Raw genomic sequence first — 288,358 nt, 5'->3', positions numbered from 1 at the left:
CCAAAGAACTGGAAACTTTAAAGAAATTCGTAGCGACGGCTGGGAGTAAGAGTGATGATTTTAAATTCTTACCGATGCCTGCTCGTCCATCTCTGAAGCTATCCACATATGATGGGAAGACATCCTGGCAAGTGTATAAGACCCAGTTTTCTATCGTGGCGGATGCGAATGGATGGGATTCCCAAGCTAAGGCCTGTCATCTCGCCGCTTCTCTGAGAGCAGACGCAGCGGATATCCTGCAGACGTTTCCCGAAAACAAAAGGTTAGATTTCGAAGCTCTGTCCGGCGCCTTGGAGTTGCGCTTTGGGGAGAAGTGTTTAAAAGACTACAGCAGGCTCCAATTAAAATCTCGTCAACAGAAGCCTACCGAAATACTTCAGGAGCTCGCCGCGGATGTTGAAAGGCTGTCCCATCTCGCCTTTTCGGAATGCCCGACAGAAACAAGGGAAATCCTGTCCTTGCAATACTTTATCGACGGCATCCGAGATACTGAAATACAGAAAGATCTACGAATGGCGGATGTAAAAGATTTAAAAAGTGCTCTAGTGTACGCCATGAAATTTGAGGCAGCCCAGCAAGCCACTCGTCGAGACCGCCACCCAGTCAGAGCTGCTCAAGTCCAGGAGCCAGGGGATCAAGTCACCGCTCGACTTGACGATTTAACTAGACAACTGAACGCCTTGAGACGGAATATTGGTGAGAAGAAACCGACCGTTAAGTGCTGGAACTGCGGTGCTGAAGGTCACATACGACGAAACTGCAAAACACCCCAGTGTACTGATGTTAAGACCGCTTCTAACAAGCAGCAGGGAAACTAATTAGTGGCCATCTCGCGGGGCGGAGGTTGCCAGATAATGAAAAGCCCCCGTTTAAAGCGCTTCAGATTTCTGCAGTGAGAGGCGGCAGCAATGGACTTTTCATAATAGGACATATTAATGGAGTTCCGTGCAATATGACTATAGATACAGGAGCCAACGTCACCATCATCCGAAAAGATTTGGCTCAACAACTAGGAAACAAACTTATCTGGACGCCGCCCTGCGTTACCCTCCAAACTGTGCCCGGTGAGAAGATCGACATCGAAGGAAAAGCAAATGTTAACATCACGTTTGGAAGTGCCGCTTACCACCACATGGCATATGTAGCAGAGATCACTGATTCTTGCATACTCGGATTGGACTTTCTAAGGAAATACAATTTTTCCTTGGATTTTAAAAATAACGAATTGCATTCTACATCTGAGGACATAGCGTTATTTCTCGTTAATGATGAAGAAGTTAAATCTGTCCATAAAATCATAGCACAAGACTATATTACAATACCGGCAAGAACAGAAATTTTACTTCCTGGATCCATAGCCGAAAATAGAAATTTCCGCTACGGCATCATAGAATATCCCAATAACTGTAATATCCCAAAAGGAGTATTAGTAGCCTCAACACTCGTCGACCTATCCAGAACGGTTATCCCGGTGAGAGTCGCCAATGTAACTGAAAAGTCGAGAGTTATTAAGAAAGGTGAAGTGGTTGCGACATGTACTCCAGTAACCAGCGTTGAAAGAAAGAGTAACATCCCAGAATCCGTGTCCTCAGAGAGCATTACATCGGAGTTATTGCAGAATGCACAATTAAACGATAAGGAGAAAAATGCTGCCGATCGCGTCATTAAAGATCTTCAAGTTGTTTTCTCCCGCTCGTCTTCTGATGTGGGTCGAACTAGTTTGATACAACATAGAATAGATACTGGCGATCATCCCCCGATCAAGCAACATCCAAGACGTCTACCGTTTGCTAAACAGGAAGAGGTGCGAACACTGTTAAAAGATATGGAAGAAGGCGATGTCATCGAGCCTTCAGCGAGTCCATGGGCATCTCCCATCGTTCTCGTCAGAAAGAAAGACGGCTCAACAAGATTTTGCGTTGACTATCGCCGGTTCAATGAGGTTACGAAGAAAGACAGTTACCCTCTTCCTAGAATTGATGACATTCTAGACACTCTTTCTGGAAGCAAGTGGTTCTCAACACTTGATTTAAAGAGTGGGTATTGGCAGGTAGAAATCCATCCTGATGACCGAGAAAAGACGGCATTTACTACGGGACAAGGACTTTGGCAGTTCAAAGTGATGCCGTTTGGACTGTGTAATGCGCCGGCAACATTCGAACGTCTTATGGAGACTGTATTGAAAGGCCTTTCCTAGGAAGCCTATCTGATATACCTGGACGATATCATCATCGTCGGAAAGAGTTTTGAAGAGCATCTAGAAAATCTTAGAAAGGTGCTTCAGAAACTGAAAGAGGCCAATCTGAAGCTGACTTCCGCTAAATGCAAATTGTTTCGAAAGGAAGTGACTTACCTGGGACATGTCATCTCTGCAGAAGGTGTGCGCACGGATCCTGAAAAGGTATCAGCGGTTAAATCCTGGACGCGTCCCGAAAATGTCCATCAGCTGAGAAGCTTCCTAGGGCTTTGCACCTACTATAGGAGATTCGTGAAGAACTTTTCTTCCATCGCAAGACCACTTCACAAGCTGACAGAGAGCAAGCAAAGATTCTTGTGGACAAAGGAATGCGAGGATGCATTTAACAACTTAAAGGAAGCTTTAACATCTGCTCCAATCCTGACGTATCCTCAGCTCGACAGACCATTTATTCTCGACACCGACGCGAGCAATGAAAGTGTCGGTGCTGTTTTGTCCCAAGAAATAGACGGCCAAGAACGGGTAGTAGCTTACTGGAGCAAGTGCCTGTCTAAATCGGAGAGGAATTACTGTGTCACAAGGAAAGAGTTACTCGCCATAGTCAAAGCTGTAGAACATTTCCATCATTATCTATACGGGAGAAAATTCCTCCTCCGCACGGACCATGCCTCATTGGCCTGGCTTTTAAATTTCAAAAATCCTGAGGGTCAAATAGCCAGGTGGATACAGAGACTCCAAGAATATGACATCACTATCCGTCATCGTAAGGGATCATCACACGGAAACGCCGACGCCCTGTCTAGAAGACCTTGCCAAGAAAGCTGCCGATATTGTTCCAGGGTGGAAGCGAATTACGAGCTGCTGACTCCGGTCGCAAGACAAATTACAACATCAACATCGGCTGATCGAGACCCGTGGAGTGATGATGAAGTCAGGAGAGACCAGCTGGAAGACCGCGACATTAAACCCATACTTGATTTAATAGAGTCATCAAACAGAAAACCTACATGGCAGGACATTTCTATCTGTAGTCCTACAACAAAACAATACTGGGCACTCTGGGATTCACTTCACATTCGAAACGGCGTCTTATACCGGAAATTCGAGTCGGATGATGGGAAGACGTTCCGATGGCAACTGATACTTCCAAGATCCCGGATTCCTGATGTCCTCAAAGAACTACATAACAGCCCTACAGGAGGTCACTTTGGAATTATGAAGACCTTACAGAGAGTTCGTGAGCGCTTTTACTGGAATAATCCAAAGAATGACGTGCAAAAGTGGTGCCGATCTTGCGATGCCTGTGCAGGTCGAAAAGGACCGAGGAAACGCAGCCGAGGCAGACTGCAACGTTACAACGTAGGTGCGCCTTTTGAACGTATCGCCTTTGACATCCTGGGACCTCTGCCACGAACTGCTGATGGCAACAAATACATACTCGTTGTCATTGATTACTTCACCAAGTGGCCTGAAGCTTATCCTATTCCTGATCAAGAGGCTGTCACAGTAACTGAGGTAATGATACAGCACTGGATTTCCAGGTTCGGAGTGCCTCTTCAGTTACATTCCGATCAGGGAAGGAATTTTGCCTCGGCAGTAATCAAAGAACTATGCAAACTACTTGGCATTGACAAAACTCAAACGACGCCATTGCATCCCCAGTCGGACGGCATGGTAGAGAGGTTCAATCGAACCATCCTTAATAACCTCTCATTAGTGGTTTCCAGAAACCAACAGGACTGGGACAAGAAATTACCACTCTTTTTACTGGCTTACCGCAGTGCTGTCCACGAGATTACCGGCTACTCTCCATCACAGATGCTCTTCGGTCGTGACCTTCGTCTGCCTTGTGATCTATTGTTTGGCCGCTCTCCGGATGCTCCTTCATCGTCTGAGGAATATATTCAAGATCTCCAGGCCCGGTTTGAAGTGATGCACAATTTTTCACGAGAGCGAGTCAACTTGGCGACGGAGAAGATGAAGACCCGATACGACACAAGAGCTACTGAACATCAATTCCACGAAGGAGACAAGGTGTGGTTGTGGAATCCGACTGGACGGAAAGGACTTTGTCCGAAATTAAAGTCACCTTGGGATGGGCCGTACACAGTCCTAAACAGGCTGAATGACGTCGTGGTTCGGATTCGTAAGTCTTCGAATTCTAAACCTAAAGTCGTTCATTACGACAGGTTAGCTCATTACTATGGCCATAGTACATAATGTAAATAATTGTAAATAGTATAAGACCATGGTCCATTTTGTTTTTAAATATGTATTTGATTTGTATTTGATAGCATTTGATTTGTTTTTTTTTGTAATGCATTTATTGTTCATGTTGTTTATTATTGTAATGAAATGCTTATTAATGCATTTATGCCACAGTTGTAAGTTTAGCTTCCTGTCCAGGGATTGTACTGCCCGGGACGTGCAGTCCTTGGGAAGGGGGCAGTGTTACGAATTTGGTATTTAAAAAGCTAATGTTAGTTCAATTATAAATTGAATGGTTTTATTTCTCGCGCAGTGCAGCGCGTGACGAATATTAAAAGAGAGCTAAGCCGGAAAATTGAAAATACAAGAGCGCGTGCATTAAATAAATAAATATCTCTTTTTTGATTTCGAGAAAGTACTGGAAAATTCTAGCGCGTGATTTTAAAATCTTATAAAAGGAGGAAAACATCTCAGTTTGTAGGAGTTGCTTAGTTTGTTGTTGTTTAGAAAACTACTGTTGTTGATTGTAGCGAATTCGCGGATTAGCGTTCTTTAGCTGTTTTGAATTACGTTCTATTGGATATTTGAGTAGTTAAAAGATAACTACTGTGAGATATTGTAATACTGCATGATAATTTGAGAAAATTTAAGCATTTTTGTTGTGATAATAATAAATTTTTGTTCATTTTTCATCGGACTTGTGCATTCATTTCGTAACGAACCCGTACGCACGCAACAATATTTATTTGATTATATGATCATTAAATTACGAGTATTAACATTCAAGTGGATTAGTTATTTTAATAATTCATAAAATTCTGAGAATAAAATTTTCTGAGCGTAATGAAGGGGGGGGGGAGGGAAGATAAAATAAAATCTAGAAGCACTCAGATTTTATATTACGCCCAAAAGGAAACTTTTTTAAAGTTTTGTGTATTACCTATATTTATCGAATATCATGTTCTTCGCCCGTAAACCACATACATTTGAAAACAGCATATCTTTAGAATTTCTGCATAAAACTGTTATTTTCCGTACAGTGCTCGCCCTGAACTCGTTGAGTTTGTTAATCAAAAATTCGTTAAAGTTTTACAACATATGAAATAGATTAAAACAAATTCGAAATTCGGCCGTTCAGATGTCCATGATCGGGTGAAGGATTACATTATTCAAAATTTAATGACTCTAGATATTGTCGTTTTTGTCATAGTGCGAGAAACATACATGTATTCATGCAGATTCTTCATTATTTAATTTCTTTTCATATAATACAGTCGATAATATTTGATAACAACAATTTGAAAGGAGACACGGACATTTATAGTAAAACAGCGCAAAATGCCGCTTCGAAACTAACAGCCTTTCTAGGCTACCCTCCTTTGCGCTAATAAATTAAATTAATAGCAAATAAAAAAATATTATGCAGAACTAACAATAAATTAAAAAAATAATCACTATAAAATACAAGCAAAATTAATTATTACGGTTAAATACAATTTCAATATTAGAATTAAATGTATAAAAATTTTAAGGAGTCAAAAGCAGAGCTTAAATTGCGGCGGAGCCCACCGGAGCCCGGCTCCGGTACTTCTTAGTCTTTGAGATATATTCTAATTCTAGCCGGAGCGCACCAGAGCCCTAAATAAGAAGGCTCCCGCACTTTTTTATGTAACGGAACACTTATTTTAGTAGAAATTTGATCTAAAAAAATTTTTTTTAAATAAAATTATATAATAAATCGCTTATTAAATTTTAATTTATCTCTTTACATTTTATTTAATTACTTTAATCCTAATTATTTTAATAAATAATAATAAATCGTGAATTAATTAAGCAATAATTTAAAGGTAAATAATAATTAATGAACATTAATTATTAATATCAATCAAATAATTATTTATTAATTTGATACTCATTAACTATTTAATTTTTAATTTATTAACGATTTTAATAGTCATTTTGTTTATTTATTTACTCTTGTTCCTCTTTCGTGATGGTCTTTCGTAGGGCTCCGGCACTTCTACTTTTAGAAATTAAGCCCTGGTCAAAAGTGTTTATCACTATGATGTATTATGAAATATAATTCCTTTTTAGAAATGTTGCTATAATACTTATCTCTAATTTTAAAAAAGCAGCACAATTTAGAATTTTAAACAAAACTTTCAAAAATTTGTTTTTAAACATTTTAGTATTTTTACTTATTTACACCAATAAAAAGCATAAAAATTGCAATAGAAAATTGCTTGTTTGAAGTTTTCTATTAGTTCTGATTAAAAATATTATTTTCTAAAAGAAGTAGTTACAAATTTCCTTACAGAATAGGAAAAGCTAAAAATCTATCCAGCCCTGAAAGCATGCAATAGCTTTATAATTATTTGGAACGTTAATTATGCTTGATAAATATGCTAAATTTTTAAAAATCAATCTCAATTTCAAAAATAAAAATATGTAGAAATTCTAATTTGTGAAATGAGACGCTACAACCAATTTTTTCTTGTCAATTATACACGCTGCAAAAGGCAACCACTGTTAAATTTCTGCAAAGCGTCCCTACTCCTCCGGATGTGATTAAGGTGACAGCCGGCAACGCCTCAGACGAGGGAGAAAACCCGTTTGGTTTAGTCTGTTTCTTATAAGGTCCATGGAAGTCTCGCATTTACACTACGTGTACTTTCTATTTTCTCTTAAAAATAACAATAATAAATTGTTTATTATTGTAAATTAATATCAAATTCTTTACTTCTAATTTACATTTATAACATTTAGGCTTAGGCGTTACTGATAATAAGTACAATAAATTGTTTATATTTAAAATTACCATGATACAGTGAGCGAATTCTACCAATTATTAAAACGATAAACAACGTCGCAGTCTCTAATACTTGTATAGCTTCAATATTTTCAAAGATTTTTATTAAATTATTATTATTATTTTCATTAATTTTTTTATTTATACAAATAAAATAATTTTTTTTTTAATTTAAAATCATATTGTGGAACATTTCAATTTTATCATTTTTACAAATTACCTTCTTGCTACGTAACGACATAATTCCTTACATACCAATAATTAGACAATTTTCATTATTTCTAGAAATTTTAAACTTTACATTAATAAAAAAGAAGAATATTTTTTATTGCATATGAACATCATTACACAGCTTTCATATCAGTTTCTAAAATTCCTAAATCACGCCATACTTTCTGTAGGCATGCTAGAATTCTACGCTTTAATAAATAAAAAAATCTAATTTCTCAGAATGAAAGAAAATAATATAATAAAATAAATACTACAAACTTGGAACACTAAGCAATGCTTCACATACGCACACACACTATTATCAATGAACTCATATTATCAAGTGCAATTACGATACTAAACACTACGTATTAAAATATGAGGTAAACGTTACTTCAAGAGGTAAAGTTAACAATTTTGCTACTGTTGAGTAGGTCGTCGGGCTATCGATATATGTCGTAAGTCGGAAAGCGTTATAAACATATCAAAGCCAAACAATTAAAAATACAATTTAAATGAAAAATGACGTCTTAAATATAATTCACAATTAAAACAACAATACAAATTTAAAATACACTTACGATATGTTCAACATTGCACATAAATAAAGTCACATTACTTCTCGGCATCACACACAACCTCGTTTTCTATTCTACACAACGATCAGTATTCGCTCGAAAAACATCAAAGGATTCCACAAACTCGGTGTCCATGTGCTCATCCATCTATTTTCACTTGAAGAAAAATCAGAGAATTGCTCAAACTCGGCATTGCGCACCACATTGACTTTGACCATGTGCACATCGATCTATTTTCATTTAAAAAAACATCCCAGAGTTGCATAAACTCGGCATCACGCACAACCTCGGCAACGCACCACATTGGTTTTGCCCATGTGCACATCGATCTATTTTCACTTCAAAAAACATCCCAATTGCATAAACTCGGCATTGCGCACCACATTGGCTTTGCCCATGTACACATCGATCTATTTTCACTTAAAAAAAATGGCAGAATTGCACAAACTCGGCATCGCGCACAGCATTGGCTTTGCCCATGTGCACATCGATCAATTTTCACTTAAAAAAACATCCCAGAATTGCATAAACTCGGCATCACGCACAACCTCGGCATTGCGCACGACAATTGCTTGCCCATGTGCACATCGATCTATTTTCACTTCACAAAACATCCCAGAATAGCACAAACTCGGCATCGCGCACAACCTAGGCATTGCCACCACACTGGCTTTGCCCATCAGCACATCGATTTTCACTTCAAAAACCATCCCAGAATTGCACAAACTCGGTATTGCGCACCACATGGGCAAGCCCATGTGCATTTTGATCTATTTTCACTTAAAAAAATCACAGAATTGCACAAACTCGGCATCGCGCAGAACCTCGGCATTGCGCACTACATTGACTTTGCCCATGTACACATCGATCTATTTTGCCTTAAAAAATCCCAGAATTGCACAAACTCGGCATTGCGCACCACACTGGCTTTGCCCATGTGCACATTGATCTATTTTCACTTAAATAAAACATCACAGAATTGCACAAACTCGGTATCGCGCACAGCATTGGCTTTGCCCATGTGCACATCGATCAATTTTGACTTAAAAAAACATTTCAGAGTTGCACAAACTCGGCATTGCACTCCACTCAAAATCGTCTATTCGTCTCAAAACCGTCTCTGTACTAGTTTCATATTTGTTCCACAAATTGGGCACTTATACGATATTGCAATCAAACTTTTCTCCATACACCACTCAATAACGCTCTTGCCTCTTCGCTCCAACTGATTAAAAAAATCCAGATTCAGATACTCATCCATTCTGCAGTAAGCACCGATTTTGACACACTCATCAATAATCAAAACATTCTTTAAGCAAAAGAATTCTTTTCTGTATTTTCAGAAGTTACGGTTATAATTTTTAACTCATGCATTCAATATTTTTAATCGTTTGGTAATGAATGTTTTCAATCGTTTGGTATCTTTATAATACATTTGTCAGAGATAATTCGTTGCGTTAAATGTTAACACTACCACACACCACACAAAAGTAGATTTATAATTAAAAAATCTCGCGCAGAACATTATAAACTTACCATTTCAACTCAGTTAAAACTTCATTTAACTTTGTTTAAATTCGAAGCTATAGCATGCTTATAACTTGTTTTTAAGGAGAGGCGTAACCTATATTACGTCATAAAAAGTCGTGTCCAAGCATAAAAGAAGTAAACACAGCATCGACTGATGCAGCCTATTCTGCGATTTAGCCAAGTTGTCTTTAGTATATAGTAGAACCAGCGACCTCAAAACATTGGTCATCGTCGAACCGCAGCTAATTAGAATAAAAAATGGCTAATGAAGACATAACTACGTTGAACGGAAAATGTGGCGGCATTAAAGCTCAAATAAGGAAATTAAATTCGTCTGTCAGTGGAAAAAGTGATGATTTTGGTTTCGAACAAATAGAAGTATTGCAAGAAAAAGTGCACAAGTTAAATAAACAAATTGATGAACTTCGCTTGGATTATTACAAAGTGTGCAAAGCTGAAGAAATATCAGACATCAAAGCTACTTTTGAAGAAATCGAGTTGGATATTACCAATGTTTAGGTAAGCCTGAAATGTCTTTATACTTCATTATGTAGTAAGAATGCAAATAATAGTATCCCAGAAACAAGAAGTAATTCATTGAATTATAAATTGCCTGAAATAACACTACCTAAATTTTCTGGCAATTTCGAAGACTGGAATTTATTTAAAAACTAATTTGTAGCATTAATTTCATCTAATAGATAATTAACAGATTCTCAGAAATTGTTTTATTTACAATCTTGTTTAATTGGTGATGCAAAGCAGATACAAACAATAGATGATACATTTTCTTCCTTATTTAAGGCAGACGAAAGATATGATAATACGAGATTGGTTGTAAATTCTCATATCAATGAATTACTTTCTATTGAAAAAATAGTTCATGAAAATCCTAAAGATTTACGCTCATTAATTGATAAAGTTAAGAAACATTTAAGAGCATTAAAAGTTATTGAATTAAATATGGATAAATTAAGCGAAGCTTTGCTGATTAATATTATTCTTAATAAAATAGATAAAGAATCACGTAAGCAATTTGAAATGTCATTAAATAGCTATGATTTATGTGAATGGGATTCTTTCATGACATCTCTTCAAAAGCGATGCCAGATGTTAGAAAATATGCAAAACAAAACTGTATTTGCAAAAACAAAACTGTTCCAAAGAATTCATGAAGATGAAAATATAGAAAATGAGGATAAATTTCAGTATTTAATACTATGCATACTGTCAATAACCGAAAATTATACACTGTTAGACTTGTCAGGACTTGTTTCTCTTGATTTGCTTTGGAAACATGGAATGCCCTGAATAAGAACAGAGAACTTACTCAAGCTATGTTCAAGATTTGTGTATAACAGACGACACAAGCAGGAAGGGTATACGAAACCCTTTATTTTCAATACTTTACAGGCACTTCCGAACTTCGAATACAGAGACCAACCACTTGTGGTCTGAACCTAAGAATATAAAACTACTAACTAAAACTCTAACTAAAAGCTAATTACTTTTATTGGCACTTGTATACTAATTTATTGAATTAGTATACAAATGCCTAGCACTAAGACTGGCATTTATTTAAAAGGGGGTACGTATGTAGTACGCCGAGCTGCTTAAACTACAACACGTTTGCAAATATCAAGAGGGCTAAATCTCTGGCCTTAAAGGCAACCAGCAACCGAGTGAAAACTCGTAAATCTACAGTGGCAAGCGACTTGCTTCCTAAAACTCCTTTTCTCCCTTTCTTGGCAAAAAGCCACTACTTAAGTACTTGGGCGTTAGCAAGACAATTTGCATAAACAAGTTAAAGCATTTAATTCTGGCCGGAAGTAGAAAATAAGAAGTGATAGTACAGTTTTAAAATAAAATAAACGTTAGTAAAACTTAGGATCCTTACATACTTCCCGCCAGAGTTAATTAGTTTGAAACTGAGGTCTAAAACGACCTTGTTGAAACATTTTAGCTCTAGATTCTAAATCTAACGCGAGGCTAATCTTTTACAAACATTCCTCACTAGAAACTATCTAATGTAGAAATTAAAAGGTCGTTTTTACATGATCAATTCCATGGATAATTCCTTTTCATCTGTGTTGCATCTATAGACAGGAGTTTTTCTTAGTTGAATCTGGTTCCTTCCAGAGATCTGGAAGGAAAACTAGTTTAATGAAATGTTAAAAAATCAAATGGCATGTAACATGAACACGTACATCTTTCTTTTAAAACTATCCTTATTTCATTCATGCCATTATTTAATTATCTCCCTGTGCTCTCTGACATGTGTTGTAAAGAGAAACACCAAACACGTGCGTCTCTATGTACAAGTGTTCAACACTACTACCTGCAATCAAAACACTAATGTGTTAAAATTAACATAACATGACCTCAGAATACACCTTATATTCATCTCTGAACCCTGAGGTACTATTCTCAAAAAGTGGCTAACTCTGAAGTGTAGCGTCAGAGAGCCTGACTACATTCATTCAACCTTTAGCACATATTCACAATACTTTGCTGTTTTTACAGTCATACCAATAGTTAAAATTTTGGCATTACTATAACATTTTCACTTTTAACATATCACAGTACTTCTTAACTTTTAAGATAACAGTTCACATTGTACATAAGGACATATTAACATGCCGTTAATTTTACGCATTTTAAAACATACATTAGTTGTACAATGTTTGTTAACTTCTATTTCTTCCAATCAAGTGCTAATTCTTTTACATTTAAATACTACATTTCAAAAGTCCTTCAGAATAAAATTTCTTTTCTTGACAGAATCTTTTAAATAAAATTTTATACAATAATTTTACAATTTTCATAAGGTACCTTTCTCAAAGATTACCAAAGCTTTTACAATATTCAAGTATTTACACATTCCTATTATACAATAATTTTAGTTTTACTCGCGAGTAATTGAAAAACATAGTAACAAAATAGGTAAAACTCATTTCTCTCCTTTTTGGCGATAAAGGTAGGCCTCACATGAGGTAACACTTCATAAATTCTGCCACTTGTAATAAGAATGAAAAGTTAACTTAAAGTTTCAGAGTAAAGTAAAGTTTTACTGATCTTTGTGATATTCCGACATCCGTTTTGCCGCTCAGTCCTGGAAAGTGGCGAAGACTACAGTCTGGTTTATCCTGCCTCTTGTGCGGGTTCGCCCTTCAGTTCCTTCCTCAATGAGCTTTCTGTTATGTATTAATCGTTTTATATTTTTCTAAGCTTAAGTTGGTTTGTTTATTTCAGCTTTGATTTGTAATTGAAGCTCTAATTTTTTTTTGTTGTTTAAAGTTGGTTGTAAGTTTAAATTGTAACTTTTGTAAAATTTAAGTTTTGGTTAGGTTGTTTTAAAAGTTTTTGAGTTGAAGTTGGTTAATTTTAATTTGAGTTTAGGGACTTAAGATTTTTGGTTTTTGTAATTAGTTGTTTTGACCCTTAAGGTTGTTTAACTTTAATTTTATTTTAAAGCCTTGCTGTTGCACTTTTGGTGTGTTAATTTTTTTCTTAACCTTAAGTAATTTATTTTGTATCCCTCTTTCTTTTAACGTTAAACGAATAAATACTTTCTGACTGGCGGTAGAAGAAAAATAATTTGATTTTATTTGTATTTCATTTTGGATAAATTGTGTTTAGTCTTAATTTGTGGCTGAGGAAACAATTATTATAGTGCTAACATTTTTATTATTAATTATAATGTCGTGTAATTAGTAGCTTCATTTTTTTAAATTTCCCATTTTGTATTAACTTGGTTCAGAGATTTTCACCCCTTGCCTTCGGCTTGGGTTTCTTCCGGCAGAAATTCTTATCAACAGTTGTACTGCACCCAAAAATTCCTTCTACCAGGCGTTCCACCATGTGTGGGGGGCGAAGTGCTAGATAGTTATACCATTTGTTTTCCCGAAAAGAGGACCCTGTTTTGCTGGACCAGGCAAGCAGGGAGATGTTCTACAGCATACTTATGGTGGGGAAAAATATACGTTGAGATAGAAGATCTGCATTATCGACTGGGACCCTGGAGCGAGGCTAGTTTCTTCCCCCCTGTTTCCGCCTGCAGTTTTGATGACACATTGGTGTGGCCTTGGAAGTTGAACGATGGAATGGCGAGAAACGGCTCCTTTTGGTAGTCGGAAAACCCCTTCCCGTGAAGATCCAGAGTGTGCGTTGCCTTTTTTGGCTTCCTGCTAGTCAACATCTACGCCAAGTTTTCAAAAAACGCGCCAGCTACTAAAGCGGCTGCGCAGTGTTTTTCAGGAGACGGAGACGAGAGACGGGATGACGAAGAAAAGAAATTTCACGAGAACATAAAAGATGTCAACATGGCCGAGCAGCTTGGAGGTGAGCCGCATCGTAGACGTAGCAACGAAAAATCACCAGCACCGAAGAGAGGCTGCAACATCACAATACTTGCTAAAATTTACGCTGTCCTGATGGCCTGTGGAAGGAAGACCTGTGCCCTGCTGGTTGGAAGCAGTAATAGGAGGGATGCCTGGCCTCCGAAACAATAGCCTTAAGTAAATGTTATCAGCTTAATAACTTTATTTTTTTTACTTCCAGATCTTTTCCATGGATCAATCTGTTCGCCATTACCAGTAATCTACAAAAAATGTATGATGGATCTCAAATCCGAAATTTTGAAAATATATATTTATGTATGTTAAAGAAGGGTATGTCATCCTTTTCTGTTGTTTTCCTCAGTTATTTAATTGATCCAGCCACCACGTTTTAATTGTAAAGTAAATAGTGAGTGTCATGACTCTCTTCTGATTTTAATCATAATAATTTTCTACCATAAATAAACGTTAGTTTGATTCTATTATCCTGTTTGTATTTATTGTAATTAACTTTTACACTGGACCTTAACTTAGAATGGGTTATTTGAAAACCACACAACGCTCTTAGAATTGTTTTGCATATTTTGATTTTATGTTTCACTATGACTGCTCACATACTTAGTATGTTATTGTTACAATATTGATTGATATGTTCAGTTAAGTGACTTATACACACAGTTACCTACCTCATAACCCAGAATGAAGTTTTACTCTAGTTATTTCACAGATATGGTGTTCATTTGTAATTATTAAGTATGAATTTCTATATTGTTTTTACATAACATTTCTTTGTTTTCCTGTTTGATGACCCTTGAAGAACATCTTTTTAGCATCTGATTGTACTCCCGGACGCTTGATGGCAGTTGTTCTTGGCGGAATCGGGACAACTCTCTCCCGATGTTGCTTGGATCTAGTTGCTGGCTGTTCAAACGTTTGTTGCTTCCTTGCATCTGCAGCTGGTTTTTCTTCGTCGATTCGTTGACATTTGCTGCGTAGACTCCTATCCGATGAGTACATCTTTCGTTTCGGAGCCGTGTTATAATTGCTGCCATTTCTCCTGGCTCTCTTTGCATTAGTAGAACTTTTCCCTACTTCATGCTGAGGGTGGTCGTGCCCTCTCTTTTCTGGTCGGGGGAACGGCTTCTTTTTCTTGTCACCCTGAGTTTTCTAACGGGGATACTTTCTTTTCATATGGACTTCTCTACTCATGGCTTGCCCTTGTGATTGTCGTTGTGCCGCCTCTGGAGATTGTGCCTGCCGTGCCGGATACTGCAAAAGATCTTGAAATATTTGCATTTTATTACGATTATGGAAGGGTTTGATCTGGTCAATGTTTGCGGTGAAGGTTTCACCATTCTTGGCTTTTAACACCACTACAGCCTGAGTTACTTTCTCTATTACATACGGTCCTTCAAATCGTGGATAAAACTTTGCAATTTTATCTTCTGGTGCAGGAAAATAAACTGCTTCGCGTTCGTATTGGATGGTTTTTCGATTACCACCATGAGATGCCAAAGGCGAATCTTACAACTCCTGCAGTATATTTAATCTAAGACTAGCTGGGATAACAGGTCGAAATTCGTTGTTGGAATTCGTAGTTTTTGTATAAAATAATAGACCATCTATTAGTTCGTAATGGGCCGCCCTATTTCTTATCGCCACAATATCTTGGTGGCTAAAATTTTCAGGATCTTTTAAATAATCATAGATATTTTTAAATTCCGGATCCTTACGCAGTTCGTTTATTACAGTTTCTCCGGAATGTATCGTATATGCTCTGAGCATTGCCACCTTTACAGTATTACCTTCTTCATCTATTTTTATTCTGGATAGGGCATCTGCTACGATATTTTCCTTTCCGTGGTTGTGTTTGATTACCAAATTATACTCCTGTAACTTGAGTGCCCATCTTATTAACCTTGAGGATAAGTATTTCCCTGAGTATAATCTGGTTACCTCCGCATGATCAGAATACACTGTAACTGGCGCACTTTCAAAGTAGACTCGTAACTTCTGCACTGCTAACAGAATTGCAAGTGCCTCTCTGTCAGTCGCGGAATAATTTCTTTGAGTTTCATTTAAAGTTCTACTAAAAAACGCCACGGGCTGCTGATTTTGGGAAAGTACTGCTCCTACCGCATAATCCGAAGCATCCGCTGAAATTTTTAAATTCTCATCTTTCTCAGGAAATTTCAAAACAGGGGCTTGCGTTAATGCTTGTTTAAGTTTTTCAAACGCACTATTGGCTTCGGCCGTCCACGAGAATCTTGACTTTTTCCTTTTTAATTTTAACAATGGTTCAGCAATAGTTGCGAAGTCTTTTATAAAGGACCTATAATATGAAAAAAGTCCTAGAAAAGAAGACAACTTCTTTGACATATTTGGAGGCGGATACTTTTGAATGGCGATTATTTTTGATTCGTCCGTCTCGATTAATTTCTGAGATATTTTATATGCCAAATATTTTAATTCAGTGACTGCAAATTTACACTTTTCAACATTAACTTTTAGACTGGCATCATTTAATAATGAAAACACCTCTCTCAAATCTTTTATATGTTGATCCAAATTATTACTAGTAATAATGATATCGTCTAAATATATAAATGTGTTCTTTTCTAGAACAGGCCTTAGCGCAATGTCCATACATCGCTGAAATGTTGCCGGTGCCCCTGAAAAGCCAAACGGCATACGCAAGAATGCATAAGTGCCAGACTTGGTTATAAAAGCAGGTTTAGGCACATCTTCTGGTTTTACACATATTTGAAAATACCCCGTCATTAGATCTAACGTAGTCATGTATTTCGTAGAAGTTATGTTCCTTAAAATTTTTTCAATAATAGGTAACGGATATACCGGATATTTAGTAATGGTGTTTAATTTACGATAGTCAATTGCAAAACGCCACCGTTTTGGATGTGTTACTGGATAATCATTATTTTTCTTACATAACACAACCGGGTTGGCATAACTACTTAAGATGGGCGTTATGATCTTTTTTCTTAACATATCTCGAATGTGCCACTCTATAATTTTTTCTTTAATCTTATCGTATCGATACGGCTTGTGGCGAACTGGCAGTGAATCTCCTGTGTCGATTTCATGGTTCGTCGATTTCGTACTAATGCTTAAGTAAATCGGGGAATATCACTAAATAAAGAAGCAAATTCACTTACCACTTGGCGAATTTTTTGTTGCTCTCCCGTAGGCAGGTGGTTGAGATTTAACGTGGGTGGTTCTTTTTTTTCTTCGAGCACCGCTTTCATGGTCAGTTTAAGGGACGCTTGGTTAAAATCAAGCGTTGCTTCGGCCTCTGAAAGAAAATCTATCCCTAAAATTACATGTGCTTGTAGATTTTTTACGATAAAAAACATAATTTTTACCTGCTTGTCCTTAATACGGATATAGAGTGGTATTGTACCTATGCACTTGCATAGGTACAATACCACTTTATATCCGTACTTTTACTAAGGCATCGTTCCCCCTGAGCAGCTAATACTGTCGTATTATCCGAATTATACATTCTATATCTATGGAAGTATTTCCTAAAAAAATCTTCTGCCACATAGGAACACTGCGCACCTGTATCCAGGATTGCGGTGGCTGGAATATTGTTCACCAAAACTTCAATCTTTGGAAGAATCAAATTTTTCACAATAACTATGGGTTTCGGCTTCCCTGTTCCGAGTAACTAAATCTCACTACAGGTCGACTCTGCCTTCGGGCACGTCGTGGAGGTTCAACCTCCACTATTACCCTCCAGCAGAGCCGCGCACCACCTGGATATGTCACCAGGCAGCACCGGTCGTCAATTGCTCCTGCCAGTCGCTCGGGCGAGCCCGTCGCAGCGGGACATTACCCAGCGTCCCCGGGGAAAACCCCACGGGTTACTAGCACCACGCCGCGCTAGGACGTGCCAGACTCCGAGGCCGGCCAATAAGTGACCTTTCCCAGAGCCTTCCGAACCACCAAGTTCATAAATTTTATACCCCCGTGGCCGAGACTGCCTAGGTACAGATCCTAGCCAGTAGCTTCGCAGAGTTCTCTACGTCGACCCCCGGGGGGGATTTTCACAATAACTGTATTTAGCTTGAAGGAAGAGGGATTTTCTTGGCCTTCGGATTTCCGAAGCCTCCCGTCAGCAGAAATCCGTTTTAGTTTAAATCTTCTTTCTTCTTTTCCATACCTTCCTTCATTTTCCGCTGGCCTTCAGACTTTTTTTCTGGTTTATTATTGAACTGTCGACGTTCGCCGGTTTTTTTGGATACTTGGGTTTCCTTGACCACTGATTCGACTTGCTTCCGTAGCCGTGCTCTTGCCTTTGCTGTGGTCTTGGCTCACCAAATTGGCTTCGTTGCTCGCACTGGCGTCTTCTTTCAATGTCCGCCGTTCTTTTACTTTCAAACTGGATTGCGAGCTCAAATAACTTTTCCAATGTCGTCGGGTTCCTTAATTCAATAAAGTCTTGTACTTGGGGAAGTGACCTAGGCAAAATTACTTGGATTATTTCAGGATCCGGCCATACAAGAGTTTAAAGACATGAATTTTTCTTAAAATAAAGCTTGAAAGATTTTCGATTCGTTGCTGGTATGTGCTGAAGAGTTCCGCTTCCAATTTTGCACGATTTCTTACGACAGGGAAGGCTTTTACTAAGGCAGTATTTAAATTTTCGAAAGTATAGGTGGGACTTCCCGCTTGACCCAAGACGTTTCTTCCTATACATTTGAACCAATTAAGCGCTTGCCCCCTCAAAGCGCTGGTAGATAAGGTGACTTTCTGGAATTCATGGACTGGATCTAAAAGGAAGTGGTCATCCAGTTTTTTCAAAAAACTGGTCACCGGTGAATTTCCATCAAAGCTTGCTGCTGGTTTCATCGATGCGCGCATGGTCTGGACGATGTAACCAAATCCTTCTAGGGCAGCAGCTCGCATTTCTGGATTCTGAGCCGCTGCTGCAAGCACTTCAGGTTCTTCTTGAAACTCGGCCATGGTTATTATTCTTCTTCGGGCCCACTGTCAGGACTTGTGTTTCTCTTGATTTGCTTTGGAAACATGAATGATCCTGAATAGGAACAGGGAGCTTACTCAAGCTATGTTCAAGAAGGTGTGAAGTAGACAACACAAACAGGAAGGGTATACGAAACTGTTTATTTTCAATACTTTACAGGCACTTCCGAACTTCGGAATACAGAGGGCAACCACTTGTGGTCTGAACGTAAGAATATAAAACTACTAACTAAAACTCTAACTAAAAGCTAACTTTGAATTAGTATACAAATACCTAGCACTAAGACTGGCCTTTGTTTAAAAGGGGGTACGTATGTAGTACGCCGAGCTGCTTAAACTACAATACGTTTGCAGATATCAAGAGTCCTAAACCTCTTGCCTTAAAGGCAACCAGCAACCGAATGAAAACTCGTAAAACTACAGTGGTAAGCGACTTGCTTCCTGAAACTCTTTTTCTCCCTCTCTTGGCAAAAAGCCACTACTTAAGTACTTGGGCGTTAGCAAGACAATTTGCATAAACAAGTTAAAGCATTTAATTCTGGAGGGAAGTAAAAAATAAGAAGTGATAGTACAGTTTTAAAATAAAATAAACGTTAGTAAAACTTAGGATTCTTACAGACTGACTATACGATAAAATGGAATCCTATTTGAGAGATCCGGAATCCATTGGTTTAACTTCGAATAAATATTCTGCCATGCTTTCTGCTCTCATCAAATCTTGCATACCGGAGGGAATTTTTATGGTGTGTTTGCGAAATCTGATAGTTAGTACACTGGAAGAGTCAGCGGAGAATCCATACAGTGAGAAGCTAAAAAAACTTGTACCTGTTTAGGAAAACGGAAGTAGAAGGAGAGGGGCGATTTCTCTTAGCGAAATCTGGATTTTCAAATAAATATGAAAAAAGGGAAGGGAACAAAAGACTAAAGCTTGTAATCAATCGATAGCTGCAGATTTATTTTCAGGAGTTTTCGAAAAGAGAAAACAAAACGTAACTTGTGTATTTTATGAAAAGGCACACGAGAGCAGAGATTGTTTTAAGGCTCAAACTCTGAATTTCCAGCAGAAACAAGATATTTTTAATGATAAGAAAGTCTGCTATATATGTTTAAGAACCGGACATAGATTAAACATATTATTTGTAGAAAAATATATTTAGTTTTAATATGTCCAGAGCTAAAAACTAACAAATTAATTAATAATTCTGTTAAATCTGAAGAATCAAAACCAAGCGATAACAGCCTGTCAAATCATTGTTACTTTGCTGAAGTTCTACTTCAGACGTTAAAGGTTAGATTGAAATCAGGAAATAAAAAACAAGTACAGGTACTCGTCGAGTGATTCCCAACATTCATACATATTGAAGGCAACTGCAGAAGAGATGTCTGTGAAACCAACTGGTAACAGGTTTTTGATTCACACACGTTTTGGAAGATTAACGGCAGAGATGAAGAAAAATCGTCAGTATGAAATTGGCATTGAATCCTTAAATTATATATTTTTCTTAAGATAGAAGTTCTAGATCATTCTATAATTCATGAAAAAATTCCGCAACTAAAGAAAGGAGGATCATGGGAAAAGAGTTAATGGAAGAGAAGATATAGCTTAATGATTATGAAGAGAACTTTCCCGATATCGAGATAATAATTGGAGCTGATTTTGGGGCTCATTTGTTTGCCGGGTTAACTTATTATCTTAAGTGTGGCTTAGTCGCATATGAAACGCTTTTGGGTTAGTTGATTATGGGGAAAATATTTGATGAGAATCCTGTTAGCACATTAGCAAACTTAATCACCCATCTACAGATAAAAAAATGCATAAATTGCTGATCTGTGGAACTTGGATATTCTAGGCATAGGAGATCCTGTTGAAATAAAATCTAAAGAAGAGACACACCAATTAGTTATGCAACAGTTCCAGCGAACGGTGAGAAGGGACAAAAATGGTCGGTACATTGTCAAGCTGCCTTGGTTAGAATAACAGGTGATTTTTGAAGGAAAATAAATTGGTTGTAGAGCGCAGGTGTGCATCAACTGCGGAGAAACTTAAGGAAGGCAGATATGCAGATTATGGTGCTGTTTTCCAGGCATGATTAGAGGAGAATATTAATGAAGAAGTACCACCCGAGGAAGAAAATAAAATTCCATACCATTATTTACCCCCTTGAGGTGTTTTCAAGAAAAATTCCACCACAAGCGTTCGACCTGTTTTCGATGCCTCTTGTAGATCCGGTCATCCTCCATCATTCATTGATGTTCTAGAGAAAATACCAAACCTCTTAGAGAAAATTCTTCCACTACTACTGAGGGTTCGGGAAAGAATCGATTGGCATCATTTCGGACATAAGAAAGGCCTTCTTATAGATTTCTATTCCCGAAGATCAAGACTGCTTGAGATTTTTATGGTGGGAGAATTTTAAGAAAAGAAAATTTAAAATTTACCGTCATAAAGGGAAATTTCGTTAAAAATAGAGTTAAGGAAATTTAAAGTATCACTTCAGTGGATTCATGGAAACATATTCCTGGCAGTCATAATCCGGCAGACCTCCCATCCAGATGTTGTTCTGCAAAACTTTTCCTTACATCCAGATGGTGGGAGGGACCAGAGTGGCTAAAGCAGTCAGAAGACAACTGGCCCAAATCTCAGATTCAAACCAATAGTGAAGAAGCTTACGAAGAGCGAAAGAAGGAAGAAACTGCTTTAGTTAACATTTTTCTGTCAGACTAGCGATGGTACACTGCGCAAAAAAGAAAATGGGACAGTTATATATCTCTACTGGGCCGATTGACAAAATTCAAATTGCGTTTTTCGTGTCTCGAAAGCGCGACTTAGGGTATATATTAGATTTATATATAGCGTTATTCTAACATAGGTATTTTGACACAAAATCCGACTTTTTCTGAAATAACAAACGGATTTTTTTCCACATTTCGATACTACGACTTATATTATGCCAGTCTGCCAAGTTTTGTAAAAATCGCACGAGTAGTTTTTAAAAAATTAGATCTCAAAATTTTACCTCCTCATTGTTAATTGAATTTGGTATATACTTATTAATCTCTTTTTGTTCTTCCTTTCACATTTCGAAATTTAGGTTCACTCCAAATAAAATTCACCCATTTTTTATTATTTATTTTTAAAATTTCTATTTTTAAATAACTTTTAAAAGTTTTTCGAAAAAATTTTGAATTATAACCTATAAAATTATTACCATCATCTTAAAGTAGGTGTAGTTATACAAAATTTTCTAAGATATACACGAATTTACATATTTTAGCGTTTTCAAATTTGGCATCTTTTCTTTGAGTGATAATAATGCCAAATGTAGTTTATGGATTGGATTGGATTGGATTATTTAATTATGGCAAAGCACAGTGGTTTATGGATTTTTGTTACAGTGAATTGCCGCAGATATTTTAAATCTTAAATTTCAAATAAAATTTTAGGGAGAATTAATAATATGAAATCTTTTCCCTCAATGATGCGTAATAAATATTTAATAATACTATATGAAAAGCTATTTTTTTAAAATTATAGATGATATTACTCAAATTTAAAGTTGTTAAAAATTTTTTCTCTTTCTTTTTTTAAAAAAAATATTTGTAAGAGTAAATTTTTACCTTCGCCGTGTTATCGTCTGCTACTTTACTTTGACTACATTTAAATTGAATTGTCTAAAACTGAGAAAGTTCATTTGATGTTTATTTTCACAATGCTTTTAAGCAAACAGGACGTTGATAGTTTGGGTCATAACCCAGTTTTAAAAATTAGATATATAAGCATAAATTTTTACATTAATCCTTTTCAAAACAATGTTTTAAGTGGCTAATTTTCTCTCGTGTTATAGATTGTATAAAAAAGATAATCTTTAATATAATTTAGATTGTTTGTAGCCGATATAAAAATCGGGTCACTCAGTGGCACAGAATAAACATTGGACTGTTTTATTTGTTTGTCATTTAACAAAAAAAAAAAAAAAAAAAAAAAAAAAAATCTTTTGATTAAAATATTTATCCTTTGAACTTAACAATCGAAGTAAGTGTAACAACTGAAAAATCTTAATTTTCTTGTGGTCAGCACTGAAAATAAATGCAGAGGGAAAGAAGAAAATTAGAAATAAAAGTAAGCAAAAATTTGAATGTCAGAAATACCAAGGTGTTTCGAAAAGTTGAATGCTTTTGAGTATCCTTTCAGAATGCTTCAAGGAATTTGGGTGTTCAAAGAGAAAACACTTGGACGTGTACACCAGCAAATACCATCAATTGCGGAAAAGACAAAAATGATATCATTGCAGATTAAAGTGAAGAGCGACTGGTTTTCGACTATGTTTGTATACATTTAAATTACGTTATAGAACATCCTATTATCATAAACGGAGACTCCCATGATTTCTTAGTCAAATTATTTGAATACTGTAAAGGCCCTTATTTTCGCGGGCCGTAATTTTTGCGAAAATGAATATATCGGTGATTTCGCGAGCTGAAAATTTCGCGAATTTTATATGAACAGAACCGAAAGTTGAAAAATTTCAAAAGTACCTAAGTAAAGTTGAGAAAGTTGAAAAATTTCAAAAGTACATCTTTTGCATAAAGCATTTTAAGAAACGTCCTTTTGTCCGAAAAGTTCGTCCCCCCCCCGTTCCCGTCTAAATAGCGAGTTCAAGCCGTTTGCTCAAGATGAGTTTATTGAGTGGTATTCTAATCAGCTTCAATTTCTAGGGGGAATAGAATCTGTGGACTTGCGAATATCACGACTAAAACCGATTCACGCTTCTTGGTTTTTGCGCGTATTTAACGGTATTGAAGCCAAACATGAGATAATTTTGAATGGCTTCAAAGAAGCTGGTATAAATAATATTCTAAGTGAATGAGCTGCCTTCTATTAATTTTATTGTTTTATATTCGAGAAATATAATTGTATATTATTCAAAAAATAGTTATAAGAAAGAAAGTTGTCAAGAAAAAGCTTGTAACTGTGCAATAAATCATAAAATTTTGCGTAAGTGAAAAATTTCTGATTTTTTTATTATTATTTGAGGCGGAAAAAAAAAAGTATTTCGCGAGGCTTAAATTTTCGCAATTACGACGGGCTCGCGAAAATTAAAGCTTCGCGAAAATAAGGGCCTTTACAGTATTCAGGAATTTATTCAGTGATGTATGTGGATGTCACCTAAAGATGTTTTCCTCTTGATGAAACCAGTCTTTCCTTTCACCTCATGCCTTAAAATGCTTAGCCTCTAAAAACTGATAGAGGCTCAGACCAAGTACTGATGAAATGGATTGAATTGGATTATTAAAATACAACAAAGCAGGGCTATCTGCCCTAAAAGTAGAGATGCCTTCGTGAAGAATTTTTTAAGAGAAACCAGCTGGCATGCACGTTACAATAAAAAAAACCACAAAACAGCCATGCAACCAGCCCATTCGGCGGGATTCGAACCCCGAAGCGAACTACCAGTGTTCAGCGACTTTAACGCTCGGCCGTTTGTGAGCCTTTATGAAATGGAAGGCGGTAACTTTATTTAAAATGAATATAAGAAACTTTACTTTTTAATATACTTGCAGAATGCCTGAAGAAAAATAGCAAACCATTAAGAAGAAAAAAAATAAATTTTTGCGTAAAATTTACTAATTTTGGCTCTACTCTTATATGCGCCCTAATTTCACTAAATGTGGCGATATGTGTTTTGCACTGGTTTTTGGCGCGATCGCGTGTTGTATGGCAACCCTGTTGACTTTAAAAAATCTTTTGCTGGATTGGTTTAATTGCTCGTTGGTTCGTGTCGTGCTTGTTTTGAAATGGCCTATGTTGCAATTATAGACGTGGTGGCAAGATTTCAGTCGCGTATTTTAGATTGTGTGGAAAGTAAATTTAGTATTAAAAGGTACGATGTTGGAGTTGCTAACGAGTCTTTTGTTCATGGGTGTGTTTATGAGGATTGAAGTGTATTTTTGGAATTTCTGTGGGATTTTTAAAACGGAGTCCGAAATGCGGAGCTGCTATGAGAACTCGGACGAACAAGAGCGTTTCTGATAGTTCTTGTGTGGATTTGCAGTTAAATAGTTTCTGGTAAGGTATGTGGCTGTCAGCGGAGTTTAAGATTTGGATTGCGGTTTTGGTGTAGTAAGTTAACTTTCGAGGAAGTTTTTATCGTTACTTTCGAAATTTTGAATCTCAGAAAGACATGTGATATAGCAAAATCATGGCACTTTTGTTCAGAGACGTTGTGTGACTGGCAAAATTTTATTCAGGAATGTATTATGGTAAGTGCATTTTATTTTACTGTTTTTATTTTGTAGGATGCTATATTCATTGTTTTTTACTATGAATTTTTGTTGTTATTGTTGTTTCTTGAATTGTTTGTAATTTAGTTTAGTTTATTTGGTTGATTTGTGCGCAATGCCTAGATTGTGCAATTTGTAGATTTTTTTTTTAAGTTTAGACAGAATGCTGTGTACATGGTATTCTTTGAAATTTATTGTTGTTATGTTAATTTATTGAAGCGAAGTGTGCGTCGTTCATAGATTCCTTCGCTGCCTAAAATGTGCAATTCGTAGATGTTTCTTGAAATTAAAACATATCGCTCTGTACATGGATTCTTGTCAAATATTTTTGGTTAGAAACTTTACGTTTTTGCTATCTAAATTTTTTGATTTTGTTCCGGATTTTTAGCTTAAATTGTGCCTTCCAAACGTGGGTTTTGCATGTGCGAAAACCGTGTTTTTGGAGACATTTTAGGCTTAAAGTTCGAAATGTAGACAAAAAATTTAGATAGTAATATGGCAGCGTGGAGTTTCTCGCCAAAAATGTTTGGCGACCTGAGGGCGCATATAAGAGTAGTTCCATATTTTTTTTTAATTTAAAACTTTTTAATTGTATGATATTTGATTCTTGCTATTTCAAAAATAAAATATTTGAGTAAAATATGAATATCATTTTAAGAAACTAAATGCAGGATGATGAAATTGTGTAAAGCAACGAGTACAATGTTAAAGCTATTTAATGCAATATATGCAAGTCATCCTAAGTTAAAATGTCGGTTATACATCTTTCTCATCATTTATATATCTTTTCTGAACGGAACATTAAAAGGCGTGTTAACTATGCTTTACTGTATTTTCTCTTTCAATATATTCAGTTTTCAGATGCATCGCAGTATGGGATACAAAGTATTCTTCCGAAAGAAACTCAATTAAAGTAAATAAAATAACACCCTGGAAAATTTATATTAATAAATATATTTAAAATGCTCAGTTCGAATGAATAAATAGAAAATTTGAAGAGACAATGCAACACAAACAATTAAAATAAAAGTCTAAAAATTTAAAAATTAACTAAAATAATAACAAAAAATTATAAAAATGTTGCATCAGGTTCTTCTATTTACAATAAAATTAATGTAAAATTCGTTACCTGCTGCATCTTCAGTGTTCGCGACGCCAGGCTTCTAAAAATCACGTTTTCCAGTAAGAGTTTCTATTAGAATTAACCGGCCATCTTGTCTTTTCCTTATTTATTCAAATAAAACACTCATATACCCTATTTATAAGGTAGATGATAATTATTTTAAGACAGTACATTTTAATTGTATTTCTGAGTCTGAAGTTTCGTCTTTACGCTCCTCAGAGCGGTTCCAATCTAGCCTCGTTCTCAGAACTGAATTAGAGAAAAAGAAAAGGAAGAGATGCCCGCCATCTAGTGGCAAGAATGGGACAAAAGAAAACTATTTGAAAAAAAAAATAAATAAATAAACGATGCACTTTATATTTAAACTGCGGAGTTCGAATGGGTAAATAGAAATTTTTAAAACGGTTATTCGAAAGAAACCATGCAACTTAAAGAATTTAAATGAAGTTCGAGAAAGAAAAAAATATTTAAAATAATGATATAAAAATAAAATATAAAGCACCTTATTTGAAAGAGAGGACGCTGTGATTATTTTCCTCTCACGGGAAAGAAAAATAGGTTGCCATATATTAAGAAGTTCGCCAAATGAACTATTCTTGGCGCAAACTGAAAAAAAGAGACAACATAAATTTGTGAATTTCTTCGTAAATTTCGCACCACATTTTACAAAATTTCATATTTGGGCATAATTTGAGTCGTAGAATCGAAATATGGAAAAAACACTGGTCTGTTATTTCAAAAAAAGTCCGATTTCGTGTCAAAATAACTATGTTAGAATAGAGTTATATATAAATCTAATATATATCCTAAGTCGCGCTTTCGAGACATGAAGAACACAATCTGAATTTCGTCAATCGGTCCATTAGAACGGGAGATAGAGAACTGTCCCATTCTTTTTTTTTTTCTCAGTGTACTTACGACGATTTTCCAAGTATTCAAGGCCCACCAGCGGCCGAGCGGTAAAGTCGCTGAACACTGGTAGTTCGGTTCGTGGTTCGAAAACCGCAAACGGGCTGGCTGCATGGGCGTTTTCGTGGTTTTCCACATGTGTAACGTGTATACGAGCCAGTTTCCCTTAGAAAGTCCTCCACGAAGGCATCCCTCCCCTTAGGCAGATAGCCCTCGAGACTTTGCCATAATTACACAAACCAACCCAAGTACTCAAAGATTTTGTGACTAATAGCCTGGATATTACGTTTCTACAATAACTGTTAAAATTCTGTGAACATAATGAAAGGAGAGTTGCTTGTATAAGAAATTCTATGCCAACTGTTTCTGATAAAGGGAACATTCCTCATAAATATGAAAATATTAAAAGGAACAGTGGCTTTAAAGAAACTGATTTTAAACTAAAAATTAGATATGGCAGAAAAATTATCAAACCTTCTCGTTAAAAGAGATTTTTTTAAGTATATGTTCTGTATTACTATTTAATTTATATTGTGAGTGTATTGAGTACTATGCAGGTCTATTGAGTAGAAAATTTTTATTTTATTTAATGTTTTTATTTTCATAGACCATTTAAAAAAATCAAAAGGTGGGAGGATATTCAACAGCCGTTGTTTTTCTTTACTTTCAGATGGAGTTTTGTTTTTGTCTTTTGGCAACAGTAAGAAAGATTAGAATAAAGTTTTGATTTCCTTAAGTTTATTAAAAATATTTCATTACAGAATGGAGTCAGATTTAATTTAAAAGGGATGTAGGATTCTCCCCTGTGTAATTCTAAAATACAGTTAAAAGTGAAGAATCTTAAGAACTAGTAAGCAAGTAATCGCTTGAGTTCGTGAGATAATAAGTAAACTTGGAAAGGGTTAAATGATCCTTTATTATTCAAATAAGATTTAACAGAACTCCGTTTTGGAGTTGTACAATAAAGCCGACACTTGGGCTTGAACTTAAATGACTAAGAATCAAACTAAACTAATATTAACTAAAGAGATATAGCCGAAGCTATCAAGATTCTAACAGAGTTAGCCGCTCAATGCTAATTGACTGCGAAGCTAGCAAGGGCCTAAAAGTACAGCCGAAGGTAATAATAGCTTACGAGAGAGTAGCCTAAAAAGATGGACGCGTGGCCAGAATATCTGGTATCTCTCTTACTAAGACAGAAGAACTTCGCGGTTAAATACCTCTTCATCATTAGCATTCAGATGTGATTCTAAAACTACGTTCTGGCCGGAAGTGGTAAGTTGAAATAAAGAATCGATAGGAAAGGAAGTTTAACTCAAAATTTAACTGTTAATAAAATTAACATAATCCTTACAGGGAGAACGACTGAATGAAATAATATTCGGGTAGATTCAACGCAATAGCTAATTTAAGACTGCATTTTAATTGAATTTGAGTTCTAGAGAACTTGTAGCTCATTTGAGTAATTCGAAAGCCGTTCGTAACTTTTTGTTTGCAGTTGTTCTTTACACAGTTGACGTTATCTTATTGTCCCCGGGAAATTAATGATTCCTTATGTTGCAGGAATTCAAATGTTCTTACGTATTCTGTTAGATATAATGTTTTCAGTTTTCAAGCATCTAGAGATTTTTGAATATATTAAAATCTTAAAAGCTTTACATTCCTGTGAACAGTTTTTAGAGAAAATATTATTTGGTGAAGCTGTCTTTCTTCATTATTTTGGTTTATTTTTGGAAATCAGTTGATTTTCAGTACATTGAACGTAAAAATCGGAATTAAACTGTATATTTGTATAAAGATAAACAAACACTCTTTTATATGTATATATGTACACGTATATAAATAGAGAGAGATTTGATGGTTTGTCCCTGTGATGATTGTTTTTGAAAGGTTCTTTAGTTTGCTGTCATCCGTGGTGTTAATCCAATAATGGGACTTCTTTCTTCTCACACATTATATATATATATACATAAGAGGTATTAATTAGATTACAAAAATATTAACATAAGATTAACATTAATTAAAGTCAATTGGAGAGTACACGCCGGCATATTATCGTGTAGTCCTATTAAGATATACGGTGAGTGCACGCCTGCGATAATCGTGCAGTCACCTCCGACGCTGTCTAAACCCTAACTGGCTCTCCCCTGCAGCAATCAATAGCCAGAGGGAGTTGTACAACTTTTTCCCTTGAATACCAGGGGGAGGGAGGTATCAGACATTACAGTCCCTCTAAAAGTTTCGTTCATCACGCAGCCTATTTGATGACATTGAGTGGTTTAAATATAAAGTACACATGACTAATTAGAATATGTCAGCTGTTAACCGAACATAAAATTAAGTGAGTAAATATTTGCATTATATGAAATAAATTTAGTGTAGTTAATAAAATGTTTACTACATCAGTAGCAAACAAATTGATATTATGAATAAAACAAAAGAAATATTAAATTAGGTGCTACTTTGGTAGACGGTTGCACGGATTTTTGGCGATTTACCTTGGCGCAATTGTTGGCGCGGTGTTCACAATCGTAAGTCATCTTGAAAAACGCTGTTTTTACGTAGTTTACGCACAGCAAAGTATTCGAAACTTAAAAAAAAAATAAATATCGTTAAAAATAATGGATTAAATTTTTGTTGAAAATGTCGTTTTTTAAGATGGCAGGCAAATGTATATAAATACATTTACTATGAGTATAAAATACTAAAGTAAGATTAAATTATTGCTTTCATATAGCTAAGAAATAGAATAAAAACACTGCTATAAAAACATTGAGCCAACGTTTAATAGGATTAAAATATTACTTAAATTGACTATCGAATTAAAAACATCATACCAACTTTTAAAATAATTAAAATATTACTTAAATTGAATAACGAATTAAAAACATCATACCAACGTTTAAAAGAATTAAAATATTACTTAAATTCAAATCCTTTGAAATAAGTTTTATAGGGTATAATTTTTTAACATTAAAACATATGTGGCAATAAATATCTCGGCAATTTTTGAAAACAGTGTACTAATTTTTTTAATAAAAATTGAAGTATACAATTATAAAGTAAAAGAAAAATATGTACTTACATTTTTTGTGTATTTAACCTGTCGTATACACAAAAGGCTAAAGGAATATTATTAATGCTTTCCATTTATTTAGCTTTTTACTAGTTTATGCATACTGACAACAAAATTGCTATATATAAAATACATATTATATACTTTTAACACTGCTCTCACTCTCTCTCTCTGCGTTTTTTACTGCCTTGTACGAAGTAAAAAGGAAGTATTGTAATCGCGAAAAGTTTCAGGCAGCATATTTCAACGAAAATATCCATTTCTGACCGCTATCGAATGCAATTTAATGATGTTTTTGCGTGATATCTGTACGTAAGAACAGAATAAAAGACTCGTTTCCACCAAAAAAATTATAAAACTGCTTTAAAATTAATTCTGAAGATAATTTTTCGTGGCGTCTGTACGAACGTATATACGTACGTACGTACGTACGTATCTCGCATAACTCAAAAACGAGTAGCCTCAGAACGTTGAAATTTTGTATATAGGACTGCTATACCTCGTATTTTGGTTGCAATCGGCCGCACCAAACGTATATAAATATATTTATATATATATATATCCACTCTGTTACCCGGCTCAGTGATCCCAGTTTCTTTACTCTTATATGTTTGTAAATTGTAAATTTTTTGCTTTAAAAATGATTGAATTATGTTGTTTTTATCTTCCGGTTAAGGTTTTTATGCCTTTAGTAAATCTGTATGCAATATTTTTAGAATTATCAACAATTTTAGAGTTGTTTAAGTGCCGCTAAGCCTTTATTTTCATGGCGGCCATTCATTGTTTACATTTGAAACAGCAAACTAGTGGATTTGTTGCCAATCTAGAGAAACTTAGCTTTGCAACAACAAAGATAGCGCTTTAATTTATTATTGCCAATTAAATCATGCTTAATCCTTTCTGGAATTTTTTGGAGGAAATAAGTGTTTAAGATTTACTTCGTAATTTTTCATATAGATATTTTGAGTTTTTATGTATTTTTGCCTTCTCGCGAAGCGACAACTGAATTAATTGAATGAGAAATACTCAATCGTCTGTGAAAAACTGTTTCTTTTTTGTTTTGTTTCCTTAATTTCTTTTCTACATCGTTTATTTATTATAATATTTGAATACAACATGCGGCAACGATTAGGTAATTCTTCAAATGATACAAATATTGTGCATTCTGAGTTATAATATGAACGAAATATAACGCTTAAGACATAATAACACGTGGAATAAATACTAATTCAGAAGTCAAACAACAAAAATCAGCTTTATATCAGCGTATTTCTCATTCAGCGTTATATATCACAATCAGCGTTATATCAGCGTATTTCTCAGCTGCAAAATCGCAAATGCGGTTTTGCAGCTGAGGATGGTGGTTCGGTAAAACCATCGAAACTAGTCCTGTGAAAATTTTGTAAATATAACGCTGATTTTTGTTGTTTGACTTCTGAATTAGGAAATATAACGCTGTTAACTAAACCTAGCGCCAGAGTGTCGCTATGGTAAACAATATATAGTGAATTTTAAAGAGTGCATTTATTCTATTGTGGTTTATGCGGTGTCAGCGAAGTAGATTTAATTCAATCCAATAAGTTTAAATGAAATGCAAGAAAAAATGCGTATAATTTAATATTCCGTACAAGGAAGCCATTTGGTGTACACATCAGACTTTTTTTTTAATGGCGGCCATTGATTGTTTACATTTGAAACAGCAGACTAGTGGATTTGTTGCCAATCTAGAGAAACTTAGCTTCGCAACAACAAAGATAACGCCTTCATTTATTATTGCCAATTAAATCATGCTTAATCCTTTCTGGAATATTTTCGAGGAAATAAGTGTTTAAGATTTACTTCGTAATTTTTAATATAGATATTTTGAGTTTTTATGTATTTTTGCCTTTTTGCGAAGTAAGAACTGAATTAATTGAATGAGAAATACTCAATCGTCTGTGAAAAACTGCTTCTTTTTTGCTTTGTTTGCTTAATTTCTGTTATACATCATTCTAGCTTTATTATAGTATTTCAATAGAACATGTGGCAACGATTAGATAATTCTATTCTTTAAATGATATAAATTTTGTGCATTATATGAGTTATAATATGAACGAAATATAATACTGTTAAGTGAATCTAGGGCCAGAGTGTTGCTGTGGTAAACAAATACTAGAGTGAATTTTAAAGAATGCATTTATTCTATTGTGGTTTATGCGCTGTTGGCGAAGTAGATTTAATTCAATCAAATAAGTTTAAATGAAATTCAAGAAAAAATGCGTATAATTTAATATTCCGTACAAGGAAGTCATGTCGTGTACACATCAGATTTTTTTAAAAAATATTTCAAGTACCGATGGAGTTACCTTATACAGGGGGCTTAAAGCATTGGACACCATTTAGTGCCCAATTTTTGGAGGACATCAGCTGTATTTTTCTTATAATAGACAGTTAAATAATGTATTATAGTTAAATAATGTTAAATAATGTAAATGACAGTATGTTTTACTTTGCATTATTAATAACTTATAAAGTATGCTATCAATACGGACTGCATAGAAAGTTAGAAATTGACCTAGCTTTACCAGTATTAGCAAATGTAAACGCAGTTTTGTCTATGTAACATATCAACATTTTTATACGATTTTTATCATGATTTATTTTGAAATTAGTAATTTTCATATCTATTTCCTTAAATTCTGTTCTCCCTCACGGGATACAATGATTCGGCACCTACTACTATGTTCATGAAATTTTTTCCATAATTTGAAAGTTAGAAATTTTATCTGTGGAATTAGGTATAGTGGTTAGGGAAGTCTGCTGCGTACCGAGTGGCCCGAGCTCGAATCCCGGAGAAGGTAAAAGCGCAGAATAGGCTGCATCAACAAACTCCAGAAGGCGGAGCTATGTGACGTCCATAAATGGGGGGAGGGAACTAAGCTTGTGACATCACAATGGACCTTATAAGAAATACTATTGCAGCGTGTATAATTGTCAAGAACAAGCTGTTGTAGCGCCTCATTCCACAAATTAGAATTTCTACATACTTTCATTTTTGAAATTCAGATTGCTTTTTAAAATCTTAGCATATTTATCAAGCGTAATTAACTTTCCAAATAATTATAAAGCTATTGCATGCTTTTAGAACTGGATATTTTTTTAGCTTTTCCTATGTTAAAAGGAAATTTGTAACTACTTCTTTTAGAAAATAATATTTTTAATCTGAACTAATAGAAAATTTCAAACAAGCAATTTTCTATTGCAATTTTTATGCTTTTTATTGGTGTAAATAAGTAAAAAGTACTAAAATATTTAAAAACGAATTTTGGAAAGTTTTGTTTAAAATTCTAAATTGTGCTGCTTTTTAAAAATTATATATGAGTATTACAGCACAATGTCTATAAAGGAATTTTATTTCAATTATATTTCATAATACATCATAGTGATAAACACTTTTGACTCCTTAAAATTTTTTATACATTTAAATCTAATATTAAAATTGTATTTAACTGTAATAATTAATTTTGCTTGTATTTTATAGTGATTAATTTTTTTAAATTTATTTTTAGTTCTGCATAAGATTTTTTTTTTTTTTTTTAATTTACTGTTAATTTAATTTATTAGCCCCAAGGGGCGGTAGCCTAGAAAGGCTGTTAGTTTCCAAGCGGCATTTTGCACTGTTTTACTATAAATGTCCGTGTGTCCTTGCAAATTGTTGTTACCAATAATATCGCCTTGTATTATATTTAAAGAAATTAAATAATGAAGAATCTGTATGAATACATGTATGTTTCTCGCACTGTGACGAAAACGACAGTATACAGAGCCATCAAATTTTGAGTAATGTAATCCTCAACCCGAACATGGGCGGCCGAATTTCGGATTTGTTTTAATCTACTTCATATTTTTGTAGAACTTTAACGAATTTTTGATTAAAAAACTCAACGAGTTCAGAGTGAGCACTAGAAATAACAGTTTTATCTCCAGTGCTGAAATTCTAAAGATATGCTGTTTTAAAATGCATGTGGTTTACGGGCGAAGAAAATGATATTCAATAAATATAGGTAACACACAAAACTTTAAAAAAAGAATGCTTCTAGATTTTCTTTTATCTTTTTTTTTTTCCTTCATTACGCTCAGAAAATTTTATGATCCGAGTTTTATGAATTATTATAATAACTAATCCACTTTAATGTTAATAATTTAATGATCATATAAGCAAATAAATATGATCGTTTTGTAATGTTATTATAGTTTATAAAATCACTGCCTGAAAATGTTCGTTAAATTTAAAAAGAATTATCAGATCTTGTTTAATTTATCTTATTTATTTCAAAGCATCGCGTACTATCAATCTTATTTAATTTTACTTTATTTTTACGCAAAATTAAGTTCATAAATTTTGTGCTTAGAGTTTTTACCCTTTTACCAAAGTAAAGATGTTTGTACAAGAATTACGCGTGAAAAAGTGCGCGAAATGCAGTAAAAAGTGCTTTAATGAGATATATTAAACCCTACTTCGAAAAAAACTGTGGCTTTCATAATTTCATCACTCTACCACGTATCACATTTAATAATTAAAAAGAGTTATGTGATACAAACGCTGTAGGTTTCAGTGTTACAGTAAACCAGATCGTCCCTACTCTTTCTTGCCGATACGTCGGTGACGGGCTCCCTGCCCACTGGGTTAGCCTATCTCTTATAAGGTCCATGGTATTCTCGCATTTACACTACGCGTACTTTCTATTTTCTCTTAAAAATAACAAAAATAAATTGTTTATTATTGTAAATTAATATCAAATTCTTTACTTTAAATTTACATTTATAACATTTAAGCTTAAGCGTTACTGACAATAAGTATAATAAATTGTTTATATTTAAAATCACCATGATACAGTGAGCGAATTCTACCAATTATTAAAACGATGAACAACGTCGTAGTATCTAGTACCTGTACAGCTTCAATGTTTTCAAAGATTTTTATTAAAGCATTTATACAAATAAAAAAGATTTTTTAAAATTTAAATTCATATTGTGGAACATTTCAATTTTATCATTTTTACAAATTACCTTCTTGCTACGTAACGACATAATTCCTTACAAACCAATAATTAGACAATTTTTATTATTTTCTAAAAATTTTAAACTTTGCATTAATAAAAAAAGAAGAATATTTTTTATTGCATATGAATATCATTACACAGCTTTCATATCAATTTCTAAAATTCTTAAATCACGCCATATTCTGTGTAGGCATACTAGAATTATACGCATTAATAAATAAAAAAATCTAATTTCTCAGAATGAAAGAAAACAATATAAGAAAATAAATACTTCAAACTTGGAACACTAAGCAATGCTTCACATCCGCACACACACACATATTGTCAATGAACTCATATTATCAAGTGCAATTACGATACCAAACACTATGTATTAAAATAATGAGGTAAACGTTACTTAAAGGGTCAAAGTTTACAGTTTTGCTGCTGTTAAGTAGATCATCGGACTATCGATATTTATCCTAAGTCGGAAAGCATTATCAGCATATAAAGAGAAACAATTAAAAATACAATTTAAATAACAAAAAAATGTCTCAAATATGACTTACAATAAACACAATAACACAAATTTAAAATGCACAAATGATATGTTAAACATTGCACATAAATAAAGTTCCAATACTGCTCGGCATCACACACAACCTCGTTTTCCCTTGTACACAACGATCAGTATTCGCTCGAAAAACATCAAAGAATTCCACAAAATCGGTGCCCATGTACACATCCATCTATTTTCACTTAAAAAAAAAAAAAAAAAAAAAATCAGAGAATTACTCAAACGCGGCATTGCGCACCACATTCGCTTTGCCCATGTACACATCGATCCGTTTTCACTTAAAAAAACATCAGATAATTGCACAAACTCGGCATTGCGCACTACATTGGCTTTGGCCATGTATACGTCGATTTAGTTTCACTTAAAAAAATTCAGACATTGAATAAACCCTGCATTGCTCATATACTCAAAAATCTGCTTTCACTTAAAAAAATCAGAGAATTGCAGAAACTCGCAAGTACAAACTCCATTGATTCGAGTTGTAAAAAAATGTGTCCAGAAAAAGAATACAAAACAAAAATAAAGCTACCAGAATAAAGCAACTATCGAACATCCAAACTGCCATGTTTTGAGAAGCGCCCAATATTTTACTTAAGTCAAAAATAATAAATGAAACTTGAGTCCTCTCCTATTGCAGAATATATGGCTGTGATTTCATTGAGAAATATGTGCATAAATTGGCTGGCGTCGGATTTCTTGTGTTTCATTCTCCAAATGTATTCTGCAAGATAGAAATCAAACTGTCCTTTTGCCTTACGAGAACCACGAAAACTTCTTTTGATTGCTGCCCAAGTTCCCTCAGTATGTGCACCTGTCTCTGGATCTTTAAACTGCAAGCTATGATTTACTTTCAGGTGCGCATATCCCATCGAACTCGAGAGAATCGTACGCTTTCCAGCAATCCGATATAACAGTTGATCCTGGTAGAATATTCTCTTTAACAGTTTGCAACAATGTTTCGGCACCTCTGTTTTCAACAATTATAAACATGCATTTATCCGTCCCTCTGGCAAACCAAACCAAAAACCCATCTTCCTTCGATTCTTTTCCTTCTATAATACTTTTACTTGCCAAACTTACTTTCATAAATTTCCACAGTCACGCCTTCCTCACCAAACATCACATTCTCCTTCAAGCATAACTCTATGCATACTTCCCTACAAAATCTTTTCCAATCTGTCACCGTATTTTTAGCAATACGTAATTCCGTTCGTATAAAATCATTCCCGCACTTACTCAAGCATATAATGGTAACTCGCAAAACATCACACGTGCTCAATTTATGCTTCTCAAACCACGATTTCTTTCGAAGAGACCTTGAAATTCGATGCTTACATTCGCTTCCAGTATCTCTACACATCCCTTCAAAACCGTCTATACTGTTCTTTCGCTCTACTAGTTTCATATCAATTTCCCAAATTGGGCACTTATACGATATTGCAATCAAACGTTTCTCCATACACCACTAAATAACGCTAATTTTACCTCTTCGCTCCAACTGATAAAAAAAAATCCAGATTCAGATACTCATCCATTCTGCAGTAAGCACCGAATTAGACACACTCATCAATAATCAAAACATTCTTCAAGGAAAAGAATTCTTTTATGTATTTTCAGAAGTTACGGTTATAATTTTTAAATCATGCATTCAATATGTTCCGTCTTTTTGGTAGATAGGTGGCGCTCTTGATGCGCGCCGATGAAAAATATGCCACTTGACGCTTGAACATAAAGAATGACGCATGTCATATTTATTTGATGCTTGATTATGTTTCATGGCCGCTATAAGCGGAAGTAATATAAGTTTATCGTTAATAAATGTTATTTATATGTTCTGTGAAATTTGAAGTTTTGATTTGAAATTCTAATGCTCTCCCAACCTTGACTCCTGAAACGAAACGATCTTTGAATTTATAACTCATGAAGAGAGACACCACACACATACATTTTTCTGGTGTCTGAAACCCGCGACAAGGGGAATTACCTTTTAAAAGGTAAGAAATTTGATTTATTTGTTCTTGGTATCGATCTTTGAAAACGAAGCATGATGGATGATTTAGCAAAAGAGAAAAAGAAACGTGCTATTGTACGTAGTAAAGTTACTACACTTCTAAATAAACTTGAGAAATTATTATCGGAAGAATTAAGTAAAGAACATCTAGAAGATTTAAATTCATCATATGAATTTTTAATTGAATACCATGAGAAACTTAAAACTCTTGACTGAAAGATCGATGCTCTCATAATTGATGAAAAAGAATATGATAACGAACTACTTGTATGTGAAGAATATGATGAAAAAATTATAACGTTTAAAGCTAAGATTGTTAGTAAAGTAAAGAAAATTAACAGTAATGAAGTTGTTGAAAGAAGTATAATTGCAACTAGTAATGGTATTAGTAGTACTCTGAATGGTAATAATGTTGTTACAAGTAGTGCTTCAGTAAAGTTACCTAAATTAAGTATTGAAAAATTTGCTGGTGATCCCAGTAAATGGCTCGAATTCTTTAATTCGTATGATAATGCTATTCATTCTAATCCAAGTTTATCTAAAATAGATAAGTTTACATATTTGAAAAGTTTATTATCTGGTTCAGCATATAATTGTGTTTCTGGTTATGCTTTATCTGAAGAAAATTATGATCTATGCATTAAAAGTTTAGAAGAGAGGTTTGGTCGTAAAGATGTTATTATATCAAAATTCATGCAGATGTTGTTACAGTTAGAACCAGTTAAAAGTTCTTCAAATGTTTTTGAGTTAAGAAAGCTCTATGATCAGTTACAAATCTGTGTTAGAAATTTAAGTAGTTTAGATGTTACTAGCGGTTCATACGGACAGTTATTGAACCCAATAATTCTTAAATTGTTACCTGATGATTTAGCTCTTGAATTCCATAGAAAAAGAACATCTAACAAAAATATAGAAGTAAGTGAATTAATAGAGTTCATTAAAATAGAAACTGAATGCCGAGAAGCAAGTATTTTGATTAATAGCTCAAAAGGTAATAAATACACAGGGGTTAATCCTAAACAAGGGTTCAAAAATTATAAAGTCAAATCACAAGCTTCTGCTTTTAACACATCGGTAAAAATGTTTTGCATATTCTGCAAATCAAACGAACATACATCTGCCGGATGTTTGAAATTTTCCGACGAACAAAAACGAAAGAAATTAAAACATGAAGGTCGCTGTTACAGATGCTTTCTGAGATCACATTTGCGGTCGTTTTGTCATTCAAAAATACAACCATGCGAAAATTGTAACGACAAAAATCATAATAAACTTTTCTGCCGTTTGAAATCGAAAGAAATGGAAGATGTTAACTCCGCAGATACGCAAAATAAAACTTTAGTATCTACTTCCCACTGTAACACTCTAAAACCTGAAAATAGTGTGCTTTTACAGACATGTTCTGTTATTGCTCAAAGCAAAAATAAATCGAGAATCGTAAGATTATTAATTGATTCAGGTAGTGAACGAAACTTCATCACCCACAAGTTAGCGCGCGATTTGGAATTGCAAGTCATTAGAAAAGAATTTCTAACAATTTATTCGTTTGGAAATCAGCGCGGTAACTCGCAAGAATTTGATGTATATAGTCTAAAAATAAAAAATAAAAACGATGATCGCTGCCTTGTTGTAGAAGCTATAGGGATAGAATTAATATCATCAATAGAATTCCAGGCGCCATCAACATGTCAAAACATTAAAGAATTTATGACTAAAAAGGGCTTGGAACTTTCGGATACAAGTCCCGTTAATGAGAACATAAATATTCTGCTTGGCGCGGAGCATTTCTGGTATATACAAACAGGAAGTAATTCAATGATAAATGATAGTTTGTTTATAGTACCGACCATATTTGGATACACAGTGATGGGTAAAGTAAAAAATAATAATACTCGAATTAATGCGTTGTTTTTATCTGCCGTTGAAGGAAACACATTTGATTTGCAGTCATTTTGGAAATTGGATTCGATAGGAATTGAAAATGAAAACAAAACATTTTCGGAAACTGATTTGGATACTATTAAGCATTTTAACGACAGTTTAAAATTTAATAACGGCAGGTACGAAACAAAACTCTTTTGGAAGGACAATAAATCACAACTCGCTGATAATTTTTTCGTTGCTAAACAACGATTTCTAGGACTAAAGCATAAATTAAAGGGAAATGATTTCCTATATAATGAATATGATAATATAATTAGAGAACAAGTTGAAAGGGGGATTGTTGAACAATGTAAGTTTGTTGAAAATGAACCTAACTGTTATTATATGCCTCATAGGCCCGTTATACGTGAAGAAAAAGTAACAACAAGAATAAGAATAGTTTATGATGCCTCTTCTAAGTCTGAAGGAGCTAAATCGTTAAATGAATGTTTGATATCAGGCCCTAATTTAAATCCTAACTTGTTGGATATAATTTTAAAATTTCGCGTACATAAAGTTGCATTTTGTGCAGACATAGAGAAGGCTTTTCACCAAATTCAAATTGATAGTGAAGATAGAAATTTTTTAAGGTTCTTGTGGTTTGATCATTCTTACGCCAATAGTGACAATAGTTTAGGCTTTAAGGTTTTCCGAATGTGCCGAGTGCCGTTTGGAATGACAACAAGTCCGTTTATTTTGTCCGCCACTATCAAACATCATATTAAGGGTTATGAAAAGAAATATAGCAAAGCTGTTGACATGCTAAATAAGTCCTTATATGTTGATGACCTTATCCATGGAGCAGACTCCGTTGAAGAAGTTTTCTCATTATCAACTGATGCAGTTAAAATTCTTCAAGACGCTGGTATGAACTTAAGAAAATTTGAATCAAATTCCGTATCTTTAAAAAATCATTGGCAAGATATTGGTTTAATTAATAAGGAAGATAATTTGGATAAGAAAACGTTAAAGGTGCTGGGAATAATTTGGGATTTGGATGAGGACACATTGAAATTAGATGTACAAGAACTTTTACAACCAGTTGACTGGAAACACGTTACAAAGCGAAAGGTATTACAGATTGTGGCAAAAATTTATGACCCAGTTGGATTCATTGCACCCTTTGTTATCAGAATAAAATTCTTATTACAAGAGTTATGGGAATTGGGTATTGATTGGGACACAATTTTGCCCAGTTATTTGAGTGAAAAATTTAAAACTTGGTACTTTGAAATTGAAGTTATTCTCAACTTGTGTATTCCTAGAAAATACATATTAAATGATGAATGTGTAAATTTCGATAAAATAGAGCTTTTTGTCTTTTGTGACGCCAGCCTCAAGGGATATGGAGCTGTTGCATATTTTCGTGATCCTGATTCTTGCTGTACGTCTTTTGTTCTTTCAAAGAGCCGTGTATCCCCACTTAAAAAATTAACCTTGCCTCGTTTAGAACTTATGGGAGCCATTATTGCCGCAAGAATAGTTATATATTTAAGGAAATTGTTTAATATCCAAGAAGATAATGTATTTTGTTTTAGTGACTCTAAAATTGTTCTTCACTGGATCAGGGGTACCGCTGATAAATGGAAACCCTTTGTTGCTAATCGTGTACGTGAAATACAAGATGCTGTATCACCTTCGCAATGGAAATACTTTAAGGGAAATGACAATCCGGCTGACATAGTTTCACGTGGATTAAGAGCTTCTGATCTAGTGGAAAATAAACTTTGGCTCAATGGACCAGTGTGGTTAAAAGAGAAAAATGTACCTTCATCATCTTTTGATCCTTTGATTGAGCCTATGGTAGAAGAGGTACAGGTAGAACAGCGTCAAACTACTGTATATTCTGTTATTAGCCAAGAGGTTGAATTTGAATTGACATCCAGATTTTCATCCTGGAAAAAATTGAAACGCGTAACTGCATGGTGTTTAAGATTCTGCTACAATATTAAACCTACATCTTTAAAACTCAAGGGTTTTTTAACAGTTCAAGAATTGGATAAGGCAAGCAATTTGATTTTTAAAATCATGCAAAATTCAGAATTTAGAGAAGAAATTAGACTTTTGAAAGCAGGGAAGAAATTGAATCTCAGCAGTAAAATCCTGAAATTAAATCCTTTTCTTGACAGAGAAGAAATCCTTAGAGTCGGTGGTAGACTCTGTAACTCGAATCTTTCAGAAAACACAAAGTATCCAATCATTCTTCCCAAAAGTCACCAAGTTACTCAATTGATAGTCAAACACTTTCACGAAGTGAACCTTCACGGAGGAGCCACATTAACATTATCTGCTCTGCGACAGAAATATTGGATCGTTAATGGCCGAGAAATTGTAAGAAAAATAATTTGGAAATGTATAAAATGTTTTAAAAATCGAACAAGCACATCCAGTCAGATAATGAGCGACGTACCTGCTTCTCACGTATTGCCGGATAGAACATTCTCGAATACAGGACTAGATTTTGCAGGCCCCTTTTTAATTAAAGCTAGGAAAGGAAGAGGAGGAACGAGATATAAATGTTACGTTTGCCTTTACATATGCTTCACCACAAAGGCCATTCAGCTAGAAGTAGTCAGTGATCTAACAACTGAAGTATTCCTAGCATCTCTGAAAAGATTTGTGTCACGCAGAGGAAAACCCAAGAAAATCTTTTCCGATAGAGGCACCAACCTTGTTGGGGCTGATCGAGAATTAAGAAGATACATAGCTACACTTTCCTCTGACGAAGCATTTCAAAACTACCTGAGCGGTGAAAATATTCAATGGATCTTCAATCCTCCTGCTGCCCCTCACTTTGGAGGCCTTTGGGAGGCTGGAGTGAAACAAATGAAGATTCACTTAAAGCGGACTATTGGGACCCAGGTTCTGACATACGAAGAATTTCACACCTTAATTACACAGATCGAGGCGTGTTTGAATTCAAGGCCAATAGTTTCCATCTCATCTGACCCTGAAGATTTTAATCCTTTAACACCTGGACATTTCCTAATTGGGACTACATTAACAGCAATTCCTGAACCTGATCTTACAAATAATAAGCTAACCCCTGCTGAAAGATGGAAATTGACACAGCAAATTTTCCAGAGCTTTTGGAAACGTTGGTCTAGAGATTATCTTTCACAATTACAAGGGCGTACCAAATGGTTGAGGGATAAACCAAATCTAGCCCTCAATGACTTAGTCTTGATAAAGGACGAAAATTTGCCTCCATTAAAGTGGCGACTTGGACGAGTAATTGAACTATATCCTGGTGCTGATGGAAAAGTTCGTGTTGTGAAACTAAAAACTTTATTGGGCGAAATAAAGCGTCCTATACATAAACTTTCCCGCTTACCATTGAGTGAATAAGACTCTAAAAAAAAAAAAAAAAAAAAAAAAAAAAAACATTAATTGTATATTCATAATTTGTGTCTTTATTATTATTATTAATTCAATTATGTTTCAGATTCAGAGAATGGACCACAATTGTGAATTATGGTAATTTAGCAGTTTCATTATTTTGTTTTCCTTCTAGAGATTGTAAGTATGTTTTATTTGCAAAATTTTGTGCTAAATTTAATGTTGTTATTGAATTTAAATTTGTCATTATGCATTTTTATTTTATATGATATACTGTTGAACTTTGGAAAACTTGTTTAAATCTAAAATTGAAGATCTTTATAATAATGTTGTAATGAACCAATGTTCATCGGGGCGGAGTATGTTCCGTCTTTTTGGCAGATAGGTGGCGCTCTTGATGCGCGCCGATGAAAAATATGCCACTTGACGCTTGAACATAAAGAATGACGCATGTCATATTTATTTGATGCTTGATTATGTTTCATGGCCGCTATAAGCGGAAGTAATATAAGTTTATCGTTAATAAATGTTATTTATATGTTCTGTGAAATTTGAAGTTTTGATTTGAAATTCTAATGCTCTCCCAACCTTGACTCCTGAAATGAAACGATCTTTGAATTTATAACTCATGAAGAGAGACACCACACACATACACAATATTTTCAATCGTTTTATATTTTAATAATACATTTCTGAGAGATAACTCGTTCCGTTAAATGCTAACACTACCACACAACACACAAAAGTAGATTTATAATTAAAAAAATCTCGCACAGAACATTATAAACCTAACATTTTAACTCAGTTAAAATATAATTTAAGTTTTCTTTAAATACGAAGCTACAGCATATTTATAACTTGTTTTTAAGAAGAGGCGTAACCAATATTGCGTCATAAAAAGGCGTGTCCTAGCATAAGAAAAGTAAACACAGCATCGATTGATGCAGCCTATTCTGCGATTTAGCTGGCATGGATGTTTTATAAAGGCACAGTGACTTTGTGGCATGCTTTCACTCCAAATGTATGGCGAGCCGAAAGATCTCACGTGTGGTTTGATGGAAGGGGAGAGGAGTGGGAGACAGTCGGGCCATTTCTCGTGGAGCTTCCTCAAAACTGAGGTGGAACTAGGAGTCCAACCTCCTTGAGGGTCTGGCAACCATTTTCCATTAAATTCATGTACAAGACAACAAAAACAGCGGGAATTTTTTTATTAGAAGAGAATGTAAATCAATCCACTTCAAAATATAAGTGACAGTTACTTCATTACTAAACAGAAAACTTATCCAGCCATTCACTTGCAGTGACCACTAGTTACAACTTCGTATACTGTAGAAACATTTCTTAGGTTATGGGATTTATTCAGAGTCTAACTAGCTTGCACATCACGCCTCAAAGTGCATACTTTTAGTTTAGCACATTCCAGTGAAATGATATTTTGTACCTTGGTGCCATGGACCTTATAAGAAATAGACTAACCCAAACGGGTTTTCTCCCTAGTCTGAGGCGTTGCCGGCTGTCACCTTGATCACATCCGGAGGAGTAGAGAAAACTTGCAGTAATTTAATATTGCTTGCCTATTGCAGCGTGTATAATTGTCAAGAAAAAGCTGTTGTGGCGCCTCATTCCACAAATTAGAATTTCTACATATTTTTATTTTTGAAATTGAGATTGATTTTTAAATATTTAGCATATTTATCAAGCATAATTAACGTTCCAAATAATTATAAAGCTATTGCATGCTTTCAGGGCTGGATAGTTTTTTAGCTTTTCCTATGCTGTAAGGAAATTTGTAACTACTTCTTTTAGAAAATAATATTTTAAACTAATAGAACTAATAGAAACTAATAGAAAATTTCAAACAAGCAATTTTCTATTGCAATTTTTATGCTTTTTACTGGTGTAAATAAGTAAAAAGTACTAAAATGTTTAAAAACGAATTTTTGAAAGTTTTGTTTAAAATTCTAAATTGTGCTGCTTTTTTAAAATTATAGATGAGTATTATAGCACAATTTCTGTAAAGGAATTTTATTTCAATTATATTTCATAGTACATTATAGTGATAAACACTTTTGACTCCTTAAACATTTTTATACATTTAGTTCTAATATTAAAATTGTATTTAACCGTAATAATTAATTTTGCTTGTATTTTATAATGATTATTTTTTAAATTTATTTTTAGTTCTGCATAAGATTTTTTTTCTTTGCTGTTAATTTAATTTATTAGCCCAAAGGGGCGGTAGCCTAGAAAGGCTGTTAGCCGCATTTTGCGCTGTTTTACTATAAATGTTCGTGTCTCCTTGCAAATTGTTATTTCCAAATATTATCGCCCTGTATTATATTTAAAGAAATTAAATAATGAAGAATCTGTATGAATACATGTATGTTTCTCGCACTGTTACAAAAACGACAGTATATAGAGCCATCAAATTTTGAGTAATGTAATCCTCAACCCGAACATGGGCGGCCGAATTTCGGATTTGTTTTAATCTACTTCATATTTTTGTAGAACTTTAACGAATTTTTGATTAGAAAACTCAACGAGTTCAGAGTGAGCACTAGAAATAACAGTTTTATCTCCAGTGCTGAAATTCTAAAGATATGCTGTTTTCAAATGTATGTGGTTTACGGGCGAAGAACATGATATTCAATAAATATAGGTAATACACAAAACTTTAAAAAAAGGTTCCTTTTGGGCGTAATATAAAATCTGAGTGCTTCTAGATTTTATTTTATCTTCGCCCCCTCCTTCATTACGCTCAGAAAATTTTATGCTCCGAATTTTTGAATTATTAAAATAACTAATCCACTTTAATGTTAATAATTTAATGAACATATAATCAAATAAATATGATCGTTTTGTAATGTTATTATAGTTTGTAAAATCACTGCCTGAAAATGCTCATTAAATTAAAAAAGAAAAAATTATCAGATCCTGTTTAATTTTACCTTATTTATTTGAAAGCATCACGTAAAATCAATCTTATTTAATTTTATTTTATTTTTACGCAAAATTAAGTTCATAAATTTTGTTTTTAGAGTTTTTATCGTTTTACCAAAGTAAAGATGTTTGTACAAGAATTACGCGTGAAAAAAATGCGCGAAATGCAGTAAAAAGTGCTTTAATGAGATATATTAAATCCTATTTGGAAAAAACTGTAGTTTTCATAATCTTATCACTATACAACGTATCACATTTAATAATTAAAAAGAGTTATGTGATACTAACGCCATAGGTTTCAGTGTTAAAGTAAACCAGATTGTCCCTACTCTTTCTTGCCGACATGTCGTTCACAGGCGCCCCGCCCACTGGGTTAGTCTATCTCTTATAAGGTCCATGCTTGCTGCCTATTTGTACCTAAGAGAAACTGGCTCATTTTACATGACTCATGATGTGTGTAATAGGAAAATTACGAACAAGGTTATTGTGCTGCCAACAATTAGACCTGTTTTTCATTTACAAATGTTTAATGGTTTTATTCTCAGTATTAATTGTTGGCTGAATAAAATCTCAACATTCAATTCTGAAAACGGAATGCTGTTGGCTAAAAGAAAAATAAATAAACAAATAGAAAAAGAAATTAAAAACTGTTCAAGTATTACTTAAAATTTAAAAGAATGGCTTCCAGACAACAGCACACATTTTCAAAACAACTTATTTTTAATAAAAATAAATCTAATTCTTGGAATAAATACATTCCTAGAATTCCTACATTCCTATTCGTACACTGGCTAGAATAAATAAATTCAAATAAACAGCATGGAATAAAAATAAGGTATTTTGGTATTTTATATATCATTAATGATATATCACAATGAATTATTTGAATAGCAAAAACTTTTGCGAACAATTATATTACGATAAATACTATGGATATAAGGAAATCAAAGTTGTCAAAGCGGTGATAAGAAAAGAAATTTGAAAATCATTTGCATTAAAACTGTTCTTTTAATTTTTAATATAACATACTTCAGAGGCTGTTCACACACTTTTTAGTCGATGTATACTGAATTCACAAAACTAAATTACATAAAATTCTTGTGTTTAAAATGTTCCATTTGACATCCCTTATTCTGAACTATCTTTCGACACCGCAATTTCCAGCATAATAATGCCTTTTGAAGTGGCAGAAGAGATATTCTATCCCATTACTCTCGAACCGCTTTCCAAAGTCCTATTAGGGTTTGGGGGACAACGTTTGGATAATGCAGTTTTTAAAAGGCCGAAAGCACAAAAATCCATAGGTGACACATCGGGAGATTTAGTAGGGATATCAGAGAAGGGTATGGCCTTGATACCAGTTTTTTGTTCCATTTCTTTTAGGAAATTTACAATGGATTTTGATGTGTGACTGCTAGCTTTGTCTTGATGGAGTCTCACAGATTAATACCACTGTGGGTGAAGCGATGGTATTTCATTCAAAACAATTGGCGATAAAATATGTTCCTGATAGTATTTGGAGTTAATCTTGACATTTTCTTGCACTCTATTTATTTTTAACTTGCCATTATAAGAAAAACCAGCAACAATCATGAATCCCTTTCTTTCGGTTCTTTGAACCATGTACTTAAATTTTTGTCTGCCCTTTTATGATAATAAATGGCTCTTTTTTTGTTACAATCATTTAAATGCCCCCATGCTTCATCTATTGTGACAATTGTTTTCCATTTTTTCTTTGGATAAGTGTTTTTCATGTAGAATTCTGCAGCGTGTTTTGCGTTGAGCGATATGCTTTGGAAGAAGACGATGCACATTGCGTTTTTTCGCTTTCTTAAGATTTAAATCAACGTTTATCATTTTTTTTACAGTAGACACCGAGCATTTTAATGATTTTGCAACTGTCCTTTGACTAGGGGGATTTTCTTTTAACATTAAACAACGTACCTTTGCAATAGTCGAAGATGTCCGTTTTGTCCTTAAATACTTGTTTGGAATTTTTGTCCCACTTGAGGCTTCAATTTGACGTTTTTTCCTTTCTTGTTGATGATATTACCTATCGACGCTTTAGATATCACAAAACCATGACTCTCACATCGTTTTTGGATAACGGAGTATGCATATGTCTCTTCGGAAAGAGCGTAAATGTAGCCTTCGAGCCACTGCTTTGTTAAATCCTCCATTTTGAATAAAAACAAAACTTTCAAGCCACAGACGATAATTTTGACTTTTAAAAACATAGCACAATTGCAATTACTTCTTTTGCAACAAACGAGTTTTTATTACCGCTTACCAAAATTGTCTAAAAAATGTGCGAACAGCCTCTGTTCATCACTCATTAAAACAGAGATTTAATCATAAATAAAATGCTAAGCAAAATACATGGGCTGGAATTTAAAATAAAAAGGTGTGTGTGTTTGGTGTATTTAATTATGGCAAAGCACACGAGGGCTATCTGCCTAAGGGGAGGGATGCCTTTCGTGGAGGACTTTCTAAGGGAAACTGGCTCGTATACACGTTACACATGGGGAAAACCACGAAAACGCCCATGCAGCCAGCCCGTTCGCGGGATTCGAACCTCGGACCGAACTACCAGTGTTCAGCGACTTTACCGCTCGGCCGCTGGTGGGCCTTAAAATAAAAAGAGAAAATACAGTTCAAAAAATGCAAAACTGAATTTTAAAAGTTCCTGAAGAAGCGTAGTTTGTTGTTGTTTACGTCGAAAACAGGGTCAATAGTGCAGCTTTCTGGTTACATTTGTTTCAAAGTGTCCTTTTTCAGGACACCGGATGGATTTTTCAGGATTTGATGGCAACTACGGCGATTACGCAGAATCGGAGAGATGCTGTAAATCCTAACCATGTGAGACCGCTAGAAGTGATGAATTTTTGCAAACAACTTCCGCATCTAAGATAAATCAACAGCAAAAGACTAAAACCCTGAAATCAAGTTCCAAAATCGAAATGTCTTGGTCAGGAACTGATACGAACAAGCATTCCACGAAGCGCAAACCAAAAATAACGAAGGAGGAAGTTATTCACATAAAAGAATCCGCGATTGTAAAGAACAAACGAAGCAAGAAAAGGCTGACTATGTTGTGCGAGTAATTAAAGAGTATGGAATAAATAATACTTTGCGACATTAAGAGACAAAATGTCAATGATAAATGTAAAAGAAAACGAACACAAAATCCTCGCACTGAAGAAATTCAGACTAACAGTAATTCAGACAAACAAAATGGCATGTAGAGGGTTCTCTATAATCATGGAACTATATGGAAAGTAACTGAAATATGGTGAAACTGATATTGTGAGAATCGCAAAGGCATCTCGTTTCAGATGGCTGGTCCATGAGTTTAGATATGATGATGCATTTCCAATCAAAAAGATAACCTTTTCGAGAATTGAGGGAGTAAGACGAAAAAAAAAAAAAAAAAAAAAAAAAAGGCCACCCACTAGATGGATAGATGATGTCGAACATAATTTTAAGGTTAATTGGAGTTAAACCGATGGAAGGCTATTGCACCGAATGGAGTCAGGTGGAGGAAGCTTGGACAGACATCCTTGGCCTGTAACAGGCTGTGGAGATTATGAAGAAGCAGAAGTAATTCAGACAACTGGAAAAACTTCCAAGAATCTTGCCAAAGTAACCGTAACTGCAAAGCCAATGGAGATAGCATAGAGCAATCGATTCAGCAGTCTGGGAAATCTTTAAAAAGTAATACCGGAAGATAACGGAAAATCTTAAGTGAAAATTCCCTATTGTATTTTCACAAAGAAAAGTTGACTAGATGAAAGTAAACGAATTACTCAGGCAAATCTGTCATGAAAGACATGATGCCCAGATGAGAGCAAATTCAATCTTTGTCTATGTAAGGACTTCAACAGATTTCAGGGAAATAACCAGCACTTGCCATGAAAGAAGCATTCCATTTCACACTTACCAGTTAGAAAACGCAAAGCACACCCGTGTAGTACTCAAATGTCTCCCCAATCTCAGTCACTGAAGATGCAGACCTCAAGAGAAGAAGGTTTCCCATATTTAAAGTAAAACACCAAATATAGACGCAACAATTTCGAGCAGCTACTATCTGTTTCTTAGAACCCAAAAATATCAGTGAGGGCATCCAAACATTTCATCTGAATTATATGTTCAGTGTGAATATTATGATTGAAAAATATTCGCCGAAGAAACAACCAACGCAGTGCTATCGCTATTAAGAATATGGACATATGCAGCCATGCTTTTAACAAAATTGAGCGATGTTGCAGACGTGATGAAGGACAATGAAGCAAACTATGGCCAAAACTACCAGAAGAGAAGCCAAAGTGCTTTTTTTTTTGTCGAAAGGATCCCGTTAGTAGCTATCGTGGACGCCATTTTTATAAAATGAAGTTCGAAAGAAGCAAGACTTGAAAAAAATCCATCGCTTCAGAATTTAAAAAAGAAGATTTCTTTGCCTTAATGAAGCTCTAAATTAGATAAAAGATGAGAAAATTCAGTAATTGATAGGAGTAATCGTTATCCATAACCAGAAAAATTAGAAATGCCAAGAACATAGTAGATAAACTATTATAGGATTTCTGATCAGCGCAAGCTTTAATTCAATTTACAGAAAGCGAAAACTAGTTAAAAAAAATCTGATGTGTACACCAAATGACTTCCTTGTATGGAATATTAAATTATACGCATTTTTTTCTTGCATTTCATTTAAACTTATTGGATCGAATTAAATCTACTTCGTCGATAGCGCATAAACCACAATAGAATAAATGCATTCTTTAAAATTCAGTATATTTGTTTACCATAGCGACACTTTGTCGCTAGGTTCATTTAACAGCATTATATTTCCTTCATATTATAACCTTTACCTTTACCTTCACTCGCATTTGGTGCTAACTTACAGTGAGTTATCACCAATAGATCGAGTATGCCTTACGCCTTTCACATTTGTATCAAAAAGAAGATGTACTATTGGTACATCTAATCTCCCAGAGCCGTAGAATGCATTCGAAAACTCTAAGGTTTGGAGTAATCTGGTTGTGGGGAAGCAAACGTTTTCATAGATCTTAAGTTGTAAAGCAATCTTTTACAAATGGTCACATTCAGTCTTTGCTAGGTATTAATTCGTTAGTTATTTAAGGTGAAGCATTCTGAATTGAGAACACTTTATCACAAGACAGGAAAACAGTTTAAGTCTTTTAAGTCTGCGTTCAATTAATCAGTAATGTCCTTAACATGCACCGAAACGTCAAAGTTCAATCAGACTTTGGTCAAAAACACAAAGTTCATAAAAATTAGTTGAATTTGCATTCACACACAATTGTCTTTGGTCAAAAACTCAAAGTCCATAAAAGTTTGTAGAATTTGTAATCACTCAAAAGTCACATCACATGAAGACATATTAAAAATTTATTCGCCCATGTGGGCGTGTCAATGAAAAACGTAGCGCAATTTCCACTTCAAAACTTGGAATTAAACATGAAGTTTACAGTCATAAATACAAAATGTTTGATTAAATAGGAAGAAAGACGAACTATTTACATATTTACAGTTACCAAGATGCGTTATGGTGTATTTACAGTTACCAAGATGCGTTATGGGGTCTTTTTACCACGCTTTCAATTGTAGAATCGCAGTCACACAAACTTCGGAGGGAGGCGTATCCTGAGTTACTTAAACTTTCGAAGAAATTATGAGACGAAATTAATAACTGTTCGTGCATGTCTTTTATTGTGGTGCTGAATATCCACATTTCTCACATATCCGGGAGCTTTCTATGGAACGTAGAATTTTATTTTGGAGAATATCAAATTTAGCACGCTCTGTTTTATCGGCGGTTGCCCAAGCCGGCACGGCATAAAGCATGATAGGCCTTATTAAGGTGATATAGAGAGTTCTTTTGATTTTGAGTAATAATTTAGAGTTCTTGCCTGTTAGGCAGTAAAGTGCATGGCATAAAGCATGATAGGCCTTATCAAGGTGATATAGAGAGTTCTTTTGATTTTGAGTGATAATTCAGAGTTCTTCCCTATTAGTCTGTAAAGTGCACAAAAAGCCGCATTTGCTTTATCTGCCACTGCTTTCACATGATAGGCGAAGGTGAGCAAGTTATCAATAATTACTACTAAATATTTGTAAGAGCTTTCCCGCGGAACAACTTCATTCTTAATTTTGATCTCATTGTTGATAATTACACTTTTTCGGTGTCGTCTAAAAAGAACAACACAACATTTGCTTGAGTTTGAATTTATCTTCCAATTCTCACACCATTTATTAACGATGTTAACTTTGAACTGCAATTTGTCCATGGCGAGTAATGGGCTAAGTGAATCCGTGAGGACGAGCGTGTCGTCTGCATATTTTAAAATTTTACAGTCAAGAGGGCTTGGCAAGTCGTTAATATAGATGTTGAAAAGACAGGGGGCGAAAACCGCTCCTTGTGGGGACTCTACTTAATTTTCTTGAGAGAAATAGCATCTCCACACTTGAATTGAAAAGTCCTGCGTTTAAGATATGAAATAAGAAGCTGGATGAAACTGACTGGAAGCAGAAAGTCGCTAAGTTTGTGGATTAATCCTGCGTGCCACAATCGAAAGCGTGACCGAAAGCTTTTTCGAAACCGAGGAAGCACGCAGTGACTGCTTTCTTCTTCTGAAAATTATTTGCAACATATTTAACAAGGTTCTCATATTATAACTCTGAATGCACATAATTTTTATCATCATTTAAAGAATTATCTAATCGTTGCCACATGTTCTATTCAAATACTATAACAAATCTGAAACGATATATAAAAAAGTTAAGCAAACAAAACAAAAAAGAAAGTTTTCCACAGACGATTCAGTATTTTTCATTCAATTAACTCAGTTCTCACTTCGCGACAAGGCAAAAATACATTAAAACTCAAAATATCTATATCAAAAATTACGAAATATATCTTAAGCACTTATTTCCTCAAAAAAATTCTAGAAAAGATTAAGTATGATTTAATTCACAATAATAAATGAAGGCATTATATTTGTTGTTGCGAAGCTTAGTCTCTATAGATTAGCAACAAATTTGCTATTCTGCTGTTTTAAGTGTAAACAAACATGTTCGCCATGTTATTTAAGTATTAGGCTTAACCACACTTAAACAGTTTTTAAATTATTGATAATTCTACAAATATTGCTTGCAGATTTCCTAAAGCATAAATACCTTAACTGGAAGATAAGAACAACATAATTCAATTATTTTTAAAGCAAAAAATTCACAATTTACAAATATATAAGGAAACCGAGATCACTGAGTCGGGTAACAGAGTAACTGGAAGATAAGAACAACATAATTTAATTGTTTTTAAAGCAAAAAATGCACAATTTACAAATATATAAGAGTAAAAAAACTGATATTACTGAGCCGGGTAACAGAGTGTATACACACTGCTCGACATTGAAAATGCAACACCAAGAAGGAGTGGTCAGAAAGTGATGAAATTTGGAAAAAAGACAAAGACAGCAAGCAGCAATAACTGATCTTAATTTCAAAATGACAGTCAGAATACAGAGCGAGAACGGCATCGGCTTAGTATAATGTATGACCACCGCGGATAGCGATGCACGAAGAAACGCGTCTAGGCATAGAGTCAATAAGAGTGCGGATGGTGTCCTGAGGGATGGCTTTCCATTCCCTTTCAACCATTTGCCACAGTTCGTCTTCTGAAGAGGCAGGGGCAGAGTCTGCAAACGGCGTCCAATTAAATCCCACACATGTTCGATTGGTGACAGGTCAGGAAAGTACAGTATCCAGTGAAACATCTGTATACCTTGCAAAGCCTGTTGGCAGATGCGAGTACTGTGTGGTCGGTCGTTATCCTGCTGAAAAATTGCATTAGGCAGCCCCTGAAGGTAGGGGATTGCCACCGGCCGAGTACATAATCCAAGTATCGTTGTGCCGTCATAATGTCCTGAATACGAACTAGTGGTGACCTGGAATCGTAGGCAATAGCGCCCCAAACCATTATGTCACGTACTCGCGCGGTGGGGCGTTCCACAGTTACTGCCTGATTAGATCTGTCTCCACGTCGACGCCACACACGTATGCGGCGACTGTCACTGCATAAACAGAAGCGTGACTCATCTGAGAACACGACGTTTCGCCATTCTGTCATCCACATTGCTCTAGTCCGGCACCATTCTAAAACATTGGCGTCTATGCTGTGGTGTCAATGGCAGTCTTCTTAACGGACGCCGTGAGTGCAGGCCACGTTCAACCAATCGACGGGAAATGGTTCTGGTCGACAAGGGATCATCCAGGCTATCTTGCACATGCTGCAGAATCGCGGTGCAAGTGATTTGCGGGACCGTCACAGCTTGTCGGCGGACTCGTCGATTCACGCGTGCTGACGTCACTCTGGCTGCATCTGCACCCCTCCTTCTTCCCACATTTCTTGTTCCAACCATGTTCGCCATAACCGATGCACCATGCTCGCATCCATGTGGGTATTAGCTGCGATTTGACGCAAGGACCAACTCGCCCTTCTCAGTCCGATCACCATACCCCTCGTAAAATCGTCTATCTTCTGGAAGTGCCTTCGTTGACGGCGGCCTGGTATTCTCTCCTATTACACGTATCCTCCAGGACAAAAACCAACTTTCTTTGATAATTCTTCTGGCAGAAATAACGACACGAATATTGTTCATTCTGCACGTTCCTTCCCTTATATCTTACTTCACGTGCGTCCGAGAGCTGCGCATTTCCCATCATTCGCATAGTTCAGTGACGTGCGTCTACTCTAAAATTTGCATAAATTTCTCACCACTCCTTCTTGGTGTTGTATTTTCAATGTCGAGCAGTGTATTAAGAAATATTTTTCTATATGTTTGTGCGATTGCAACCAAAATACGAGGTGCACATCTACTTCTTACGGCGGTCCTATATACAAAATTTCAACGTTCTGATGCTACTCTTTTTTGAGTTATGCGAGATACGTACGTACGTACAGACGCGACGAAAAATTCTCTTTAGAATTCATTTTAAAGCGGTTTTATAAGTTTTTTTTTTTGGACGAAACGAGTCTTTTATTCTGTCCTTACGTACAGATGTCACGCAAAAACATCTTTAAAGTGAATTCGATAGCGGTCAAAATGGATATTTTCTTTGAAATATGCTGCCTGAAACTTTTCGCGATTACAATACTTCCTTTTAACTTCGTACAGGGAAGTAAAAAGGAATGATTTCTTTTCAACTTCAACTCGAAAAGAGAAAACACAGCTCAGCGTTTTAGAGCAGTGCATGTACACAAAGTGGACGTGTGGTAGTAGGTTCGATGATGCATTATGCACTGTATCTTTTTACTACCGTGAATGATCTTATGGCAAACTGTGATTCTCTGGCTGTTACATTTTTATTTGTAGTTTGTGCAGAGTGACGATCCCTATCTCAATCTCTTAAAAAATATAACACATTGTGTGCTTACACATTAGCTGGCAATATGATAAACGTTGATAAATTTCTACATATAATAAAAGAAAGATTCTGTGTGTCTTTGGTTCGAGCTGCGCTTAAGCTAACAGACCCAGGGCTACTAAATTTGGTATATAGGTTCATCTAGACAAGAGCAAGTGTACCTCGAAGCAATTTTTTCAAAATTCGAATAACATTTTTTTTTTTAAATTTTATCTTTTCGATTTTGTTTTATCATTTTGAATTCTTTCATTCGTTTAGAAATGGGATTTTGGCAGCAGGTTTTCATTCAATTGTATACTGGGCTGCTGACTGTAGAAAATCAACACTGTTGCCACTCGCAAAAAATGAGGGGAATAATTCTGTTCAGTTTTTAAATTTAATGTTTCTCTTGGATAGTGGACTTTGTTGAGAGAAGGTGTAGCGTAGCGGTATCTTAAATTTAAATTAATAAACATAAGACTACATCAATGCGAGTGGACTGTAGTTTAACTTTTATTATTACGATTTCAACTTTAGAACAACAACACTGCAAAAAATAAAGCATGAAAGTTACAATTAGCGTTTGCAAGAATGCAAAAACAAAATTCGAGCTGCGCATACGATCTGCGCATTGCGAAATAATATCTCACAGACAGGCAGACGACTCTGGTGGCCGAAACATTCCGCCCGGCGTTGAAACATCGTTTCAAATTTAAGTACCCTTTACAAAATGAAATTGTCATAACAATATGAAATTATGCAAAAACGTGTCATTAAAATATTCATAAGAAAACATAATATGAAATTATGAAATGAAACTAAATTATTCTCAAAACAGATGCACAGAAGTCTTGATACAATTCAGGAACTCAATTATATTTAAAGCAAAGTACAGAGTTATAATGCTCTAGAAAAAAAAGCTTAATCACTGATAGGCAAAACACTAAGTTTGTGAATTGGCCTTCTGAAAACTCCATTAGCAGTTTTGAGCTTCACGATAAGCACAATATTATCTGAGCTAGGAAAAACGTCCAACACTCTTCCTAATTTCCATCGTAGCGGAGGTAAATTGTCTTCCTTTATAACTAAATCATTAATCTTTAATTTAGGTTGCACTTTAAACCATTTTGAACGTCGTTGCAAATTAGAAATGCATTCACTGGACCACCTTTTCGAAAAGCTTTGAAACATTTTCTCAACAAGCTTCCAACGTTGCAATATGGGAATTTTCTGATCGTGTAAACTTTCTTCAGGTAAGGCAGTTAGCGGGGTACCAATTAAAAAATGGCCTGGCGTAAGTGCAGAAAATTCTGATGGGACATTGGACACAAAGGTCGCGAATTCAAACAAGCTTCAATTTGAGCTAGCAATGTCGTAAATGTTTCTTGCGTTAGAAGTTGTTCACCTATGGTTCGCTAGAGATGTAACTTTGTAGATTTCACTGCAGCTTCCCATAATCCTCCAAAATGTGGCGCTGCGAGAGCATTAAATATATACTTAATACCTTAAGTAGAGTAATATTTATTAAACAATTCATTTTCCTTCAAAGAATTTACTACTCTTTTCAATTCCTTATCTGCAGCAATAAAACTTGTGCCACAATCGCTATGCACTTCTATTGGTTTTCCTGTTCGAGATACAAAGAGCTTCAAAGCGGCAATAAATAATTCTGATGTTAGATTACCTACTAATTCAATATGTATAGCTCTTGTAGTAAAACACACGAATACACATATGTAGTATTTCATTAGTTTTACTCCTCGACCTTGCCTGGGCTTCACTTGAAATGGCTCGGCGTAGTCATTTCCAACCTTGGAGAAAACTTTTGACAGAACGACTCTAAACGATGGTAAGTCAGACATTATCTGAGTAGATGTTTTAGCTCGTACACGATGGCATTTCACACATTTGAAAATCTGTTGTCTTACAACTGACCTAGCGTGGATTATCAAATATTCTTTTCTAATGGCATAGCAATAGCAGGGGGCCAGCACGAAGATGAAATTCATGAAAATGATTCACTATAATCTGGGTTATGTTTGTTTCTTGGGCAACAAAATAGGATATTTTTTGTCCTGCGCGATGTTGGCTTGTTTTAATCTTCCTCCGACGCGTATAAAAGGGGTTCAAAGAAAGGATCTTACTATTTGAGTTTAAGGGTTGGTTCTTCTTCAGAAAATTATATTCATTCAAAACTCATTCCTTTGAACTACTTTAACAATTGCATTTCTAGAGTATTGCAATTCTTCAGTTTTAAAGTAACCCTTAATCCTTTTTGCGGCAGATTTAGCTAAATTATTCGCAAACCGAAAACACCATGCGATGAATCTTTTAAGTTTCAAGAATGATGAAACTTCATTAAGGACTGGGATTTGGGAAGCGACTGTTCCAATTCAACAAGAAACATTTTCCCGTTGTTCTTTTAAAGACTCTTATGAAAATGGTAAGGGGACAGAGAACGGAATATTATTTGAATTAAGCCACTGAAGACCTGTCCACCACAAGTCATGAGTAGAAAGTTCTGAAGGCAAAAGACCTCTTGATGCGCAATCAGCTGGATTCTCTTTCCCTTTTGTGATTCCAATGTGATGACGGTAAGACTGATTGAATTCCTGAAATGCGGTTGACTACTAAGGTTTGCCAGGGTGTGGGTTCTGGTTGCATCCATGACAAAACTATCATTGAATCATTCCATGCGTAAATATCGTCAAAATGAATTTGTAATGAATTCTGCACAGCTTGAATCAAATGCACTAATAGAACGACAGAGCACAGTTCTAAACGAGGAATAGAGATTACTTTCAGGGAAGCTACACGAGTCTTTGATGTTAGTAACTGCATCGAAACTGAAGAATTATTTGAAGATTTTAAATAAATCACTGCGGCGTAAACTTTCTCTGATTCTTTTTTCTGTCAGCGTAAGCTTTCTCTGAAAAGCGTAAGCTTTTCTTTTTATACTGCGGCGTAATTTATCTCTTTTTTCTCTTCTTTCTTTCTGTCACTGAAACAATGAAATTCTACATTTGTAGCTTTGGCAATAATACTCTCCTAGGAATACGAATGTATTCAAGATTTGCGATAACTTCATAATAGATTTTCCATCGTTGACTGATTTCATCTGGTAAGGGATCATCCCACGAGATTTGTAATTCCATTATATCTTGAAGCAAAATTTTTGCTGCAATTATGAAAGGTGCTAACCAACCAAGTGAATCAAAGATTTTCGAAATAGAAGATAAAATCATTCTTTTAGTAGAATGCTCTCTGTTTTCAAGGTTTTCAAAGTGACAAGTAAACTCGTCTTGCGTTGGATACCACTCGAAAACCAATAATTTTATTGATTTAGTATCAACTACTGTACATGAATAATTAGAGTTCTGAGCATTCAATGTAGTGTTTAAAATAGAGCGATCATTTGTACACCATTTATGCAATTGAAATCCACCTTTTTGTAAAAGTTCAGTCAGTTGTGAAATTCAGTCTGCTGCGTTATCTACTGTGTCTGAACCAAATAGGACATCATCAATATAACAATTGTGTAATATTATCTCAGCTGCCTTTGGGAATTTAGCTCCTTCGTCAATTGGTAGTTGTTTGAGTACGCGAGTAGCCAGGTATGAGGCGCAAGTAGTTCCGTACGTAACCCTGTGCACAACTTGTAAGTTTTAATCGGCTTCGATGGATCATCTCTCCACAATGTTTTGGTAATCACGATCTTCATCATGAATTTGAACTTGTCGATACATTTTCAATAAACCGCTAGTAATGGCTATGGGATAGCATCTAAACCTCAAAAGAATAGTAAATAAGCCTTGGGACCATTCATTAGTGTGTCATTAAGCGATATCCCTGATGTAGTTTTGGTACTAGCATTGAAAACGACGCGTAGTTTTGTGGTAAGACTCAATTCCTTTAGCACGTGATGATGAGGTATGTGTAGTAATGAAAATTTACTTTATCTTGATTATCATCGGATAATTCTTCGATGTGTCCAAGTGATAAATATTCGGACATAAAGTCTTTATATTGTTGATATACTTCAGGAGTTTTTATTAGTCTTTGTTCTACACTAAGAAAGTTGCGCAAAGCTGATGGTCTGGAATTACCTAACTCATTTCTTTTAGGCTTGAATGGCAATTTTACTGAGTAATGACCATTTTCACTACGGACGTGATTTTCCACGAAATGGTTTTCACACAATCTTTCCTTTTTAGTTAAAGGTTTCGATGTGGGAATTTGTTCCAAATCCCAAAATGATTTAACTAATTCCTCCGTGTTTACGTTTAGCGTATTGACTGAAACCTGCTTACGGTTTGGCAACTCAAAATGTATAGTTCCAGCAATTATCCATCCTAACTTAGAACAAAATGCAAATGGAAGATTTTTGCCCCTTTTAATTACCTCTCCATTGATTAAAGTAAGGAATAAGTTAACTCCTAGCAAAATATCAATTTCTCCCGATTAATGAAATGTAGGATTTGCTAAAGTTTAATCTTGGAAGCTTTCATATAAATTCAAAGGTAATGTTACACTTAGAATGTTTCCTGTAATTTTGTTTATTATGTAAGCGGGCGATGAAATCCTGTAACTACTATTAAAATGAGGTGTAAACAACAAGTCAACTCCTCCAGTAGTAGTTGTATTGAAAGTACCTAAGCATGACACTAATGTGGGATGGCATCGTTCATTATAAGCAGATGACGCGACAAGCTGTGAAAATAAATCTTTTACTTTTCCGATGATAGAAGGCAGACGATTCCGCCATTAAGACGATGACGCGATTAAAAGATGTTTGAATGTAAAGACGATTCCTTCTCTTCATCTGTAAATAATCTCATCAATTTCCTGCTACGTATGTAATTACTTTGTAGTTTGTTGCAACTATTCATGTTTCATTAAATATTCAAGTTATTTGTAAATCGGACTAGTTTATTAACCCCTAGACAGCCACATCGGAAGTAAGTCTACAGACATCATATTCCTAGACAGTAAGTACCGATTCTACAGATTTGGGCGCTCAGGCCGCGATGAGCCTAGGAAGAAGCATGATGAATATTACAAAAGAAGAGAAGTAAGTTTTGTTTCGATTATTTCCACATTGTTACTTCTAAGAATAGTGTTCTATGATACTGTGAATTAAGATGACTACCTTAAATTCTATTCCTAGAATTTCAAATTCTTTAAAGACTGGGCCTACTAAGTTAATTAAACTTTTACATCAAATTGTGTTTGGAACTTTGGGTGATCGAAAAAATAGAGCTAGATTGCGTAACTTTTGTGGTTTTCCATCTGATTTTAATATTGAAGAAACAAAACAAATACTATTACTTAAAACTCTTACTGCAAATGATTTTATTTCTGTGTGTAATTTGTTACATCTTAATTATGATTCAAATCCTGATAAAAACTGTGATTTAATATTGAATAGTCTTTGTGATTTTAAGCTTTTAAAATCCGAAAGTGATGACGATGATGAGTTATCTGAAAAGGAAAGTGTTTATGATTCTGATAAAAATGATGATATTAATTCTGTTCGGTCAGAATCACCTCCCATAAATAACTCAGTGGATGAAAACATTATAATGCCTAGCAATATTTCCTTACATTTTCGTGATATCTTAGAAACTGTTTCTGAATTTAATGGCACTGATACATATCCAGTTGAATCCTTTATTGGTGATTTAGAAGAATCTTTTAAATTATTTAAGTTATCGGAATTACAGAAAATTGTGTTTGCTAAAAAATTGCTTGCTGGTTCTGCTAAAGTATTTATTCGGTCTTTGAAGGGTATATATCATGGGACAAATTAAAAGAAAATCTTTTATCTGAATTTGGTTCTAAAATAAACAGTGAACAACTTCATAATTTGTTACAGAATCGACACTTAAAACCTGGTGAATCACTTTCCGAATATTTAATTGCCATGCGTGAAATAGCCAGTCGCGGTTCTGTTGATGATTCATCAATTCTTGATTATGTAATCAATGGGATACCAGATCAGAGTAGTAACAAAATTATTTTGTATGGGTGTAAAACTATTTCTGAATTCAAAGAGAAATTAAAAATTTATGAGAAAATTCGTGTTCCAGATACGAAGAATAAGGGATATTCAAGTAATAACACACAAAATAAAGCACGCGCTATACATAGTAAGATTAAAGAGCCAAGGTGTTATAATTGTGAAAGTTTTGGCCATAAGTCGAATTTTTGTAACAATAAGAGTAAAGGATTTAAGTGTTTTAAATGCGATTTGTTAGGACACAAAGCCGTAGATTGTTCGAAAACATCATCTAAAAATATCCAAGATGCCAAAGCTGTTACTCCAATAACTCAGACTTGTCAGAAAGAAATGCATAAAATTGCTAATTTGGGGAATTTGCAAATTGATGCTTTAATAGATACTGGTAGTCAAGTAACGCTAATCCGAGAAGATATACATAAGAAGATAGGTTCTCCTGAACTTAAGTCGGCAGATCTACAGTTAACGGAATTTGGCAACAAACCTATAGAAAGATTTGAAGGTGAATTCCAAATTAATGGTTCTTCATTTAGATCAAATATTTGCGTTATCGCAGAAAACAAGAAATCTGAGAATGATTCTGAAGAGCAAATAAATGCTTATTGCAATGGAAATGGTTCTGAAGAAGGATATGGAAAAGTTGTTAATTATGGTGTTTTACTTCCAAACCCAGAAACTGATCCTGTTAGTATAGTTCTTGTTACAATACAGAATTTGATCAAACTGGATACTTCATCTGCAATCAAAGCCAGTGGCAATGATTCCATGATTTTGAATTCTGATGATGTCCCGAGTGATACAGATTCCGCTGTAAATGCAAATGATGCTATTAAAGATGAATTAGTGCAAAAAGGAAACTCAAGCACAATACAATTAGCTCTGAAGCCAACGTGGAGAAACGTGACTACAAAAGGAGATTCTGAAGTGAAGCATTTTCCCGAAAAAGAGTCATTTGCTAAAGATGATGAATCAAATGCAAATTCCACTAGAACAATTTCAGTGAAATACCTTGCAATAGAGAAGCAAAATAAACCACTGGAGACGAAGAAACTACAGAGACCACTGAAGAAAAGGAAAAGGTTGAAAAACAGAAGTCAGTCAGAAAACCTGATGACGACGATGCTGATACAGAAAGCAAAAACGGAACAAACGAAATTAAAGAAGGTGAGAAAAAAGAAGCGGAAATGCAGATTCAAAAGACCCAGGAAGAAAATCGAAAATCTTTGATAATGAAATAACGATTTTGATGATTCCCGATATAGACTTTTCCCGACTTGACAAATTTCTCCCGATTTGATTAATGGACTATTGTTTTAAAGACGTGAACTAATTTAAGAAGACTGAAGATGATGTCTGTGGATGAAATGTATGAAGGAAGACGACTTAAAGAAGATGATTTTGAGAAGACGCATTCGAATGACGGATCTTAAAGATATATAAGACGCATTCAGAAGACGTATCCAGACGGTATCTAAGAAGAGGCATTCAGAAGACGTATTCACACGATGTTTAAGAAGACGTAAATACAAAGATGAATTGTTCCAGACAGTATCAAAGGAAGACGTGTTTGTAAAACACATATTTTCAGATAGACTGTTCAAGATGAACGAACACTGAAAGAGCATTTAAGAAGAGCTAACGCCGTTATTTCTGAGGATGTTAAGATGATAAGGGAAGATGGCTGAAATAAACCATTTAAGACGACTTTTCCCTCAATAGTAACTAAAAATCTCTTTTTTTGTTTTTTTAAATTTTACTTTTCAGATCCCTAGATGAGATGGTGGTGCTACGAGAATGCGAGGCCGCATTCCATCAGGATGGACGAGTATTTGTGGGATGGCATCGTTCATTATAATCAGATGACGCGACAAGCTGTGAAAATAAATCTTTTACTTTTCCGATGATAGAAGGCAGACGATTCCGCCATTAAGACGATGACGCGATTAAAAGATGCTTGAATGTAAAGACGATTCCTTCTCTTCATCTGTAAATAATCTCATCAATTTCCTTCTACGTATGTAATTACTTTGTAGTTTGTTGCAACTATTCATGTTTCATTAAATATTCAAGTTATTTGTAAATCGGACTAGTTTATTAGCCCCTAGACAGCCACATCGGAAGTAAGTCTACAGACATCATATTCCTAGACAGTAAGTACCGATTCTACACTAATATCTTCGAATTCTTTATGCTCACTCCTAAATTGACAGCTGTTTCCCGACGATTGAATGATTTTTCACTACCTGAATCTAGTAAACATCTACAATTTATGAATTCATTTTTTGAGTTTTGAACCTTAATTAAAGCAGTACGCAAAAGTACATGACTAAGTTTAGCGTCAGCATGATCTACAAAATGGTGATTTTCATATTTGTTTGCGCAAACAGTTGGAGAAACCTCACTCAAGTTGTTTACTATTTTAATTTGCGATTTCGGAACAAACACTTGTGCTTCCAGTGAAGGGAAATTAGATGTATTTTTTGGTTTGAAATTATTTTCTAAATGCAAAATGCTATGATGATGCTTAAAACAATGTTTACAAGTATTTGCACTCTTACACGTTTTAACTTTACGGACATTAGACAAGTAATTAAAACAAAGTTTATTAGTCTTAATAAACCCTATTCGTTTTTGCACTGATAAGTTTAAAAAATTAGAACACTTGTGTAAAAATGATCTTCTTTACAAAATAAGCAAGTAGAATTAGTAATCAGACCCTATTATATACTGGTTTATCTGATTTATGCGTTTTACTAATTAAAAGGTTTACTGTTCTGTAATGTTCTAGCGTAATTCTTCAAAAATTCTATCAAGTCATTCAATTTTGGTATTTCGTCTTTTTTTAATCGAAGCTCCCACCACAACTTTGTCGAAACATCAAGTTTTTGTAAAATAATATACATCAACAAAGTATCACTAAAATGATCTATCTTTTGATCTAATATTTGCAATGAGCTTGTTATTTGATTTACATTATCTACTAAATTCAATATCGAGGATGCAGATTCCGTTTGTATTTGTGAAACGTTAAGAATTCTTTTAATAAAAGCAAATATCTGTTTGTTCTTATTTGTTAGAAAATTTCTCTTCTAGTAAATTCCAAGCAGTACTGAAATTTTGATCAGCTATAGGGATTGACTGAATATCATTTTTCAAAGAACTCTTTAAATATTTTAATTTTTGAGCTCCAGAAAGATTTGGACTGTTGCGAACACTAGCGTTAAATAAATCTTTAAATGTTATCCATTCTTTTAAATTTCCGCTAAATGTGGGTAAAGATAATTTTGGTAACTTTAAACTTTCAGAGACTGATTCAGGTACGACAGGTTTGTCGCCATTTGCATTTACGACCTTGTCGATCTTTTAACTTAACGAATAATTTTTAAGTGAACCTCCTCAGTTTTCTCTAAAATCAACCGTTTTTCCTCAACGAAAGTGTCTATTTTATCATCATCACAATTTGTATAAATTCCGCTAAACAGATATTTGAAATCTTCCTTAAAGATTTTACATTTTTCTAAGATTAATTCAGCTTCAGCCTCATCTAAGTTATCATAATCTATTTTCTCGATGAATTTCGTTAACTGTGTTTTCAAAGCTCTCTTTCGTTTTCTTTTTTTTTTTTCTGCATCTGACATTTTGAAAATATTCTAAATTCTCGATTTTACCAATGCTTTAATTACAATAAATTACCAATAAAGAAATGCCAAATGCAATTAAAATGCGTTAACGTTTTCACTCACCTCGAACACGGTATCCATTGCGTAACTTTTGAGAATTCTAAACCGAAAGTTCATTCTCAACAACATCATGAAAACGCCGAATTTTTTTTTTTTTTTTTTTTTGACAATCGCGCCTTTTCCTCGAATCTCCGGTGTATGATGACCAAATTAATGTAGCGTAGCGGTATCTTAAATTTAAATTAATAAACATAAGAATACATCAATGCGAGTGGACTGTAGTTTAACTTTTATTATTCCGATTTCAACGTTAGAACAACAACACAGCAAAAACTAAAACGTGAAAGTTACAATTAGCGTTTGCAAGAATGCAAAAGCAAAATGCGAGCTGCTCATACGATCTGCGCATTGCGAAATAATACGATCTCACAGACAGGCAGACGACTCTGGTGGCCGAAATAGAAGGCAACGGGAAGTGATTAACACTTATTATTATCAAGGGTATTAAGGGATATTGCTTATTCCATTGTAATTTTGTTACATGTAATACATTTTTTTTTTTTTAAATTTGTGGGTTTTTTTTTATGAATTTGTTTTGCAGAGTAAAATTCGGCGCAGTTTTTAAATTTAACGCTTGGTGTTCCATTCAGGCATTTTTCCGGTACATTTAAAAGCCAGACGAAGGCTGTCCGCGTAGCTGCTAGTTAAGAATATTTGCAAATTCAAACGAGTTATGGTATCCTGGAATTTAAAAATTTACTTGGTAATTAAATATTGTATTTAAGCTCTAAATAGGTGCTCATATAATTGCATACTTTGTCCTGTTTCTGTACTAAAAACATCACTCAGATGAAATGTATTTTAATATTACTGCAGTAGAAAGTCTCTAATCCGGACGTCCATTATCCGCAATGATCTATAATCCGGACCTCAAAGCCACAAACTTACGCATGCACGTAATGTGTTTACGTATGCGCGTAAAGCCAGTAAAGCGTTTACCTATGCGCGCTTCCGATAGTGAAGAAAGTAACAGAGAACGTTATTGAAAACGAAAAAAATTCGATTGACAAGTTAGTCGGTATTCTCGACACAGCAAATACAGGACTTGAACAGTGGAACTTTGTAACTGAACAAGAAATTATGTCTGTTTATAGAATTAAAGAGAAAGTATTAACACAAAAAACGAAGCAACTTAAACAACTTACATTGATAGAAATGTTTACTAAAGTAAGCAAATAAATATTAAGCATTTTTTTTTGTAAATTTTGATAGCCTTTAGATCAGAATTGCTGTTTCATAAATTACGGTTTCATATTTTTAATTGTATAATTTCTGCATTCCATCTTATCAGATTTAAATTGATGACCTATAATCCGGAAAAACCCCTAATCCGGAATCGCCGAAGTCCCGACGAGTCGGGATTACGGACTTTGTACTGTATCTACACACAGGACTATACTAAATTATGAACATTGTAGGCACTATAATAATGTATAATCTTCAGATGCCTTTACTGGAGTTTGCTTTATTATTATAAAATATATGGTATTATAAATATTCAATTAAGGCAACTTCCTTAGAATAATTAGACATGGAAATGTTCTAACTGAATTTCTTTTCGTTACTTAATATTTATTTCATAATTTTGAAAACACATTCATGCTTGCCAAAAATTATCTCCGCTGAAAATTTTTTGCTTGTTTTTATTTTTCAGTAACGTAATAAAATTTGACTAAGCTTATGCTTCACAGATTAAGATGAATATTGAATTCAAAATGTTAGAAATGGTTTGTTAGTATTTAGTTTCTAATTGATGCAGCTTATGGCATGGAGAAAATATATTCAAATAAAAAATTCTGCATGTTAATTCAGTAACTGAATTATTTCTATTTCAGAGAGAAATCCAATTTAAATGCTGAAGTAATAGGTAAATGTAACATTTTGTTTTGAGCTTCAGAATATAAGCTAAAGGTTTACTGTAAAATTTTGTACACGAGAAGAAATAATCTGCTTTTATTCCCAGAAATCAAAGGAAAAATTATCGCTGACGAAACTTTTGCAAAATATTTCTTAATTTAAATAAGCAGACATTGGTATAACAATGATGGAAATATTATACTGTTTACTCAGCTCATAGAGTTTCTGCATTCATTGTACATTAAATTTATTCCATATTTTCTCAGTAATCAAATTTTGAAATTTCATGTAATGTCACTGAATTTGGTAATTGTATTGTTTAAAAATAATTTTGGGTATAGATAAGGTTACAATGTCTAAATTAATCAAATAGAAGATATTCTTTTAAATAATACCTGAATTTTCATAAAATAGCAGAATTCTTTTTATCGGAAACTTTTTAAAATAGTTTATGTTATAAATGGGTTAACAATGAAGGCATATTGGTTACTAATTTGGAACAGAGTAATACTTAAGACACAATAACACGCCGAATAAATACTAATTCAGAAGTCAAACAACAAAAATCAGCGTTATATTCACAAAATTTTCACAGGACTAGTTTCGATGGTTTCACCGAACCACCATCCTCAGCTGCAAAACCGCAAATGAACAAAGTAGGAAATAATGATTAGATAAGAAAGTCTGGACAAGAATAAGCAAGTAGCGCCATCTGTTGGTGAAACCAGAACTAAAACATAATTTCTTTAAAGGCCGAAGGCAAAGTTGGATTGGAATTAGGATCGTTAACTAGAACAGAAAGATTTTTATGAATGTGAAATGCCTCTAGAAAATCCAGTTCTCCAATGGAAGATGTTTTTTGAATAATTTTGGCAGCAGAAAAATTGAAAGTGTGATTTTCGGACCAACAATGTTGAGCAACAGAAGACTTCTGTGTTTCCTTTTTTCTAACATATGCTTCATGTTCCTTGACGCGAAATTTTAAAGCTCTCTTAGTTTGGCCAATGTAAGTTAAACCACACTGGCAATTACAGGTTTAAAATTGTAAATTCCTAGTAATTTACTCATGGTTTCTTTTGATGTAAAATCATTATTCACCAATGTCCCAGTGGAGGGTGCATTAAGATGTCTAGAAACCAGACTTCGCGAATTTCATTTCTCTTTCATCGGAATTGATGAGCTAATTTCTCTCACTCAACTCTGTTTGAAACAAACACATTTTGATTTCCAAAATAAATATTACAAGCAAACTGAGCGATTAGCCATGGGAAGCCCCCTCAGTCCCATCCTGGCTGATATCTACATGCATTATTATGAATCAAAATTGTTTGAAACTTTAAACTTCCCGGCATGGTTCCGCTACGTAGACGATACTTTTACCCTGTTTAAAGGTAATAAAGATGATTTAAATAAAGTTCTTTCAACAATGAATTCTATTGATCCTGCTATTCAGTTTACTTTTGAACTTGAGACTTGCAATTCTCTTCCGTTTCTCGACGTTCTGGTCACACGTAATACATCCAACTTCAGTACTACGGTTTACCTTAAACCTTCATCGGTTTGCCTTCCACCCCACTTTAAATCATGCCATCCGACTAAACAAAAGTTAGCTTCATTTTATTCCTATGTTTTCCGTGCTCTTCAAGTTTGCTCCTCCAAACTAGCCTTTGATGAAGAGCTAAATTATTTAAAAGCAATAGCTATTGACAGGGGCTTTTCACCCAACATTATTAATCAAGCAGTTAAAAAATTCTCATCTCAACACACTAAAAGGCACACTCTTGTTTTAGGAGATTATAAAAATTCTGTTGTCATTCCCTTCTTTCCATCAATTAGCTATGAAGTTGCACATATTTTGCAGAAATTTAACTTTCGGGTTGTTTATTCTCCCATCAATAAAATTCCGAGTTCCATACTCCAAGGACCCCATTCCGGATATGAATTCCTGGGGTATTTATAGGATTCCTTGCCTGTGTGGTTTAATTTACATTTATTGAAAAGTTTTGCATGGTTTCTTTTCTTCTACGGAAAGTTGGTTAATTTTTTAATTAGAATAATTAATATTTGTATTAAGAGATATAGCTTATTTCATTGTAATTTTTTCCCTTGAAAACATAAGATGAAATATCATTAATTATACTTTGCTTTTCAGAATTTTTTGTTTTTTGCATTCCTTTATTTTATTTATTGCTCATTTCACTGTTTTTAAGATATTGAAAAGTTTTGACTAATTTTTTTTAGGAAACAAAGTTCTTAACCTCCTTTATACCATTTGAGTTCTTAAGATTTTGCAAAGGGAATTTGGTTAATTTATTTATTAGGATAATTAATATTTGTATTAAGGGATATTGCTTATTTCATTGTAATTTTGTTATACGTAATAACTTTTTTTATGAAGTTGTTCTGCAGAGTAAAATCCTACGCAGTTTTTAAATTTAACGTTTGGAGTTCCCTTCAGCCATTTTTCCGGTACATTTAAAAGCCAGACGAAGGCTCGCATAATAAATTGGTTTTAAAATTTACCCGGTTATATTTTAAATTATTACGCATTTTTAACATAAGTAACCTAAATCTGTATGTCACTGATTATCACCGGAATTTTAATGCAGACTGATTAAACTGCTATCACTAAAATTATATTCTGACAAATATCTGGTGCAACTTTCATTCCTTCTGAGATATTGCTGAAACATTTCGTATTATTTCCGATTTTCTGTATTTTTGTCATTAATTAAAAATCTTTAAAACCTTCAGTATTTTCCTATATTCTTCAACTGCATGCAACTAATAATTATTTTAAATAATTTCTTTTTTCCTTAATTATTACGTAGTTTTAAGAGAGTAATAAGCGAAACATTTGGGTGTTTTTTAAGGGTGATAATATTAATATTAAATTTGCATTTTACTTTTTCATATACATTCAAGATATTCAGAAAAGGAATTATAACTTGAAACCGTTTCAGTGTATCATAAATTTATTGATTCAAATTAAAAATTCTTGCTTTCCTGTCCAAGAAACATTAGTAAATTTTATCTGAAATAGGAAAGATGAGACATATTAATAACAAACAAAGCAATTAATTTGGAAGTGAAAGAACAAAAATCATCGTTATATTTTCAAATTTTCACAGGACTAGTTTCGATGGTTTTACCGAACCATCATCTTCAGCTGCAAAAGCGCAAATGAACGAGATAAGATATAATGAAAATTAGATTGTGAAAATTTGACAATATAACGCTGATTTTTGTTGTTTGACTTCCAATTTAATGTTTGTTCGGCTTGTTATTGTATAAACAAAGCAATGTTGTTACTTATTAGCTTACAATATAATTTATTCAATATGGTATTTTTGTAAAGAAAGAGTGTTGCTGTACATTTGGTAAAGTAAAAATAAGCATTTCATTTAATAATTATAAAAGTTATTAATTATTTAATAATTAATCATAAGAATATGAATAATTAAATATTTTTTCGGAGATATATTTTCCGGCGATATTTTTTTTCTAGGGATCCCAGCATACATTTTTGAAGCATTATGCTCTAAATAAAAGTCTTGTTTGAACATAGCATTTATTGCTGACAAATCTCCAACCAAAGGAAATACCTTACTAGGGAGGATATTCAAACAAAAATTTTTATTAGAATAAATATTTTCGTTATTTTAATACTACTAATAATATACAAACATTAGTTTAAGTTCACTATAGTTGAGTGAATAAGATTGCTGGATGTTGGTAGTTTGTTTTTGGCAACCGAACAGTTTAGCTGCTTGTGGTCTTTATGATTTTCCCGATGCGTAACGTGTATTCAAGCTAATTTTATTTAGAATTATGCCCACGAAGGTGTTCTCTTAAAGCAGATAACCCATGACTTCTTAAAAACTGTAAAATATAATCTGTGGATATTTTCCGTTATACGATAACACGAAGAAAATGATTTCCTATACGAAACATATGATCAGCGCTGTTATTGCGCGCCGTTTGATTAAATGCATCCATCTTATTCCTTACAATTAATTTTCCTTTTTCAAAGAAAGTTTGATTTCAGTAAAATGTACTATTTACAATGTGTCATTTTATTTTACTCGTTTTTTATGCAAATATTCAAATTCAGATAGATATTGCTTAAGTTCAGAAAGCCAACTAGTCTCCAAGCGGTAAGATAGCTGAGCACCGGTAAATTCTAGCGGCTGCATGGGAGGCTTAGGGGTTTTTCATAAGTACAATTGATTGTGAATTAACAGTTTGTTTCCCACAAAAAAAAAAAAAAAAAAAAAAAAAAAAAAAGAAGAAGATCTACCCTGAAGACTTCCTTTCCCTTAGACAAATAGGTCCTGTGTGCTTTATCATAATCCAAAATCTTAAGCGTATAAATCTTTTATCATAGCCGATGATGACGATAAAATATTTTCTATCTGATGTGTGATCACGAATTTTATCAATAGTATTTAGTATTAATTGCAGGCATGTATTCAAGAATATAATATACACAAAGCTGTGTCTAATGATTACGGCTAATTTTTATATAAAATTTTATAGTATAAAAATTTAGGTTCATAGGTCAGCCATATTTGAAAGAGTACTTGTGTATTATAAGAAAAGAGAGAGAGAAATTTCAGAATAAAAAAATTTACCACGAAGTAATATAAAAATGCACTAGAATACAAAAGAGTACAATACTATTTCATGTTTTGTGGATATACTTGAAGACAGAAACATGTTTCAGCTGTATTCGTTCATCGGAGAAAAACTTTTCATATGAAGCTATTTTTTTCAAATCTTTCAATATACAAGTAATACAAAAGCAGTATAGGAATTTTTTTTCTTAATACCGAAGAGCTGAGGGGACGTACAATGATTAACATACAATGGGTGCCTTGAATTATTTTGCTTTACATGCAGTTTCCTTATATATGTAAAACAAAATAAACTTTCACCCATTCCAAGATTTCAAGAACTCACAGAGAGAGAGAGAAAAATATCTATAACAAATTTTATTGCTGTTTGGCTGATTGCTTCGGGAACGTCTTCCAACTCAAGCTTTCAAGCTTCAAGCTATTCAAATACGAACGCTTCTCAGCAAAGCCATTTGGACCGCATCTGCTTTGTTAAAGAAAACCTTTTGGGGTAAAATCATCCACTTCATAGGGTTTTTTAAACAAACAGTCGGTGGTCCTGTTACTACCTGCTGACCTAGAGAAATTTCTCAGAAACTTTTGTTCGAAAAAAACTAGTTTTATATTTTTAAGAATTTTCATTCTGACAGCAAGATTTTGTTATTTTTCATATATAGATGAAAAGAAACTAATTTGTTTTTAATAAAGAAGAAAAAAATTAATAAGCTTATTTAAATTTTTTACACAGCACCGAGTAAGGAGACGAAATTTAATTTTCTTTATAAATATTTTTCTCAGACAATACTTTAGTGTTTTTCAAATTACGAGAATAGGGCGTTAGTGCATGCATTTTCAAATCAGATTTATTTAATTAATATATATGGATATGCCGAGCAAGCGCACTTTCGCACACATACACTGTATATTAGTACATACATAAAAATGAAATAAAATTTGAAAAAAAAAAAAATCTGAAATGTTTCAGATTTTAAATTACGTCCAAAGGGGCGTTTTTTAACATTTTGTGTGTTACCTTTCTTTATTAAATATCATGTTCCTCGCACTTAAACCATAAGATCCAGTGCAACAGCAATATCGCAAAATAGTTTTAAAACGAGCATATCTTTAGAATTTCCGATACAGAGACTCACGCGCTGGAGATAAAAATGTTTTTTCTGCACAACGTTGCCATTGCTCGCTTTGAAATCCTTGAGTTTGTTAATCAAAAATTCGTCAAAGTTTTAAAAAATAGGAAATCGATCATAAAACAAATTTCAAATTTGGTCTTCCACATGCTCATATTCGTTGGAGGATTACGTTATTCAAAATTCGATGACTCTATGTACCGTTGTTTTATCACAATACGAGAAATATACATACATTTATGCAGATTTTTCATTATTTAATTTCTTCAAATATAATGCAGGACTCTAACATTTTGTGGCAACAGTTTGAAAAGTGAACCGACATTTATGAGTCCGACGCAAAATGCCAAAACGAAACTAATAGTCCTTCGGGATTCAAATTCCTTTGGACTAACAAGCAATTTAAAAACTACTGTATTGAAAAATTATTGAAAATTTGTTTTTACCTCATTTTTTTTTTCATTATATACATCAGTTTTTTTATATGCATTTACTTAATTTTATTTTCTTATATGCATTTACTTAATTTTATTTTCTTATATGCATTTACTTAATTTTATTTTGTTATATGCATCTGTTAGTCTTTTTGAAAAATTTTTAGATTTTTTGAGTATGGCAAAGGAAACGAGATCTATCAGCCGAAGGCAATGAATGTCTCCATGGACGACTTTATAAGTAAAACGTACTCATGTTCATGTTACACATAGGGAAAATCACAAAATTCAACCAGTTCGTTTGTTTGGGTTCGAATATGAGTCGAAATAGCGATAATCAGATATCTTAGCCAGGAGGCCATTGATTGGGTTTGACAGATTTGGAAACCTAATAAATAGTATTTAATAAATATAATATTATTAAACGAATCGGATTTATATAAACCAAATAAAATTCTTATATCGAACACAACTAAAACTCGATATAACTTTGATAAACTGATGTGTAATAACACTGATAAATTAAAATACTAAACGGAATATACATTAATTCTACACAGATAATTTTTTGTAATGTATTTCGCTGGGAATGTCTGGCCGCAAAATCCTGATTATATATACCCTTATTTTAAGGTTGTCACATATCTGATGGTTTGACTTTTACCTCAAAACACAAAGAATCCACAAAATTCAGTAAAATTAATAACTTTATTTCCCTGTTGAAAATTCGCTGAATCTTTTCAAATATAAAAGCACACGCGCCAAGCAGTTTGCTTTAAATAAATATATGCAGCAACGAGAAGATGCGCTTTTGACAGCAACTCGTTTCGAAAATCGAAAATTTTCTAAATGTAAGAGATTTGTCTCTTAAATTAATTTTTCATTAAAAAAAAAAAAAAAAAAAAAAAAAAAAAATAGAATCGCATAGTATTAAAAGAATTTTATTGATAATTCAGATTCTGAAAACAAATTGGTGTTATATAAAACAAAGAAAAAATAAACAACATACTTCATTCAACGGGGGCGCATGAACTTTTCAACATAAAAATATTTGAAGCATGTTATGGATAAAGGTTTATTTGATTATGGCAAAGTACTCGATGGTTATTTGCCTAAGGTGAAGGATGCCATCGTTCGAGGACTGCCTAACGGAAATTGGCTTGCATACATGTTACACATATGGAAAACTAAGAATATCATCCTGGCAACCAGCCCGTTTGCCGGGATTCGAACCCCGGACAGAACCACCAGTTGTTCTGTTAGACTCCGCTTAGTATCTGGTGGGCTGTCCGATAACGGAAAAGTTCAAAATTTCATATTAGAGGAAAAGTGGTAGCATAGTATAATTCGAAGTTATTGCCATTTCAGTAATGTGAAGAGATTTCAAGAATGTTTAATTATTTTATTTAGCTTATGACAAACTAAATAAAATAATTAAACATTCTTGAAATCGCTTCTCTTAACATACTGGTAGTTTGACTTGCATTCAAACCCCCGTGAACAAGCTGACTTCATGGGCGTTTTTATGGTTTTAACTTTTTGTAGTGCGAGATTGTTTCTCTTAGAAAATCTGTCACGAAAGCATACCTTCCCTTAGACAGATCGCCTTCACGTGCTTAATAATCTAACAAGCCAAACCAAACACAACCCGAGCGAGGACTCGTAGTCAAGGCACGTCATCATGAAAAGCTAACTAAAATTGGCTCATATTCACATTAAACATGGGCAGCAAAAATTCGCTAAAACTGGTATGCAGGCAATCCATTCGTCAGGATTTGAACTCGCTTCAAACTATTAGTATTCAACGATTTGACCGCTACTTCGTTGGCGGCCTTTTGTAGTAGCTATAAGAAAAGTAATCGCAAAGACACAATCATTGCGTACCGACGGATGAATTAAGTTCGGAATTTAAAGAATAACTTTCATTCGTGCTATTGCTGTTAGCATTGACATTTGGACAGATGTTAATTTATTTTAAATTCTTTTAATGTAATTAATTCATATCTTTAAATAATTGATCTTCTGACTGTAATTTTTTGTGCGGAGTATATCTAACCCTTCCGTACACTAACTGTTTTAATTAATTTACACTCCATTAATTTTAAGAGATTTTATATCGATAGATTTCTTTCCAAAAATGTTTCAAGGATTACATATTTTTTCTTTAGATTTCAAAACATTTTGGATTTAAAATCTTAATAATAAAATTTTTAAAACAAATATTTCTAGAAATTCCTTCGTCGTATTCATTTATTCCATTTAGTTGAAGTTTCGAGTCGAATATCTTCCTTTCAACATTCATATAATTATTATATGTCAGTTCGCCATTTCTACGGAGCATAGAGCCACACATACGAGTACAAAACTCAGGCATTCTGAAAGCACAGTTTTAACATTTAAGAATGTAAAAAGAAGAATATACCATCATAATAACACGCATTTGAAATACGAAGGCAAACAAGAAAGCTGGTTGCAACATTTTATATTTTTTCTTGACGAATCAGAAATTGTAATCATTTTTCAATACAAAAATAAAATATTTGATTCTATAACATATAGCCATAAAGGCGTTCTCCGTTACAATTCTTATTTTTTCTTGTTTCTACTAAAATTCGGCAATGTACTATAACAATGTCGGATCCTGTTTGACTTTGATTTGTATAAAGTACCACAAGGCAAACAATTGTAAAACGATTTATCTTCTTTCGCAAACTTTTAGTCGGCACACAGATAATACATACCTGCTGTCTGACAAAGATACTTCACTCTAAGGACTTTTTCCTAAAGTGCTCTTTTCAAAGAGACTTCACACCCTATTAAGACCTTTGTGTCAACTGACAGCCGCCTGCAGAAAGGTAGGGGAAGGAAGACCAGATAGCGTCGTCTAAACACGTCTTAAGCAATCTTCGCGAAATTCAGGCTTCGTGTATACACTTCTTAAGAATTTTTCGTGCGATTTTGAAATTCGCGTAAAGACGTCTTAAGCATTTTTAAAGAAATTCTAAAAACGTTTAAACACGTCTTAAGCAGTTAAAGGGTTAACGATCCTAATTCCAATCCAACTTTGCCTTCGGCCTTTAAAGGAATTATGTTTTAGTTCTGGTTTCACCAACAGATGGCGCCACTTGCTTATTCTTGTTCAGGCTTTCTTATCTAATCATTATTTCCTACTTTGTTCATTTGCGGTTTTGCAGCTGAGGATGGTGGTTCGGTAAAACCATCGAAACTAGTCCTGTGAAAATTTTGTAAATATAACGCTGATTTTTGTTGTTTGACTTCTGAATTAGAGTAGTACTTATCACCAGTCCTCACTTCTGACGGAAAAATAACATTATTTTCTTGCAAAAAATATTTAAAAAATTCTTTACACATCATATGCTTGAATTATAGTTTACCATTACTGAAATTCTAGTTTATCTTTAAATTAAGGTATTATTGTGAAATTTATTTCTGTTGGCCACTTTGATTAGAGATAACAGTCTTTCATTTGCTGCATTGTGGTATTGGTAAAAATTGACAAAATTTTATAAGTTAATTGAAGTTTTTGATGTTATTGTTGTTTTAAGAGATTTACACCATAAATGAAGAATTAAATTTTGATCAACACCAGAAGTTGGGACATTTTTTTGGACACTGGAAAACTGGTCAAAACCTTTTGTGTCATTTTAATAACACCTTTGCTTTATACGGAGGAAAAGGTCTGAAGTAGGTAAAGGTGTTCTCCCGAACGGGAAAGAATGATTTGGTGGACGGATTTAACTCCTTCATCTTAAACAGTGTTATGATTCTCTGTAATATCTACCACATATGCCATGTCGTGATAGGCAGCACTTCCAAACGTGATGTTAACGTTTAACTTCCATCGATGTCTACTTTATCACCGGGCACAGTCTGAAGTGTAATGCAAGACGCCGTTCAGATGAGTTTGTAAGGATCCTAAGTTTTACTAACGTTTATTTTATTTTAAAACTGTACTATCACTTCTTATTTTCTACTTCCGGCCAGAATTAAATGCTTTAACTTATTAATGCAAGTTCTCTTGTTAACGCCCAAGTACTTAAGTTGAGGCTTTTTGCCAAGCGAGAGGGGGAAGGAGTTTTAGGAAGCAAGCCGCCTGCCACTGTAGTTTTACGAGTTTCCATTCGGTTTCTGGTTGCCTTTAAGGCCAGAGGTTTAGCCCTCTTGATATTTGCAAACTTATTGTAGTTTAAGCAGCTCGGCGTACTACATACGTACCCCCTTTTAAATAAAGGCCAGTCTTAGAGCTAGGCATTTGTATACTAATTCAAAGTTAGCTTTAAGTTAGAGTTTTAGTTAGTAGTTTTTATATTCTTGCGTTCAGACTACAAGTGGTTGGTCTCTGTATTTCGAAGTTCGGAAGTGCCTGTAAAAGATTGAAAATAAAGGGTTTCGTATACCCTTCCTGCTTGTGTTGTCTACTTCAAACCTTCTTGAACATAGCTTGAGTAAGCTCCTTGTGGCTATTCGGGATCATTCATGTTTCCAAAGCAAATCAAGAGAAACACAAGTCCTGACAAGTTTATCTTCCAGCTGTTGAGTGAAATCTTTTCGGATGATGGTAACATTGGCTCCTGTATCGAAGGTCATAGTTCTAAGGAACTCCATATACTTATCCCGAGTCCATTACTGCGTGCACTCACTGCAGATATATGAAGCGCTTTAAATTGGGTTCATCTTAATATCTGGGTACCTCCGTCCCGCCAGATGACCGCTTATTTCCTTTTCTTCGTTTTCCTTATCTTTGCTCCCTTGTCTTGGGATGTTGCGCAGTTCTTTCGTATGTGGTCTTCACCTCTGCAGTTCCGGTACTTTAGAATCAGTTTGTTGCCAGTCATATTCTGCTTTAAAGCACTGAAATGTCTGGTTAAACGAGCAATTACTTGACCTACTGGCTCCTGGACTTGGGCGGTTCTAATTAAGTGATGAGCCTCTAGGAGTTGCTTGCTGGGCAGCCTCAAATTTCATTGCGTACTAAGATGCTTTTTAGAATTCTAGACATCTGCCATTCGCAAAGCTTTCTGTATCTCACGGTCCCGGATGCCATCGAAGAAGTACTGCAGGGACAATATTTTTCTTGTTTCTGTTCGGCAATTCGGAAAGGCAAGATAAGACGGCTTTTCAACACCCACGGAGAGCTCCTGGAGTGTTTGAGTGGGTTTTTATGGGTGCGATTTTAACTAAAGCCTGTTATTATCGTTTAAAAACTTCTCGCCAAAACTCAGCTCCAACCCGCTGGATAGAGCTTTGAAATCTGGCCTCTTGTTTTCGGGCAGAGTTTGAAGGATATCTGTGCAGGCAAGCCTCCACATTATTCAGCGTCAGGTGTGCTAACCGCAACCGCTCAAGGACAATGCGAAAAAGATTGCAACAACCGGTTTCTCATTCTTCTGCTGCTGGCGTTCAAGGGTTTAGGACGTCAGTCTGCCCTCTCTCTGGCCGATGCGAGGTGCCATTTTCCTGCTTCTCTTTGCCGTTCCTTCAATGCTGTCTGCCATACATGAAAATCCTTTTTAGTGAGATTTTTACATGAAGATTCAAGAAAATAATTAATCCTGTTTCCTGTACATTGTTGCAGAAAATAATTTTTGTTCAGCTTCTTCCTCCTTTCGAGAACTCTTCGCGCGCACGTGTTTGTGAGATCTGAAACTTCCTGATTTAAAGAAGGAAAAGGCAGAAATATTATATTTAATCAAGTACGCTTAATGAATGCCATCAAAATTTGATTGTTCCTTTTACACCAAGACTTTGTTTTGAGCTGATGCAGAAAGATTGACTTTATTCTGAGTGCAACGATAATTCTGGTGATGCGCATCACTCGTGCTTGATGTTCAAATTTATTCGTCTGTCTGGTTGATAATTTTATTTATATTAATGCTTAATTCAATATCAAAGGTGAAGAATAAAATATAATTGATTTGGTAACATACAGTTGTCACATTTTGGAGTAAGTACTTTGATTTCATATTTCCTTCTAGATCACACGTTTTGATCTGCACGTTAGTAAGTATTTATGAATTATTGCTACACAACGTGATTTACTAAGTAAACAATTCATTTCATTTACATTTGCTAATCCTTTTACACCATATATTATAACAATATCCCATGCATGTGCTTTCAGAGAAGAGGCGAGATGATAGGCTTTAGTTTCGGAACACATCCATTAGCGTTTGCCCTTATGGTGAACTGAGCCATGTACATTTGCTAGGAACTTTTCCCATCATACATGGATAGCTTTAGAGAGGGTCGAGAAGACATAAATAAGAATTTAAAGCTGTTAGAATTGTTTCTTGATATCAGTATAAATTTCTATAAGCTATAAACGCCCTTGGCGACAACATCAGAGACCCTACCATAGATTTGCCGTTCGACAGCAGAAACTCTTTCTTCGATTTGATACTAGGCAGCAGAAACTACTTTTTTCAATTCGTTGTTCGGCAGCAGAAAGTCTTACATAAGTTTCCCAAACTTTATTTTCCATCATGTCTATTCTGCTTCCATAGCGTCCGTTATGTAAAATTGAATTAAAAAAAATAAATTGCCAAAACATGAATACTTTCGTCATTTAAAAACACCTCTGTGATATTGAATGTATATGTCTAGATCAACGATTACGAAAGTAAAGGTAGAGTGAGGAGGATGGGCACCATATACGAGATTTCAATGGCGTTCAAAACTAATTGTTTTTTAGCTATGCGAGATAAATATAGACGTGACAAAAAAATCCATTTTATCGAAAAAAAAAAAAAAAAAATCAATTTATCCAATCGTTTCGGAATAAAAGGCCTTTATTTTCTCTGAATCTAGATGTGACATAAAAAATAGTCGAAATGGATTTGGAAACGATCGAAATGGATATTTCCGTTTGAATATGATACCTGAAATTATTTTCGGTTGAATATTTTCTTTACTATTTACAAGGAAGTAAAGAGAATGTAAAGAAAAAGGCCGAAAAAGGAGGTGCAATTTACGGTGTAAAATTATTAACATTAGCTGCAATTAAAAAAGAATAAAAAGTTGAAAGAAAGAAATGTTTTAAAAAAAGGTTAATGTATCGTTTAAAATCATTAGCGTAAGATATAGCTGAAATAGTAGAAATAAGAATAAGAAAAGAAGCCATTCTTCGTGTTAAATGTATTAACGTATGGTGAAATTTAAAAACAATAGAACGAAAAAGTAGTAGATAAAGAAGAAAATTAAAAAAAAAAGGAAGGGAAAGTAATTTGTCTTTCAAAATTTTTAACGTATGGTGCGACTAAAAAACAGCAAAAACAAATTGAATAATTGCACATAATAATAGTAATTGTAATTAATTTTAACATAAGTTTTTAAAAAATTACATAAAATGATTATTGATGATTATAACTGTATATCTTAGACAGAGATGTCTATTTTGAGTTAAAGGTCTGAAACATACTTGGTTTTTTGCCCTAAATAATTTAGCCTGTAAAATTATTAACCTGTGGCGACATTGAAAGAATGAACAGGTAAGAGGATACAAGAAAAAAAAAAAAAAAAGAAGTTGAAAAAAAGGAGCAAAAGAAATTATCGTGTAAATTATTAACATTTACAAAACAATAAACATTTAAAAAAAAAAAAAAAAAAACGGAAAAAATGGTAGAGGAACATAAAAGAAACAAATAAACAGAAAATCGAAAAGGATTCAAATTTTCACGTCACACCAGAGAGTTTTTACGCTTTCGCTGAGCTCACAGTTTATCAATGGTTTCTCTGCTGCAAGCACAATGTCTTTTTGTGTTTTGACCTTTATAATTAAACAACGTTTTTTTCATTGTTGCCACGAAATATTCAGTAAAATCATAAAACTTTTAATAGCAATATATTTTTTGAATTCCCGATAAAGGGTTGCCATACTTATTTTCTGCTTTTTTTTTTCAGTCTTTTCTCACTCCCTGATATCAATGTACAATTCTTTTTAACAAGATAACATAACAATGTTTTGGGTCTTTATAAATTTATTATTAAACATAGCTTTCTTCGCACTTATGTCACATAAAATTCAGCAACAAAATCACAAAATTTGAAAAAGCAGCCTATGTTTACCAATTACCGATATGGTGTTGCCATTGATTTCTTTCAGTTTATTCTATCAATGTTAATTTTGCTAGTAAAAGGACTTATACAACATGTTTTGTCTTTTTTAATATTAACTTTATATTTTTAACTTTTATTTATTAAACATGACTTTCTTCACACCACTTAGAAGTTGACAGCCAAATCAGAAAATATTTAAAAACAGTATATCTTTACGATTCCTGATATTGTGTTAAGGGTTGCCATACATTGTTTAATATTCGCTATTTATTTCTTTAGAAACATTCAGTGGCAACTACCTTTATTTGTACTGCCACAATTTGTTTTCATATATTTGTCATAATACACAGCGATAACATTTGGTGGCAACATACTTGAGCATAGGCTTACAATTTTTTTTTATTTGTATTGCCGTATATTTTCTTTCACATTTCCTAGATTACTTCTTAAAAAATAATGTACTGGGATAACATTAAGTGGTAGCAACCTTTTATTTGAAAGATTATTCGCATGTAAAAGTAAACATACAGACTACTAACACTTCTAATGCTAAAAAATTTTAAAAATTCTGAAAGGTTTCAGATTTTAAATTACATCCAAAGGGGCGTTTCTTTAACGTTTTATGTTTTACCTTTATATATTAAATATCATGTTCTACATACTCAAACCATAAAATTCAGTTCAACAGCAATATCACAAAATAACTTTGTAAGGATCTTAAGTTTTACTAACGTTTATTTTATTTTAAATCTTTACTATCACTTCTTATTTTCTACTTCCGGCCAGAATTATAAGCGTTAAGGTTTTTATGCAAAGTTTGTCTGGCGAACGCCAAGTATTTAAGTTGTGGCCTTTTGCCAAGCAAGAGAGAGGAAGCAGTGAGTCAAAGCAGGCCGCTTACTTTAGAAGTTACTTAGTTGCTGTTTGCCTTCCAGGCCAGAGGTTTTAATCCTCTTGATAAATTTAAACGTATTGTAGTGTTCACAGTCTCTGTACTACATACGCTTCCTGTTAATATAAGGCCAATCTTCCACGTTTATTATTCTAAAGTTAAATTAGAGTTTAGTTTTATTTTTATACTTTTACGTTAGACCCCAAGTAGCGGGTCAGTGTATTCCGAAGTACGAAAGTTATTGTATATAGAGAAAAATAAAGGGTTTTGTATACCCTTCGTCTGTATCCTGTCTACTTACCACAATTAGTGAACATAGCTTTAGTAAGCTCTCTGTTCCGAGTCAGGTCCTTGTATGTTCCCGAAGAAGGTAAGAAGGAACATTGAACCTGATAGTGGCGCCCAACGAAGAAGAATAACCATGGCCGAGTTTCAAGAAGAACCTGTGCTGCCTGCAGAAACGGCTCAGAATCCAGAAATGCCAGCTGCCGCCCTGGAAGGATTTGGTTACATCGTCCACACCATGCGCGCTTCGATGAAACCAGAAGCAACATTTAATGGAAACTCACCGGTAACCAGTTTTTTGGAAAAATTGGATGACCACTTCATTCTCTACCCCGTGCACGAGTTTCAAAAAGTTACCTTAGCTACCAGCGCTTTGAGGGGCCAAGCGCTTAACTGGTTCAAATGTATAGGCAGAAGTCTCTTGGGTCAAGCAGGAAGTCCCACATATACTTACGAAAATTTCAAGACTGCCCTAGTAAAAGCCTTCCCTGTTGTAAGGGATCGTGCGAAATTAGAAACGGAACTTTTCAGTATATATCAACAAAGAATCAAAAACCTCTCGAGCTTTATTTTAAGAAAAATTCACGTTTTCAAGCTCTTGTATGGAAACCGTCCGTATCCTGAAATAATTCAAATGATTTTGCCGAGGTTACTACCTCAAGTGCAAGACTTCATTGAATTAAGAAATCCGACTACACTGGAAAAGTTATTTGAGCTAGCAATCCAGTTTGAAAGTAGAAGAACGGCGGACGTCGAAAGAAGACGCCAATATCAACAGCGAAACCAATTTGGTACGCAAAGACTACAGCAAACTCAAGCACACGGCTACGGAGGCAAAGCGAATCAGTGGCAAGGAAACCCGAGCATTCAAAAACAGCCGGCGAACGTCGACAGTTCAATAGCAACCCAGGGAAAAAGTCTCAAGGCCAGTGGAAAAAGAAGGAAAGCACGGAAACGAAAAAGGATTTAAACTAAAACGGATTTCTGCTGACGAGAGGGTGCGGAAATCCGAAGGCCAAGAAAACCCCTCTTCCTACAAGTTAAATACAGTAATGGTGAAAAATCTGACTCTTCCGAAGATTGAAGTCTTGGTGAATAATATCCCAGCCACCGCACTCCTGGATACAGGCGCGCAGTGTTCCTGTGTGGCAGAAGATTTTTTTAGGAAGTATTTTCGCAAATACCGCATATATAATTCGGATAATACGACAGTGTTAGCGGCGCAAGGAGAAAAATGTAAGTGCGTAGGTAAAGTACCGTTGTATATCCGTATCAAGGACGAACAAGTAAAGGTGATGTTTTTTATAGTAAAGAATCTGCTAGCCATATAATTTTAGGAATAGATTTTCTTTCAGAAGCACAAGCTACGCTGGATTTTAATGAAGCGTCCCTTAAGCTGACAATGAAACCAGTTCGTACAGAAAACGCTGAACCGCCGATCTTAAAACTTGACCACCTCTCTAATGACGAGCAAGGAAGAATCCGACAAGTGGTAAGTGAATTTGCTTCGTTATTTAGTGATATTCCAGAATTTACTCAGGTTACTAACCATAGTATTGACACCGGAGATGCAATGCCAGTTCGTCAAAAACCATACCGGTATGATAAGAATAAGGAAAAAATTATAGAATGGCATATTACCGATATGCTACGTAAAAAGATCATAAGGCCCAACTCAAGTAGTTATGCTAGCCCGGTGGTTTTATATAAGGAAAATAATGACTATCCTTTGACGCATCCAAAAAGATGGAGATTCGCTATTGATTACCGTAAATTAAACTCCACAACTACATATCCTGTATATCCGTTACCGATCATAGAAGAAATTTTAAGGAACATAAAATAAACCAAATTTATGACGACTTTAGACTTAACGACTGGTTATTTTCAAATAGGGGTTAGGCCTGAGGACGTGCCTAAGACTGCTTTTATAACCAAGTCTGGCACTTATGCATTTTTGAGTATGCCGTTTGGCCTTTCAGGGGCCCCGGCAACATTTCAGCGATGCATGGACATTGTGTTAAGACCTGTTCTTGGAAAGTCCACATTTATCTATTTAGACGATATCATTATTACTAGTGATAATCTCGACCAACATGTACAGGATTTAAGACAGGTGTTTTCTTTATTAAATGAGGCCGGTCTAAAAGTGAATGTCGAAAAGTGCAAATTTGCAGCCCCTGAATTAAAATATTTAGGTTACAAGATATCTCAGAAAGGAATAGAAACAGACGAATCAAAAATAATCGCTGTACAAAAGTATCCGACTAAAAACACGGCAAAGAAGCTCTCTTCTTTTCTAGGACTTTGTTCATATTATAGGTCCTTTATAAAAGATTTTGCAACTATCGCCGAGCCATTGTTAAAATTAAAAAGGAAAAAGGCAAGATTCTCGTGGACGGCCGAAGCCAACAGTGCTTTCGAAAAATTAAAACAAGCATTAACGCAAGCCCCTGTGTTGAAATTTCCTGAAAAGGATGAGAATTTAGAAATTTCAGCGGATGCTTCGGATTATGCGGTAGGAGCGGTACTTTCGCAAAATCAGCAGCCCGTGGCATTTTTTAGCCGAACTTTAAATCAAACACAAAGAAACTATTCCGCGACCGAGAGAGAGGCACTTGCAGTTCTGTTAGCAGTGCAAAAGTTCCGAGTCTATTTTGGAAAGGCGCCGATAACAGTGTACTCTGATCATGCGGCGGTAACTAGATTGTACTCAAGGAAAAATTTATCCCCCAAGGTTAATAAGATGGGCACTCAAGCTGCAAGAATATAATCTGGTAATCAAGCATACCCCCGGTAAGGAAAATATCGTAGCAGATGCCCTATCAAGAATTAAAATAGATGAACAAGGGAATACCGTAAAGGTGGCAATGCTCACAGCATGTACAATAAATTCCCGAGAAACTGTAATAACTGAACTGGGTAAGGATCCTGAGTTTGGAAGCATTTATGAGTATTTGAAGGATCCTGAAAATTTTAGCCACCAAGATATTGTGGCGATAAGAAATAGGGCGGCCCATTACGAACTAATAGATGGTCTATTATTTTATACAAAAACTACGAATTCCAACAACGAATTTCGACCTGTTATCCCAGCTAGTCTTAGATTAAATATCCTGCAGGAGCTCCATGACAGCCCTTTAGCTTCTCATGCTGGTATTCGAAAAACTATCCAACGCGTACGCGAGGCAGTCTACTTTCCTGAACTGCAAAAGTTAACAAGGGCGTATGTCCAGTCCTGCCCAACATGTCAAGCAGTTAATTATATTAATTTCCGCCCGGCCGGGTTTCTAAATAGTATTAAATCCGAATTTCCAAATGAAATAATTGGCATCGATTTATTGGGCCCTTTCCCAAAAATGCAGTTAAATAAAAGTTGCTATCTCCTTGTTATGGTTGATCATTTTAGTAAATGGACCGAAATTGTTCCCTTAAAACGAGCCTCCGCGAAATTAGTTACTGATTCTATTTTAAATAAGTATATTTTAAAACACGGGGCGCCCCTAAAAGTTATATCGGATAATGGTCCTCAATTTGTAAGTAATATATTTGAAGACATGTGCCAAATATTGGGCATACGTCATTTAAAAATGGTCCCGTATCGGCCGCAATCAAATATAGCGGAACGGGTCAATAGAAATATAGTGAAAATTATCCGTAGTTATGTTAAAAATTTTCATAAAAGCTGGGATAACTATGTCAATGAATTTGCTTTCGCCCTTAGGACCGCAAAACATGATACAACGGGCAAAACTCCTGCTGAGTTATTTTTAGGCAGAAAGATTATAACGCCGTTAGATAAATTATTTTATGTTCAACAAAGAGCCCCGGAATTTAAAATGGGTGATATAGAAAAACTAATTAAGGAAGCAAAGAAGAATACGGAAGTAGCACAAAGAAAACAGAAGCTCTATTATGATTTGAAACGACGGGGAGTAACTTATAAAGTAGGGGATGAAGTTTTAAAAATTAAGCATTCACTTTCTTCAGCACCAGAAGATAAAACTGCCAAATTTTCCCCACGATTTGAAGGACCATATGTTATAGAAAAAATAACTCACGCTGTAGTAGTGTTAAAAGCCAGAAATGGTGAAACCTGTTCCGCAAACATTGATCAAATCAAGCCCTACTTCGATCGTAATAAAATGCAAATATTTTCAGATCTTTTGCAGGATCCGGCACGGCAGACACCGCAGGCACAAGCTCCAGAGGTGGAAAAACGACAAGTACAAGGGCAAGCCAATAAGAGGCAGGAGCAAGTGAAAAGAAAATTTCCCCGCGGAAAAATTGAAGGGAGCAAGAAAAAGAAGCCGTTCCACCGTCCAGAAAAGAGAGTTCACGAACACCCCCAGAATGAAGAAGGGAGAAGGACGACGTATGTGAAGAGAACCAGGAGAAATGACGGCAACTATAACCCGGCTCTATAACGGAAGATCTACTCATCCGACAGGACTCTCCGCAGCAAAAGTCGCCGAACTGCGGAAGGGCCATCAGCGGCGGAGGAAAAGTTACAAGGAAAAATTTGAACGGTCAGCAACGAGGTCCAAGCAGGAACACGAAAGAAGCTTCCCGGTTCCGCCAAGACCAGCTGCCATCAAACGGCCAAGACTACAAGCAGAGGAGAAAAAGAAGGTATTCAAGGGTGACCGAACTGGTGAAAAAAGGAAGCTTCCAGAAAAAGGCACTGAAGGGCGAGCCCGTAAAAGAAGGAGGATAAATCACACGACTATCTGCAGTACCTTTAAAGACTGGGCCCAGAAAAGGATGTCCGAATATCACAAAGATAAGTAAAATTTTATGTTACTTTGCAAACTTAAGTTAATCTTTCATTCTTACTGCAAGTGGCAGATTTCAAGAAGTTTTACCTCATGCGAGGTCTACCTTTATCGCCAAAAGGGCGAGAAATGAGTTGTTACCGATTTTGGTAGTATGTTTTTCAATTACTCGCGCGTAAAACTAAAGTTGATGTATAATAGCGTTGTGTAAAGACTTAAATATTGTAAAAAGTTATTGTATAAATTTTATTTAAAACATTCTAGCAAGAAAGAAGTTTTAGTCTGAAAGACTTTTTGAAATGTATTATTTCAATGTAGAAAGAATTGGCACTTGCTTTGAAAAGAATAGAAGTTAACAATGTACTACTAATGTATGTTTTCAAATGTGTAAAATTAACGGCATGTTGATATGTTCTTATATACAATGTGAACTGTTATTTTAAATGTTAAGAAATACCATGATATGGTAAAAGTGAATGTTAAAATTTTTTTAGTCGTGTGACTGCAAAAAGACTAAATCATGGAGAATATGTGTTAAAGGTTGAATGATTGTAGTTAGGCTCTCTGACGCTACACTTCAGAGTTAGCCACTTTCAGAATAGTAATTCAGGGTTTAGAGTTGAAATTAGGGTGTGTTAAGAGGTCTTGTTATGTTGAATTTTAACACGTTAGTGTTTTGATTGTAGGAGCAAATGTGGAACACGTAGACAGAAACACATTCGTGTTTGGTGTTCTTTTACAACACATGTCAGAGAGCACGGGGAGAGATAATTAAAATAGTCATGAATGAAATAAGAATGTTAAGAGAAGTATAATTGTATATGTTACTTGCCATTTCATTGTGTAACATTTCATTAAACTAGTTTTCCTTCCAGATCTCTGGAAGGAACCAGAATTTAATAAAAGCTCCTGTTTAGATGCAGTACAGATGAAAAAAAAGTGTGTATCCTGGGAGCTGCTATTGTAAAAAAACGAATTTCTTTCTTTTAAATTTCTAGTTTCTAGCGAAAAATATTTGTAAAAGATTGGCCTCGCGTTAGATTCTAGAGCTAAAAGTTTTCAACAAGGTCGTTTTAGACCTCAGTTTCAAACTAATTAACTCTGGCGGGAAGTATGTAAGGGTCTTAAGTTTTACTAACGTTTATTTTATTTTAAATCTTTACTATCACTTCTTATTTTCTACTTCCGGCCAGAATTATAAGCGTTAAGGTTTTTATGCAAAGTTTGTCTGGCGAACGCCAAGTATTTAAGTTGTGGCCTTTTGCCAAGCAAGAGAGAGGAAGCAGTGAGTCAAAGCAGGCCGCTTACTTTAGAAGTTACTTAGTTGCTGTTTGCCTTCCAGGCCAGAGGTTTTAATCCTCTTGATAAATTTAAACGTATTGTAGTGTTCACAGTCTCTGTACTACATACGCTTCCTGTTAATATAAGGCCAATCTTCCACGTTTATTATTCTAAAGTTAAATTAGAGTTTAGTTTTATTTTTATACTTTTACGTTAGACCCCAAGTAGCGGGTCAGTGTATTCCGAAGTACGAAAGTTATTGTATATAGAGAAAAATAAAGGGTTTTGTATACCCTTCGTCTGTATCCTGTCTACTTACCACAATTAGTGAACATAGCTTTAGTAAGCTCTCTGTTCCGAGTCAGGTCCTTGTATGTTCCCGAAGAAGGTAAGAAGGAACATTGAACCTGATAACTTTAAAATGAGCCTATCTTTAGAATTTCCGATACAGAATCTCGCGCGCTGGAGATAAAAAGGTGTTTTTCTCCGTAAATGGTTGTCAGTGGTCGCTTTTAAATCGTTGAGTTTGTTAATCAAAAATTCGTTAAAGTTTTACAAAATATGAATTCGATCATAAAACAAAATCCAAATTTGGGCTTCCAGATATCCATATTCGCAGGAGGATTACGTTATTCAAAATTTGATAGCTCTGGGTACGTTGTTTTATCATAATGCGAGAAATATACATACATTTATGCAGATTCATCATTATTTCATTTTTTAAATATAATACAGGGCGATAATATTTGGTGGCAACAGTTTGAAAAGTGATTCGCCTTTTATAGTTTTCAACACAAAAGAGAAAAACGAAACTACTAGTCCTTGAGGGCAAGTTGCCCTTTTGGATTAAAAAAAATTAAAAGTATAAAAGAAAAAAAAGTAATTTATTGCTTGAAATTATTAAGCTAGGATGAAATGTGAAATGAATGAAAAGTTAGGGAGAAGGGGAGGAAACAAAGAAAGGGAAAAATTAAAAAGTAATTTAACATGTAAAATTATTAACGTAAGATAAAACACAATGAATAAATAAATAAATAAATAAAAATCTGAAAGGTTTCAGATTTTAAATTACGTCCAAAGGGGCTTTTTTTAACGTTTTGTGTGTTTGCTTTATTTATTAACTATCATGTTCTTTGCAATTAAACCATAAAATTCAGTTCAATAGCAATGTCGCAAAATAATTTTAAAATGAGCATATCTTTTTTTCTGAGAATTTCTGATACACAGTTCCGTGCCTGCTGGAGATAAAACGGTTCCCCCCCCCCGTAGAGTGTTGCCATTGCTAGCTTTCAAATGTTTGAGTTTATTACTAAAAAATTTGTTAAAGGTTTACAAAATATGAAACCGATCATAAAACAAATTCTGAATTTCAAATTTGGGCTCCCACATGCCCATATTCGTAGGATGATTACGTCATTGAAAATTCGATGGCTCTATGTATCGTTGTTTTATCACAATGCGAGAAACATACATAATATTTATGCAGATTTTTCATGATTTAATTTCTTCAAATATAATACAGGACTCTAATATTTGGTGGCAACAGTTGAAAAGTGAAACGGACATTTATAGTGATTCAACGCAAAACGGAAAGAATAGTCCTTCAGGGACAATAATGAATTTTGATTAAAAAATTCCGATTTCATAGAGAGCAATGGCAAAACTGTACAATATATATATATATTCCAGTGCACGAGACTGCCTATCGGAAATTCTAAAGCTAGGCTATTTTTAAATATTTTTGGCTGAAATGCTCTCGAAACATTTATGTATATGCAAATCGAAAAAATGCCCAGTTGGACGAAGTCTAAAATCTGAAACCTTCCCGATTTTTTATTATTATTTTTTTTTTACTTTTTTTATTATTTATGTTACAGACATTAGGTATTTTGAAGCAAGAGAAAGTAAGTGAATGACGGAGGACGTGGGCACTGTTCCTTTACAATAGGGGTTAATCAGTACAGCACCACGTCCACCATTATCCAGAGCATAAGTTGGTTTTTGGTGTCATCGAGCTGCCCTGGCCCCAGCACCTATTAAAATGAAAGAGAAACACAAGAACATGGCCAAACAGGGGCTTTTGCGACACGCCAATTTTACATCAAACACATTCAAACCATATCAAATCAATAACTCTTAAACAGAAGCAAGAGAGACAGGTGACAGGTGACGGAGGACGGGGACGCCTGGTGTTTAACATAGGTAAACAGGCGTGTGTCCCACGCCCTCCCCTATCTAGGAATAACAACTCCCTGGGGCCCCGTGAGGCTGCCTCGGGAGTTTATAATACAGATCTAAAGATCAATACATGGCCAAACAGGGCCTGAGGATTATTGTTTGACAATGGTTGCGTGACAATAACTTTGTGGGTGTGCATGGCTGTTGGAATAACACAGATACATAAAAATATACAAAACAAATACAAGAATAGATACATATACAGGCAAAAACAAACAAATTCTAACAGATACGAACATAAAGATGCATTGATATTAAGATAAATATGAAGAGAGACACATATGTAAGATACAAGAGTGAAAACAAGAGTAATAAATACTTAAAAAGTCATATGTGTATTGCTGGTATCCTTGGGGTTGCAAATGTGCTGTGAGCACTTAAACACAGAGATGAAGCTATTAGTACCGGATGTCGAGTTATGGTGCCAGGAGTTAGTGTTAGAGTTCGCTGAAAGTACAGTCTGCACTATAGTTCAAATTTGCAAGAGTTCAGGCTACACTATAGTGTACACTGTGGTACTAATAGCACTAAATTTGGAGTTTGGCACAGTCACTAAGTTTTAATGCAATTGCTATAGGTTGGTACAGTCACTACAGCGCAGACACTATGTTAGGCACAGTAATTTCAGTACACAGTCACAATGTTTGCACAGTTACTATGACTGTGAACAAGTACGGTGTAGGTACTGATCTTCACTGATGTGTGCACTAGTGCTTAGGCGTAGTCGGAGTTGGTGCATGATGTATACGTGCGGTGCAATTATTACGTGCAACCATTCATTGCAATAGGTTGGAAGGTGATGTAGGCATTCGAAGGCACTTTGAGTTGACACAGTTGGTACTCTGCTAGCACACCGGTAAGGTAAGTTCTAAAGAAGATTGACGTGTGCACATAAAGTTGAAGGCTTGGTGGTGGGGAGCTTTTGTTTAACAACTTGTGGGGGGGGGCCCTGAGTGAAAAGCTTTTGAAAAGGTTGGATAGTCGGTAGGGGGGACGAAAAGATGATCGTGTTTAATCTGGTCTATTGCGGTGAGCAGATATCTTGGCCCATTGCCCCGATTTGAGTGATAGCTTTGCAGATTTTGGTTATGGCTGGCTTGTGAGTGATGATAAAGCGGTGGTACGCATCTCTGTTCATGGTTGGACATGGGAGGTGATGGTCTTTTGTCAGCTGGCAGGTGAAAAGATAGTGGTCTGGGTTGCCTGGGGCTCCACAGACGCATATATCTGTTGATGAGATGTTGTGCCTTTGGAAGTAGCTGGGGAATGGGCCGTGTCCCGTGATATATCGTGTCAGCGGAGCGATTGCGATGTGTCGATCCGTGCTGACTTTGGGGAAGAAATCGTAGGTGCGGCGGCCAGTTGTGCTATGGTTCCATTCCTCCTGCCATTGTTGGAGCCCTTTACTCCTTAGCTGTCCCTTTAGGTAGGAAGGTGGGGCTTGAAGGTGGATCTGCTGTGCATTTGAGTCGGTTACTGCCTGATTGGCTGAACGATCTGCTGACTCATTGCCTTCGTTGTTGGCATGTGCTTTTATCCACATCAGCGTCGTGTGCATATGTGAATTTTGCTGCAAGAGGTGCTGAAGGGCGATGACTAGTGGGGATCTGTGTTGATGGTTCTGAAGGGCTTGAAGTGTTGAGTAGCTGTCTGAAGTGTGGCATGAGTTAGATCATTATGGACAATGTGCTGCATTGCTGCTGTGATGGCCAGGACCTCCGCTTGGAAGATGCTGTTGTGATTTTGGAAACGACCTTTCCATTCTTGTTCTATCAGGCCATCCTGGTAGTGGATGTAGGCACTGCCTACACCTTCCTCCTGTTTAGAACCATCTGTAAAGATGTGGGTACCTTATGAAGGTACTTGCATTCCAGTGTTGGTAGGGGTGCGTGGAATGATGACAGAAATTCCTTTGCCTTTAATTGCCGGGTGTGTGTGGAGAGGGTGTCCAGGTGTTTCAAACTGGACTGGGCTGTAGGTGCTATTGTAGAATGTGACGTCTTTTCTCAAGTATACTAGAGTTGTATATGCCGCTTCCATTTCTACTTTGATGTGGAGAGGCAGCAACCCCGCAAGGACAGTCACCGCACTTGTTGCAGTTGTGCGAAAGGCTTTCGTGAGGTTGAGGGCGAAAGGGCGTTGGACGGTAGTCAGTAATTTGATTTTACGAGCGCCCATTGGGTGGGCCCAGGCAGCGGCAGCGTACGTGGCGATCTTCTCTGCCACGGTGTGATATAGGATCTTCTGTATATGATGGTTCTGCCCCCAATTTTGCCCTTGAAAGGTTCGTGCCTTCCTTGCAATGGTGATAGTCTTCTTTCTGATGTCTTGAATGTGCGGGAGCCACGTGAGTCCTTGATCCCAGAGAAGGCCTAGATGTTTAAGAGTTGAGACTATCTTGATGTTTTGATTGTGCAATTTGATACAAGGACGGCGTGATGGATTTGTACCTGCCCTAGGGATGACAAGGGCCATGGATTTCTCAGTGGAAATTTTGAGTTTTAATGCAGTGCACATGTTTTCGAATATGGTACATGTTGCAGTCCCATTTCTTTCTAATTCCTTCCGTGTGCGTCCCTTGACCAGCAGAGCGACGTCGTCTGCGTAAGCAACAACTGTAGTATGCTGTGGCCAGTCAGCTTCCAGCACAGAATTGAAAGTTAGGTTCCAGAGAACCTGTCCGGCGCAGGAGCCCTGGGGGCATCCTCGCTCCTGGCTTTTGGTGGTTGTGCCGTTGTCGTTGGAAATTAAAAAGCTTCGGTTCTCCAAATAGCTATTAAAGGTGTTAAAGATATTTGCTGGGCAGCGTGCTATTGAGGGCTTGTTTTATAGCAGGCCACCAGAGGGTGTCGAACGCGCTCTGCAGGTCGATGGAGATGAAGGCCGTATGATATCCCGTAGCTCTGTTGCGTTGTATAGTGTCCCGGATAGTACAGAGAGCATGTGTGGTGGAGAGACGAGGTCGGAAACCGAACTGTCTTGAGCTGAGGAAATTGGTCACATGCAGGTGATAGGACAGCCGTTGGACAAGTAGTTTTTCATAAATCTTACCCATTGCGGATAAAAGGCAGATGGGTCGATAAGAGGGCAAATCTTGTGCGCTTTTATTTTTCTTTAAGAGAACTACTTGTCCTTGTTTGAAGGCCTGTGGAAAAATTTGTAGATGAAGAAGTCTATTGAAGAAGGTGCTGAAGAATGATGGGCATGCATTGTAGGCCACCTTGATGATAGCATAGTCGAGGCCGTCTGGGCCTGGTGCCTTTTTGCGCGGGAGGAGTTTGAAGACGTGTCTAATCTCACTGCTACCGAAGGGAATATCATACGAGGTGGTGGGAGTGCTTGCATTTTCGCGGATGATACGCTGTGAGGGCGTGTCCTCCTCTGGGTTGTCATCAGGGAATATAGTGCTCAGGATTTTGCTGGCAGTGTGTTCCACTATGTTGGTATTATCGGCCAGTGCTGGAGTCTGGATATGGATCTGTGCCGGGCGAAAGACTTTGCCGGTGGTAAGTTTGTGCAGGATGCCATATGGGTTATTATTAGCTGTACAATAGTTCCTCCAACTAGTAATTTTGGCTGTTAGAATATTATTTTTGTAAAGGGCTCTCTCTTTCCTGTATGCCAGCAAAATTTGTTGACTGATGATGTTGTCTGCAGTGCGGATGCGACGTCTAAGGGCTCTGCATTTTTGTCGCTGTGTGCGAAGCTCCTTGGTCCACCAAGAGACTCCTTGTAGTTTCGTCGCGGACCGGGTAGGCAGAATGTTGTGGCATATGTCTTTCAGTGTCGCCAGGAGTTGATTGGTGAATAATTCCATGTCGGCTGGACTGTTAATGCTGTGAAGGTTTCTTTCTTCGTTATGTAAGATGGTGGAGAAGGTGGAGGTGAGGTGCCGGATCTTATTGCCTGGGAGCTTAAACCTGGTAATAACACAAATGGTGGTGTCGCAGCTGATGGAGAAATGTATGTACTTGTGGTCTGAGTTACTCTCTTCTTCATTTACTGTCCAATCTTGAATTTTACGTGCGATGTTGTGCGGGCAGAGAGTAAGGTCTGGCCAGCCAGTATTGTAGGAGTTATCGTAAGTGGGTGGAGCGTCTGGAGTGTTGAGGAGGTGGAGGTCATGACAAGCCACAAAGTCTTCCAATTCTTGGCCCTTTGTGCTAGTATCCGCGTAGCCCCATATGCTGTTATGGGCATTAAAGTCACCGCCTACGAGAATCGGAGTTGAGGGATATCGTTGCATGACATCAAGGACGTTGGTGGTGAGATTCATAATATCTTCAGAAGGTGGTGAGTAAACAGAGATGAGGATGAGACGAAAGTTTTGAAGGGCTAGTAGTATGGCAACTATGTCGCGTTCTTGTTTAATAACTATGGGGGACCAGGAGGGATTGCAGCATGCAATGGCTGCTCTTGGGGCTTGATTTTGGGGAACGGATTTCTGTTGAAAGAGTGTCCAGCCAATTGGAAGACCTGCAACTTCCCCTTCTCTGGTGTAGGGTTCTTGAAGTAGAAGTACGTCGGCATCATGCGTAATTGCGTGCTGGATAAGCTGTGAAGTTGCGGCTCGTGCTCTTTGAAGGTTGATTTGTATACATTTTACAGTGTCGTTTGACTGCGTAGTGTTGCTTGCCATCTTGTTTGGGATGTCAGGGGTACCATTAATCGTACTGTGTGCTACGCTTGATTCGTGCAATGTACCTTCCGTACGTAGGGCATGTGACGTCGTAGGCTGGATGTGCGCAGAGTGTCTTATTGTGGCTCCTATAGTTCCAGTCTGCACAGTTGATGCAGGTGGGTTGGCGGGCGTTGCAGTCTTTAATGCTGTGGCTGCCAGAACAGAACGCGCAATAGATCTTGTTTTTACAGTTCTGTTGGGTGTGCCCGAATGCCTGGCAGCGGTAACATCTTCGTGTATTATAAAATTCTGCGATTCGATGTGCTCGCCAACCGAGGTGCATTCTTGGGGACTGAATGAGTTGATGATATGCTGGTGGTGTGCATTCCAGGACCCACTTGACTCCATTTCCTTTGTCTTTTAATCTGTAGAGGACTTTAGCTAAATTCTTGTTGAGGTGAAATTCAGATCCTAGTGCTTTTTCGATGTCTGCCTGGGAAACTGCTGGGTGTACGTCGTAGATGGCAACTTTGGGAAGTCTAGTAGAAGGTAGTTTAGTTGTAACTAGTTGCTTCCCTTGGGTACACTATAGTTTTTTGGTGAGTTTCTCAAGATCTTCGGGAGTAGCACAGTCTACGGCCAGACCCTCTTTTTGAATTGGTCTTAGCGTGGTGATCTTAAGCCCTAGTGTGGGAAGAGGAAATTCAGCACTGAGTCGATCTTTAAGTTCCTTCCTTGTGAGCTTTGTGTCTTCTTTAGGATAAAGCAAGAGAGTGTGTTTCGGTGGTGATTTAGACACCTGTGCATAGGATGTTGAGACTGTTGGAGGTGTTGTTGTCGTGGACACACTGAGGAATCCAGGATCCGTGTTGGTGGCTGTGCTCGCTGTTGGTGGCTGAGGGCTCTGCGTAGGGCCTCTAATGGCTAATTCTTTGAGAGCGTGGAGGATGCCTAGTAGCTGTTCGCGTAGGTCCTTGGTTAATAGATGTTTTTTACCACTGTAACTAACTGCAATTTCAGCAGCACTCGCGTACAGCGTGTCGACCTTATCTTTGTAGCTGATGTCTTCTGAATTGATCAGGGCTGACGCTTCAAATTTGCTATGGTACACCGACGTATCTGCCGATTTATCAGATGTCATTGTAGTGATTTCACTATTTGTGGTGCGCTGGTGATGTTGCACTGTTGATGAGCAGAGAAGCGCGTAAGGAAAGGTAAGATGGTTTGTACTCAATATAGGTGGGGATACCAGCTTACAGAGCGATGAGTGTAGCAAATATGAAACTTATTTGAAACATTATTAAATTAACAGGCATAAAGCAATGGTAGTAATAGCAATCAAACAGATAATAAAAATAATGCTTAATAATAAAACAGGTACCAAGAATAACTTATCTGCACAATTAGGCTCACATTTAATGCACTAAATATGACATCACTATTTGTATACTTGCACTAGTTAGGAAATCACTGTTTGAATAATTACACCTTTATGAACACATGCAGATAACACATGAAAATAAATTAAAACATTATAATAAAAATAGTGCTTAATAATAAAACAGGTACCAAGAATAACTTATCTGCACAATTAGGCTCATAATTAAAGCACTAAACAGGAAATCACTATTTGAATAATTACACCTATATGAACACATGCAGATAACACATGAAAATAAATTAGAACAGATGTAGTTGTGAGTGGTACCCACATTGTTAAAAAAAAATAAAAAAAATAAAACAAATTAGTAAAGAGTATTATGTCACATAAACCAAATATTGTGGTGTGGCCAATTATGACAGTGTGCTAAACAGATAACAAATACTCAAATTTAGGTGTGACTCAAATTTAGGTGATTTAGGCACAGAAATAACAAATATGTATTCATGTAAGAGGATACGTATATAAAATACTGAACTGTGGCCAGTAATGGATGTGTACTAAACATAAATTGCAATACAATAAATTGTGTAGGACCAGAGATGGCCGTGTACTTAACTAAATACTTATGTGTGCACAGAAATATCAAGAGTGTTGTCAGTAACCGTGTGCTGGTTAACAATAGTAATTGCTACAGTCACACAGTACTATTAAATTGGAGTTTAAACAAAATGGTGTTAACACATAAATCTTATGTGGCACAAGTATGCAATCAGTTAGGTGTCCAAAAATGGCGGAGTGCTAATTAATAAACAAATGATACAAGCATAAAAACATACAAAGTGTAGCAGTATGTGTCAATACTATAACATAATATGTCAATTATCAGAGAGTATTGCGTGTGTGTGGACAAATATGTCCGTCTTCTTAATTAATTAACAAAAGTTAACGATTGTATATATAAATTAAAGTGGAGTAATTAAATAGGCTAATTAGTTGACTGCGAGGTGTCTCTAACACTAATTAGAGTCACTATTGTGTATGTAAATGCACAAGATAAACCAATTGTTCTTGAACTATGAACAGATGTGGAAATGGGAGAGCAGATTGCTAAAGACTAATTAACCGAAGTTAATTAGGGGTGTGATTAAAATTAGAAGCCTACCTTTACCGTACCGCTTCTCTGTTCTTCATCTGTTGTAGAGTCGGGAGTCTGATAATCCGGTATCAACACAGGCGCTTTAAGGCACGGCGTTCTGATGAGCGCACTAATTAATTAGATGACGGAAGTTCGAAAAGTCACTAAGTCCGTAACTACGGTTCTGTTTGCCCAAAAATCACAAGCTTGGTGTCTGGATAATCCTCACAGCATCAGCAGTGTCGTCGATCTAATCACTTCTTCTTAATTGGGCTAATTACTTAATTAGTAATTAGACTTGGCCGACGTTTCTTCATCTGTTCTGACATCAGAATTAGAACGTAATCCAAAGAGGGAGAGCACAGAAAATAAAACACCACACACTTGATTATTTCACACTAATTACGCATTTTCCGTATAAAGCAATTAATCCGTAACTTCGGAAATAACCGGTCGATTTTCTCCAATTTAAGTACGTCTTACTCCTCTGGATTTCAAACTGTCAGATCTGAAGAAACAAAAGCGCTAATCCAATTAGATCAGTAGTTAGTAGTTCTGATAATTACTTTCCACTATGCCAAAGTTCCTTTTGTTGTTGGCTGCTGTCCACTTCAATGGGGGTCGACGGACGTTCCCTTTTGTTAGCAGGACTTTGAAAGCTTCTTTGAATTCCAGTGGAGGCAATCCCCTTTGTATTCCAGTTTGAAAGGGAGTTGAAATCTCGTACTGCTGAAAGGTCAGGGGTCAAGTCTTCCTCGTGGTCGATAAATTAATAACTTTAAAAATTAATTGCTCCGCAACTAATTGACATCAGAACATAAGACCGATATGCACTTGTTCGTCTTGAAGAGATCTTTACGTGGGTATAAAAATTTTGCTGCGGCGGCTAGCGGCCACTGCTCCAACAGGGCTTGAAAGAATCCGACAGTGTTAACACAGTTGCACACAATGCAATTTCGGTAATTAATTAATAATTACCGAACCGTTGCTCGGACGTCTATAAAACTGGTTTCTTCTTAAACCGGAAGAAAAGATCTATCCAATGATATAACTTTTGTCACTCAATACTAAATAATTCCGCAATTAATAAACGAACTCGCGGAGCTCCAAAAACGCGCGACTTGCTTCCTCGGTAGATGGGGGCGACCCCTGAAGCAAGAGAGAGATGAAAAATGACCAACGCCTTCGCCGGGAATCGAACCACGGACATCTCAAACGCTCTGATCGTGCAGACCACTGCACCACGAAGGCCCGCTAAGAAGGCGGGAGAAATACCTTATATACTCCCCTTTTTAAAAGGCGACTGGGATTAGGGAACCCAATCGCCAAATCCTGGTGGTGAAGAATCATCATTCACTACCTTTTAGTTCGGGCGTCACTCTAGAGATATTAGGTTTTTTTTTTTTTTTTTTTGGAAGCAGGAGACTTGAAAAATGAGCAACGTCTTAGACGGGAATCGAACCCCGGACCTCTCAAACGCGCTGAGCGTGCAAACAACTACACCCCGAAGGCACGCTAAGAAGGCTAGAGAAATACCTTATAAGTTTATTATTTACTTTATTTCTTTACATTATTTATTAAATATTACGTTTCACACACACACACACACACACACACACCATACAAAAAAACCCGACTGAACAGCAAAATCATAAAATATTTGAAAACTGCATATCTTTATGACTTCCGGTGAACCATATCGCGCGCTGAAGATAAAAATGTGTTGCCATTGCTCGCTTTGAAATCGTTTAGTTTTTTAATCAATAATTCACTGAAGTGTTACAAAATATGAAATTGATAATAAAACAGATTTCAAATTCAAATTAGGGCTTCCACACTTGATATTCTACGGAAGATTATGTTATTCACATTTTGATGACTCTAGGTATCATTATTTTATCACAATGCGAGAAATATACATACATTTATGCAGATTCTTCATTATTTAATTTCTTTAAATATAATACAGGGCCCTAATATTTGGTGGCAACAAATTAAAAAGTGATTCGCCGTGTGATAAGGTCGCATAAAGGAAGAAGAAACTGAAGATTAATATGGACAAGGATGTCTCGTGAGCATAAGCTGAAAATTATTATTATTTAACTTCCGAATACGTTTTCAATAGTTGTTAAACTAGTTGTTATTAAAATATTTAATTGTTGGCAATGTTAAAAACGCAGGCTTGAGAGCCACGTATTGCTCTCGCACGTAAAATGTATAGAATTTGATTTTAAGAAAAGGATTTAGGTTTTTTCTCTTGTTGTTGACGGTATGCAGCCATTTTTTTAGCGTTCAATAAAATTTTTATGGTATGTTTCTTTTGCATAGCGGTTAACTACACCACAGCAGTAGATATTAAAATTGGTGGCAGCGGTGGGATTGTTCCTGAGAGTAAATTTAAGTACGGACCTTTTCGTCTGTGAAATTGAGTTAACATCGTGCGTTGTTTTCTATACATTTCGTTGTGGGAGTGTTTCGGATCGTCGAATGGAAGTTCCAGAAAAGGCAGTATTGTAAAGGATTTTATGTGAGCAGACATTCTTTTCTGTAGAAGAACGATCTAATTTTAGGTGCAAGGACAGTTCGCGTGGTAAAGCCTCTTCATAAAGTGACAATGTGTCAGAAGGGAACGTCGGAGGAAGCGTGATCTGGTGCCGCAAAATTGTGAAATTACCCGGGTATCCAAGTTAGTGCTAGGAGAGTCATCGAAGGCGTCTTCAAAATTGGTGAGTACCATTTTTGTGATTTTGGAGAAGTTATGCCAGTTATTCGAGACTAGGTTTATTTTGGATATAGCTCTGTTTTTGGGGATCAAAAGTTTTCTGGTGGTTATTAAAAGTTAGTCTTGTGGTTACTGTTGCTAATTGAAAATTTAATTGTTTGTTCTATTGTTTTAGTGACTGTTTAAATTGTATGAAGTATTGTAACGGTATGCTTTAGACAAATTTAGTTTTTAAATCAGTCCAGAGTTAGAGGACAATATTTATATAGTTGAGATAGAGCAGGAAAAGGTTGCCTCTCAATTAGCATTTTTTTTATAAACGTTTTGTATGTACTCTCATTAAGTGTTGTAAGGCAAATGGTGTTCAGAATTGTTAGGGAATTATTCAGTTTTGGAGAGATAAACCTGTTGTTGTTTTTGTGTTATTGTATTTAGGGGTAGGTTATTTTTCTTTAATTTTCCATAATGGCTGAGTTTATGAGAAAATTTACTAAACACTGCTATTGGAGTTAGCGGAGGAGTTTGATACAAATGTGTCTAAGGCAAATAGAGTAAGAGAAATTAGGCAGGCTAAATGCCGAGGACTATGAAGAAGAAGCGGCGAAAGAATACGCAGCAAGAATTTGGGCTGCGGCTGAGCATAAAAAAGCAGAAGAAATAGCCGAACAAGAGACAGCAGACCGGGAACAGGAATGAGAGCGAGCTTTTCAATTGGAAAAGTTAAAACTGATGAAATTGGTTGAGACTAATAACCTAGCTTTCACGGTTTCGACAGTTGAACAATCTAGAGAAAAAAAGGTTAATTTGAAAGATCTGGTACTGTGTTTTGAACCGAGTAATATATATATTTCATTATTCTTTACGTTATTTGAAAAACAAGCTCAAAAAGAGAACGTTAAGGAGATTAATTGGGTCTCGAAATTAATTCCTTTATTACCTCCCGATGTTAATAGTGAAAGAACCAGCGGATATAGGGAATGATTATCAGGCATGTTAAGAAATTACTCATGCATAGATTTAAGCTTAGTTCTTGGGCACTAAAAACAAAATTTGAAGAACATTCTAGAAAAAACGGAATGTTATTGGTGGATTTGAGTATGAATTGAGACTGTATTCAGAGAATTGGTTGGATTTAGTGGAAGTTCGAGATTTTGAAAGTATTAAGGAACTTATGCTCACTGAGCAAATTAAGCGACGAATCCCTCTAGAAATAAGAGAGCACTACATAGACAATTGGGAAGAATTTAAAACAGCTTCTATTTTAGCAGAGAAATGCGACAAGTATGAGGCTTTGCGAAGAGATACGAGGACGTTAGAACAGAGAGCGAGGTTAAAGAAGCCATTTGAGAAAGATAGAGAACGGTGTGTAAATTTCAATGGTAGTTATAATCAGAAAAGTAGTGGTCATTAAAGAATTAAATCAGAGGAGCATAGAAAAGTGGAGGCTCCTAAAAAGAGCAAGATTTCAATGAAGCAGGTTTCGAGAAACAGCGGAAAATAAGGTGTTACCAATACAGAAAAGATGGACATATCCGACCTAACTGTCCATCGCTGGAAAAGAATAAGGCTAATCTGGTGAATAATCTAGGAATGGAGAGTTTAGGAAAATGTTTTGAGCCGTATTTGAAGAAAGTAGTAATTAATGGTATAGAGAGAGAATATCTGAGAGATACTAGAGCTGGAATAGATCTGTGTAATAGTACTTGGATTAATACTAGTGACTTATTAGGGGAAACTGTAAGGAGGAAACAGCCCTTGGACACAGAATGTAAATATTTACCTTTGGCGAAAGTCACCATTGAAGGTGATTTTGGTGTGGTCACCACAAAGGCAGCGGTTAGTCCGTAAGAGTTAGATAAAGACTACTAGTATTTGTTATGGAATAAAACTGCACAGTTGATTGAGGAAATTAGGGAACAACCGGTTCTCTTGAATATTATGGAGACTCGTAGTCAGGCGCATGCGCGCATGAGTTTAGAGAGAGCGAGTGAGGAAGACTTAGATTCCAAATCCAAAGAAAAGAAAGAGATAGAAAGTGAAAGGGCCGTCAATAATGAGCATTCGGAAGTAATGACGTTAACCAGTAATACGGAGGAGGACATTAAATTTCGAGTCATCAGTTTAGAAGAAAGGTGTATCCTTGCGGATGTTTCGCCAGCAGAATTCTCGGAAGCACAAGCAACAGAAACTCATGATAATATTCAACACCAAGTAAAATTTATTATACCGCATACTGAAGGAACACACTGAAGGAAGATCTGCAGAATTCGATATTCGAAAAACCCACTTCTATCAAGACGTTTTCTTCTGAGAAATTGCTTCCAAATAGCCTTGCTGTAAAAGTGATGTTCAATTATAACGCTGAATCAAATGCATATGCTATATGGCGTGCAATGTATAAGGAGACATTACCAGCCATTGGCGAGTTTTCTTTGGGTGAACTGACAAAATAAAGTCAGGAAAAAGAAATCGGGACCTTATTCAAATATAGTTGAAATGTATTTTGCTTTTGCTGATCAAACACCTCTGCTTCCTGGTGCCTTCACTAACTATCCACAAGCCCTTTCTGTTCGTCTTCTGAGTGATGTATGTGATAGAAATATGACTCTATTTCTTGTTATGAAGAGATACAATTGCAATTTAAAAGAATATTTGAAAAGAATAGATGTTTCTGGTCGCACAGCATTGCTACAGTTTACTCAGCTTTTGGAAGCTTTAGTACACTTGCTTCAAAATGATATTACTCATCGGGATTTATAGACTCACAATATTTTATTAGATTTCCAGTATGGTCCCTCCTCTCCTGACTTTGGGTGTTGTCATGAAGCCCTCTATTTGGTTTACAATTTATATGATTCTGAGAAAGGTGGAAATTAGCATTAATGGCACCAGAAGTTGTAAATGCTGAAGCGTGTCCTATCTGAGTGATTGATTATTCGAGGGACAGCAGGCACTTTAGCATATGAAATATATGAAGGAGCCAATCTTTTTTCTTCTGTAAACTCTTATTTGAAAAATTATTTTTGTAGTGTTTTGGAATTATATTTGTGTAGATTCAAAATTGTTTGCATTGTGTGTTTCATTTTCAAAAAATTTGTTAGAATTAAATGTTTTATCTTAAGTATTAGCATTTTGTAAAAGTTGAGGAATGTACTTTGTATGAGGCTGACATCAGGAGTAGTTTAAATTATTTTTGTTGTATTTTTGCGTTTATGTTATCTAGAAATAAGTGCAGGGTAATGTAACTGGCTTCTTTATTATCTTTTAAATGGTTAGTACTTGTGTTTTGAAAGCAGTGAAAAGTATTTAGAATTTTTCTTTCCATAGTCATGAAAAATTTCTTTATGAGGAGAGGAGTTGTGATAAGGTCACATAGACGAAGAAGAAACTGAAGATTAATATGGACAAGGATGTCTCGTGAGCATAAGCTGAAAATTATTATTATTTAACTTTCGAATACGTTTTCAATAGTTGTTAAAATAATTGTTATTAAAATATTAAATTGTTGGTAATGCTAGAAACGCAGGCTCGAGAGCCACGTATTGCTCTCGCGCGTAAAATGTATAGAATTTGATTTTAAGAAAAATATTTAAGTTTTTTTCTCTTGTTGTTGACGGTATGTAATCATTTGATTTTAGCGTTCAATGAAATTTTTATGCTATGTTCCTTTCAACCAGATGTAACAACCCAGCGTTTGCATAGCGGTTTCGGTCACTACACCACAGCTGTTTATAGTGAATCAACGCAAAATGCCGAAAAGAAATTAATAACCCTTCTGGGCAAATTGCCTCTTTGAGCTAAAAAAAAGTGCGAATCAATCCCTAACATCCTATCGAGAATTACAAAGGTAGGATGTTTTTAAACATTTAATGATTTTGCTCTTCAATTTTTATGGGGCGTAATAAGAAGAAAGCAATATTTAATAATAAAGTTAAAAAAAAAAATTCGGCAGGAATGAGTCCAAGAACAGGTTTGTAAACATGCGATGCTCAGCAAGAACATCAGAAACCTTGTTAAATGCTGTGTGCGACATTATTTTCTGAGCCCTTTCCAACCTATTTTCTTTCTTTCTTGATATCTTTTTAAAAATTTATCAGGGAATTTTTTTCACTTTTTTGTAAGATAATCAAATGTTTATAGCCAGATCGGATATATAGAACCAAAATTTCCGTCTTTTGAAGTTCGCTATAACGAGGTTTGATTGCAGTCGGTCCTGGTTGTAACGAATAACTTTATGACAAAATAAGAAAGATATGGTCAATGAAAAACACACAAACAAAGCTCATATATTTTATTTAACAGTCAGTAATTATATATTCAGCTACAACAAGTAACAGAAAGAAAGGGATATATTTATTACAAATAAAAAGCATAAGTTTAATTTTTAACTCTAAAATCAGGAAATCAGAATTAGAAGACAGACACACGTCGAATAATGCTCGCAATCTTCTAATATATTTAGAAACGAGAAGACTAGAAATTGTAATGTAAATTTATTATTCACTTTTGGCATCAATATAAATAATTAATGTTTGAACTTTAAAGTAAGGTTGTTAATCAAACAGGTTTTTAAATTAAGCACTCATTGTAATATATATATGTATATATATATTCGAAATCCTTTCTCGCCATACCTATCTACGCATGCAGTTTTAACACTTTCTCCCACCTCTTTTAATAGTAAATCTAAGCGTACATGAAAGGTCGGTTCCAACGAACATCCTTTCCCATTAAAAGCTTTAGCAGCTATGTAATTTAAACTGTAAATAAAGGATTAAAATTACATATTTTTTGTCTATATTTTTGTATATGCATTTAATTAAGACATTATAGTTATATAATAGTTTAAACTGTATAATATTCTACCATTGGTTTTGCATTAATATTTCTAACGTAATCCTTAGTTTTTACAACAACCTTTTTGTAAATTTGTTCTTTTTTAAACGCGGCGGAGAATTATTTGCATGTTTGGAATACAAATTTTGCTATTAGGTTTTTACGATTAATAGAATTTAATCAAACATACGAAGAAGAACAAACAGGATTATATTCAAAGTATTGCGGAAATTTCGGGGGGAGAGTTGATTCCCCTTGATAAGTCAACGCTTTTCGGCGAAATCAGCAATAATTTACTTGGTTTTTTTTTAAGCATGTACTGTTCTGCCTTATTTTTATGCATGTACTATTATTGTTCTTCTACAAAATGCGCGATTTAATGCATACCATTACAAATTTTAACTTCTTTTAAATTTATTTCAAATTTTTAATAGTTTTAACACGATCCTTTTAAATATTAATATTTCCTAATTTCAGTTTGCAGTAGTTTTACATTATCTTTCCTACGAGATAATCATAAACAGAAAATTAATACTCACATATATCTATATATATTACAGTGATTGCTTTTCATAGTCAACATTTTCAATTTTATATTCGTTTTTTCATTAGAATTCTTAGCAGATTAGATAAATAAATGCACGTGTATTAAAACAATCATTTTTTCTATGTTTTCTCATAATTATGAGCGAATTTTATTGCGCAGTTTTCGTCTGCAATTTGAAGTTTATTTTATAGAAAGAAATTGAACACGAATAAAAAGAAATAGCAACCTAAGTTGTAAAAATTCACTTGCGAATTTCGTTAGCCGCCGTTTGTTTTTAGAAAGAAAGCCGAATTCTGTATTTTACATGAAGAAATTCAATGCGATGGTAAGAAGTAGAAAACTAAGGTGACGAAATCTACTTTCGAATTTATTAGTCCTTTTTTTTGGTAGAAAGAAGGCCGAATTTTTCTTTTCATAGGTAGAAATTAAACACGGAAAGGGAACGATAGCATTCTCAGACGAAGAAATTCATCAGCGAATTTTGTTTAACCATTTGCGTTTTTAGAATGAAGTCCGAATTCTGCATTTTACATGAAGAAATTGAAAATATATAGTAAGAAGTACCAAGATACGGCGAAGAAATTCACTGGCGAATTTTGCTAGCCATTTTCTTCCTTAGAAGGAAGGCCGTATTCTGCGTTTAAAATGAAGTTCAACAGGAATTGTCAGAAAGAGAATGAAACATTCACTTTCAAATTTCGTTAGCTATTGAGTTCTTCATTTTACACGAAGAAATTGAATACGGATAGTAAGAAATACTAAGCTAAGATGAAAAAATTCACTTGTCAATTTTGTTAGCCACTCTGAGTTTTAGAACGAAAGCAGAATTTCATTTCATTCATTGCAAAATTTTCATTTTACATGAAGAAATTGAAAATAAATGGTAAGAAATAGCAAGCTAAGGTGAAGAAATTCTCTTGAGAATTTTTTAGTCATTTCGAGTTTTCAGAACGCAGGCCGATTTTTGAAGAAATTTGTTACGCCATTTTGGTTTTCAAAAGAAGGCTGAATCCTAAATCATATTTATTTATAAGCGACACATAGCTAGAGTATTAATTACAATAATTCAAGTATTGGTTATAATTGAAATAGTAAACAACGTTTCTCCTATATTACTCTTCATTTCCTATTCTGGAAGGAAATTTCCGGTTATCGCATCACTTTCCACTTTTTCGAATTTTAAGTGGCCGTCACGAAAGCTAGATCAAACGATCTGGTTTGATGTAATTTTTTTTTTATTCGGCACTATTCAAAAGGAAAGAAAACAAGCCATCAGCAATACATCAGGTGGAACCAGAATTCGATTGAGCCCTTTGAGAACTAAGCTGTTAACATTCAAACTAGTGTTATTGAAAATTCCGTAAATAAATTGGGTTAGTGTCTCGCTAAATTCTAACAAGAGTTAGGGAGAATTTCTTGGCTAAATCACCTAAAGTTGAGACAAAGACCCTTTAGAAGGGCTGTGGAGAATGCCCTGGAAAAACTATATCAAGTCCCTTCCTAAATTCTAGCAAGAATTATAGAGAATTCACCGAATAAAGCATGTGAAATGCATCCACAAATTCTCATAAAAGTTATGCAGAGTTCTCTTAATAAATCAAGTCAAGATAAGACAAAGGCCTCTCGCAAGATCTATGGAGAATTCCTTGGAAAAAGCATGTACATTCTCTTTCTAAATTCTAAAGTGTTATAAAGAATTCCTTGACAAAGCATGCTAATTTTAGACAAAGACCCATCACAGGAGTTATAAATAATTCCTTATAATAAGCATGAATTATCCCCCCTAAATTCTAATGAGAATTATGGAGAGTTCTCTGGATAAATCATGTCAAGCTGAGACAAAGCGCATGAAGGGCATATATTATAATAAGAGTTAATCAGATAACAAGAGTTATAGCAAATGCCTTGATAAAGCATGCCAGTTTGAGACAAAGACTCATTCCTTGTAACAAGCAGGTATAACCCCTCCCTAAATTCTAATAACAGTTATGGAGAGCTCTTTAGATAAGTCACGTAAAGTTGAGACAAAGAGCATAAAGTACACCCATAAAGTCAACAGAAGTTAAATAGAATTCTCTGCATAAATCATGACAAGCTGCGGCAAAGGCAGGTCAATTTCAGACAAAGACCCACAACAAGATTTATGCAGACTCTCTAGCTAAAACACGTGAAATCTATCCATAAGACCTAATAAGAGCTATGCAGAATTCTCTGGATAAATCATGCCATGTTCAGACAAAGTCCCATAACAAGTGTTATGGAAAATTCCCAGGATAAAGCATACCAAAGCAAGAAAAAGCACGTGAAATGCATCCAAGAATTCTAACAAAAGTTATACGAAATTATGAAGATATGGTAAGAACAAGAGTAATGGATACCTGTATAAAGCACACAAAGTTCTCGCTAAACTTCATAAGAATCATGGAGAATTTCCTAAATGAAGAATGTCAAGTTGACACAATTCTAAAGAGAATTAATCCTCTGGATAAATCATGTCAGGTTGAGACAAAGCACATAAAAAACGCACGAAACGCATCCACAAATTCTAAAAATAATTACTATGTAGAATTAAGGAGTTCTGAAAAGAGCAAAACTTATGAAAAATTCCCTGAATAAATCAAGCGAAATTCTTAAAATTCTAACAAGAATTACCGATAATTCTCTGAGTTCTTGCACTCATGTAGGAGCTAAAATTAATCTGTAATATAAACATAGATACATAAATTATATTTAATATTCAGAACGGCAAGAAATAAGTAATGCTGAAAAAAGAAATGTTAATCATTATTTAAATTGCAATAATAAATAAGCGCCATCGTTTGGTTTTTTACTTTGAAAAATACAACTTTCTAATACAAACAACTGGATGGTGCCATTTGTGAGTACATAAATAATGTGATGAACTCTTAATTCGACGTGTGTCAGTTATTTTTACAGAAGTTATTTCTATTCTTTAAAAATGTTGATTAATATTATTCTAATTTTAATACTGCAAATTAAATATGATTCCAGTGAAGCAAAATAATGTTTGATATAACTAGATAGATACTTTTTTTGCATGCCAAATAACATTTCAAATAACATTAATCATCTCATAGTCTCAAACAAAAATAGACTGTTGCTTCACAAAAAAATGCGAACTGCACATAAAGTTCAATTAAACCACTTCAATCATTTTGTAAAAAGTAAATAAGCTAATAAATTGGCCTGATTTGATAGCTGAGAGTATGGTTGCTTTCAGGAAATTTTAGCGAATTCTTTCAAAATATTCGCCTAATAGTAAAAAATTATGAGTGCCGATAATCAAGAAGTGTGCAACCTGCCCCTTTTAATATTTTTTTAAAACTTAATTTTTAGATGGCATCACTACAATAGGATGTTGTTTCACCTATTATTTTCTTCCAATTTTATCGCCCATTCGAATATGAAAGCTATTGAATATTTTACTTTATCGAGCTATTATTATTGAATTATGAAACGACTGAAATTTAAATTGGCTGAAATTAAGAACGCGGCGCACGCCAGATTTAGCGATTTCCGAGTTAGATAACGATTTTATCCTACCCTAACTTTTCGTGGTTTCTTAATGATTTAATATTGGAACTGGAATTATTGTAATGTAACAGTAAGGGATCAAGAATAATACAACAGTAATGTATTATGTAATCTACATAATGTTTAATATATGCAATGCCAGAGGCCGAGTTTGTGCAATTCTCTGACATTTTTTTAAGTGAAAACAGATCGTTGTGTACATGGAAAGAATATCAGCAATTTATCATATACCCTCTTTCCTCGCTTATTCCCTCCCCCTGCTTTTTAGAGCTAAGTTTTGAAAATTGCAAAAACATTCGTGTAATTTTTTCCTTTCTCAGAGCGTTCAGAGAATGAGCTTCCCTAAATTTTAAAAAATGGATTCGTCCACGTAGTGATTGTTTTCGTTTTACTACAAAAGATAAATCTTCGCGAACAGCCTGCGGGGATCAGGCCAAACCTTTTGATTCTAACTGTTTAATTTTACACAATCCTCAACAAAAATTGACCAGTCAAAAGGAAAGATGATTCGACATTCAGTCTACGATTTCGTGTAGTCGGCTGCTATTTCACCTTATCTAAATATTTATAAAGAAGCAAAGATAACAATGAGACGCGCGAGTTTCAAGTCGAAATGAAAATAACTTATTGGATATTGTAGTGTTAATATTCTCATGCATTCTTATTGGAATGTATGTTTCTTTTAAAGAAATAGTGTAGTGATAATTACCTGTAGTTTATTCACGACCACGTTTCACTTGTTATGCTCTTATTGTTACCGCATTCTTCGAAAATTAAGTTATTCGCATAAATTTCCCTCTCAATTTTAGGCCAGTACAATTGCTAAAAAAAGGGGGAAAGTACTCGAAACAAAATAATAATATGTTTAATGTGTGTAATGCCGAAACTGTGCACAATGCCGAATTTCTGAAATTTTCTGATTTTGTTTAGTGAAAACAGATCTCTGTGTACATGGGGAGAACATCAGCTACGTATCATGTAATGTTTAATGTGCGCAATGCCGAGACTATGCACGGTAATCGGTAGCTTTAATATTCGATCAGGCGGTAAAATGGCTGAAAATATAAAAGATTAAAATAACCGAAAATTTTGTTTAATCTTTTATTTTTCTTATAAAAATATAAAAAAGTGGCACCATCCAAAAGAAAAATAAATAAATAAACGAATAAAAACTTATTATTGCATTCTTTAATTATCAGAATAAGAAATTCAAAATTTCGCAACCGATACTCTCATCCTAAAACTAAAACATTTACAACTTATACTAAGACGCTTACAATTAAATATTAAGACAAAAACTAATAGCTTCTACAACAAGAAAACTAATAACTGTATTCTGATTTAATTAAGAATGAAATTAATGGTACTGAATATTTTTGTATAAACCCTACAATTAAGATCATATTTCAGTTTACGTTACGTAAAGATTGGGAAGTATGTTAGTAATAATAGCTTTCAGAATTCAAAATTCAAAATTTCATATCTTATACTCTCAGCTTAAAATGAAGATACTTACAACTCAAAATTAAGTCACTATGCTCTCAACTTAAAATAAAGACAATTCAACAAAGGAAACTAATAAGTTCTATGACTAATAACTGCATTCTAGATTTAATTAAGAATGCAATTCATGGCACTGATAAAGTTCTATATTAAACTCCGCAGTTAGAGTTAAGTTTACGTTACGGAAAGACTGGAAAGAACACTACTAAATAAATGTAAATATAAAATGACGCTGGCTAATTCAAACGAGTTTGTTAACTATAATATCTGCATGGAATATGACCACTTGTTAGTAAAGTAACTGCAAAATGCTTGCAGTTAAAGCAAGAAATGCAAATTAAATTTTCAAAAAATTTTATGAGCCCACCAGCGGCTGAGCGGTAAAGACGCTGAACACTGGTAGTTCGGTCCGAGGTTCGAATCCCGCGAACGGGCTGGCTGCATGGGCGTTTTCGTGGTTTTCCCCATGTGTAACGTGTATACGAGCCAGTTTCCCTTAGAAAGTCCTCCACGAAAGGCATCCCTCCCCTTAGGCAGATAGCCCTAGTGTGCTTTGCCATAATTAAATACACCACACCACACCAAAAAATTTTATGAACACGTTAATGAAGGTTATAAGCTAATATGCGGCTAAAAAATCAAGTACAGGTATCCCTTTTATAACACGGTTTCGAACTTATACCATAAGAAAATGGCGGAAAGCTTCGCACAGCACGGCAACACGGGTTCATTCTAGCACGCTAATGAATATGCGCAATCCCTTTTATAACTCCTTTATTGTAATGTATGTACAACGATTTTTAACTTGATTTTTTTTTTACGTATAATAATTTTTATTGTGTTATTGATATTATGGTAACACAAATTTAAACTGAGATAACACGATTTTTATAGCATCATTTTTATGCTGAACATTTACAAAATTAAATTATATACTGTGCCATCATGTTTAGTACACAATAAAAACCTATATATTTATAACATAAAAATAAAACAAATTATGCGAATGCTCACATTCTGTAGTACTGAAAGTCTTTTGAAATTGAGTCATTTCCATCATTTACACACAGTTATATATCTTGTGCTCCAGGTATTCAGTTGCTAGATTGCATAAATTACACAGTTATGATTTTGGAAAAATATATTTTTTAAAATTGGTATGTGTTAGTAATTAGCTTTCTAGTCTTCAAGAGTAATTATTGGAAAATTACTCTTGAAGTCTCAATTTACAGAAGATGTTTACATATTTCGATAAACAAATTTTCTGGAATACAAATTTCCGGCAATAGGTTATTATTTGAAATACCTTCTGTTATTTTTAAATTTACTGTTTCAAAAAGTCGTGTGTAAACAACTAATGATGAAAGTATACGTTTTTGCGCTTTAAGAAGAGAAATATTAATATTTCATTTCCAAAAACGTTGTGAAATTGAAGGTATTCCAAATGCTATTTAGCAGCATCATTAATCGAAAGGGAAAAACCCTCAGTTATTACTTCTGTATGGAAAGCAATCTCCAAACGGATACCCGAAAAAGGTACCCACCAATATTTCAAAAGTCAAGTCGTTGGTTACAAAAAAGAATCAGCTGAAGCAGAAATCAATTGCAGAGTCTTTAAGTACATCTATAGCAACAATAAATAAGATAATAAACTGATATTAACAACTTAAAAAGGCTAAAAAATGTTCACCAGCTTTTGCTGGGACATGCAGCTCAACCCAGGATAAATTGCATGAGAACTATTTAGCAGGAGATAAATGGCAACACATTGTGGCAAAGGAAGTTTCAGTAAGGGATTTATGCTTGTCAATGGCAAAGGAAGTTTCAGTAAGGGATTTATGCTTGTCGGAGGATAATCTTATAATAGGAAATCCAAAATAAGATGAGTAGAAAAATGTTAAAATCAACTAAAAGTACTATCAGGAGAAAGTTTTACGTCCGATATTTGAAGAAGAAATTTCATTTACTTATCCCAGTGGCTTTCAAAGAGTGAAACTTAATCAAGAGCACATGTCATACTTCGAAAAGTACCAATGCAATAATGAACATTGGTTTCAACATTGAACATTGGATTCAAAATTGAAAAAATTAACATTGGACAACTTTTCAATGAAACTAATGAGAAGACCCATGACGTTTTACTTCTGGATTTTCGTGTCTCCGATCGGTTGACAAAAGCTCTTTCTAAGAGCAAACCCACCACGATTGATGGATTCTGGAAAGTAGTGGAAGAGGAATAGAAATCAATACCCTCCCGGGAAATTTTACGAAGAGGCCTTCTGTTACGGCAATCACGATGCAGACTTATAGTCCAGAAAAAAGTTTATCAGATCGAAATATTAAAAAAATAGGAAATATAAAAATATCCTTTTTCTAAACGTTAATTAAACGGCCTCGAAATCACTTCAAAATGTATTCAAAGAAAACAACTTTTAAAAGAAAATTTTATTTCTTTAGAGATCCGAGTATAAATTTTGAATCGCTTTTGTTAAAAAGGTAAATTGCCATCCGACGTTGCGAAATATCTAAATATAAATGAGGCAACAGTGAAAACCATCAAAAATATTTTGCGTTTTAAAAGTTTTCCGAACGTCGTCTATTTTATGTTGGTGGTTAGTCTCGTATAACACACTTTCAAACAACACGGTATTTTCTAAAAACCTATCTAACGTGTTGTAAGAGGGATACCTGTACATTTCTTTTAATACTAAATGTATTCTTAAACAAAAACCTACTCATTTTTAATAGTTCGAGAGAAACATTTTATGTTTTGGTGGCAACAGCTACAGAGTCGTTTGTGTGCTTAGAATTATCATGAGATTCGACAGGTTATTGGATAATTCTTTCTGCAGAAGTATATCCTAAATTACAACAACATAAACTATTTCTCTAACTATCACAGATCTGAGTTCTACAAAAAGAACTGTCAAACCTGTAAAGCGCTGCGGACGATTCTCCGGTTGATGCCACAAATGCTTCAAGAAATACTTCTTGAAAACTCTTAAAATGCCCCTTTTTACTACTGTTTTAAAAAGAAACTTCCTCCTCGTCTTATGCTTGGATATATTTCGTTTAAAAATTGTGCTATTTTCTAATAGATACTTTGTCATTCAATATACATACATCAATGCTTTTGGGATTAACATTTTCCTCGTTTATTCGAACATTTTTTTCCCGCGATATTTACATTATTATAATTATTACTCGCGGGATACGTACCCGCGCTGAAATCCGCGTTCAACATTTAAGAACTACTATTCTGAGCATTTTTATGAGTAACACACATTTTTAAAGCGATTAAAGCTAAATTTTTGCATGCAGATCTTGCATAGCTGTGCCTCAAGTTCCATTGCATCGAACAACGAGAAAAGAAAAACAAATGAAAAAAGCATGCTTACTTAAAAAAAATTTATGAGCAAACTTTTATATGTTATTTTATTTTTAGAGCATTTACGTCCTACTCTTAATTCAATACTTTTGTTTTTCAAAGAAGAAAGTTTAGTGCGAATTTTTATTAAGCCATTTTGGTTTTCAAAGACAAAATTCATATGCGAATTTTATTTTCAAAGAAAAAGTGGAATTCATTTCCTATTCTGCTTTTTAGAGCAGAAATTTACGCGTGAAAATTGTCATGCCATTTTAGTTTTTTGAAGAAGAAATTAACGTACGAGTTTTGTTAAGCAATTTTAGTTTTTGAAAAAGGAAATTCACTTTAGAATTTGGTTAAACCATTTTGTTTTGAAAGACGAAAATTGCACGTGAATTTTGTAGTGTCATTTTCTTTCTTACAAAGCAAGCCAAGTTCTTAATTTTACAGGCAAGGCAAAAATTGAGAACGAATAGTGAAAACCAGGAATATGACCTTAAGAAATGTACATGCGAATTTTGTTATGCTCTTTTGGTTTCTAAAAGGAGGCTAAATTTGACATTTTATATGTAAAATATGAACACGGATAGTAAGAGGGAGGGAGCTAATGTGAACAAATTCATTTGTGAATATTTTTAGCTGTTTTGGTTTACAAAGAAATCATATTATTAATTTTATGTGCAGAAATTAAACAGGTAATAAGAAATAGCCAGTTAATCAGAAAAAATTTGGAGGCAAATTTTGATACGTCATTTTGTTTCTTAGATAAAAAATTTACGTGAGGATTTTGTTGTACTACAGTTTTTAACGAAAACAATTATTTGGGAATTTTGAAATACCATTTTGTCTTTTAGAAAGCAAGCCAAATTCTTAATTTTATATATAGAAATTTAACACGCAGTGTAAAAAATATGTAGGGTATCTTAAGAAATTTATATGTAACCTTTTGTTATGGTAGTTTGGGTTTTAGAAGAAAGTCGAATTTTTAATTTTGTATGAAGAGACTGGATACAGATAATAAGAAATAGCAAGCCATGTTGAAGAAATTGAACCGAGAATTTTGTTATTCTAGTTTATAAAAGGAGGCCGAATTATTCATTTTAACCGCCCAAACTGAGCATGTATAGTAAGAAATTGCAAACTAATCTTAAGAAATTTACGGCGAATTGTTATTACGCCACTTTATGTTTGAGAATGAGGTCGATTCTTGACTTTGAAAGCAGAAGCTGGGCTTCTACATTTCCTGTTTGCTACATAATATGGTACTTTGTATTAAATTATCATATTATGTAGCAAACAAGATTATGTTGTTAAAACATACAAACACTTAAAGTAATAAATAAAATGAAACTATGATTAAAAAAACAATAAAACGAAACTATGATTAAAAAACTTGAGTAAAAAACTATTAAAAAGTTATGAGATTTATTTTGCTGCAAAAATATCCGATATCTTCCATTACACTGACAAAATATTGGAATAAATATGCACTCTAAAGCTATTTTGAGCGACCGTTTGGTACGATAAACATTTCTGTTGTAAAAGCTATAATGATTTAATATTCTATAAATTTAATTTTATATTCTGCCTGACTTGTAATATAATTTAAAAACCGTGTAACAGTGCAAAGCAAATATTGTTCGATGCATTGGAGGCCTAATAAAGAATATTAATTCTCCTATTATTATAACAGATTTCAAAAGAATTTGATTTCGGAAGACAAAAACTCTTAATATCAAAATTGTGACGAAAAAAAATTGGCTAAGCCTAATATAATTTATAAGCCTCTTTTCCCTTCAGCTGTTGTCCGTTCATGACTTTTTCCCTGTTTCCCTATTTTCCCTAGTACTTTTAATGAAGAGTGCTTTCATAAAATTTTATGAAAAAGTTGCAGTTCGAATAACAGTCATAGTTTTAATAATGTAATCTCAATAATGATGCGTATAATTAGTTAAATAAGAGAATTTTCGTTTCTTCTTTTTTTTTCCTCTGTCATAGTAAGAAAAACATTTCAATACTAAATATTCAGTTTTTCTGAGGGGAGGACAAAGTACGCATTAAAATACTCGTCTAAAATTACATGTTAGAAAAGAGACGGTAAGAAACAAATTAGGAATAATTATAGTAAGATTGCAGCTAAGCAATAATACACAAATAACAATAAGACGGCATTTTTGTATTGGTAAAAACAAAAACTTAAAGACGAATTTACCTTTTAAAGTTAAAAAAAATTAATGAAAAAAATTAAAAAAAATCAAAATAATTAAGTGCATTGTTTTATGGAAAAAAATGCTTTTTTGATGCAGGCCATTTAATTAACTTAATGTATCATATTAAAAGATAACTCTTGTTTCATTTTTTGCTCCTAAAAATCTAGCACAATAAGAACTAAGGAAAAAGTCATCAATGGATTTTTCAAAAAAGTATTTTGATCCGAATAGAATGCTAGTACCTTTTTTTTTTATCATTCTATGTGGATTGAGAAATCATTATCTTAAGAAGCCATCTTCTGAAGCTTTTTTGATAAACTTAATCAGAATAGAACGGCAAAACTTTTCTCTGTTTAATACTTATTTTTGCCAGTTGAAAAACCATTTTGAAAAATTTAATCAGTACAGAACAGCAATTTTATTGAATTAATATTTCTTCTAAAAAGTCATTTTGATAAACGTAATTCGAGTAGAATGATGATACGTTTAATTGCATTACTATTTAGCTTGAGAATTCATTTTATAAACTTAATGCGAATAAAATGATGACACTTTTACAGTATTAATATTTGCTTTCAGAAGCCATTTTCATAAATTTAATTCGATTAGTACTATAATATTTTTGTTAACATTTGTCTAGATATGCAATTTTGATAACCCAAGTATAATGATAATACTTTTAATTGGATTAATCAAAATATTCATGAGGAATCATTTTGATAAACTTATGCCGAACAGAAAGATGATATTTTTAATCGTATTAATATTTGCTTTAAAAATCATTTTGTTAGTCTAACTTCGAATAAAAAGAGAACAATTTTATTGTAGTTTGATAAATTTAATGCGAATAAAATGCTAATAGTTTTGTAAGGTTAATATTTGCTTAAGAAAACATGTTTACAAATATAATACGAGTAGAATGATAATATTTTATATTTTATTATATTATCATTTCCCTTGAGAAACAGTTTTGATAAACTTAATCGGAATAGAATGATAACACTTTTATTAAATTCATATTTGTCTGCAGAAACCATTTTGATAAAATCTGAGCAGAATGATAGTACTTTTAATCGTATTAATATTTATCTTGAGAAGCCATTTCAAAAACTTAATCGGAATAAAATGATGACACTTTGACTTTTATTTGACAAATTTAATCCGAATAGAATGATAGTATGTTTCCTTAATCCCTGCCATTTTAAACGTTTTTTATTGCAAGTTGATAAATTTAGTTTGAAAAGAATGATAGTATTCTTCATTTCATATTTCATTATTTTTCATTTTAAACGATGTACTATTCAATAATATGTAGAAAAATAATAGTAATAATTTACAAAATATTCTTTCATTCAATATCCACAAATTGCTTTTACTTTCTCGTTAATGAATCAACATCATTTTCTTTTAGTTGTTTTGAATTAGCTGCCGTTTTCCCCCATGATGCACTTTTAGATAAATTGTACGAAGGAATAACAGAAAAAACAAAGAAATAACGGTAAAAGACACTCGCGCCATTTCTGCTTATTGATTAAGAAATTCCACTGAACCGACGTCAGTCGATGATAACACAGAACGTTCTTTCTCCGTTATTATGACTGAAGGGCAACAACAAATCATTTTCTCTTCCGGGATTAATTACTAAAAACTACAATAAATTTATGAGCTGCACATTGAAGATTATAGCCATAGGGTTTTATACATTGAGAAGATTTAAAGATTCACAGACGACACATTGACAAGAAAACACGCACACACAAGACGAAAGACAAATCGGAAAAAGCTGCCATTTTCACTGATTTTTCATCAGCTGGAAAATTTCTAGACGGGACGCCATTTTGAAAAGAGGTGGAGGCCATTTTGAAAATTTTGTAAACCACGAATATAACACTGCTCTAGAAAATTTTACTTAATTATATGAAATATTTTGTTATTACTAAACTATGTAAAATTTTTACTATTATTATGGTTCATGGAAATGTATAAGAAAATAATTAATAAGCATAAACTTTCTAAATGTTATGTTCTTTTTTCCGAAGAACATAAATCTAAATGTAAATAGGCAAGTAACTAATTTTCTAATAAAATGAATTGTGTAATTACGGCGGAGATATTAAAGTTCCATAATGTTACTGTATTAATAAAAATGATTTTGCTGTTTAGAAATATGTTTACTACAAAGAGTTCGGGGAAAACTAAATTTGTTGCTTAACTTACTTCTGTGTAACATACGTAAACAAATTTGTAATCTGCTGAGTAACAAATGTCAAATCGTAATATTTACATATACATCTATAATGTAAAGCACTTATTTTAATTATAGCCATAAAATTTGTGAACTAGGGAATTAAGCCTGGACATTTAGTAAAATAAAAGAAATGAAAATTGAAAAATACGAAGCCTAATGTAGAGGCCATTGAGTAAAATAAATTAATTGGGAACTGAAAAATGCTAAGCCGAACGTGCAATCAGTAAAATAAATGAATTAAGAATTAAAAAACACTAAGTCTAACACGGAGGATATTATGATTTTAAACAGCTTTATGAAACTAATTCAGAAGACAAACAACAAAAATCTGCGTTATATTTACAAAATTTTCATTATATTTACAAAATCTGTGAAAATTTTGTAAATATAACGCTGATTTTTGTTGTTTGACTTCTGAATTAGTATTTATTCGGCGTGTTATTGTGTCTTAATTAGCTTTATGAAAGTTACTTAAAAATACCACAGTTGTATTTGTTTTGGCTTTCTATCATACAGATCTGCAAGAAGTTGCATTTAATGTTTAAGCTGTGCTAAACGTTTTTAAACAATTCTCAAGTGCGTCCATGTATTAAACTTAACACGCTATGAAAAAGATCTGATATTAAATAGGCTAATAATAATTTTCTGTTGATCATTAAGACGGATTATCATTTCACATTATTAAAAAAACTCTAATCCTATATATCAACTGATGCTGTTACTTGCATCGAAATAATCGACGGAAATTCTTTTCTCAGTCTTAAATTAGAACACGAACGCGAATCTACTGAGAATGAATGACACGACAGGTAGTTGGCAAGTGACAGTCTACGGATATGTTGAGGGAAGACATTAGCGCAGAATGGCGTCCCGGTAGATTGTTGATTATCGATTGTGACGTGTATATAATATATATCGATATACTTTTAGTAAACAGAGATGGTGAACAAAGATGCCGAACTTTGATAGCTTCAACCAGTGCGCGGTAACGAGTGATTGAAATAATGGACACTCCTACTATTATTTATTCTACGCTACCTTGTTTTGTGAAGAGTTTCTGCCCAGGCGCCGTGGAATAGCACAAGAAACCAGGATTTAAGAATTCGGCTGAGATGCCATTTGCGCAAAACATAACAGTAACTTCTGAATCTTTAAAAATCTGAATAGAATGATAATACTTTTATTACCGTAATATTTGCCTTAATAAGCCATTTTGATGAAATTAATCAGATTAGAATGATAAATTTTTCATTGTTCTAATGCCCATATGTTAGCCTTAAGAATGTCCAATGTCCATATATTAGAAAGAAATAAACCATTTTGACAGAAGCTCCTTAAAAGAAACCGTTTTAATAGATGTAACGTGAACAGAATAACACTACTTTTAATTGTGTTAATATTTGTTTTGTGAAGCCATTTCGACAAACTGAATTCGAATAGAATGACAAAAATTGTTTTGTAATTTGATAAACTTAATACGAATAGAATGATAATATTTTTATCGTATTAATATTTGTCCTAAGAAGCTATTTTGATGAACGTAATTTTAATTTATTAATATTTTTCTTGCAAAGACAATTTGGTAAACTGAATCTGAATAGATTTATTATACTTAAATATTTGTTATAATAACCCACTATGACAAATATAATCCGAATTAATATACTGTATTTATTGTAATTTTTTTTGTTTTAAGAAGCTATTTTGATAACTTTAATTCGAAATTACATTTGTCATGTTTCACCCTAGATTCTTTTAAGAAGTTTTGATAAGACTAAGCTATATTTGCACCTGCTGGGAAAACATAATTTTTTTATTTACTTGCCTAAGATATCTAGAATATTTTAGAATTCTGAGGACTGCTAAATTTTATTTAAAGAAAATAGATTCTTTGATATTTGTGCACCTTAAGCTTTGTTTTTTTGCGAGAACCTTAATGAGTAATGTACTTTTATAACGGAAAAAACAAATGAAAGATCTTACGTATCGTCCACTAGCAACAACGGCTTCACTCATCTGAAATAACAGTTATTTGCAACTAAGAGATAACTGAAAACGATATTGTAAAATTTCTTAGAGATAGATATGTTTTGAATTCCAGATATTTGTAAATAATATTCTCTGAGAAATAAACAATACACTTTAATAGTTTCTGAATAATGCTCTTTATAAATAAATACTCTCTAAAATATTTATTAATTCTAAAGAAGAATTCTTCCGATTTTGTGACAACGCTATTCCACGACACCCGACGCAGTTTTCGAAGCTCACCTCGATCTGCATTCTGTTTTGTTTCGCTTCCGAGTTGAGAGAACAGTTGGGGCACGCGTGCACGTGACCTTGAGCTAACTGAGATGGCGATATGCAGTCGAAGCAGTGAACACACATTCGACAGAGGGTGGTACATGTATCAACAAACATTCCATGCAAACTTTGAGGTACACATACTGTTCAGTCGAGCATATATATACACATATATTTGTGATAATAAGACAAGTATTGCCGTTGCGCACGTAAATCTTAAAAAGATAAAATGCTTTCTAGATGACAAACCTAATTGTTCATTTCTGTGATGGAAATTGCAGAGAAGTCAGAAACTTCAGTTTATTAGAAGGTGTTCACACTATGGCATGTAAGTGGTGCTAACAGCATTTTGCCTCCTAATCTAGCATAATGTATTTGGTTTAAATACTTCAGCTTTCCACAACTAATTGGATATCTACTAACTTCTTAAGCGTAAAGCTCAGAAAATGTAAAAAAAAGAGGAAGAAGACTAAAAAAAATTGTAATCTCACTATTACTTCGAATATTTTGAAAATGAGGCGGGGTGGCAGTTAAAATAAAAATTATATAAATGAATTCTGCGAATTTATCTCTGATTAATGATTAATGATTAATACATAATTAATGAAATACTGATTCATCTTAATTACAGATTTATCATTAATTAATTGCTGGTAATTAATCATCATTAATTCATCACTGATTCCTCTGTATTATTTACTTAAGTAACATCATTAAATAATCCCTGCTTCCTGATCATAGATTCATCATTAATTAATTATTAATTCTTTATTGATTAGTTACGAATAATTCATAGTAAATATTATCGATTACTCCTTAATTAATCCTTAGTTAATGATCATAGTTTCATTACTGCTTCCTTATTAAGTCTTATTAAGTCACAGTTTACTAATCACTAATAAATGATTAATTAATAGTCATTAATAATTAGCATCGTTGATTAATCTATGGTTAATGATAATAGATCTATCATTAATTAATAATTTATCATTGATTAGTTAGTAATAACTAACACGATTAACTCATCACTGATTTATCGTTATTGATACATTATTAAGTCACTATTGGCTAATTACGAATAATTAATTCATCATTAATATCAAACATAATACTTAATCATTAACTAATAATTAATATCATTAATTAATCCTAATTAATGTTCATAGATTCATCGCTGATTAATAATTTATTCATGAATGCTATTTTTCATCATTAATTCCTCATACGTCTTTTATATTTAACATCATTAATCATTAATAATTATTACTATCATCACTCATAAATAACTAACATTGATGTTAATCATAATAATTAATATAAGTGTCAATTAATAATTTCCACCACTCATTTTAACATAATTACAGAAGCCTTTTTGCCTTTGCTGAAAAGTAATTTTGAAAATTTTGCTTTATCACATATATCTTGCTGAAATTTCGGAAGGATGATATCTAAACATCGCGAAATGAAAGGTGAAGATACTTTAAAATGAGACAAAGAAATTGGTTATTTTTACTTTATTTTTTTTAAATGTAACTTTAACGTTTTATCGTAATTTTAATGACAGCGAAATAATTTTGTAACATTCCTTGTGTAAAAAATTCTCATGAAATTGTAATGGCGTTTAAATAAACATTCTTATGATTCACTTAAAAATCGCCAAAGTTTGAATAAGTTGCTAAATTTATCGATGCATAACGAAATAGTTTATATTCCAGCAAGGGAAGTACTTGTTTTTCATGATGAAAAAAGGCAAACAGAACTTGACTATTTAGCAATGAAGATATAGTTCATATTTAAAATGAAGATATAGTTACAAATGGGAAAACAATTTTATAAAATTTCAAATTTCATAGATAAAAATGTATTTTGCATTTCAGACTAAAAGTAGAAAAGTTTTCGCAAAGGTTACGAAAAATTCATAAAGGTTGGCAGAAATAATTTTGTTACAGTAACTTTTCCTTTATTATAGTTTAGGTGCCTAATCTCTATTTTTTTTTTTTTTTTGACCAGAGTAATACTTAATACTTCTATTAATAATTAAATTAATTATCAGTATTCACCAGTCATCAGTAACTAGCATTAATAATTAAATATTAACGTAATTGATTAATTATTAATAACTAAAATCATTAATTTTTCACTGATTCATAATTGTTAATCAATCGTTAAGTCACAGTTGATTAATGATTAATAATTGGTTCATGTAAATTATCATTAATAATAGCAGGATCATTAATCATTAATTACTAATTTACGTCAACAATTTATCTCTTGTTAATCATCAAGGACTCATCATTGATTAATGATTAATACATCATTGATTATTCATCAATAGTTCATAACTAGCATTATTGATTAATTATTAATAATTAACAACATTAATGCATCATTATTGATTAATTATTAATTCAAAGTTGACTGAGAGTTAACAACTGATTAGTCATTCATAGTTAAATCATTAATAATTCACATCATTGGTTAAGTACTGACTAATAATTTCACAAAATAATTATTGAATAATCATTAATAATTCATATTTAACATTATAGATTAATCATTAATAACTACACATTATTAATTCATTATTAACTCCCAGTTGACTAATCCTGAATAATTGATTCATCATTAATTCACCATTGATTAGTCATTAATAACTATCATAATAATTATTAATTAATTAATCGCTAGTTAATGATCATAGATTCATCACTGAATAATCATTCATTCATCTTCAGTCATCACAGTCGAAATTAATCACAATTATTATAAGAAATGCCAACATTTTCCTTAGAACTTACATTAGTGACACTTGAGAGCCATAGTATGAAAGCAACCTTGAATACTGTCTCAGAACCAGTTATTATTCTGATATCATTAATTAAACAGTTATCATAATAGGAAATTGGGAATGGTTCGGACCGTTGAAAACGAGCAATTTGGGAATAGATAGTTCCTAGTTAGTCCTCCTCCTCAACTCCCTCCCCAACATCAACTTAAATTAAAACTAAAGTGTTTGGAAAAAGACTTTAAATAAGATTGATTTTCGAAAAGACTTTTAAAACAGAAAGTGCCAGGGAATTCACTGTTATGTATGAGTACAAGAAAACTGCCAGTCAGACACTTCTAGAAGATGATTAATTAAAAATGCTTGCCAGTGTGAAAAAATATGTTTTTGAAACGCCACAAAAGAAAGTTACAGTAAAATTGCAGTAGGGTTTTCACAAGCAGAAATACAATTTTAGATGTTATAGTTTTACATCATGCTTTAAAATTATAGTTTAAGAGGTTCCACAAAAGAAAAGAAGAGTTTTAATTACTACTATCACTACTAGTACAAAATATACACAAAGGTAAAATTGTTAAAATTACAGGTTCCACAAAAGGTAATAGTTTAAGAGTGCCCACAAAGGCTATTTATTATTTTAGGGATTCCGCAGAAGTTATAAAGAAGAAAATTGTAATTTTACGGAGTTTTACAAAAGAAAATTATGACTTTTTGAATTCCATGAAAAAATCAATGCCTTCTGGGGTTCTATAAAAGAATATTTTATTTTAAGGATTCCATAATCCGTGAAAGAATCTGCTGATAACCCAACCCCATTTGTTTCTTGAATAAATATAAATTTAGAGAGGATTTGGACCTCTCCTTTTGTTATAAATAACTATAACTCGTTTTTAACAATTGTTATTCTAATCAATATTTTTTCTAACCGTATTTGGAGGTCTTGGCTTCGACTTATTCTTAAATATTAAATTAACTGCGTAAAGGGAGTTTGTCCGTATACTTAGTAGGTTTGCTAAAAACGTAGTTTTACAGATGAAGGTTAATGAGATTCTACTTACTAAGCAACGGTTCCAATAAAAGGAAATAAATTTCCAAACATTTTAACTTTTTTGATTACTTGTTTACTCTTTTCTTTCTATGCAATAAAATAAATAAAATGGAGCGATGATGAGATGAATACAAAATTTTATTCGATCTGAATTTTGAAAGGCTCTCCAAATTCAAACAAAATTTTAGTTTAGGAGTTTCACAAAAAAAGAATTATAGTTTTAGGTATTCTACTAAAGAAGATTAAACTTTTAGGGGCTCCAGAATGAGAAAATTATAATTATAGGAAATCCACAAAAGGACTTGTAGTTTTATAGGTTCCACAATTGAAAACTATAGTTTCAGGGTTTCCATAAAAAAAAAAAAAATTGTAGTTTTAAGCGTTCCACAATAGTTTCAGATTGTCCAACACAAATTATAGTTTTAGGATTGCTGAAACTAAAATAATAATTTTCAGGATTCCATAAAAATTTTAGCTTTAGATATAGTTATCCACAAAAGAAAATAAAGTTTTCGTAATTCTACAGAAGAAAGTTATAATTTTGAGAGTTCCACAAAATGACAATTACTGAAATTCCTCGCAAAGGTGAAGTTTCATTGGTTCCGTAAAAGAAAATTATAATTTCAAGAATTTCGTAAAATAAAACTGCAGTTTTAAGGATTCGACAAAAAATTATAGTTTAGAGATTCCATCAAAAGTTATAGCTTTAGAATATGAGGAAATGAAAATAATAATTTTAGGGATTCCATAAAAAATTTAATTTTAAATATAATGGTCCACAAAAGAAAGTTATAGTTTTGAAAGTTTCGCAAAAGAAAATTATAGTTTAAGGAGCTCCACAAAACGAAAATCAAAGTTTGTTTGTTCCGCAAAAATTACAGTTTTAGGAGTTGCGGAAAAGAAAATGATAGTTTTTAGGGATTGCCTAAAGATTTTAGATTTAGTTTCAGATAGAAGCATCCACTAATGAAGATTACAGTTTTTGTGGTTCCTCACACACACACACAAAAAAAAAAAAAAAAAAAAAAAAACTATAGTTTCAGGTGTTCTGCAAAAGAAAATGATAGTTTTGATGGGTTCCATATGGCCTTGAGGTGAGAGGGAAAAAGAAATAATATTTTACTAAGTACTAATTTTTTTTTTAAATTTTAACACTGTTTAATGATACAGAGATTTAAGAACATCGTTTCTCAAAATCTAATTACATTTATCAGGAAAATGACAGTATAATTTACTAAATTAAGTAACTGAGAAAAAAATTGCAATATATAAACTAAATAAAGTAAAAATTACTCATATCCGTTCTATTCTTCTGGAAGTGTTTTTACGGCAAATTTTATGTAAATTAATATAAAAGATAAAAGATTTTATCTCGCACATTTTTTAAAGATAGAGCATAATTGCTGTTCAAAATAAACAAGCTCTCATGATCATTAGTATCATTGATTAATCATTAAAAATTAACATTTAATCATTGAAAATAATCATTGAAATTAATTTGATTGATTAATCATTGAAAATTAACTCATTATTGAATAATCACTAATAATTAATCCAATGTTAATTTAACATTAGTAATTAACATCATTGGCAGTGTTTTGCACATATTTTACAGATTTAAAAAACTTGGCACGTTTTGTTTTGAAACAGTCATTTTGTTCATTATTGTATTATTGACAGATTTTTGTCAAAAATGGGAGGTTGTTTGGAAAATCGATTTTAAAGCACTTTATTTTATTCTTTTACTATACTTCAAGTTACACTTTCTTAAGCACTTAAGTATATAGAGCATTCAGGTGGATTATAATTAAAAGTCAACATTAATTAAATTTCATCAGCTTTAGTAAATTTAAACTCAATTCCTCTTTATAAAAAAATCTTAACTTTCCATCAATTCATTTCATTTAATTAATAAAGTTTCGAATCAATTAAGCATGTTTAATCTTATAAAGTAACATTTTAAAACAATTTTAATTTTGACTTTCCGCTTTCCCAATATTTTTTTTTCGGAGCTTTGTGTAATAATATTGGAACATTTAACATCCATGTTTTTGCCCATTGTCATCATTCTAGGGCCTTTAATTTCCATGAGCAAAAGAATTTTTACCATGTGTTCAATATACAGCATTTGAAATAATTTTCATTAATTGCAATAATTTGAAGGATGATAATGAAATTAGCTGTTGTATTTATTATAAATAACACAAAACGCAATTTTTGAAACTCATTTCTCGATCTAGGACAGGCATCATTGCTGTCTGTTAAAGGTAATTGTTTAGATCACTAGTCAGCAGTGACTGCCGACTCTTGGGTAGTGCAATATTTAATAAAGCGACTACTCTGATCAAAGTGCGTGGATGATAAATGCAAGGTAGTCTAATTTAAACACTCTAAAAATTATGTAAATTAGGAGTTTTGATGAACAAAACGTAAGAATTTTGCAGCTAAAAGTCCCCCAAAATAAAAGAATGTTACAATTAAAAACATTGCTTTAAGAAATGTGAGAATTTTACACCTTAAAAGCCCTCATTACATTAAAAAAGTAAAACCTCCGCAGCTGAAAGAAATCGTTAGCTTAAGAACTGTTAGAAATTTACAGTCTAAAGCCCTCATTACAATGAAAAATTGTGAGAACTTTACAGTTTTAAGTCCTCATTACATCTCATAATCTACGAATTTCACAGCTTAAAACCCTCACTAAATTCAGAACTGTAAGGAGTTTACAGTTTTAAGCTCTCATTACCTCCAAGAATGCAAGAAATTTACAACTTAAACTTTTACTGCCTCTGACAAATGTAAGAATTTTGCAACTTAAATCTTTCAATACATTAAAATCCTAAAAAATATTTACAGCTCAAAACCCTTATTACAAACTTAAAAAAGTGTAAGAATTTTACAGCTTAAAGCTCTCATTACATCTAAATTTATAAGAATTTTACAGCTTTAGGCTGTCATTAGCTCGAAAAATATAAGAACTCTACTGGTTAAAGCATTCACAAGCTCCCCAAGTATAAGAAGTTTACAACTTAAAACACTCATTAGCTCCAAAAATGTTGAAATTACACAGCTGAAAGTATTCATTGTAAACTTCCAGAAATGCAAGAACTTTATAGTTTAAAGCCACTCATTAGCAAAAGAACATAAGAATGCTTACATTTTAAAGCACTCATTAGCTCAAATTTTGTTAAAAACTTTTATAGCTTAAAGCACTCATTAGCTAAAAAAATACAGAAATATTTATAGCATTAAGTCCCCATTAGTTCGAAAAATGCTAGATTATTACAACTTAAAGCCTTCGTTAGATTAAACAAAATATAAGATGTTACAGGTTAAGCCATCAAAAGCTCTAAAAATGCAATAATTTCATACCTGAAAGCCCTCATTAGCTCCAAAAATGTTAATGTTTTTCAGCTTAAAGTTATGATTATCTCTAAAACTGTAAGAGAGTTGCAGCTCTCGTTACCTCCAAAAATGCAAGAAATTTACAGCTGAAAGCACTTATTAGTTCCAAACAACCTCTTACATTGTAATTAATCAAATAACCCATTATTTCCCGATTTCGAAGAAAATGAACCTTCTTATATGTAGAACAAGAACTTTAGAAGGTAATAAAGAGTGATCGAAGTTTTCCTGAGGGTCAGTGGAACAGAGTATCTGGCATGTCTTGCCCAAGAGCCACTTTGGAGAGGGTGACATCAATCGGCTTCTCAGGATCATATAGGGAGGGTGCTTGCAGGAAAATGCCGCACGTGCCGACGATACACGCGAACGTGAAGATGTAGAGAAAAAGTCGGTCTATCACCATAGCCACATATTTCCAATCTTCTTTGATCTGTAACAAACACACATATTTATTAGGTTCATTTTCGAATACATGAAATAGAATACACAAAAAACATTTTAGTAAATTACGCAGTTTTAATTATATGCTCTAGAATAATTTTTCTACTTATCGTAATACAATAGATGCCTGTAATATGATCACTGTTAATGTTATGATTCAGATATTGCTATAGAATGGTCGAAGTACAGTGCGAAAAAAAAAGGGGGGGACAGTTCTATATCTCTCGTTCTACTGGGCCGATTGACGAAATTCGAATTGCGTTTTTCCTGTCTCGAAAGTGCGACACTTAGGATATATATTAGATTTATATATAGCACTATTCTAACATAGGTATTTTAACACAAAAATCGGACTTTTTCAGAAATAACATACCAAGTTTTTTACATATTTCGATTTTACGACTCAAATTATGCCAGACTACCAAGTTTTGTAAAAGTCGTACGATTAGTTTTTAAAAAAATAGCTCTAAAAATTTTAGCTCCTCAGTGTTGGCATATATTTATTAATATCTCTTTTTTATTAAACTTTTTTGATTTTTTCCTTTCACATGTCGAAATTTAGGTTCATTCCAAATAAAATTCACCTATTTTTTGTGCTTTATTTTTAAAATTTATGTTTTTAAGTAATTTTTATAAATTTTTCTAAAGCGATTTTGAATTATAACCTACAAAAGTTTTACCATCACCATAAAGTAGGTGTAGTTTTAAGCATACCTGCAAAAAATTAGAGTTTTTATTCAAAATTTTCTAAGATATACACGAATTTACATATTTTCGCGTTTTGAAATTTGGCATCTTTTTTTTGAGCGATAATAACGCCAATTGTGGTTTATGGATTTTTGTTACAGCGAATTGCCACAGCTATTTTTAACCTTAAATTTCAAATAAATTTTTACGGAGAATTAATTATATGAAATATTTTCCCTCAATGATGCGTAATAAATATTTAATAATACTATATGAAAAGCTATTTTTTTTAAATTATAGATGATATTACTCAAATTTTAAGTTGTTAAAAATTTTTTCTCTTCCTTTTTTTAAAAAAAAAATATTTGTAAGAGTAAATTTTTACCTTCGACGTGTTATCGTCTGTTACTTTACTTTGACTGAAATTAAATTGAATTGTCTAAAACTGAGAAAGTTCGTTTGATTTTTATTTTCACAATGTTTTTAAGCAAACAGGACGTTGACAGTTTGAGTCATATCCCAGCTTTAAAAATTATATATATAAGTATAAATTTTTACATTAATTCACTTCGAAAGAATGATTTTAGTAGCTAATTTTCTGTCGTGTTATACAGTCGTGACCAAAATTGTGAACACTTTTGGAAATTTTTATGTTTTTGAACTTTGTATGCTTATAGAAAATGTTACGTTTCGCAAAATGCAAACTTGTATATATCATTTTAAAGAGAATTTATTACTCAATTCAATACAAAATACAAAATTCAATTGTTTGCAATACAAAAAGTTATATGTACTTTAATATAAATAAAAAACACATTTATGAAGTTGTTTGTAATGTCTAGCTTTCCTGGCCAATTACTGTTCTTGTTCTGAGAATCAATCAAATGGTAGTAACTGCCAGTAGAAACTGACATCATGTTTACACTTGAAACAATTCATTATTTAGCTTTGTTCTGAAGAAGGAGGACCTGTTTCTTATACACTGCAATTACAAGTAGGAATTTTTAAAAAATTTTTAATATTGTTACGAATTTGGTATTTAAAAAGCTAATGTTAGTTCAATTATAAACTAAATGGTTTCATTTCGCGCGCAGTGCAGCGCATGACGAATATTAAAAGAAGAAAGCTAAGCCGGAAAATTAAAAATACAAGTGCACGTGCATTTAACATTAAATAAATAAATACGTCTTTTTGATTTCGGGAAAGTACCAGAAAATTCTCGCACGCGATTTAAAAATCTTATAAAAGGAGGAAAACCTCTCAGTTCGTAGTAGTTGCTTAGTTTGTTGTTGTTTAGAAAACTGCTCTTGTTGACTGTAGCGAATTCGCGGATTAGCTTTCTTTAGCTGTTTTGAATTAACTTCTATTGAACGTTTGAGTAGTTAAAAGATAACTACTGTGAGATATTGTAATACTGCACGAATATTTTAGGAAATTGAAGCATATTTGTTGTGATAATAATAAAGTTTTGTTCATTTTTCTTCGTGCATTCATTTCGTAACGAACCCGCACGCACGCAACAATTTTTGTTGTCAAGAGTGGGGTTTGAATGCCAATAACAAGAGCGATGGAAGAGCAGTTAAGGAAGTTGATATCAGCCTTTGCCCCGTTTAAAGAAGTAATGAAATTGATCCAGGAATCCGTTAAGGACGAAATGAAAGCCGTTCAAGCTGGTCAAGAAAAGATTGAAGCAGGTCAAGAAGAAATGAAAAGAAAAATTACCTGCATAATAGAAAATAAATTTGAAGCTATGGAAGGCAGAATTGACACAGTTGAAAATAAAGTTGGACAAATTGAAGAAAACGTTTCCTCCGTAAAAGGTCAAATTGAAGTAAGAGTTTCTTCGGTGAAAGAAGAAATAGAAGAAAGAATTTCTTCTGTAAAAGAACATATGGAAGGGAGAGTTTCTGCTGCGGAGGAACGAATTGGAGGAAGAGTTTGTGCCGTCCAATACCAAATCGAACAACAAATTGATGATAGGGTTTCTGCAGTAGCCAAAGAAGTGGATATTTTAAAGAAATTCGTAGCGACGGCAGGGAACAATAGTGATGGTTTTAAAATTTTACCCATGCCTTTTCGTCTCTCTCTAAAGTTATCCACTTATGATGGGAAGACCTCCTGGCAAATGTATAAAACACAATTTTCTATAGTGGCGGATGCGAATAGATGGGATTCCCAAGCTAAAGCCTGTCATCTCGCCGCTTCGCTGCGACCAGACGCAGCGGATATCCTGCAGACGCTTCCCGAAAACCAAAGACTTGACTTCGAAGCTCTATCCGGCGCATTGGAGCTGCGCTCGTCGAGAAATGTTTAAAAGACTACAGTAGGCTTCAACTAAAATCCCGTCAACAGAAGCCCACCGAAACACTTCAGGAGCTCGCCACGGATGTTGAAAGGCTGTCACATCACGCCTTTTCGGAGTGCCCGACAGAAACAAGAGAATTCCTGTCGCTGCAATATTTCATCGATGGCATTCGGAATCCCGAAATACAGAAGGCTCTACGAATGGCGGATGTTAAAGATATGAAATGCTCTTTAGAGTACGCCATGAAATTCGAGGCAGGCCAGCAAGCCACTCGTCGAGACCGCCACCCAGTCAGAGCGGCTCAAGTGCAGGAGTCAGGGGATCAAGTCATCGCTCGTCTACACGATTTAACTAGACAACTGAACGCCTTGAGACGGAATATTGGTGAGAAGAAACCGACCGTTAAGTGCTGGAACTGCGGTGCTGAAGGACACATACGACGAAACTGCAGAATACCCCAGGGTACGGATGTTAAGACCGCTCCTAACAAACAGCAGGAAAACTAATTAGTGGCCATCTCGCGAGGCGGAGTTTGCCAGATAAAGAAAAGCCCCAGTTTAAAGCGCTTAAGATTTCTGCAGTGAGAGGCGGCAGTAATGGACTTTTCATAATAGGACATATTAATGGAGTTCCCTGCAATATGACGATAGATACAGGAGCCAACGTTACCATCATCGAAAAGGTTTGGCTCAACAACTGGGAAACAAACTTATGTGGACGCCGCCCTGCGTTACCCTCCAGACTGTGTCAGGTGAGAAGATCGACATCAACGGAAAAGTAAATGTTAACATCACGTTTGGAAGTTCCGCTTACCATCACACGGTATATGTAGCACAGATCACTGATTCTTGCATACTCGGATTGGACTTTCTAAGGAAATACAATTTTTCCTTGGATTTTAAAAATAACGAATTGCATTCTACATCTGAGGACATAGCGTTATTTCTCGTTAATGATGAAGAAGTTAAATCTGTCCATAAAATCATAGCACAAGACTATATAACAATACCCGCAAGAACCGAGTTTTTGCTTCCTGGATCCATAGCCGAAAATAGAAATTTCCGCTACGGCATCATAGAATATCCCAATAGCTGTAATAGCCCGAAAGGAGTACTAGTAGCCTCAACACTCGTCTACCTATCCAAAACGGTTATTCCGATAAGAGTTGTCAATGTAACTGAGAAGGAGAGAGTTGTTAAGAAAGGTGAAGTGGTTGGTGCATGTACTCCAGTAACCAGCGTTGAAAGAAAAAGTAACATCCAAGAATCCGTGTCTTCAGAAAGCATTACATTGGAGTTATTGCAGAATGCGCAATTAAACGATGAAGAGAAGAATGCTGCCGATCGCGTCATTAATGATCTTCAAGTTGTTTTCTCCCGCTCGTCTTCTGACGTGGGTCGAACTAGTTTGACACAACATAGAATCGATATCGGCGATCATCCCCGATCAAGCAACATCCGAGACGTCTACCGTTTGCTAAACAGGAACAGGTACGAACTCTTTTAAAGGACATGCAAGAAAGCGATGTCATCAAACCTTCAGCAAGTCAATGGGCATCTCCTATCGTCCTAGTCAAAAAGAAAGACGGCTCAACAAGATTTTGCGTCGACTATCGCTGGTTGAATGAGGTTATGAAGAAAGACAGTTACCCTCTTCCTAGAATTGACGACATTCTAGACACTCTTTCTGGAAGCAAGTGGTTCTCAACACTTAATTTAAAGAGTGGGTATTGGCAGGTAGAAATACAACCTGAAGACCGAGAAAAGGCATTTATTACGGGACAAGGGCTTTGGCAATTCAAGGTGATGCCGTTTGGACTGTGTAATGCGCCGGCAACATTCGAACGTCTTATGGAGACTATTTTGAAAGGCCTTTCCTACGAAGCCTGCCTGATATACCTGGACGACATCATCGCTGAGTCCCGCTAAATGCAAATTGTTCCGAAAGGAAGTGACTTACTTGGAACATGTCATCTCTGCAGAAGGTGTACGCACGGATCCTGAAAAGGTATCAGCGGTTAAATCCTGGAAACGTTCCGAAAATATCCATCAGCTGAGAAGCTTCCTAGGGCTTTGCACCTACTATAGGAGATTCGTGAAGGACTTTTCTTCCATCGCAAGACCCCTTCACAAGCTGACAGAAAGCAAGCAAACGTTCTTGTGGAAAAAAGAATGCGAGGATGCATTTAACAACTCACAGGAAGCTTTAACATCTGCTCCAATCCTGACGTATCCTCAGCTCGACAGACCATTTATTCTCGACACGGACGCGAGCAATGAAAGTGTCGGTGCGGTTTTGTCCCAAGAAATAGACGGCCAAGAATGTGTAATGGCGTACTGGAGCAAGTGCCTGTCTAAACCGGAGAGGAATTATTGTGTCATCAGGAAAGAGTTGCTCGCCATATTCAAAGCTGTAGAACATTTCCATCATTATCTATACGGCAGAAAATTCCTCCTCCGCACGGACCATGCCTCATTGGCCTGGCTTTTAAATTTCAAGAATCCTGAGGGTCAAATAGCCAGGTGGATACAGAGACTCCAAGAATATGACATCACTAATAATAATCACGTTTTCAGTAAGAGTTTCTATTACTGCTAACAAGCCTTCTTGTCTTTTAATTATTTATTGAAATAAGACACTAATATACACTATTTACAAGGTAGGTAATAATTATTTTAAGACAGTACATTTTAATTCTGAGTCTTTACGCTCCTCAGAGCGGTTCCAATCTCGACTGGTTCTCGGAACTTAATTACAGAAAAGGTAAAGGAAGAGATGCCCGCCACCCAGTGGCAAGAATGTGACTGTAATCAAAAATAAAGGGTACCCTACTAAGAACTGATAACTCACTGCAATCATCACTATCTATTGTATATCGATAACTATTATCGTTTAACTTTTTTCTATTGCAAATAATTGAATTTTGTGTTTTGAATTGAATTCAGTAATAAATTCTCTTTAAAATGATATATACAAGTTTGCATTTTGTGAAACTTAACGTTTTCTATAAGCATACAAAGTTCAAAAGCATAAAAATTTCCAAAAGTGTCCACAATTTTGGCCACCACTGTAGATGTACAGTGGCTCCCAAAAGTGTTCGTACACTTATGATTTTCATTGAAATAGGGCTCTATCCATTAATTAAATGTAAACTTTCTGAACGAGATTTTAATAATAAGATCTATAATCTATTCGTAACAAAATTACATGAAATATTTTTAAAATATAGCGAAACTTTATTTTTAAGAAATTAATATAAAAAAATGACAAACATTTTATCTCACAAAAGTCTTCGTACACTTAAAAAAAATCTTGACATATTAGTAAATATTTTCCTTTTTCGTTAAATTAATATTTAGCAGGATATCCTTTAGCATCCACAACAGCTTTTAAACGCTCTAGGAATAGATTTTACTAGTTTTTTTTTTTTTTTTTTTTTTTTTTTTTTTTGTAATTTCTGTATCAATGTTCATCCATTCTTCCATCATGACTGTTTTGAAATCGCTTTTCATTTTATGTCGTGTTTTCGTACTCTAACCTCCAGTTTTTTCCGGATGTGTTCTATGGGGTTTAAATCTGGCGACTGAGGTGGTATTTTCAAAACCTGTGGACAATTATAGAGACACCACAGGCGAACGTTGAGAGCCGTATGCTTAGGATCGTTATCATGATTAAAAATATAGTTATTTCCCATACCCAAATTTTGGGCTGATAATTTTAAATTGTCTCTTAAAATATTTAAATAAAGAGAATGACTCATTATGCCATCAATAAATACCAAATTACCTAGTCCTGATGCTGCCATGCACACCTCCACCGCCATGCTGAACTGTTCCAACTAAGTTCTTAGAATGAAGTTCCTCATTTTGTCTTCTCCATACAGTTATTCGACCATCTGAACCAAAACTGTTAAATTTGCTTTCGTCAGCAAATAGATCATTATTCCAGTACGTTTCGGGCGTATTTATCATTGATTTTGTGAATGAAAGCCTTTTCTGTTTTTCTCTTTAACAAAAACATTTTTACGGGCAGAACGCCCATGTAATCCAGCTTCTCTGAGAACTCGTCGAACAGTTTCAGGTGAAATTGAAGTAGAAAACTTCATTAAATTCTGCAGAAACTTTTACAGCTCTCAAAAGTGGGTTTTTCAGAAATTTTCTAATAATAAATCTCTCATCATGTTTAGTTAACTTTCTCTCAACCTTTTCTTACCTTGTTTTCAATCCGATTTTCTTCTTTAAAACGTTTTATCACATACTGCACTGTAGAATGGAATAAATTTACTAATTTAGCTATATTTCAAATTGATTTACCACCACTATGGTGAAAAATTATCAATTTTCGAATGCTGTTTGTAATTTCGTTACGACTGCGACCCATTTTTCAATAATACGTAATAGAATGTTATGAAGTAAACAATAAAAAATAAAAGCAAACGATTTTTGAAATGCCACCATAATGCAAAAATTTAAAAAAGCGGCAAATGATAATTCTAATTTTGATTTTATCCAAAAATATTTCAGTGTACGAGACTTTTGTGATATAAAATGTTTGTCATTTTTTGATTATTAATTTCTTGAAAATTAGGTTTTGCTATATTTTAAAAATATTTCATGTAATTTTGTTACGGATAGATTATAGATCTTATTATTAAAATCTCATTCAGAAAGTTTACTTTTAATTAATGGATAGAGCCCTATTTCAATGAAAATCATAAGTGTACGAACACTTTTGGGAGCCGCTGTATAAAAAACATGATCTTGAGCTGTGTAAAAAATATGATTTAGATTGTTCGTAGTCGATATAGTAATCCGGTCTGTCAGTGGTACAGATTAAACACTGCTGGACTGTTTTATTTCTTTGTCATTTAGCAAAAAACTCTTAATAAAATATTTATCCTTTGGACTTTGCTTTAATATTTATTTATAGTTAAAATGCCTAGAAAATGAAAAGCTATCTTCAAATGAAACGCAGTTGATGTAATTGATATTTTTTAAAAATTGGCAAGAATGCAAAATTTATGGAAGTTTAACAATTGAAGAATCTTGATTTTCATGTGGTGAGCACTGAAAATAAATGTAGAAGGAAAGAAGAAAATTAGAGAGAAAAGTAAGCAAAAATTTGAAGGGGAATTTGGCTGTCACCAAGGTGTTTCGAAAAGATGGATGCTTTCAGAATACTTCAAGGAATTTGGGTGTTCAAAGAGAAAACACTTGGACGTGTACACCAGCAAATACCATTAACTGGGCTTCTTCTAACGGAAAAGACAAAAACGATATTATTGCAGATTAATGTGATAAGCGATTGATTTTCGACTATATGTTTGTATAAATTTAAATTACGTTATAGAACATCATATCTTCATAAACGGAGAATTCCATGATTTCTTAGTCGAATTATTTGAATATTCAGGAATTAATGCAGTGATGTACTATGTGGATGTCACCTAAAGGCGTTTTCCCTCTTGATGAAACTAATCTTTCCTTTCATCTCATGCCTTCAAAATGTTTAGCCTCTAAAGGCTCTGACCAAATACTGATGAAATGAATTGAACTGGATTATTAAGTTACGGCAAAGCAGGGCTATCTGCCTATAAGGAGGGATGCCTCCGGAAAGAACTTTCTAAGGGAAACCAACTGGCATACACATTACAATGAGAAAAATCACGAAAACGCCCATGCAGCCAGCCCGTTTGCTGGGATTCGAACCCCGGAGCGATCTACCAGTGTTCAGCGACTTTACCGCTCGGCCGTTTGTGGGCCTTTATGAAATGGAAGGCGATAATTTTATTTAAAATGATAGTCAAAAATACCAAGATGTTTTGAAAAGTTGGATGCTTTTTAATATACTTACAGAATGTCTGAAGAAAAACAGCAAACCAATAATAAGAAAAAATTAATTTTTGCATAAAATTTAGTATTTTTTAAATTTAAAACTTTTTAATCATATGATATTTGATTCTTTCGATTTCAGAAATAAAATATTTGACTAAAATATGAATAACATTTAAAGAAACTAAATGTAGGATGATAAAATTGTGTAAAGCAATGAGCACAATGTTAAAGCTATTTAAAGCAATATATACAAGTCATCCTAAGTTAAAAATGTCGGTTATACATCTTTCTCATTTATATATATTTTCTGAACAGAACATTGAAAGGCCTGTTAACTGTGCTTTACTGTATTTTCTCTTTTAATATATTCAATTTTCAGATGCGTCGTAGTCTGGGACACAAAGTATTCTTCCGAAAGAAACGCAATTCAGATAAATAAAATCAAATCCTGGAAAATTTATATTAATAAATATATTTAAAATGCTCAGTTCGAATGAATAAATAGAAAATTTTAAAACAATTACCTGAAGAGACTATGCAATAATAAAATGCAATTAAAATAAAAGTCTAAAAATTTAAAAATTCGGCCAATGGGCAGGAAGACAAAATTTTCAATGCACAAGCATCTAGAGCTAACGTCTAGTCCTATTGTGCAAAAGACACTGAAGTCGATGCACCAACTGACTTAATTCTCTATACTACTAAGAGCTTCAAATGTAAGCAAACAGCTGCCACATTAGACATAGCGATGAGCAACTAGATGTTATAGCAGCCCATATACAAAATCTCAGCGTTCTACATGTACTCGTTCTTGAGTTATGCGAGATACATACATAAGTAGTACGAACAAGCGTCACGAAAAAAATTTCTTTTGAATCCATTTGAAATTTATTTTATAATCCGTTTTGGATAAAGTCCTTTATTCTGTCTGTACATAAAGATGTCAAGCAAAAAAATCTTTAAAATGGATTCGAAAGCGGCCAAAATAGACATTTTCATCGAAAAATTATACCTGAAATTTTTCGCGATTACGATGTAAGGATCTTAAGTTTTACTAACGTTTATTTTATTTTAAAACTGTACTATCACTTCTTATTTTCTACTTCCGGCCAAAATTAAATGCTTTAACTTGTTTATGCAAATTGTCTTGCTAAAGCCCAAGTACATAAGTTGTGGCCTTTTGCCAAGAGAGAGATAGAAGGAGTTATAGGAAGCAAGCCTCTTGCCACTGTAGTTTTACGAGTTTTCACTCTGTTGCTGGTTGCCTTTAAGGCCAGAGGTTTAGCCCTCTTGATATTTGCAGACGTATCGTAGTTTTAGCAGCTCGGTGTACTACATACGTACCTTTTTTAAATAAAGGCCAGTCTTAACGCTAGGCATTTGTATACTAATTCAAAGTTAGAGTTTTAGTTAGTAGTTTTTATATTCTTACGTTCAGACCACAAGTGGTTGGCCTCTGTATTCCGAAGTTCGGAAATATCTGTAAAGTATTGAAAATAAAGGGATTCATATACCCTTCCTGCTTGTGTTGTCTACTTCACACCTTCTTGAACATAGCTTGAGTAAGTTCCCTGTTCCTATTCAAGACCATTCATGTTTCCAACGCAAATCAAAAGAAACACATGTCCTGACAAAGATACTTCCTTTACTTCGCACAAGGAAGCAAAAGGTACTGCGAACTGTTTAAGGGACAGATGAGACACATTTGTAAATAAACAAACAGTAATAAATTAAAAAAATTTAAGAATATTTGCACAAATATCCAGCAATATTCTTGCTTACAGATAACAAAGTATAAATCGCAGATCTGCTAGCAGTGGTGGCGGATATCAAAATGCCGAACGACTGATTAAATGATTTAAATCAAAATGCCAAACGAAAGTTCAAGCAAACAATTTCATACAAATTTTAATCAGGTAATTTAATTTTAAAAGTTTAAAAACAATTCAATTAAACATTTTTAAAAAAATAATAAGTAATAGGAAATTATTTTATTTGTAATTAATTTATTAATATTATATTAAATAAAATGTTATTAATTAGATTATATTTTAATTAAATCTAATTAATTAATAATTCTGATTAATAATCTTACAGTAAAGCAATATAATAATAAATAAGTTATTATTAATTGAAATTAGTCTTAGTAATCAATTTGAACTTATTATTTTATTAATTAACTATTTTAATTGTTAAAGTTTTAAAACATATTAATTTTACAATTCTGTGTAAGTAAAACTATTTAGTTTCTAATCAAGAAATTTCACAAGAAACACTAAAACTCGAAATACATGAGGAAAAACACGAAAACTCCTATTTAACCAGCCTTCAGCGACTTTACTCTCTACTTTTGTAACATATTTAATATTAGATAATATTTTACAGCGTATCATATTTAATTTATGATAAGCTTGGTAATAATTCAAAAGCGTTAAATGTAACTCAATGGCGTTAAATCTAGTTTGTTTGTACATCTGTAAAAAGAAATAGAAAAGGAAGCAAAACTCGGTAATATTTTTTAAGATTCTTGCATGCAAATATCCTAAAGCAGAATATTCTCCAAGTTAGTCTTAGAGGTTTTCAATTCTCAGTTAACTTGTTTCATAGAATATCCTGCACTTTAAGCACTTTTCTATTCTCAGTTAATTTATTTCATGGAATGTTCTCAATGTTAAGCTCAGCATTTTTCTTCGCAGTTATTTCATGGCATGTTCTTCGAGTTAGGCTTAGCATTTTCCAATTCTCAGTTACGTTTTTCACGCACACTATGTCAGGCTTAGATTCACTATAACGAAGCGTTTGACTATAATTCATATAAACTATCTATCTTATATGGATATTTATATAAATGAAAATGCAAATTTGTTTTGGTAATATAGAGCAAATTTTATTTTCTAAGATTTGCATTATGCTAAAGTAATAAATAATAGATGTGAGACAAATAAACATTATTTTTGTAGAATTTCATTTGGAGCAAAACGAAGGAGTTTATTTGAAAAATTGTTTTTCCTTAATTTTAAAATTATCTGGAAGTGAAGTGTTTTCTCTTGAGATATTTTTGAATTAATCAAAATATTTACATAGATCCATCAGTATTATAAATACCTAACAATATATTTTCATTGACACAAGTTCTATGTACTTTCTTCAACAAGCTTTCAAGACGTAATTTCTATGTATTTATTTCAACAAACAAGGTTTCAGTAAACTTCTTAGCTGTGACTAACACTTCTGATAAGAACATTTCTTAGACAACTCTATCACACAGGAAACTTTGTAAAGCCCCGCCCTGCTACAGACGATTTTTACATGCTGCCACCGCTTCACATCATCTGGCATTAATTAGAGACTACTGGGCGTAACAGCTCTGTTCTTCTACTGGTCTGCCGCCAGAAGGAGATGTAATCGGTCAAGCTCTTTCTTGACGTCGGCTTTTTCGGCAAATGGACACGAGCCAATGGTAATTACGATAGAGATATTTCCTTTTGAAAATTTGCCAGTGACAGTTTTAGCGTCTAGTTTCGTACTGGATGCGAGCCCCCCCCCCCAAAAAAAGAAAAAATAAAATAAAATAAAATAAAAAAATAAAACTAAATAATAAATAAATTAATTAGTTAATAAATAAACTTGAAGTAGTTTTAAAGAAAATGCTTCTTAAAGAACTGGATATTTTAGATACAATATACAATGTTAATAGAAGTATTTGCAAATGATTATCTTATTTATCAAACCTTAATTATTGTACAAAGGGTATTTACACAGTTTAGAAACGATTTTGGAGCCATTTCGTTAATGCTTAAAATGTAAAGAGTATGTTTTGGAAAACCTTTATCCTGGACTGTAAAATATGCATTTTGATTTCCATGATAGAAGGGTTTTTCGTAAAATTTACGGGGGTATTGATTTTCATTTCTCTTCCACATGGTAACTCTAATATTCTATCGATAATTCTAAAGATATATATACTGTTTGTAAATAATTTGTAATCTTGCTTGACTTTTATGCTGCATAAATGCGTAGAAAGTGATGGTTAATGATAAAGCTAAAAAGACTAAAAACGTTGGTTCAGCAGAACTGTGTACCAAGTAAACTGCGAGTCAAGTAAACAACGTAACAGTACAAAGTAAGCGACAGAAGAAAAAAAGTCTTAATAAAACTTCTGGAGTGACTTTAACAACTGAATTCTTTCGGATTTTCTCTCAGTCTTTTGATCAGTTTTATTACTTTCGTCAGGAGGAATAATCAAAAGCATTACTAAAATGTCCTGAAAGGGATTACAATCTTAATTTATTTATTAACCGACCCCTCCTCAACGCGCACTAAAAATGACATGTAAAATTGCAAATTTTGAATTTAATATCGCGTTCAATTTTTGTCTTACCGAAGAGATTTTGTAATTTATTTATTTATTGTATTTTATTTTTCAAAACGAGTGAAAAATTTTCCTAAACGTAGGTACAGGAACCGGAGGAACGTATAATAATAAATTAGATTTAATTTCACGAAACTGACGCCTGGAAAATCCTAATAATCTCAATACTAAAAACAAGAGTTTCCTAGAGATTATTAAATTAGTCCTATAAATGTATGTCTGGACTGAGGGTTATTCAATTGCCTTTTTATCCAGTTTGCTTACATTTATTTTGTATTTTTCTTATTAATTTTGTAGAGTCATTAGGTTTCTTTGAAGCAGGAGACGTGAAAAATGTACAACGCCCTCTCTGGGACTCGATCTGGACCTCTCGAGTGTGCTACCGTTGTACCACAGGTACATGCTGGAAGGAGGGAGAATATACCTTACATGCTCTCCCTTTTAAAGGACAGCTGGAGATTAGGAGACCCAATCGCCGTATCATGGTGGTGACGAATTATTGTCCACCACCTTTTGGTTGGGGTGCCACTGTAGAGTCATTAGTTTTTTGAAGCAGGAGACCTGAAAAATGAGCAGTGCCTTCGTCGGAAGTCCAACCTTGGATATTTCAAATAAGCGCCCAGTGTGCTACCGCTACACCACGAAAGCTTGCTGGAAAGAGGGAGAAAATACTTTAAAAGTTAAGTAATACATTTCATTGTACACAGAATTCTACTATGAAAACTGTTATCCAGCCTTAATTTTCTCAACTGTCGGTCGCAGACATCTGCTAAAAAAGTATTTTAAATAATGCCAAAAGCTATGCATTTGTATTTTTAACTTTCGAAGAAGTCAGTTTTGTCAGTAAGATCTATGCCCACGTGTAATTCAAAATCAAAGACATTTAGCAGATTACCTATGTCCACGGTTAATCCAAAATGACCGCTACTTAACAGTTAACCTATATCCCCTATTAACTTTAACGGTTAAACCACAGTTAACATATATAACCTCTGTTAATTCCAAATCAAGATTAATTAACGATTAAGCCGAAATAATAATTAATTAACGATTAACCTATATCCACGTTTAATCCAAAATTTACGTTCGTTAACGGTTAACCTACATCTGTGTTTAATTTAAAATCAGGATTAATTAACGGTTAAACCAAATCCCGATTAATTAACAGTTAAGATGAAATTTCAGTTAATTAACGATTAACCCATCTGTAAGGTTAATGCAAAATGAATGTTAATTAACAGAGTTAACCCAAATTACAGTTAATTGACAGCACGCCGGAATAACAGTATATTAATAACCTTGTCCACTTTAATCCAAAATCACGCTTAATTAACCGTTAACCTATCGTGAGTTAATTCAACGTTAACATATATTCATGATGAACTACAATCCTCGGTTTAAGCCGAAGTCACAGTTAATTAAAGTTTAAGCTGAAATCACAGTTAATTAATTTGACTAATGTTTACGTTTAATCCAAAATCAAGGTTAATTAACGCTTAATCATATATTCATGGTTTACTCAAAAGCACGCTTAATTAACGGTTAACCCATATCCATCACTTACTATAGATCTCAGTTAATTAGCAATTAACCAAAATCTCGGTTAATTAAAACTGAAGTTTAAATCACAGTTAATGAATGATTAACACATATCAACGGTTAATCGAAATCACGGTTATTTAACAGTTAACATATGATCAAGGTAAACCTCAAATCATGGATTAATTAATCAAGTTTAATTAATGTCTAATCCAAAATCAGAGTTAATCAACAGCGAACTTAAGGCCACAGTTAACAGTTAACCTGTGTCCAGTTAACAACAGTTAACCTGTGTCCACGTTTAATCCAAAACCAAGATTAATTAACGGTTAATCTGATTAGCTATTAACAAAAATCTCGGTTAATTAAAACTTAAGTCGAAATCACAGTTAATAAATGATTAACCCATATCAACGGTTAATCGAAATCACAGTTATTTAACAGTTAACATACGATCATGGTAAACCTCAAAATCACGGTTAATTAATGCCTAATCCAAAGAGTTAATTAACAGCGAATCTATGTCCACGATTAATCCGAAATCAAGGTTAATTAATGGTTAATTCATGTCCTCAGTAAATTCAAAATCAGGATTAATTAATGGTTAACATGCAATCATGCTAAATCCCAAATCATGGATAATTAACGGTTAAGCCATGTCAGCTGTTAACCCAAAATCACAGTTAACATGTGTCCACGTTTAATCCCAAACCAAGATTAATTAATGGTTAATCTATATACACAGAAAATTCAAAATCACGGTTAAGCCGCATCCACGTTTAACTGCAAATCGCGGTTGATTAATGGTTAAGCTGAAGTCACAGTTAACTAGCGGCTAACCCACGTCGTCGGGTAATCAAAAACACGGGCAAAATAACATTTAATGTATGTCAGCGTTTAATCCAAAATCAAGGTGAATTAATGGTTAAGCCAGATTCGCAGTTAAGTAACGGTTAATTAACATTTGCGGTTAAATAAGAGTTAACATATAATCACGTTATAGGCGTGTGGCCGCTCAAACGGCTAATTGAGGATATCAGGGTCAATGTTCCTTCTTACCTTCTTCGGGAACATACAAGGACCTGACTCGGAACAGAGAGCTTACTAAAGCTATGTTCACTAATTGTGGTAAGTAAACAGGATACAGACGAAGGGTACACAAAACCTTTTATTTTTCTCTATATACAATAACTTCCGTACTTCGGAACACACTGACTCGCTACTTGGGGTCAAAACGTAGAAGTACAAAAATAAAACTAAACTCTAATTTAACTTTAGAATAAGAAACGTGGAAGATTGGCCTTATATTAACAGGAAGCGTATGTAGTACAGAGAACTGTGAATACTACAATACGTTTAAAATTTATCAAGAGGATTAAAACCTCTGGCCTGGAAGGCAAACAGCAACTGCGTAACTTCTAAGCTAAGCGGCCTGCTTTGACTCACTGCTTCCTCTCGCTCGCTTGGCAAAAAGCCACAACTAAAATACTTGGCGTTCGCCAGACAAACTTTGCATAAAAACCTTAACGCTTATAATTCTGGCCGGAAGTAGAAAATAAGAAGTGATAGTAAAGATTTAAAATAAAATAAACATTAGTAAAACTTAAGATCCTTACATACTTCCCGTCAGAGTTAATTAGTTTGAAACTGAGGTCTAAAACGACCTTGTTGAAAACTTTTAGCTCTAGAATCTAACGCGAGGCCAACCTTTTACAAACATTTTTCGCTAGAAACTAGAAATTTAAAAGAAAGAAATTTGTTTTTACAATAGCAGCTCCCAGGACACGCAATTTTTTTTCATCTGTACTGCATCTAAACAGGAGCTTTTATTCAAATCTGGTTCCTTCCAGAGATCTGGAAGGAAAACTAGTTTAATGAAATGTTACACAATGAAATGGCAAGTAACATGTATAATTATATTTCTCTTAACAATCTTATTTCATTCATGACTATTTTAATTATCTCTCCCCGTGCTCTCTGACATGTGTTGTAAAAGAACACCAAACACGAATGTGTTTCTGTCTACGTGTTCCACACTTCCTCCTACAATCAAAACACTAACGTGTTAAAATTCAACATAACAAGACCTCTTAACACACCCTAGTTTCAACTCTAAACCCTGAGGTACTATTCTAAAAGTGGCTAACTCTAAAGTGTAGCGTCAGAGAGCCTAACTACATCATTCAACCTTTAACACATATTCGCCATGCTTTAGTCTTTTTACAGTCACACGAATAAAAAAATTTTAACATTCACTTTTACCATATCACGGTATTTCTTAACATTTAAAATAACATTTCACATTGTGTATAAGAACATATTAACATGCCGTTACTTTTACACATTTGAAAACATACATTAATAGTACATTGTTAACTTCTATTCTTTTCAAAGCAAGTGCCAATTCTTTCTACATTGAAATACTACATTTCAAAAAGTCTTTCAGGCTAAAACTTCTTTCTTGCTAGAATGTTTTAAATAAAATTTATACAATAACTTTTTACAATATTTAAGTCTTTTGCACAACGCTATTATACATCAACTTTAGTTTTACAGGCGAGTAATTGAAAAACATACTACCAAAATCGGTAACAACTCATTTCTCGCCCTTTTGGCGATAAAGGTAGACCTCGCATGAGGTAAAACTTCTTGAAATCTGCCACTTGCAGTAAGAATGAAAGATTAACTTAAGTTTGCAAAGTAACATAAAATTTTACTTATCTTTGTGATATTCGGACATCCTTTTCTGGGCCCAGTCTTTAAAGGTACTGCAGATAGTTGTGTGATTTATCCTCCTTCTTTTACGGGCTCGCCCTTCAGTGCCTTTTTCTGGAAACTTCCTTTTTTCACCAGTTCGGTCACCCTTGAATACCTTCTTTTTCTCCTCTGCTTGTAGTCTTGGCCGTTTGATGGCAGCTGGTCTTGGCGGAACCGGGAAGCTTCTTTCGTGTTCCTGCTTGGACCTCGTTGCTGGCCGTTCAAATTTTTCCTTGTAACTTTTCCTCCGCCGCTGATGGCCCTTCCGCAGTTCGGCGACTTTTGCTGCGGAGAGTCCTGTCGGATGAGTAGATCTTCCGTTATAGAGCCGGGTTATAGTTGCCGTCATTTCTCCTGGTTCTCTTCACATACGTCGTCCTTCTCCCTTCTTCATTCTGGGGGTGTTCGTGAACTCTCTTTTCTGGACGGTGGAACGGCTTCTTTTTCTTGTTACCTTCAATTTTTCCGCGGGGCAATTTTCTTTTCACTTCCTTCTGTCTCTCATTGGATTGCCCTTGTCGTTTTTCCACCTCTGGAGCTTGTGCCTGCGGTGTCTGCCGTGCCGGATCCTGCAAAAGATCTGAAAAGATTTGCATTTTATTACGATCGAAGTAGGGTTTGATTTGATCAATGTTTGCGGAGCAGGTTTCACCATTTCTGGCTTTTAACACTACTACAGCGTGAGTTATTTTTTCTATAACATATGGTCCTTCAAATAGTGGAAAAAATTTGGAAGTCTTATCTTCTGGTGCTGAAGAAAGTGAATGCTTAATTTTTAAAACTTCATCTCCTATATTATAAGTTACTCCCCGTCGTTTCAAATCATAATAGAGCTTCTGTTTTCTTTGTGCTACTTCCGTATTCTTCTTTGCTTCCTTAATTAGTTTTTCTATATCACCCATTTTAAATTCTGGGGCTCTTTGTTGAACATAAAATAATTTATCTAACGGTGTTATAATCTTTCTGCCTAGAAATAACTCAGCAGGAGTTTTGCCCGTTGTATCATGTTTTGCGGTCCAAAGGGCGAAAGCAAATTCATTGACATAGTTATCCCAGCTTTTATGATAATTTTCACTATATTTCTATTGACCCGTTCCGCTATATTTGATTGCGGCCGATACGGGACCATTTTTAAATGACGTATGCCCAGTTTTTGCACATGTCTTCAAATATATTACTTACAAATTGAGGACCATTATCCGATATAACTTTTAGGAGCGCCCCGTATTTTAAAATATATTTATTTAAAATAGAATCAGTAACTAATTTCGCGGAGGCTCGTTTTAAGGGAACAATTTCGGTCCATTTACTAAAATGATCAACCATAACAAGGAGATAGCGACTTTTATTTAACTGACTTTTTGGGAAAGGGCCCAATAAATCGATGCCAATTATTTCATTTGGAAAATCGGATTTAATACTATTTAGAAACCCGGCCGGGCGGAAATTAATATAATTAACTACTTGACATGTTTGGCAGGACTGGACATACGCCCTTGTTAACTTTTGCAGTTCAGGAAAGTAGACTGCCTCGCGTACGCGTTGGAGAGTTTTTCGAATACCAGCATGAGAAGCTAAAGGGCTGTCATGGAGCTCCTGCAGGATATTTAATCTAAGACTAGCTGGGATAACAGGTCGAAATTCGTTGTTGGAATTTGTAGTTTTTGTATAGAATAATAGACCATCTATTAGTTCGTAATGGGCCGCCCTATTTCTTATCGCCACAATATCTTGGTGGCTAAAACTTTCAGGATCCTTCAAATACTCATAAATGTTCCCAAACTCAGGATCCTTACCCAGTTCGGTTATTACAGTTTCTCGGGAATTTATTGTGCATGCTGTAAGCATTGCCACCTTTACTGTATTAACTTGTTCGTCTATTTTAATACTTGATAGGGCATCTGCTACGATATTTTCCTTTCCAGGGGTATGCTTGATTACCAGATTATATTCTTGCAGCTTGAGTGCCCATCTTATTAACCTTGGGGATAAATTTTTCCCTTTTTTACCGCCGCATGATCAGAGTACACTGTTATCGGCGCCTTTCCAAAATAGACTCGGAACGTTTGCACTGCTAACAGAACTGCAAGTGCCTCTCTCTCGGTCGCGGAATAGTTTCTTTGTATTTGATTTAAAGTTCGGCTAAAAAATGCCACGGGCTGCTGATTTTGCGAAAGTACCGCTCCTACCGCATAATCCGAAGCATCCGCTGAAATTTCTAAATTCTCATCCTTTTCAGGAAATTTCAACACAGGGGCTTGCGTTAATGCTTGTTTTAATTTTTCGAAAGCACTATTGGCTTCGGCCGTCCACGAGAATCTTGCCTTTTTCCTTTTTAATTTTAACAATGGTTCAGCAATAGCTGCAAAGTTTTTTATAAAGGACCTATAATATGAACAAACTCCTAGAAAAGAAGAGAGCTTCTTTGCCGTGTTTGGAGTCGGATACTTTTGTACAGCGATTATTTTTGATTCGTCTGTTTCTATTCCTTTCTGAGATATCTTGTAACCTAAATATTTTAATTCAGGGGCTGCAAATTTGCACGTTTCGACATTAACTTTTAGACCGGCCTCATTTAATAAAGAAAACACCTGTCTTAAATCCTGTACATGTTGGTCGAGATTATCACTAGTAATAATGATATCGTCTAAATAGATAAATGTGGACTTTCCAAGAACAGGTCTTAACACAATGTCCATGCATCGCTGAAATGTTTCCGGGGCCCCTGAAAGGCCAAACGGCATACGCAAAAATGCATAAGTGCCAGACTTGGTTATAAAAGCAGTCTTAGGCACGTCCTCAGGCCTAACCCCTATTTGAAAATAACCAGTCGTTAAGTCTAAAGTCGTCATAAATTTGGTTGATTTTATGTTCCTTAAAATTTCTTCTATGATCAGTAACGGATATACCGGATATTTAGTTATGGAGTTTAATTTACGGTAATCAATAGCGAATCTCCATCTTTTTGGATGCGTCAGAGGATAGTCATTATTTTTCTTACATAAAACCACCGGGCTAGCATAACTACTTGAGATGGGCGTTATGATCGTTTTACGTAGCATATCGGTAATATGCCATTCTATAATTTTTTCCTTATTCTTATCATACCGGTATGGGTTTTGACGAACTGGCATTGCATCTCCGGTGTCAATACTATGGTTAGTAACCTGAGTAAATCCTGGAATATCACTAAATAACGAAGCAAAATTCACTTACCACTTGTCGGATTTTTCCTTGCTCGTCATTAGACAGGTGGTCAAGTTTTAACATCGGCGGTTTAGCGTTTTCTGTACGAACTGGTTTCATTCTCAGCTTAAGGGACGCTTCATTAAAATCCAGCGTAGCTTGTGCTTCTGAAAGAAAATCTATTCCTAAAATTATATGTGCTTGCAGATTCTTTACTATAAAAAACATCACCTTTACTTGTTCGTCCTTGATACGGATATACAACGGTACTTTACCTACGCACTTATATTTTTCTCCTTGCGCCGCTAACAGTGTCGTATTATCCGAATTATATATGCGGTATTTGCGAAAATACTTCCTAAAAAAATCTTCTGCCACACAGGAACACTGCGCGCCTGTATCCAGGAGTGCGGTGGCTGGGATATTATTCACCAAGACTTCAATCTTCGGAAGAGTCAGATTTTTCACCATTACTGTATTTAACTTTTAGGAAGAGGGGTTTTCTTGGCCTTCGGATTTCCGCACCCTCCCGTCAGCAGAAATCCGTTTTAGTTTAAATTATTTTTCCTTTCCGTGCTTTCCTTCTTTTTCCACTGGCCTTGAGACTTTTTTCCTGGGTTGCTATTGAACTGTCGACGTTCGCCGGCTGTTTTTGAATGCTCGGGTTTCCTTGCCCACTGATTCGCTTTTTCTCCGTAGCCGTGTGCTTGAGTTTGCTGTAGTCTTGGCGTACCAAATTGGTTTCGCTGTTGATATTGGCGTCTTGTTTCGACGTCTTCTACTTTCAAACTGGATTGCTAGCTCAAATAACTTTTCCAGTGTAGTCGGATTTCTCAATTCAATAAAGTCTTGCACTTGGGGTAGTAACCTCGGCAAAATCACTTGAATTATTTCAGGATCCGGACGGTTTCCATACAAGAGCTTGAAAACGTGAATTTTTCTTAAAATAAAGCTCGAGAGGTTTTCGATTCTTTGTTGATATATACTGAAAAGTTCCGTTTCTAATTTCGCACGATCCCTTACAACAGGGAAGGCTTTTAGTAGGGCAGTCTTGAAATTTTCGTAAGTATAGGTGGGACTGCCTGCTTGACCCAAGAGACTTCTGCCTATACATTTGAACCAGTTAAGCGCTTGGCCCCTCAAAGCGCTCGTAGCTAAGGTAACTTTTTGAAACTCGTGCACGGGGTAGAGCATGAAGTGATCATCCAATTTTTCCAAAAAACTGGTTACCGGTGAGTTTCCATTAAATGTTGCTTCTGGTTTCATCGAAGCGCGCATGGTCTGGACGATGTAACCAAATCCTTCCAGGGCGGCAGCTGGCATTTCTGGATTCTGAGCCGTTTCTGCAGGCAGCACAAGTTCTTCTTGAAACTCGGCGATGGTTATTTTTCTTCGTTGGGCGCCACTATCAGGTTCAATGTTCCTTCTTACCTTCTTCGGGAACATACAAGGACCTGACTCGGAACAGAGAGCTTAGTAAAGCTATGTTCACTAATTGTGGTAAGTAGACAGGATACAGACGAAGGGTATACAAAACCCTTTATTTTTCTCTATATACAATAACTTCCGTACTTCGGAACACACTGACCCGCTACTTGGGGTCAAAACGTAAAAGTATAAAAATAAAACTAAACTCTAATTTAACTTTAGAATAAGAAACGTGGAAGATTGGCCTTATATTAACAGGAAGCGTATGTAGTACAGAGAACTGTGAATACTACAATACGTTTAAAATTTATCAAGAGGATTAAAACCTCTGGCCTGGAAGGCAAACAGCAACTGCGTAACTTCTAAGGGAAGCGGCCTGCTTTGACTCACTGCTTCCTCTCGCTCGCTTGGCAAAAAGCCACAACTAAAATACTTGGCGTTCGCCAGACAAACTTTGCATAAAAACCTTAACGCTTATAATTCTGGCCGGAAGTAGAAAATAAGAAGTGATAGTAAAGATTTAAAATAAAATAAACGTTAGTAAAACTTAAGATCCTTACAAGGAAAGAAATAAATAAGGTTTTTAGAATATTTATTGTATTTTTGTTTTATTTATTGAGCAATTACAGTATTATTAAATTCGAAAAAAAATTAAAGATCTTACTTTTCGCTGAATGGCGACACTCTGAGATCTGGCTAAGTGCCAGGAAGATAAATTGTAATTTTAAGTTTCGAGCAGTTAAATCACTCAACAAAAACGGCTGAAAATCATATTCGTGGTAAAGTACCGTGACATAATTAATGATACAGAAACTTCAGAAAGACTTCATTTAATATGTTATTTACTCAAAACTCTTTTCCTTTTTTAAACGCTCCCTTATAACTTAAATACATGGTTATATGATTACATAGATAGTGTTTGCAATTTCTGCAAAGCACAAACATTTCGCCACTACTGCTAAAAGAGTTTCCCCCTTCCCGCAGCGGGGAATAACCGTTGCCATCTTACAGTTCAGAGGGTTGTAAGAGGAGAGCTTAGTCAACACAATTTATCGTCCTTTCTTCGATCACCGTTTGTATTATTATTATTAGTCCAAAGGGATTTGAATCCCGAAGGACTATTAGTTTCGTTTTGGCATTTTGCGTCGGACTCATAAATGTCGGTTCACTTTTCAAACTGTTGCCACAAAATGTTGCTTTTCAAACTGTTGCCACAAATGAGTCCTGCATTATATTTGAAGAAATTAAATAATGAAAAATCTGCTTAAATGTATGTATATTTCTCGTATTGTGATAAAACAACGGTACATAGAGTCATCGAATTTTGAATAACGTAATCCTCCAACGAATATGAGCATGTGGAAGACCAAATTTGAAATTTGTTTTATGATCGATTTCCTATTTTTTAAAACTTTGACGAATTTTTGATTAACAAACTCAAGGATTTCAAAGCGAGCAATGGCAACGTTGTGCAGAAAAAACATTTTTATCTCCAGCGCGTGAGTCTCTGTATCGGAAATTCTAAAGATATGCTCGTTTTAAAACTATTTTGCGATATTGCTGTTGCACTGGATCTTATGGTTTAAGTGCGAGGAACATGATATTTAGTAAAGAAAGGTAACACACAAAATGTTAAAAAACGCCCCTTTGGACGTAATTTAAAATCTGAAACATTTCAGATTTTATTATTATTATTATTATTATTATTAGGTGGTGTTTCGAAGATGGTCCCTCAGTGTCTGAGGTGATTATAGGAGGTTTTGGGTGTGACTTTTGCTAAATATTTGGAATAAATATTCGAGTACCATGATCTCCAGAAAGATTCGTATTTACATCTTACGTAAACCGACAAAATGACAAAAGAGTACATAATCGTATCACGATTTATTTTCACCTTCGCCTTTCTAGTCATGATTTCTATTTATCCCCATAATTTTCCGTCTTATCGTGATTCATTATTAGTATTTATCATGATTATCATGATATTTATGACACAATGACTAATCGTTATTATGATTGGTTCTTCATTCTTGTGCACGATTTATCTTCAGTAAAACTTCATTGTTTATCTCTTATGAAACTTAATCTTTCCCATGATCATCCTTATCATGACCCATCTTTATCGGGATTCATTATTATCATGTTTATCTTGATACACATTTCTAATATGATTTATCATGATTATCATGACTCATCATTTTCTTCTTTATAGTGATTATTATTATTAGTCATCTTTATCATGATAATCCAAGAAAAGTTGTAAAGTTCCACAACCGAAAGTTATATTGAAGTGTTCCATCAAAATATTTAGTTTTAGGGGTTGTACAAAAGAAAATTATAATTCCTGCGGCTCCACAAGAAGTTACAGTTTTAAGGTCTGCACAAAAATAGTTTGAGTTTTAATTGTTCCAATATAAATTATAATTTTATGGATTCCATCATAAAAAAACAAAATTTTTAGGGTTCCATAAAAATTATAGTTTTAAAAATTTCACACACACACACACACACACACACACACACACAAAAAAAAAAAAAAAAAAAAAATTAGAGTTCTGAAGGATTACAGTTTTAAGGATTTCGCAAGCATAATTAGTGTTCCCCCAAAAATTAGTTATAGGTTTCCAAAACAGAAAATGATAATTTTAGGGCTTCCAGAATTAACCTAGATTAAAGATTACTACTGTAGCATAGAAGACAAATGATATTTTAAAAGAAACAAAGCACCCAGTACATCAACCCCAAACATAGAAAAGAAAAGATTTGCTGCCGACGAAGATAAATCACAACTTTCTCCCAGAGAATTCACGCCCCTCCCGTTCCTTGAATCATTCATGAGGGTCCATTTCTTTGGACTGACAGAAAAACTTCATAGAATGCAAGCAGACGATCCGAATGTTCTCGTCTCTCGTTTGCTTCCGCCCGCGATATCGCGGTGACAGAGGATTATTCCATGTGCGTTTCGAGAAGATTAGATATTCTTTTCGCTCTTGAAAGTGAAAGAGTTTGTCGATCTCAGCAAATTTTTAATGTTTTCCTGGTGTAGTTTGGCAACCCAAAGAAAGTAGCTTTCGCAATCTCAGCTTTAAAGTTATAAGGTATTTCTCCCGCCTTCTTGGCGTGCCTTCGTGGTGTAGTGGTCTGCACGCTGGGCTCGTATTCCAGAGATACGTAGTTCGATTCCCGGTGAAGGTGTTGCTTATTTTTTCATCTTTCCTGCTTCAAAAAATATACCTAATGCCTCTACAAAGTATCCTCATTATCCTTGATAAATTTTACGAAATTGAAAAAAATTACGGAAGTCTATTTTATATTTACGATCTTACATTTGAAATTATATTATTTTCCATCAAAATTGCAAATTTGGAGGTACCAACATCAATATTTACTGGTTATTATATCTTGCCTGATAATTTACTCCATCTAAGATTGTGACTAAGGTTGCCATTTTTTATTCTGAAATATAAACTGTGCCATCTCGCTGACTAATCAGGACACTTGTCTGCAGTCTGACTGTAATCGAAATAGCTGTCTTAGAGTCTGACTGATCAAAGGGAATAACTGTCTCAAGTATGACTTATAAACCTGGAACATGTATTTTAAGTCTGACTGACAATCCGAGACAAAAATCTTAACTCTTATGAACCAACCGGGACACTTATTTAAAGTCTAACTGACAAAAGAGGATATTGTGTCAAGTATGACTGACATAAGGGACACTTATCTTAAGCATGATAAAGTTTGTCTGACAAAACGAAACACCAGTTTGAAGTCTGGTCTCGGTTTTGTCAGTCAGACTTAAAACACTTACTTTCGGTTTTCAATAAAACTTCAGAGAGGTGTAAGTAGTATAATTCTTTTCTATGCAGAAGTTTTGCACATTGGGTATTGCAAATGTTTCCTGCAATGACTGGAAGACCTGCAAAAACATCATGACCTTAAAAGACCTCCAACAATTTTCAGCGGAGCAGACAAATTTTCATTCAGATTCACCACATTCGCTGGCGACACTACAGCCACATAAATTTTCAAAGCAAATTCAGTTTCTACCCCATCTTAAAATCATTCCCAGTTCCCTTAGCACGTTAAAAACACAATAATAATAACAAAAAGAAGACTCACACTTTCAAAGTCGTCTTTGTTGTCGATATGCTGAGCGATGAACATGGCGTTGTGGATCGCCCTCTCGATCTGGCGGGGTAGCCTCTTCTCCACTATGCCGGGGCTGTATTCCAGGTCATGGATAACTATCTCCTCTGAAACTCGGCGGCCGCCTAGGGCCGTACTGTTGGCCACGCTCTCCTTTGGATAACCTGCCGGAAGAAATGACCACATTAATCCACAATAGCAAAAAACTCCTTCTCAGGATATCCTAAAGTTGTCGCTCATGGATCATTAAGAGATCTCGAAGTGTCCCTCTAACTTCCGAAATAATTATCTCGAGAAGGTAATGTCACATTCGAGTAAATTCTGAAGATGTCTCTGGAATATACGGGATGCTGTGAGGAATCCTCAGGAAATCCCGGAATATCCCCGTTCTTTCCCATATTCTCATAACATCTTGGAATATCATTATAACTTCTCACATCTTCAAGAAGCCCCAAAATCATCAAATTTTCTCAGGGCATCCAGGATGTAGCCATAATATGTAACATCCTTAGAACATCCCGAAGTTATCAGACCTCTTTGGGAAATATAGGATAATCTTATGACTTCTCATATCCTCATAAATTCCAACATACTAGGAGATACTGAAATTTCACCATTACATTCCATATCCTGAAGACAACTAGCAATATGTCCATTACACAGGACATCCAAGAATTTCCCTTTAACTTTCCGCTTTCAAAATATGCCGTAATTAAAAATGCACTGGCGTAAAATAGCAAGCTTAAATATTGGTGAAACAACGTGGACCCACGGCAGAACATGCTCTGTCTTCTGGCAGGAAAGGGAAATGAGGGATGACAGAAAAGATAAGTAGCTGAACAAAACTGATTAGTTTAAAACTAAAATAACATTCCTTACAAAGTAACTCGAATAATGATACTTTTGATAGGATATAAAAGGAATTGTGGTATTTTGTTAGAAATGTAACTCGAATAATGACACTTTTAATAGGATGTAACTCAAATTATGGTATTTTGCTTGGAAAGTAACTCAAATAATGACACTTTTGTTGGGATATAACTTGAATTACGGTATTTTTTTAGGAAAGTAAATAACATTTTTGATACGATATAATTCAAATAACATAATTTTGTTAGAAGAGTAACTCCAATAATAAAAATTTTGAGAGCATATATCCGAAATTCCAGAATTTTGTTATAAAAGACTCGAATAATGAAATTTGTGGTAGGATGTAACTAAAATTACGGTATTGTGTTTAGGAGATTAACTCGATAAATGGCATAATTCAAATTGCGGCATTGTGTTAGGTATTATGGTATTTATTACGACATTTAGAAAATCTCAAGCAGACTACTTATACTTAAAGCACTTAGAGAAAGGGTGCACTGGCAACAAATATATGAATAGGTAACTGACCCCCTGTTAGCGTGGCGGCGGCGGTTGCCTTGGCATCGTCGGTCTCAATCTTATACTGGGGCGGCCTCATGAGCAGGATTCGGGGCAGCAATCGGATGAAGATCCTCCTCACCCAGGGCGCCATTTTATGTGTCGAGGGAGACCGGAAGTGCACGTTGAGCACAGCAATCGTCACGATCACAGACAGGGTTACCAGGATCATAGTGAACACCAGGTACTTGCCTGAAACATCAGATTACACTCATGATAACATCCGAACATAACAATTCATATCAATGCATTAAAATCTATTTCACAAAGGTCTGATGCATTAAAATATGACTCATAGTTGCTTAATGCATTAAAAGATAACTAACACATCAGCGCTTAACAAATTTAAGCAAAGCAATTCCTATCCACGTAAACATTAAAAGATAACTCATCAGTGTTTAAAGCATTTATACATACCCTGTAATTGCCTAACGCATATAAGCATAAAATTTCATATCTACTTAAGGCATCAAAGGGTAACTCATCAGTGTTTAAAGCATTTACATAGTGATTGCTTAATGCATCTAAACATAACAATGGATATTTGCTTAACACATTGAAAACCTAATTTTTAACTGCTTAATGTATTAAAAACTTAATTTTCAATTGTACAGCGCATTTATGCATAGCACATACCTACTTAAAACATAACAAATTTAATTCGCAATTGTTTCTCGCATTGAAACGTAATACATAATTGTTTAACGCATTGAAACATAATCCAGAATTATTTAACACATTAAAAGATAATTTATAACTGTTTAACATATCCAGACATAATAGTAAATACCTGCGTAACGTATTAAAAACCAAATTTACAGTTGCTTCACATATTAGAACATAGCAACTTATAATTGCTTAACGCATTGAAATACAAACCATAACTGCTTAATTCATTAAAAGATAAGTTCTGAACGCATTAAAACTTATCTCATAACTGCTTAATGCATCCAAATATAACTCATATCTACTTAACGCATTAAAATGTAATTCACAATGATTTAAGGCCTTAAAACTTAACTCATCGTTGCTTAATACATTAAAAGATAACTCATCAGCGCTTAAGGCCTTTACGCATATGTTACAATTGTCTTACATATTTAAATATGCAATTCATATCTACTTAACGCATTAAAAATCTAATTCGCACGCTACGCATTTAAACACAATCCACAATTGCTTAACGCATTAAAATATAACTTACAAGTGCTTAACACATTAAAACATATCTCAACTCTTTAATGCATTCAAGCATATTTGCTTAACGGATTAAAAACCAAATTTACAATTTCTTAAAGTATTAGATCATAATCTATAACTATTTGATGCATTAAAGCATAACCCATAATTGAACATAACCCGTTGAAACATAAGACATAAGTTTTAATGCATTAAAAGACAATCACGAGTGCTTAACGCATTAAAGCATTGTACTGTAATCGCTTAATGATTTCAAACATTGTAGCTCATGTCTCTTTAACGCATTAACTTCCTTATTCACAGTTGCTTGTTGCATTAAATCGAAACCCACAACTGCTTAATGCACTGAAACGCAATTTATTGTTTGACAAAGAAATAGACATTTAAAGTGAATCAGTGCAAAATCTTATTTCCAGACTAATAATCCTTTCGGGATAAAAAAACGAATAAATCCAATTAAATAGGAAATAAATATGAATGAAAATTTTCTTACCGAGTAGTGGCATCGCAAGAGAAGTCGACGGAATAATTTCCGAGAGGACCAGGAAGAAGAAAGTCAAAGACAATAGGATGGACACGCACAAGGACACCTAGCAACGAACAAAAGAAGTCACGTCTGATTTTCTGAAACTCTGACAATATTTTTCACGAAATGATTATTTTATCGGAAATAATCAGAAAATTGCGCAGAAGAAAAAACAAACACAAGCGATATAAGTTTATAAGCGATGCATGTTGAAAGAAGCATTGGAAAACATCATATTTTGATCGCTCTAAGCATCCACGCCATTTTTAAAAGCGATTCGACGTAAAAGTAAAAATAAATTATTAGTGTTATATATTAATAATTGTTAAATTATTAGTATTATATTCTAAAATTCGCTTAAAAGCTAGCCTTAAGCGTTACTAATGTTACATATGTGAAATGAAATTACTAGTGTTATATACGTTATGGGCGCTATGTGAAAAGTTATTCGTCGTAAAAGACAGGATAAGTTGTAAGCGTTGTATGCAATATACGCTAAACATTGGACAACATGCTGTTTTTGAGTGTTCTAAACGTCTGTGCGCTACTTGAAAAGTGACACTAGTGATTCTCAAGTGATACAAGTAAGCCACAAGTGATACGACACGAAAGAAGAAAGGATAATTTGTAAGCGTTATACGCGTTATTAGTGTCACAAATAGAACTTAAACTTGACGCAAAAACTAGGATAAGTTACTAGCGTTATGAGCGTTATAAGCGCCATTGACAGAATTTAAACCGGGATTCTCGCAAAAGTGAGAATAAGTTACAAACGTTATAAAAATACTTTATAAGCGTTATATACATTATAAGTGTCATCGATCGAATTTAAATTCGACGCAAAAGCGAGAATAAGTTATAAACGTTATAAGCGTCATTGACAGTGTTCATTTCCCCGCCTATCGAATTAATTTCTACCTTTTCGTTGCCCTGCGTTGGCAACACACTTTTGAGATTTGTCGTTTGTAGAATTCGGTCGCTAAAAGCGTAGCTGGCCTGTAACGGTTGTAATTCTTATTCTAAAACTTATCTGTATTGCTGAATTATTACTAAATGTTTACGTGTGAATGTTATATTATTAAATGTCTTCAGTTTGATTTAAATACACCAAGAGTCGTTGAATTTATTAAGGATATTTAAAACCGAAACTGCGTCATCCATGTCGACGCCATTCTAATACGAGGACCGTAAACAGACAGATTTTATATTATGAAAACGTGAGGAGGAATTTTAAGCGTTATGTGCATTATAAGAACTACAAACGTCATTAGCAGAATTACTATTCGACGCAAGAGTATAAGTTGTAAATGCTTATATGGTATTTCTCCCTCCTTTTTAGCTTATTTTTGTGGTACAACTGAAAGCACACTCGACGCGTATTCGGAAGATCTGGTGATCAAATCCCGCTAAGTTTAATTTGCAAGCGCACATGAGTATAGCCACTGGGGGGAATGGGTGTCAAAAATGGAACAATGAGCTTCTACTGCTCTTTAAAACTGCGCATATGAGCGCCGTTGTTGTTTACATTTTATTTTAAATTTGTTTCGCAGTTATAAATATAAGGCGTATAATGGGATAGGAGGCAATGGTGGCCCACCTATTAGATGCCTCCATAATAAAGAGACCACCACATCTGGCCTTAGGAGCGGCCGACGCCGGCATAGGCAAGTGCACGCCATTGGGAAAAAAATTTTCGTCGTATATTATCGCTCTCTATATCGTTGAATTGACTCAAGCTTACGCCTAGCGTGTGATGTTATGCACTTACTAACACCTGTGGATTAAGAGAAATCAAGTGTATAATTTTTTATTGAGCTGAGAATAGCTGAAAATTTTACAATGAATTTGTAGAGTCATAAGGTTATTTTAAAGCAGAAGTACGTGAAAAATGAGCAATGCCCGCGCCGAACGAACCTCTCGAACCTGGACTTCTCGAATACGCGCCGAGTGTGCTGCTGTTACACCATGAAGGCATGCTAGAAGGAGGGAGAAAATATCTTATATACTCACCCTTTTAAAGGGCCACTGGGGATTAGGGGAGCCAATCGCCAAATCCCAGTGGCGATGAATTATCATCCACCAACTTTTCGTTTTTTAGTTAGGGTGCCAATGTGATATTCAAGCAAGAGATGTGAATAATGTGCAATTCCGTCGATGGGAGTAGCATCTGGACCTCTCGAATACGCGCCGAGTGTGCTACTGTTGCTCCACGAAGGCATGCTAGAAGGAGGGAGAAAATACCTGATACTGTTTTCTTATCGCGATAGTTGCATTCGTTTCATTTTGAAAGTGTAAGCTTCAAAATATATATATTGAATGATCTGATGATATCTATTTTTGAAAGTGAAAGTTATAAATGAATAAATTAAATGTATTCGTTGGCATAAGATCAATTCATTCTGTTTGAAGAGTATTTCATGTGCAAACAATATATTTAAAAGTGAACTTTTATTAATGTGAAATTTAACACTCTAAATGTGTAGAAATGCAAATTAGGAAAGTTCAGCTTGAATAAAACAGTGCATTGGCTGTTATTATTATAGAAATCATTTTCATATACTAGACTGCAGTAAAAAATACTAAGACTTTTACTACTTCATATACATTCATGTCCATAAATTAAGGATAATGCAAAATCAGGCGAAGGAAGAGTTAGAAACAAAACAAATTTGACTTATTTGTAAAGCTTATTTATTAAACAAAAGGTAAAAAGCAAAAAAAGATGCTATATGTTTGATAATATTAAAAAATTAGCGACTTTTTCTCCCTGAAGCAAATTACAAAAAAAAAAAAAAAAAAAAAAAAAAGGACCTATTTACAAAAAACCAACATTACATGGTTGGTATGATTGTTAATACATTGCATGTCTCCCAGACGATGCAATACAGTCCGTACAACGCCTAGGCATGCTGAGTATCATATTATCGATCTGATTTTGGGAGATATTACACCACTCAAAAAGCAATGATCTCCGAATTTCCGATAGACATGTAGGAGGAGGTTGACGGGCTGCAACTCGTCGGCCAAGCATGTCCCACACGTGCTCTACTGGATTCAAGTCCGGTGAGAATGCTGGCCAGTCCATACGGGTGATATCCTCCGATTGAAGGCATTCGCTTAAGATGTTTGCACGATGAGGACGGGCGTTCTCATCCATAAACACAAATTGTGCACCCATGGCGCCCCGAAACAAACGTGAAACAAACGTTGTTCCAGAATGACGTCCCGATAGATTTGGCTTGTTATGGTTCCAATTTGAACATGCAGGTCAGTTCTGGAACCCAGAATAATTCCACCCCAAACGAGCACTCCTGCACCACCGTAACGGTGTCGTTCAATGATGTTTTCTTCGTGGTAACGGGTACCTGGAGCTCTCCATATGAAAGTCCGGCGAGAATCAGACTGTAAGCTCAACGTGGACTCGTCCGAAAACATTACACAAGCTCACTGTTGTGGTGTCAACAATGCATGCTCTCTACTCCAGGCTAACCGCAGGCGACAGTGAGTTGCATTAAGTAGAACGCATGTGACAGGTCTACGAGCATATAGACCAATCTGCCCTAAGCCTCTGTACACGGTCTGCCTTGAAATTGTCGTACCAGTGGTTGAAGAGAGCTGACGAGGCAGGTCTGAGGTTGTGTTCCGCCTGTTTCTTTTGGCAATAACTGCCAAATACCGGTCTTTATTCGGCGTTGTAACTCTGGGGCGACCTGTGCTGTAACGTCTACTCACATTACCATCATCTTGGAATCGTTGCCAAAGCCTGGACATGACACTCTGGGCAATTCCAAGTTCGTCTGATACTTCCAGTTGGGTACGCCCACATTTCAGACGGCCGATAGTTTTACCACGTAAAAAATCATCCGAATGCGTCCTTTGTGTCATAACTATTCGGTTATTGCACTGAAATGCTTATAAAGCGCCTGCGAACAATTTTACTTCTTTGCCTGTATTCCTTATATATCACTCTCTTACACTCTCGTCATTCTGACGTAACATCGGTGTCATCTGGTTACTTCCTGAAATTTGCATATGATTCTTGAAGATGTGTGCAGTAATTTTACAGGTGATATATTTATTTTAGAGTTCGATTTCCGCGTGACTCCGAATTATCCTTAATTTATGGACATGAGTGTATATAATTCTGCTCATATTAGATCGAAATTCGCACTGAAAATTGTCACAAGAAATGTATGATGCTTTAATTACTTTGTACAGGAAATTGTTTGGCAAGATTTTTCAATCATGTTGTTTAAAGTTCGCCAAAGGTCATGGTAAATGACAGAAATATTACTGGACTTTCCGTTTGTTTATTTTAGAAGCCACTTCCTCGGTGGCGATACTAATGTACATTTACGAAATATGTTCCCGGTAAGGGCACTGTACATTTTTCACATTCTAGCATCGATATAATCTAACGATTCTACACTTTATAAAAATAAGTTAATAATAAATTAAATGCAATGTTTTGTAAAAATTATTAAATCAAAGATTTTGCATACTGCACTGCGGTCTCTGTACATATACTTAGGCTAATGTTTCATACATTAAAATAAATAAAATACAAAAGTTTGAAATCAGTACGACAAAAATTAAACAAGATATTTCAAAAGTTTGGATTTCTTATGTCAATTTAACTTGCCTTGAGGAATCAGTTAATAAATAAATTAGAATAATTTGAAGTTGACCTTTCCCCCTGAAATGCCCTTCAAAAATATTCTTTTGTGATTTAAAATGTGTAATGTTCTTTAATTTATATATTTTTTTATAAATACTATGTTGAAAGAATTTTCACACAAATAATTTATATGTTTTGAAACATTAGAAGTATGTTATTAACGTACTCAATCAGTTTTATTAGACTGGTTTCGACTGCTTTTAATAAACAAAAAATCAGTAAATAAATAAAACTACACAAACAACGAAGCGATGCAAAATAAATGAAAACTAACATGTAGTGAAAAAACAAGCAAACAAATATAAACAAAACATTCCTAATATACCACAAATTAGCTCATCCATTCGATTATCATCGTCATGGACATTCTCACCTTTTCCCCGGAGTCCGAGGGCAGGTAGAAGACTAGGACGGACAGTCCTGAAATGCCTACACAGGGGATGATGAGGTTGACGGTGTAGAAGAGGGTCTTCCTCCTCAGAGTGATGTTGAAGGTGATGTCCGGGTAGGGTTCCATGCAGCACGAGTAGTGCCGCACCCGCCGGTGTGCCGGAACCGCCATGATATCCCATTCTACGCTCAGATAGAACTCGCTCAGGTCCATGCCGATGGGCACGGTATCGCTGTCCGGGATCTCTTCTAGGTGCTTCAAATCCACCTGGAAAATCACATTTGCAGTTAGAATGACTGAGTCACAAAGGAGATATGATATAGATAACTGTGTTGTAACTGGAATCAAGGCAAGGAAGAGTGCACATGAACTTTATGTATTTAAATGAATGTAGGAACGTATAATGTATTTTATATATGCGATAACGAATATATATACTCAAAAGGAAAGTAACATATAATGTACCTTTCATATCTGAAAATGTACTCAAATTAAAAGCAATGTACGACGCACCTTTCATGTATGCCAACGTATAAATGTACTCAGTGTTAAAGTAAGCATAATGTACATTTAATATATGAATATTTGTTAAAATATAAATGTATTCAAACTGAAAGCATGAAATGGTCTCTTTTGTGAACTCTAAAACTGCAATTTCCTTTTTTTTTTTTTTTTTTTTTTTCTTTTGTGGAATTCCTAAAATCATAACTTCTTTTGTGGTACCCGCAAAACTACAGCCTTCTTTTGTAGACAAAAACTACAAACTTTCTTTTGTGATACCACTAAAACTGCAACTTTCTTTTACAAAACCCCTATAACTGCAACTTTCTTTTGTGGAGTCCATAAAACTACAACTTAAGAGTAAGAAATGCAGGTTAAGTTAGGCTATTTTGTGTATGCTGAAGCACACGAGAGCTATCTGCTTGGGGGCTTCGAAGAGAGCTTTCTAAGGTAAACTAGGTCTTATTCACGCTACACATGTGGAAAACTACAGTCACAGCTCGTTCGCTTGGGACTAAATCCGGGTCGAACAGAATTCAGCATTTTTTTTTTTTTTTAGCTTGTGAATTTATGTAAATTTTTGTGCAGTTTTTTTCCTAGCCCAGAAGGGTTATTTGTCTCGAAACACTATTTTGTATTGTTTCACTTTAATTGTGTCACTTTTCATACAATGGTTTTGCCATTGGGCAAAATGTAAGATATTATTCCACCATATTTATTCTGTCTGTTATAACTTAACCTGACCTATTTAAAATCAATCGAAGCATTTCTTAAGGAATTTTTTTTAGCTTTTTAATCTGATTAATTTAAACAAAAATGCATTTCATTCAAGGTATCTCAATTTAAAATCATTCAGTACTGCTATAGAATTACGTAACATGTTTTTATTCGTTTTCTAAATAGACAAAAATATACAGAAGACATAGAGCGCATATTATATGACGACAAAAATATACATACTATATATAATATATATAGCGACAAAAGTGTACAGAAGATATAGACCGTATATCCACAAAACGCTCCACAAAAATTATGAAATATGAAAATTATGAATTATGAAATCACAGTTTTAAGATAATTATGTTACAAAAGAAAATTATATTTTTAGGTGTTACACAAGAAATTAAGATTTAATGATTTTAAAGGTGTTTTAATGTTTAGTAGTTCCAACAAAATTATAGTTTTAAGTTTTCCCTAACAGAAAATTTTATTTTTATATGTCTTTTAAAAATTTTAGTTTTAAGGGGTTCATAAAAGGAATTATAGTTTTAGTTGTTCCACAAGGAATGTAATTTTTAAGGATTCCGTAAAATATTATAGTTTAATTACTTCGATAAAAAATTATAGTTAGAGGGCTCCATAAGAGAAATTTTCAGGAGTTTCACAAGAAAGTACAGTCTTAGGGGCTCCACAACAAATTATAGTTTTAGTGTTTTCACAAGGAATTATAATTTTAGGATTCCGCAGAAAACAAATAATAATTTTAGTGATTCGACCAAAGATTACAATATTAAGTATGTTTTATGAGTTCCATTAAAAATAACAGTTTTTATGTGCTCCATCAAAAAATCTAGAGTTCCACATAAAACTGAACTGAATGTGAGATATATGATATCTAATTTAAATTATTAAAAATTTTTTATAGAATTCCATTACATGTTTTTCTTTAATTTTTAAATACATAGAATATATATTGAAGAGCCATTATGACTACATGTTTAATATAAAGTAGGACCAGGGGCGTAGCTAGAGGGGGGCAAGGGGGGCATCTGTCCCCGGGTGCAGAATCCGAGGGGCGCCAAACTGATATTACGACATTTTAGAATTAAATGATTTCCATCCTTGGCAAGCAGTAGGGGGCGCGAAATCTTCAGTTGTCCCTGGGCGCTGAAAACCCTAGCTACGACTGAGTAGAACCACCTTTTGCAATAAAAATGCCGACACTGGGCGAGGCATTGACTCCATAAGATGTCGATAGGTAGGTAGTCTGAGGTACCTGGTACCAGGCAATAACCAACTGGTTCTGCAATTCCCGCTCATTAGCAGGTAGTAGCGTGGCAGCATGAATTCGGTTTCCCAGGGAGGGAACCACAAATGTTCGGTTTGATTCACGCCACGTAAATTCGGAGGGCAAGACATGACTTGAAATTCACAAGTTTCCTCGAATCACTTTCTGGCAATTCGGCCCTATGACATGGTGCATTATCTTGATGCCATAATTCGCTGAGTTCAGTGCGGCATAAAGGGGTGCACCTAGCTGAAATGATGTTCTCATAGCACACAGTTGTCAAAGATTGTTCTATGGGAATGATGGGTTCTAATGTGCACCATGAAAATATAGCTCACACCATAATACTACCACCACCGTCTTTTATTTGGCCAATTGTGCAGGTAGGCACCAAGTTTCCGTTGTAAATCGGGGTATTGGCTCTTGCCCGTCAATGTGACTTACCAGAAAAACTGATTCGTTGGACCAGGACACTTTCTTCCGTTCTTCTGTGGTCCAATGCTCCTGTTCTTTCACCTATTACAGGGGCTGTTGACGATGACGTGCCGTCAGCACAGGGACGCGATTCGGGCGCCGGCAACGTGAGCTCATACGCACCAGTATACGCTACACTGTGTGTTGATACACATCATCTGGGTTGCCACTTTTAAAGCTAATGAGATAGTGATTTCGGCCATTGCAGCCTTCGATCAAAGACGTACAATGCGTAACAATCTCCACTTTCGTCTGGAATCAATACGTGGTAACCGACGAACCGCTAGACAGCGACTTGTTGTTTTATCGTCCATGCACCACTTCCGATAAATACTCACAGCGTGAGCAGCCGACCAGCCGTTTCTAAACTCGATGTTCCTAGGCACCCAGCCATAATAATTTGACTTTTAACGAAAGCTGATAAATCAGCTGCTTTTCCCATTATGCTGCCAATCATTCTACATTTGGAAAATCTCCAGTTCCAACTTCCTCTGTATGCCGCGATTATAGGGTATTTTAGCTGATGTATTCCAGCTCTTGCAAATAAATACCATAAGAGCACAGAACGTAAAATATTTCTGCACAGCTAGTGCCATGAAAAGTCAGGATCGAAAGTAAGAAAAGAGATGTGACCGTGTGTCACTTCATCTGCATGAACTGCAGAAACATACGAAATTACAAGCAAATAGCTTGATTGATTTCAGATGAAATATTTCAAACTATAAAACACATTTTCAGATCCTCAGATTAAAATAAACACAGACACAAGGAGGTATGATATACAAAATATGCACACTGTTCATTCAAGACAACTGAAGGCAAGACAACTGAAGAGTTTTGGTGACATAATCAGCGAGACGTTTTACAGTAATGTGGCACCATCTAGTGGGAGAACAAGTCAATAATTAGGAATCATAAGTCAGAAGAACTTACAAAGTTCATCTCCATTCGTAATTTTTGTATGATTAAGAAGAAAAATTTTGGTTAATCATATGCTCTGCAAATAGGCGAAGATACCTGTCTTCATTTAGTATTTAGTAATGAAACATATTGAAGTATTTACAACGCTCCCAGCTGAGAGCATTCTTGTAGAAATTTTCATTTGTTTTCCAAGAAACTCGTCCATGAATTCAAGTTTCAAATCCTCTTGTAAAAACATGTTTTTTACAAAATTATGAGCATTAGTCATAATTCTAAGAAACGTGCAAGCCTGATATTTTGTCCTCTTCGGAAATACCTCTGGATCGTTCATTCTTGGCTAATGTAACAAAAAAAGTGGGTATTTCTTCATTTCCTCTTTAAAGCGACGTTCTATTTGCGTAACATTGAAAAGTTCGTAGTTTTTGTCTATGAGTTCCATTTTTATTTCTTAGGGATAAGTATATAATATGAGTGCACAACTCAAATCTATGAAGGAATATACGAAGAACGAAATGTTGAAACTGAGAATTTAAGAAATGTTTTTTTGAAATGAAAATGAATTTAAGAAATGTTGAAACTGGTGAGAGCCGCGCTTCGAATTCGTGAGAGAATCTGCATTTTAGAATAAATGCTTTATCACTATTATTATTACGTTTAGAAAATACGAACCCAAAGATACATACTTCATATTAACTACATATAAAAGTAATAAAAAACTTGAAAAATGATGTACTATTTTGACTCTGACTTATAATGTAAATATTAACATTTACACAATTACAAGGAATGATTAGCACGTTTACATCATTTAAGAAACAGAAAAGAGAATTCGTTTATGATTAATAAGCACAAGATTCAAAATGTAAATGAGAAATTTATATTCATCTTAGCTATATAATCAGATTGTACTAAATAATTTAATTTAATTTCACAACCTAGATGAGAGAAGAAGCTCTTGGTTTGGTTTATTTTATTATGGCAAAGCCTCGAGGGCTATCTGACTCAGAGGAGGTATTCCTTCGTGGAGGACTTTCTAAGGAAAACTGACTCGTATACACGTTACACATGGAAAACACCCACACCAGAGAAAAGCCCATGTAGCCAGGTCGTTCGCGAGATTCGGACCAAACTTTCAGTGTTCAACGATTTTACCGCTCGGACGCTGGTGAACACTGGAGAAGGTCTGGAATCATGTTGAAAGGAAATTTGAAAAGAGGGAAAATGTGTTTTGGCTCTAGCGCCATCTCGGCTCACTTATCACTCTTTTGGCAGCTAAAAGATCTTTTTCACACAGCGCAATTTTTTGTTTATATAAATCGCATATTCAGTTACTTAGAATCCCACAATAATCCAAAGTTTGCCAAAAACAGCAAAATTTTGCTACAGTTACAAAAAATTACAAAAATATTCTAAAATAAAAAAAAAAAAAAAAAAAAAAAAAAAAAAAAAAGATATTTTTTAAGTAAAAGTGGAGAAATTTTATTGAAATTTTGTTAGAGCTTTAAGATATTTTTCTGTCCTTGCAACAAAACCGATGGTTTTTCCTTCAAATAAAAATTTTGTTTGAACAACCAAAATGTACTCAACAAAACATGTTTTATAGTTTTAATTAATTCCTTTTCTGGATGTAAGCTACATTATTAAAAGATCAGTGATGGACCGCAGAAAATCACCCGGCGCCTGCAGGCCGCGTGCTGTGCACCTTGATCTAAGGTGTCTAGTAACAACGTTAAGGTTCTTGTCCTCTGGACTGGTAATTAACATCTTTATCTTTAAATAGACGAGTTATTTTTATGTGTGTACATAGACGAGTTATTTTTATGTGTATACATTTGGGACTTTAATTTTGAAACCATTTTTCTGGATGTTGTAACCCGTATAATTCGAAACGTCGGACATATTATGATCGGAAAACATAATGTTTAGTTAAGCCCAGCCTTTTTTTTAGCTGTGTCTACTTTTTTGTCATTTATATAAATTGCTGGCAGGATTCTAACTTACTTAGAATTATCCCATTGGTTTTCAGTAGCTTTTGGTGTTGAGCCAGTTTCCGGATTTCGCGTGTCCAGTACTCTTGCAGGGTAAGTTTTTCAGATGGTTTTAATTGTGAACCTGCAGGAACAAGTGACGGTCCTTTGCTTCGCTCCCTTACCGTCTGTAGAGTCACCTCTGGATTTTTATTCGGCCTCAGTGTCCTTGTCGAACGATATTTCGTTTGGTTCTGGAAAGTTTGTTTTACTCGGGGAGCTTTTCATGTCTTTGCGTTTTTTGATTTCCCATTCTCCTTCGGAGAAAGTATTTAGTAAGTCATTTTGTGTACATTTGGGTGTCATTTTGTCATTTAGTTGAGGTATTTGCCTGCGTTTAAGACGCATCGGTCTATAAGACGCAGCCGCGTTTTTATACACACATTTTTGAAGGATATAATTTTATTTCTGATCATTATATTGAATTAACAGTATTTTAAATATAAAGTAATACAAATAAAAAGTAATACTTTCTGCAAATACCCAGTCTATCTGGGAAAGAACATCTTTTAATCTTCTTCGCCAAAACCCAGATACTTATCTCCAGAGCTAAATGTAGAGTCATTTGAAACATCTTCTAAATCTGCATCTGAGTCTTCATACAACAAATTGTCCTCTGTACCATCCAGTGCATTAGAATCCCATGAAGCTTTGATCCATTCATAAACTTGCGAAATGCTAGACCTCTTCCTTCTTCCTGATGGTATAACCTCAAAATTTCCTAATGGTATAACCTCAAAACCTCAAAGACTGCATCCAGCTGTTCACTTCTCCTTCATAAATTCCTTAAATTCTCTTTTAGTGAATGCTGCTGAACATTATTCACTGAATTCTACTTAACTGTAATGTTCCCAAACTCCGCAAGGAAACAATAAAAAAATGGCATAACTCCGAATAGAGAAAATTTCCAGAAATGAATGTAATCAAAAATTGAGTATCGACTTATAAGAAGCACCCCGTTTTTCAGGCCTATTTTCAAAGAAAAAGAACGCCTTATACGCCGGCAAATACAGTAATTTCTTTTTCAGCAGCGATTAACGCCCCATACACTTTTTGAAGAAGGTGCAGGAAATCACTGCATGGGCGCTTCATATACTCCAGCACCAATTACGCGAGTGCCGTGGTTTTTTCTTCTGGCGAGTTCATTGCTATAGGTGAGGGGTGGTCATAATGTAACGATTCTTCACCTTTTATAATGTTCTCAAGTTAGTCTAAACGCATATTCTTCTAATATCGTCTAATATCTATCTGTTTTGCTGTTCCACCTGTACTGTCTGTAATAATAATTCCTACTGATAAACCGTATCAAATTTTAAAAGTGCTCCTCTGAGCGTCCGTTCAAATTTGAATACTTTTAAGTTAGACTAGAAGAGAAACACGCTAATGTGACAATCAAAATCGTAAAAAACAACCTTATATTTAGCGTAGGTATAATGAAACACTCAATCGATTTCGAGGGCAGCTAAAGGTCCCTCCTCATCAGGAGAAAGAAATACATAGAAAGAAGAAAATAGGAATCACAGAAACACGTGGTGCTTATCAGCACTGCACGTGGTTATAACTAGATTTTTAATCAGAGTTAAAAGTAGGCGGCCAGTGCAACTCTAATTAAAAATCTAGTTATAACCACGTGCAGTGCTGATAAGCACCACGTGTTTCTGTGATTCCTATTTTCTTCTTTCTATGTATTTCTTTCTCCTGATGAGGAGGGACCTTTAGCTGCCCTCGAAATCGATTGAGTGTTTCATTATACCTACGCTAAATATAAGGTTGTTTTTTACGATTTTGATTACTTTTAAGTTATTATTTTTTCAGTCTTTTCTTAGTTCATCATATTAATCATATTAATGTTCAGTTTTCTTAACAAGATACAACTTTTTTTTTTGGAGGAGGGGTGGGTCTTTTTAACTTTATATATTACAATTAGCTTTCTGCACACTTAAGACACATAAAATTCAACAGAAAAATGACAAAAGTTTTAAAAGCAGCATATGTTTAGAACTCTCTATGCAGTGTTGTCATTAAATCTTTTTATATTCGCTATATTATTTCTTTAAAAATAATGCATAGCTATGACACTGGCTTCATAGCCTCCTTTTATTGAAAAAGGATTCGGAACAAAATGTGAAGCTTTTGATGCTAAAAATAATTTAATAATTAATCTTTTATCTGGTTCCATTTTACGTCAACCGCACTGAGGAAAGATGTTTTCTCTACCTTTTCGTCATAGAGCGCAACGTTTAGTTACTATCAAGTTCACAAAAATTCTTCAATCTTTCTTTCTGTTTATGATGATTTCTTTCAATTAATTTAAAATAAAATCGAATTTCGGTCGCATATATTTATAGTTAATTATTAATTTTAATAAAGGTATTACTTTTTGATAATTAAACACTGAATTATTTAAATTACTACTAAATATACATTTACTATTTCTTAAACCCTCATTTTCTTTAAGCAAAGCAATTATTTTCAGAACTAAATAATGATCTTACACTATGTGAAATGGCAAGACGTTTTCGAAGATCTGATGATTCCTGCAGCTGGAAAAGCTACCAAGTAGCACGGATGATTAAATGCATGAATATCGTAACCCACCATAGCACAAGATAAGGATGCAAAGTATTTAGAAAGACGCAATAAGACGTTTCTTGTATTAAATAAGCTCTGTAATAAACTGGCAACAATTCGTTCGCCTGGGGCCCCTCCCCTCCTTAGCAGCCGATGAAGATCTATAAATCCTTTTATCTGACGTCGTTTGGTTCGATGGCGATCGTAATATTTCTCCCGAATAGAAGCAATCTGCGATCAGTTTTATTTGCCGATGAACCATTCCGTTCTCCCTCTCTTGTCCTTAGACGATCCCCACTCGTGCGAAGATTCGATCTTTCCGCTGCTAACGGGTAGGTGGGTCGGAGCGGATGCTTTTCGGGTCGGTGGACTTTCGAAAATTGTTTGCTGGCAGATTTAAGAAACGCATTCGGATTCAGATGAAATATTGTAATATTCGGATGGATCACACGGCATGTGAATGTGAATTTTCATCTTTTAGGCAGATTCCCAAGTGAGCTTTGCTATCTGATCATTAAATAATCATAAAATCATTAAAATTAAGAGGAAAGGCAAATTTAGTTTCGCGTATATTTTTAAATAAAACTCTGTTGATTTTGAAGGACATCGGATACAGGCCTTCTTTCTCAAGAGTGAAACTAAAACGCGGATTTAAATTATTATGAGTTAAAGGGTTAAACTAAATTAACGTTAATATTTTATTTTACCCCATTTATCTTACTTACTCGTTAATAAATCAAAGTTAGTATTTAATGTTATGTCTTTTTATCTTACATATATGCTAACGGATCCATTGCAAACTGAAGTTAATACAGGGTGTTTATAAAGTCCCGGACCCATTTTGATGTTTAATTTGATGTTTAATAACTCATAAAATAATAGATTAAAATTAATAACATAAATGGTTAGATAGACTCAAAAAGTTTCCTGACCCTTGTCAATGAACTTCCACGTGTGCTCCCTTCGTCGCACGGAGAATATCAAGTCGGTATTCAATTTCACGCCAGGTACCGGCAAGCATAACGGCATCCACAGAGCCTATTGCGGTTGTAATTCTGACTTTTAGGTCATCAATGTTCGACACTCTCTTCCTGTAAACGTTGTCCTTTACAAATCCCCAAAGGAAAAAACCCAGCGGCGTTATATCAGGTGATCTGGGTGGCCAAGGAATTGGACTTCCTCGCCCAATCCATCTTCCTGTAAAATGGTCGTTCAAAGAACTACTAACGATGGTACCCCAATGAGGTGGTGCACCATCTTGTTGCAAAAAGACATGTGGCTGAAGCTCTGTTTAAGTATACGATTGATGAGACCGTCTTTTCTGTAAAAACGAAAGGCCCAATGACTCAGTTGTGCATTAGTCCACACCACACATTAACCTTTGGGAAATCCCTTTATGCCTCACGGTATTCATGGGAGTTTTCAGATCCCCACATGCGCACATTATGGCGATTAACAGTGCCAGAAAGATGAAAAAATGCTTCGTCGGAGAACATTATGCGCTTCAGAAATTCAGCATCATCAAAGGCCTTCCTCCTAGGCCTATCGTCCGGTTCCAAAATTTGAACAATTTGAACTTTGTATGCATGCAGTCTTAATTTTTTCTTAATAACTTTGTACACCGTCGAAATTGGCATATCCAATTCTCTTGCCGCTGATCTCAAAGATCTTCTAGGATTGTGCAAAAATGTCTCTCTGACACGCTCAACATCAAAATCACTTGTGCAGGGACGTCCGGAACGTTTTTATCTGCGATACTTCCAGTTTCTAGAAAATTCTTTTTCCACCGTAAGCTGCTGCTTTTGGATGGAGGATCTTTTTGGTAAATTCTTCTGCAATTTCTTTGTGTTTGCATTATGGATTTCTTTTCTATGAACCACCATAAAATCTGTGCTTTCTCTTGTGGTGTATGCATTCTTCTTAATATCCGGTCGAATAAAACATCACATACAAAAGTACTAGAACAAACACATCAAAAGTAAACATTACATTGCAATAGTTGCCAAAAACAAAAGAGAGTAAAATGCAATTAATAAGCAAACGATATTTTGAAAAATACAGATATTTAGACTGGAAAATGAAATTATCTGAAATTAACCAACCCGCAGACGATATTTACAAAAGTAAAGATATTCAAACCTAAGTTATTCCATCAATAAATGCCATAAGTTTGTTTACATCTTCATTATTTTATGAGTTATTAAACGTCAAAATGGCTCCAGGACTTTATAAACACCCTGTATTTTACCATTTTACATCTTACATATTTGAATATTTTATTTTATCTATTTTTATCCTGCACATTTGTTAATAAAGTTAATACTTAATTTTACTTCTTTTTATCGTATATTTGTTATTTTCCGTATATTTGTTAACGGACCTAATGGAAATTAAAGTTAATACTTTATCTCTTTTTATCTTACATATATTTAACGTACCTGTTCCAAATTAAAGTTGAAACTTTATTTTGCCTATTTTTATTTTATATAGGTTTTAAGGGACTAATGCGAATTAGGTGCTACTTTGGTAGACGGTTGCACGGATTTTTGGCGATTTACGTTGGCGCGATTTTTACAAACATCAGCCATCTTGAAAAACAATGTTTTTACGCATAGTAAAGTATTCGAAACTTAAAAAAAAAAAAATATCGTTAAAAGTAATTGATTAAATTTTTGTTGAAAATGTCGTTTTTTAAGATCGCAGGCAAGTGTAAATAAATACATCTAGTATGAGTATAAAATACTAAAGTAAGGTTATTATTACTTTCATATAGCAAAGAAGAGAATAAAAACATTGTGCCAACGTTTAATTAGATTAAAATATTACTGAAATTGAATATCGAATTAAAAACCATCATACCAACATTTAAAAGAATAAGAATATTATTAAATTCAAATACTTCAAAATACGTTATATAGAATATAATTAACATTAAAACATATGGACAATAATTATCTCAGAAATTTTTGAAAATAGTGTATTAATTATTTTTAACAAAAATTGAAGTATACAATTATAAAATTAAAGAAAAATATGTACTTACATTTTTTTTTTAGTCATTTAACATGTTGTTTATTGATAAGTACCACAAAAAAAATCGGAATCATAATTTAGATAACATCTTTGACGACATCTTTGAAGGAATTCGAAGATATGAATTAAATTTTAAAACGGCGCGGAAATGCACAAATTGTCAGTAACCAATCAGGGAGCTGATTACAGCTTGTTAATGCACAAATATTCTATAACCAATCAGAGAGCTTATTACATCACGCCTAGAATTAAAATTCTTTAAAAATTCATACATAATAAAATAATTTTTTAAAAAAAATGCAAAATTAAATTGTATTTTAATATTTAACAGCCATAAATAATGTTTAAAACATTAGATTAAATTTATACATATTAAAACCAATTACTTTTAAAGTAAGGTGCCGTCATTGATTATATCAACCACAACATAAAATTTCATAAAATATGATAAACAATAAAATTTTTATTTCAAATAAAAATGCAAAATTAAATTGATTTTTAATATTTAGAAGCCATACATAATATTTAAAACACGGAATTTATGCACAATAAAACATATTATTTTTTGAATAAAATGACAACAAAGTATCGGTTACCATAAATAACTTATCCAGCAATGGGTTTACCATAAGTTGTATTACTCGCCAAAAGAAAATCGCCAAAATCCGTGCAACCGTCTACCAAAGTAGCACCGCGAAATTAAAGTTAGCATTTTATTTCACCTCTTTTTATCTTATATATTTGAGTAATTTTATCACTTTTTTAGCTTACGCGTTTGACTATTTTATTTTAATTCTTCATGTCTCTTAAATATTTGGCTATTTTATTTTAATTCTTCATATCTCTTGCATATTTGACTATTTTATTTTAATTCCTCATATTTTTTACATATTTGACTATTTTATTTTAATTCTTCATATCTCTTACATATTTGACTGTTTTATTTTAATTCTTCATATCTCTTACATATTTGACTATTTTATTTTACCTTTTTTATCTTACATATCTGTGAATGGATATTGCAAATTAATATTAATTTACTTCTTTTTATATAGCTGTTAAAAGACTATCTCAAATTAAAGCCAGCGTTTTACCTCTTTTTATTTTACCATGCCTTGCTATATTATTTTACTTCTTTTTATATCACATAATTCAGTATTTTATTATACCTTTTTTTATTTGAAATATTTGACTGTATTATTTTACCTCTTTTTATAATATAGAACTGAATATTTTATCTTACTTCTTTTTATCATGCATCTTTGAGTTTTTAATGTTACTTCTTTTTATCTTAATTGTTCGTATATTTTATTTGAACGCTTTTTATCTTACATATTTTAGTATTTTGTTTATCTTACATAGAGTACCTGAGTTTATGCCATCTCAGGCCACTTCTGTTTGGTAAATTAAATTCAAGAATCACAATTTCTTCAGCAACGTACACCACCACAAATGCGCGGCATGCAAAACGGCGATATCGAGCAGGGTCTGAAGATGATAGAGATTACCTGGTATCCGTCATACGTCCAAGATCCGAACTTCATGAAGCAGTCCTGCTTGTCGAAAGGAAAGTACTGCACGTCGATCTGACACGAGCTCTTGTAAATGGCGGGAGGGTTCCAGACCACTTTGCCGTCGTTGTGAATGATGGCCTTAGTCATGATGGTTACTTCGTAATTTCCGTCAGCACTGCACAAAGAAAACTCGTTAGCAAAAAGACAGGGATTTCAAATATTTTGATAACCACAGATTAACACTAGTAAGTGAAGAAATATAGCTAATGTAAAAAAAAGTTTCGGGTCATTTAAATGAATACAAGTTCGACAAATAAAGGTAACAAAAGATCATCAAGATTCTTCTGCTTCTTCAAATATAAAATTTCTAGACACCGCCAAGATTTTCCTTGCCATTCAAATACAAGTTCACTCTTCAAATATACTATAAAGGTAATTTCAAGACTTCGTCAAAATATTCTTCAAGGTCCTTTCTGGTCGTCCCGACACCGCAAAAGTAACAATATTAAAATCTCACAAAACGTTTTCAAGGCGTTTTAAAATACCAGTCCGCGGCCACAAAAGTTAGAATATCGATTTTCTGGTCATTCAGACACAAGTTATACAAAAAAAAAAAAAAAAAAAAAAAAAAAAAAAGTAAAATTTCAAGATCTGGTCAAAAGGTTCGTCAAGAGTTTTCTGATCATTTAAATACGAGTCCCACATCGGAAAGGTAACAATTTTTGGACCTTGTCCAAAATGTCATCAACATTTTATGGTGATTCAGATGCAAAGGGACATCAAATCAAGAAAGGTAACAGTTTCTAGGCCTCATGAGAAAGGTCGTTACGATTCTCACCCTATATATGCTGATAGGTTTGTGGATATTGCCAAAAGGATTTCTAAGATGAAATGCAGAAAGACAACCGATGCAAGTTTTTTATCTTTAAATAATGGTCGGAATAGTATAAGTTCTTAACTTTGCCGAAGAAACCGTCAAAGTGATGAACTGATGTGACGGGAAGTTATCACTTGTTACTGAAGGGATGATTTCCATTCACTACAATGTTTGAAATTTTGGTGTGTCGACGTTTGAATTACCCTACATAAAAAGTGGATTAACAAAGGTTCTTGACTTTAACGAGCTGACGCACATTCTGGACATTTAGAAAACAGGTTAACATGCAATAAACTGACGCCCTGTCTGAGTTTTTGCAAAAGTGTAACTTGGTTAAAATGCAATGAGCCGACGCATTTTGGCTCTTCAGCTAACGGATCACAAGTGAAAATATAATAAGTTGACGCACTTTCTGGACTCCTGTAAGGCTTACAAAATTAAAATGCAATAAACGGCGGACGCACTTTCTGGACATTAACAAACTGGTCAATAAGTTAAAATGTAGTGAAGAGGCACTTTGTGGACTCCAATAAATAGGTTTACTAAGTTAAAACGCAATGCATTGGCATACTTTTTAGACTTGAGCAAACGGGTCACTGAGTTAAAATACTATGAGTAGCACATTTTTTGTACTTTAGCTAACGGGCGACTAAGTGAAAAATCCAATGAACTGACGAACTGGCGGGACTCCAGTAAACGGCTAACTAAATTAAAATGCAGTGAGTCGACGCACTTGCTGGATTCCAGTAAATAGATCATTAAGTTAAAATGCAATAACTTGACGCACTTTCTGGACTTAAGCAAACGAGTCCCTAAATTAAGATGCAATGAACGTATGGAAAGTTTTCGGGCTTTGAGAAGGATTGAAAATGTTAAAAATAAATAGGAGTTTTTCTGGACCCTGTTAAATTTGTGACTAAAAGATACAAAAAAGACAAAGACTGCTACAGTTTCACTTCCCGGCATGCTATGGCTGGTATTTTTGTCAGATAAGCAAATATAAAACTCACTTGTTGTAGAGTACGATGTCCGGGAGCCAGATTTGTTCTGCTGGGACATATAGCTGTCGCACACCCCCGTACTCGTCCGGATCCCATTTCAGCTTGTGGTCGGACCACTCCTGGAAAAGAGAAGGTCAACGGAAGGTCATCTGTGGTGCATTACGCTAGATTAACCGTTGACATGGGTTAGCTGTATATTAACTGTGATTTCGGTTTAACTGTTTATTGTGATTTGTGTTAACCAGTAATTAAACGTGATTTGCCGTTAACCTTGGTTATATAATAAGCGTTGTTTAACCGTGATTTTGGTTAATCGTTTGTAGAGTTGCGCGCCTCCAACCTGCACGCAACCAAGAGGTGACTGTTGAAACTGGAAAATAGACAGAGTCTCGCTAAGGGTTTAAGTCCCTTTTTATTCAACTTAAGAAATTACAATTGCGTGTTCTTGACGCTCAAAAACTACGCCGACCCGCCGGTAAAATAAAAATAAGAACCTGAAAAGAAATAATAATAAGACTCTAACTACGAGGCTCTCTAAAAGTAAGTAACTTCACTGCGTTTTACAATACCGCTGCTAATTCAGCAAACTTTGAATATCACGTTGAACGATTAACAATTCTCCGAGGCAAGCACACAGGCCGAAACGCGGGGTTCTTCAATTTCTGGCTAACTACCTCCGCGCTCGTGAAGTACGAACAACACATCTCGAACTCGTTTCCTTTCTATTTAACTCAGAATACTTCCGCTGATAATTTGAATCCTTGCGCGTTCTACTAAAATTTACATACTCTGGCATTGGCAGTTCCAGGGGAAAGTAAGGCTTGACAGGAAAGATAGTTTAAACTTAAAATAAATGTTAGTTAAAATAAATATAAACCCTACATTTGCCTCTGCCAGAATTTGGAAAACTTGGAAGCAGGTCCTACAAACGACCTGTTGTAAAGTTTCTATAATTCTGAACTAACTCTCAAGAGCTCGTTTACACAAAAAAATCTTATGTAACAAAATGTATACTAAATTTCTGTCGATACTTATATAAATCTCTCTTCTTACAGCAACTTTTCCTGGACTTCATCAATCAATCTTGTTCTTTTCCTTCCAGCATCTGGAAGGAATAAGTATCAGTATCTTTCTATATACATTATAATTTACACTTTCTTGACACTGAATAAATTTTTGTTTTTAACGATTCGTTTTCCTTAGTTACTGCTTACTTCACATTCATTCAATTATTCAAACATTAATTTAACTTTACCCTGGCTCTCCACCATGTATGGTGTCAAACGGGAATATTCGTGTTTTAGTCTTACAACACTTTCCCTAACCACCATGATTTGTTAGAATTCAACGACCAAATAGACACACCTTACTCGACATTCTACAACTCGATGAGCTACTTTAACATTCTTAAAAATTCAAGTGTAGGTGGAGAACCCTACAAAACGCATTCATTCTAACTTCCCCCTCATTCATCTTTAGACATGCAGGCTTTCGCTCTAAAGCATGATTTTATCTACAGTTTAATACTTAAATTCGAATTCATTGCTTTTAAGCATTTACTTTTAGCATCTAAAATTTTATGCTTCTAGAATAAATTCTACTTTTACATAACTTTCAAGTATTTACGTATATTTACAAAATTCTAATCCATATGATTTTTACAATGTACCATAAAATGAATAAGAGAAAATAAATTTTTACTTTACTCATTCTTCGCCAAGCTGGCGGCAGTGAAACCAAAGTTTTTATTAATACAAGAATACGAAGTTATTTTTATCTTCGGCCAAATTTTGGCTTTAACATAACAGAATTAGTCTTTCGACCAACAGAAAATGCTTTTTCTTAGATTTTATACTTAAAGAAAATAATACTTTTGCCTTAGCTAAATAAAGTAAAACAAAACTAAGTCTCAACCGAGACATATTGACTTTCGTCAAAACATAGAACTTTGTACTTATGCATAACATTTCGGAACAAAAGAAAAAAAAAATATAGAGAATTTAACTTATCTTTGAGTTTTCGATGATTGAAACTCCGTCATTCTTTTCTGGCAAAATTGTTCCCACGTTATAGGTTTCATGGACGTCAATCTTCTCCTTAGTGACCTCCGAGTGTCGTCCACATTAGTTTTTCTTTTGCGTCCTCTGCATGCTGGCCTCTTGGCGGAGTAATCGTCGGGTTGTTGTCGTTTTCGTTTTTCCATTGGACGGCTGGTCTTGACGTCCTCCGGTCTGGAGTCCTTCTTGAATTTCTTCTGTTGTTGCTGGTATTTTCGTTCCTCCTGCTGTCTTTTCAGTTTCCGGAACGGCGGCCTTGTTTGCACTTGACTCTCTGGCCCTGGGAGCGTTCTCCTTGATGTATAATTTCTACTTCGATACGTTGTAGGTGGTGTTTTCCTCTTTACCAATGTTGCTTTACGCGGTGGCTTTGCATTCTTGTTTTTCTTAAATGCTGGAGTTTCAAAAGTTTTCATTTTTTCTTTTTGGTACCGTCGTTTGGGTTGTAGAAGGGCTAGGTCTCTCTTCAGTTCTCTGCTTCTTGGGTGGTGGAACGGTTGTCGTTATTTCTGGACCTTCTACTTCGTTTAGGCTTGAGTCCTGCAAGAAACTTTTAAGGATTTCAAAATCATTTGGATTAAAGTATTTTTTCATCTGGTCGGGACTTGCTTTACTGATCTCCCCTCTCTCGTTCTTAAGGTACAATACGACTCCTTTGATTTCCTGAATTACATAGGGGCCTTCAAATTTTGGAGCTAACTTTGCAGTAAAATTGTCTGGGGCACTTGATAAAGAAAATTTCCGCTTCAATACTTTATCCCCAACTTTAAAATCTGCTTCACTTCGTTTTCTATCGTAATACACTTTTTGCTTATTTCTTGCCGTATCCGAGCTTTTAAGCGCCTGATCAATAAGTTTTTGCACATCTTTCTGTTTAAACTCTTGCTCTCTTTGTTGCACAAAGAATAATTTATCTAAGGCGTAATTAACTTTCGGCCTAAAAATAATTCTGCTGGGGTTTTCCCGTAGTATCGTGATTTGCCGTTCTTAAAGCATAAGCTAATTCATTTATGTAGCCATCCCAGCGCTTGTGATGTGTGCTAACGTAACTGCGAATTATTTTTACGATGTTTTTATTCACTCTTTCTGCTATGTTTGCCTGTGGTCTATACGGAACCATTTTGATATGGCGTATGCCAAGTCCAGTGCATATGTTTTCAAATATTTGACTAATGAATTGTTTTCCGTTATCGCTAATGACTTTTATCGGTGCACCGTATTTTAAAATGTATCTGTGTAAGAATGCATCTGCGACTGTTTTGGCTGACGCGCGTTTAAGTGGAACAATTTCTGTCCATTTTGAAAAATGTTCTACTATTACTAAAAGAAAACGATTTTTATTTAACTCGCTCTGGGGGAAGCGACCAAGAAGATCTATGCCTAACATTTCATTCGGAAATGTAGCGCGAATGCTATTTAAGTACCCGGCCGGGCTGTAATTAATATCATTTATTAACTGACATTGATTGCTGGACCTGACATACGCAGTTACTATTTTGTATAATTGCGGGAAATATACCGCCTCGCGTACCCTTTCTAAAGTCTTTCTGACCCCTATATGACCCGCTGTTTTCGCGTCGTGTAATTCCTTCAAAATGCTTAATCGAAGCGAGGCTGGGATGACTGGTTTGTACTCGAGATTTTCGTTTGTTGTTTTCGTATAAAATAATAAATTATCTATTATTTCATAGTTTTCTGCTCTATTTCTTATCGCATCGATATCTGTATGCTCAAAGCTTTAGGGGTCTTTCAAATATGCATAGATATTTCCAAATTCAGGATCAGCTTTCAGTTCAGTGATAATCGTATCTCTAGAATCTAAAATTTTTGAAGTCAACACAGCGCATTTAAGTTCATTTCCTTCATCGTCCAGTTTTATACGAGAAAGTGCGTCAGCTACATTGTTTTCCTTACCCGGTTTATATTTTATTCTGATATTATATTCTTGGAGTTTTAAAGCCCGTCTTATTAACCTGGGCGTTAGGTTTTTCCCCGAGTAAAGTCTAGCAACAGCCGCATGATCCGAAAAGACTGTTACTGGCGCTTTGCCGAAATAAACTCGAAATTTGTGTACAGCCGTTAATACGGCTAATGTTTCTCTCTCTGTAGCTGTATAATTCCTTTGCGTCTGATTCAACGTTTTACTAAAAAATGCCAGAGGATGGCTATTTTGCATAAGAACCGCACCCACCGCATAGTCTGACGCATCTGCTGCAATTTCCAGGTTTTCGTCCCCCTCCGGGAATTTCAAGACAGGGGCATTGATGAGCGCTTCTTTTAATCTTTCAAATGCTGTATTTGCTTCCGCTGTCCACGTAAATTTACTTTCTTTTAATTACTAAGTGTGTTCAACAATATTAGCGAAATCTTTTATGAAAGACCGATAGTAAGAACATAACTCAAGGAAAGAAGAAAGTTTCTTGGCGGTGTTGGGTGGTGGAAAATTCTTGATTGCTTTTATTTTTGAATCTTGCGTTTCTATACCCTTTTGCGAAATTTTATAACGGAGATATTTAAGTTCTTTAGTTGGGAACTTGCATTTTGAGGCGTTAATTGTAAGACCGGCCTCTTTTAATAATTTAAAATCTTCTTCTAGATCTTTAATGTGATGTTCCAACGTACTACTCGTTATAATTATATCATCTAGATAGATTAAAGTCGATTTTCCTAGGACAGGCTTTAGAACAATGTCCATAGCTCTCTGGAATGTTGATGGTGCCCCACACAACCCAAAGGGCATGCGTAAAAATGCACATAAGTGCCCGATTTTGTTATAAACGCGGTTTTATGTATGTCTTCGGGTCTCATAGCTATTTGATAGTAGCCAGACGTTAAGTCCAAAGTAGACATGTATCTTGTAGATTTGATCTTTCTAATAATTTCCTCTATAACCGGCAAAGGGTAAACTGGGAATTTAGTAATACTATTTAGTTTTCTGTAATCTATAGCAAACCTCCAAGCCCTTGTATCCGAAGGAGGAAACTCGTTCTTTTTCCTACATAGTACGACTGGACTCGCGTACTCACTATTTATGGGCGTTATTATTTTATTCTTTAACATCTCCTGAATATGTTCTTCGATGATTACGTCTTTTTGTTTGTCATAACGATATGGTTTGGTCCTACAAGGTTTTTCGGCAGTTAATTGTATCTGATGCGTAACTATTTGACAACTACCAGGCTTTTCTGAAAACAAGTTAGAAAAAGTACTCACCACTTACTGGATGGCTTGACTTTCATGGTCATTCAAATGGCTAAGGTCCACTTGCGGTTGTTCCACAGGTTCCACCACCCTCTGGTCCATCTCCAGCACTACGGAACTGTCTTGAAAATTCAATTTGGCTCTCGCGGACTTAAAAACTCCATACATAAAATAAGAGGATTTTGCAGAATCTTCACTACAAAAATTAATACTTTGAGGCTTTCCTCTTTTACCTGTATGTTTAGTGATAATTTCCCGATACAGTGACAGGTTTTTCCTTGCGCTGCTATAATTTCCGTATTTTTGGTTTTAAATAATCGTAACCTATAAAAATTCTTTTTGAAGAATGTTTCACTCATAAAATTCCCTTCTGCTCCTGTATCGATGAGGGCTTCTACTGGTACATCGCCAACCGGGACTTGTATAATTGGTAGATGTGAGTTCTTTACAATGGCCGTATTTAAATGTCTTTTTGAGGGTTTTTTTAAAACTTCCGGGGTCTGGACCCTCGGTTTCACAGGCCCCTCTACTCGTTTAAAGCTCTCCTTTCAAGTTCTTCCTTCTGGGTACGCGGATGTTTGTTTTCGAATTTTCTTTTTGGGCCTTGATCTTCGAGGTTCGATGAATTAGCTTGATAGCTCTTTCACCCATAAGAGCGGTTTGCATTTCTGGTTTGCTCATTTGAAGATTTCCTTCGGGTACTTTGAGAATACGATGCCCCTCTAGCTTTTTCCGCTATTCTGCGATTTTGAAATTTCACCGCCAATACGAAGAGCTCCTGCAATGTGCTTGGGTTTCTAATTTCGAAGTAGTCTTGAACAGCAGGTAACAATCTTGGTAAGATTATTTCAATAATCTCCGCGCCGGGTTTCTTCCCATACAGCATATCCGTCAGCTTAATTTTTCGTAGAATAAAGTCCGTCAACTCTTCTATATCCCGTTGATAGAAACTATATAGTTCGGCTTCCAGCCTTGCTCGATCTTTCACTATGGGGAAGGCCTTTACTAACGATTTTTTGAAATTTTCAAATGTATATGTCTGGCTTCCAAATTCCCCTAATAAAAATTTGCCTATATTCTTCCACCATAGCGCTGCCTGTCCTCTTAGTGCAGATGTGGCGATGGCAACTTTTTGTCTTTCAGGCACAGGGTAGAGCTGAAAGTGATTTTCTAGGCCTTCTAGAAATATCGCCACCGAATTTTTTCCGTCGAAATTGACGTTTGGCTTGATTGACGCTCTCAAAGTCTGGACCAGGTATCCAAATCCTTCCAATTAGCTTGCCATTTCTTGGTGTTGTCCCGCGGCTTCCATCCGATTTTCGGCCATTTCAATTCGATAAGTGTTCGGGCGCCAATGTAGAGTTGCGCGCCTCCAACCTGCACGCAACCAAGAGTTGACTGTTGAAACTGGAAAATAGACAGAGTCTTGCTAAGGGTTTAAGTCCCTTTTTATTCAACTTAAGAAATTAGAATTGCGTGCTCTTGACGCTTACAAACTACGCCGACCCGGCGGTAAAATAAAAATAAGAACCTGAAAAGAAATAATAACAAGACTCTAACTACGAGGCTCTCTAAAAGTGACTTCACCGCGTTTTACAATACCGCTGCTAATTCAGCAAACTTTGAATATCACGTTGAACGATTAACAATTCTCCGAGGCAAGCACACAGGCCGAAACGCGGGGTTCTTCAATTTCTGGCTAACTACTTCCGCGCTCGTTAAGTACGAATAGAACATCTCGAACTCGTTTCCTTTCTATTTAACTCAGAATACTTCCGCTGATAATTTGAATCCTTGCGCGTTCTACTAAAATTTACATACTCTGGCATTGGCAGTTCCAGGGGAAAGTAAGGCTTGACAGGAAAGATAGTTTAAACTTAAAATAAATGTTAGTTAAAATAAATATAAACCCTACACGTTAATTAACTTTGATTTTGGACTAAATGTGCATGTGGGTTATTAACTGTGATTTTAGGTTAACCTTTAATTGTAATTTGGGTTAACCGTTAATTAACCGTAATTTGATGCTAACAGTAGTTATATAATAAGCGATATTTAACCGCAATTTTGGTTAACCATGGATATCGGTTAACGGTTAATTAACTTTTACTTCGGACTAACCGATCTTATGGGTTAACCGTTAATTAACCTTTATTTTGAGTTAAACATGCATGTGGGTTTACTGCATATAAACTAGGATTTCAGTTTAACTTTTAATTGGGAGCTGGGTTAACTGCAGTTATTTACTAAATGTTAATTTCCTGTGATTTTGGTTAACCGTGGATCAACGATTAATTAACCTTGAATTTGGTCTAACCGTGGACATAGGCTGTTTATTAATCAACTTTGATTTTGTTTTAACCGCGGACATGGGCTAATCATTAATTAATTTTGATTTTAGACATAGGTTAACAATGATTTGGGATTAATCATGATTTTAGATTACATGTGGACAGGTTAACCCTGATTTTGGATTGAACGTGAACTGACTGTATATTAACTGTGATTTTGGATTACACGTGAACGTAGATTAACAGTTAATTAATTGTGATTTCGGATTATTTTTTAAATAACTTTGATTTCAACTTAACCGTTAATTAACCGTAATTTGCGTTAACCGTTAATTAACCGTAATTTGCGTTAACCGTTAATTAACCGTAATTTGCGTTAACCGTTAATTAACAGTGATTTGGAGTTAATCGTGGTTGCGGTTTAACTATTAAGTAACAGTGATCTGGACTGCCCATGGATGCGGGTTAATCTTTTACGGGTCCCGAATTCGTAGCCTATTCTCTATCAAGTGCGAAACCGTATAGATGCAAGCCTGCCACACAGATGTAGACTTGAAGAAATTCTTTCTATCGCGCACCTGCAGATAAATGCATATTATTAAATTTATCAGAACTAACCTCTTGCATGTTTGGAAGAATATTCGTAGATTACTAAAATGGATAGTAGTCGACTTCCGATAAAGATGGCCGGATCATAATAAAGTTCAGTTAAAAACTTGGAAAAAGCTACTTCCGCACTTCAAAGTGCCGAACCTTTAAGATGGTTTCTATCTTGGTGAAATCTCCATTAGAAATGTCTCGGCACCTTTATGCAAGTGGGTCACTGTTTGCCAAGGGTGTACTGAGACAAATGGACCGTCTTATAAAGCAGGCGCCATTTATAAAGTTCAGTTATAATTTGGAGAATGCAGTTTGGTCGCGATGCTGGTACTTTTAATATCAGAGGGTCTTAATCCTGTCAGAAACTTTCCGGTACCATAACGAAGTTCAATTTAAAACCTGGAAAAAGCCTCTTTCATTTTCAAATCTAACGATGAAATTGATTTATGTACTAGCATTATATTGGTAACAGTAGTTTTATGCCTGTAATACTAGCTTTATATTGGTACTTTATATGAGTAACACTAGCTTTATATCGAAAATAATAATCTTATACTATAGGCTTATTATTTGAAACTAACCAGTAATTATGATTTAGTGATTAACCAGTAATCACTATCCCTTTTCATTTTCGCTTCTTTATTATAATGTAAATTGAGTTAACTAGTATTTAAGTTAAGGTTTTTAAATTGTAAGACAGAGCGTGTTTCTGCTCCTTGTGGCAACGTTGCGTAGTTCCTGCCAGATCTCATAAATTTGTAATAATTTGGCTTCGCTGTCGATTTTCGAATTTTTACGCCGGTCAGAGTTTTGAGCCAAATTAGATTAAAATTTAATTGTGTAGCCTTTGGCTATTAGCCTACGTTTTAAATTTTAAATTGGACTATTATTTTAGTTGCGTCGCCGTACATTGTGGTTGACTTTGCATCAGCACGAGAAAGTGCATTTATATTATAATGCTACTCTCATATCGGAAATACAAATTTCATATTGGTACCAGTAGCTTTATATCGGTAATACTAGCTTTGTAACATAATGCTAGCCTAGTAATACTGGTTTTATATACTAATTTTGTATCGGTAATACTAGCTTTATATCGCAGTGGTAGCCTTATATCAGTAATACTGGTTTTATGTACTAGCTTTATAACGGTAATAGTAGTAGTTTTATATCAGTAGTACTAGCTTTGTATAAGTAACACTAACTTTATATAATAATGCTAGCTTTATATTATTAATGTTAGGTTTATATCGGTAATATTACCTTTACATGATAATGTTAGCCTCACATCGTTAATACTAAATTTATATCGATATCACTAGCTTAATATACTAGCTTTATATCGCCAGTAATAGTTTATGTCCGTAATACTTGCTTTGCGTCACTCCTACTAACTTTGTATCGTAATGCTGGACTTGTATTGGTAAGGTTAGCTTTATATAGTAGCTTTGCTTTCGTAATGCTAGCCTTATATCAGTAAGAATAACTCGATTCCGTTAACACTAGATTCCAGACTGGCTATACATCGGTAATTGTAGTTTTGTATCTGTAGTATTAGCTTTATATCGGTACTTTACATCGGTAATATCAAATTTATATCGTAATGCTAGTATATCTGTAATGCTAGATTTTATCTGTAATAATAGATATATATCCATTTGGTTTATTTCATTATGGTAAAACACTCCAGGGCTTGCCTAAGGGCAGGGATGCCTTCGTAGAGGACTATCTATGGGAAACTGGCTGTTATACAAGTTACACATGGGGAAAAACACGAAAATGCATATTCAGCCAGCCCGTCCGCCGGAGTTCGAGCGGTACAGAACCACCAGTGTTTAACAACTTTAAATCTTGTCCGCTGGTGGGCGAAATTTATATCGGTAATTCTAACTTCAAATCGTAATGTTAGCTTTATATCATAATGATAGCCTTATATTGGGTAACACTATCTTTATATACCGGTTTATTGTTAATAGTAGTTTTATACCGATAGTTCTAGATTTTTATCATAATGCTTTATATAGGGAATAAATACTATCTGTGGATAATAATGATATCCTTATATCGGTAATATTAGCTTTATATAATATTATATGAATTGTACTTAATTATTATATAATAATCTGGTGTTACTTTAATTGTTAAGTCTCTATACAACTTCAACAATTCCTAAACACTCTATCGATATGTTCTTACCTTTTCCATTATAATAACATACACTTAATAATGTAGTAATCTTGTATGCACAATATGCGCAAGTGAATGTGTTGTACTCAGGTGTTTTGAAAACATTCACCGAATAATAACATCAGACGTCGAGGGGAAAGAATAATCCTTCAAAAATAGCCATTCGAAGCAGCAACTGAGTTTAATCCTCTTAACGTATGTTAGTTAATTAGGTACTACTTTGGTAGACGGTTGCACGGATTTTTGGTGATTTACATTGGCGCAATTGTTGGCGCTGTTTTTACAGTCGTCAGCCATCTTGAGAAATGCTGTTTTTACGTATTTCAAGCATAGTAAAGTATTCGAAACTTTAAACAAATAAATATCGTTAAAAATAATGCATTATTTTTTTTGTTGAAAATGTTTTTTTTTTTTTTTTTTTTTTTTTTTTTTTTTTTTTTTTTTTTAAGATGGCTGGCAAATGTAAATAAATACATTTACTAAGAGTATAAAATTCTAAAGTAAGGTTAAATTATTACTTTCATATAATAGAATAAAAACACCGCTATAAAAACATTGCGCCAACATTTAATTGGATTAAAATATTACTTAATTGAATATCGAATTAAAAACATTATACCAACGTTTAAAAGAATTAAAATATTAGTTAAATTCAAATACTTTAAAACTAGTTTTATAGGATATAATTATTTAACATTAAAACATATGTTGCAATAAATATCTCAGGAATTTTTGAAAACAATGTATTAATTTTTTAATAAAAATTGGAGTATAACAATTATAAAGCAAAATAAAAATATGTACTTACATTTCTTTAAAGTATTTTACCTGTCGTATTTTGATAAGTACTACAAAAAAAATTTTCACATCCACATCTCTCGCACTTCATTGAAGAAGCAATTAGCAAGGTTTCCTCCAAAAATTTAAAATAAATTTCCTCTGATACTTTGTTATAATTTATAAATAAATCTTTGTTTAGGAAAGACAGGTTGGCCAAAATAAGGTCTCAAAGGGCAATTTTTTTATTCCGAAACCAATAATTCTTGGTAATTACCAATAACAACATTAATCTTCGAAACGGACATATCCATTCGTTTTGAAATCTGAGGAATTCGAACAGATGAATAATAAAAGTTTAAAATGGCACGGTAATGCACAAATATTCAGTAACCAATCAGGGAGCTGATTACATCACGCATAGAATTAAAATTATTTAAATAATAATTCATAATAAATCATTTTATAAGAAATGCAAAATTAAATTGTATTTTAATATTTAACAGCCATAAATAATGTTTAAAACTTTAGATTAAATTTATAGATATTAAAACCAATTACTTTTAAAATATTGTGACGTCATTCATTACATCATTCACAACATAAAATTCCATAAAATATCATAAACAATAAAATTTTTATTTCAAATAAAAATGCAAAATTGAATTGATTTTTAATATTTAGAAGTCATAAATAATATTTAAAACACTGAATTTATGCATAATAAAACGCATTATTTTTTAAATAAAATGACAACAAAGTATCGGTTACCATAAATAACTTTTCCAGCAATGGGTTTACCATAACTCGTATCGCTAGCCAAAAAAAAAAAAAAAAAAAAAAAATCGTTAAAATCCGTGCAACCGTCTACCAAAGTAGCACCGTTAATTATAAATCACGTTAATACTACTTAATTAGGCACAATATTAGCAGTTTATACACTATTAATAATTATGCGAGTCATAATAGATTATGATAGAATATTTTGTTTTCTAAATTTTGATGTTAATATGTCTAGTAATAATTTCACTAGCTTAAATTCATATAGTGTTAATTATACATATATATTAATTAAATACTCTGTAGGGTTTATATTTATTTTAACTAACATTTATTTTAAGTTTAAACTATCTTTCCTGTCAAGCCTTACTTTCCCCTGGAATTGCCAATGCCAGAGTATGTAAATTTTAGTAGAACGCGCAAAGTATTCAAAATAGTCAGCGGAAGTATTCTGAGTTAAATAAAAGGGAAACGAGTTCGAAAGTGTGCTTTCTTGCTTCACGAGCGTGGAGGTGGTTAGGTAGAAATTGAAGAAGCACGCGTTTCGGCCTGTGTGCTTGCCTCGGTAGATAGTTAAATCTTTCAACGTAATATTCAGAAGTTTGCTGAATTATCAGCGGTATCTTAGAACGCGGTTAGGTTAGTTACGTTTAGAGAGCCTCGTAGGTAGTCACTTGTTATTATTCATTTTTAGTTTCTTATTTTTATTTTACCGCCAGGTCGGCGTAGTTTGTGAGCGTCAAGAGCACGCATCTGTAATTTCTAAAGTGAATAAAAAGGGATTTAAACCCTTCTCAAGACTTTGTATACTTTCCAGTTCATAGCAGTCACCACTATTGTTGCGTGCAGGTTGGAAGCGCGCAACATTACAACTCTATTAGTAATTTATACGCTAATAATTACGATTCTAACTTTAGTAAGTTATACATTACTTATAACAATTTATACACTATCTAAAATAGTTATAATAATTTATAAATAAATCTTTGATTAGGAAAGACAGGTTGGCCAAAATAAGGTCTCAAAGGGCAACTTTATAAAGTTAAATTAGGTTAACGGTTAAATTTTAATCTAAAATATTAAGCTAATATTATTTAATTTATACACTAGTAATAATTAGTTTAATATTAGAAAAAGTAAGTATAAGCAATTAATATAATATATATTATATTTGTTCCATTTACTTGCACTGAGAATTTAATATTATTAAAAAGTAGGTAAAGTAGTTAATCATACATTATATTAATTCTTGTGAATTATGTATTATATTAATAATCTATGCACTAGAAAAAATTAAATAAATAAAAAAAAGTTCAACATTATTATATTTTTGAACGACTAATATTTTAGCGTTTGGGCAGTAATTATATTGAACGGCGGCACACACCTTTATATATTTCACAAAGGGTTCCTGACTGCTATGAGGTACACATAGGAGATCTATAAACCCCTATGTTCGACTTTTCCGCGGTGCAGTTGGCCCTGGATTCCTATTAATGGAGGCAACGCTCGTAAACATAGGGCTTAGATAGTCGACTAATTACCTGATAAATGAGGATATTCTCCTCCAGACAAATTCTTTACCTTAACTCTATAAAGCATGTCTGGGATACTCCTGGGACAGTAATTTCATCTTGCCGTTCCCTTAGGAGAACAATCGAGGGAGTTGAAAACTGTTTTGCTGCAGGAATGTGATCGGCTGCCAAAGGGATTCATCAATTACCTCCTATTCGAAATGCCGTTACGCTGTCATCTGGCTGTGTATTAGACTCATTTTGAGTTAGAGATTATAATGGGAATTTTGAACATCCCTATATTAAGAACCTTACTGATTATGCATACTATATTTACTGCAATGTTTTTCCTCCTGAAGAAACTTGTGTGTCATCACCCTCGAAATTAGTAGGTATTCAAAACTGAACCCAAACTAAGGTTGTTTACCTGTCTAGTTTTAAACGGTTGACTAAAATTGAAGAAAAGCTAATTGACAAATTAGGCCCTTACATTGTAACATTTTTCTGATACACAGCAATTTTAATAATTTACTTTGACCAGATTTGGCGACTTTACTTTAACTGAAAAATTTACTTTAACATACCGTTACAAATTTGGTATTTAAAAAGCTAATGCTATTTCAATTATAAATTAAATGGTTTATTTCCCACGCAGTGCAGCGCGTGACGAATATTAAAAGACAGCTAAGCCGGAAAATTGAAAATACAAGAGCGCGTGCATTTAACATTTAATAAATATCTCTTTTTGATTTCGAGAAAGTACTAGAAAATTCTCGCGCGCGATTTTAAAATCTTATAAAAGGAGGAAAACCTATAAGTTCGTTGGAGTTACTTAGTTTTGTTGCTGTTTAGAAAACTGCTCTTGTTGACTGTAGCGAATTCGAGGATTAGCTTTCTCTAGCTGTTTTGAATTAAGTTCTATTGAACGTTTGAGTAGTTAAAAGATAACTACTGTGAGGTATTGCAATTCTGCACGATTATTTGAGAAAATTTAAGCATATTTGCTGTGATAATAATAAATTTTGTTCATTTTTCATCGGACTTGTGCATTCATTTCGTAACGAACCCTTACGCACGCAACAATTTTTGGTGTCAGGAGTGAGGTTTGAATGCCAATAACAAGAGCGATGGAAGAACAGTTCAGGCAGTTGATATCAGCCTTTACCTCGCTTAAGGAACAAATGAAAGAAAAAATGGATGCTGGTCAAAATTCCATTAGGGAAGGGATGAAATCCGTTAAAGACGAGATGAAAGCAGGTCAGGACGAAATGAAAAGAGAAATTACCTGCGTAATAGAAAATAAATTTGAGGCTATGGAAGGCAGAATAGACGCGTTCGAAATTAAAGTTGGACAAATTGAAGAAAACGTTTCTTCTGTGAAAGAGCAAATAGAAGACAGAGTTTCGGCCGTGGAACAACAAATAGGTTACAGAGTTGATTCAGTCAAAGAAGAAATAGAAGGAAGAGTTTGTTCCGTTAAACAACAAATCAAACAGCAAATTGATGAGAGAGTTTCTGCCGTTGCCAAAGAAATGGATACTTTAAAGAAATTCATAGCGATAGCAGGGAGCAAGAGTGATGTTTTTAAATTTTTATAGATGCCTGCTCGTCCCTCTCTGAAACTAGCTACATATGATGAGAAGACCTCCTGGCAAGTGCATAAGACCCAATTTTCTATAGTTGCGGATGCGAATGGATGGGATTCCCAAGCTAAGGCCTGTCATCTCGCCGCTTCTCTGAGAGCAGACGCAGCGGATATCCTGCAGACGCTTCCCGAAAATCAGAGACTGGACTTCCCGAAAATCAGAGACTGGACTCTCAAATAATAGAAGCTCTATCCGGCGCATTGGAGCTGCGCTTTGTCGAGAAAGTTTAAAAGACTACAGCAGATTTCAATTAAAATCCCGTCAACAGAAGCCCACCGAATCACTCCAAGAACTTGCCACGGATGTTGAAAGGCTGTCCCACCTCGCCTTTACGGAGTGCCCGAGAGAAACGAGGGAAATCCTGTCCCTGCAATACTTTATCGATGGCATCCGGGATCCCGAAATACAGAAGGCTCTGCGAATGGCGGATGTGAAGGATATAAAAAGCGCTCTGTTGTACGCCATGAAGTTCGAGGCAGCCCAGCAAGCAACTCGTAGAGATCGCTACCCAGTCAGAGCTGTGCGAGTCCATGAGCCAGTGGATCAGTTGATGGCTCGTTTAGATGATTTAGCCAGGGAAGTCAATGCTTTGATACGGAATAGGAGTGAGAACAAAGTGGCCCTAAGGTGTTGGAAATGTGGTATTGAAGGGCACATCCAAAGGCATTGCAGAACACCCCAGGGCACGGATAATAAAATGGATGATTTGATAAGACCAGTGAATGCTCTGAAACGGAATACTGGTGAAAAGAAACCAACCCTAAAGTGCTGGAACTGCGGTGTTGAAGGCCACATACGAAGGAACTGCAGAACACCACAGAGCACGGAAAATAAGAGAGGCGGGTTAAACAGACAATTAAATGACATGGGACGGAAAAGGATTGACTGCAAACTAAAGTGCTGGAACTGTGGATCTGAAGGCCACGTACGAAAGAGTTGCAGAACACCCCAGAGTACGAAAATTGAGAGCATTTCCCAGCGACGACGGAGGAAACAAATGAATGACCATATCGAGGAACGGAGGTTGCCATTGAATAAAAAACGTTTGTTTTAAAGAGCTCAAGCTTTCTATAGTGATTGGCAACAGTAACGGACTGTCCATCAATGGGCATATCGATGGAGTTCCTTGCAATATGATCATTGACACAGGAGCTAATGTTACCATCATTCGGAGAGATTTAGCTAAACAATTTAAAGATAAACTTATTTGGACGCCATCCTCTGTTACCCTTCAGACTGCGTCTGGTGATAAGATCGACATAGCTGGGAAATTAAACGTGAACATCACGTTTGGAAGGGCCGCCTACCATCAGACGGCTTATGTGGCGGATATTACAGATCCATGCATACTCGGATTGGACTTTTTAAGGAAATACAAATTTTCCTTAGACTTCAAAAACAACAAACTGCTTTCAGCATCTGATGATATGACTATCCATCCTCAGAAGGGATCCTCACCTGGAAATGCCGACGTTTTGTCTGAAAGACCCAGCTCAGAAAGCTGCCGAAATCATACTAGGGTCGGAGAGAAACATCAGACTAACGGTTATTCTCCATCACAGATGCTCTTCGGTCGAAACCTTCGTCAGCAGCCTTGTGACCGCCTGTTTGGTCGCCGTACGGATGCGCCTTCATCGCCTGAGAAATACATTCAAGATGTCCAGGCCCGTTTTGAAGTGATGCACCGTTCCGCACGAAACGGAATGAACTTGACGACGGAGAAAGTGAAGTGCAGATACAACCCGAGAGCTACTGGACATAGATCCAACAAAGGAGACAAGGTGTGGTTGTGGAACCCGATTCGAAGAAAAGAAGTCAGGCCTAAATTGCAGTCACCTTTGGATGGTCACCACACAGTCCTAAACAGGCTAAATAACGTCGTGGTTCAGATCCGTCGGAACTCTAAACCTAAAATCGTTCATTGAGACAGGTTAGCTAATTACTATAATTACTATTAGTGCGTAATGTAAATAATTGTAAATAGTGTAAGACCATGGTCTCTTTTGTTTCTAAATGTGTATTTAGTATTTGATTTGTATTTGATAGTATTTGATTTGTTTTATTTATTGCATTTATTGTTCATGTTGTTTATTATTGTAATGTAATGCTTATTATTGCATTTATGCCACAGTGTAAGTTTGCCTTCCTCTCGTGGGATTGTACTGCGCGGGACGTGCAGTCCTTGGGAAGGGAGCAGAGTTACGAATTTGGTATTTAAAAAGCTAATGTTAGTTCAATTATAAATTAAATGGTTTATTTCCCCCGCAGTGCAGCGCGTGACGAATATTAAAAGAAAGCTAAGCCGGAAAATTGAAAATACAAGAGCGCGTTCATTTAACATTTAATAAATATCTCTTTTTGATTTCGAGAAAGTACTAGAAAATTCTCGCGTGCGATTTTAAAACCTTATAAAAGGAGGAAAACCTCTCAATTCGTTGGAGTTACTTAGTTTGTTGTTGTTTAGAAAACTGCTCTTGTTGACTGTAGCGAATTCGCGGATTAGCTTTCTCTAGCTGTTTTGAATTAAGTTCTATTGAACGTTTGAGTAGTTTAAAGATAACTACTGTGAGGTATTGTAATTCTGCACGATTATTTGAGAAAATTTAAGCATATTTGTTGTGATAATAATAAATTTTTTCCTTTTTTTTATCGGACTTGTGCATTCATTTCGTAACGAACCCGTACGCACGCAACAATACTTTGATTCTATTAAACGAATTGTTGATCATAATATGCGAAGTATTTTTCATGATTTCGTATACAAATGGGCGGAACTTCGGCTATTGGATAATAATATTCCAATGATAACATTTACCGCTTAAGTTTTAGCTGTTGACTGCACGAGTGAAATAGATAGAACTCTCGCCACTTTGTTTCATGAGAGGAGATGTAAGATGATATAGATATAGTATTAATAGATGTAAGACGTTATAGTAGTCATATTAATAGATGTAAGTTTATATATGATATAGATGTATTAATAGATGTAAGATGATATAGATGCTGTATTAATAGATTAATTATATTATAGATGTATTAATGTTTTATTAAATGTGTTTTGTTTGAACATGAATTGTGATTTTGAAACTAAAGAACTCACAAAATTGGTGTCAGAATTGGGATCAAATTACAAGCAACAAATAGAAGAATATGAAGCAATATTGGATGACAGAAGGAATATTTCTGTTAATAGTGAAATCGATGCATCAACTGCTCGAATTTTCAACGAGTCTTCTTTCGCTGTTTTTGATGAAGATCATGGGGTAAAACAAAATATTAGTAAGTCGTCAGTTCAATTTCCGTTTTCACAGTTTTCAAATATGTATGTAAATTTTAATGATATTGAAAGCTTGATTTCTAAATTTGATGGAATCCGTATAATTCGGTTGACAAATTCATTGAAAACTTTGTGGATGTATCTAATTTGTTCAAACTAAATGAATTACATAAACTGATATTCGCCAAACGATATTTAACTGGTAATGCAACATTATTCATTGAAAGTGAAACAAAAATTAATTCGTGGAATGCACTTAAGGCTTTATCAGTAAATGAATATGGTGTTCAGTATAACTCTGCTCAGTTACACGAATTATTATCAAAACGTAAAATGCATTAAAAAGAATCTCTATATGAATATTTTTTAGTAATTAAAACTATGTGTTCTAAAGGTAATATTGAAAACGCTGCTTTATTTGAATATGTTATTAATGGTATAAATGATTCTACATTTAATAAAGCTATTCTTTATGGTTGTAAAACGTTGGGAGAATTTCAGGAAAAACTTAAGATATATGAAAAAATTAAATTAGATAATGATAAAAACAAATCCTTTAAGCCTTATTCTAAAACCAGAAGCAACCATTTTGAAAGTAAAATAAAGACAAATATCCGTTGCTATAACTGCGGAAATCTTGGTCACGTAGAGAATTTCTGCAAAAATAAGAGCAAGGGAAAAAATGCTTTCGTTGTAATTTATTTGGTCACGTAGTCGCAGAATGTATAAAAAATAAGGCAAATATAAAAGACCTTGCCAGAGTGAATCATATATTTATAAAGAAGCAGTTAAATGATATGCATAAAGCTGTATCGATAGATAATGTAGAAGTAAAAGCTCTGATTGATACAGGAAGTGATATAAATATAGTATCGGAAAATATTTATACAGTAATTGGTTCACCTAGTATTAATTCTTCCGATTTGATTCTAGTAGGCTTTGGTAGTAATAAAGTAAAACCTATTGGTTATTTTAAAGGTTCCATACGAATTGATGACTGCGAAATTAAATCACGTATTTATATTGTGCCTCAAGGAACAATGAAAGAAAATGCTGTTATTGGAAATGAATTGCTTTCGCAAATGGAAATTATTATAAACAAGAACGGCATATCTATGAAAGTAGCAGAAGATGAAAAGGAAGACGAAAATGAATCGAATTTAATGTATATAAGTGTTGATCAAGAAAATTGATTAGATAATTGTTCGGATATTAATAAAGCATATAGGTCGGAAGTTAAACACTTAATTAAAAGATATATTGCTAATAAAACTGAGAACCATGCAAAAGAAACAGATGTAGTTGAAGATGAATTAAAGGAAGAGGAGTGTCGGAAAGAAAAAATTGCTGTTAAACATGGAAAAGGAAAATTGCAAAATGTAGAGGAACAGAAGAATTCGATTTCTAAAGGAAGAAGAAAAAATCCACCTAAGAAAGTTCAGAAAATCAAAAAGACTAATGAAAGAATTAATGAATCCAAAGAATCCACTTCAGGACCAAAGAGTTCTAGAAAAAGAAAAAATTCAGAATTTGAGAAACTAGTTGAATATAATGCTGGTGAAATAGAAATATAATGCTGGTGAATAGAAATACCAACAGTAAGAAAGAGTAAACAGCAAGAGAAACTTCCATCTAAAGAACTGGATCCTTGTATGTCTGAAAAACTTAAAGGAACACAAGCCAAAGGAAAATCTACTAATACCGAAATGGATGTTATTTTAAAAGATGACCAACCTATTTCTTTGAGACCCAGACGTTTACCAATTATAGGTAAAGAACAACTAAAACAAGATAAATCTATTTTACAAATGGATTTGGATGCTCAACAAGTTAGATCATTGGAAAGAAAACTTTCAGTATCAGAACAGAGTGCAGAAATGTTACAGAAACATCTATTAGATGCCAAGAATGAAGTAGAAGCTGCAAAGTTTCAGATGAACATCAAAGATAATATCCTCTCTGAGAAAGAAAAAGAGGTTCAACATATGAAACTGAAAATGCAAGAAAAGCTACCTTTTGAAAAGAATCGCATGAGAAAAATTATGGAGAAGAGATTATTTGGTAAACAAGCAGAATTGGAAAGAAAAATGTGTATCACTCATGAAGAATTTCGTCAGTTGCGAGAAATTCTTAATGCTGATGATTGGGAATATTATGCAGACCTATGTGGTGCTGATGCTGTTCCAACACCATCTAGTGCGACTTACAAATCAACTAAACCTAAGACAAGGTTATATAAAAGGCGTAAATCTTACCTTGAAGAATCTTCTGTCCCCAAAACAAGATTTCCTAAAGCAATATCAGTTAATGTAAATTAATTACTTTTATTTCAGTTAATGTTATTTTTAAGATGAAATGAAGTTTACCAAAAATGTTAAAGATTGAAGATAGTTTTTGACGTAGATGAAGATTTCTGAAAAATAGAAGGAACTGTTGATGAGGTTATTGTTGCAAAGATGAAGGACAATTAGGATGTTTCCTTCCAATTTTGTCCTTAGCATATAATTTTCCCCTCTCCCTTTGCACTTCTTTTCAGGTTTCGGCTTATTCTTGATGATGGTTCTTTTACCGAAGACAACGATGATGTAAGATGACCAATGATTTATGTTGTCAAGAGTAGAATAATGTCGTCGAGGTCGACGCATAGCAGGAAGGCCGAATGTGGGATTTTAAATCCATAGCTTAATATTTTTCCTCGCACGCTGTCTAAGTTTTAGCTGTTGACTGCACGAATGAAATTGATAGAACTCTCGCCACTTTGTTTTATGAGAGGAGATGTAAGATGATATAGATATAGTATTAATAGATGTAAGACGTTATAGTAGTCATATTAATAGATGTAAGATTATATATGATATAGATGTATTAATAGATGTAAGATGATATAGATGCTGTATTAATAGATGAATTATATTATAGATGTATTAATGTTTTATTAAATGTGTTTTGTTTGAACATGAATTGTGATTTTGAAACTAAAGAACCCATATGGTGCTACTTTGGTAGACGGTTACACGGAATTTTGGCGATTTACGTTGGCGCAATTGTTGGCGCGATTTTTACAATCATCAGCCATCTTGAAAAACGCTGTTTCTACGCATAGTAATAAAGTATTCAAAACTTAAAAAAAAAAAAAAAATAAATAAATAAATAAATAAATATCGTTAAAAGTAATGGATTAATTTTTTGTTGAAAATGTTTTTTAAGATGGCAGGCAAGTGTAAATAAATACATTTACTATGAGTATAAAATACTAAAGTAAGGCTATTATTACTTTCATATAGCGAAAAGAAATAAAAACACCGCTATAAAAACATTGTGCCAACGTTTAATTACAGTAAAATATTACTGAAATTGAATATCGAATTAAAAACCATCCTACCAACAGTTAAAAGAATTAGAATATTATTAAAATCAAATACTTTAAAATACATTATATAAAATATAATTAACATTAAAACATATGTGACAATAATTATCTCAGCAATTTTTGAAAATAATGTATTAATTTTTTTAACAAAAATTGAAGTATACAATTATACAATAAAAGAAAAATATGCACTTACATTTTTTGAGTAATTTAACCTCTTGTTTATTGATAAGTACCACAAAAAAAAAAAAAAAAAAAAAAAAAATCGAAATCATAATTGAATTGGCTCTTTTAACCATCTTCATCTGTTATCCACATATCTCGCACTTCATTGAAGAAACAATTAGCGCGGTTTCCTCAAAAAATTTAAAATAAATTTCCTCTGACGCTATTAACAATTTCTAAATAAATCTTTGATTAGGAAAGACAGGTTGGCCAAAATAAGGTCTCAAAGGGCAATTTTTTTTATTCCAATACCAATAATTCTTGGTAATTACCAATAACAACATTCATCTTCAAAACGAAGATATTCATTCCATTTGAAATCTGACGAATTCGAAGAGATGAATAATAAAATTTTAAAATGGCGCGGTAATGCGCAAATATTCAGTAACCAATCAGGGAGCTGATTACATCACGCATAGAATTAAAATTATTTAAATAATCATTCATAATAAAATCATTTTTAAAACAAATGCAAAATTAAATTGTATTTTAATATTTAACAGCCATAAATAATGTTTAAAACATTAGATTAAATTTATAGATATTAATAAAACCAATTACTTTTTAGGTAAGGTGACGTCATTGATTTCATCATCAACAACATAAAATTATATAAAATATTATAAACAACAAAATTTTTATTTCAAATAAAAATGTAAAATTAAATTGATTTTTAATATTTAGAAGCCATAAATAATATTTAAAACACAGAAGTTATGCATAATAAAACGCATTATTTTTTTAATAAAATGACAACAAAGTATCGGTTACCATAAATAACTTATCCAGCAATGGGTTTACCATAAGTTGTTTTACTCGCCAAAAGAAAACTCGCCAAACAATCGCCAAAATCCGTGCAACCGTCTACCAAAGTAGCACCACCCATATATATATATATATATATATATATATATGCAATTTGTTACTCGGCTCAGTGATTTCAGTTTCTTTATTCTTATATGTATATACATTTTTTTTTAACAATGATTGAATTATGTTGTTCTTATCTTCCGGTTAAGGGTTTTATGCCTTTAGTAAATCTGCATGCAATATTTGTATAATTATCAGCATTTTAAAAGTTGTTTAAGTGCTGATAAGCCTAATTATTTTTTACCATAGCAGTCATATTTGTTTACTTTTGAAACTTAGCAGAACAGTGGATGTGTTGCCCATCTAGAGAAACTAAGATTCGCAACAACAAAGAGAACGCTTTCTTTTATTATTGCGAATTAAATCATGCTTAATCCATTCTGGAATTTATTCGAGGAAATAAGTGTTTAAGATTTACTTCATAATTTTCGATACAGAAATTTTGAGTTTTTATGTATTTTTGGTTCGTCGCGAAGTGAGACCTGAATTAATTGAATGAGAAATACTGAAACCTCTTTGAAAAACTGTTTCTTTTTTGTTTTGTTTGCTTAATTTCTTTTATACATTGTTCTAGATTTATTATAGTATTTGAATAGAACATGTGGCAACGATTAGATAATTTTTCAAATGTTATAATTTTTGTGCATTCTGAGTTATAATATGAACGAAATATAACGCTGTTAAGTGAACCTAGAGCTAGAGTGTAGCTATGATAAACAAATATAGTGAATTTTAAAGTGTGCATTTATTCTATTGTGGTTTATGCGCTATCGACAAAGTAGATTTAATTCAATCCAATAAGTTTAAATGAAATGTAAGAAAAAATGCGTATAATTTTAATATTCCGTACAAGGAGGTCATGTGGTGTACACATAAGATTTTTTTAAGATAATTTTAGATTCAAAAATCGAAAGGGAAAAATGATGCGAGTCACTTAATTCCCGAAGAACGCGTTTGCAGTAAGAACACAACAAATGAAAAGAAGTCACGAATAAACTGCTATTGTTTTTGTAACTTATCTAACTCGTCTGACAATAACATCAGAACAAGTTCACAAAATTCATCGTGGCAAGGAGTGCAAGACTGCCCCTACGTTGGCAATAGCCTTCAGCATCATACGGGTGACAGTAAGCAGTTCCGTCTCAATTTTGAAGGAGAGCCCACCCGGGGAAGAGGTCTTCTTCCCCAACCACCAACCTCTCGAGAGGACTTTCGGCTTGCCGCATATTTAGACTGCCCCCATGCCGCACAGACAATATTCATTTACAAATAACCATGCCTTCTCCGGGATTAGAACCCAGGCCCTTCAGTACGGCAATCAGCGCCGCTAACCACTATCCCGGATGTGCTGCACGAATAAACTACAGATAACTATCGACATATAATTACTTTCAAAGAAATCTACATTCCACTAAGAATATCAACACTACCAATATCTGATGGTTACTGAATCTTTCGGCTCAGTTTTCTTGTAAAAACCTCAGAAGAACCTCACATTAGTTAGTCTTGACGACAGTTACCAAGAGGAAGATAAGAGGAACGAAGGAGAAGGAAGGCAAACAAAAGGCCCAGATTTCGAGATATCACATACATAGGCAGTAAAGAAGGTTATCATCAGGTGGAACGTAACTAACAGAAGTAAGGTAAAATCACGTGCTTGGAAAGTTTGAGAAGTATGAGAATGTCTGCCACGTCTGGTTAAGTCGACGAAGAATCTGCAAAAAATACCTTTTAAATAATAAATGCGAGGGAAAATAAAATGGATGAAATGCAAATACAAATTGAATACAATGAACCAAAATAAAAGTAATCAAGGGAATGCATTTTACCAATAGACTAGCCCTCCGAGAGAAAACGGTATGTGCAATAGAGGAAGGGGAAAATACTGAGAATATATTTAATGTTTTCAGAACCTAAGGGAATTTTAACTGGGTAGAAAGTTCGGTATCTCTAGTGCCATCTAACATTCTATTTCATTAAGCTCCATTTTTCGAGCACCCGATCTTTATTGTCCAATTAATTACGCTCGAATATCCCAACGAAAGAAAACTAAACAAACCTAAAATTCACTTCGTTAGCCTCACGCTAAGACTCCGCCGAAAGAAATAAAAACTGCACAGCCTCAATTTCCTTAGGATGCTAACAATAAAAACGGACGTAAGAGGGAAATAATAAAAAAAAAAAAAAAAGAGTGGAAGAAAGAAAAATATATAACGCGCTTGTTTCGGTAGTATATGACGTCATCTTGAGAGCTGGTGTGTGAAGGGTGGTCGTAATTGGCCACGTCGGACGTCGTTAATTGCCGCACAAATTGCTTCGACAACGTTCGATTGTTCCGTGATATCGTTTTCATTAAGCTTGATTGCTTGGGATTTTCTACGATCGTGGATGAAGCGTTTAGGCCAAATTCGATCTTTTCGTTAAAATGAAAGTTTTTCTCACATTGTATATTTTTCAACAAAAACTTTTATGGAGGCTGTATGTTGACATATATTATACTTTACAGATCATTCTCCATAGAAATGTTTGTCCATAAAATTAATTTTAAAAAACTTTCAAAGAACAGAATTCTGTTGTAAAATCATAGAAAAAATTTTGTAAAGCTTTAACAGCAAATAGCTTTAATTTTATGGTACAATTTTAATAAAACATACAATAATTTTCTTTAATTCTCTTAAGTTTGCAAATAAAGTAACTATAACATACAGATGTACTTTAAATATTATTTTAAGATATGTTTCACTAGGGGTAGGATGAGGTTTTCCGAAAAAAGAAAACCACACCTCATAATTCAAAGGGTTCCATGAGTCGACAAAGTTTGAAGACCATTGGCTTATATGATTCCTTTATCTCAGAGAAGTAATTGCATAATAAAACATTTTCTTCACCTTACACTTCATAGGAAAAATGCCTTCTGTAACTCTTTTTCTCTCCGTAATAATTCTACAGTGTTAATCGTTGCATTTGCATATAATAAAAGGAACAAAATGTTTCATGTAGATTTATGACTTTATGAAAGATATTATTTTTCCCATTTCGATGTACGTTTTCATACATATTCGTGCAAAATTTGATTAATTTTTGATTGAGATTCGTATAATACATTTGCAGTTGTGTATATTCGGATCATGCCCTTTTTTGGAATACTGGAGGGCCGAAATATCCTCTTTTGCGTCATTTTATTGTTGTAACAAGTTTAAATTTTATAAAGAGAGTTGTGAAGACCATAAGTGTAGTGAGGAAGTTATATACAAATTTTATTCATTCTAACAATATTCATGTACTTATAGTGATCTCATGAACACAATTATTTTAAAACATTTCATATATTAGCGCAACGTTTCTTAAACTAGGGGTCGAGTAAACTTAATTCAGATACATGAATTTAAAGAAATTACATCGCTGAGATTTTTAAAGAAATTACATAAATTGACATTATTGATATTAATCGTCTGCCATATTAAACCCAACAAGAATTTGTTCAGCTGTTGAGTAACTGAAACTTAAATCTTGAGTTTCCACAAAATTGTTGACTGAATTTTAGATTCGGAGCTTCAATTGAATTTCCCAAAATTTCTGAAATTACATTAATTGTTTTTTTTTGACATTTAGCACCACATTCTTATGTGAAACGACTTTTTCAACTGATTAAAACGCTTATTAAGTCCAAATATCAACACATTGACATTTGGACTTAATAAACAAAAAAACATTGAAGACATTTTACATCCAACTGTCAAATACTGGTCCAAGATTTAATTTGTAATCTCTACATATAATAAAAGAAAACGTCTGTGTGTCTTTCTTTCGTACTGCGCAAATAGACCCAGGGGTACGAAATTTGGTATTTAGAAAAGAGCCAGTGTATCTCGAAGCGAGTTTTTCAAAATTCGCATCAGATTTTCTTCATTTTATCTTTTCGATTTTATCGCATCATTTTGAATTGTTTCATTCTTTTAGAAATGTGGTTTAGGCAACAGTTTTTCATTCAATTGTATACTGGACTGCTGACTGTTGAAAATTAGCATTGTTGCCACTTGGAAAAACGAGGGCGATAATTCTGTGCAGTTTTTAAATTTCATGTTTCTCTTGGATGCTGGACGTTTGCTGAGAGAAGACAACGGGAAGTTGATTAATTTATTTATTAGGATAATTAATATTTATATTACGGGATATTGCTCATTTCATTGTAATTTTGTTATATGTTATACATTTAAATTTTTTACGAAGTTGTTCTGCAAAGTAAAATTCTGCGCGGTTTTTAAATTTAACGTTTGGTGTTCCCTTCAGGAATTTTTCCGGTACATTTAAAAACCAGACAAAGGCTGGTCGCGTAGCTGGCGCAGCATAAAACAAACACATCCGTCTCACTAAAACGTGTTTCTCTTACATTCTTTTTTATATACTTGAAACAAATACTAAAATTATTTCTTTTCATACGTATATTCCTTACTAAAGAAATAAATTATTTATTGGAAAATATTCTTTTAATGCCGTTATTCTATATTTAATATCTGGGGTTGCTAAGAAAACTCGATGATATAAAGTTATGAATGAAAAAGGTTTAAGAAGCGCTGTATTAGCGCATACATGAGACAAAAAATATATTTCATAGAACTCTATTATATAAATAAATATATATCATAGAATTCTATTAATACATATCAATATTTTAAGCATCTTTAGGATGTAGGAAACTAAATTAAGCAAAATTTACTCGTGGTTCTATGAATTGTTTATCACTGTTTATTACGCTTCAAAATGCGTAATAAACAGTGGTAGTTCTGAATAACTGGCTATTAAAACAAGAAAAATAATATCTAAAATGTTTCTTTCATGGAAAATAAATATCAGTTTCTACTCTCGAAACCTACATTTTTAAGAACATTGTAATGAAATTTTTATTTTACTAATTATTATTTTTAATTAAAAATTTACATGGACAAATAGTTGCCTCAAATTTACTAGTTAAAATCTTTCAAGAGCAAAGAATTGCCACAAATATAAATCTCACTAATTTTGATATAAATTTCTAGTACCATTGTGCATAAATTATGATAATCTGAAAACTCAGAAATTCCAAACGGAACAGAAAGCGTTCTGCCAATACATCTCTTCTTAATGCTGATAGGAACTAGTTTTTCTCAGATCATTGTCATAGAAGCTGCATTTCTTAAACGATAATTCCTCAGCAATTTAGCAAAAAATTTGATAAAATACCTACCTATCAATTTATAGAAAATTACACTGGTGTGCAAAACTTAAACAACAGCAGTGCTTTTTGCCAAAACTCCACGAGAAATCAATTGAGAGACATGGAATGCAGAAATGAAGGAGAGTATTATGTACGTAAAAAAGGATGACGAAAGCATCGGAGCTGAAAAAGAAATGCAATGCATACGGTATGGAATCAAATGAAAACAAGCTTTATTGAACGCATAGTATCGTGACTCATGTTTGTCTATCCAAGAGGAAGAAGAATAAGCAGATGTTCCTTGATACGGAATATGCCCTTCCCTCACAGCAAAGGTTGCTTTGCACCGTCTCCGCATACTCGGAACCAGCTGGTGCAACATTTCTTGCGTCTCCCCAAAACATTCCACACATGTTCGATGGGATTTAAATCTGGGGAGTACGCTGCCCAATCCATTCGAGTGATATCTTCACTATCCAGTAGCTCCTCAACATCAAAGCCGTGCATTGTCATCCATAAAAATTAGGTCTGGGTCAATGGCACCTCGGAACAGGCGCACATGGGGAAGGAGTACCTCCTCACAATAGCGATCCCCGGTTACGGACCCTCTGTCGAAAACGTGGAGCTCAGGTCACCCGTTCAGCATAATGCCTCCCCAGACAAGAACTCCAGGACCACCGTTAAGGTGTCTTTCCTTGATATTACTGGGATAAAACCGGGTTCCGACCTCTTTCCACATCAAAACCCGTTAAGAATCGCTTCTGGTACTGAACCGACTCTCATCCGTAAAGGGGACAAGATTTCATTGATCAGTTGTCCAGTTTTTGTGCCCTCTGCACCACTGTAAACGGTGGCGTCGGTGGCCAACTTTCAACGGGAGGCAGCGGTCAGGACGGCGGGCGAATAGGCCCCCTTTGTGAAGGGCGTCTGGCCACAGTAAACCGCGACACTTGACGCCCCGTTGCTGTACAGAGTTGCTGAGCAATGGCGCTTGTTCGCCTGCAGGACGATATATCGGTCATCCCCTGCAGTTGTCATCCTCGGGCGGCCACCACCAGCCTTTCTAACAGCTGTATCTGTGGTTTGGAACGCTTTCCAAGCGCGGGAAACAACACTTTTGTTCATTCCGAACTCTGAAGCTACACTGGTGACAGTACGCCCCTCCTCCAGCTTTCCGATCATTCTTCCACGTGTGAAGTCGTCCAGGGGATTTCTTCTAGCCATATTTCACGCAGTGACTCACTAGCACTTGCAGCGAATATGTTGAATTGCGTCTCAGTCCTTCCTTTTATTCTACTGTTGAGCTGCACGTGCCGACATCACGCGTTTTGGGTACGCTCACGTCGCCTCTGACGTTTCGTTTCTGATATTTGCATACGCATGATGTTTCTACTGACTTTCTTGTTCATTGTACTGATCTCCAGACCTCCTTTTCTGCAATTTTATGGCTATCTGCTAAATGTTTACATTGTTGCTTAAGTTTTGCACACCAGTTTATTTTACGATAAACCGAATACTGGTCTCTTCCGGAGGATGTAGCCACGAGATGATTCACAGTGTGCTCAGGAAGAACAAAAATAATGCAAATGTTATTAAAAGAAATCGAAAAATAAAGTATTTACTAGAAGAAATAAATATTACCAAAATGAGAAAGCTAAATGCTGTGAATCCTCTGCAAGGCGACCATTTATGGTTCTAAGTAATCCATTCTATGAAGTTGGACCTCTTAGAATAATAAGAATTCATTGCAAAGTTTCAGAGCTATGCTGCTCTTTTTTAGAAGTGGTCGTCTTACGAAGATGGTTCACTGAATGTTATAATAGTTCAAGAAATAACTAAAACATCTCGAATAAAATATATCCGAAAGTCTAAAATAATATTTTAAAGAAATACCTAAATACATAGTTAAATAAAAAGAATCCTCTTTAAAGCTACCATTCATGATTCCATATCTTTTTAGTTTTCTATGGGTGTTATTAACTTAGGTAATATTTAGTATCTATATTTATTTAGAATCTCAGAAACAGTGGTCGTCACAGGGATGTGTCGAAAAGCGAATTCACTGTAATTACATATTACTCCTGAAAAAAGTTCTGCGTAAAAATTTCTGAGTATACTTTCAAATCTAAGTTATGTAAAAATGAATTAATTTCTGTTGATATTAGCTTCCGGTGAACGAGCTGGCTTCACGACTTTATTTTTTTTTTGTGGTTTTCTAATGCCTAACATTAATACGAGCTAGTTCCTGAGAAAGTACTTCACAGATGCATCCACAGTTCAGCCCACAAAACGTCAATAATAAAATTTCAAAAAGAGTTTTGCAAGCCATTTTACAAACTAAAAACTGCGCACTGAGATGACAAACTGGGAAAAGACTTAAAAAAATAGAAAAATGTATACCAACAAGTAACACTATAAGGTATTTCTCCCACTTTCTTGGCGAGCCTTCGTGGTGTAGTGGTTCTGCACGGTGGGCCGGTATTCCAGAGGTCCGTGGTTCGATTCCCGGCGAAGGAGGGTGCTCATTTTTCATCTCTCCGGCTTTTCCAATTAACCTAATGTCTCTACAACACTTTATCGTAAATCCTAAACACGTGCTGCATTAATAATTTTTGTAATTTTTCTGTTGAATTGTATATGGCGTAAGTGCAAAGAAAATATGCTTGGCAATTAAGGTTAAAAATATTAAAAGAAATGGGTTAGCTGGAGTGAGTGCACCAGCAGACTGGTAGACGAGGTCAGTGAGAGTGCAGAAAAACCTTAACAAACCCTTTTAGACGACCATTAGAATATGAGCCCTTTAAGTTTTCTTTTTTCTTTTTTTTTTTATGTTTGCAGAGTCTAATTTTAGATAATCAACTAACTTGCGTGTTAAGTAGCAAATGATTATATCTTCATCATTTTCCAAACAAAGAAAGAGTTTTACTCTGTTAACTGTTCTAGTGACTCATGCAGGCATTCACTAAGAGTTTTGGCCATTAAATGCTCTCCATGAATGACACAATATAAAGATAATGCATTTTGGTGTAGCTTGTTTACTGAAGGATAAAACTTTTACGCCCAAAAATCGTTTTCATTCATTAAGTAGTGTTTCACCTTTATCAGTTTCAAGCATTTTACAGTTAATAATTCTTTAAGAATCTTTTCTTCTTTTACAAAGCTTACACAAGCGAAATGTAAAGCTACGTTTCCTGGCCTGAGAAGATAATTCAAATGTTTATAAGAACTTCCATGAAGAATTTTCTAGGCAGTGAACCATTACGTCAGTCCTTTTTACTTCCTTATACGAAGTAGAGAGGAAGTATTGTAATCGCGAAAAATTTCGGGTATCATATTTCAACGAAAATATCCATTCTGACCGCTATCGAATGCAATCTAACGACGTTTTTATACCTAACGATGCTGTACGTAAGAGCAGAATAAAGGACTCTTTTTCCCCAAAAAATTATAACACTGATTTAAAATGAATTCTGAAGAGAATTTTTCGTTGCGTCTGTGCGTACGTACGTAAGTAGTAAGCTCTCGTACTCGGGCCGCCAAAGAATGCCGTCATGACGTAAGAGAACAATGGATGACGTAAGACAACAATAGATAATGTAACAGTGGTGTACCTTTGATGTGCCGCCACTGCCATCTTGGAACACATGATAACCGGAAGGGGCGTAGACGGATGGGATGACGTTGACGGAATGATGTCATGCATAGTTTCGTTTTTATTCTGTGGCAACGATAATATGTTTCAAAGTTTTTATTTTTTGTGGCAACGACAATATTTGCTTAGATTTTATGGCAACGGTATCTTGAACCACGTGTTTGGCATGACATCTTTTTTAATTTATTATTTTTAATTATTTAACACGTGAGTAATTATTCAATACGTTGTAAGGATCTTAAGTTTTACTAACGTTTATTTTATTTTAAATCTTTACTATCACTTCTTATTTTCTACTTCCGGCCAGAATTATAAGCGTGAAGGTTTTTATGCAAAGTTTGTCTGGCGAACGCCAAGTATTTAAGTTGTGGCCTTTTGCCAAGCGAGAGAGAGGAAGCAGTGAGTTCGAAGCAGGCCGCTTACCTTAGAAGTTACGCAGTTGCTTGTTGCCTTCCAGGCCAGAGGTTTTAATCCTCTTAATAACTTTTAAACGTATTGTAGTGTTCTCAGTTATCTGTACTACATACGTCTTCCTGTTAATATAAGGCCAATCTTCCACGTTTATTAGTTTAAAGTAAAATTAGAGTTTAGTTTTATTTTTATACTTATACGTTAGACCCCAAGTGGCGGGTCAGTGTATTCCAAAGTACGGAAGTTATTGTATACAGAGAAAAATAGAGGGTTTTGTATACCCTTCATGTGTATCCTGTCTACTTACCACAATTAGTGAACATAGCTTTAGTAAGCTCTCTGTTCCGAGTCAGGTCCTTGTATGTTCCCGAAGAAGGTAAGAAGGAACATTGAACCTGATAGTGGCGCCCAACGAAGAAAAATAACCATCGCCGAGTTTCAAGAAGAACTTGTGCTGCCTGCAGAAACGGCTCAGAATCCAGAAATGCCAGCTGCCGCCCTGGAAGGATTTGGTTACATCGTCCAGACCATGCGCGCTTCGATGAAACCAGAAGCAACGTTTAATGGAAACTCTCCGGTAACCAGTTTTTTGGAAAAATTGGATGACCACTTCATGCTCTACCCCGTGCACGAGTTTCAAAAAGTTACCTTAGCTACCAGCGCTTTGAGGGGCCAAGCGCTTAACTGGTTCAAATGTATAGGCAGAAGTCTCTTGGGTCAAGCAGGAAGTCCCACCTATACTTACGAAAATTTCAAGACTGCCCTACTAAAAGCCTTCCCTGTTGTAAGGGATCGTGCGAAATTAGAAACGGAACTTTTCAGTATATATCAACAAAGAATCGAAAACCTCTCGAGCTTTATTTTAAGAAAAATTCACGTTTTCAAGCTCTTGTATGGAAACCGTCCGGATCCTGAAATAATTCAAGTGATTTTGCGAGGTTACTACCCCAAGTGCAAGACTTTATTGAAATGAGAAATCCGACTACACTGGAAAAGTTATTTGAGCTAGCAATCCAGTTTGAAAGTAGAAGAACGGCGGACGTCGAAAGAAGACGCCAGTATCAACAGCGAAACCAATTTGGTACGCCAAGACTGCAGCAAACTCAAGCACATGGCTACGGAGAAAAAGCGAATCAGTGGGCAAGGAAACCCGAGCATTCAAAAACAGCCGCGAACGTCGACAGTTCAATAGCAACCCAGGAAAAAAGTCTCAAGGCCAGTGGAAAAAGAAGGAAAGCACGGAAAGGAAAAATAATTTAAACTAAAACGGATTTCTGCTGACGAGAGGGTGCGGAAATCCGAAGGCCAAGAAAACCCCTCTTCCTACAAGTTAAATACAGTAATGGTGAAAAATCTGACTCTTCCGAAGATTGAAGTCTTGGTGAATAATATCCCAGCCACCGCACTCCTGGATACCGGCGCGCAGTGTTCCTGTGTGGCGGAAGATTTTTTTAGGAAATATTTTCGCAAATACCGCATATATAATGCGGATAATACGACAGTGTTAGCTGCGCAAGGAGAAAGATGTAAGTGCATAGGTAAATTACCACTATACATCCGTATCAAGGACGAACAAGTAAAGGTTATGTTTTCCATAGTAAAGAATCTGCAAGCACATATTATCTTAGGAATAGATTTTCTTTCAGAGGCACAAGCAACGCTGGATTTTAATGAAGCGTCCCTTAAGCTGACAATGAAACCAGTTCGAGAAGAAAAGGCTGAACCGCTGATGTTAAACCTTGACCACCTGCCTAATGAAGAGCAACGAAGAATCCGACAAGTGGTAAGTGAATTTGCTTCGTTATTTAGTGATATTCCAGGATTTACTCAGGTTACTAACCATAGTATTGACACCGGAGATGCAATGCCAGTTCGTCAAAAACCATACCGGTATGATAAGAATAAGGAAAAAATTATAGAATGGCACATTACCGATATGCTACGTAAAAAGATCATAACGCCCATCTCAAGTAGTTATGCTGGCCCGGTGGTTTTATGTAAGAAAAATAATGACTACCCTTTGGAGCATCCAAAAAGGTGGAGATTCGCTATTGATTACCGTAAATTAAACTCCATAACTAAATATCCGGTATATCCGTTACCGATCATAGAAGAAATTTTAAGGAACATAAAATCAACCAAATGTATGACGACTTTAGACTTAACGACTGGTTATTTACAAATAGGGATTAGGCCTGAGGACGTGCCTAAGACTCTTTTATAACCAAGTCTGGCACTTATGCATTTCTGCGTATGCCGTTTGGCCTTTCAGGGGCCCCGGCAACATTTCAGCGATGCATGGACATTGTGTTAAGACCTGTTCTTAGAAAGTCCACATTTATCTATTTAGACGATATCATTATTACTAGTGATAATCTCGACCAACACGTACAGGATTTAAGACAGGTGTTTTCTTTATTAAATGAGGCCGGTCTAAAAGTGAATGTCGAAAAGTGCAAATTTGCAGCCCCTGAATTAAAATATTTAGGTTACAAAATATCTCAAAAGGGAACGAGACAGATGAATTAAAAATAATCGCTGTACAAAAGTATCCGACTCCAAACACGGCAAAGAAGTCTCTTATTTTCTAGGACTTTGTTCATATTATAGGTCCTTTATAAAACATTTTGCGGCTATCGCGGAGCCATTGTTAAAATTAAAAAGAAAAAAGGCAAGATTCTCGTGGACGGCCGAAGCCAATAGTGCTTTCGAAAAATTAAAACAAGGATTAACGCAAGCCCCTGTATTGAAATTTCCTGAAAAGGATGAGAATTTAGAAATTTCAGCGGATGCTTCGGATTTTGCGGTAGGAGCGGTAATTTCGCAAAATCAGCAGCCCGTGGCATTTTTTAGCCGAACTTTAAATCAAACACAAAGAAACTATTCCGCGACCGAGAGAGAGGCACTTGCAGTTCTGTTAGCAGTGCAAAAGTTCCGAGTCTATTTTGGAAATGCGCCGATAACAGTGTACTCTGATCATGCGGCGGTAACTAGATTGTACTCAGGAAAAAATTTATCCCCAAGGTTAATAAGATGGGCACTCAAGCTGCAAGAATATAATCTGGTAATCAAGCATACCCCCGGAAAGGAAAATATCGTAGCAGATGCCCTATCAAGAATTAAAATAGACGAACAAGGTAATACCGCAAAAGTGGCAATGCTTACAGCATGTACAATAAATTCCCGAGAAACTGTAATAACCGAACTGGGTAAGGATCCTGAGTTTGGAAGCATTTATGAGTATTTGAAGGATCCTGAAAATTTTAGCCACCAAGATATTGTGGCGATAAGAAATAGGGCGGCCCATTACGAACTAATAGATGGTCTATTATTTTATACAAAAACTACGAATTCCAACAACGAATTTCGTCCTGTTATCCCAGCTAGTTTTAGATTAAATATTCTGCAGGAGCTCCATGACAGCCCTTTAGCTTCTCATGCTGGTACTCGAAAAACTATCCAACGCGTACGCGAGGCAGTCTACTTTCCTGAACTGCAAAAGTTAACAAGGGCGTATGTCCAGTCCTGCCCAACATGTCAAGCAGTTAATTATATTAATTTCCGCCCGGCGGGGTTTCTAAATAGTATTAAATTCGAATTTCCAAATGAAATAATTGGCATCGATTTATTGGGCTCTTTCCCAAAAAGTCAGTTAAATAAAAGTCGCTATCTCCTTGTTATGGTTGATCACTTTAGTAAATGGACCCAAATTGTTCCTTTAAAACGAGCCTCCGCGAAATTAGTTACTGATTCTATTTTAAATAAACATATTTTAAAATACGGGGCGCCCATAAAATTTATATCGGATAATGGTCCTCAATTTGTAAGTAATATATTTGAACACATGTGCCAAAAACTGGGCATACGTCATTTAAAAATGGTCCCGTATCGGCCGCAATCAAATATAGCGGAACGGATCAATAGAAATATAGTGAAAATTATCCGTAGTTATGTTAAAAATTTTCATAAAAGCTGGGATAACTATGTCAATGAATTTGCTTTCGCCCTTAGGACCGCAAAACATGATACAACGGGCAAAACTCCTGCTGAGTTATTTCTAGGCAGAAAGATTATAACGCTTTTAGATAAATTATTTTATGTGCAACAAAGAGCCCCAGAATTTAAAACGGGTGATATAGAAAAACTAATTAAGGAAGCAAAAAAGAATACGGAAGTAGCACAAAGAAAACAGAAGCTCTATTATGATTTGAAACGACGGGGAGTAACTTATAAAGTAGAGGAAGAAGTTTTAAAAATTAAGCATTCACTTTCTTCAGCACCAGAAGATAAAACTGCCAAATTTTTTCCACGATTTGAAGGACCATATGTTATAGAAAAAATAACTCACGCTGTAGTAGTGTTAAAAGCCAGAAATGGTGAAACCTGTTCCGCAAACATTGATCAAATCAAGCCCTACTTCGATCGTAATAAAATGCAAATCTTTTCAGATCTTTTGCAGGATCCGGCACGGCAGACACCGCAGGCACAAGCTCCAGAGGTGGAAAAACGACAAGGGCAAGCCAATGAGAGACAGAAGGAAGTGAAAAGAAAATTGCCCCGCGGAAAAATTGAAGGTAACAAGAAAAAGAAGCCGTTCCACCGTCCAGAAAAGAGAGTTCACGAACACCCCCAGAATGAAGAAGGGAGAAGGACGACGTATGTGAAGAGAACCAGGAGAAATGACGGCAACTATAACCCGGCTCTAAAACGGAAGATCTACTCATCCGACAGGACTCTCCGCAGTAAATGTAGCCGAACTGCGGAAGGGCCATCAGCGGCGGAGGAAAAGTTACAAGGAAAATTTGAAAGGCCAACAACGAGGTCCAAGCAGGAACACGACAGAAGTTTCCCGGTTCCGCCAAGACCAGCTGCCATCAAACGGCCAAGACCACAAGCAGAGGAGAAAAGGAAGGTATTCAAGGGTGGCCGAACTGGTGAAAAAAGGAAACTTCCAGAGGAAAGCACTGAAGGGCGAGCCCGTACAAGAAGGAGGATAAATCAAACTACTATCTGCAGTACCTTTAAAGACTGGGCCCAGAAAAGGATGTCCGAATATTACAAAGATAAGTAAAAATTTATGTTACTTTGCAAACTTAAGTTAATCTTTCATTCTTACTGCAAGTGGCAGATTTCAAGAAGTTTTACCTCATGCGAGGTCTACCTTTATCGCCAAAAGGGCGAGAAATGAGTTGTTACCGATTTTGGTATTATGTTTTTCAATTACTCGCGCGTAAAACTAAAGTTGATGTATAATAGCGTTGTGTAAAGACTTAAATATTGTAAAAAGTTATTGTATAAATTTTATTTAAAACATTCTAGCAAGAAAGAAGTTTTAGTCTGAAAGACTTTTTGAAATGTATTATTTCAATGTAGAAAGAATTGGCACTTGCTTTGAAAAGAATAGAAGTTAACAATGTACTACTAATGTATGTTTTCAAATGTGTAAAATTAACGGCATGTTGATATGTTCTGTTATTTTAAATGTTAAGAAATACTGTGATATGGTAAAAGTGAACGTAATGTTAAAAAGTTGTTATTTGTGTGACTGTAAAGACTAAATCATGGCGAATATGTGTTAAAGGTTGAATGATGTAGTTAGGCTCTCTGACGCTACACTTTAGAGTTAGCCACTTTTAGAATAGTACCTCAGGGTTTAGAGTTGAAATTAGGGTATGTTAAGAGGTCTCGTTATGTTGAATTTTAACACGTTAGTGTTTTGATTGTAGGAGGAAGTGTGGCACACGTAGACAGAAACACATTCGTGTTTGGTGTTCTTTTACAACACATGTCAGAGAGCACGGGGAGAGATAATTAAAATAGTCATGAATGAAATAAGAATGTTAAGAGAAGTATAATTATATATGTTACTTGCCATTTCATTGTGTAATATTTCATTAAACTAGTTTTCCTTCCAGATCTCTGAAAGGAACCAGATTTGAATAAAAGCTCCTGTTTAGATGCAGTACAGATGAAAAAAAAGTGTGTATCCTGGGAGCTGCTATTGTAAAAAAAAAAAAAAAAAAAAAAAATTCTTTCTTTTAAATTTCTAGTTTCTAGCGAAAAATATGTGTAAAAGATTGGCCTCGCGTTAGATTCTAGAGCTAAAAGTTTTCAACAAGGTCGTTTTAGACCTCAGTTTCAAACTAATTAACTCTGGCGGGAAGTATGTAAGGATCTTAAGTTTTACTAACGTTTATTTTATTTTAAATCTTTACTATCACTTCTTATTTTCTACTTCCGGCCAGAATTATAAGCGTGAAGGTTTTTATGCAAAGTTTGTCTGGCGAACGCGAAGTATTTAAGTTGTGGCCTTTTGCCAAGCGAGAGAGAGGAAGCAGTGAGTTCGAAGCAGGCCGCTTACCTTAGAAGTTACGCAGTTGCTGTTTGCCTTCCAGGCCAGAGGTTTTAATCCTCTTGATAACTTTTAAACGTATTGTAGTGTTCTCAGTTATCTGTACTACATACGCCTTCCTGTTAATATAAGGCCAATCTTCCACGTTTATTAGTTTAAAGTTAAATTAGAGTTTAGTTTTATTTTTATACTTTTACGTTAGACCCCAAGTGGCGGGTCAGTGTATTCCGAAGTACGGAAGTTATTGTATATAGAGAAAAATAAAGGGTTTTTATACCCTTCATGTGTATCCTGTCTACTTACCACAATTAGTGAACATAGCTTTAGTAAGCTCTCTGTTCCGAGTCAGGTCCTTGTATGTTCCCGAAGTAAGAAGGAACATTGAACCTGATAACGTCATTAATTTTAATTACTTACTCTTTTTAATAAGTATTTTAATTATTTAGTATATCGTTATTTTAATTATTACCTTTAATTAATTTTAATTGAATTTAATATTATTTTCCCTGAATTTTAAAAATAACACCCACGAACGGGATTCGAACTCGCCCTCTCTTGCATGGAAGGAGCGTTACCGCAAGGCTATTCTTTTATACCTTGACAACTGTTATTTGTCACCTTTTCCTCCCTCTTTGTGCATTTCACATTGTGTATCATGATGTCACGAAGCTGAAAGTGCGCATGCGCCAACCTGCCTTGACATGAAAATGGCGTCACACATTTGTTTTTTCACGACGGTGAACGAATGCAATCTTGATGGCCAATCCGATTCTTGCCAATAATATCCCTTTTTGCAACCAATGAGCACGTTTATAATTCTTGAAACGGACTAGGATTTTTGTTGGCTTCTTCATAACGTTATTCATTACTGTTTTAAATGGAAGATTTTCTCACATTTCAAATTTCTCTTTTTTATTTTATTGGGATATGTTGAATTTTTTTCTTTCTTCTTCTCATTCTAACTAAAGTTAATTTATTAATTTTTCATTTCATTTTTTTCCCTTTCCCAAACATAAATTTTACTTTTAACTTTCGCAAATTGACGTTTACTTCCACAAAAGTGAATTTACATTTTCTTTTTAATTTTTATCTTGCAAAGTTTTTTTTTCTTTTTTTTTCAAATTTATTCCTTTTTGTATTTTTACTTTAATTTTTTATACTTAACTTTCTTTTTTTGGTTTTACAAAAAAAAAAAAAGTAATATTTTATTTTTAGGAATTTATTTTTTTCCTTTTCACATTTTATTTTGCAAATTTTTTTTAAATTTATTCTTTTTTGTATTTTTACTTTATTTTTTTTATTTACATTTAGCTTTTTTACTTTAAAAAGGTTTCTCTTTTTCTGTTTAAACTTTTTTTTTTTACAAAAGTAATATTTATCTTTACGAATTTAATTTTTCCTTTTCGCTTTTTATTTTAAAAAAAGTTGTTACTACATTTTTAACTTTAGTTTTTTCACAAAAGTAATGTTTAGTTTCATAAGTTTAATTTTTTTTTTTTTTTGAGTTTTTTGTTTACACAAATGCAGTTTTTTTGTTTATTCCCTTATGCATTTTACTTCCAAAAGCAAATTTTATTTTTTTTCCTTTCCTTTAAATTTCTTTTGTTACATTTTTATTTTACCCTTAACCTTTTCCCCTTGTTTTAAATACAACATCATGTTACACTTCCATTTCACCAAAAGTAAACTTACCTACATTTCTCCGTCTTTGAAATTTTAAGCTGGAATTTACATGCACATAACTTCACTAGATAATATTTTCTGTAACTTTGCACCAATATGCACAATGTTCATTCTATATGGTTTAACTGGATAACTACATTTCTTACGTTTTACTAGTAAGTTGGAGATACTCAGAACTTTCTCTTCTAATGTATTGTATATTATACTTCTATCGTACTAACTATTAATGATTGTATTAACTTTTTGGCCAACTATGCAAAACTTCGCTGATTCTCTTTTATACGTCATAACCTTTATTCAAAGGATTCACCAAACTATGCCTGAGAAATGTAATTTTTACATTTTCCATTTACAGATTTACCCTTATATTTAACTTATAAAACATATTCATGCTGTATTTCTGATTCCTTTTCCCCCAAAAATTAAATACAGACTTACACAAATTTCGTTATTGCAAGACCTACTGACTTTGAACAAATCTTATAAGGAGTAATAAATTTTCATGGTATGAAGTCCACTCAAATCAATGCTTGGGGAATTTCTACCCAGTTAAGTTTAGATACGTACCAAGAGTACTGCATTTTTTATTATTTTACTCTACAGACATTTATACGTATATATTCAGAACACTCCTTTTTATTCAGTAAGATTCATTTATACTACTAACACAAATTTTGCTAAGTCTTTGAAATATTTTACAAAACTATCTTGGATTTTCTTGGACACATTCTACTTAAATCACTAAACATACATTGAACCTTGATTTTTCTTTCATGTAAAAACGTCACTCGGATTCTTAATATGATTCCACCATTTACCACAGAACTTTATAAACACTACTCTATTTGAACTTATCACAGCCTTACTCTCTTAACACGGTACAAGAGATTGAACTATTTTTTAACTACAGAGAAGAATATCGACATTGTAACGTATTATTTTTAATTTGAATTATAGTCACATTTGTGAAGAGAACTCACATTTGTGAAGTCTATAATACACATGGAATTAATATTCAGCCATGGAAATGAAACTTTGTCGCCTTTTCCCCAACTTGAAATATAAAAATTTGTTAACTTGGAATATTTTTTCAACCGCTAAGTGTGATCATGAATTTTTGCTGAGTCTCACAGCATTTTAACGTATTCATTGTAACTTAACTGAAAGATACCCATATTTCGCATTAACAATAATTTTTTTAGCACTGAATTCTTACAACCTTTTGAGAACGAAATTTAATTTATCATACCTGACAAATAACTCTTATATAGTTATGATACATTACACGAAATATTGAGTAGAGTTCCAAATAATGATCCAACATAGTAATTAACGTAAAAGATCTAACACAGTCATTTTAAGATAGACATTTCAAACTGACATTGCTTAATAATGAACTATTACAGCTTTTTTTTGACATTTAACTTCTCGTAGATAGCAAATAAAATTACACACAAATAATCATATATAATAGGTAATAATGACAGAAACTCCATATAATGATCTGCTATAGTCATCAACTTTAAAAATTTTAACGTATTTTAGTATGACTTATCATAAGAAAGACCACACTTTCAAAAAAGCGTTATTTTTATTAAACTTTGGAGCCACACAATCCTGCGCACATATATAACTTTTTTATTTATTATGAACATGACACATAATAAGTAAATAAAATACATTTCACAAAGTACAAAACACATTTCTCTTTTAACCGACTGTATTCTAAAGAAAAATGCAGTATGGAATGCTTAGAACCACTCGATGCCACAGTTCCTCATTTCTCCACGCAATGATCAAAATATATATGTACTTTAAAATCAGTCAAACAAATTCAAACAGGAATACTTCAAAAATTAGATAAAAGATAGGTACACAATGAACTTAAGTGATAAATACAGAAAAACATGTAAGGACCAAGAAACAAAAATGTATTCGTGGAGAACTTTTTAAGATAAACTTGCTGTATTTTTGCACATGGCTTGCATTTTTCGTTTCAGGTTAAGCAAACATTCAAGAAAATTCCTGTATAACTACAGATTCACACTTGTTAGTAATGTAATTTATTAGAACAGTGGCAGACATATAGGAGACGTATGCCATATCCATGGAAAAATTTTTTCCCAAGCCAGACTGTAACAGTGAAATATAAAATGGAATAAGAAAATGCCATATTTCCAAGAAAATTAGCATCTGAATATGCAAAAAACATGAACAAGAAATGAACATTTTTTCTGAAAATGTTCCGAATGTGATAAGTCAGGAATAAGAAGCTTGACTATTTTCAGAAACAGAGCATAAAAAATAATGAAGAATTTTTAATTTTGTTTTGTTTGTAGTACATTTACTTATATTAAAATCTTCCATTTGGTTGACTGTACTCTACATTTAGGCACAAGTTGGTAAATTAGAGTGATTTTGTGCTTTAAAGCTTAAAATTCAGAAATAATACAACTCAAAAGCAAAAAGATTAAAACGACAATATCCTGTAAGCAAGCGAACGTGATAAATGACTTTTTTTCACTGATTTCCATGAATTCATAGATCGATAGCAAAATTTTAATGTACTGTATATGAACTATTTTTTCAAATGTATTACGATCACTGCATTCCAACTTTACATAGACTTTCAGTAAACATTTCATGTTAATTTACCGTTTTATCCTGAGATTTATCTACGTATTTACTAAATTTTTGCATTTTTTTTTTTTTTTTACAATTTTACTATTTTTAAAATAAATTTTAAAAGAAGTCAAAAAGAGTTTGTTTTAAAGCCTTTCAAAATTTCAAATCTCTATAATATACATTTTCGGATACAAAAACACGGATAAAAAAAATTATTTCACATTTGTCAAAAGTCATCTTCTTTAATTCCCAGGAAAATCCCTTTGGATTAACATCTCGGAATCGATTGCACGAGGAGGAGGGGAAAAGGAAGGGGGTTGAGTGCATTCCAATGCGACAGGTAGAGCCGTGGCTGCAAATCGTCCAATGACACCCCCTGCGCTGGAGTTTTCTTGCAGCGCAATCGGAGTAGAAAGGAGGCGGAGAAGGGGATTGTTGTCATGACAACCACCAGGTGCGATCAACAGGTAACACTGCGACAACTGTTGCGCCGTTTGAGAAAAGGTTACAGTTATAGATAACGGAGACAGATTTTTGGAATTCACATTTAAACGTTTGTGGAAATCGTTATTGTCTGAATTTACAATTGAAATAAATCGCGACGAGTTGTTAAAAGGAGATAAATCTCTCGCGGTTAGGTAGATTTCAAACCTTTTTTGTCGTCTGTTATGATAAGAAAGATTCTAAAAAACTGTTAAGATTTTTTTATTTTTTCCCTAAATATTTTTTGTTGTGAAAATGAGTCTAAAAGCTTAAGAATTTTAATGATATACTCCGTTCAAAACTTACTTAACCAAATACATCACACACTGACAGGATGTGTGTACAAACGGAAATAATTATATGTAAACATTGAATTCAATAGAAATAATTATAGAATATATTAATAGTTGGAGACTAGTAATAATTACCACTTCTAGGGTATACTCACCTTTTAAGAGTATTAAAGAAGTTCTTTATTATTTATAAATATGTATAATTATAAGCGTTTATATTATTAATAAAATGTGAAATTAATATGAGCCTTTAACTAGCACTTTAATATTAGAGTACCAGAGTAGCTAGAATAACTAGGGTAGCAATTAAGTTTTTAACAAGTTTATAACTATTAATAATAAATATAATTAAGTACTTAATTAATACTATAAGTGTTTAATTTGTTATAACTAGTGAAGTTATCACTACTATTTAAACCACTAAGGTAATGTAAAATAATTAATAAAAGTGTTTAACGTATTAGAACTACTCTAGTTATTATAATCGTTTAAACTATTCATAAAGTGTTTACTAAGCGTTTAACTAACATTATAATTATTTAATTTATATACTAGTAATAACTACCGTTATCAGCGTGTACTTATATATTAATGGCAATAAGTAGGTCTTTCTGATGTAAAAAAATAATATAAGGTATAATGATTCTAAATATATTAAGTTATTTAGACCAAGAATAATGATAATATAATTATAATTACAGCATAGCTAATTAACATAAATTATTAACATACATTATACTATACCATTAAATTTACACTCATATTTTTAATAGGATTAAACTACTTATTACTAGCGTATAATCTAAACAATATTAGAATGCAAACTTAACAATTTAGACCAAATATTAGCCTATAAGGCTCTCCTTCCATTCTGCGTGCCTTCGTGGGGTAATTGTAAGTGTACTCGTCGCGTATTCGAGAGGTTCTGGGTTCGAGTCCTGGCGAGGGCACTGCACATTTTTCACGTCTCTTGCTTCCTTCCACCCAAAATGACTCTACTAGTGGAACCCAAACTAAAAGGTGGTGGATTATAGTTCTTCATCACCAGGATTTGGTGACTGGGTTCTCTATTCCTCAGTCGCCCTTGAAAAGGGGGTGTGTATATAAAGTATTTTCTTCCTCCTTTCCGCGTGTCTTCTTGGTGTGGATGGAAGTGTACTCGACGCGTATTTAAGAAGTCCAGGGTTCAAGTCCCGGCGAAGGCACTGCACATATTTTACATCTCCTGCTTCAAAAAACCTTAATGGCTCTACAAACCTTTAAATTTTTATAATTTATTATAACTAATGTATAACTTATTATAATTAGTGTCGTTATTAGGAAATACAAATATAAGATATACGTTATTATATCTACTGATTATTAATGTATTAACTATTAATACATTGTATATAATTCATATAAATGTTTAACTTATTGTAAATGTAGTTTTTATTACTGCATAACTTATTATAACTAGTGAAGCTATTTGAGTATAAATTATTTTAACTAGAGTAGTTATTATTAGTGTATGAATGCTAATAAATATTTAGCAAGTGCTTAACTCTGATAAAAGTGTTTAACTTATTTTAACAACTGCAGTTATCAATGTATAATCTATTAAATAAGTATAAGTATTTAATTAGCACTTAACTACAAGTGCTTAACTATAAGTAATAATATACTATTATTACTGTATGACCTCTTAATATAATGCTTAACTATTGTTCAGTATTTAACGAGCAATATGAGAGTTTAACTTATCATAACTAGTGCAATCATTATTAAGGCATAAACTTTTACTGTTATGTATATTTAACTAGCATTAATATAATATATAATTAACTAGCATATTTATCTTTCGATAATATTAAACTCTATGCATGCATGTATACATCCTGGCATACATACATGCATGCATAGGCTGTATGTATAGCATGCATCTCGAAACCCCAGTTTTGAAATTCGAACTTGTTTCTTATTTACGTTTTAGCACCAACTTAATGAATCTTTTTATTATTAAAATCAAAGGTTTAAAAGAAAACTTTCCCACTGCTCGAAATAAAATACTTTTATCTGCCATGTCTCCGGGTGTTGCCATTCAGCATGTTGGGTTTATATTTATTTTAACTAACATTTATTTTAAGTTTAAACTATCTTTCCTGTCAAGCCTTACTTTCCCCTGGAATTGCCAATGCCAGAGTATGTAAATTTTAGTAGAACGCGCAAAGTATTCAAAATAGTCAGCGGAAGCATTCTGAGATAAATAGAAGGGAAACGAGTTCGAAAGTGTGCTTTCTTGCTTCACGAGCGTGGAGGTGGTTAGGTAGAAATTGAAGAACCACGCGTTTCGGCCTGTGTGCTTGCCTCGGCAGATAGTTAAATCTTTCAACGTAATATTCAGAAGTTTGCTGAATTATCAGCGGTATCTTAGAAAGAACGCGGTTAGGTTAGTTACGTTTAGAGAGCCTCGTAGGTAGTCACTTGTTATTATTCATTTTTAGTTTTTTATTTTTATTTTACCGCCAGGTCGGCGTAGTTTGTGAGCGTTAGAGCACGCATCCGTAATTTCTAAAGTTGAATAAAAAGGGATTTAAACCCTTCTCAAGACTTTGTATACTTTACAGTTCATAGCAGTCACCACTATTGTTGCGTGCAGGTTGGAAGCGCGCAACATAATATTGGCGCCCGAACACTTGTCGAACTGAAACGGCCGAAAACTGGATGGAAGCTGCTCGACAACAACAAGAAATGGCAAGCATATTGGAAGGATTCGGATACCTGGTCCAGACGATGAGAGCGTCAATGAAGCCAAACGTCAATTTCGACGGAAAAAATTCGGTGGCGATATTTCTACAAGGCCTCGAAAATCACTTCCAGCTCTACCCTGTGCCTGAAAGACAAAAAATTGCCATCGCCACATCTGCACTAAGAGGACAGGCCTCGCTATGGTGGAAGAATATAGGCAAATTTTTATTAGGGGAATTCGGAGGCCAGACATATACATTTGAAAATTTCAAAAAATCGTTATTAAAGGCTTTCCCCATAGTGAAAAACCGAGCAAGGCTAGAAGCCGAAATATATAGTTTTTATCAACGGAATATAGAAGAGTTGACGGACTTTATTCTGCGAAAAATTAAGCTGACGGATATGCTGTATGGGAAGAAACCCGACACGGAGATTATTGAAATAATCTTACCAAGATTGCTACCTGCTGTTCAAGATTACTTCGAAATTAGAAACCCAAGCACATTGCAGGAGCTCTTCGAATTGGCGGTCAAGTTCCAAAATCGCAGAATAGTGGAAAAAGCTAGAGGGGCATCGTATTCTCAAAGTATCCGAAGGCAATCTTCAAATGAGCAGAGCAGAAATGCAAACCGCTCTTATAGGGGAAAGAGCTATCAAGCTAACTCATCGAAGCTCGAAGGTCAAGGCCCAAAAAGGAAATTTGAAAACAACCGTCCGCGTACCCAGAAGGCAGAAGTTGAAAGGAAAGCTTTAAACGAGTAGAGGGGCCTGTGAAAGCGAGGGTTCAGACGCCGAAAGTTTTTAAAAAACCCTCAAGAAGATACTTAAATACGGTCATCGTAAAAAACTCACAATTACCAATTATACAAGTCTTGGTTGGCGATGTACCAGTAGAAGCCCTCATGGATACAGAAGCAGAAGGTAATTTTATGAGTGATATTTTTTTTAAGAAGAATTTTAATAGGTTACGATTATTTAAAAATAAAAACACAGAAATCATAGCAGCGCATGGACAAACTTGTCACTGTATTGGAAAAATTATCTCTAAAAATACAGGTTCAAAACCAAAGCCTTAAAGTATTAATTTCTGTAGTAAAAAACTTGCAAAATCCACTTATTTTAGGTATGGAGTTTTTAAAAACCGCGAAGACCAAACTGAATTTTCAGAAAAGTTCTATTGTGCTGGAGATGGATCGGAGGCACAACCGCAAGTCGACCTTAGCCATTTGAATGACCATGAAAGCCAAGCCATCCAGGAAGTGGTGAGTACTTTTTCAAACTTGTTTTCAGAACGGCCTGGTAGTTTTCAAATAGTTACGCATGAGATACAGTTAACTGCCGACAAACCCTGTAGGACTAAACCTTACCGGTATAATAAACAGAAAGAGAAAATCATAGAAGAACACATTCAGGAAATGTTAAAGAACCAAATAATAACGCCCATAAATAGTGAGTACGCGTGTCCAGTCGTACTATGTAGGAAAAAGAACGAGTTTCCTCCTTCGGATGAAAGGGCTTGGAGGTTTGCTATCGATTACAGGAAACTTAATAGTGTTACTAAATTCCCAGTTTACCCTTTGCCGGTTATAGAGGAAATTATTAGAAAGATTAAATCTGCAAGATACATGACTAAGTTGGACTTAACGTCTGGCTACTATCAAATAGCTATGAGACCCGAAGACATACATAAAACCGCGTTTATAACAAAATCGGGCACTTATGTGCATTTTTACTCATGCCCTTTGGGTTGTGTGGGACCCCGACAACATTCCAGAGAGCTATGGACATTGTTCTAAAGCCTGTCCTAGGAAAATCGACTTTAATCTATCTAGATGATATAATTATAACGAGTAGTACGTTGGAAGAACATATTAAAGACCTAGAAGAAGTTTTTAAATTATTAAAAGAGGCCGGTCTTACAATTAACGCCTCAAAATGCAAGTTCGCAACTAAAGAACTTAAATATCTGGGTTATAAAATTTCGCAAAAGGATATAGAAACTCAAGATTCAAAAATAAAAGCCATCAAGAATTTCAAACCGCCCAACACCGCCAAGAAACTTTCTTCCTTCCTTGTGTTATGTTCTTATTATCGGTCATTCATAAAAGATTTTGCTAATATTGTTGAACCCTTGTTAGTAATTAAAAGAAAGGAAAGTAAATTCACGTGGACAGCAGAAGCAAATACCGCATTTGAAAGGTTAAAAGAAGTGCTCATCAATGCCTCTGTTTTGAAATTCCCGGAGGGGGACGAAAACCTGGAAATTGCAGCAGATGCGTCGGACTATGCTGTAGGTGCTCTTCTCATGCATCCTTTGGCATTTTTTAGTAAAACGTTGAACCCTACACAAAGGAATTATACAGCTACAGAGAGAGAAACATTAGCCGTATTAATGGCTGTACACAAATTTCGAGTTTATTTCGGGAAAGCGCCAGTAACAGTCTTTTCGGATCATGCGGCTGTTGCTAGACTTTACTCGGGGAAAAACCTAACGCTCAGATTAATAAGATGGGCTTTAAAACTTCATAAATATAATCTCATAATTAAATATAAACCGGGTAAGGAAAACAATGTAGCTGACGCACTTTCTCGTATAAAACTGGACGATGAAGGAAATGAACTCAAATGCGCTGTGTTGACTTCAAAAATTTTAGATTCTAGAGATACGGTTATTACTGAACTGAAAGCTGATCCTGAATTTGGAAACATCTATGCTTATTTGAAAGACCCCGAAAGCTTTGAGCATACAGATATCGATGCGATAAGAAATAGAGCAAAAAACTATGAAATAATAGATAATTTATTATTCTATACGAAAACAACGAACGAAAATCTTGAGTATAAGCCAGTCATCCCAGCCTCGCTTCGATTAAGCATTTTGAAGGAGTTGCACGAAAGAAAAAAAAAACAGCGGGCCACCTCGGGGTCAGAAAGACTTTAAAAAGGGTACGCGAGGCGGTATATTTCCCGCAATTATATAAAATAGTAACTGCGTATGTCAGGTCCTGCAATCAATGTCATTTAATAAATGATATTAATTACAGCCCGGCCGGGTACTTAAATAGCATTCGCGCTACATTTCCGAATGAAATTTTAGGCATAGATCTTCTTGGTCCTTTCCCCCAGAGTGAGTTAAATAAAATCGTTTTCTTTTAGTAATTGTAGATCATTTTTCAAAATGGACAGAAATTGTTCCACTTAAACGCGCGTCAGCCAAAACAGTTGCAGATGCGTTCTTACACAGATACATTTTAAAATACAGTGCACCGATAAAAGTCATTAGCGATAACAGTAAACAAATCGTTAGCCAAATATTTGAAAATATTTCCACTGGACTTGGCATACGCCATATCAAAAGGTTTCCGTATAGAACACAGGCAAACATCGCAGAAAGAGTTAATAAAAATATTGTAAAAATAATTCGAAGTTATGTTAGCACACATCACAAGCGCTCGGATGGCTACATAGATGAGTTAGCTTATGCTTTAAGAACGGCAAATCACGATAATACGGGAAACAGTCCAGCAGAATTATTTTTAGGACCGAAGTTAATTACTCCATTAGATAAATTATTCTTTGTGCAACAAAGAGAGCAAGAATTTAAACAAAAAGATGTGCAAAAACTCATTGACCAGGCCGTTAAAAGCTCGGATACGGCAAGAAATAGACAAAAATTATACTATGATAGAAAACGGCGTGAAGCAGATTTTAAAGTTGGGAATAAAGTGTTGAAGCGGAAATTTTTTTTATCAAGTGCCCCAGACAATTTTACTGCAAAGTTAACTCCAAACTTTGAAGGCCCCTATGTAATTCAGGAAATAAAGGGAGTCGTATTGTACCTTAAGAGAACGAGAGAGGGGAAAATTGTAAAGCAAGTCCCGATCAGGTGAAAAAATATTATAATCAAAATGACTTTGAAATCCTTAAAAGTTTCTTGCAGGACTCAAGCGTAAAAGAAGTAGAAGGTCCAGAAGTAACGTCACCCGCTCCACCACCCAAGAAGCAAGAACTGAAGAGAAACCTAGCCCTTCTACAAGTCATGCGACGGTACCGAAAAGAAGAAATGAAAACGTTCAGACTCCAGCATTTAAGAAATACAAGAAAGCAAAGCCGCCGCGTAAAGAACCTTTGGTAAAGAGGAAAACACCACTTACAACGTATCGCAGTAGAAATTCTGCATCGAGGAATTCGCTTCCAGGGCCAGAGTGTCAGGTGCAAACAAGGCCGCCGTTCCCGAGAACGAAAAGACAGCAGGAGGAACGAAAAGACCACCACCAACAGAAGAAATTCAAGCATGATTCCAGACCTGAGGACGCCAAGACCAGCCGTCCAAGGGCAAAACGGAAAAGACAGCAACCCGACGACTACCACTCCAAGAGGCCAGCATGTAGAGGGCGAAAAAGAAATATCAACATGGACGACACTCGAAGGACAGAAAGAGACGACTGACGTCGATGAATTACATATCGTGGGAGCAGTTCTGCCAGAAGAGGATGTCGCCGTTCCGGAAAATGAAAAGACAGCAGGAGGAACGAAAATACCAGCAACAACAGAAGAAATTCAAGAAGGACTCCAGACCGGAGGACGTCAAGACCAGCCGTCCAATGGAAAAACGAAAACGACAACAACCCGACGATTACTCCGCCAAGAGGCCAGCATGCAAAAGAAAAACGCAAAGAAAAACTAATGTGGACGACACTCGGAGGTCAGTAAGGAGAAGATTGACGTCCATGAAACCTATAACGTGGGAACAATTTTGCCAGAAAAGAATCACGAAGTTTCAGTCATCGAAAACTCAAAGATAAGTTAAAATCTTCTATAAAATTTTTTCTTTTGTTCCGAAATGTTATGCATAAGTACGAAGTTCTATGTTTTGACGAAAGTCATTATGTCTCGGTTGAGACTTAGTTTTCTTTTACTTTATTTAGCTAAGGCAAAAGTATTATTTTCTTTAAGTATAAAATCTAAGAAAAAGCATTTTCTGTTGGTCGAAAGACTAATTCTGTTATGTTAAAGCCAAAATTTGGCCGAAGATAAAAATAACTTCGTATTCTTGTATTAATAAAAACTTTAGTTTCAGTGCCGCCAGCTTGGCGAAGAATGAGTAAAGTAAAAATTTATTTTCTCTTATTCATTTTATGGTACATTGTAAAAATCATATGGATTAGAATTTTGTAAATATACGTAAATACTTGAAAGTTATGTAAAAGTAGAATTTATTCTAGAAGCATAAAATTTTAGATGCTAAAAGTAAATGCTCAAAAGAAATGAATTAAACTTTAAGTATTAAACAGCAGATAAAATCATGCTTTAGAGCGAAAGCCTGCATGTCTAAAGATGAATGAGGGGAAATTTAGAATGAATGTGTTTTGTAGGGTTCTCCACCTACATTTGAATTTTTAAGAATATTAAAGTAGCTCATTGAGTTGTAGAATGTCGAGTAAGGTGTGTCTATTTGGTCGTTGAATTCTAACAAATCATTGTGGTTAGGGGAAGTGTTGCAATACTAAAACACGAATATTCCCGTTTGACACCACACATGGTGGAGAGCCAGGGTAAAGTTAAATTCATGTTTGAATACTTGAATGAATGTGAATTAAGCAGTAACTAAGGCAAATAAATCGATCAAAAACAAAAACTTATTCAGTGTCAAGAAAGTGTAAATTATAATGTATTTAGAAAGATACTGATACTTATTCCATCCAGACGCTGGAAGGAAGAGAACAGATTGATTACTGAAGTCCAGGAAAGGTTGCTGTAAGAAGAGAGGGTTAAATAAGCATCTACAGAAATTTACTCTACCTTTTGTGAGAAAACAGATTTTTTTTATGTAAAGGAGGCTCTTAAATTTTAGTTCAGAATTGTGGAAACTTTTCAACAGCTCGTTTCTAGGACCTGCTTCCATGTTTACTAAATTCTGGCAGCGGCAAATGTAGGGTTTATATTTATTTTAACTAACATTTATTTTAAGTTTAAACTATCTTTCCTGTCAAGCCTTACTTTCCCCTGGAATTGCCAATGCCAGAGTATGTAAATTTTAGTAGAACGCGCAAAGAATTCAAATTGTCAGCGGAAGTATTCTGAGTTAAATAGAAGAGAAACGAGTTCGAAAGTGTGCTTTCTTGCTTCACGAGCGTGGAGGTGGCTAGTTAGAAATTGAAGAACCACGCGTTTCGGCCTGTGTGCTTGCCTCGATAGATAGTTAATCTTTTAACGTAATATTCAGAAGTTTGCTGAATTGTCAGCGGTATCTTAGAACGCGGTTAGGTTAGTTACGTTCTAGAGAGCCTCGTAGGTAGTCACTTGTTATTATTCATTTTTAGTTTCTTATTTTTATTTTACCGCCGGGTCGGCGTAGTTTGTGAGCGTCAAGAGCACGCATCTGTAATTTCTAAAGTTGAATAAAAAGGGATTTAAACTCTTCTCAAGACTTTGTATACTTTCCAGTTCATAGCAGTCACCACTATTGTTGCGTGCAGGTTGGAAGCGCGCAACATTACAAGCAAAGTGTAAGATATTTAATTTTTGTTTCTAACTTAACCTGTATATTATTGATTAGCAAACTAAGCGATAAAATCTTTCTTCTGAAATTTCTTTGTAATTAAACGCATAATTCCAATTTTGTTTTAATTAAAATCTTTTAATATTGAGTCAAATTTTTCCCCCTCTTATTGTTGTTAGTTATATATAAAGCATAAAAGCCACTGGAAAGATTCGATAATCTTTTAGAATCAAAAAAAAAAAATTACGTAAAATTTTTATTTGCCGTTTTTCTTTTCCCAGCACAGATAATACTTTGAGTTTTTTTTTTTTTTTTTTTTTTTTTTTCAATTCTCACTTTTTCGCTATGTACGATGAAAAGATAATTTTCACTTGTCTTTTCAGCTACACAAGGAATCGCTGCTGGCTACTGATGGAAAGCGATTGCCACTCGATAGACATTTATCTTCCCTAAATGGGGTTGCGGGAAATTCAGTTTATTAAACTGCGAAGTAATAGTCCTTGAAAGATAATCCGATTTTCCTTATCGATCAGTCACTTCGTAGAAATTGCTGATACTTAATTTTCGTATCTGTTTACTAACACTTACATTTATTGTTAAAATACAGATTTTGGTTTGCTTATTTATAACTCGCTGAAATAATTGGTATCGCCCTGGCTTTGAGCTTTTGGAAAATCAATTTAGATTTCTAAACAGAGAAACACACGAATGTAGAAATTAAAGTTCAATTTCCCTGTACAGTTGGTGCATTGTAAACTTCAGCTTGTAGAGACATTAAGCATTTTTTCCTGAAGCAGGAGAAATGAAAAATGAGCAACAACTTCACCGGGAATCGAACCACGGACCTCTGGAATACGCGCCCAGCGTGCAGACCACCACACCGTGAACGCATGCTAGGAAGGCGGGAGAAATACCCTATAAGCTGACGGTAAATTTCTAAATACACAAACACTTCAAAGTAAAATTTAAAATCCAGAATAAATTTCTAAACAGAGAAACATATAAATTTAAATTTTAGTACAGAATTTAAAAAAATCAGTATAGATTTTTAAAGACAGAAAACCATCAATGCAAAATTTAAAATTCAGTGTAAAATTCTACCCACAGAAACACTCGACTGCAGAATTTAAAATTCAATGTATATTTCTAAACAGAGAAATATGCCAATGTAGAATTTAAAATCCAGTGTAGAATTCTAAACAGAGAAACACGTCAGTGTAGATTTTAAAATTCAGTGTAGAATTTTAACCAAGAAAATAGGTCAGCGAAGAACTTGAAAATTTAGAGTAGATTTCTAAACACAGAAACACGTCAATGTAGAAATGTAAATTCCTTATATATTTTAAATATTATAAGACGCCTGTGTACAATTCTAAAGAGAGGAGTTTGTTGAATTTAAAAATTCTGCATAGAATTCTAAACACAGTAAGAAGTCTATGTAAAATGTCAAATTGACTATAGAGTTTTACAGGAAAACAAGTCAACATTTCCGTCTTCGTAGAAATGGCTTATATTTAATCTTGGAATCTGATTACTAAGACTTTTCCGGAGATAACTAATCTTAAACTGGCGGTCCGCATGCGGCTCGCGAATACGTTTCAATTACATATTTGTTGCGAATGCAGTGTGACAAAGATTTCGGAATTTTAGTTACTAGAATTCCTAATTTATATTATTTTCATTACTACTAAAAATTAACATGAATAACGCCCAAGAAAGTCTTTAAATGAAGTTAATTGATTTTTAATATGGTATATATCTTGTTCAAGATTTGAAAATACTGGTTTTATTAACTTGTCAAGAAATAAATGACTCGGTTACGAATTTTTGCACTGGGAATAATCACTTTGTTTGGGAATACATTTAGTATGTGAACAGCTTAGTATCACAGTTGAAAATTAAGAACAAAACAACCCAACAGACCGATGATCGTCCACGTTTCGCGGCGAAGACGGTTTCTAGCAATTTTTCTCTAGTTTACAGATATCGTACACACAAACTGCGCATTTACATAAAAAATTATAATTATTTACTTACTATCAACATATGTATTTTTATTTATGTATCGAAGAAATATTTAGTGAATAAAGCAAAGAGTAATTAATTTTTCTCAAGTTTTGTCCCGCTTAGGAAGTTTCTCTGAAATCGTAGAAAGTTTTCATAATTTGTTTATTTTAAAATTCAAATAAGTGTTTTGAGGATTAATTAAACAAATAAGAATTATTTGACGTAGATGGCAATCTGAAATATGTAGCTGTCAACATGTTTGAATTATAATGTGTAATTAACAAAAATGTCTTGCAGGTATCAAACTTTAAATTTCAGATAGAAATAAACATACGTTTGAATTTTACCCCTTTGTGTTATTATTTTTTTGCATCTGTGTTTCGATAAATATTTCGAAAACGAAAATTAAAATTTACTATTTTTTATTTATTTAAGTAAAAAAGTTTAATTTTATTAAAAAAGGTCAGGCCCGTCAGCTGTTTTTACATCGGACGTACATACATACCAGAACACAGTTTGAGTTCCAGACTGCACTCTTTTAGATACCGCTGAAAATTTCGGGAAATGGTGACTACTATTCATTGAAACAATTCGTAACTGAGTCATTTATTTTTTGATAAGTATGAATAAAAGTTAATAACGTCTGTATGTTCAAATCATTGAACAAAATTATACCTTATTTCATTTTTTTTTATATGCACCTGATTCTGCGTTTTACAGGATGCATATGTTCCCGAAGTGGCTTCAGAAGAAAGATTATAGATTTGCTATGAAAGACTTGAGAAGGTTACAAAACCTTTTTACTAAACCAGAACTTTAAACGCACGAGTCCTGCTTGACACGATGAGCCATCATTTATAGAGAGGTTATTTGAAACAAAAGTCAAATTTCAAATTAAAATTAAGTCTATTAACCGAAAGGCTACACAACTGATTTAACCTGAAGTTGGCGCAAATTTCTCACGGACATAAAATTTAAATGACAGTAGCCGTGATGCAAAACCACAGAATACAATCTTATTTAAGCTAGCAGAAACCTAGTAATTTGGCCTCCAGAGGCAGACACATATTCTCTCTTACGATCCAAAAACCTCAAATACTCTTAACCTACTTTGCATTCTGGTAAGGAAACGGAAAGGAGAACTGACAGTAAGGATCTAAATTGCAATAAGATCAACATAATGTAACTTTACAACCGATATGAATATTGATATTGCTAGATTTATATCTGTACTTTATATCATTTAATATTAGCTTTATATAGCAATTACTTACACGAATATCAATAATACTAACTTTATATCGATAATACGTTTAGATCGGTAATGCTAGCTTTATATCGATAATGCTAGCTTTCTATCTGTAACACTAGCTTTATATCGGTAATACTAGCTTTATATCAGTAATACTAGCTTGTTTTCGTGATTTTCCCCATTTGTAACGTGTTAATACGAGCCAGTTTCCTTAGAAACCCCTCCACGGAGGCATCCCTCCTTTCCGTACATTGCCTTAAGTCGGAAAACGTAAATTAATAATAATATATTGGTAATACTATAATGTACGGTAAATGTTAGCTTTATATTGCTAATCTGCCAACATTTCTAGTTTGCTAAGCAGCAATAGCTTGATATACGCTTTCTCGAGTTATTTATAGTTGTAGATTTTGCTTTGAGTCAAGCTTGCAATAATATAATTCAGCCTCACAAAGCATGGTTAATTCGAAAAAGAATTACAGCTAATTACACTTTCGAATGTTAACTAACTCCGTTTGAATGTCATAACTAGCAGTAGGTGTCGACTAGCAGAAACAAAAGACAAGGGACCTCTAATACTTCCCTTTTCTCCAAACATCGAGCTGGTAAACGATATCGAAAAAGAAATGAGAGGTAATATTAGGCTGTGTGATATGACGCTAATGACTTGCTGATTTAATTTTATTGCTTTTCTGATGGAACTTTGCTCTATATTTTTTTTCTCTTTCGACACCCAAGTCAGGCGTAGGATGATCGTTTGTTGGGGAAACTGGAAAATGTTCTCTCGAAATTAGTTCTGTGCTCGTTTATCGGAAGTGGCGTTGATATCGAAGCAAATTTGCGTCGGTGTTTGTCTCTTGGTGCAGATAAACTTCACAGCGATGATTGCCAAATGAAAATCTAGTAATTTCTTTCTTCCATTCACAAATAGTTAGAAAAAAAAAGAAAAAAAAAGGGGGGAAGGATTCATAGAAATTGTTGTAAATTTTTAAAAATATTTGTACTTAATTTATTGAACGTTTTTTGCTTGATTTCTTTTAAATATTTATAAAGTTACGTATTGTTTTTATGCATTACGCATTGCTGTCACATGTTACATATTGTTAATTATAATGCACATTAATAGATTATATATTCATAAAAATGCTTTCGAAACAGCAATGTACAGAGGGTTTAATACTATTAAAATTTAAGCATACCACTTAGTTATATATTATAATAATGGTTTATAACAGAATTTCTTAAACTGTGGATCGAGACCCTCGTGGGGGTAGAGGGAGCTGCAGCAGGATGGGTCGCCAAAAATTTTAGCAGTTTTGATATTCCTTTAATTTATTATAATAATTTTACAATTATCAAATATTTTTACACTATCTGAAAATAGATAAAGACAAGACAATACAGACAAAGAAAACACGAAAACGTTTCGACGCATTCTTATTATAATATAAACGTTAATTTTCCTAATTTTCCTTGCTTTGCACGTGACGCTATCATTTCGTCTGTTACTTATTTAAAATTTTCACATTGTTCTATGTCTTAAAATACGAAGTTAAAGTTAATGACCTAAAACTGCAATTGTGTATTACGGTACAAGTGAAAAAATTGACAGTTTCACGCGTGTGTCGGATTTGCGCAATGCTTATGGGGTCCCACAAAATTTTCGTAAATATTATGGGGTCCTGGGATCTCGAAAAAAAGTCTGTATGATAAAAAGGTCTCTATGATAAAGATATGATAAAAAGTCTCAGTGATAAAAAGGAATCGCGACTGAAAAAAGAAGTCCTGGTTTATACAATAGAAATAACTACACCAATTATGGTTTCTTAACGTTTATAATGTTAGTTAAACTTTCATATTAATCATTCATTATGTTAATATTCTATTCACTAGTAATAAGTACCAATAGTTATAATAAATTCCTCTAGTAATAATTACCTTAATTACAATAAGTCATAATAGGTTGAAGGTTAAATTTTGGTATAAATTTTTATGTTAATATATCAAGTAATAATTATATGTTATACTAATATTTTATACACTAGCGATAACTATTTTAATAGTATTAAACTGTAAGTACAAACTAGTAATAACCGCTACTAATATCAATATTATTGATTAGGTTATTAGGTATTTCTCCCACACTCCTAGCGTGCCTTCGTGGTATAGTGGTTCTGCACGCTAGACCGGTATTCAAGAGGTACAGGGTTCGATTCCCGGCGAAGGTGTTGCATATTTTTTCATTCTGCCTGCTTCCAAAGAATACCCAATGTCTCTACAAGGTATAAACTGTGAATACAATATATATTAATAGTTTATGTAATTGAGAGGATGTTCAAAGTAACAATGTACCGAGAGTTTAATATTATAAGAAAGCAAATATACTAGTTCATACTAGTTAATTATACTTTATATTAATAGTCTATACAGTATTAATAACTGCCATTAGTCAGTGGAATCTCGCTTAATGAGGATAACTTGTTCCCGAATGTAAAGCAAAACACTCAATAAGGGAAACACTGTTTTCCGTAAGAATTCATATAAAATAGGGTAATGCGTTCCATTCAAAAAAAAAAAAAAAAATTATTCAAACGAATTTACAATAGCATAATTTATTGTTTATAATAGATATGTTTTTACAAGAAAGTTTTCTAAAGACATCTGCTTTTCCCTACGCTTCAAACTTTGGCTAAAATGAGGCACAGTATTGTTCAATAAATTTGTAGTATGCATAGCTACCGGTGATGCTTCTTAGCGTGCGATGCAGCATTTTTCCATGCTTTCAACATCTCCCTTATTTCACAATGCTGTATATAAATATATAAATCTAATACGTATTCTAAGTCGCGCTTTCGAGACATGAAAAACAAGTTGAATTTCGTCAATCGGCCCAGTGGAATGGGAGATATAAAACTGCCCCGCCCCCCTTTTTTTTTCGCAGTGTACACGTAATTGTAATGCAATTGTAATTACAAATCATGAATTACAATTAAATTGTAACCCAGTTATCTACAATTACAATTATGTTTTAACTGTACAATGTATAATAAAATTATATTGTACTTGAATTAACTGCAATTGCAATTGCATTGTAATTGAATCAACTTCAATTGCAATTACATAGTAATTGTACGATTTATAGTACAATTGCATTGCAAATGAAGGATTACAAAATACAATATAAGTGCTTTGATAGTAATTGTAACTGTAAGTAACTGCTATTACAGTGCAACAGCAGTTACAATGTAATTGAGTTACTTATATTTGAAATTACATTGTAATTCAATTAGTAATCAATAACATTGTAATTAAATTATGCTCAACTCTGGCTTAGATGTAACATCTATTTGAATTTTGAATTCCACTGTAACATGCCTATAACCTTGTTAGAACTTTACAACATTCTTTGGGGAATCAGAAAATACATTGATCTAGGCTTTCCAAAATATATTTTCAGACTTATCGAAGCAGAACTCGAACGAACTTTTCTGTCCACATTTATTTGGAGGCTCTACACTTGTGAATTAGAAAGAGGAGTGGTTTGCGAATAGTTTCCATTGAACGAAAATAACAAACTTCTCCATGAAAAGAGAATGAAAAAAAATCTTTCCCTTCTCCCCCAAGTATTTCGTGTCCGTCGTTCCAGAAGAAAGGCTTTCTAAAGAACAGCCAAAACATTCCATTTTCTTTTCACTCTAAACCAGGGGTCGCCAAAGTGGTCTATATGGACCCCTAGGGGTCTATTTAACAACAGTAGGTGTCTATCTGACCCAAGGGGTCGAATGGGGGTCTATTGGGACTCGAAGGAAAAACAGCTCTTAATACGCAAATCACACATATCTAACTGCGTACGTAAAAATTTAAAATATTTTTATAATTGACTTAATATTATATTCTTTATAGAAAATAAAATAATAAATCAGAAAACAATCTGCCCCTTTTTCCTTATGGGTTTTCGTATGTATGCCGTGACGTCACAACTTGACCTTGTGACCAGTTTGTAATTTGCACGACTCATAGTATGTAGCCAGAAGAGCGATTGAGGCTTATCCGTGTCTCTTGCTGGCGAACCCATCAACCAATTAGGAGCCTTTGGCGCAGACTTGGCGAGCGACGACACTGCCGTTGGCTTTCTATGCATTAAGCGCGAAGGGAATCAGTACTCCGTTTTCTTTCTTCTTATTTGTGTGGTTTTAGTTCTTTTAGTTTTTTTTTTCTTTTTTATACGACAGTTACGCATCGTGTCGTTGGTTCGCCCTTCGCAAACCATACGAGCCGCAAATATCATATGCATTTTCAGTTATCTTTGTGAACTGTGAACAGTATTAAATGCTTGCAGTGTCATTATTACTACTATTTTATCTACCATTGGATAATGAGTTATTGTTTCTATAAAACTATTCGTTTAGTTTTGATATCAATTTTAATTATTGTTACTTGTGAAAAGGTAAGCTTTAATAATGTGGATTAGTATAATATACCAACTTAATTTTAACTTATTTACAGAACCCTAATTTAAAAATGACAGCTTCAGTATCTAAAAAGAAATGTTATTCATTGGATTACTTAAAATTTGGATTTATTTGTTCACCGACAAATGAAACTATTCCTATATGTCTTATATGCGAAAAAACTTTTGGAAATGAATACATGAAACCGTCAAAAATGAAAGATCATCTTGAAAGGCTTCATTCAGATTAAAAAAAAAAAAAAAAAAAAAATGAAAAATTAGAATTTTTCAAAAAACTCAAAGAAAAATTCACATGTCGACCAACTCTAAAAAGTTTTATGAAACAGTCTACTGAAACTGAAAATGAAGGAGGATTAATTGCTTCGTACAAGATTTCGCTTAATATAGCAAAGAGGGGAAAACCCCACACAATCGCAGAAGAAATTGTAGTACCTGCAATTTAAGACGTCATTGATAATGTGATGAAAAAAGACTCTACTAATGTTTTAAAGTCTTTGCCATTAAGTGCAAATTCTGTAAAACGGCGTATTGACGAAATGGCCGAAGAAATAGAAAACACAGTAGTTTTGGAGCTAAAAAATTGCAAGTTCTCTATACAACTTGATGAATCTGTTTTTAGCGTTTCTGCTATTCTTATGGCGTATGTTAGATATTTCAGTAAAATTAAAGAAGTCATTGATGAATTTTTATTTGCTAAATATCTTGAAACCGATGGGAAGGGAGTGACAATTTTTAGATGTTTACAAGAATATTTAAATAAATATGACATTCCGCTTGAAAATATAATAGCAGTAGCCACAGATGGCGCATCTTCTATGGTAATGCGTTACCGAGGTTTTGCTACATGCCTCAAAGAAAAAGTGCCCGGTATTCGTACTATTCATTGTGTGTTGCATAGACACAACTTAGTAGCAAAATATCTGAGTTCAGAGTTACATGAAGCTTTACAGTTTTGTATTAATCTATTAACCAAATTAAAGCTCAACCTCTTAAATCAAGATTATTTGCCAAACTTTGTGAGGAAAACAATGAGTTATTTAACCAATTACTTCTGCACACCGAGGTTAGATGGTTGTCTAGAGGTGTATGCTTGCAACGGCTCGTCAATTTATTTGACTCCACGACAGAATTTCTGAATGAACTAAATCCTGTTCTAAGCAATGAATCCAAAACAATAAGAACCATATTTTTTATTTAGCAGACTTATTTGGAAAATTTAATGACGTTCAAACAAAACTGCAAGGAAAAGATGTAACAATTATCCAAGCTCGGACAATACTGTTAGGCTTTCAAGTAAAATTAAATTTATTTAGATCTTCATTGCTACGTAAGGATTATAAGTATTTTTCAAATCTGCAACAATTAAAAATAAAAGAAGAAGACTTGGAAATATATACAAATCATCTTCAAAAATTAAGCGACGATTTTAAACTGCGCTTTGTTGATTTGGAAAACATCGACATCCCTGATTGGCTTATTGCGCCATTTTCGGCGCAAATTGATAACGTCGACATCAACATACAAGATGAGCTTGCTGAACTATTGTCCGATCTTGAAGCAAAATCGCTTATTAAAAATTTGACAATACATAAATTTTGGACTAATATAAATATAAAGCAAAAATATGTGAAACTTTACGAAATGGCTCAGCCATTTATGCTGGCGTTTTTAAGTTCGTATATGGTTAAAGCCGGTTTCAGTCACGTTAATTCAATTTTAACTAAAAACAGAAATAAATTAAATGTGGAGCTTCGAGGGGATTTACGGTTAAAATTGACTAATTTCGAACCCAATATAGCGAACCTTGCCAAGAAACACCAGGCACACTCATCTCATTAAGAAGTAAAAAATCTGTGGCTACTTTACTTACTGTTTCTGATTTATTAAATATTTAGACTAATATATAGTTTTATTTTAATTACCTGAAAATTACCTTTGTGGGGGTCTATGGAGATTTCGAAAAATTATATAGGGGCGATGATCAAAAAAGTTTGGCGACCCCTGCTCTAAACCATTGTTCGTCATTAAGTCTTCGTATATGTTCGTTAACTATTAGGGAGGAATGGAAGAAAATGCTGTTCTAGTACTAATGTAAGAAATCTTTATTAACTTGAACAATTCTTTCATAATTAAGTTAATGTGAACTAGTGTTTAACGATTAACTTTTAATAACTGTGTAACAGTTCAGGAAATATTGACATAATTCATCGAAGACATATACTTCCAGCTACAAAAATGTTTTAAATGACGAAAATGTTCACATTTTCGCATTTACAAGTTTAATTTTATAAAACAAAATATAGCGTTAACAACGTAAAAAGGGTTTTGTGTCAGTTACGTACCATATGGCTTTCGAAAAATCTTTAATAAAGGAGAAAGTAAAGGAATAAATAAATAAAAATAAAAGAAATATTAAAAAGTCCGAAAGGCTTCAGATTTCAATATTCCACCAGGGAATTAGTTAAGGTTTATTTTTATGTTCTCTTTGAGCTCCCAGTTTACCAATCAGCTTTTACACTCACAAAAATTGTTTTTCTTTTAACTTCTCATTAAATACATTAGTACATTAGTAAACGTATTATTAACACATTTATTATTAAGCATAGCTTTTTCTCATGCAGTTGAAATAAAATTCAATGAATGTATCACAAAAAATTTAAAAGCAGGATATTTTTAGAATTCCTGATTAATTTAGGTTTTCTGTCTTTTCTCCACTTTTCTTAGTAAAATGACTTACACAACTTTTTTTGACTTTTTTTATTAACTTTATTTTGTTAACCCAAAGGACGTCAGCAAAGAAGGGCTATTAATTTCAAAACGGCATTTTGCATCGAGTAACTTTTCAAACTGTTGCCACCAAATATTATTGCCATGTATTATATTTAAATAAACTAAATAATGTATAATCAGCACGAATGCATGAATGTTTCTCGGTGAAAAAACAACGGCATTTAGAGTCATCAACGTTTGAATAACGTAGTCTTCCGACTGAATTCGATATTCAAAATTCGGGCACTCGGAAGCCCGAATTTTGAATATCGAATTTGTTTGACTATCTATTTAAAATTTTGTAAATTTTGAATTAACAAACTCAACTATTTCAAAGCGAGTAATGGCAACACTGTAAGGAAAAAGACACTTTTATCTCCAGTACGCCAGATGCGTATAGAAGTTCTAAACATATGCTGTTTTTAAATATTTAGGGATATTGCTGTTGAATTGAATTTTATGCGTTTTGAGTACGAAGAACAGGATATTTAATAAATAAAGGTTATAAGGTCAATATAAGGTTATTCTCCAACCTTCAATTATAAGGTTATTATTATATAACCAATTATAAGGTTATTTCTCCAACCTTCCTACGTGCCTTCGTGCTGTAGTGGTTCTGCACAATGGGCCGGTATTCCAGAGATCCGTGGTTCGATTCCCAGCGAAGTCTGTTGCATATTTCTCATCTCTCCTACTTCCAAAAATACATAATGTCTCTACAGTAGCGCCCGAACTAAAAGGTGTTGGATGAGATTTCTCCACACCCAGGATTTGGCGAGTGGGTCCCCTAAAAACGCCACTCGCCCTTTGAAAAGGGGAGTATATAAGGTATTTCTCGCACTTTCCTAGCGTGCCTTCATGGTGTAGTGGTTCTGCACGCTGGATCGGCATTCCAGAGGTCCGTGGTTCGATTCCCGGCGAAGGCGGTTGCTAATGTTTCATCTTGCCTGCTTCCAAAAAATCCTAATGTCTCTACAAGGTAACCCACAAAATGTTAAAAAACGGCCTTTTAGTCGTAATGTAAAAATTTGAAAGCTTTTCAGATTTTCTTTCTTGTTATTTATTTATTTGTATTCGCCATGTTATGTTTTTAAAATACCAGCCGCCTAAAATAGTTACCATAGAAAATACAGAATGTATATAATGTGTACTGATAAGTCCAACTACAATTTAAAAAAAAAAAAAAAAAAAAATCTGAAATGTTTCAGATTTTAAATTACGTTCAAAGGGGCGTTTTTTAACATTTTGTGTGTTACCTTTCTTTATTAAATATCATGTTCCTCGCACTTAAACCATAAGACCCAGTGCAACAGCAATATCGCAAAATAGTTTTAAAACGAGCATATCTTTAGAATTTCCGATACAGAGACTCACGCGCTGGAGATAAAAATGTTTTTTCTGCACAACGTTGCCATTGCTCGCTTTGAAATCCTTGAGTTTGTTAATCAAAAATTCGTCAAAGTTTTAAAAAATAGGAAATCGATCATAAAACAAATTTCAAATTTGGTCTTCCACATGCTCATATTCGTTGGAGGATTACGTTATTCAAAATTCGATGACTCTATGTACCGTTGTTTTATCACAATACGAGAAATATACATACATTTATGCAGATTTTTCATTATTTAATTTCTTCAAATATAATGCAGGACTCTAACATTTTGTGGCAACAGTTTGAAAAGTGAACCGACATTTATGAGTCCGACGCAAAATGCCAAAACGAACGGGATTCAAATCCCTTTGGACTAAAAAAAAAAAAGAAAAAAAAAAAAAAAAAAACATTAATCATTTGTAATTAGACATTTCGTGATTTAAATGCGTTTTATTGAAATCGATCAGAATAAAAAGTGGGGAAAATATTCAAGAGCTGCGTCTATTGCTTTCCAGTTAAATATCTTATGCTTTGCCAACTGACAACACGTTGCTGTGAGGAAAGTAAAAGCATTTCACTTCGGGCAGTGACAAATTGTTGAGATTGTTGATTAAAAATGAAACATAAATGTTTTGTACTTTGCCGATTGACAACAGTATGACCGACTGGAAATAGAAATGTCTTTTTTTGAGCAGTGTTGCCATTACTCGATTTGAAATCATTTTGTTAATCAAATTGCCCACCAGCGGCCGAGTGGTAAATTCTCTGAACACTGGTAGTTCAGTCTGAGGTTCGAATCTCGCGAACGGGCTACCTGCATGGGCGTTTTTGTGGTTTTCTCCATGTGTAACGTGTATATGAGCCAGTTTCCTTTAGAAAGTCCTCCACGAAGGCATCTGTCCCTTTAGGCAGATAACTCTCGAAGCTTTGCCGTAATCAAAATAAATTTAAATTAATCAAAATTTTATTAAATTCGTACAAAATATGAAATAATTGTTTTAAAATAATTCCGAAGCCCGGTTTTGAAGTGCACAGGTTCGGATGGAGCTTCAGATTTTGTGGTTGTAGGTGCCGCCGTTTTTCTACAGTGCGAAGAACTTACTACATGCATACATACATGCAAACATACAGACAGTTTAGTGCCAATGTACTAAGAATTTAATACTACTATAAGGTATACTTGTTAATAACTCTACTTGTTAATTAAGCATTACATTAATGCAAGTAAATTGTGCATTGCATTAATGCTTGTTAATTGTGCAGTATAGTGATAGTTTATGCATTAAAATTACTTACACAAGTTATTATACAGTTAAGCTAAAAAAAATCATATTACAGTTTTAGTTAGACACCTATTTTAAGTATGCATTACATTAATAGTTTATGCGCTTCTTGTAATACTTTAAACACTCATATTAATCATGATTCATATCAATATTTTGCACACCAATTGTAATAATTTATAACACGTTAAAGAATAATTTTTTTTTCTATATTATTAATATAACTAGCAATAATTACACATTATGTTACAAATTTACGCACTAGTAAGTTAGTTGTAATACGATAAACGCTTATATTACAATAAAAGTTAAATACTTTATTTTTGTGCATATATTTATAGCTTATACACTAATTACATCAATTATAATAAATTAAACGCTTATACTATTAATTAAATACGAGGGTAAGTTGAAAAATAAGTTTCCCCTGTCGACTGTGGTCAGAGTTGTGTATGAAAGTCAAAAAATAGAATGAGACATTAAAGATATGACATACCTTTATTTTATTCTCGTACGAGTACGTTGAGACATTTGTCATATCGCTTGATAAGCTTCAAAAAGTCCTCCAAGAAAAATTCACGCTTTGCATATGGAAGAAGCGTTGAACGGCTATGGACGAAAGGCGACGCAGCAGGAAAACGTGCAAGTCACCGATACACCATTGGGTAAAGGTCGCTGCAGATCAAGCAGATGGCGCTGTTGCAGTGCCTGCGCAAAGCGGAGACCAGCCTCTCATTGAACCTCAGTAGGTATGGAGAGAAGGTGCGTTTTGAATTCGTGATCAAAGGAGGAAGTGAGAGCGGTTATCCGCTATGAATGGGTACGTGGAGTATCAGGAACAGAAATTCATAACCGCCTCGTGGAAGTCTATGGGCCAGGTGTGATGTCGAAGCAAATGGTGCGGAGATGGTGTCGCACATTCAGTGATGGACGTCAGCAAGTGGAGGACATACCGAGAGCTGCACGGCCACTACAGATGCAAATGTCAGGAAGGTGGATGACATGATTAGAGCGAACCGGCGTATCACCATCGATGAAATAGCGGAAGAACTTGGAATCTCACATGAGCGAGCTCAAAACATCATCCACGACATTCTTCGATACAGAAAAGTGTCAGCACAATGGGTGCCCCGACATTTGACCTCGACACACAAGGAACAACGCATGGGGGTCAGCCTGGAACATCTCGTGCGTTACCATGAAGATGGTAATGACTTTCTGTTTCGGATTGTGAAGGGGGATGAAACGTGGGCCCACCATTTCACGCCAGAATCGAAGGCCGCATCTATGGAGTGGAAACATCCGTCATCACCTGTCCGAAAGAAGTTCAAGACAACTCCCTCTGCAAGGTAAAGTCCTCTTCACAGTTTTCTGGGACGCCCAAGGAGATTTGTTGCTGGACTTTTTGGAGGTTGGAACCATCAATGCTGCGCGCTACTGTGATACCCTATCGAAATTGAAAGAAGCGATTCGGAAAAAGCGGGCTTGCCTTCTCACATCTAGTGTTCTGCTGTTGGATGACAATGCCAGACCACATTCGGCCACGGCAATGCAAAACCATATTGTAACTCTTGGTTGGGAGCACCTACACCATCCGCCATACAGTCCTGCTCTCGCACCAAGCGACTTCCATCTGTTTCCGGCTTTGAAGAAAAATCTCGGGGGAAGGCGCTTTGGAAGCAATACTGAAGTGCAACAAGCCGTTCAACGCTTCTTCCATATGCAAAGCCCTGATTTTTTTCTGGAGGGCTTTTTGAAGCTTATCAAACGATATGAGAAATGTCTCAATGTACTTGGTACCTATGTGGAAAAATAAAGGTATGTCATATCTTTAATGTCTCATTCTATTTTTTGACTTTCATACACAACTCTGACCACAGTCGACAGGGAAAACTTATTTTTCAACTTAACCTCGTACTTATATTAATTCTATATTATATTAACAGTTTATATACTAGTAATAACTACTCTAGTTAAAATAATTTACTTATAAGTACTAGCTACACTATTTACAATAAGTTATACACTAATAATAATTACTTTAATACTATTAAAAAGTAAGCAAAAGCTATTAATTTAATACAAATTTTGGATATATGTAAATAATTTTAGTTAAATTCTATGTAAAATTTTAGTACCTCTTGTGTAATGCAACATGAAAGCCTCAAGAGCGTGAGGCTCCGCGGAAACATAAGCTAGAGATAAATGGTTGTTGGGTCAAAATGGCGAGGCAGGGCCAAGCTGGCGATGAGTCGCTAAATTTGTCAGGAAATCGCCGAAAGTTGCCAAACTTGACGAAATTTTGGTTCGCTTTCTGTATTTCTATGTAACAGCGTATGCTTTCCAGCAATTTCGAGAAACTGGAGGTACTGGAAATTTCGAAGTGGCTGATAGGAAACAATATAAGACTGGGGAACGCATGAATTTTCAATTTAGTCCAGAGCTGAGCTCGGAATTTAGGTCAGACCACTATGAGAGCTTACGCATTGAGGTTTTCTATAATGCCTTCTGTTTAATGTTCTTAGCAGTCTGAAGTGGTAATTACTGATTGTGCTCTGTCATGCTTAAAACAGCTGTAAGTTTACTGATTATGCTCGGCCATGCTTAAAACAGCTGTAAGTTTACTTTCGTGAAACATTTCATAACTGTAATGTGTTTGTTTTGCAAAGATAAATGTTATCAAGTTATCATCAGTTCTGTGTACATTCGGTCTATTACGAACCCATATGCAGGTAACAGTTTTGCCTGAGCTTGGTTTGAATATCGGTGACAGAGAGCGATGGATGAGCAAATAAGGCGACTTGTGACAGCCTTTGCAACGTTCCGAGAAATCACGGAAGGGGTCTTAATGTCAGTTAAAGGAGTGATGAAAGCTGACAAAGAAGAGATAAAAGTAGGCCAATAAAAGATTCAAGCAGGTGAAGAGGAAATGAAAAGAGAAAATAATACCATAATAGGAAACAAATTCAAGTTGATAGAAGGCAGAAGAGACATGGTTGAAAATAAAGTTGGAGAAATTGAGAAAAGAGTTCCTGCTGTCGAACAACAAATCGAAAGAAGATTTTGCTGTAGAACAACAAATCGGTGACAGAGTTTCAGCTGCTATTGGAAAGGAAATTCACAGCTAACGAAAACCATAGTGACAGCTGGACATAATTTTGACTGTTCTAAATTCCTGCCCATGTCTTCTCGTCCCTTCCTAAATCTATCCACGTATGATGGAAAGATCTTCTGGCAAATGTCAGGACACAATTCTCTACAGTGGCGAACACAAATGGAGGAGATTCCCAAGCTAAGGCTTGACATTTTGTCGCTTATCTGAGAGCAGAAGCACCGGATATCTTTCAGTCTTCCCAAAAACTAGAGGCTATATTTCGAAGATCTATCCAGCACGTTGGAACTGTGATTTGGCCAGAAGTGTTTAAAAGATTATTACAGGCTTCCCCTAGAATCTCGCCCACACTCTAGGAGCTTGCCACGGATGCTGAAAGGCTGTCTCATCTCGCCTGTTCGTACGACTCAACAAAAACAAGAGAAATCTTACCCATGCAGTACTTATCTATGGTATCCGGGATCCTGAGACACACAAAACCCTGCGAAACGAGGATGCCCGTTAAAGAATCGCTTTAGTGTAATCAATGAAATTCGAGGAAATCCAACAAACAACTCGTAACTAGACAAGTCAGTGAATTGGGGTAGAATGGGAGTGACGAGAAACCAACCCTATAATGTTGGAACTGCGGGTAATGAAGGCCGCGCACAAAGGAACTGCGGAACATATCGAGGCACGGTCGCTCTCTACACAGAGCAAAGAAACTAATTAATGGCCATCTCGAGAGGCGATGGTTGCTATATACGAAGAATTTCCATTTTAAAGCGCTTCATATTTCTGCAATGAGTGGCGCAGTAATGGACTCCTCATCAGGAGAGTTCCATATAAATGGAGTTCCCTAAAATATGGCCAATGCTATCATAATCATAAATGATCTGTCTTAGCGACTGGAATGTAAGCTCATCTGAACGCGGCTGTGTTACGCTCCATACTATGTCCGGTGATGAAATTGGAATTGACGCAATGTTAAAGATTAACATCACGTTGGGACGTACCACTGCCTACCATCACACGGCATATGTGGCAAATATTATATTTGCATACTTGGATTAAACTTTTTAATTAAATACAATTTTACCTTGGACTTTAAAATAATGGACTGCATCCTGCCTCTAGGGACATAGCCCTATTCGTGATGAAGGAATAAGTTTTGCCCACCAAATCATAGCTTAAGACGATATCACGATATCACAGTACTAGCAAGAAAAGAATTTTTATTTTCTGGATCCATAGGCGAAAACAGAAATTTCTGGTATGGTGTATTGGAATATTCTAAGAACTGTAAGCTGAAAGGAGTACTATAGTAGCCTCGGCACTCGTCGACTTATCGAGGACCGTGAGAGTTGCCAATGTAAATGATAATGAGAAAGTCATTAGAAAAGGTGAAGTGGTTGCAGCTTGTATTCAACATTGGACTTACTGCAGTATCCGCAATTAAGCAATGAGGTGGGGAGTGCTGCCGAACGTGTCATTCAAGAATTTCAAGGAGTTATCTCCCGCACATCTTCTGACGTAGGTCTAACAAATTTGGTTCATCATAGAAATGTTACTGTAAATCATCCACCAATCTAGCAATGTCCAAGATATCTACCGATTAGAGATATTTCGAACAATGGCAAAGATTTTTGCAAGTTACTGATAATAAGCCTCCCTACGCGTTCTTTTTATCAGAAATAGGGTTTGGCTTAGTACGTTTCATGCTTTTAAAGTTTCATCCGGAAGAGCTGATTCAACAAGAGGGTAAATCATTGCAGCATATTTGTCTTTGGTAACTCCCAAAGTCTCTAAAGCTCTTAGTTTCGTTTCCAACTGATCGTACAATTTTCGAAGTGAAGACTTTTGTGACTTATGTTTTAAGAACACAATAGATAACAGATCTCGAACGTAAACTTCGATGAGTAACTCCTCTCTCCCATAGCGTAACCGTAACTGTTTCACTGCCTCATGTTAGTTTTCACCGTCAGAAGGAAAACTTTTAATTAGCTCATCAGCGGATGAACCCTTCTGCATAGCTTGAGCTAAATATGCATATTTATCATGATTATCAAGGTTTGAATCTTTATCGATTTCCTGAAATTGTCCTTCAAAACACAGCCAATTCTTGATATCCCTATCAAAAGTGGGTAAATTAATTGTAGGGTAATGTAATAAATTATTAGGTAGAGTACTTACAACTACAGGAACAGTAGATGCAGCAGCATGTTGACTTTTTTCATTAATGAGATCCTTTAATTTGTTCTCTAAAACTCTCCACTTGTCAATATAGCTCTCTGATATATCGATTATCTCTTCGATATCTTCCTCATTCTTTTGGGACGCAAACAAAAGTTCTCTAAATTCATATTCGCACGCCGCCATTAATTTCGCTTTCTCTACAATAACTTTTAGTTTCGAAATTTTATCTTCCATAGATAACTCAGTTTCACTTTTATGAAAGTCATTGTAAGCAGTCATAAATAGTCTTCTATACTGTTGAGTACCTTTTAATTTCTCCATCACGAAAATATAAATATCTTAATAATTGTAACTTACTCAAATCGCAGTCGATGTCCTGCTTACGGACGCCAGATGCCATTTACCGAATTCAAAACTCACTTATAAATCGATATTCCTAGAACTCAAAACTCAAATAACGTACAAAGTTTTAACATAGTACTCTCTTTATTCTTTGTAACATTGATAATTGCAAAGCTTATATTATAAAACATCTAACCACGAATATGAAGACAACTCTCATTAAATTCAAAACATTAAAATACACACTTTAGTTGCCAGATTCAGAATCACAAAGTTACAAACGATAAACACTTGAAATTACACTGAAAAATAATTATAAATAATAAAATTAAATAAAAGTAAATTTAACATAATTTTAACACTCAGTGCATAAGAACATCCAGTTTTTTTCAACCATTATTTTATCATAATGCGAGAAACATACATATATTTAGGCAGATTATTCATTTTTTAATTTTTTGAATATAATACAGGGCGATAATATTTGGTGGCAACAATTTGAAAAATGAAACAACGCTTGTAGTAAATCAACGCAAAATGCCAAAACGAAGTTAATAGTTCTTCTCGGCAAATTGCCCCTTTGGACTAAAAAGAATAAGTTATGCTCTGATGATAAATACAAGTAAATATCATTATCTTTCGAACAAAGAGAATGTTCAATGGGAAATGTTTTATTAGTCAAGGATCATAAATTTTCCCCCACCCCAGTGTTTTTTTTCTAGAACTTATCTGAAACTAAGCTTATTATAGCTTTATCCTTAGACGGGATGATAGTTATAAATTTTAAAAGGAGTGCAAAATATTAGAAAGTATTCTTACCTGATTGACCCAAACGTTGGTCGTCATGATCTGGTTTTTCAAGTTCTAGAAAGAAAAGAAAAATAAAAAGAATATATTTGAAAGAAATGGAAAAATTTTTATTATATTATATATACTGAAAATTATCACAAGGACTTTTTCAAGTGAAGCACATATTCTTTAATAAAATTAAACTAATTATTATTTTTTCCTAATAACAGAGCCTACTTCTAGTTTAACTGAAACAAGGAAATTATTATTTTTTAATTCACATGAGGCATAAAATAATGCACCTTATTTTTGAACAAAATTAAACTATTCCTCCCTAAATACACAGCCTGCTCCTATTTTAACTAAAATAATACCAAAAAAAAATAATAATAATTCAGTTCAACAGGTAATATCGCAAAATAATAGAAAAAGTAAATCTTTATAATTTCCCCGTCGAAAATAAAATACTTTTTTCCTCTACATGCCGCAGTGTTTCCATTGAGTAAAGCCTAAGATATTTTTAAATTTAACCTAGAAAATTACTAAGTAACAACACTAAACGGTTAAAAGCAATAAACACGGTCCTTAAGAATATGAATTTCTACTTTTTAATGTGATTGAATTAAATATAAATGTATTAAAATCGTGAGATGTCTGATTAGAAATATTCAATATTTTTATGAAATTACACTAGCTGGGTCCATTAAAATCATTACATACAGTTTGTTTTTCTAACTGTATGTAATTATTTTTGTTTTTCTTACTGTATGTAATGATTTTAATGTAACTGTGTGTAATGATATTAATTTTACATGACTAATTTAGGCGGCTAATGTTTAAAGAAATAATATAGCGAATGCAAAAATATGTATTTGCCAGAAACCTCGAACACTCTATTGAGCATTCTAAAGATATGCCGTTTTAAAATATTTTGAGATTTTGCCGTCAAATTGAATTTTATGTGGCATAAGTGCGAAGAACATGATATATAATAGATGAAGTTAACACATAACAATTTAATAATAAAAAGACAAAAAAAGGTTTTGTTAGCCATGTTACTAAAAAACTGAAGATTGATATCATGACATGAGAGAAGACTGAAAGAAATATAAAAATGTATGCCAATACTTAACACTGGACCGAGAAATCTAAGCGTATGCAGCTTTTGAAAAAATTTTGATTTTTATGCTGAAGTGTGTGTGTGTGCCGTAAATGCATAGAGAAAGATGCTTAATAATAAAGCTTAAAATACACCAAGAAACGTTAAGAGGAGTGAGTACAACGAGCTCAGAGAGGGCGTAAAGAAACCTTAACAAACGTTTTGGGAGACTATTAAAAACCGAAACATTTAAGATATTTTTTAATTAATACTTTGGCATCAATTGAACAGAATAACTTGGCAGTAAGTAAATACGATCAAAAACAATAACTTGACGTAAATTAAAATTGTGCAGATTAGGAACAACTTATATGATTAAATATTGATTGTTTTAGTTAAAGAATTTCAAATGAATTTCAGCAATTAAAATGCAATTGTGTCCTTAGAACTATCATCGAATTCTGCACGATGGAAAACATTCATTAGTCAAGAAGAACAATAACAAGTATTCCTTTCTCCATGCCTGCACGTTCTATTATTTATGGAACAACATCCTCTTTTCTCCTTCCTACTCGAAAGGTTGTAAATTCCATCCACGAAACAGACGATAAACTCGTTCGTTCCAAGGAAGGTAAATAAAATAAAATAGAAAAAAGCCAAGACCGGAAAGGAAAAGAGAGTCTTTTTCTTTCCGAACGGCTAACTTAGAAGCTCGAGACAGACGATTTCGATTTCATAGCATCATTTAACTCTAGCAGGTGTGCATCGCTTCCGTGAAAACTGCGTAAAGCAGAATAGTAAGGAACATCGGGAATTCGGGGGAAATTTGAATATCAGAAGACATCATAAAGGTGCTGGTACCACGACGAAAGGTGCTTTCTCCCCGTTGTAAATTAAACTTTGCAATTGTGTAGTCTACTTTGACACGGAGGATAGACTCCATTTTCTTTGTTCTTTCTACGCGCATTGAGAGTAAATCGTTGATTTATTTGGATATCACAGGTTGCATTAAATAAAGATTCATAAATTTGCATGCATAATACGATAAAAATAGATATGATAATTATTAGAGTATTTGCAGAAGACAAAGTAAATGTCTACCCACTGCATACCATGTAAAACCGCTTCGCTTCTTTCACTGTTGCAAAAAAATTTCTTCTTATTGTTTTTTAAATTGCCTTTTGCCAGAACGCTCTTCGAAGCAACAGAGTTTTATTAAAAATCTAGCAAACCTCGGGTTTTCCCTTGCTTAATTTTATTTTCATATCATGTCTAGCATTAAAAAAAGACAAAAAATAAATTAGTTCTAGAGAATGCAACAAATTCTTACTGTGCAGGTCTTTTTTCAGACAAATGCGGTCAATTTTCCTAAAGCATTGTCACGTGTCTCCGTCTAAATATATGCTAAAGTGTTATTCTCTAAACTTACTGTCAGCTAAATTTATATGTCAGCTAAATGTTATGTTGGCACTATAACAGGATCAACATACAGTGTCTCACAAAAGTGATGGGACACTTGTGCTTTACAAAAGGAAACTGTAATAAAATTAATTTAAAAAACATGTAAAATTTTTTGTGGGTGTGTTTCATACTTAAATTTAGTAACAATTATTACATAACATACATTTTCTCAAAATATTAAAATAATAATTTAATAAAAATACAATTGTTTAGAACGGAGCAAAAAATGGTTCACATAAGTGATGGGACACCATTAGATACTACTACGTACTACAATTAAAATATTTTTTTGGGTTTTTATTTTTACTCAAAAGCAATTAGCAATAATTTATAAAATCGTCTGCAGTCTTTCTCTCCAGTTTGTTTAGGAATTTTTGTGTTTTTTAGCTCTGTGCAGCCATGAATGCTAAACGAAAAGAAACTTTGCCTGAAATTCGAAAATTAGTTATTAATTTGCATATTGAACGTGAAAAATCTATTAGAGAAACTGCTGAAACAGTTAACATGAGTCATTCAACAGTTTTCAATATCATTAAAATATATAAAAAGAATCATATGATTCAGGATAAAAGAAGACCTGGCCGACCATCAAAGCTATCCAATGGAATAAAGCGAATTATTGTTCAAAATATTAAAAAAAATCCAAGAATGAGTGCTCCTAAAGTTGCTGCTGATTTACAAGCATTATATGGAGTAATTGTTAATTCTGAGACTATTAGAAGAGTAATTCGATCTGCTGGATATCACGGTAGAGCAGCCAGGAAAAAATTCTTCGTAAGTGAAAAGAATAAAAAATTCAGACTGGCTTTCGCAAAATCCAACATAAATAAGAACTCTGATTACTGGAATGACGTTATATTTGCTGATGAGAGTAAATTTAATATATTTGGTTCTGACGGTAGAATCTTGGTGTAGAGAAAACCCAGGAAAGAATTTCGCAAACAGAACTTGGTGCCAACAGTAAAACATGGTGGAGAAGGAGTTATCGTATGGGGGTGTATGTCGTTCGCTGGAGTTGGTAATCTTGTTTTTATTGACAGTATAATGGATCAGTACTAGTATATTGACATTTTAAATCAAAATTTGAAATCTTCAGCACGAAAATTGACCCTTCATAACGATTTTAAATTCTACCAGGACAATGACCCCAAGCATATTGCTTTGAACGTTAGACTCTGGCTGCTGTATAACTGTCCTGAAATAATAAAAACACCACTACAATCTCCAGACTTAAATCCCATAGAGAATATTTGGCAAGAATTGGAATCAAGAATTCGCAAACACACCATTTCTTCAAAACAACAATTAAAATCACTGCTTCAAGAAGAATGGGGTAAAATCACTCCAGAAATCACAAAAACATTAGTCGAATCCATCACAAGAAGATTAAACCACGTTTTAAAAGTAGAAGAAATCCAACAAAATATTAAAACATTTTAAAAAGTAAAATTTTTGAATAAATATTTGATGGGAAAGTAAGTGTCCCAACACTTATGTGAGCCATTTTTTGCTTCTTTCTAAACAATTGTATTTTTATTAAATTAATATTTTAATATTTTGAGAAAATGTATGTTACGTAATAATTGTTACTAAATTTAAGTATGAAACACACCCACAAAAGATTTTTACATGTTTTTTTAATTTATTTTACTACAGTTTCCTTTCGTAAAGCACAAGTGTCCCATCACTTTTGGAAACACTGTAGTTCACCTCTGATTTTCAATCAGGTGGCGTATCATCATACTCATAACCATAGGAAAATAAAATATGTAAGGATCTTAAGTTTTACTAACGTTTATTTTATTTTAAATCTTTACTATCACTTCTTATTTTCTACTTCGGACAGAATTAAAAGCGTTAACTTATTTATGCAAAATTTGTCTGGCGAATGCCAAGTACTTAAGTTGTGGCTTTTTGAAAAGCGAGAGAAAGGAAGTAGTTACTCGAAGCAGGCCGCTTGCCTTAGAAGTTTTACACGGTTGCTGGTTGCCTTCCAAGCCAGAGGTTTAATCCTCTTGATAATTTTAAACGTATTGTAGTGTTAACAGTTCTCTGTACTACATACGGCTTCCTGTTAACATAAGGCCAATCTTCCACGTTTATTATTCCAAATTTAAGTTAGAGTTTAGTTATATTTTTATATTCTTACGTTCAGACCACAAGTAGTTGGTCTCTGTATTCCGAAGTACGGAAATTATTGTAAAGAGTGAAAAATAAAGGGTTTTGTATACCCTTCTTGTGTATCTTGTCTACTTCCCACAGTTATTGAACATAGCTTTAGTAAGCTCCCTGTTCCGAGTCAGGTCTGTGCATGTTCCCAAAGAAAGTAAGACGGAACAATGAACCTGATAGTGGCGCCCAACGAAGAAGAATAACCATGGCCGAATTTCAAGAAGAACCTGTGCTGCCTTCAGAAGCGGCTCAGAATCCAGAAATGCCAGCTGCCGCCCTGGAAGGATTTGGTTACATCGTCCAGACCATGCGCGCTTCGATGAAACCGGAAGCAACATTTAATGGAAACTCACCGGTAACCAGTTTTTTGGAAAAATTGGATGACCACTTCATGCTCTACCCCGTGCACGAGTTTCAAAAAGTTACCTTAGCTACCAGCGCTTTGAGGGGCCAAGCGCTTAACTGGTTCAAATGTATAGGCAGAAGTCTCTTGGGTAAAGCAGGAAGTCCCACCTATACTTACGAGAATTTCAAGACTGCCCTAGTAAAAGCCTTCCCTCTCGTAAGGGAACGTGCGAAATTAGAAACGGAACTTTTCAGCATATATCAGCAAAGAATCGAAAATCTCTCAAGCTTTATTTTAAGAAAAATTCACGTCTTCAAACTCTTGTATGGAAACCGTCCGGATCCAGAGATAATTCAAGTGATTTTGCCTGGGTTACTTCCCCAAGTGCAAGACTTTATTGAATTAAGAAATCCGACTACACTGGAAAAGTTATTTGAGCTAGGAATCCAGTTTGAAAGTAGAAGAACGGCGGACATTGAAAGAAGACGCCAATATCAACAACGAAACCAATTTGGTGCGCCAAGACCACAGCAAAGTCAAGCACACGGCTACGGAAGCCAAGCGAATCAGTGGGCAAGGAAACCCGAGCATTCAAAAACAGCCGGAGACAGTTCAATAGCAATCCAGGAAAAAAGTCTCAAGGCCAGTACCAAAAGAAGGAAAGCATGGAAATGAAAAATGATTTAAACTAAAACGGATTTCTGCTGACGGGAGGGTGCGGAAATCCGAAGGCCAAGAAAATCCCTCTTCCTTCAATTTAAATACAGTGATGGTGAAAAATTTGACTCTTCCGAAGATTGAAGTGTTGGTGAATAATATCCCAGCCACCGCACTCCTGGATACAGGCGCGCAGTGTTCCTGTGTGGCAGAAGATTTTTTTAGGAAGTATTTTCGTAAATATCGCATATATAATTCGGATAATACGAAAGTGTTAGCGGCGCAAGGACAAAGATGTAAGTGCATAGGTAAATTACCGCTATACATCCGTATCAAGGACGAACAAGTGAAGGTTATGTTTTTCATAGTAAAGAATCTGCAAGCACATATTATCTTAAGAATAGATTTTCTTTCAGAGGCACAAGCAACGCTGATTTTAATGAAGCGTCCCTTAAGCTGACGATGAAACCAGTTCGAGAAGAAAAGGCTGAACCGCCGATGTTAAACCTTGACCACCTGCCTAATGAAGACCAACGAAGAATCCGACAAGTGGTAAGTGAATTTGCTTCGTTATTTAGCGATATTCCAGGATTTACTCAGGTTACTAACCATAGTATTGACACCGGAGATTCATTGCCAGTTCGCCACAAAGCATACCGGTATGATAAGAATAAGGAAAAAATTATAGAATGGCATATCACCGATATGCTACATAAAAAGATCATAACGCCCATCTCAAGTAGTTATGCTAGCCCGGTGGTTTTATGTAAGAAAAATAATGACTATCCATTGACACATGCAAAAAGGTGGCGATTCGCGATTGACTACCGTAAATTAAACTCCATAACTAAATATCCGGTATATCCGTTACCTATTATTGAAGAAATTCTAAGGAACATAACATCGACCAAATATATGACGACTTTAGACTTAACGACTGGTTATTTACAAATAGGGCTTAGGCCTGAGGACGTGCCTAAGACTGCTTTTATAACCAAGTCTGGCACTTATGCATTTCTGCGTATGCCGTTTGGCCTTTCAGGGGCACCGGCAACATTTCAGCGATGTATGGACATTGTGTTAAGGCCTGTTCTTGGAAAGTCCACATTTATCTATTTAGACGATATCATTATTACTAGTGATAATCTCGACCAACATGTACAGGATTTAAGACAGGTGTTTTCTTTATTAAACGAGGCCGGTCTAAAAGTTAATGTCGAAAAGTACAAATTTGCAGCCCCTGAATTAAAATATTTAGGTTACAAAATATCTCAGAAAGGAATCGAGACAGACGAATCAAAAATAATTGCTGCACAAAAGTATCCGACTCCAAACACGGCGAAGAAGCTCTCTTCTTTTCTAGGACTTTGTTCATATTATAGGTCCTTTATAAAAGATTTTGCAGCTATTGCTGAACCATTGTTAAAATTAAAAAGAAAAAAGGCAAGATTCTCGTGGACGGGCGAAACCAATAGTGCGTTCGAAAAATTAAAGCAAGCATTAAAGCAAGCCCCTGTGTTGAAATTTCCTGAAAAGGATGAGAATTTAGAAATTTCAGCGGATGCTTCGGATTATGCGGTAGGAGCGGTACTTTCACAAAATCAGCAGCCCGTGGCATTTATTAACCGAACTTTAAATCAAACACAAAGAAACTATTCCGCGACCGAGAGAGAGGCACTTGCAGTTCTGTTAGCAGTGCAAAAGTTCCGAGTCTATTTTGGAAAGGCGCCAATAACAGTGTACTCTGATCATGGAGCGGTAACTAGATTGTACTCCGGGAAAAACGTACCCCCAAGGTTAATAAGATGGGCACTCAAGCTACAAGAATATAATCTGGTAATCAAGCATACCCCCGGAAAGGAAAATATCGTAGCAGATGCCCTATCCAGAATTAAAATAGATGAAGAAGGTAATACTGTAAAGGTGGCAATGCTCACATCATGTACAATAAATTCCCGAGAAAAACTGTAATAACCGAACTGGGTAAGGATCCTGAGTTTGGAAGCATTTATGAGTATTTAAAGGATCCTGAAAATTTTAGCCACCAAGATATTGTGGCGATAAGAAATAGGGCGGCCCATTACGAACTAATTGATGGTCTATTATTTTATACAAAAACTACGAATTCCAACAACGAATTTCGACCTGTTATCCCAGCTACTCTTAGATTAAATATCCTGCAGGAGTTGCATGACAGCCCTTTAGCTTCTCATGCTGGTATTTGAAAAACTATACAACGCGTACGCGAGGCAGTCTACTTTCCTGAACTGCAAAAGTTAACAAGGGCGTATGTCCAGTCCTGGCCAACATGTCAAGCAGTTAATTATATTAATTTCCGCCCGGCCGGGTTTCTAAATAGTATTAAATCCGAATTTCCACATGAAATAATTGGCATCGATTTATTGGGCCCTTTCTCAAAAAGTCAGTTAAATAAAAGTCGCTATCTCCTTGTTATGGTTGATCATTTTAGTAAGTGGACCGAAATTGTTCCCTTAAAACGAGCCTCCGCGAAATTAGTTACTGATTCTATTTTAAATAAATATATTTTAAAATACGGGGCGCCCCTAAAAGTTATATCGGATAATGGTCCTCAATTTGTAAGTAATGTATTTGAAGACATGTGCCAAAAACTGGGCATACGTCATTTAAAAATGGTCCCGTATCGGCCGCAATCAAATATAGCGGAACGGATCAATAGAAATATAGTGAAAATTATCCGTAGTTATGTTAAAAATTTTCATAAAAGCTGGGATAACTATGTCAATGAATTTGCTTTCGCCCTTAGGACCGCAAAACATGATACAACGGGCAAAACTCCTGCTGAGTTATTTTTAGGCAGAAAGATTATAACGCTTTTAGATAAATTATTTTATGTGCAACAAAGAGCCCCAGAATTTAAAACGGGTGATATAGAAAAATTAATTAAAGAAGCAAAAAAGAAAACTGAAGTAGCACAGAGAAAACAGAAGCTTTATTATGATATGAAACGACGGGGAGTAACTTATAAAGTAGGGGATGAAGTGTTAAAAATTAAGCATTCACTTTCTTCAGCACCAGAAGACAAAACTGCCAAATTTTTTCCACGATTTGAAGGACCATATGTCATAGAAAAAATAACTCACGCTGTAGTGGTGTTAAAAGCCAGAAATGGTGAAACGTGCTCCGCAAACATTGATCAAATAAAACCCTACTATGATCGTAATAAAATGCAAATTTTCAAAGATCTTTTGCAGAGTCCGGTACGGCAGACACGGCAGGCACAAGCTCCAGAGGTGGAACAACGTCAAGCACAAGGACAAGCTATTAGGAGTCAGGAGCAATTGAAAAGAAAGTTTCCCCGTTGGAAAATTGAAGGTAACAAGAAAAAGAAGCCGTTCCACCGTCCAGAAAAGAGAGCTCACGAACACCCCCAGAATGAAGAAGGGAGAAGTTCGACGAATACAAAGAAAGCCAGGAGAAATAACGGCAACTATAACCCGGCTTCCAAACGGAAGATCGACTCATCGGACAGGACTCTCCGCAGCAAATGTCGCCGAACTGCGGAAGGGCCACTAGCGGCCGAGGAAAAGATACAAGGAAAATTTGAACGGCCAGCAACGAGTTCCAAGCAGGAACGAGAAAGAAGTGTCCCGGTTCCGCCAAGATTAGCTGCCATCAAATGGCCAGGACCACAGGCAGAGGCGAAAAAGAAGGTATTAAAGGGTGACCGAACTGGAGGAAAATGAAAGCTTCAAAGGAAGACACTGAAGGGCGAGCCCGCACAAGAAGGAGGATAAATCAAACGAGAATCTGCGCTATCTTCCAGGACTGGGCTCAGAAAAGAATGTCCGAATATCACAAAGATAAGTAAAATTATATGTTACTTTGCAAACTTAAGTTAATCTTTCATTCTTACTGCAAGTGGCAGATTGCAAGAAGTTTTACCTCATGTGAGGTCTACCTTTATCGCCAAAAAGGCGAGAAATGAGTTGTTACCGATTTTGGTATTATGTTTTTCAATTACTCGCGCGTAAAACTAAAGTTGATGTATAATAGGAATGTGTAAATACTTAAATATTGTAAAAGTTATTGTATAAATTTTATTTAAAAACATTCTGGCAAGAAAGAAGTTTTAGTCTGAAAGACTTTTTGAAATGTAGTATTTCAATATAGAAGAATTGGCACTTGCTTGTAAAAGAATAGAAGTTAACAATGTACTACTAATGTATGTTTTCAAATGCGTAAAATTAACGGCATGTTAATATGTTCTTATATACAATGTGAACTGTTATTTTAAATGTTCAGAAATACTGTGATATGGTAAAAGTGAAAGTAATGCCAAAAAATTTTTTTTATTCGTGTGACTGTAAAAAGACCAAATTATGGTGAATATGTGTTAAGGTTGAATGAATGTAGTTAGGCTCTCTGACGCTACACTTCAGAGTTAGCCACTTTCAGAATAGTACCTCAGGGTTTAGAGTTGAAGATAGGGTGTGTTACGAGGTCTGGTTATGTTGAATTTTTACACGTTAGTGTTTTGATTGTAGGAGGCAGTGTTGAACACGTATACATAAACACATTCATGTTTGGTGCTCTTTTGCAACACATGTCAGAGAGCGCGGGGAGAGATAATTAAAATAGTCATGAATGAAATAAGAATGTTAAGAGAAATATAAATATGCATGTTACTTGCCATTTCATTGTGTAACATTTCATTAAACTAGTTTTTCTTCCAGATCTCTGGAAGGAACCAGATTTGAATAAAAGCTCCTGTTTAGATGCAGTACAGATGAAAAAATTGGGTGTCCATGGAGCTGCTATTGTAAAAACAATTTTTTTTTTAAATTTCTAGTTTCTAGCGAAAAATGTTTGTAAAAGGTTGGCCTCGCGTTAGATTCTAGAGCTAAAAGTTTTCAACAAGGTCGTTTTAGACCTCAGTTTCAAACGAATTAACTCTGGCGGGAAGTATGTAAGGATCTTAAGTTTTACTAACGTTTATTTTATTTTAAATCTTTACTATCACTTCTGATTTTCTACTTCCGGCCAGAATTAAAAGCGTTAACTTATTTATGCAAAATTTGTCTGGCGAATGCCAAGTACTTAAGTTGTGGCTTTTTGCCAAGCGAGAGAGAGGAAGGAGTTAGTCGAAGCAGGCCGCTTACCTTAGAAGTTTTACTCGGTTGCTGGTTGCCTTCCAAGCCAGAGGTTTAATCCTCTTGATAATTTTAAACGTATTGTAGTGTTAACAGTTCTCTGTGCTACATACGGCTTCCTGTTAACATAAGGCCAATCTTCCACGTTTATTATTCCAAATTTAAGTTAGAGTTTAGTTATATTTTTATATTCTTACGTTCAGACCACAAGTAGTTGGTCTCTGTATTCCGAAGTACGGAAATTATTGTAAAGAGTGAAAAATAAAGGGTTTTGTATACCCTTCTTGTGTATCTTGTCTACTTCCCACAGTTATTGAACATAGCTTTAGTAAGCTCCCTGTTCCGAGTCAGGTCTGTGCATGTTCCCAAAGAAAGTAAGACGGAACATTGAACCTGATAAATATATGTCCTGATTGGTCACCTGTTGCAACAGTACCACTAATTTCTATCTTTGCAGAGTGATTCGATAGATTGCATAGAGATATAAATGTCAGTTATTCAATATGAAGCCCAAAATCAATCATTTATGTCAGTTACTAAATATCGTTGATAAATGTGATCTTGAATATGAATAATTTATGTCGATCACTAAGAAACATTATTAAATGTGCTATCAAAAATAAATTATTTACGTCAACTATTAAATACAATTTATAAATATGAACCCAAAAATGAGTAATTTATATCAATTCTTAAATGCCATTATTGAATGTGACCCCGAAATAAGGTAATTGTTGACATTCGTTAAGAAGCATTATTAAACGTGTTCCTGAAAATGAATTATTACTCAAATGTATTCAATTCTGGCCATACGCTAACCAATTCTTCAATGATAACAGTTTTGTGTTTCAAGCTTCAAGTTTTTCTTTTTTCGTGATTTTGCTTTATTGTTGTATTTTTAAATATTTGTAAGCTCATTCGTGTTTTCATCTCATTTAAAAAGTCATCGCATCTTGAGTTTTTTTTTTTTTTTGAATATCTTGCTACCACTCTTCTGAAATAATGAGCTACATTGTCCGTCCCTTTTCTCAACTCGTAGTTCTTTTCACTGGGTATGTTCACTTTTGTATTCATAAGATGTTTCACAATATGTAATTTATTGATTCCACCTTCTTTTTCTTCTTCTAATTTAATTATGACCTTTTAATTTAATTTAAAGCTACGCTAATACCAGTGTTACAGACACCGGTGTTACCGATAGTACCATACCTGTGTTACTGACACTCTCGTGGAATTTGTAAGGATTGTTTGACAAGGAAAGTTTATACAACGTTCCATAAGAACGTTCTGAATTACGCCTGTATGTTACAGTTCTAAAACGGAAACTAACACACTTCTGATGTTAGTAAAAACAGTTTATAAAGAACGTTCGCACAACGTTCCACAAAAACCTTCAGATGGCGTTTTCCTAAAATGCTGAATTACGTCTACATGTTACATTTCTAAGATAGACAATTAGCGCGTCCAATTACTGGTGTTAATGACACTCTCGTGGAAAGCGTAAAAAGTGTTTTGCAAAGAACGTTCATATAGCGTTCTACGAGAATGTTCTGAATCCCGTTTATTCAGGGTGCCCCATGAATACTGGTACAAGTTTTAAGGGCATAGAGCACGTCAAAAGGACTGAGAACTGCATAGCAAATTGTCATAAAAATATGAGATGCGCAATAAACCAGATATACTTGATAAACGTGCAGGATGAAATGTGTGATCTGAAAGGAATATAAAATTAAAGTAACTTACCCCCAAAGGATGATACTTCAAGTAATGTGAATTAAGTAATATGTATTATATCTTGACACCATAAAATTTTGAATTAATACCAGCATAAATTAAGTAATTATCGCCAGACAGAAAATTGGCCATCGTGATCATACAGCGGCAGAAAGAAACAGTCCTACCATTTTCAAACCTAAACTTTAGTACAAGAAATGCGTAATATTCCAATCAAAGTAAATCTCAGTCCATCATCTCGAAACAAAGTTTCAATATAAAAAAATCAAATTTTATAACGGAGGAAATTGAGTTGACTGGTTATTCCAATATATTTTTGAAGAAACACAAGGCGAATATTTGTATCATCAGGAAAGTGGAACACGTGCACATGAAGTCCTTTCGAGGATATTTCAAGTCGTAGAACATCATTAATTTACTGAAGAAGTCAGCATCTAGATAATTTTAGTTGAATCTTCAGTAAAAATTTCTATTTTCTAGAAGAAATGCATTACTCTACAACAATATGGAGATGGCAGTCAAAATAAGAACGAAAAGAACAAAATGGCATACAAGCGTCATCCGGGATGAGAAAGGCCAGAAGACCGTCCTACACCTTCGGAGAACAGCAGCAGAAGAAGGAGAAACCGGTTTTAGCCGTCAATTCCGCTCTGTCATTGAGCGGGAGCAGTGAACAGACTTCATGTTGAATAAATGTGGAGGCTTGCCTGCACACAACTCATGACCAGAAACGTTATAAGATATTTTTCTCCTCTTTCCCGCATGCTTTTCGTGGAGTAATTGAAAGCACATTTGACGAGCATTCGAGAGGTCCAGAATTCGAATCCCGGCGAGGGCTTTGCACAATTGTAACATTTTCTGCTTCAAAATCCTAAAAACTCTTCAGCGTCTTGGGAAAGTGGTATCAGAGGTACAAAAACGAAAGGACACAAGACGCGGATTGCTAGAAGCACTGATTGCTCACAACTATTATATAATATTGCAGTATATGATACCACTTCAAAATGTGACATTAGATGCTCAAATTTTCCACCATTACAGGCAATGCATGCGTTATACCGACAAATCATGGATTGACAGACAGGATCAAAAGCATCTAGATTTGCTTAGATATCTGCACCAGCGTGGATGGTTCTTCCAACCAGATACATTTCAGACTCGATTGCTGCTTCATACACAGCAGCTTCAAGAGTTCCCCAAAGAAAGAAGTCTGTTCAAATCCGGAGTACGTGGAGCCAGGCAATCGGTCCACAACGATCAATCCATCCTGAAGTAAACGGTACCTTTAAACGTCTTCGAACACTTTTTCCATAATGCGTAGGTGTCCCATCATGTTTAAACTACATACTGAGTTTCATATTTTGAGCATAGGTTGAAATAAGCCTAGGAGAACCTTTTCCAAACACATGAGATAATTTGCTCGTGTCATAGGTGATGGCAACAGCTAATGCAGTCGCAGACCAAAGCAGCCCAAACACTGTAAACAGCCCTTGTGAACAGCACCACCTCATGACGTACTATGACGTTTGAGGTCATAGGTTGATATGCAGTTCCCAATCCTTTTCATCTGTACTACCTCTCCTTAATGGTTGTAATAATATTTATGGGACATCCTGTATATTATACATCTGAAACTGTCATCAACAGAACCGGCGTTAGTAACTCTCTTAATGACAGAATTCCGGCCATAGTGAAGCACCGTATGTAAGCTAAATAAAAGCTTACATAAACAAAAAAACTAAATAAAACAACACATAAATTACAACAATACTCAAAATCAACAATGCAAGCAAAAGGATATAAATATTTACAGAAATTTACAATAATATTATTTTTTCCTTTGTAATATCCTATTCCAAGCTTCCCAAATTTAACAACCAAGTTAAACTTATCATATAATTAAAAATGTATAAAATAAAAATTAAATAAAAATGTATACAATAAAAATTTTTAAAAATATTCAATTCGCTGACAAGTTTTAGTCTAAATTTCTAAGTTAACATAGCTGGTAATAATTGTGAAATATATTTATAATTTATATGTTAGTAGCAACAAGTTTAATTAACTAGTGAAAGGTAAGTAGTTAATTATACAGTAGTTTACACACTTTATACGTTAGGTATAGTTATATTAATAGTTTACACACTAGTTATAATATCTTAAATATTTACAGTGTTAGTTAACCACTTTGTAAAGTTCAATTACGTTAATTTAACCATTTATTATGATTTATAACTTTACTGTCACTCCTCCTTTTCGTTTCCCTACCAAAATGCAAATCAGGTCTCTAATAGTTATATACCATGCATGCGGTTTTCGGATTGCAAGGCAGAGCGTAGACACTTTTAAGTAGCACTTTTGTAGAAATAAAACTGTTTATTTTCCGCTTGTGGACAAAATAATCCGTATCACTATCATTCTAAAAGCAAAAAAATAACAAAATAAACAATAAATAATTTTACAACAAAATTCAGAATCAAAAATACAATAAAAAGAATATGAATATTTACAGAAATTTACCCCATTTTTCTTATAATATTCTATTCCCGTCTTCCCCAAATTAAGAAAAAAATTAAATTCATCGAACATTTCCAACAGAAACGCGTAAATAAATTTTTTAAAATTATTCGGTTAAATGTAATTCGATTTTTGCCAAAAAAGCACATGCAAACCCAATCACGGGGTAACAGCCAAATAAATACCGATAATTCCTCCACACTTTTCTTTCCCAGTCCCTCTTCTGGCCAATCAGATTGCAGAGAAATAACCCAAGCGAAACGGACCGTTTTTTCATCCTTATTTTTTTTGCACTTGATGTCAACAAGTCGGAATACTCTTCGCAAAATAGTCTCCTGGGAAAAATTTTGAAAGACTTTCACTCCCGAGCAGACGACTTCGTGGATCATAAACCGGGGGAGAATTTCCACAGAACGAAATCGAACGATTTTTATCTTTTAATTCAATCACCTAGTACGGTTGGAATCATGTCATATATCTTCGCCGGCCTCTATAACGTTTGACCAGCCATTCGAGAAAAGTTTTTGCTTCATTTTGATTAACGGATTATGTCAATAGTCTCCAAAGTTTTTCGCCAAACCGTGGAATTTGAAGCGATTTCTCTAAAATTCCAGAAATTAAAATCAAAATTCAAAAGAATATCTGAATATCACGTTGTAGATCTATTCACTATTAATTAAACAATATATATTATTTCTAACATTATTGTCATTATTCTGTTATAATTTTTCTTATATCTATAGTTATTAACAATTAACCTTTGCATTATTTAATTAATAAAAAATACAATATTCCCTCATTTTCCATACAAAGTGCCCGAAACATTGATATATAGTTCTAATGCTTTCTATTAGTCCAAAGGGGCTTTGTCCCTGAAGTACTACTGTTTCCGTTTTGCGTTGAATCACTATAAATATCTGCTTCACTTTTCAAACTGTTGCCACCAAATGTTAGAGTACTGCATTATATTTGAAGAGATAAAATAATGAAAAATATGCATAAATGTATGTATATCTCTCGCATTGTTATAAAACAACGCTACATACAGCCATCGAATTTTGAATGCCGTAATCCTCCTACGAATATGGGCATGTGGAAGACCAAATTTGAAATTTGTTTTATGATCTTTTTCATACTTTGTTAATCTTTTTCATACTTTGTTTCATCCTCCTACGAATATAGGCATGTGGAAGACCAAATTTTAAATTTGTTTTATGATCTTTTTCATACTTTGTAAATCTTTAACGAATTTTTGAGTAACAAACTCAACGATTTAAAAGCGAGCAATGGCAACACTCTACGGGAAGAAAAACCTTTTTATATCCAGCGGTCCGCGGAACTGTTATCGGAAATTCTAAAGATAAAATTTAAAATTATTTATTTTAAAATTATTTTGCGACATTGCTACTGAACGGAATTTTATGATTTAAATGCAAAGAACATAATATTTAATAAATAAAGGTAACACACAAAACGTAAACAAACGTCCCTTTAGACGTAATTTAAAATCTGAAACCTTTCAGATTTTTTTTGGAGGAGGGCTTGTATTTTTTTTTAATTTATTTTGATAAGTCTAACAAAATTTCCACAAAAAAAAAAAAAAAAAAAAAAAAAAAAAAAAAAATTCGTTTTAAGAATTCCGCAGAAGAAACTTATAGTTTTCGAAGTTCTACGAAAGAATTTTAGAGGTTCAGAAAAAAAAAAAAAAAAAAAAAAAAAAAAAAAAAAAAAAAAACGTTTAGATGATACCACAAAAAATTATTTTTTTAGGGATTTGCCAAAAGACAATTTTTGTTTTAAAGGTTAAAAAAAATTCCAGTTCAGTGTGCTCCTCAAATATAATTGCAATTGGACATACATTAGCTTAGTAAGGTTATTGTTACGTTACTCTACTACCAATCCACTCGTTAAAGCAAGCGTTACATATCATCGAAACTCAGCGCTTACGTAGATCTCAGAGTGTTGCGAATCAAAGAAAAATAAGATCTTTAATGTGCGTTCCGGTTATTATTAATGTGTAAATTATTAACATAATTTGTAATTATTACTTGCAATATTAGCTATATAATTTAGACAAAATTTTAAGCTACAACAATTGTAGTTATCACCTTAATATAAATCTATATATATAAAGAAGAAAGTCTGTGTATTTGTCCTCTAATAACTCAGTCACTACTATTGCCATTGTCTTCAAACTTTCTACAATTCTTTTCTGGGTCCTGGAAAAGGTAGACGTCCACTTTTTTTCAAAACAAAGTATCTAAAATCAGAGATATTAATTGAAAACTCAATCTTTGAATAGCTACGGTAACTATTGACAGAACCTCTTTCATGGAGGGAAATCGCTGTCCGCGAGAGAGCTCTTCTAATCTGGGGAAAAATTTGAAAAAATCTGTGGAATTTATAGTTAGTCCTTTTACAAGTCAGCTTCGAAGTTAATTCTCTGTCTTTAAGCATGTTAGATCAATTTTTTGAAATTTTCTTTACATTTTTTGCAATTACTCACACTAAAATGCTGTACATTCCTTGACCTGAAGCATGTTTTTTTCCCATTTCACATCTTTCGCAATGATGCTTTCATAATCCTAGGCAAAATTCATCATTTACACAACCAGTGTTTGAGCAAGGTGAAGTTTTTGGGGTCGCGGAGAGAATAGACTTCACTGGATTGACAGCGATTTCAGTTCTGGTCAAAATTTGTAATTCGTATTTTATCAACTGCCGTTATTCTTGATAGCAAGCTTTCACCTTTATCATCAAACCTTAATTTCAATAATGCTGCATCAAGTTATAATGTATTGCTCCCGCCTTCTTAGCATGCCTTCGTGGTGTAATGGGGAGCAAGTTCGGCGCGTATTCGAGAGGTCCGTGGTTCGAGTCCCGGCAAAGGCGTTGCTCATTTTTCATGTCTCCTGCTTCTAAATAATCTAATATCTCTACAGTGGCGCCCGAACTAAAAAGTGATGGATCGTATTTCTTCGCTATCAGTATTTGATGACTGTGTCCTCTAATCCCCAGTCGGCTTTTAAAAGGGGGAGTATGTAAGGTATTTCTCCCGTCTTCTTACCATGCCTTCGTGGTGTAGGTCGGCACGCTGGGCGCTTATTCGCGATGTCCGTGGTTCGAGTCCCGGGTAAACATTGCTCATTTTTCATCTCTCCTGCTTCGAAATAAATGTCTTCGAAATAAAGTAATCAGTGGCCAACTGGCCACAAATTTCTTTTTCTCTAATACACAGCTTCTGTCAAGATACTGATGATAGTAAAATAGCATTAGCTGGTCGTGTTTCCTCGCATATTACTTGTCCAACATTTTCTTTACAGCCCTCCACAAATATGACATTAGGTTAGAGCCTGTGTTTCGCTCTTTGCCGACGGATGCTTCTAACATTTTTCGCCCCTTTATTCTGCAGTACAGTGCAGCTGAACCGGCTGTCCCGGTTCTGGTGCTGCACTACAATTCTTTAATCTGTTGATATTTCTGTTCTTAATCTTCGATCAACTTTCATGCCTGGCATACCCTTCACAAAACCTTAGTAGCCCAAAAGAATATTGTACTACTATCCATTCCCTAATCACTACAAATTCCACTTAAATAACGATTATAACGCTCTGTTGAATGTTTGCCCCATAATCGTTTCATTTTGAACTGTGATCTTTCAGTTTATACAGTGACAAAGACAAACTTCAGAGACCACTTCAGAGAATTACCGCTTTAAACTCTCATTTTCTAGAGAACTCAAATAGGCCATTTCTTTTGCCTTAGACCTCTTCAAGTAACACAAATATATGCAACCTCTCTCGCTTTGAATAGATTAATATAGAACTTCCTATAAGGAATGCAGAGAGAATTTATTAAAACTAAATGGAAGATCTGATGACGCTGTCAATAAATCTGGCTGTACATCATTAAATCTGGCGTTAGATCTCTACATTCTTCAATTATTATGTAGCATTCTCGAGCTGCTAAACACTTAATTGTATTAGATATCCCTCAACTTGTTTACGCTAGCATTTATTATTAGGATACAAAGAAACTTTAGATAGGTGGACACTTGAACTTTGAAGCTCACTTTCTCGACAAAATTTGACGAATATAAGGTAATTTAAGACGAACGATACAAAACGAAACCATACTTGTGATACCTGTAATAAATTTACTTTACAGATAAAAGTAAGAAACGAAAGATTAACTCTCTGACTTTCATTTGACAACACTGAAAACTCATTGGACGTGACGACATTCAAAATGGCAACTTCAACGAAACAAATTCACTGTGGATTTGGACACGCAAGTAATCGTCGTTTAAACATATTTCTGAATCAAATTTACTAAAAATTCAACTCACTGTAGCAGCGTCGCAAACCAAATGAAACGATTTAAAAGTAGGGTTTGCTTGTTCGAGAGAAAAGCGCAAAAGTTCTGACATTTGTCCAGGTCAACAACTCAGCAAAAGTTAATAGTAGAATAGCAGAAAACATTTGTGCTATTTAGCCTTGAAGCCTCACAAAGTCATTTTGCATAATGACAATTAAGCAAAATTGTGGCCTGTGTTGCACAAACTTCAGTTCTGTGCTTCAGTTCAAGTCTTACAAATCTGACAAAGAACGGGCCCTGCCGAATTGTCAAATAGATGAAATTTAGCGTATATGATTTCGTGGGCAGACTCGCGTTCTGTGATGAAGACATGTTTCATTTACATCGCAAAGGGAACAAATATAATATGATATTTGATTCACGTAAAACATGCCAGTTACATAGCGAAAATAAATGTTTCCTGCGCCTTAACAAAACGTTACCTTTTTTCTTAGTACAACTTTATAATTTATTTCTTTGAGAATACTTTAAAGCGAAGATTTTCTTATACCCACTTCTCAATAGGACTTAAGCAAATAAACCAGCAGTCAGGGGAGGCGGTTTTCTCAACTGATCAAGCTAAATTATCGTCTGTGGAGAGTTTTGTATTTATTAATCTTTATTTTATTATTCTGCCTTCATTTTCATTTCTACGTTCGTCGTCTTCCAGCGATATACCCGTTACTTCTTGTATTAAGCGCAGTTTTTAAGAGAGATCTCTTTGCAGCTATAGCTGACGTCTCGCTATTACTTCTCTTACTACTTATATCATCTCAAGTTTGATAGCCATAAATGTTAGTGAAAGTTTGTAGGCCTTAAATAAGCTTGTAGCTTCGTTTGTCGTTTAATGTTGTAAATTATATTTTAATTTTAGAACAGTTATTTCAGTTTCAAAGCTCTTTCCTTTCAATTCTTGTTTGCACTTACAACTTCCTACCGGAATGAGGTTTTAGAATTGCGTTGAATGCAAATGAGTTAGAAGAATTATTTAAGGAAGGTTCAGCTTTCATCAATAGAGAGCGCTAGGGAATCCTCAATAGCACGCGTTTGCCTTCGGGCTAAGTCACTCTTGAAGCTGTTACGTTCGGCCGTATTATTACGTGCTTTTTGATCTTCGCCGTCTAGTTTAAATTAAGGGCCAACTACCTTAGATACTTGTGTTTAGCTAAGTCTCCTTTAGTTAATTCTAGTTTAGTTTGTAAGGTTTATCCTAAGTTTTTAACAGTTATCTTTAGTTAAAACTACTTTCCTTTCTCTCCTAATTTTAGCTTACAATTTCCCACCAATGGGTAAGAGCGGTATTTTAATCGAAGTTCCCCTACGTTAGAAATCCTCTTCAGGAGACGATATCCATGTATTTGGTAAAAGCCTTTCTTAAGACCATATACCAATAACTAGGATAACGATGAGAACTTCTTTAGAGATCCAGAGATTCTGACTAGCGCGCGTTTGCCATTTGGCTACATTCTCTCTAAGCTATTACTACACTCGGCTGTATTTTAGGGCCTTGATAGCTTCGACTGTTTAGTTGATATTTAGGGGCCAACGTAAGCCCGAGAAGGGGCGGACTGTCATTCATATGTGAGTGAATAAGAGTATTTTAACCCCTCTCGAGTATACGTCTTTAGTTATTTGAACTCAGCGATAAATCGCTACATAGTTCACTAGATTCCTCGACGTTCCTATTAGACAAAAGAAGTCAGGAATGGAATGGAATTTTCATTTTACTTGAATTTTTTTAATAATCCTACAAGCTGAATCTATTTATTTTTTATACACAGGCTATGTAATCTTTAGTCAGATAATTAAAAAAGAATATTTATTTTAAAATAATGAATCGCAGTTATTTTACTTCGAATTTTAAAGCGAGGTGATAAGTCATCTGACTGTCGTTATAGGTCCAGTAGTTTACACTCAGAACAGGGTGGATACGTACACATGTCTGGCTAGAACTCGGAACTAAACGATCGTGTAGACGTCTGCCATGTTACAAAGGGTTTTCAAATCAATATTTGTGCATGCCCGTAGAAATTTGCATAGCTAAACTTTTATTTTGCATCTGTATTTGTGTGTGTGTGTGTGTGTGTGTGTATTGAGAATACGGCAAAGCACACTAAGGCTATCTGCCTAAGGGAAGGGATGCCTTCGTGGAGGACTTTCTAAGGGAAACTGGCTCGTATACACGTTACACACATATGTATTTGTTAAATAAATTCTTTACAGTAGTTATAAATATCTTTGTCTTTCTGTTTCATTAATTTTTATTTGGATGTGTTTGGAAACCAGTTCAAGATTCAACAGCCATTGCTGAAACGTTCGACTGGTATACAGATAGAATATGTGCCCGAAGCAACATTTATACATCACGACATAAATTGGTAGATTTTTTAGTAAGTTATGTATGTCCAAAATTATCGAGACAATTCAACAGATAGTTTCGAAAATTTTCAGTGAAGCCCAGAGTATCGATTACTTAAAAATTCTGGTAAACTTCGCTAGAAATTAAATTAAATTGAAACAATGCAGCGCTCAATGGCTGCTTAAATGAAATGAAAATGCCAATACCACTGAAATTTCAATCATCTTATTTTAGTGAATTCTTATTTACAGGGCTTCAGTACAACAAGTCATTCCAAAGTTTTGATTTAAAAAGTTTAACTATTTTTTAGTTTAGGGTTCAAAAGATTTAAATGATGAAACAGATCTAAGATTCGAGATTTATAAGTCTGTCTGAAAATTCAAGAGATAGGAGATTTCGAAAGTATCAACCTTAGGGGAAAAAATGTAGCTTATAATCCAGTTCGCATCTAATGATTTAATTGTATGGAAGAAACAAAGTTTTTAATTTTCCAGACAAAAGCCTAAAATAGTTAATAGCTTATTCTAAAATAATTTTTATTTCTCAAATAATAGTTACTCTCATATGTGTGCTGTCCCGTATCATTTACTTTACTTTCACTAAAACACTATCTAGGAAAGTGTTAAGAAATTCAAAATTTAAAAAATAAACATTAAATTTGTTTTTTAAAATGAGTGACTTTACACTCAAATGAAAAATCTTTTCTAATATGTATTTCTAAAGACCAATACATATTCGTCCGACTTCAGTTCAGTTTAATAAAAACAAACAACAATTATAAACGAAGAGGATTAAAGAAAGCCAAAAGAAAATGCTAGTTTTTTACCTGAAAGAATAACGTTTAAATGCATCGTAGAGAAGTTTCAAATTTACAATTTGTTGGAATAGACGTTTCTAATTGCAAAGCAGAGATAAATAAAGTTCTGCATTTTTATGAAACCATATTAATTAGACAAAAATGCGAAATTCTCTTTAATTTACTTGAAATTTTTCTTTATTTTTAAACAATATAAATACGGATTTGTGACTATTGGAAAATCCATTTGCGGCTCTCGAGATTTCACGAAATTTACTATGCAACTCCTATCGTAGTTAAATTTGGCCACCCCTGGTATAAACTATTAACATAATTTATAACTATTACTAGCTATATTAAAGAATTTAGTAATAACTAGTGTAGTTATTACTAGTGTATAAACCATTATTGCTGTGTGTAATTAGCAAAAACATTTAAATTGCACAATAATATTAATGTTTAAATTCTTATAACTTGTTTATAAACTATGAATACAATATGAAGGTTTAATTAACACTATACTATTAGTGTTTAACCTATAAGGTATTTATCCCGACTTCTTGGCGTGCCTTCGTAGTGTGGTGGTCTGCACGCCGAGCGCGTATTCCAGAAGTCCACGGTTCGATTCCCCGCAAAGGCGTTGCTCATTTTTCAATATCTCTTGCTTCCAAAAAATTCCTAACATCTCTACAAGTGGCGTCCCAACTAAAAATGGAGATTGGTGACGATTCTTCCCCACCAGGATTTAGCGATTAAGTTTTCTAAAAGCCCAGTCGCCCTTTAGAAGGGAGAGTATATAAGGTATTTCTCCCGCCTTCTTGACATGCCTTCGTGTTGTGGTGGTCTGTACGCTGGATGCGTATTCCAGAAGTCCGCAGTTGGATTCCCGGCGAAGGCCTTGCTCATTTTTCGATCTCTCTTGCTTCCAAAAATTCCTAATGTCTCTACAAACTTATTACGACTAGTATAATTACTACGATATAACCTATTAATTAAATGTATATGTAACATAAGTATTTAACTAGCACCATAATATAAGTGTTTATTCATTATAGTTTTTTTGGTTATCTCTGATGTATAAGTTATTAATATCATGCAGAAAAAATTTGAAGGCTTAATTGATTCTATAATAGCTTTACCTAGTGCAATGTAATATCATTAAGTAGTTTAACTTATTAAAACTAGTGTTGACTAGTATGCAAACTATTAATGTAATGTATAAATAGCATAAGTATTTAAGAAACACTGCAATATAAAGGTTTAATTTATCATAAATATTAAAATTATTATTGTAAGAACTATTACTATATAAGTAACATAAGTATTTAACTAACACTCTAATATATAATATAAGTATATATAGAGTATCTAATATAAGTGTTTAACTTATTATAACTTGTGCAGCTCTCTCTGGTGTATCAACTATAAATATAATGCAGAAAAAATATAAAGATTTAATTACTTCTATAATATTATTAATTAGTGCCGTGTAATACAGGTGTTACCTTTCATATGACTTTGTGTAACTGTTACTAGAGTATAAGCTGTTATAATAATGTATAAATAATATAAGTATTTAACTAACGCTATAAGTGTTTAACTTATTATAACTAATATAGTAATTAGTGTATCAACTTTATTATTTTTAGTAGTTAGAACAGTTTGACGTATAGAGGACAAGATTAAACAATGGGACAATTAAAACCAAAAATTTATTCACTCTCATGTATTTAACTGAACAAAAACAAAATTAAACAAATAAATAATACAAAGAAAGCATCAGAAACTGAGTCATTAATGTAACAAACTCCAGAAGGGGGGGGGAATAAATTCTTCTTTAAAAATAAATAAATAAATAAATTGGTTGAGTGTTTTGCAAAGAAAAGACGAAGAGCATTAAAAAATATTCCACACACTTCCAGCTTGCCTTATAAGAGACAAAAACTGAAGTTTTTAATTTATTTTAAATGCCATTTACAAGAAACATTCTGCGTAAACGGGAGAAAGAAAACTTTTTCTCCGGGATGCAGAAACGATGCCGGAGAGGGAGGAGGATGGAAAAATGGAACAAAAGAATCATTACGGAGAGGCATGAACATGGAACAAATTGCGTTTGGCATCGAGTTAGAACTGCAGCGCATTAAAAGAAGAATCATTTTTGTAAAAGGAGGGAATTATAGCTTTCTGTGTGGTTCGCGGGATATTAAGTGGCAACAAATTTCCTAAAAGACGTCATTTCCGGCGAAATGGATTCCATATGTAATTGTCAATTAATTGGCAGCCATCAGATATTAGTATAATATTTGTTTTAACTTTTATCAAATGAAAGATATTTTTTGTATTAGTTCAAAATCAGTAGAGTAAAAGAAGGAAAAAGGGGGGTAATTTGAAAACTTAAGATTTTTTAGAAGTGCATTGAACTTACACTAAAACTTCTAAAGAATTTTGAAAATTAAAAAATATTTTGAAAAACACATGACCTCGGGCCAACTTCATATTTCAAGCAGCAATAAACCACTACCAGTTGATCTTTATTGTTTATTTGTATTTTCTCCCTTCTTCCAACATGTGTTCGTGGTGCACTCGACGCGTATTCGAGAGGTCCAGGTGCGAGTCCCGACATTTTTCATCTCTGCTGCCTCAAAAAATAATCTAATCGCTCTACAAGTGGCGCCTGAACTAAAAGGGAATGGATAGTACCGGATGTACCGACCGGATATGCATAACTGTAATTATCTGGATATTAAAATACTATAAGGTATTTGCCCCGCCTTCTTAGTATGCCATCGTGGTGTAATGGCTAGCACACTCTGCGCGTATTTTGAGAGGTCCGAAATTCGAGTACCGGCTAGGGAATTGCTCATTTCTTGTGTCTTCTGCTTCAAAATACCCTAATGTCCACAGTAGCGCCTGGACTGAAAGGTGGTGGATAATGATTCTTCACCGCCAGGATTTGGCTACTGGGTCCCCTTATCCCCAGCCGCCTTTTAAAAGGTGGAGTATATAAGTTATCTCTCCCGCATTCCAGCATGCCTTTGTGGTGTAACAATAGCACACTCGGCGCGGATTGTAGAGTTTCAGGGCTCGAGTCTCGGAAAGATTTAACAGGACATTTTTTATATATTCTACTTTCAAAAATCCTAATGACTCTACATATCATTTGGAAACAAAATGTAATTAATTCTACCGGTAAGCAGGATTATCTGTAATACAAAATACTCTAAATTTTCTGGATAATTAGAGCTGTAACTCCATGACGGAGACCCAGAACTCACCGAATATTAAAAGAACCGATTATCCGTTATAAAGATTACTCATTATTTGGATATTTATAGCTCCAATTATCCACCTATTCAGGACAATAATTCAGATAATCAGAACTTTAAATATTCGAGTATCCGGATTCCAATCTTCAATTACTAGCCGGATATACGTAACTCTAATTAATCGGATGTTACAAACTTCAGTTTTCCAGATAAACAGATATAATAAAGATAATCGAATAATATTAATCTAATAGAATAATAATAGATAATAAGAGTCCTTATAAGAATAGAATGGAACATAATAAAAAGAATTTCGCGTCACTTTCCTTTTTCTGTATTGTACATAGTTCTTCTCTCTGAGAGCTGTTTGATTGGTAAATTGAATTCCCTTTATTAGTTTTTCACTCTGAGAGCTAGCGCGACCTCAGTAAACAGCAAGCAGAGGTACCCCATTCGCTGTGAAATTTTATTAATGTATTTCGAAAAATAAATTATGATTGTTCATAGAGATAAGACTTTGGGAGGTTAGTGAGGCACTTGACCCTAGTGAATCGCTGGAGGAGACCCCAAATTGCAGATGCGAATTCGAAAATGACTATAATAAGGTTTTTAAACTTGAGAATTATTATTATGAGGGAAAATAAACCTCAGCAAATAAATATCAATAAATTATCATATTTTTATTTAATAGAGTTATTTTTTTAATACAAACATAGCTAGTTTGTTTATGTATGGGGAGCCATCCAGCTGCAAAGCGGGAGAGTCGCTGAACACTGACAGTTCGATCTGGGGCTCCAATCCCGGCGGACAGAGATATTTTCGTGGTTTTCCCCATGTGTCAAATTTGGTCGAAATTTTCATGATAATATATCCAGTCATAATTATACGTTACGCAAATATTTTATCACTAATGATAACTAGTTTAATACCTTAAAAAATTAAGAACATACTAACTAGGGTTAATGTAAATATTTACTACTGTATAAACTATTAATATAATCTATATTAATAGTTATCTATATTAATAGTTATAATCTATATTAATAGTTAATCTATATTAATCTATATTAATAGTTTAAGCTCGGAGAATAGTTATAAATTAATTATAGACTCGGAGGATGCGGATGTATATAAAGAATCAATGTACCGAAATTTGAATATTATTAAAAGTCACACAAACTAATTAATTATACATTGTATTAATACTAGTTAATTATACATTATAGTAATAGTTTAACACTAGTAATAATGAGTTCAACATTTATAATATTAGTTAAACCTTTATGTTACAATGTCAGGTAAAGACTTATGTTATTTATACACTATATTAATAATTTATAGACTACTGATAACTGCATTTATAATAAGTTAAGTCACAGAATTTTAATTCGTAACTTAGTTTATGAACTTTTCATAATGTTTCTGGAAATTCTTTACCGATGTTTTTCCCGGACAGCATCTTCTTTGGAAGAGAATGTACCAATGTAAAATTTAAAATTAGGCTAAAAAGTAACCTAAGTTTGGCGGAGATGTTTCTAGAGAATTTTATATCTTTAATTTTAGTCCTGAAGAAACGGGACCTGTATTTGGTCGCCCTCAAAACGAGTTGTACGTCAAACTAAGCTTGATAGTTTGCCTAATTTAAAAGGTTGACTGAAATAGAAACTGCAACTTACTCTATTACTTGGTGACATTTCTGTTATTTTTCTTTTTTATCAATTCTGAACTAGTCTTGCGACTCGGCGATTTAAGAATGGAACCCGACCCTAAGGATTGCTGGTCCAAGCTGGCCAACTTATTAAAAACTTTTCAAAACGTTATGTACATACAAGTCAGTTACCTTAAATTGTGCGCTACGAATAAGTAATAATAATTACAATTACGGTGGTTACGATAAGTAAATGAGACAATTCGATTACGTGTGATAGAATTATATTGCTGATTTTGGATATATAATTAATTGTAAGTAGTTCTCTCCAAAAGGCCGTTCAGATAAGATTTGTGCATATAAATCGAAACGATTTTACATGGGCAAAGGGAAATTATACAGACTGAAACACGCGTAAACAGATCTGTGTTATTGATTGCTTAACTGTTGAATGCATTGTTTGTTTGCAAATATTCATGGAATTCACTAATTTTTAATTGATATCCTGTTTTGAACTTGCTTCTTAGTTCATGCTTAATGCTCTACGTGGTGCTGGTTTTCTTTGGTGAAGTCACGTTCAAAACCGGAATGGTCTGGCTCCCCACTATGTACGAAATCGCAATGTTCTATTGTAATATAGCCGAATCTGTGAAGATATGTCATAAACGGTCTATGGAGGCGAGGGGCTGACAATTTCATCGGTAACCTTTGTAATTGGTCTGAATGTCTGTCAGCCTGTTGTTGCCAATGTCCACCTCTCTCGCTACTGTCCAGATTAAAATGTCCCCCACGTGGGATAGTGTTGTCTTCGAGAAAGCATAAGATATTTAATTTTTCTTTCAAAATTATTATGTTCGTAATTAACAAAATGAGCGATTTAAAAGCAATCAACACACATTAATTTCAGTTAATCAAGAATTGTTATTGCTAGCTATTAATTACCAGCTGCACTCATAAACTCATCTTTATATATAAGAAGAAGAATGTACTTTTGTTGGTGTTTCTGTAATTTACATAAATATACAGTTCTTTTAGCCCAAAACCTATGGACGTTAACCCAAAAAGGGTTATTAGTCTCGAAACGGTATTTTGCGTCGAATCACTGTAAACAAACGGCTCTCTCGCTTTTCAAGTAGTTGCCATCAAATATTAGAACCCTGTATTACATTTAAAGAAACTAAATAATGAAGAATCTGCATGACTCTATGTATGCTTCTCGTATTGTGAAAAAACAACGATACCTATAGCCATCAAATTTTCAATAACGTAGTCCTTCACCCAAATAGGGTCACTTGGAAGCCCTAATCTTAAATTTCGAATTTGTTTTATTGCCTGTTTCATATTTTTTAAACTTTAATGAATTTTTGATTAAGAAGCTCAACAATTTCAAAGTGAGCAGTGACAACATACTGTACGGAATAAAATATTTATATCGCCAGCGCGAGGTGGGGCTGTCTATCAGAAATTCTAAAGATAGGCTGTTTTTAAATATTTCTAGCTCAAAGGGGGGTAAGCACAATGCTCTCGAAACGTGTATGCATGTGTAAACGAAATAAATGCCCCTTCAGACCTAATAAATTTATGAAGGTTTCAGAATTTGTTTTTTCAATGTAGACTAAATTTTGCATACTGGACCTTCATAACAAGAGGTCCGAACAAGAGGACCTTCAAAACAACAGGACCTTCAGAACAAAAGGACCTTCAAATCTATTTACATAATACATTACGGCTTTTATATTAATTTTTATATATCACTAAGATTATTATATTAGAATTCGCGTTTCTCTCATGTCACACATCTCCTGATTAAAGTCGCTGTTGTTGCGTTTCCGCTATCACTTATTACTAAAACCGTTAAATGGCGCCATGTTCATTTGCTGTTTAGAACAGTGCAGAACTTTCCAGAAAAATGTTTCACGAATAAAGCAGAATTTAAGTGAGTTATCTCTCTATCAGTGTTCCAAGAATATTTCGAAAACAAATAGAAAAATCTGGCAAAGCGGAGAGTGATTTTTAAAAAAAAAGTATTTCAGATTTTAAAGTACGTCCAAAGGGGGCGTTTTTTTAACATTTTGTCTGTTACCTTTATTTATTAAATATCATGTTCTTCGCACTTACCATAAATTTCAGTTCAAGAGCGATAATCGCAAAATAATTTTAAATTCAGCATATCTTTAGAATTTCCGATACAAAGTCTCACGCGCTAGAGATAAAAATGTTTTTCCCCCGTAGAGTGTTGCCATTGTTTGCTTTTAAATCGCTCAGTTTGTTTATCGAAAATTCGTTAAAGTTTTACAAAATATGAACTCGGCAATAAAACAAATTCAAATTTCAAATATGGGCTTCCAGATGCCCATATTCGCCGTAGGATTACATCATTCAAAATTCTATATCTCTAGGTACCGTTGTTTTATCACAATTGGAGAAACATACATACATTTATGCAGATTCTTCATCAGTTGTGTATCGTGTGCAAGCAAGAGGTTTTACTAAAGTGGTTGCATGGCGCCGCGTTAGTTCTACAGTTTTATTGGAGAATAGTAAAGTTTCGCACAAGTCACTTTAAGCAAAAATAAGAAAATCACTATCTAACAGGAATTTCAAGAAATAACTACCCCTTCCATGCCCCTAAATAGAGCCTTTTCACTCTCAGTAAAGCTCTAACAACACCTCGTACTTCAACTAGTATTACATTTATATCTGTATATAGTAACTAAATACAATGTAAAATGCAGTTCAAAACCTAATCCAATTATTAACTGAACTGATGTGAGTAACGTAAAAAAAAATATATATATATAATATTTCGATCTACTACGTACTCAACACGGGTCAAACCATAAATTCAATTTAATGTCTAGCTGGATCCGTGTAAATGTATTCAAACCATTGAATACATTTTCCTTTTTTATTAAAACTATTTTAGGTGGCTAGCTCTTTAATAACATAAAAGTATACCAGGACATAACCGTAACCATACCCGCTGCGGTCCAAAAATGGCGCATACAGTCTTCGAGATCTGCATATCTGGATAACATCATGTTCTCTTTTTTTTTCTGCGCGCTTCTACTAGGCAAAATTACTTTTCCAGTAGCAGTTATGAATTTTCCATCGAGGTTCTGGGAGAAAAAAGATTACCTTCTGTTTTGCCAAATTATTTCCGGAATCTCGAAGCATATATCCAGATGCCAAGTTTTTGGAATGTTGCTTTATGTTACGTTACATTATCATACGTATGCCATCTATGTGATTGAAAACCATTGTTGTTTGGCGAACTACAGCCATTTTCTTCGTCTTCACTCAAATTCTCTCATAGCCAATTCAAATCTATCTCTCATAGCCAATTTAAAACTGAACAACTTAAAAGTAATGAACAAAATTCTTAAAAAGTAAATTTATTTTTCTTATTCTGTATTGCATCCATATAAATTAAAAGGCACTTAAATTTAAATACATCCAGATGATAAATTCTACGAAAAAGGTCCAACGTTAAAAATTTTTAGAATCCTTTAGAAGTATGACCCAACTTTCTATAATCTAGGCCAGAGATCTAGTGTAGAATTCTGTAACGTTTTTGCTATAGTTTCTAAGCGAATATGAATAAGGAATCTATAGTGACATACGTAAATATTGTGTAGAGATTCTATAAAAATTGTTTCTGTGAATGCTTCTAAAGGCAAACGTGCAAAATCTCATGTAAACTTTATTGAATCAACTAATGGAATTCTACTAAGAATATCAAATGCAGTTTGTACAAAACCGGGTCATAATCCTAAAGAATTCTAAATTTTCTTTGCTTTAATTTTATATTAAAATCCTATAAAGGCTTTTGAGTATTTAAAAGTATTACAAAATTTAAAACTTTAATGTCAAAAGTTTTTAGAATTCTCAGCTGAATTTTCTATAAATTAGATCAGAGATCTTCTACAGAATTCTTTAAAATTATAGGTATAGTTTGTATAGAGATAAGTATAAAGATTCTGTAGAAATAAGTGTAAGTATTTCATAGAGTTTTGTTTAAAGATACTATAAAAAATTACGCAGATACTCACGAACATTCTGTTAAATTTTAAGTATATGAGTAGCATATAAGTATAGTACTTAAACATTTTACTTCTGTCTTAGGCTTTTAGGCTTTTTTCTTGAATACGTCACATTCCTTCTTGTTAAGATGTTCACACATCGACTACCTATTTAATCAGTTGCAATGTTATTTAATATGATTATTTCTGTAAAATTTCTATATAATTAAACATAATAAGACTTGTATATAGTTTTCCAAAGCAACGTTGCTATATAATTCTATTCACTGAATACTTTATAAAATTTCATTAGCATACCACTCTACAAAGGTACAAATTCCATAAATATTTCGGGAGTTTTATAAAGCTCTATAAGCCTCTATAAAAATTTTAATAAGGTAGGGAAGATAAACAGAAGGTCACTTCGAATTTTTTGCAGCTTATTTTAAAATGTAGATTTGAGTTCCAAGTACTGTAATACAGGCGCTAATAAAAAGTTTTCTCAAAATTCTGTTTAATGTCTGAAGAAATTTTTTGAATTATTCGATAAATTAAAATTAGATTAATAAACATATCCCTTACATAAAGAGGGTCCCAACCTTATGCCTGCGGACACCAATGCGCATGCCATCGGTTTTACATATGTCCTCTGCTGCGCCACTACGGCAAAAGAATTATCTAATCTTGCAATACACTGTTAGGTAAAATTTTATAGTTATCAATTAATCAGAGAAAAATTGGCGAATTTATTCATAATTACATCTTTATGATTTTAAATGAGCTTACCAGATGTTCCCGGTTTGACCGGGATTCTCCCAAGATGAAGGTATGGAACGAAATTAAAGCACAGATCTCGACTTACGGATGACGGCAAAACTCTGATCACGCCGCGTCATCCATATTCGGATGATAGTTCTTTCAATACTTACCAGGTATAGGTAGGTATTTAAAAAAAACTATTGCTGGTTGTAAGAAAGAAACAAAATAATTGTTCCCGACAGCTAAATTCATTCCGTTCACTAAACTGAATTATGCTTTCTTTGGTGTCAAATTTTCTTTCTTCCTAAACAACCGATTCATGTAAAATATATCAGTATTATCTTCATCACATTTATTATCACTGCGTTTATCAATATTCCAATCAGAGTCTAATGATGTATTTAGTGGATTGCCCATTTCTAATGCACGTAATGTTTATAATCTTTTCTAAATTCTGAGTCGAATCACTTTTACGTTATATAACTTATTTTTATAATGGACGCTTATAACACTACAAATATAGTGTTGTAATATACTGTTATAATATGTTTGCTTTTCCGGATGATAACGTATATCACTTATAATTCTTATACTCACTTTTGCGACGCATCACATTTCAAAGAACTCATGGACTTTTATAACACATTCTCACTTTTCGACGTATCGCTTTTCAAATAATGCTTCTTCACTTAGAACTTCAGAAATATCATGTTGTCGAATATTTCATTTTTGGATGATAAAATATACCGCTTATAATACATAATTTATTTTTAACACTTATATGCAACATATTACAGTAAAAGTTGGCATCAGTGTTTATATACCATATGTATACCCACGTGCGCAAAATTAAGAGAATTTGCAAATTACGTCTCTTTTTGCCAAAGCATTAAACCAAGGTACTAATTATGCCATCAAAGATTTATGTAATTATTGAAACGAATGCGTAAGCATATATGTTCGTGGCTACGGAACTGTAATTGTGAAGAGGATACAAACGCAGGACAGGTTTTCGGAGATTTACGTGCTCGTACTCGTTCATCAAATTCGCTACGTTTGTACGGTATCAGGTAAAATGAGAAGTCACGAAAGTATGACAGAAGAATTAGATGCAGAATTGTCGATAGAATGAAGACAGGCCAATTACAAGCGCGGATAGCTACAGAGCCCGATGTGTGGGCTGTCATCTGTAACTTGTGGGAATGGTTCCAGATACTGGATCCATATCGAGAAAACATAGATAAGGTCGTCCAAGATCGACAACGACGAATAAGAATGGTTCTTTGGCACTCTCAGTGTTCCAGCACAGGACTGCTACAGATTTACAGCTCTCACGTGAGCCCTATGCTGCCACTGGAATCTGAGTTTCACGGTTTACAGTTGCCTGAAAGCTTCATGAGAGAGAGCAGTATGCCAGAAGACCCGCTGTTTGGGATACGCTCCCTGTAGCGCGTTTAGCATGGTGCAGACAATACGCACCTTGGACCAGGTTTCTGTGGAGAAATGGAGAACAATAGAAAGAAAGTAATGAAAGAATGAATGAGAAATTCCATAAATGAGAATGAGTCATCCCATGCGGCGATACTCCGATTACATCACTGAAGAATTGAGGAAGGAGATGGAGTTTAAGTTTATAGTTTAAGATCTCATAAAAATAATCCATTTTTGAAGCTACTTAAAAGAAAATAATAGCTTTGAGCTTTAAAATACTCTACAAAACTTATGATTTTAGTTATTCCATTTAAAAAAAAGAAAAGAAAAGAATAGCTTTAAAGGTTCCACAAAAGACTACAGCTTGAGCTTCTTCAGCAGAAAATTGTCATTTGAGAGGTCCCAAGAAAATTACAGTTTTGGGGATTTTGCAATAGAAAATTATAGTTTTAGATGTTTCGTAAAAGATAATTCTAATTTAAAGTTTCATAAAAATTAGAGAGTTAAGGTTCAACAAGTGAAATTTATAGTTTTAGAAATTCTTCCAAAACTATCTTTCTAGAGTCCATAAAAATTTTTAATTTTAGAAGTTCTACAGTTATAAGAATCCCCCAAAATTATAAATTTAAGGGTTCTATACAAAAAAAGTTTAATATTTTTGAAGGTGCTCAAGAAATTATATTTTCAGAAGTTAGATAAAAAAAGAAGTTCACTATAGGGTACACAAAGGAATTATATATTTTTAAAGCTTCCCAAAGTCAATATCCTCAAAAGGGATCCGCAGAAGAAAATTGTATTTTTCGGGAGTTGCACCTGAAATTATAGCTTTACAGGTTACAGTCAGATATCCCTCCCGAGGTAACGAAACTATTACTACCACACTGAGGAGCTGATTTCACACGCACAAGCCGATTATTAGATTCAATATCCGGATTAACTAATAACTTGTCTGTTTTGGGTAGAAATTCGAGCACTGAAATATTTTAATGAAATATTTAGTACGATTTCAAAAAGGAAATTTTTTAAATTTTAGTTCAAGTAAAATGCAATTTTTTATTTTTTTATTTTATTTTACTTATTTATTTTAATTTTCCATGACATCCTAATTTTAAAATGTCCGTTTTAGCAATTCTAAAAGAGTGGTAACACAGTCCACTGGAAAATCTTATTTTTAAGTTTCACAAGAATTATAATTTTAAGGATTCCACAATAGAGAATTATATATTTAGAGTTCTACAGGAATTATAGTTTAAAAGATTCCATAACCCTTGTTGCCATCAGGCCAATTTCCTCCGGACAAGCTTATATATAGATTCATTATCAGGATTATTTAAAGGAAATAGTGAATACGATTTCAAAAATAAATTTTTTGAATTATAGTTAAAAAATCTAATTAAAATACATTTTTTTAAAGTTTTCCGTAACACCCTTATTTTAAAATGTCCGGGTCAGGAGTTTTAAAAGAGTGGCAACATAGTCCACAATAGAAAATCTTATTTTCAGATTTCCACAGGAATTATAGTTTTAAGAATTCCACAACAGAAAAATTACATATTTAAATTTGCACAAGAATTACATTGTCAGCAACAGAAAATTATATTTTTAGAGTTTCAGAAGAATTATAGATTTTAAAGATTCCTCAACAGAAAATTACATATTTATAGTTCTAGAAGAATTATAGTTTTAAGAAGTCCACAAAAGAAATTATATATTCAGATTCCCACAAGAATTATAAGAAATAAAATTCCATAACCATTGTTGGCATGAGGACAGTTTTCTCGCCGGCAGGTCAGTTTTTATATTCATGGTCATGATGAGAAGGAAACTGAGTCGCCCCAAGGAAGGAATCGCTGGGTACGGCATTAAGGATCTGGGGAAGGGGGGTGATGAAGCAGAACAGAAAGAAAGGCATGAAAGAATGAAATGGAACTCACGACGTCGATGAGCTGCGATAGTTTCAGGCCCATTTTCACTGTCAGCGTGTCGCTGTTGTTGCTGACGGGTCTGATGAGACGGTTGTAGCTACTCATTAGGTCATCGTAGAGCCTCTTGGCGTCTGGATTTCCGCCACACCACCGCATGCACAGCACCGCACACCACCATAACAACCAACACCACGACGAGCCAACAGATCGCGCCATTATTCCTTCCTACCTCACCTCGGGTCGTCTGGCCACCCCCGTCGGTTCTTGCCGGAGCGCAATACCAAGAACGCCGGCCATTTCTCTGCTGTGTTTTTGCTTGCAAGAGCGAAGAAGTCGCTCCCCTATGTGCGGAGGGAAGCCACACCCCCTTCCGCCGTGACGTCAAACTCCGGGGGCATCATGGGAGTCGCAGGAGGAAGATGGAATCCTCTCTCTCTGCTTTTCACCATTCTCCGCGTGGTTGCGGCTTACTGCTAACAGACAATCTGCATCAGTGGTCTTTAAACTTTGTTGACTCACTAAACCCTTAGAACTATCAAGTATTTTTTTTTTTTTTTTTTTTTTTTTTTTTTGAGATACTCCATCCCACCCTCAGAAAAATAGATCTTAAAATAATGTTTAAAATTGATGAATGTATTACAGCAGTAGTCTTCAGTCTTTATTGACTTACGAATCTCTTAGAACTATAATGACTTACGGAACCCTTAGAACTATAAAGGTTTTAAAGAAAAGTATTTTTTACTTAAAATTTTAATACAAAGATATAGCAGTTTGCTCATTATTTGCATCAACTCACTCTCCAAGTGTCACCTATCCTTACATTATATTTAGTGAGTGGGGTGTGCTCACATTTCAAAGTAAATTCATCCTTATATTTTTTAGATGTAAACACTAGTCAATGAGAGTGTGTGCTTTATAAATTTCTTTTCGAAGTTTTGTTTTGACTTGCGGAACCCAGAGGTTCCGTGTAAAATAGTTTGAAAGCCTCTGATCTATATGCATCTGTGCTTTTTAAGTATTAACGAAAATCATTCTAATTGCTAACATAAAACTGTTAATATTATGTAACGAGGGATTTCGATATAGACTGGTGAAATATTTGAATATATGAAAAGAGAATTTGCATATTTTATGGAACTGCATAAAAAGAACGGAACTGAAGGAAAAACCGCTTCTAGATAAAAATGCAAATCTTGCCCGGCAAATACGTAAACGTACGCGTGTGTGTAGGCGGAGCCAGCAGAAAAACAGGCTTTATAAGCGCATGGCGGGCAAGACGAGTTGTGTTCGCTAGCACACCTCGGCGAATTTCCTGGCGTTATCTTGCTGAAATTGGTTAAATTCACATCGGAACAGTAAAAATGAGTAACCACTAACGTTTAGATGGTGGAATGAGATGGCGAATTGTGGGGAGACTAGAGGCAGGCCAATCGCAAGTCCAGATATGCAGAGAGAGTTTAATTTAACGCCCAGCGTCGTGTGTAACCTATGGAAACAGTTCCAGGATACTGGATCCATAGAGAGAAAGCCTGAGCAAGGTTGTCCAAGAGCCACGACGGCCAGAAAAGATCGCTATTTGTCCCTTTTTAGTGAGACGTAACAGAGGGGCTACAGCTTCTCATCTCTCTCGGGACCTGTATGCAGCTACAGGAAGCCGTGTAATAAGGGTGACTGTTTCCAAATGACTGAACGAGGGAGAGTTGTTTGCCAGAAGACCAGCTGTTTGCGTCCCGCTCACGTCTACGAACAGGAGAGTCCGATTCGCATGGTGCAGGCAGCATAGTGATTGGACTACGAAGCAATGGGCGACCGTTCTGTTCACCGACGAGTCCCGTTTTAGCCTAGACACCGATTCTCGCCGTACTTTCACATGGAGAGAGCCAGGGACCCGCTACCTACCCTCCAATGTCCGTTAAATCAACAATTGTGGCGGTGGCAGTGTAATGGTCTTGGCAGGCATCATGTTGGAGAGCCGCACACCTCTCCACGTCTTTCACAGAGGCTCTGTCA

The 288,358-nt window shown here is 34.4% G+C and overlaps 1 protein-coding gene and 1 non-coding gene across 2 annotated transcripts; one reads left to right on the top strand and one right to left on the bottom strand.

Moving 5' to 3' along the window:
• Nucleotides 1-104,999: 104,999 nt before the first annotated feature.
• Nucleotides 105,000-286,873, bottom strand: LOC118187644 (acetylcholine receptor subunit alpha-like 1). The gene is made up of 9 exons (XM_085820152.1): nucleotides 286,358-286,873; nucleotides 250,699-250,743; nucleotides 178,389-178,498; nucleotides 176,496-176,676; nucleotides 163,432-163,716; nucleotides 158,348-158,444; nucleotides 156,625-156,846; nucleotides 155,200-155,390; nucleotides 105,000-128,958 (listed from the first exon to the last, which is right to left on the bottom strand). The coding sequence occupies exons 1-9, from the start codon at nucleotides 286,562-286,564 to the stop codon at nucleotides 128,764-128,766; spliced, it is 1,533 nt and encodes a 510-aa protein (XP_085676278.1). The 5' UTR covers nucleotides 286,565-286,873; the 3' UTR covers nucleotides 105,000-128,763.
• Nucleotides 242,448-242,521, top strand: TRNAA-GGC (transfer RNA alanine (anticodon GGC)). Its single transcript has one exon. It is a non-coding gene; the product is annotated as a tRNA-Ala (tRNA).
• Nucleotides 286,874-288,358: the final 1,485 nt, after the last annotated feature.

This window comes from Stegodyphus dumicola, chromosome 1 (assembly GCF_044657685.1).
Source record: "Stegodyphus dumicola isolate Sdum_Otavi_A_Nest chromosome 1, ASM4465768v1".
Classification (NCBI taxonomy): Eukaryota; Metazoa; Arthropoda; class Arachnida; order Araneae; family Eresidae; genus Stegodyphus; species Stegodyphus dumicola.
The sequence above is the reverse complement of the archived record's forward strand: the minus strand, read 5'-3'. Positions and strand labels throughout refer to the sequence as shown.

Bases quoted from the DNA above. Each gene is read 5' to 3' on its own strand.
- LOC118187644 (XM_085820152.1), bottom strand. From the start codon at position 286,564: ATGGCGCGATCTGTTGGCTCGTCGTGGTGTTGGTTGTTATGGTGGTGT. The intron at 176,677-178,388 runs GTGAGTTTTATA...TTCTTTGTGCAG, and splicing joins GACATCGTACTCTACAACAA to TGCTGACGGAAATTACGAAG. The intron at 158,445-163,431 runs GTGAGAATGTCC...GTTCGTTGCTAG, and splicing joins CCTCGGACTCCGGGGAAAAG to GTGTCCTTGTGCGTGTCCAT.